This window comes from Rhinolophus hipposideros (assembly GCF_964194185.1).
Source record: "Rhinolophus hipposideros genome assembly, chromosome: 20".
NCBI lineage: Eukaryota > Metazoa > Chordata > Mammalia > Chiroptera > Rhinolophidae > Rhinolophus > Rhinolophus hipposideros.
Genome location: NC_138066.1, coordinates 13197880 through 13414894, shown reverse-complemented (window position 1 = coordinate 13414894; position 217015 = coordinate 13197880). Strand labels below are relative to the sequence as shown.

The 217015-nt window shown below is 50.6% G+C and overlaps 8 protein-coding genes across 13 annotated transcripts; 2 read left to right on the top strand and 6 right to left on the bottom strand.

The window, feature by feature from the left end:
• Positions 1-1568: 1568 nt before the first annotated feature.
• P2RX5 (purinergic receptor P2X 5) lies at positions 1569-17244 on the bottom strand. 3 transcript variants are annotated; one of them, XR_013991896.1, is made up of 13 exons: positions 16672-17034; positions 11752-11902; positions 11079-11150; positions 10716-10791; positions 10533-10629; positions 10143-10223; positions 9666-9804; positions 8960-9096; positions 8378-8471; positions 8172-8237; positions 5629-5713; positions 5243-5325; positions 2543-2945 (listed from the first exon to the last, which is right to left on the bottom strand). XR_013991896.1 is itself a non-coding variant. In XM_081028107.1 (12 exons), exons 1-12 carry the CDS (start codon positions 16806-16808, stop codon positions 2876-2878), a joined length of 1203 nt encoding a protein of 400 aa, XP_080884233.1. In that variant the 5' UTR covers positions 16809-17103; the 3' UTR covers positions 1569-2875. The 3 variants fall into 3 exon arrangements, 2 of the variants coding, with proteins under 2 accessions (XP_080884233.1, XP_080884234.1); XM_081028107.1 differs by lacking the exon at positions 5629-5713 and having other exon boundaries at positions 1569-2945; positions 16672-17103; XM_081028108.1 differs by lacking the exon at positions 5629-5713 and having other exon boundaries at positions 2539-2945; positions 16820-17244.
• Positions 17245-29669: 12425 nt separating this feature from the next.
• Positions 29670-85308, bottom strand: ITGAE (integrin subunit alpha E). The gene is made up of 31 exons (XM_081028105.1): positions 85139-85308; positions 72365-72485; positions 65334-65425; positions 64780-64847; positions 64297-64414; positions 63951-64079; positions 63436-63551; positions 62674-62825; positions 61760-61913; positions 60996-61146; positions 60461-60528; positions 59583-59718; positions 58919-59061; positions 58445-58585; positions 57565-57789; positions 56443-56573; positions 55072-55202; positions 53665-53828; positions 52370-52498; positions 49120-49193; positions 45747-45879; positions 44208-44306; positions 43613-43692; positions 42839-42916; positions 42255-42318; positions 42065-42172; positions 38622-38678; positions 38216-38311; positions 37020-37115; positions 32675-32785; positions 29670-31752 (listed from the first exon to the last, which is right to left on the bottom strand). The coding sequence occupies exons 1-31, from the start codon at positions 85170-85172 to the stop codon at positions 31660-31662; spliced, it is 3492 nt and encodes a 1163-aa protein (XP_080884231.1). The 5' UTR covers positions 85173-85308; the 3' UTR covers positions 29670-31659.
• HASPIN (histone H3 associated protein kinase) lies at positions 38866-51266 on the top strand. Its single transcript, XM_081028106.1, has 2 exons — positions 38866-41197; positions 50074-51266. The coding sequence occupies exons 1-2, from the start codon at positions 38886-38888 to the stop codon at positions 50081-50083; spliced, it is 2322 nt and encodes a 773-aa protein (XP_080884232.1). The 5' UTR covers positions 38866-38885; the 3' UTR covers positions 50084-51266.
• A 4225-nt stretch (positions 85309-89533) lies between the features above and the next one.
• NCBP3 (nuclear cap binding subunit 3) lies at positions 89534-121494 on the bottom strand. The gene is made up of 14 exons (XM_081027243.1): positions 121211-121494; positions 119243-119308; positions 117578-117683; positions 108225-108350; positions 105613-105741; positions 105332-105408; positions 104523-104631; positions 102007-102106; positions 101613-101716; positions 99501-99816; positions 98013-98167; positions 96077-96232; positions 95126-95288; positions 89534-94669 (listed from the first exon to the last, which is right to left on the bottom strand). The coding sequence occupies exons 1-14, from the start codon at positions 121391-121393 to the stop codon at positions 94561-94563; spliced, it is 1899 nt and encodes a 632-aa protein (XP_080883369.1). The 5' UTR covers positions 121394-121494; the 3' UTR covers positions 89534-94560.
• A 10012-nt stretch (positions 121495-131506) lies between these two features.
• CAMKK1 (calcium/calmodulin dependent protein kinase kinase 1) lies at positions 131507-158009 on the bottom strand. Its single transcript, XM_081029776.1, has 17 exons — positions 157876-158009; positions 151423-151511; positions 150769-151153; positions 149830-149877; positions 149322-149375; positions 148885-148936; positions 148492-148625; positions 148066-148102; positions 147242-147263; positions 145912-146000; positions 142639-142838; positions 140738-140791; positions 140011-140084; positions 138178-138265; positions 137825-137953; positions 135728-135831; positions 131507-133537 (listed from the first exon to the last, which is right to left on the bottom strand). Exons 3-17 carry the CDS (start codon positions 151132-151134, stop codon positions 133465-133467), a joined length of 1524 nt encoding a protein of 507 aa, XP_080885902.1. The 5' UTR covers positions 151135-151153; positions 151423-151511; positions 157876-158009; the 3' UTR covers positions 131507-133464.
• Positions 158010-161458: 3449 nt separating this feature from the next.
• P2RX1 (purinergic receptor P2X 1) lies at positions 161459-177450 on the bottom strand. The gene is made up of 12 exons (XM_081027973.1): positions 177089-177450; positions 168079-168226; positions 167719-167790; positions 167184-167253; positions 166830-166926; positions 166445-166525; positions 166062-166203; positions 164251-164378; positions 163701-163791; positions 163223-163288; positions 162795-162893; positions 161459-162680 (listed from the first exon to the last, which is right to left on the bottom strand). Exons 1-12 carry the CDS (start codon positions 177223-177225, stop codon positions 162615-162617), a joined length of 1197 nt encoding a protein of 398 aa, XP_080884099.1. The 5' UTR covers positions 177226-177450; the 3' UTR covers positions 161459-162614.
• Positions 173501-173893, top strand: LOC308489244 (small ribosomal subunit protein eS24-like; the record flags this gene model as incomplete). The annotated part of the gene is made up of 1 exon (XM_081030140.1): positions 173501-173893. The coding sequence occupies one exon, from the start codon at positions 173501-173503 to the stop codon at positions 173891-173893; it is 393 nt and encodes a 130-aa protein (XP_080886266.1).
• A 5869-nt stretch (positions 177451-183319) lies between the features above and the next one.
• ATP2A3 (ATPase sarcoplasmic/endoplasmic reticulum Ca2+ transporting 3) lies at positions 183320-216807 on the bottom strand. Of its 4 annotated transcripts, XM_081028352.1 has the most exons (22): positions 216514-216733; positions 206649-206666; positions 206301-206383; positions 204697-204801; positions 204385-204523; positions 204016-204096; positions 203840-203925; positions 201770-202234; positions 200044-200132; positions 199762-199864; positions 198347-198478; positions 197850-197975; positions 196470-196688; positions 196018-196353; positions 194059-194279; positions 192960-193162; positions 192268-192353; positions 189428-189561; positions 188284-188401; positions 187646-187767; positions 187265-187315; positions 183326-184821 (listed from the first exon to the last, which is right to left on the bottom strand). In XM_081028352.1, exons 1-22 carry the CDS (start codon positions 216629-216631, stop codon positions 184521-184523), a joined length of 3336 nt encoding a protein of 1111 aa, XP_080884478.1. In that variant the 5' UTR covers positions 216632-216733; the 3' UTR covers positions 183326-184520. The 4 variants fall into 4 exon arrangements, with proteins under 4 accessions (XP_080884475.1, XP_080884477.1, XP_080884476.1 ...); XM_081028349.1 differs by lacking the exon at positions 187265-187315 and having other exon boundaries at positions 183320-184821; positions 187650-187767; XM_081028351.1 differs by lacking the exons at positions 187265-187315; positions 206649-206666 and having other exon boundaries at positions 183320-184821; positions 187650-187767; positions 206301-206397; positions 216514-216807.
• Between the last annotated feature and the right edge of the window lie 208 nt (positions 216808-217015).

The following is a 217015-nucleotide window of genomic DNA, read 5'->3' as shown; positions in this document are numbered from 1 at the left end:
GGGAAACACGGTAGTTAGGCTGTTACTACCCTTCTGAATTTCAATTTATTTGTCACTTTCTTGAGGAAAGCTCTGGCTACTCCACTGAAAATTCAGTCTGTGACGATATGTGTGACCACTGGTTAAGGTTCAGCTCCCCCGAGTGGAAGCTCTCTGGCAGAACTGCTTGTGTTGCCTGCCACTATGTCACCAGCATTTAGTCCCACACCTGTCACAATAGATATTCAATAAATATTCACCTATGAAGGAACAGGGTAGGAAGACATTTCCATTCCAATATAAAATAAATAGTACAATTGTGCCTGGGTTTCATAGCTGCTGCCAAGCAATTCCAAAAACAGCTTCAAAGAAATCAGACCACCTCCTGAGGAGCCGTGACCCCTGCCCCTTTTACTTCCTTCCATACGTAAAAATAACATGCTAAATCATGCACTGCAAGGGTTTGCTTTAGTGAAGAAGTGAAACACCATAGTGGGTCACCCCGATTTTTCACTGTATTTAGACAGCACAGTGGGCTTGTTGACTAGTTACCAGGCAACTTCCCAAGGTGAGGAAGCTGCTTGTTTCCTGTTCTGGGGACCATGACCCTCTGCCCCAGTGGCGAAGCCTCACCGGAGACCTTTCAGTCCTCATCTGACCCTCTGTCATGCAGGGTGTCATGCGGGGTCCCGCTCCCCACATAAGAACAGGACATGGTGAGGCCAAAAAGGAACACCCACAGAGCCATAGATAGGGGAGTCATACCACTATAATCTCGCTGGCAGCTGGGTTGGAGACACAGGAAGCAGGAGCCACATGATCCGCCATCCGCAGTCCGCTTTTCTGCCTGCCTATGTCACTTGCTAACTGTTATCCGCGCCTCTCTGCAATCCGCAATCCACAATCTGCGCTTGTCAGCTTAGCCGCGGCACGTATATCAGTGGCTAATGGCTAACCGGTAACAGCTGATGGCCAACTAGTCACAGCTGACGGCCATCTACTACCCGAGCCAGCACCTGTCCACGTGAGGCCGAGAGCCTGGAAACTGCTCTCTGGGACTCTGTCCCCACACCTTCTCCAAAAGCTCCAGGGCAAGGATGCTTACCGCCTCTGTACGCAGTGGAGAACCAGGCTCCTCTGACTTAAAGGAGGCCCAAAGAGCCTTCCAAAGAGGACACTCCCTGGCGTGTCCCGGCAGCGATACAAACAGCACTGGGGCTTGGTAGGCCTTTGCTGCCTGGGAGGCTCACACAGTGACTTCTAGATCTGTCCCCTTGGGTTTACACGGGATTCCTCAGACACTGGGAGAAGGAGAAGCCGGCTAATAGGCCCCCAACCCAGGCTTTAAGCCTATTCCATCATGTCCCTTTCTGGCAGAGACTTGGTCTGACGTTGCAGGCACTGGGAAAAGTTGATTTCCTGAGAGAGTGAGTGAGTAACTAAGTGGATTCTCAGCAAAACAGAAGTTGTTTTGGAATCAGTAACAGGCTGCCTTGGGGAACAGGAGTGGGAGGGGAGCTCTTCATTGTCTATTCTTTTGTACCTTTTAAATTTTGAATCATGTAAATATTATCTAGTCAAAATATTTTCATTTCAATAAACTGAGTGTAATGCTCTTTTCCCTGGGGCGGGGGTGGGAGGTGGGGGAGGGGCAGCCTCTCAGTCTCAAGGTAGAAGGTAAGTCTGACCTAGAAATTGGCACCACCCACCAAAGGTGGCCTTTACCTCCCTCAGAACCAGCTTTGCTGATCCCCTCAACCGGTGCTTCTCAAACGTGAACCATCACCTGGGAGTCTTGTTGCCTGATTTAGGAGAACAAGGGAGGGGCCGAGACTGCACATCTAACAAGTTCCCAAGTGATGCAGATTCTGATTCACGGACCACCTTTGGAGCCACCTTTGGAGCCGCAAGGCTCTACAGCCGCTGAGGGAGGGAAGCAGTGGAGTCCTCCAGGGAGAGTGGAGAAAGATGGGGGAGGGGCGAGGGACTCCCTACCAGTTTGGGCCTAACCACCCTGCTTCTACCTGCTGAGCGAGCATCATCGCCTCGGTGCTTCCGCCCTATCCTTTGAGAGAGAGGGAAGCTGAGCAGGGACACCCAACCCCACAGAGCTGCCAGAGCCAAACCACAGGCCATGGTCGGTCCCCCATCTGGATGAGACGCTATGCCCAGAGCCTCCCGAGGTGGGTGAGTCAGACTGTAGCAGAGCCTCCCTGCCTCCTCTTACCCGCCTTTCCCAGAAGCCCTCGGAGGCTGCCTCTCCCCTCAAGGGCCAGCTGCCTCCGACGAGTACAGCCCTCGCTGGTTGCCTCATTAGCCACCTTTAAATTGAATCCCGAGGGGTGAGTCCAAAATGTCCCCTTGGATGTTGGCCAAGTTCTTTCTTTGAGGAGCCATCATTCTCTGCAGGGATTTGTGCAAGTCTTAGCTAGATGCAGGAGGAAGGCTAGAGTGGCTGAGCCTGGCTGCGATGTCTGTTGGCCCTGGAGGGAATTGCGTGTGTGCTCTCCTCCCTGAGGACCAGGTCAGTGTCTCATTTAAGTATCTCTTGCATAGGACCCAGCCCACAGCAAAAAAAAAAGTTTACTGTATGAATGAATGAATGAATGAATGTCCAACTAGGTTCTCAGAAAAAAATGAAAACACTCAGGCCCCTGGCCTGCCCCCTTCCCTCTCCAGGGTCTCCTCTTCTAGAGCTGAGCCATTCTGGCCACTGGGAGGTTCCCCTCCCCCCACACACAACAAAAAGCTTGTAGAAAGATCCCAAAATGCAGAAGAGATGGCCACGCCTGGAAGCACCTGTCCTATGCAGATATAAGGATGGCTCCCAGTCCAGAGCTGCAGGCGGTCTGCCCCCAAAATCGTCACCAGATCTGCTTTCAGCCAATGCCTCTGGCTACGCGTCCACTGTCTGCAGGTCCTGCAGCTGCTCCACACTCACCTTTCCATTCCCCGTGTGGCCGGACCTGCGTGGGGGTGGGAGGAGGGCACACAGAGGGCACAGAGGATGGTTGGGAACCCTGTGGACAGGGCAGACTCCCGACAGGCAGACCCCACCCGCAGCAGCCTCTCACTGGCAGCACTGAAGGCAGTCAGAGGACTGGCAGGGAGGGGCAGTGTGTGGAAGCCCTGGCCGCATCCCAGACATGTGGAGATATTGGCGCTGCCCCAGCAATGAGCGGCAGCCACCTGGTGGTGCCTGGAGCCTCCCACAATGACAGGTGAGGCTGCACTGAGACCAGCAGGGGGCCCATTCTTCCCTCTCACAGGCTGAGGAGCTCATGAGCACCCACGAAGTGACAATCAGCTCAGGGAGCACGTAGGGGCTGCTGGGAGGTGGCCAACCCCTGAGTCAGCAAAGAATGAAAGCTGGGGGCCGTAGGAAAGTCCACCCCAGGCCAGGGAACACCTCCTGGGATGTGCTTTGCAAGAGGAGAGTCACAGAAGCCTAGCCTGACTGAACAGCAGGGGCTCCTGCATAAAACCCCCACTGGGAAAAAAAAGGGAGAACGGGCCCAGAAAGGGCCAGGCTCCTGCCCAAGGGCACACAGGCAGGCAGAGGTGGGTTGGGCCTGAAGGCTGCCTCCTGACTCAGTTTTGAGGTGTCATCTGCAGAACAAGCCAGGCTGCCCAGGACAGTGGCCCAGGGAAGGCTACCTGTCAGCACAGCCACCAGCCTCCTGAGACTAGGGCAGCCCCAGAATTTCCTCATCAGGCGGTGCTTAGGGAAGGCATCTGCTATGGGGAATGGGAAAATGGGGGTGCTTGATAAGGCAGAGAAACTTAATGGAGAACTGGATTCTAGAGACACACTGCCTGGCTTCAAACCCCAACTCTGCCATTTATTAGCTGTGTGACCCATTGGGCAAGTTACTTAACCTTTCTGTGCCTTGGTTTCCTCATTAATAGAATAGAGAATATTAGTGCCCACCTTATCCAAGTTGCAGAAATGAGTTCATATGTACAAATTGCTCATAGCAGTGCCAGGCAGAGAGTAAGCCTGAGTAAATGACAATACTATTAACGCTGCGTTAGCACCGCAAGCCGACCGCTTTGTGGTTACTTAGGGGACTGGGGAGCTACTGGGGGTCATGGAGGGGCTAAAGCACCACCAGCACCCCCTCCCCCCAGAGGCCAGCTTGGATGAGCTCTCCTGAGTCCTGGACATCCTGCTGTGACCAGGTCACCACAGAGCAGGGACCCAGTAGCCTGCTCCTGGAGATGCCAGCACACGCAGCCACCCTCCTATTGGCCACCACCTTCATCCTGTGCCCAGCAGCCCAGGCCTTTTCACTGCATCTCATCCTCCTGAGCTCTGACCTCCTGCAAGGGCTCGGCCGACAGGGCAAGGACCTGGGCAGGACTTGGCACTAACCCTGGCCTATGCAGCCTGGCCTCCCTCCAGGACCGGTGGGGACAGGCTCTGCAGAACCACTCACCCTGCAGGGGGCACCTCTTTTCATCCCGCAATTCAGTTGGGGCAGCTGGTGTGCTCAGGGTTCAGTCTGAGACAAGGTCAGGACTCAGGGCTCAGACTATGAACCAGAGCTGGGGTTCAAGCCCGGTGAATGACTCCACCAACCGTCCACCTGCTGTCCTAGGATGTGGTCAGGCTGACGGAGCACCCCAGTTCCTATCCCGAGCCTACCCTTGCAATTCCCCATTCGAATCTCAGCTCCTCCAGAAAGTCTTCCCAAGGGCTGGGCCAGAGCCCCTTCCCCTTCCTGTCTACCCACAGACGTCAGGATTGCCCACTCATGCTGTGCTCTGAATACATGCACACACAGCCCAAGCAAGCCTGGAAATAGGCTCCTGCATGAGGGGAAAAAAAAAATCCATATTTTTCTTCCCTTACCATTCCAACTTCCGTTAATCCCAGCCCACCAGGTCCACCAAGTCCAAAAATTCTAAACTATAAGTGCTGGCAGGCACTGTATGTAAACCAGTTCTCTCATTTTGTAGGGAAACTGAGGCCCAAGGAGGCCTGGGACTTGTCTGGGCCTGGAAATCAGTTCTCCTGCCTGCAGCTTGTGGTGGCCTTTTCTTCTATGGGTTGCTCTGAGGCAGAGGTCAGTACTGTAGAGCATGTACTGAGAACATTCCACCTTCTCGGCCCTTCCAGGGGAGCGCCCCATGTTCAGCCCTGCCTCCGCACCCCAAGTCCCACCATCTACCCAGGATAAAGGTCCTAAGCGAGGGAGGGGTTGGCTGACCGAGGTGGCTCCACAGGGACTTGCACTGCTGGGAAGGAAGCATAACTGACCTTGCTTCCTCATACTTCTTGTTACGGTAAAAGTTGCTCTTTTTGATGAAGTAGATGAGCACCAGGTCACAGAAGAAAGACCCCTGCAAAAGAGTTGAGGTCCCCGACTCAGAGCCCTCGGCTTCCGGAGAGCCCCCAGCCACTTGACACATATTCCAGCCCATCTGATCCTACCACACTCACTGAAGGTGGCATCGTTGTCCCCATTTCATAGATGGGAAAACTGAGCTCAGAAAGAGGCACCTTTTTTTATGGCCACAAAGCTGGTCCATGGGAGAGCCCAGGTTAGCCTGGGTGCATCTGCTCCCTCAGGCCAAGCACCTCCCCCACTACGCTGACCCCCCCCATCAAATCATGTGTTTAACAAATGTTTGCTGAGCACTCACCACGTGCCAGACAATGAGACCCTCTGGGGACTCTCCCTCTGGTGCCGGAGACGAGCATAGAAATTATGACACAGAGTGACATGTCCTATGATGGGGAGAGGAACAGGAATAGGAGAGAGAAGATAGGACTTTACTCAGCCTGGGAGGGACATCTGGGCTGAGTCTTGAGGGCTGAATAGTTTATATAAAGCAAAGCAAAAAGGGGGGGGGGGCACCGGTTAGCTCAGTTGGTTAGAGCTCAGTGCTCTCAGCAACAAGGTTGCCGGTTCGATCCCCACATGGGCCACTGTGAGCTGCACCCTCCACAACTAGATTGAAACAACTACTTGACTTGGAGCGATGAGTCCTGGAAAAACACAGAAAATAAATTTTTAAAAGTTGAAAAAACTTGTTTCTACCCCTGCAGGAAGGATATTGCAGAAGTAGAAACAAGCTTATCAGACCTGGGAAATTCCATAGGGCCTGTGGGTGAAGAGCTAGAGACACTTCTGAAGAGGTGGATGGGGACCAGCCTGTAAAGCTTCTTAAAATGTCTTCAAGGCCTTAGACCTAATCCTCTAGGGAGGAGGCACTGAGGGCTTTAGACAGGGGCGGGCCAGTCAGAATTGTGTTTTTTGTGGGGTGTTTTTTTTTTTTTTAATTTTACTGGGTAACTTTTTCCCAGGACCCATCGGCTCCAAGTTGTTGTCCTTCCATCTAGTTGTGGAGGGAGCAGCTCAGATTTCAATTTTTTAGTTGCAGGGGGCACAGTCCAGCATCCCATTTGGGAATTGAACCAGTAACCTTGTTAAGAGCTCACTCTCTAACCAATTGAACCATCTGGCCGCCCCTCCTGAAGCTCAGTGGCTGCTCGTTGACTTCAATCTAGTTGTGGAGGGCGCAGCTCAGCTCCAAGTCCAGTCGACATTTTTCAATCGAGTTGCAGGGGGTGCAGCCAATCATCCCATGCAGGAATTGAACTGGCAACCCTGTTGTTAAGAGCTCACGTTCTAACCAACTGAACCATCCGGCCACCCCCAGAAATGTGGCATTTTAGAAAGGTAGTAGTCAGTGTGAGAGATGGGTTGGGTGGGTTGGAGGGGATCGGAACAAGAACACCACAGTGGTGGTCAATCAAAGATGAAGATGCCTGAGCTAATCCAGCTGGGGTCCACTGACCCCTGAGCACATACATACAAGCGCTTCTGACCAGAGCGCCTTGTGCAAATGCCCGTCTCCTCCACCAGAGGGCGACGCCACCTACAGCATAAAGGGGAAGGGGCAGGTTTCCTGAATGAGTAGAGGGGAGGGAAGGGGAAGAAGCGGATGGATGGGCCCACAGATGAATCTGCTCCTCTAACCTTGGCCTCTGCACACCTCCGTTTTCCCCCAGATGCCAAAATTGTTTTTTATCAATTCTTTGTTCCACAGAGAACACTCCGCACACCCTCACCCAGCCTTAACCACGTTTCCCATTACATTCATTTCACAGGTATGTCTCCCCAATGCCTCTGCGTTCAGAGTTGACTCACATCATGAGAAAGCGATGAGTGAAAGTGGCCCCTCCCTAAGAAAGTGATCTATGCAAACATGCAGCCCTCCCTAACAATGTCTGTTGGCGGTGAAGAGGAATCATTTGGGTTCACTTTCGTGCATCGGCCATCTCTCGGGAGCATGGACCTTTGAGTCCTGCTATGGGACACAGTGTTCCTGACCCCAGTGAAACGTCCACCCTGGGTCCTGTGGGAAGCTTCCAGTGGGGCTGCTGTGGCTGCCTGGGCAAAGGAACGAGGGAAGCGGCCACCAGAAACTTTGCCAAGGGGCTTTGCTGGGATGGACGACCCCCATGTCTCTAAAAATCTTCCAGAAGAACAAAAAGGCATGACAGAGATTCAGAGGAAACCTTCCCCTGACCTCCAGCCACTACTTCCTCTCCTGTGAGCTTCTCTGGGCCCAGCTGAAGGAATAGATCTGAGAAAAAACTACAGGGCTGACGACCCTGCCTCTCAACCAGAGGTGATTTTGCCCCCCCCCACCCTCACCCCAGGGGACATCTGACAATGTCTGGAAACATTTTGGTCATCACAACCATGGGAGAAAGTGCTCCCTGCACTTTCTAGTGACCAGAGACCGGGATGCTGCTAAACACCCTGCAATGCCCAGGACAGCATCCCCCCGATCCCCCCAAAATAATTATTTGGCCCAAAATGTCAACAGAGCCATGCTTGAGAAGTCCTGTATATGGCTGGACCCTGTCTCTTTTTGGGAGAAGTAGAGATGAGGCTTAAGAAGTTCAGGGGCTGATGCAGGATCCCCAAGAACCCCCAGGCCCAAGCCCAGCTCCAGAGCAGCAGGCAGACGCCTTTCTGGGTTTGGAAAGAGAAACTCGGGTAGTCACTGCCCTCTGCAGGCAGTGGACAAGGTCCCACATAGCCCCACCTGTGCTGACCTGCTAAGCTCTCATTCTTTCCGGGGCACCATCAGGACAGCACCTCTCGGGCAGTGCCCTCTCCCCGCACCGCACTGTGTTCAGAGGGTAAAGGAAGGAGGAGAGAGGTACTCACAACACCCATGAGCGCCACCCCTGAGGCCACGTTGATGATTGTGGGGATGATACTGAACTTCCCAGCCTGAAACACAGAGAGACACAGTGGGGTGAGGGAGGAAGAGTGGACAGTGAGATGCCCAGGGACTCCAAACACAGCCCTCCCGACGTGCCTGCCCCACCCCCGACCTGCCCAGCCTCCAAATGGGAGAGCAGCTCACACACCCTGCCATTCACGATGACATCAAAGCGGATCCCGTAGACTTTCATCAGCGTGCGGAACTCCACCCCCGCTTCATCTCGGTAATATTTGGCAAACCTGGGGAGACACGGCCCAGGGGAGACCTCAGCCTGGCCGGGCCTTCCCAGTTTGGCAACGCAGACTTGGCTGCTCAGAGATTCATAAGCACCCCCAGGACCTTGCTCACAACAGCCCCCGACGTGGTCGCAGACCCTCTTGCTGACAGTAAGCTAAAGATTCATCCAGATCTTTGAAGTCCTTGCCAGACATTTCCCCAGGAGACAAGGACTTTCCCACGATACACTGGGCCAGCCAGGGCCACCAAAGCTCTGATGGAGCTGATCCAACAGAGAAGTCAAGCAAGCCTCAATCTCATGGCGAGCCCAGGGCAATGACAGATGCTCTCTCCTCTCCCAGACTCCCTCCCGGTAGCCATCCTTCACTTCTCCTCAGCTGCCTGTCCCTGCACCTTCTGCTCTGACACCCGCTCTGCCATAGCTTTGCCACCCAAGAAACGACACAAAACATGGACGGAATCCTAAGGCAGCAGACCTAGCCCCAGTTACCTGAAGTTGTACCCAGAAGAAACAGAGTTTCCTGGAAATCTGCTGTCCAGACGGCTAAAATAATAGCGTGGGTTGCATTCAGAAGGAGCTTTATCAAGATCACAGTTCCACTCAATCTGAATTCCTATCACACCGCCCTTGATAAATAAGAGACAAGAATCAGGGCACAGGACTTTTTAGCGATGGACAGAAGTCACAGACCAGCTCTTCACGGACAGCCGGACAAGACTGGGGTGTGGTCAGGCCAGGGGTCCACCTCCAGGAGGAAGGTGGAAGGCCCCAAGTTCTAGCCCCGCCTCTGGAGTGGCTGAGAAAAGGGTGTCACTGACAGCGCCCAGCCGCACTCTCCTGCCTCATGCATCAGAGGAGAACAAACTACTGGAGTGAGCTTGTACTATGGGCAGGCGCCTTACACAGAGCCAGGACGTGCCAGTGGGGCTCCTTCTGGCTCAGTTCTAGCTGACGCCCCAGGGACTAAGAAGCAAACAGCAGGTACTGAGTGTGCCCCTCACGGATGTCCGAAGTCCAAGCACAGGCACAGCTGGCTACAAAAACAGCTAATTCTGAAAAGAGGGCGTCCCTGGGGCAGGTGACTTTGCAGGGCAACCCCATCCCCTGGGTTCCCCTACATACCTCCTCCTCATTACAGTGCCCAGGCCAGAGCCCTTAGGCCCCAGGGAGGAGTCCCTGAGTACGTATCACCCACCTGAAGGGCTATCTCCTGGAAGTTGCTCCCGGTCCAGCTGACCACAGAGCCCAGTCGGAAGATGGGGCAGTAGGGGTTCTTGGGGCCAAATCGACAAGACTTCAGGAAATCTCTGTCTTTGGTGTCCAGCACATTGGTCCTGGGTGGGTGGAGGCCGTGAACGGCCAGTGAAATGAAGGTAAACTTGCTGTTTCCATGCCAGAACTGAACCTGACCCAGGCTCACGGGGCCCTTTACCCGGCCCGGGCTGAGTCCCTGACTTTAGTCCCTCTACTGGAGCCCTGACTACTTACCACGCTAATACCCTACTGCCTTCAAGAACAGAGCGCCACCCCCACAGCAGGGGAAGGGGCGCCCCAGTCTCCCCGGGTGGTTCATTCACACACAAGTGCCACAGACACATGGGCCCATGCACAGCCACCAGGAGGGCCCGCCACGGCCCCACCCCGGGATCCCCAGTAGCCAGGCCCCACATACTTGGAGAAGTTGAATTTGGGGAAATGAATGAAGTTCTTTATGTAAATGGTAAAGTCTTCAGCCTTGCCCAGGAGTGGTTTCCTGAAAAGCAAGCCAGGACAGCCTGTTCAGGAAGCCCTGCCCCTGCCCCTGGCCCTGCGCTGCCCCTGGCCCTGCCCTGGCCTCATCGATGCCTCCCCCAGGGCTTTGGTGGGGCTGAGGCCTGCCTGTTCTCTAGGTCCCCTGGAGCCTTTGCCATGGACAATTCGTCTGTTCACATTGGGGTGGTGCTCAGGTCTTGGGGGTGCCCCTAGAATAAGTATCCCAGCATGCGTATGGCTCTACCATCAGGCTGGGGCCCACTGCACAGGACTGGGTCACTCCTCAGGGTCCTGATCCACAGCCACTCACTTTGGCCTGGACTTCGTCTCCACTGGGCACCAGGCGAAGATCTCGCACGTGCCCCTTTGTGTGTTCTCTGACTGCAGGCATCGGCCTGTCCTCACTCCTGCAGCAGTGGGACAGGGACAATGCCAGGAGCCTCCCCACTTCAAGTCCCCTTCTGCCCCCAGCCCTGGCCACTCCAGGCCTCACCATTTCCAGCCATAATAGGCTCCCCAGGAGGGCAGTCGCTGTCTTCAGAGCACACAGCATTAGGAATGCTTTCACTCTACCGGGAGAGAAAGGGCGCCTGGGTGGACGGTTCCCCTGCAGGGTCCCCAGCTCAGAGCCAGGGCCTATCCCTTGGGGGGTTGAGGAGCTAGGACAGGGGTTCCACATCTGCCTGGGGCCACACACCCTCTAAGAAAGTGTTTCCCTTAAAAAACATTGCGGTCGCACACCAGGGCACACATTCCCCAGGGCCCTTGGAGGGGATAGAAACCCCTGCTTCCAGAGAAAGGTAGACCCCAACCAGTGCTGGCGGCTCGCCCACAACCTGCCCCAGCCAAAGCAAACCTCAGCACAGGTGTCCTGTCGCTGGTTAGGGGTCACGATCAGGTTGGTGATGATGAAGAAGATGTTTTCTCCCTGAGAAACCAGAGAGGGGCTAAGTAACCTCTCCCTGACCTCTTGGGGACCCTCCTTCCCAGGGCTGTCTGGCGGGGGGGGGGTCTCTTCATGGGTGTTGGGGACAGTGGGTGCAATGGTGCCACAAAATTAGTGGGTCCCACCTGTCTGCCCACTAATGTGCCTTGAGAAGATGCCCTTTGATAGGTCCCTTTTAGGCCTGTACCCCGAAACTGTTCCCGCCGCACAAATCCCTATTCTGACCTCAGCCCCTGGGGTCCAAGACCAGATGTGGACGAGGAGTGGTGATGGGGCAGCGCCGGCCCTGGCCCAGGTAGGTAATGAACAGGCCAGGGAGCTAATATAAAGGACGCACACTGACCTGGGGATTCTCTGAGCCCCATTTGGTCTCAGAGACAAACAGGCTCAGGCTTTGTTGGGAACAAGGTGGTCCCATGAGGCACAGTTAAGGAGGGCAGGAGCTTGGCGTAGGAGGGTGGGGACAAACCCTGGCAGCTGTTCTGGGCCAAAGGAAACAATGGATGGAGGTCCCTACGTCCCCAAACAGCTTCCCATGTGACCCAACCCAGCCAGGCCCTGCCAGCTTTGGTGGGGCTCAGACCTGGGGTGGGATGACGTAGTCGGCAACATCCCAGAGCCGCTCCCCGAGCTCCGAGGTGTTGGTGAAGGCCACACCCTTGACTTTGGTGATGACGGTGCTCTGTAGGGAGGTGTCGATGTCTTGGTAACCCTTCTTCACCAGGAACACCCAACTGCAAAGAGGGGACCAAGAAGGTGAGCATCAGTCTAGTTGCTGCCCTCAAAGAAGGTGCCCCAGGCCCAGGGTGAAATGCAGCGGGCTTGGGTCTCCACCTTTCCCAACAGTTCCTGGGCAGGAGTCACAACTCCCACTGCTGCCTGAAGCCCTGTCCTGCAAGCAGCAGAGGTGACAAACAACCCCAGAGGGGAGAGCGTACTGCTCTTAGTCGGGCTGTGTAGCCTGGACTGAAATCTGCTCACCCTTGCACTGGCCATATGCAAGCCAATGAACTTTGGGGCTGGATAACGCTGCCTCCCTCCAGGGGAACGAGGAGGGTTAAAGGACATGGTTAAAGGCATAACCTGAAACCAATCATGAGGACACCTCAGACATTCCCAAACTGAGGGGCAGTCTACAAAATTAGAGTGCAAAATCCTGTACTCTTTGATGCCCAAACACAAGCAACAAAAGAAACAATAGATACACTGGACTTCACCAAAATTAAGAACTTTCGTGCATCAAAGGACACTATCAAGAAAGTGAAAGAATCATCCATAGAATGGGAGAAAATATATATGAGTCATATAACTGGCAAGGTTCTAGTACCCAGAATATATAAAGAAGTCTTACAATTCAACAAGAAAGAAGACAAATAGCCCAATTTAAAAATGGGCCAAAGAATTTTTTCACCTAAGTCCACATATAGGGCATGATCAAAACATACAGTGAATGCTAAAATTAAAAAAATTTACTACAGTAAAAGACACATTGCCATTAATCCCCCTCAAAATACTCCCCTTCGCTTCAGACACACTTATCCCATCATTCTTGCCACTTTCTGAAGCAGTTCTGGAAGTCCTCTTTCATGAGTGTCTTTAGTTGCGCTGTTGTGGCTGCCTCGATGTCCTGAATAATTTTGACTTTGGGAAAGACCCTGAAGTCACACGCTGCTAGATGCAGTGAATAAGGTGGATGAGGACATATCATAATGTTTTTATTTGGCAGAAATCGGCATACCAGAAGCGATGTGTGACACGGAGCCTTTAGCTGTGGTCATGAAATATGGTAAATACTACTACCAAGTGCCATCCAATGGAAAGGCAGGGGACTTGAATACGGGAAGCGATGCGTCAAACCTTAGCAACAGGTTTCCACTTGTTTGGTGCAGTCAGGTGTGACCTACAGTTGAGAGAAAGTGTGTTTTAAAGTGTGCTGTAAATCATCCTCCTTCATGACAATGTTCCATGTCACACATCGCTTCTGGTATACGCAATTTCTGTCAAATAAAAACATGACAGTGTGTCCTCATCCACCTCATTCACTGGATCTGGCACCACCGACTTCTGGCTCTTCCCCAAAGTCAAAAAGACCGTGAAAGGTAAACATTTTTAATAGATTCAGGACATCGAGGCAGCCACGACAGCGCAACTAAAGACACTCACTAAAGAGAACTTCCAGAACTGCTTCAGAAAGTGGCCAGAACGATAAGGTAAGTGTGTTTGAAGTGAGTGGGAGTATTGTGAGGGGGATTAATGGCAATCTGTCTTTTACTGTAATATTTTTTTTTAATTTAAACATTCACCATATTGTTTGATGACATTTAGTACTCAAACAAGCAAATAAATAAATATGGGTCAAGCATTTGAATAGACATTTCTCCAAAAAAGATACACAAATGGCCCACAAGCACATGAAAGGATGTTCAACATCATTAGTCATTAGGGAAACGCAAACCAAAACCACAGAAGACACCACTCCACACCCAATAAGCTGGCTATAGCCAAAAAAAGAAAAAAATGGAAAATAGTAAGTGTTGGTAAGGCTGTGGAGAAATTGGTACTTGATGATGGGAATGTAAAATGGTGTAGCTGCTGTGGAAAACAGTTTGGCAACTTCTCAAAAGTTTCCTATGACCCAGCAATTCTACTCCTAAGTGTGTACTCAAGAGAATTGAAAACCTATGTTTACACAAAAACTTGTACAGGGACGTTCTTAGCAGCCTTATTCGTAATAGCCAAAAAGTAGAAACAGTTCAAATGTCCATCCGCTGAGAAGTGGGTAAACAAAATGTGGCATATCCATACAATGGAATATTTTTCAGCCATAAAAGGAATATATGCTATAACATGAATGAACCTTGAAAACATTCTGCTAAATAAAAGAAGCCGGACAAAAAAGGCATATAGTGTATGATTTGATATATATGAAATGTCTAGAATGGGCAACGCTACAGAGACAAAAAGTAGATTAGTGGTAACCAAGGGATCAGGGTCGGGGAGAACTGGCTGACTGTCATTAAATCCAGGTTTCTTTTTGGGGTGATAGAAATGTTCTAGAATTAGGTAGTGGTGATCGTTGTACAACATCGTGAATATACTAAAAACCACTGAATTGTGTAATTTAAAATGGTGAATTTTAAATTATGTGAATTTTACCTCAATGTAAAAGTTGTTTTTAAAAAATCCTGTACTCTTCAGAAAATGTCAATGTTATGAAATACAAAGAAAGACTCGGGAACAACTCCAGGTTAAAGGAGCTTAAGAAGACATGACAACTAAAGGAAAGGCATGAGCTCAGATTTTCTTTTGCTATAAAGGTAATTATTGGGACAATTTACAAAAGGTCTATATCTTAGACAATAATATCTTTCCATGTTAATTTCCTAATCTTCATACTTGTAGTGGATTAAGTAGGAGAATTCCTAATTTTTAAGGACTACACAATGAAGTATATAAGAGCAAAGGGGTATCCATCTACTCCGAAACAGAAAAACTGTGTACACCCATGCACACACAGAATGAGGAAACAGGACAACACAAATGTATAACATGTTAACATTTGGGGAATCTAGGTGATGGGCATTTAAAAAGTTTTTGTATAATGTTGTAAAGATTTTGTTGGGTATCCGATGGACATGCATCCTATTTGGGAGACCACCTCAGGGATACTGTGGATACCTGATCATGGCATTGTACACCAGAAGCTAAATATTAATGAATGCCAACTATAATTTTATATATATAATGTGATGGTTCAGTGTGAGGTCAGAGGGATAGTGGATGGGGGGGTGGGGTTCACAGTGTGAGGGATATAAATGATGAACGTCTAAGTATTACCTTGTCTTGTACACCTGAAACTAATAAATAAAAAAAAATAATAAAAAATAAAAATAAAAAGTTTTTGTATTACTCTTGTAACTTCTCTATAAGTCTACAATTATGTCAAAATACAAAACTGCTTTTAATGATGTGGTACATGTAAATTGCTTAGCACAGTTAAGTACCTGGAACAGAGGAAGAACTCAATGAATCTAACTCATCAACTTATTGCTGGTGTTACTGTTCATGTTAGAGATTGTTCAGGTTAACCTCCCCTTGGGAAAGTTGGGAAAACTGAGGCCAGGAGAGAGCAGGCACCTGCCTGAGATCAGGCAATAGGGGTGTGGGATTCCCTGAACCCCCCAGGGTGCCAGTAAGCGTTCTCTGTATAGCAGGTGCCACACTCTTCATCTCGGGGGGGCAGAGCTGGCATGTCCTGGGCTCTAGACTGCCCTATCTCTAAGGAACTCCGAGAGGGCTGTGATCCTTGAGTCAACCAGCCAACTTGGTAGGGACACGCGGGACCTGGCCTGGACAGAAGCATTCAGCAAATATTCAAGGAACAACATTGCTTCATTCATTCACTCCTTCATTTCTCATCTCTTGCCTAAGCACTTAAGTGACACCAGGCTCCACCCTCAGCCTGGTGGGGAGTCAGATGCCGACATTAAGCAAATGATTCCCCAAACAAGCGTATAATTACATTGTGGTAAATCACCTGACATAGGGGAGGGAAAGGAGAGGGAGTTGTGGGAGATCCCAGTCCAGAAGGGTGAGTGGGTGCTGCCCAAGAAAAGGAGGGAAGGACGCCTGGCTGAGGAACAACATGTCCAAAGGCCCGCAGGGAGGAGACAGCCAGGTGCCTTAAGGATGAAGCTGGGGGAATGACAGTCCTTTGGCCTCCAGGGGAGGTCAGGGCTGCCCTCCCAGGAGAAGCATCGGCTCCTGCCCCAATGAGGACATAGCAGGGACTCAACAGCATTTACTGAAGGAGTAAATGAGGCATCTTTGCATCGCAGTCCTCTGCTGTCATTTCCTCCCTCCACCTGTTCCCTTCCTACTTGGAGTGAGGGCTCAGAACAGTGACTGAGCAACCCCAAGGAGCTGCCCCTCTGCTGACCATGCCAGCTCTGCCAGATGCGGGGGTGGGTGTGAGCGGGGGGCAGAAGGCTGCTGGGCAGGACCCCCAGCTGGATACCAGAGAGGCCAGCCACCGGAGGGACATGCCAGGCTCATGAGTTGCCCCAGTCCGACGCTTGGCACTGAGCTCAGTGATTATAAATAACCTAGCCGGTGTGGGAGGCTCCCGGGCGACAGCTGCAGCCCAGCCCCCCGCATCCTAGCCCCCTTCCCACAGCCCTAGTCCTGGGGGTTCCAGGCCTAGAGGAGGCAGCTGCTCAGGAAAAGCCTCACAGATGGAGGAACCAAGAAGTCCCCACTGCATCCCATCACCACCCGAGCCGGTGTCCCGGGAGTAAAGGTCTCCCTCCTTAGCCCCCAACCCTTACACCCAACGGCTCAGGGAGGGCCTCCTCTCAAGCAGGGTCCCAGAGCCCCAGCGACAGAGCACACATGTGTCCACAGGCCAGTTCCTGGACCCTGGACAGACCACAGCTGCGGGCCCCCGCACCTCCCCCACCTTCCCGCAAGTCGTCCCCCCCCCCCCCCGACCCCCAGCACTCACACCACCAGGTAGGTCAGGATGGAGGCCTGCAGCAGCCGGTAGAGCAGGCCCACTTTCTTGTTCTTGGCGATAACATACTTCTCGGTCTTGTAGTCGAACAGCGACTGGGAGAGCCGTTTGCAGCCCGCCTGCCCCATACTGCTCTCACCTGGGCCTGGGGACCGCGCCGCCACACATGTGCCGCATAGGAACCGCCCCTCGCTCGCCGCCTCCGCGCGTGTCCGGAGGCTTGGCCCTGGACGCTTTCTCCACGCGGCGGTGACCCCTGTGCGCGGCTGCAACGTGCGGGGCGGGCAGGCAGGCAGATGCCGAGCGTGCGGGGCGCGCAGGGCCGCGGGTTACTGCACAGGCAGAGAAAGCCCCGCGGGAAGCTGGGCGGGGGCAGTGCCCAGTCGCGGACTGCGACCTTGCCGCCACCTCTTCCTCCCCCCTGAACTGACACCGTGACACCAGCGGACCGTCAGCCCCGCCACTGGCCTGGGAAGGCACTCCCAGAGGCAGGGGAACGCAGGTGCCCACGCTGGAGAAGATCGCCAGTGGCACACCAGTAGTGAGGAGACCAGAAGATGAGAGGAGAGAGCTCCTTTTAAAGCAAACCGCCTCTCCCCCTTTCCCTACTCCCAAAGAAATTCCAGTGGTTCCTCCTGTTGAATAGATGGGGAAACTGAGGACAGGGAAGGAGGGACCTACAGTACTGGAAGTGGAAGTGGAGAGGGGCTAAAGAGCACTTATAGGTAAACACTACAGGTTTCTTGGTTTTTCTTGCTCCCTGGGGGAACCTGGGCCCCCACCACACAGGCTAGGAAAGACTAAAAGACGACAGACCCATGGCTCCTGCGTCCTTTGTAATTAAGTGGCTGTCCTTACTGCAGCTGCTCCCGCAGATGTAAAACCCCACACTCCCAGGGAGAGAGTTGCCAAGCAGGTCTGAGTGCCCACAGCATAAAGAACTCTGTACCACCCCTGGGGTACATGGGGTGGGATTAGGGAGACACAGGCAACCAAGGCCCGGGATCATAAAATAGAACTGCAGAGAGGGCATGCGCCGAAGCGAGCTATGGACCTCAGGCCTAATCTAGGCCGCTGAGGCTGTAACCTTTATAGTAGGCGCAGGGGTGAGAAAGAGCATCTCTGAGATCAGCGAGAGGCAGGTCCCTGCCTGTGGGCTCTGCGTTGGTGTGTGAGGAGCTGTGCTTCACCTTTTCTGCATCCTGTCATCCGGTCATCCAACCAGAAGCAGCCCTTCTTCTCTTCCTAGCCTGGCCCTCACACAGGAATGAGAAGTTCCCTTTCCCTGAACCACCTGCTCTGGGAGTTACAAGGGACGCTGAAGTTCACCAGATGAGATCCTCTCTAAAAGTAAAAAGCCCAGGGCAGTAGGTTCCAGCTTTAGTGTACACGGGAATCGTGGGAGAAAAAGGCAGATTCCTGGGCCCCTAATATTTTATTTGCTGCGGCTAGGGAGGGGCCTGGGAGTCTGCATTTTATTCTCAAACTGCCATTTGGGAAGCACAGATGACACATTTTTTCAATTTCAACTCAAATGTCATTTCCTCAAAAAGGCCTGTGATAGTATCACCCACCAAAAGTAGCCCCACGCCCATCACTTTATATCCCATTACCCCTTCTTATTCCTTTAGAACACGTGTCACTCCGGGGTATGATCTCCTTTACTTACTATGTCTCGCACTAAGACCTTAGGCTTCAAGAAGGCAGGAGCCTTGCCTTTTGACATCTCTGTATCTCATGCCCACCGCTCTGCCTGCCATCTGAGTATAATGGTTCAGTACATGTTTATCAAGTGAGTGAACGAACTCAGGTCTGAGTTAAACAGGGAAGGGATTTGGACCTTCCACCCTGCCCCAGTCATGACGAGGGATTTTAGAAGCTGAGGTCATCCTGGAGGAAAGGCTTGGGAAGTGTCACCAGACCTTTCCTCAGGCTCCTGCCAGCCTCTTCCTCAGCCCTCCCCCCACATGGCTCTCAAGGAGGTGCAGCCTCAGCTGAGTAACATCACACCTATGAAGACGCCTTCCATCAGAGCCCCTGGGGAAGGCGGCCTTTCAGGGTCTCACAGTCTGGCCTGGAGAAGAGCTCCAGGCTGCAAAGCATCACCCCCACAGGGCACCATCCTTGCACAAGCAGCCCATAGGATGGTGCCACATGGGGTCTTTCCACTCTCCAAGGGAGTTCCAGGCTTCGTGGCCTCTTTGTTCTGCTGGCGGATCCCCCAGAGACCAGGCCTTCGTTTTGCAGGGGGAGTGGCTGAGACCCCCAGCTCACAGGGCAGAGCCTGTAACTAGCTCCAGTCCAGGGCACTCTCCCTGTTTGTGCTTCCTCAAACCTTTAATGAGCACCTGCTGTGTGATGCTGGAGGGGCTGAAATGCCAGGCTCCCTGCCCTCTGTGGCTTGGGATAACTGCCCATCTGGCTTTAGAGAAGGGGTTCTGCTCTCACTTGCTTGCACTGTGGGCAGCCCCTCCTCAACGGCCCCTGGCCCAGCCAGGACCAGGCTGCAAGTTTTGACAGAACTATCGGAAGTTGTAGAGACCACATGAGGGACGACCAGAGGGGAAAGGGTTATTCTCAGGGCCAGGCCAGACCCCTGCCCCCTCTTTGCGCCCCCCATGGGTTCCCTCACAGCACAGCTTCTTAGACTGCTAGGTCCAGACCCATTGGTGGGTCATGATGTCAATTTACTGGGTTACAACAGCATATCAAAAAAACAAAAAGAAAAGGAAAGAAAATATCAGAGTGTGTTTAAGAAAGTAAGGGTAGTCATGGTTTTGTGAAACTTTTGCTTGACGTATGAGTGTGTGCACATAACATTAGGATGTGGTGTATTTCTTCCTGTTGGTCATGGTCAAAAACAATGTGAAAAATACTTCTCACAAGCTGCAAACCCCAATATCTGCAATCTACCTCCACAAGGCTGGGGCGAGCTCACCACCCCACAAGGTCAGACCTAATACCTATTGTACCCAAAGTGGGACCTTTCTTTGCTTTTTACATTTGCGTTATTAAAAGTCCAAGTCATGGGGGGTGAGAGATGAGGGTAAGGGGGATCAAATATATGGTGATGGAAGGAGAATTGACTCTGGGTGGTGAACACACAATGGGATTTATAGATGATGTAATACAGAATTGTACACCTGAAATCTATGTAATTTTACTAACAATTGTCACCCCAATAAACTTTTAAAATAAATAAATAAATAAACAAACAAACAAAAAGTCCAAGTCAGGGGTGTTCCAAGATGAATTATCCCCTTGAGAGAAAACAGCCTGCTGCTTTTGAGTGACAGTTTCTCCAGTTTCTACGTAAGCCCATCTCAACAATCTCAGAGCCCCAGGGCACGCTGTCCATCTTCACCACCATCACCACCATAAGGAATACTCATCAGCACTTACTACTTGCTAAGCACTATTCTCCACGCCTTACGTGGATGGGCTCATTTAATCATCACAACCCTATGTAGTTGGTACAATTATTATCCTTATTTTTCCCTAAGAAGTTACATGTGTCTGTGATCATACCACTGGTAAGCATCTGGGCCAGAAATTGAATCTAGGCAATCTGGCTTGCCAGCCCCAGAAATCATCTCCACTGTCACCATGAGCAGTGTCTTAGTTTCCACATCAACTCATGTGACTCACTCTGTGAGCCAGGCCAGAAAGGTAACTGTTGAGCCCATTTTATACTCAATAGAACAAGGTCCAAGGTCAGCTGAGACGCTGAGGCTAGTAGAAGGTCTTGGGCCATCCACTGAAGGGCTCCGTCCTCTAGAGTCCGGGGCTTCTTCTGGATGACATTTTGTGTGTAGCTCACCTATTGGCCCTGCTGGGGCCTGCACAAAACCATCTTACCTGGTCGTATAGTGCTCCTCGGAGGGAAATGGGCTCTCTCATGATGCCTCACGGGTGAAGGGTCAGGCGAGAGAATCACTCCCACTGCTGCCCGAGCTGAGAGCTCCACCCTGGCATGCCAGGGACTGACCGGGTACCCTTAAACTTCGCTCTCTGGCTCGGGGGTCAGGGGTGAATGGCTAGTCTTCAAAGTAGACAAAGCCCCCTCCTGGCCTCACCACCGTGCCCCTTCCCTCCCCTCCCACAAAGGAGTCCACATCATGCTTCATTATAGTGTTGTCCATCTGAAAGAAAGGGATTAGCAGTGAGTGAACTGTTCTCATCTGGTTCACAAGCCTTTGTCTAGTTGGATGATTTAAGGTTCCAGCGATGAAGTGATGGGGAATTATAAAATAAATTTATAAAGGGCCTTTTCCTTTTTACATATCTCACTTGCTCCAAAGATTTGCCAACATTCTAAGTCTAATGTTCTGTGTGGTTTGAATACATTTCTGGGGCCATCTAAGTCAGCTCTGGGTCCTGGGACAGTCTCTAGTAGAAACCACAGTGGACTCAAGTGTCTTGAATTGAGAGACAGAGTCCTCTCTGCTCCCCACTAAGAAGTGTGCTAGGGGCTCCACTTAGGGGAAAACAGACCCTCCTGCCTCAGATGCCAAACTTTCCCCCATACTATTCTCTTCCTTCTATGAATTTCATAGATTATAAAGGAGTAAGTGTGGTGCAGTGGGGTGAATCTTTAAATCACCCCTTCAATTAAGAAAAATTCCCATTCTCTAGGAGATAAGAGGGAACTTCTAAAAGAGAAACTGTTGGCAGGAGAGTGGCCAATAGCGTCACTGTGCTTCCATCAGCAGCTTGGAGGTGACACTTGGTCACCTTGCTGTCTCCAAAGACACACTGGTTCCTCCTTTCCCCAGTAGACCCAGTGAGGACTTCCCCTAGTACTAAAGCCATCCCCTTAGCCTGAGAGACTAACAAACTCAAAAAAGGTTCTCCAAAAAATTAAAGGAAGCAAAATTAAAAAAACATCAATCCCATAGAACAATATAGTTCTTGGAGTAGAGGTTCAGACGCTACTTACTCACAGTGAATGTGGTTCTATTCCCCTCCCCCTCAAAGGAGGAGGGCTCATGCAAGGCCTACAGGTAGGAGATTTGAGTCTGTCCTAGGTCACAAAAGAGGTTACCACAAAGCCTTCAGGGACCATCTGCAGACCCAGCATTCCTTCAGAGTCCTAAGTATCCTGGATGGCCCAGAAGGGACAAGAGTGGGAAAATCGGGGCAGGAAAGGGTTTCACAAGGGCCCCAAGCAATTTATCCTTTAATTTTTCTTCTGCTCTGGTGGTCCTGTTATGATACGCACATTCCATTTAAGAAGCAGCAGATGCATTATTCATGGCATTTCAATACAGTCAACAGGAACCAGGAAGCTCCTCTCTGTGGGAAGCATTTCCAAGTCCACCAAAGCTCCTGTGGTTGGTACTCATTACTTACTTCTCAAAATTTGACCTGGGGAAAAAAACTCTACTGAGGTATCAAACACTTAAAGAGAGTAGAGTCAAATGCAGCTCCATGGGGGACTGAAAAGGATATTCAAACATCCACACCCACAGAGGAGCAACAACTCTAACACAGACACTTCAGTAAAAGCTCATCTTGTTCTTCCTCCTGCTCCCTGCAGTGGTTTGCCTCACAGCATTTATGAAATGTCTCACATCCATCCCCTTCTCTCCACTCTCCTCAGGTTCACAAGACTATGGTGGTAATGCAACAAGAATGAGCAGGAAATCCCTATATAAACACCGCAAATGGTGTGGCTCCCCATAGTGCCTTGCACACAATTCTTCTGTACATGCTCATTCCTCACCGCAGCTATCTCCACCTGCCCTCCCAGCCTTACACGGCCCATTACACACACTCAGCTTCAAGGAATTGGCTTGCAAGTGTTATCATATCCTTCACTTCCCAACCTCCGTGCCTTTGCACAGTCTGGTCTCCCCTCAGTCCTCCACTGGGGTCTGGCTCCTTCACAAAAGCCTTCTGGATCCCTCGCTTTCCCTAAATTTCCACAGGAGAGGATTTGTACAATGTAGGGAGTTACAGTTGGGCACATATCTTCTCTGTTGTTTAGGACTACGAAGGCAGGAAAAGGCTTTACCACTCTGTACCACAGGACCTTCGTGAAGTAGGGAGTCATGAAAGCTTGTATACGACAAGGGAAGGGGAGGAGGGAGGGAGAGAGGCAGGAGAAGGGAAGGGGGAGGGGAAAGGAAGGAAGGGAGAATGGACTGATTCCTGATCAGCCTGTCTCTGCCATTAGCTTGCACATTTAAATGTCTGGGTAGAGTGACTAAGTCTTTATTTTTGTGTGTATATTCATAGATTTCAAAACAGATAATTCTACCAGAGCATTAAGTTCAATCTGTTTCCTGAAGCAATTTCTTAGTCATCAAGACTCCAAGTCTGTGTTGAGGGCTACCACTGACAAAGTATAATCAGATGAACAAACCCTGAACTCCTAAATAGTATGTCATAGGGTTCGGCTCTTGCATCAAAATCACCTGGAGTGCCTGCCAAAAAAGCAGATTCCCAGGCCCAAACCAGGCTAGAGTAGGTGGGGCCAAGGAACATGAAGGGCTGAGCTCCTATAAACAATTCTGCCCAGCAAGCTCTGAACACCACCATCTCACCAGTGCTGTCACCTCTGCCTTGCCCAGTCTGTAATGAAGCTTTTGTGGAAAAAGGAATTAGACTTGGAAATCCAAAAACCTGCTACTGGAAAAATGGCTCTGCCTTATTCCAGCCCTGTGGGCTTGGGCAAGTTGTCTCCTCCTCCATAAAATGCTGCCTGGAGTGATCAAGGTCAGCTGCAAAAGTACAAAGCCCAGGGTAGGACCTATGCTTTTGTTAAATGGACCAGAGTATATAGAGAAGAAAGTCTGTGAAATTGGATGGAAAATATGTTACGTACTTCTACTACCCTTGAATTGAAATTTAATATTTGCCTTAATTATGAACATAGGCAACAAACCATAGTAGGATTAGCAGTACCTGGTATTATTTTTTTTTAGCAGTACTTGTATCCTAATATCAATAGAAATTACAGATATTTTCCCATTACCTTACAGGTATTATAAATATCAAAATGCATTTTAAGGTCATCACTACTCTGAAAGTAGCATAGGTCTTTTGGCTTTCACCTCAGAGGAGGCCAAGATGCAACTTTCTTCTGTCGTCCCAAATCTGGATTCATCCAACACCAGCCGCCTCCACCAGGCCGCAGAAGATCAATGTCGTATACCTGAGGTATACCGGTGGGGAAGTTGGTGCCACATCTGCCCTGGCTCCCAAAATCAGTCTCCTGGGTCTGTCTCCAAAAAAACATTGGTGATGACACTGCCAAAGCAACCGGTGACTAGAAGGGTCTGAGGGTTACAGTGAAAGTGACCATTCAGAACAGACAGGCCCTGATTGAGGTGGTACCTTCTGCCTCTGGCCTGATCATCGAAGCCCTTAAAGAACCGCCAAGAGACAGAAGCGCACAGTGGAAATATCACTTCTGATGAGATTGTCAACTCTGCCTGAAAGATGCAGCACTGATCTTTAGCTAGAGGACACTCTGGGACCATTAAAGAGATCTTGGGGACCGCCTTGCCTGTGGGCTGCAATGTGGATGGCTGCTACCCTCACCATATCGTAGATGACATCAACGGCGGTACAGTGGAATGCCCAGCTAGCTAAAAACAACAAAGGAAATTATTTAAATTAAAGATCATTTGACAAGCAAAAAAAAAAGTATCATAGTTATTAGACCTACTGATTAATACATTAATAAGGCACATGTATCCCTATATCATAAAATATTTAAATATTTTGATCATTGTGTTCAATATAATTGGTTCTTTGTAAATTTTGTGTATTTAAAAACAAGCTGATGGATGGACAGATGGAAAAATATATGATAAAGCAAGCACAGTAAAATGTTCATGGAGGAAACCAGGTGTTCACCATAAAATTAAACTTTTCTATATTTTTTGACATTTTCTTAATACAGTGTTGGAAAAAAATCTGAGAAGGGGTCCTTAGCTTTTACTAGACCACCAAAGGGGCCTCTGGCACACACACAAAAGTTAGAAACCCTGACTTAGAGGTACCAGTGTCCTTAACAAGCTAGCCATTCCACCCGCGAGTACCTCATCCAGGAAGCAAAGGACCACACAGCCCCAGTGCAGAATTCCAGGAGTTAGGCTGGTAGCCCTTTCCTACACTAGGACATCTGAAAGTTTTGCAGAACTGAAGTGAGCCAGTGTTTTCCCCCACTCCTCAGCATACCAATCTTAATCTCAGACCTCATAGCTCTAAACAGAGGAAAGACTACCCCAGGGTAGGACACTAGCCAAGAGCCCAGGAACATCTGCCAGTACTCTGGGCCGGGCTAGTCCAGGACCTGGAACAAGAGGCAGCATCTCCAGAGACCACACCTTCAATCCCCCAAGCACTCTGCCTTCAGGACTGCATCTGGCGATAGGGTCCTAGGATTGCCCAGCCAGATCGAGACTCCTCTCCTGAGGGAGGAGCGGGGAGAGGAGCAGAGCCCGGGGCTGGCTCTCCTGGAGGCCCACACTGTGGTCCCAGTGATGTAGCTGATGTTGGGTCTGCCGGCAGTTTCTGAGTGCGGGCCGGGATCATGTCTCATGGAGCAGAAGAACGGAAACACAGATCAGGGAGAGGCAAAAAGTTTTAAAAAGAGGATAGCTTATTAGAGGCAGGAAAAGAGGTTGCAGCTCCCGAGCGAGAGGGGGTCCCGAATGGGGGGTGCCCCATGACTGAGGCAAAAGCTCTTACTTTTATACCTTCCCTTGCCTGCTTGGGAAAGGGGAGCTGTTTGGAGAAGGGAACTGTTTGAAGACGGGAACTGGGGAGCTGGCGCCTTTTAATGGAATTCGTCTACCAGGTTTGTTCTGTTAGCCCATCCTGAAGGAATCAGCAAAATAACCCATTCCTATCTATCAGATCTGTTCCGTTTGTCAGGCCAAAAGGGATTTATGAGATAATTTATTAAACTCAAGGTGCTGTTACATTTTGTCCTGAAGTGAAGGAGTTATCTCAGAACCTGGAGTTTCAGGATATGGCTGTCTTTGTTTATTCCACCAGGGACTTTCTTGTCTGCCTAACATGTTAACTAACCTGCCTCCTTCTCACTGCTGATACCCACGTAACGTGGTTCAGTCCTGCTGGAAAGCTACTTGGTGTGGCATAGTGATTACGTAAATGTCTTTAATGCCACTTTTGGAAAAAACTGAAAGGGCTTCTTTACAAAGTGTAGAGCTAGACAAGTGTATTAACTCCCCATAGAAATGTTAACCTCTCCCTATTCTCACCCCACATTTAGCAGTGACATTTTCTGCCATCATTCCTTGAAAATGGTCACAAGTGGTAGAATATATGATTCTATGTATGTAAAAAAAAAAAAGAACCCATGTATTGTATGTGTATATATATGACTACTACTTACAAATACATAGAATATGGCCTGGAAGGATACACGTTAAACTGGTTCACCTCAGCTTCTGAGGGGCACAGGATGGGGCAAGGTTGTAACAAAGGCAAATTTTCGCTTTTCATGCTGATTTTACTATGAGTGGATCTATATGTTATTTATGTTCTTCTCAAAATGTCCTTCCAGCAATTAAACAAAAAACATCAACTGAAGTTGGGAATTGTCTGTTTAAATGCATCCAGCTACCTTCCGCACACGCGGAATGACTACTCTTCCTGAAGTGATTACATTTCCCTTGATTCAATTTACTAAAGCTGTCTTTAAAGTAATGGCAAAACTCTGGCGCTATTACGAGGTTATAACCAGGAGACCCCAAAATCCCTAAATCCTGATCTTAACCAAACATCCTTCTGAAGCAGGGCCCATTCAGACCCGTAGTAAAGTCCTCGACTAGGCCTCACCTTTTCCTGGACCTATAACTTAACAATAGATCATCCCCCTGTGGCTTGAGCCCAGAGGGTCTCCTGCCTCAGTTCCATTTTAGAAAATTACCCTAAAACTTATGATTTAATACCTTAGGCTTATTGATCACAATCTCAATGGTCTAGCATTCTTTCCAGGCTCCTCCCATCATTGTCCCTGGTTATTGACATCACCAGAGAACGTGTTGGCAGAGGGAAGGCTCCATGCAAACCCCCAGAACCATCACTTAGCCTCTGGAGGAATTTTCCCTTAAATACCTTGGCCAGTCTGAGAATGTTAAGGTAGTTTTTGGAGGCGTTAACCTGCTGCCTTCTCAGATCACCAGTGGGTGCTCTGACAATAAACGCTTATCCTATAGCCCAACTCGTCTTGGTCTATTGGCTGAGCAGGGCAGCCAGCACAAGCTCCGGACTCAGTTGCCCTCTGGTTTTACTTCCTTGTAAGGGTATTGGAGAAGGGTGGGGCAGGTAATTTAAGATTGCAGGTTTGGCAAATGGAGCATCCCTTTTTCAAAGTCTAATTAGGCGTGTCAACGAAAAAACATCCAGCCTGAGAGAAAGCTTATGAGTTTATTTGAGCCAAACTGATGACAATTGCCAGGAAGCAAAATCTCAACAGATTGGGAAAATGCTCCAGAAAATGGCAGTTTTGCAACTTATTTTATACATTAGAATCAAAGGAGGAGCATTACATGAAATCCACTGGTGGTAGATTAAGGGGTAGGAGAAAGCAACGCTTTTGTGGGTGTGTGTGTGAGGCAGAATCTCTGGAATTGGATAAAAAGCAAAATGGGAAGACAGATACTTCTTTTACATTGGGGGGCACAGGATAGTTAACAGCATTTTACAGCACATAGAGATGGTAATCAGAGGACATGAATAACAATGAGGGATTCTGTAGTTTCCTGCTCTGGGTGGGTTGTGCACTGGGGGTCCAGAAAAAGGGATTGACATTCCAAGGGTATGTTATCTTAGATGCAAAAGAAAATGGGCTCACTTAAGGTAAAGACTGACCTTATCAAGGAAGCTTCAGGCCAAAGATATGATTTAGTTAGGAATTTTTACGGTCAGGCCATCCTATAAGGTTCTTTTCTGTTTCTGAGTATGTGTACCCCACTATGTAGGTCTTCCCTGAACTTGTCAGGTTTAACATGTGGCCTCTTTCCCATCCATGGGCTTAAAAAGTTTGACCAATTTAGGTCTTTACATCTGCTTGATTTCATCTCTCTAACAACCAAATCCAAAGTTTAGATGAAACCACATGACAAAAAAAGGTGATTTGAATCTGCACTCACCAGCCAGTAACAGGGGAGATGAAAATGGAGAAACCACAAGGGGCATTTTCCCCATGCCAGTGCCCAGATGGTCCATCTTAGTCCTTTTCTGGCCAGGACAGTGGCCCTGTGACATGACCTACTGTCCTTGGATCTATGCAGGTTTTGGCACTTCCTGTTTCCAGAGGTGAGTGGACAGGAAATGGGAAAGACCTGGCACTGGAAAAGCATCTTTTAGAAAAAGACAAGGCCTTGGCCCAAGTCATAGCAAATGTTTTTGTAAAATCTGACCATGTCTCCATTTAAAATTCTCTTCTTTACAGGCTGACTGGTCCCTTATATAGTCTCTGACTACAGTTGCATTGGTCTAACACCAGTCAGATTGGCACAGCTTACTCAATAGTCCATAGATGGTCAACATAAGGCTCGACTGTTATACTGGGAACACGGTCTTACCGGCAATAAAAGTATACACGTAGGGGCTGTAAGTCACCTATAATACTGAAAACTTGCACACAACTCCTGAGCACAACAGGGAGATACCTAAGCAAACTTGTTTCTTTTTCTTCAAAGGCAAATCCCACTGAAACAACCTAAGAAATATAAACAAGGGGGAAAAAGCCTGTGGCAGCATTGGAAAACAGAGCATAGAAGAGCATAGAACAAAGGGACCAAAAACATAAAGGAATTCCTGAAAGAAATGAAGCAGATTGAATTAGAAAAGCTGATCATGCCAGACAGGCAAAATAAGGTGCCCATGAGCAGTGAATGCATGGGGTTCTCCAACCCAACCCCAGAAACTGCCTGAAGGCAGAGGGGCAGGGCTTGGGACCAAGGGTAGGCTGTGAGGCAGGCAGAGGAGGGCATGCAAAGCTCCCATTCAAATTGGGCTCAGAGTTAACTTCTCAGGGCTCTGCAAATTCTAGTCAAAGAAGCAAGGCTGGGGAAAAAGTAAATATCAGAAAGACTCCAAGTTACCATTATTTGCAAATTGGATTTTTCTCCTTAGAAAATGCAAGTGAATTAACTGAAAAGCTTTTTGTTAAAAACAGTTTTCAGTAAGATGGCCAGGTAAGATAAATATTCAAAACCACCAATTGTTCTAAATACAAACTCTACTATCTGGGAGAAAAAAGGTATTTTTCACAGTTGCAAAAAAATATACAGAAGAGGTTCTGGAAATTCTCTTTTGTGTCTTTAGTTGCATTGTCATAGCTGTTTCGATGTCCTGAATCATTTTGACTTTGGGGAAGAGCCAGAAGTCGCACCGTGCCAGATCTGGTAAATAAGGTCGATGAGGACACACTGTAATGTTTTTGACAGAAATTGCCGTACCAGAAGCAATGTGTGACACTGAGCCTTTCCGTTGTGATCAAAATATACAGTGAATGCTGCTGCCGAGTGCCATCCAATGGAAAAGCAGGGATCTTCAATACGGCAAGTAGCACATTGAACCTTAGTAACAGTGTGTGACAAGTCTCAACTTGTTCAGTGCAGTCAGTCGGGTGTGAGCTACGGTTGAGAAAAGGTGTGTTTTAAAGTGTGAGGTAAATCATCCTCCATCATGACAACGCTCCGTGTCACACATCACTTCTGGTACAGCAGTTTCTGCCAAATAAAAACATTACAGTGTGTCCTCATCCACCTTATTCACTGGATCTGGCACCATGTGACTTCTTACTCATCCCTAAAGTCAAAATGACCATGAAAGGTAAACGTTTTGAATTGATTCAGGACATCGAGGCAGCCACAAAAGCACAACTAAAGACACTCACGAAAGAGGGCTTCCAGAACCACTTCAGAAAGTGTCAAGAACGATGGGATAAGTGTGTTCAAAGCGAGGGGCAGTACTGTGGCAATGGCAATGTGTCTTTTACTAATACATTTTTTTTAATTAAATTTATTGGGGTGACAATTGTTAGTAAAATTACATAGATTTCAGGTGTACAATTCTGTATTACATCTTCTATAAATCCCATTGTGTGTTCACCACCCAGAGTGAACTAATACATTTTTTAAAATTTAAACATTCACCGTATTGTTTGATCACACCTCATGTATATGAATTTCATAAATGTAACCGCAGAATCACAAATCATCAATGAGCATTTCACTAAATGATAGACAACTGTTATTCATTTGGAAATAATACAGATTCAAGGTTGTCAAGAAAACGGAAACCACTCTAAATAATTTCAAGCGGAAAAGGATTGAGTAGAGTTAAGTCTCAAATTTGTCGAAAGGGCTGGAAAATAAAAACAGGAGAGCTGGTGTCACCCAGAGGTCAGGAGTTGCAGGAAGCCACCACCACGGCTGGAGGACACACTGCCATGCTGCTATGCAGGGGCCTGAATGCATCTGCTACCACTACCTCTCCCAGAACCAGAAGGGTGTCTCCCATCTGTCCATCTTCTAGTCTCATGCAAGTGCTTTCACTGGCCAAGCCTGAACTAGAAGGCCGCTGCAAGGGAGTCTAGGAAATATTTAAAGCCTTCCAGCCCTGTGGTATGGGGAGAGCGTGGATAAGCAGAGAAGGTAGTTAAGTATTTCAGTAAGTGGTGCTGTGAAATTAGTTATGCTTCTGGAAAAACCCTCAGTCAGGTTAAATCCTTCATTCACACAAAATTTATATAAACATCAATTAAAAAAATAGATTTAAAAGAAATAATAATGAAAGCATCTCAATTAGATAAAGAAGACTGAGGAATCACAAGGAGTGCTTTCTACATGATATACTTCTGCACCGTTTGTTTTTACAATGACTTTTATAATCCATGAAAGCAAAGACTGTTCTTAGCAGTGGGAAAATGGGTCAAGCTTGAACATCATGGGCCATGAAAATGATATAAGATACTAAGAGCAAAGCCAGTCTGTAACTAGGCTTTCATCTCTGTGCCCTCCACTCCCAGGCCAGGTTCCATGTCCTGCTGTGGATGAGTGCTCTCTCCTGGAGACAGTATTTATTAAGGAACGCAAGTCTCCCTGAGCAACCGAGCAGGAAGCCAGGGAAAGGACGCTGGCACAGTGTCATTACATACACACGTGCATACATACAACAGAAATGAAACTACATACAGCACAAAGTTTTGGTCTTGTCTTCTCCTTTCCTCCATAGCTCCTGTTTTGATGATCTTCATTTTTCTACTTTTCATATTTGTTCTGGGGTGTTTTTTCAAGGTCTGACTTGAAATAGTAGGCAACAAGATCTTAGGATCTTGAAAATACCAGACTAGGAATCGCTTTTAACTACTATCCTCCCAGGATGTATTTCATAGAACACTATTTTGGGAGACATTAATAGAAATGCCAAGAAAATGTTCTATAACCTCCTCTTGAAGAAAAAGAAAAACCACAGAGTGTATTATATTTGCTTATTAAAAGCAATTCTATAAAGAAAATAGTTTAAGGCGGCCGGATGGCTCAGTTGGTTAGAGCGCGAGCTCTGAACAACAGTGTTGCTGGTTCGATTCCCACATGGGCCAGTGAGCTACACTCCCTGCAACTAAGATCGAAAACGGCGACTGGATTTGGAGCTGAGCTGCGCCCTCCACAACTAGACTGAAGGATAATGACTTGGAGCTGATGGGCCCTGGAGAAACACACTGTTCCCCAATATTCCCCAATAAAATTTTTAAAAAATAGAAAGAAAGAAAACAGTTTAACACTATTTAACACCAAATGTTTCCCAAGTTTATTTTTTGACAATGCTCAGACACTTTTGGGACAGTGTATTACTGAAAAGCAATATTCTACAATTTCTTAGACTCTGCTCTAGATCATCTTAAAGGAAAAAGTAATCAGTACAACACCAGTCTCTAGAAGTTCTAGGACTGACATTCTCTCCCAGTGAGTGAGGAAGTTGGTTCTAATCTTCTGTAGTCAGATTCTCTGATGTCAGCTGAACATTCTTTACGCTTTCCAAGTTCAGTTGTTGGTATTTTCTTTTAAAAAAGCCACACTGAAACAAAGGGATGAAAAGTCCAATTACAGCCCTAAGATATCCATCTGTCTTAGGAACCCATTTATCTGGTCGTTGACAAAAGAGCGCTGTACTCCTCTGCTTCTCATGCTTCCTCAGAATCTCTCCCAAATAATACAATCCTTCAAGACCCATCTTAAGTGCTGCCTTTCCCACAAGCATTTCCTGGTGCTCATTCCCAAGTCAGAAGTGATTTTCCACCTCCCTCTGTACCCCAGAGCTCTCTAACCCTCTTCACTTCATTCTGCCAAGTATTAGAGTTTCTGCTGTACTGGGTCTTATCCATGTAAATGCACTCTGCCCACGACACTGAGAAACAGATTGCGTATAGCCACCTCCATAGGAAACCCACGATCTAGTAGAAAGAGAAATAATTACCACACAGGGCCACTTAGAAGGGTTTCCAGAAGGAAGCTCACAGAAAAAGCACATGACTCAGCAGAAAGGGCCAGGACTCTCTGGGCTGAGTTTTAAGGGGAGAGCGTGAGGAAAGTGAAAAAGTGGGAAGGGCATGGGAGTCAGGGGTAGACAGCCTGACTGCGAGCACAGACGCGAACCTACTTAGTTCCACGTGTCGGGAGGAAAAAGCAAGACTTAAGGGTGGAGGGGGAAGGGGCCAGAGAGTGGAGAGTCTTGAATAGCAGTAAAAGAGCTTGAACATTACAATGGGAAGGAAAGGAAAGGATTTAAACAGAGAAACAATATGATCCATTTCAGGAAAATCTCTCTGTACTCCAATACTTCAGTTAGATTTTTATCTTTTTTTGACAGAAACTGTCTTACTCGATGTGTGGTTGAGGAAGAGGGTAAATGGCCCCGGGGCAGCTGCTCTAAGTCAGGGGCTGGCGGTTGCAGAAAGTACTGTGCCCCACGCCAGCCTTCATGAACATGATGAACTGACCTTGACCAAGATGATTATGATGATAGTCAAAATCAGAAGGCCACCAACACTGCTTCCAATGACCAGAGGCAAAGAAAGGTAATCCTTATCTTTCAGGATGAGGACAGTGATCTAGAACAAGACAGAGAGATCATCCAAAAAGTCAGGTACAGTGGTACCCGGGTTTTCTAACGTAATCCGTTCCAGAACACTGTTTGAGTTCTGAAACATTCGAAAACCGAGGCATAGTTTCCCCATAGAAAGTAATGCAAAATGGATTAATACATTCCAGACCTTTAAAATCAACCCCTAAAACTGCAAATTTAGCATGAATTTTACTATCTAATGATACTATAGATCCATAAAATTTACAGCGTTTGTAAACTGAAATGTTCATCAATGGAGACGTTCGAAAACAGGTACTACTGTAACTGAAATGAGAAAAACATTCCATGTGTTATTTTAAGGAGCAAAATATGAGTAGAGGCTTACCAGTGCTGGGCAGGAAAGCCTGAACTGTAATTAATGAATTGCTGGAGGATCACTGTGGACAACTCTTGAAGAGTTAAAAACTCCATGGAACCCAGTCATAAGGGGAACCCCACAACACTGAAATTTACCTCCAGGAGCTTACCCAGCTTCCCACAGTAAATCCTGGAGAAAAATCTCTTTGTGCTTCCAGCGGGGGAGGGCAAAGAAAGCATTTTGAAAGCTTGTTTGGAGGTTCTAGCAGGGGAGTGCGGCTCCTCATATACCCTTGACCGAAAACTTCTAGAGAGGAAGGTTGTTCTCTCCGAGTGCACAACTCTGGGGCGGGCGCACATGGAACAATGAGGGAGAGGACACCTGCCTCGGCAGCCAGATCAGCCAAATCAACCCTGTCACTCAGAGTGACAAATGTCACAGCCAGATTGCCCTCATATCCCAAAAGGAACCATTGTGAAATAAGCCAGAGCACTCTGTTCCTAAAGAGGCCTGCCCTCAAGGGAAACTAGTTAACCACAGCCTAACCTACTGCGGTATTATCAGAATCCAACTGACTTGGGGGAAGGGAAATACCCAACTTGAGCCCACTCTAGCTATCCTGTCCTACCTAACAGGTCTGGGGGGGAAAAAAAGAGACACATTTGTGGAGTTCACAGTCCAGAGGTACAGGCTCACTAAAAGATGACACCTACTTATGCGATGACAGAACTTCCCCTCCCCGACACCTCACATTACTCAAGGCTTATTTAAAACAGTTCCTTTTACGTGGTACATCACATCCAGCTGTCAAGAAAAAGTTACCAGTCATATCAAAAGACACAAAACACAATTTGAAGAGGTAGAGCAAGCATCAGAACCAGACATGGCAAGGATGTTGGAATTATCAGACGGGGAATTTAAAACAAGTATGATTACAATGCTAAGGACTCTACTAGATAAATTAGACAGCACGCAAGAACAAAGACAAAAAACAGATAAGCAATGCAAGTGGAGAGATGGAACTCCTCAGAAAGAACCAAAAAGAAATCCTAGAGATAAAAAAACACTGTAACAGAAACGAAGACTACCTTTGATGGGCTCATTAGTAGACTGAACATGACTGAGTAAAAATCGCTGAGCTAAATCAATAGAATCCTCAGGGAACAAAAACTGGGGGGAAAACCAGCACAATAAAATTACCTAATGACCAAAATACATTACAGAAACCATTTTGGTTTTTTAAATAGAAACAGAGCTAAGTCTGTCAGGAGATTATGACCTGCTGTTAAGGATTCTCTGACAGTTTAACAGAGGGTCCCAAAGGATTAAGGTCTCTAGGTTTTAAAGAACACTAACAAAACCAAGATTTTACATTCAGCTATGCCATTATACATCCTCAAGCCCCCAGCTCATCATCTTCAAAATGATGACCGATTTTAAATGACCTCTAAGTCCTTTCTAACTTTGTTCTGACAGCTCTTTTGGAGCTTGCATAAATCCCTGAAGTCTGATAATGCATTTTTCCCCACACAAAAGATACGACAAAGATACTGATCGGTTGTTCGCCAGACTAATGTGTATGCTGCCTCCGAGACACGATAATAAATGCAAAGTAACAGCCACATGTACAACTTGTAGAGCTCCTCCATTAGAAGCCATTCCTAGCACTGTTGTCTACAGGCTCTCTCAATTTCAGAGTCTAAGCTCTCTTCTCACTGATTGGACTCAGCCAGAAAGCTCAAGGGACATGCTGCCCAAGTGAGACCCAGATATAGCCCTACCAGTGAGGCCAGAGCATGCTCCCAGTGGGGCTAAAGGGCCATCGAAACTTCTCTGCCTGCCCAAAACACTGAGTTTCTTTCACGCAAGTGTTTAAGCACCAAGGTCAGCGACGCTTTGGAGAGAAATTCTATATGGGGTGGAAGGCCAGACACATTCATCTTTAAGACCTCTTCTAATTAAGTTATAAATGCTGGTTACTTCCTAGGGCTGGCCCTCTATGCACTATTTACATAGCTGAACCTAGTAGGAATGAGTTCTGGGCCTTGAGAATAGAAGGGAGCAAAGCAACAGAGAGGGAGGAAGAACAGGAAGAGAGCTGGTTTTTTCTTCTATGGAAGAGTGAAGGGGGGCAGTGGGGGAAGGGCTTGAGAACCTGGGTTTAGGAAAGTAATGAAAGGAAGTCCCAAGGTGACAGTGGTGTAACAGACCAGATTTGAACAGAAGAAACGCTATTTCTCAAAGTCTCTTCCCTTTTCCCTCTTCCAAACCCACAGGTTTCTTCTAAAGAGCCCCAAAGCTGCCCGGTTAGAGGTGAAGAAGCAGGACACAGGATACCATTGCTTGTAGCAAACATTGATGGTGGCCTACTCAATAGCCATTCTCTCCTTTTCGATTTTGTTCAGACATCAGGACTGCCCTAAGCTAGTCATGACAAAGCTATTCCCCTTTGCCAGTGACTGACATGAGATCAGGTTCCAATATAATATAAGGTTTGAGCTGGGAGTTTTTAGGAAAATTTTCCTCCATGAAAAGAGAAGGCACATGAAGAAATAATCCTTTTGCTATTGACCTCTTGCTTTCTATTTCGTATTCCGCCATGGGGAAATATAGCACTGGGAAGGGTGGTAACTCTGAGTTGGCCATGGGGGAAGGCACCACCAACACACAGATGTGTGCACAAGATTCCAAGGAGCCAGGCCGTCTGCCTCCCTCACTAGATAAACAACAAGTGCCTTTATGATACATTAGCAGGAGTCTTCCCTTACTTGCAACTGAAATACACTAGCAGGCACAGCTACCTATACTCACAGATTCGTTATCAGTTAGGTGCTTATTGTCAAGAACTACATAATACTTGCTTCGGGTATTGAATTTAAAGGAAGAAAAATAATCTAGGGGACATTACACCGTAGAAAAAAAAGTATCAGCAAGTTAAGAGGAAGAAGTACACACATAGATTATTTAAGAATGTGCATGTAAGAAACTGTTAACAATAACTCCCTTTGGGAAGAGGGAGTTGGGAGCGTGGGAAAGGGGGAGTGAAGGAACCATAATTTTTCATTTGGTATCTTTCTGGAAGGCTTGGATTTCTTGCCCTTACTTCTCTTTTTCAAAAATCTGGGCAGTGGGATGATGGGGCACTTCTCTTTCTTCCATATCATTTTCTGTATTGTAAATGCTTCAAAATAAAAGGAAATGTTATTTTTGTCATGTCTAGAGAATTGCTCCTTTCTCCTACTTCTTCAGGGAGCAAAGCAGAGAACTAATACTTAGCAATGCAGTCTCACTCTCTTGACATTCCCACCAGCAATGAATGCTACCTCACTAAAGAGCTCACAGATGGATGATTTCTGAAGCCAGCGGCACAAATAGGTGAGTGTCAACAAGAACGACAACTCAGAGGAGCACACAAAGCATTTAGCCCATAGATCACAGACGTCAGTTTGACGTATGGGGATACTTCTGCAAAACAAATCCCAGAGTTCTAGGGCTTAGTCTAAGAATTGCCAAAGGGGTATACATTCCTGAGTATTGTAACTGTTTAATATTATAACCACTGACATAACACACTAGGAAGAGAGTTAATGCATACAAAAAATAATTTCTCACTTGGGAAATTTTTTTAAAAAATACCTTTTCAGATCAACGTATATGCAGCTGTCGATTCCAGCTTAGTTATTTCAGCTTAGACTTCCTCAGCTTAGGCTTCTTATTCAATAGCCTCCATCTCACAGATGGAAAAACTTGAGACAGAAGCTGACTAGCTCAAGGTCACAGGCAGTCGGTGGCAGTCAAGATCAGAGGTGATTAAGACTGAAAACAGGAACAGGGCAGCGGCAGAGTGCCTGTACAGGGGTTCTGGGGTTAGGACACTACCCAGAAAACAGCCAGGGATTACCTTAGTTCTGTGGTTCTCTGCATTCAGCCCCTCATATAGAGATTTGTTGAAAGATATTTCACCAAGGATCTGTAGTGCAGTTACATCTCTTAGTAACTATAAAGGGGCGGGGGAGGGAGGAAACAATGTGTTAGACATGGGCTTACTGTTTTTGTATGGCATTCACCATCTTTACTTTAAATGTATGCCTTCTCTAGTATTCCTTAGCAGTTAATGGCCTCAGTAACCAGAGTTACCCAAGCAAGAAACCTAGTTATTCCCCAACTTCTTTTTCCTTATCCTTTACCACATGTCACACCCTCACTCACTGCCCCAAGTCAGTTCTGGATAGGTCTTCCTTTTTTGAGCTTCTTTTGCACTTGTCCCTTTTTCTCTATCTCCATAGCTACTTCTCAATTCATATCTCATCACTGCAAGACATTAAACTAGATCATAATTCCCACTTTTGAGTGAGTGTTTAGGGGAGGCCTCTCGAAGAGGGTAATATCTGAGCTAAATATAAGAAGAAATCACACACATGAAGATTCAGGAGAAAAGCAGTGTCATGCAGAAGGAACAGCAAGTGTACAAAGGTCCTGTGGCCAGAACAATAACAGCAAGCTGGAAGAACAAAAAGGACACAACAGCAGGAGGGTAAGAAGCAGGAAAGAGGAGAGCACTAGATGAAGTTGAAGAAGAAATTCAGACCAGATCATCTAGAACCTTGCAGGCCACTGAAAAGGTATGAATTTTAGTTTAAGTGTATGCAAAAGCATACACTTGACATTTGCGTTTAAAAGATAGCTGTTGTATAAAGAATGTTTAGAGAGGACATAGCAAGAGCAGAGGCAAGAAAAGCAGCTAGAAGGTTGCTGCAATCGTCTGGGCAAAAGGTGGTAGCGTGAACTACAACAGTAGCAGTGGAGATGGAGAGAAGTGAAAGGATTTAGAATATATTTGGGAGGTGGAATGACAGAGTTTGCTGCTGGAATAGACATGCGGATGCAAGAAAGGGAGGCGTCGCAAGTAATTCCTAAAATTCCCAGTAACGACCTGGAGTAGAAAGTTACCCTAAGTGATCGGATAAGGAAGAAGTTGGGGCAGAAGGTGGATCAAGAGACATGCTTTATTTGAGATGCTATTATCATTGTTAGGGGAGACAGATGCCCGGGAGCAGCAGGATAATCAAAGCTGCAGTATTTCACAGTCTCAAGTACCTGCTTATGCTGATTCAAGGAGAGGTCTGCAGCTATGGTTACGTTTTCTTTATCCGAAGTGATGACACAGCTCACTGCATGCCACTCCTCCACAAGCTGGGAAAGAAAAGGCTGGTTAGCATAATCCCTTTTCCTACGGAGAAGCTGGAATTTTAACACGGTACACAGAACACCTTAAAATCCCAGGAGAGAGGGTGTAAGCAGTTTCAGCGCTCACCTTGGCTGCAGCGAAGCCGCAACCTTGGCAAACAGGACCCCAGTAAAGAGGCTAAGGGGGGCCTGGGGGCAGCTCTGCTCGTGCTTTCGGGGACACCTCAGAAAAGTGGCCGGTCCACTTACGTCACCTGCTTCAGGCCCTCCTCCCTCCATCCCTCCCTCCCTCCGCCTCTCCCGGCGGCGCGCTCACCTGATCGGGTTCGCTCCCACAAGCGCGCTCCCGACTCTGGACACACACGGTGTGAGCCTGAAACGAGAGCCATTGCCGGGACGCGCTGTAAAAACACCAGACCGCGCTAGGAATGCGCATGCTCCCAGCTGCCGCGAGACCCGTCAGGATGCGCACGCGCAGGGCCGGGCTCTAGGACCCGGCAGAAAGCCCCGCGGGCCGACGCGGACGCGTCGGGAGGAAGTCTCGCGGGGTTTGCGTTTGAATGTTTGGCGGCTGACGGATATGGCGGCGTCATCCCCGCGACTCAGGAATCGGCTCCTAAGAACGTATGGGGCTGCGGGCGGCTGGGGGCCGCGGCGGGGGCCGGGCCGGGCCGCCGCGCCGTGGTTCCCGCCGCCAACGCCGAAGCGCTTCTTCAGCAGCAGCAGCAGCAGCAGCAGCAACGCCAGCAGCGACGACCCCTCGCGGTCTGTCGCCTCGGACGATTCCGACGACCCCGACTTCTCCGGCAGCCCGGTGGGTCGACGGCGGAGGCGCCGTGGCGGTCAGCTCGCCAAGCACCGGCCGAGCCCCGTCGTGACCCCGAGACGCCTGCGGCTGCGGGCGCGGCCCCCGCACCAGTGCAGCACGCCCCGCAGCCCCCGCCCGCCCCCGCCCTTCCCCGGCTGCACCGCGGACCTCGCTGCGTGCGGCCCGCGCGGGGACGGCGGCGAGCTGGCCACCAGGGCCTCCCTGCTCGGCGCCGCGGCCTCTCCCAGCCCCGGCCCTGCGTCCCCGGAGCTGAGACACGGCGTCGTCGGCGGCGACCCCTCCGCCGCGCGCGAGGCAGCCTCCCGCCCCGCAGCGGCCTCTCGGGACCGCGCGCCTCGCTCCTGCTCCCGGGGGACAGCAAGCGGAGGAGGCAGCGTCGCCCGGCTGGCGCGCCGAGCCCGTGCCCGCCTCGGCTCAGCCCCCTGTGGCCTGACGGACTCGGGGGACGCGGAGGCGGAGCCTGAGTGTGGGGCCGATGGGAAGAATCGGAGCGGGGCCTGCGGCGGACGAGAACTGGCGGGGAAGCGGCTGGAGGGGCCCGGGGTCGCCAGCATCCCTAAGGAAGGGCCCACGGAGCGGGACTCCTGTGGAGCCGTCGGGGCGCAGGCGGCTGTCCACACGGAGGACGAGCGCCGTGCGGTACCCGGGGGGAGCTGCGGGCCTGCGGGACCTGGGTCCAGCCAGAGACGGGACCGTCGGGAGGCCGCGGGAACCTCGCTCCTGCGCGGCCACCAGGTTCCCACGGGCCAAAGGGTGGGACAAGATTCATTCCTCACCCGGGACCTGGCTCGTGCGCGGAATGACGGCTCTTGGCCCAAAGGCAGGGCCTCCTTCGGTTTCCACAAGAAGAAGACCGTGACTACTGTGTCAGAAGTGGGCAGCCGCTACGCCACTGCCGGCCCGCTCTCGGGGTCCCTCCTGTCGGACTATTCAGACTCTTCTGTCCTGAGCACAACAAGCAGCGCTTTGTTCCCTCGCCACTCCTCTTCCATGCATTTGCTAACCCCCGTAAGGACAATGCGTGCCACCGACAGGAGGGCATCTGATGCCGACAAGGTGTACAGGGAGTGTAACCAGGAGGGTCCCATCCCGTTTAGCGATTGCCTTTCCACAGAAAAACTGGAATGCTGTGAGAAGATTGGGGAAGGGGTGTTTGGCGAAGTGTTTCAAACAATTGCTGATCATACACCTGTAGCCCTAAAAATCATTGCTATTGAGGGACCTGATTTAGTCAACGGAGCCCATCAGAAAACTTTCGAGGAGATCCTGCCAGAGATCATCATCTCCAAAGAGCTGAGCCTCCTGTCTGATGAGGTCTGCAACCGCACAGAAGGCTTTATTGGGCTGAACTCCGTGCACTGTGTTCAAGGATCTTACCCTGCCTTGCTCCTCAGAGCCTGGGACCACTATCACGCAACCCAAGGGTGTGCAAACGACCGGCCTGACTTTTTTGAGGAAGACCAGCTCTTCATTGTGATGGAATTTGAGTTTGGAGGGATCGACTTGGAGCGAATGAGAAAGGCGTTGTCCTCCATAGCTACTGCAAAGAGCATTTTACACCAGGTCACCGCCTCCCTTGCCGTGGCGGAGGCCTCACTGCACTTTGAGCACCGAGACTTACACTGGGGGAACGTGCTCGTAAAGAAAACCAGCCTCAAGGAACTCCACTACACTCTCAACGGGAAGACAGGCACGATCCCCACCCACGGGCAGCAGGTCAGCATCATTGACTACACCCTGTCACGCGTGGAGCGGGGTGGCATCGTGGTCTTCTGCGACCTTTCCCTGGATGAGGACCTATTCACAGGTGGAGGGGACTACCAGTTTGAGATCTACAGGCTAATGAGGAAGAAGAACAACAACGCCTGGGGTGACTATCACCCTTATACTAATGTGCTCTGGCTCCATTACCTCACAGATAAGATTCTGAAAGAGATGACTTTCAAGACTAAATGTAACACGCGTGCCATGAAGCAAGTGAAGACAAACATCCTGAACTTCCACAGGACAATGCTGAACTTCAGCTCTGCCACTGACCTGCTCTGCCAACACAGTCTATTTAAGTAAGTCCAAGGTGCCCCCCCTCACCCATCCGTGCTGTTTTCAACCTCTAACCCCAGAGCAGGGTGGAATTGCCATTCTTCCCTGTGTCCAATTTGCTTTCAAACAAGCCTTTTGTTTCCAAGTGGAAACCAAAATGTTTGTGGAAATGTTTAAATAGCAAATGTTCTTAAAAAGTAAACTACACGTGAGAACAAGTGTTTACAACGTATAAGCCCTCTTTCTGTCAGCAGTGTCCATTCTGTAAGTTTCTATGTTTTCATTTTTGAGCCTTGACACTTTATGTAACCTGAACAAAAATAAATAAATAAATAAAATAAAAATAAAAAAATTCAGGCAAGCCCAAGGCCTCAGCTGTCATGCTGCTCAGAGCCTGTTGCTGCAGGTGTCATAGGCTGGCTTGGGAGCCATCCTACAGATGAGAGGTCAATGGAACAGAGAGGCTGTAGCAAAGCAGAGACCAAGACAGACAGACAGACTGGCGTGAGAGCGGAAAGGAAGGTGGTAGACAATTATAGGGAGACATGCAAGAAATGCCACATATTTATCAAGCTCGTTTTCCAATCACAACGAAGCAGAATTTATCAGTTTTCAACCAGCAAATAAATGTCTCCATGGCTACTGAAAAGGTTTGGATTTTTGCTTATTTTTTTTGTCAAGGGGAGGAAACCTGAAATGTTGCTTTAAGGGCTGAGTGGTTGATATTCCTTCTGTACATGACTTTGGTAATTTACTTCTAATGTGTTCCCAGGGTAACTAACCTTGTTTTTACTCCTTTTCTAGAACTCTAGTTTTGATACCTTTGAGAATCCATAGTCACTCTGGAAAGAGATGTCATTGTGATAGAGTAAAGGACCGCCTCTAAGTACCTGTGTCTTTGTCAGGTTCTTCACTCTTATAAGCTGGAAACCTTGTAATTTGATTGGAACACAGATTTGCAGCTGGAATTCGGCTCCAAAGAGATTTTCCCCATGTATCTGCAAAATAAAATCAGAGTAGAAAGTCAAAGGTGGTGCTTTGCCACCTGCAGCTTTGCAGGGATGAGAACTAAGCACTTACATCGAAGAGGAATTCTCTGTGTTCAGAAAGCTCCTGGCTTGTCTTCATGTACATCACTGATGGTCTGCAATTGAAAGGGCATGTGTTAGGCGTCAAGGCCCCTTCTTATTTTAAATGAACCTGAAAGCTGCCAGGTGGAAACACTAGGACAGAGGGCAGGCAGATTCTCAAGAGGAATCAAAGCAAATATCAAAGTGTAAAGTGATGGTATGGCAGTTGGGATCAGGTAGAATATTTGAATTCTGTATATTTGGGCTGGTTCTGTGCCTAATTATCATCTTCAGAGTGGCCTTCCTTTTCACCTTCCTTCCTTCCCAATCCCATAGCCCCTCTCTTCTTCCCTCCTTAGCATCATGACGGTACCCTTTTGTAGCAAGACCAGTAGGCACTGCTCCTCCTTTGATTACTCCATGGGGTTTCTGGGATCCAACTGTTAGTGCCCTAGAAATCAATGGGAGCCTGGGTCCAAAGCAGCCTCCTCTCAAAGGAAGGCAATGCTCACATCCTGTCTGACCGCCAGTTCCATGCACGAGAGAGAATGCCAGAAGCTGTCCCGCAGGCGTTGGCCCCTTGGAAGTACTTACTTGGGAAGAACTGCAATGAAGGCATGTCTGAATTGAAGACTGTGGGTCTCTCTGACCGAAGACCTCCTTTCGTTGGAACTAGGAAATAAGGAGTGTCAGTTCACAGCACACCTGCTTTGCACATATGGCTGCTTCTACAGCTTGGCACCCCAGGGTCATCAGTGGCTAGATAAGAAAAGACTCCTGGAGATAAGCAGAGTGCAGAAGACTTGCTAGAAGACCATACTTGGAGAAACTGATTTAAAAAGGGTTTCTCAACCTCAACAGCTTTGACAGATTGGGCCAGATAATTCTTTGTGAGACGTTGTCCTGTATGTTGTAGGACATTTAACAGCATGCCTGGCCTCTACCTACCAGATGCCAGGAGCACCCCCCACGTCATAGCAGTCAAATATGTCTTCAGGTATTGTCGCTGTGGGACAGAATCAGCCCGTTTGAGAAACTGTTCCCCACACCATACTCCACCCTAACCCCAAACATACAGGTTTTGCAGACGAAGGTTTCTCCAAAGTTAAATGAACCAGAATCAGAACCCCAGTCTAATTCGAACTCCAGGCTCATTTTACCAAGCTATATACCATAATTTTGCTTTGTGTATCAATAGATTTAAATATCTTTGATAACAAGAAGGGAAAGCCAGGTTGCTGTAGGGACAGGTGCCTTCTCTGGGCTCAATGAGATTCTCTCCCTGGGCACAGTTCTGACGCATGCACGTAGGAGGAGATTCCTCCCAGGGCCATAGCCCGGGCCTGCTGCGACACAGGCACTACTTACTTTATGAGCATCACAGCCATGTCGCCTGTCCTGTTTGGAAAGGCACTCTCCTCTAGCTGCCAAACTATTGAAAAGTTTGCCTATTTGAAAAACAAGGGGGGAAAAATAGGTCACTGATTCTTGTCTACACCACTCGCAATCCCTACTGTTTCCTACTAACTAAACAGACCTGGGAAACGTAATTCATATGCCTCACATTTTTGTATCCCAGCATGGTTCCACATCCTGTTATTCCATGTAAGCTTCTTACTCCCTTTTTACAATGGAGGACACCATTTCAGAGATTTCCCACAGCACAGCTCACCAGCGGCACGGCAGGGACTCACCTCAGGACTAATAACTGGGTCTCACGCTCCTTCCATACTGCCCCCAATGTCTCTGCTGTACTGCCGTTAGCCAACAGTGTGTCTGTGGCTGTCTCCCCCACTCCCTGCTTTCAGAGCAAACTTTGCAATTCTAAGCACTGCTATGGATCGACTGACTGTACAGTAAATGGAAGCGTGGAGACCGCAACTGAGAGATTCCAGGGAGACCGGGAAGGAGAAGACACCAACTGAGCATCGTGAGAAGAGTCAGCCAATCAAAACAGACTCACGGATGACCTCTTGAATATGGGGTGACCAATCTTGCAGCTCATGACCAGGACAGAAGCAGCTGGCTTAGGGTCATCACACTGAATGTTTGGAGAAGGAGGCTGTGAATACAGAAAAAGACCTTAAAAGGCACAAAAGGAGTAGTTTCCTCACACCAGTTCAGCAACCTCTGCCAATTTTTCCACATGCCACACACCCTGCCAGGACCTGGCATCACACATACATCAGCCTTAGTCCCTGTCTTCCCCACAAGCTGGGCAGGAGGGCTCAGTAGTAGAGGGTTGAGGAATTCAAGTACAAAGCCTAAGGAGTGGTTCCATGAGAGAGGCACAGAGAAAAGCAGTACAGAAAGATGAATTCCAACTTGGAGGAACTGGAAAGTCTTCATGGGGAAGGAGACATTTGAACTGGGCCTCGGACCAGTGCACATTTAACATACGGAGATGGGCCAGAAGGCCCGCATGAGTCTCCAGCACCACCATGCAGCCTTTTCAGTCATGGCTCCACATGTGGACCACTGAATACAGCAAGTGATTTGAGCGGTTACTGCTTTCTTAATTCCCTCAAGGAGGGTGCATCACTAGTTCCATTCTAGATGCTAGGAGATCATTTTATTCTTTTCATCTAATAGGTGCTGTCTTAGCCCAAAGACCTAGTGTAAGCTGACCAGGGACAAACCAGTAGTTTGACAAAGTGAGGTTTATTCACTCATGACAGTGAGGAAGACTGCATTGTGGTGTGTCTTACCAAACAAAGGAAAAGATGGTTATGAAAGGATTCTGGGAAAGACTGTCCTTCCAGGTGAAATGTAAATGAAGCAGTGTTTTGATAGGCTCAAAACAAAGCAGGGCTGTGTGTGGAAGGGTCATTCAGCATCCGGTCAAACTCCAAAGTTTGACCAAGGGACCCATTTCCTTGGCAACTTAAGATGTGATAAGTTTTGTCTGGGAATGATTTATGTGAAGCTTTGTGCCTCAGGTGAAAACAGACTGCTTCCCTTTGTCAGAGTGACTTAGATTCTCCAGGCAAGAGTCAGATGGCTTCAGAATTACAGCTTATAACTTCAAACAGCAAAGTGTCTGATTGCCTATGATTTTAGAGAACACAATTTTTCGGTGTTAATGATACTTTACAGCTGCAGGGTGTCCTTGGGGAAAATACTGTCTTCCCGTGTCTTGCAGCTGGCTTTGTATCTGTGATCCCAGGCTGATGAATGGCAGGGCTGCCTTTTACTTTCCTAGTCCAAGCTAATTTATGAGAGATTATTTCTCTCTTAGAAACTGGGTTAAGAAAGGCTGCAGGCAGGGAGGAGTGATTGTGCAGCAAAACACGACCGCTGAAGGTTTATGAGGCAGAGAATGGCATGGCTGGATCTATAGCATATAGTTGAATTGGAGAGAATTCATCTAGTTAATAATCATTTATTAGATGGACTAGGAAGAGGCTGGAGGCAGAGTTAGGAGGTTGCCATAAAAAAAGGGAATGTATGCAGGGATGAAAAGCCATGAGTGGCATGTTTCCAAAACTGCTGTCATAATTACCTTTTGTATCCTCTTAAAGTGCAGGTTTCTGGGGTAATTCAAAACCATGCTTGTCATGTAGGAATCTTCCCCAGAGTTACTTAGCCTAATGTTCATGGTCAATTCCTTTGTAACACCCACCACCAATTCCTTCCTGCACAGGGTAAGCAAACAGATAAGTGTCACCAGTTTATTTATTCTGTAACAACCTGGGTGCAATGCCAACAGCACATTCTTAACTAACTTCTTGATAAAATGCCTAAAGGATACATTAGCCTAGATTTTCTTTCCTTCAACATAAGCAACCACCTATCTGGAGTGCAATACCCACCTCAGCAGTTGCTGTGTGAGACCCTAATAACGGCTACCATTTAGTGCTTACCCTGTACCAGGGACAGCACTAAATTTTCACATGCTCAATTTATCCTCATAATAACCCTATAAAATAGGACAGTGATTCTCCATTGAATAGAGAAGGAAACAAGCCAAGAGAGACTAACTCATTTGCCTGAAGTCTAACATCCTCAAAAAGTAATTGGGAGAATTGGACATAAATCCTCTTTCTACCACCCATTCCCTGTGACCCTAGGCAAGGCACCTCATTACACACATCCATCCATGCCACGTGTATTTATGGAGTCCTTTCTCTGCTCCAGATACCCTGCTTAACACTGGGGAAACAGCAGTGCACGAGACAGACACTACCCCGGCCCTTTTCTTGGCCTCACCTTTCCCACCCACGAAATCATTCAGTCCCTTCCAAATTAAAGGCTGTGGTTTAAAAAATGGGTCTGTTCAGCCTGAAGAGAGACTGCGGATTTGTGAGAGCTTCCTTCAGTCCACTGAGGTGCTGTGGGGCCCCAGAGCTCAGAAGCACTACCTGTAGTTGAGATCTACAGGAAAACGTTAACAGTACAAAGAGAACTTTCTAACCACCTGAAATGTTTAAAGATGGCATGTGTCGCTCTGGGAAGTGAGGTGACACGTGTTTTGTTGTTGTGTTGTTTTTGTTTTCATCACAGCTGAGAAGAGCATAGATTGATTGGAGGGAGAGAGGGGGCAGAGACAAAGCCCGCTGTGGAGATCCATCTGAGAGATGACACATGTCGGAAATAAGACAGCAGTGGTGGGGATGGAGAGAAGGGACAGAAACCAGAAATGGTATGGCCATGCTTGCAAGCAGAGCCAAAAAGAGAAAGGACTCAAAGATGCATCCCAAGCTTACAGCCTGGATGACAGAGGTGCTATTCAGGAGGGAGAGCACAGGAGGAAGACCAGAAAGTGGAAGTTGGCCAGAAGACCTCAGTCTGGGACGTGATCAGAGGTGCCTGTAGGATAAAAAAGGCAGAAATGTTGAAATGTCAGTTGGCTATACTGTCAGGAGAGATCTGCGAGTCAGGAGAGATCTGCGAGTCGTCCCAGTATTTCACAGGAGTTCTTAACCCGAGGGCCAGGGTCAGTTTCAGGACCCCGAATGCAAACACTGATGTATGCACATGGGACCTTCTAGGGAGAAGGGTCTGTAGTTTTCCTTCGATTCTTGAGATCTGTGTTCACAAAAAGGTCAGAAACCACTGAGACATTTGGATGCTAACGATCAGGCTCAATACTTTTGAAAACAGAAGCGACTGCTTGCTGTACCCACGAGGGGGCGATGGAGGGCCAGCTGCGTGTGCGGTCCGCGTTCAGCCCGTTCTCAAGGAGTTGGCGGAGAGGGTGGTTCTTGGCTTTATGTAATTCCCTGTGGGAAACAGCTGTGCCTGCTTGTTAGGCTGGATTCCAAAGCACTTGAAAGTCTTAAATTGGACCTTAGTGCTTGAGATGGGCAGTGCTAAGCCACCGACATCTTCACACGTCCTGCAAATGTCTATGAAGGAGCTTACCGGTACTCTGGGAGCGGCGTTCTTCCCACACCAACTCCAGCCGACTGCCGGTAGCCCTGTTACCACGGCACTCGCAGCCAAGGGGAGCGTTTCTAGACCACCATACACCCCAGACCAAACTCATGCTCTCTTCCTCCCTACCCTGCCTTCCAAAACCATTCTTCCAAAGGCTTCCTCAATTCAGTTCTCAGCATCACTATCGTTCTGGAATTCCGTGTTGTCCAATAGAACTTTTGCAGTAATGGAAATGGTCTGTATCTGTGCTGTTCGATATCATTAGCCATATGTGTGTATTGAGCACTTGAAATGTCCACAGTACAACTAAAGAACTAAAATTTTAATTTTCTGTACTTTTAGGTAACTAAAATGGAAACAGCCAAATGAACGAGCGGCTGCTGTATCGGACAGCCCAGTTCTAGATGCTCAGGCTGAAACCTTGAAAGACTTCTTTGACCCCTCCTTCTCGCACTCCCCACATCTAGCCTGTCATCAAATCCTATGGGCTCTGACTTCAAAATATAACCAAGCACCTTCACTGCTACCTCTCTGGCCCAACTCGCCATCACTTGTCACCTGCGTTATAACCACTCTACTATCTCCTTGCTCTCCCCTCTGCTCCCACAGTCTAAGCAAGAATGACCCTGTGAAAAGGCAAAATCATGTCATCCCCCTGGCTTCCCGGCTCACAGTCAAAGCGCTTATGGAGGGCCCGGGCAGCCCCTTATAACCCCCCCCCACCCCCCGCCCCACATCACCTGTCCCTCCCTCATTCTGCTGCAGCTACACTGGTGTCCTGCCGTCCAGGCACCTCCCATCTCAGGGCATTTGCAGGTGTTCTTCAGACACCCACACGGTTCATTCCTTGACCTCCCGCATGTACCAAGCTGTCCCTTTCTCAGGGAGCCCTTTCCAGGCCTCTCTGTTTAAAACGGCAGCCCCACCTGCACCCAGCACTCCCTCCAACCGTCCCTGCCTTATCTTCCTTTGTGGTGTATCTCATCAACATGAAATTGACTTATTTATTATCTTCTGCCCCGAAAAGCATCAGGAGGGCAGGCTTTTTGTCCGTGTTGCTCACTGACGCACTCAGCACCTCGAGTGCTTGGCACAGAGCAGATGCTCCTTAAATAGTTCAGGAATGAAGGGACTTGGTTCCGAGGTGAAGCAGGGAAGAAGTCACCTCGGACTGATGTGGTCGTAGAAGCGAGAGACACTGGGTTAGGAAAATAGCATTGCCTCGGACCTCAAGAGACCTGGGTTCAAGGCCACCCGATGAACCCACACGGCCTCTCAAATGCTGTGTCTGTTCCCTAATCCATAAAATGGGAAAACAGATCTGTCTCGCCTCCCTTATAGTATGGGGTGCTGAGGAAGCAATGGGATAATAAATGCAGAAGCCCTTTGCTGCCGTGACGGGAGGGGGTAGGAGTGACCCATCCCGAGGCGGGGTTTGCCCAGGTAAGCCTTCAGGAGGAAGTTAGTTGCAGAAACCGATGATTGGACCAACTTACTGAGAGATGGTGGTGGCCATCTGTAACTCCGCAACACAAAACAGCTTATTCTTGCAGTCCTTCTCGTAGGGTAGCTGTAACCAGACAGAGAGGGGAGGCTCAGCCCAGGGACCCCCATCATCCCAGCAGCCTGGCCTCATGGTCTTCTCCTTAGGACACGCCTCTCCCTCCTGACTCTGAGAAGTGCAGTTACAGGGGGGTGAAGGCTGACAGGCTGGGGTTGTGTCCCCATGGCCAAGGGAGCTGTGACTGCAACATTGCCTGCTCTGTCAGGGCTAAGGGGCGACGGTACAGGGGACAGTCAGGTAGGGGTGTGCTTGGTCCTACAACACAGGGATACTGTAAGTCAGGCCTCTGGCCAAAGTCAAAATTGGGGTGACCTTTGTGGAATTGTGGAAGTGCCTGTCACTAACATATCACGCAAATTAAGCAGCAATACTCCCAACGCACTACTTTGAACCCTTTGGGGAGAAAAACTTATGTGAAGAAAAGCTTCCTTAGTCCTTTCGAGTAGAGGCAGGAACGGTAGGGGCACCAGTGGAGGTGCCTAACTAAATATAGTCCAGATCCAGTCCTGCAAGGTCCTCCATCCCCATGGCTAGTTTTCCATAGCTTAAATAGTCCCCTTGCCATCTTGCCTACACTAAAACAAATTCAGAAAGTCGCACTGGGTCCAAAAAGACCCAGTCAAGGTTGAAAAACCTTAGTTCAGGTTGAAAAATCAAAATATTTAAAGAACCTGGGTTTATTTATTTTTATTTTTTTTATCTTTTGACTTCTTTTTTTTTTTTTTTTTTTTTTAGTTTTTTTTTAGTTTTATTTTATTTTATTTTATTTTATTTTATTTTTACATCCCTCACACCGTGAACCTCCCTCCCCCCATCCTGGGTTTATTTTTTTATGATGAAGGAAAGCATAGCCGTAACCGGGAAATCTCTGCATTTGTCTCCCCAGCAGCCAGTGACCGACCACCTCAGCAGCTGTATGCACTGACTGTTAACCATGGCCTGGAGCTGGAATGGGGGAACCCAGAGCTGGAAAGGAAGACTTCCTGGAGAAGGGAGATGCAGTTGGCAGAAGCCAGAGCTTGGCGCTCTGAGTGGGTCAACATTTTGGGGCAGGTTTTTTTTCCGTTTTGTTTTCAGTGTAGCCAAGTAAACTGTTCTTTTTCACTCACTCCCAGTGAGAGAGCAGGGTTAAACTAGCGTAAGCTCCCAGCAAGAACTCATTCTCTGGAAACATCTATGTGCTTAAATTAACACCAAATCACTTCTCACCCACTTTACCTGTGCAACAAAAAAATCTTCATCAAACTATCAAAGTAATGATTAAGGTAAGAGTCATGAATAGATGTTTAAAAAGATACATAATCTCAAGGCATCTTCCCATAAAAGATACTTATTAATTACAAAGGGAAATAGCACCAGTAATGGGATAATGCAACATGATATGCTTCCTAATAGGATGCATTTAGGACACTTCACTTCTATGATATTCCTTCCAAAAAATGCATAACTTGAATCTAATCATGAGGAAACGTCAGACAAATTCAAGGATAGGAACATTCTGCAGAATAACTGCCCTGTACCTTTCGAAAATTAAGGTGATTAAACAAACTGAGAAACTGTCCAGATTAAAGGAGACGAAAGATAAATGATGATGAAATGTACTAAATGATCCTAAACCGTAAAATTTTTTCTCTTTTGCTATAAAGGACATTAATAGAATAACTGATAAAATTTAAATAAAGTTTGCAGGTTAGATAATAGTATTTTATCATTGTTCATTTCCTGATTTTGATCATTGTATTATGATTCTGTAAGAGAATGTCCTTGTTTTTTTTGAAATATATGCTGAAGTTATGGGGGGTAAAGACGCATCATATCTACAACTTACTCTCAAGTTGTTCAGAAATATACATGTGTGTGTATATGTGTGTAATATATATGTATATATGTATATGTACTGTCTACATTATGAGAAGGATAAAGTAATGTGAATGATAAAGCAGGTGATAAAATGTGAAAATGATAATATTTGGGGAATATAGATAAATGTATGGACTATTATAACTTTTGGACTATTATAACTTTTTGGACTATTACAACTTTTTAGTAAGCAAAATATTTCAAAATAAAGTTTTTTTTAAAAACAGAATAGAGATAGTGATAATCTGTTTGTTGACAAATTTTATTACATTAGTGCTCCCAATCTTTTCTGAATCATCTAACTTGCTGTCAGTACCAAATTTGAGAAAATTCTAAATATATTATTATAAATTTAAAATAAGGTCTCTTGTCTAAAAAATTAAAATGCCAATCTTTGTTCATAAGGAACCTGATTCTCTTTCTTCCTGGGCAGGTGAGCAGTGCAAACCATCACCCTGATTATGTCACTTCTTATTTCTATTCACTATTTGTGACTGATACATTGGGCATTGACCAAAACTGGAGCTAGAGGCTTATGTAACTTAATCCATGTAGAGTATTTTGGTAAAAATCTTGGACAGTTGGGAGTATTCAATGATTACCTGGAAATATACTTAGGTTATCTGAAGCTTTTCAGTGCCAGCATGAACTACTTTTGGCTTTTAGTTTTATTTTTGGCGACTGATTCATTCCAGCTGGTTGTAATGATTCCTCTTTAATGCTCATGTTGTCACTTCGTTGATTCTGCTGATTTTTCTATACCCCCTAAGACTCTACATGAAGACTAACAGAATATCCCCCAGGGGCTCGGGCTCGGGTGGGAACGTAATCACCTTAGCGATCATAGAATCAGGAAATTTGACTGTTTTCTCTTAGTTGTGAAAAAGTTTCTTGTGACCTTTCTCGCCTAGGAGGGTGCAAGTTTGGGGGCCAGACGTTCAGCCTGAAGGTCCTGGGCAGGACCTGAGTAGACAGGTGTGCAAAGAGCATCCTGTCTGCCATGTAGGGCAGGTCGGCCCCAGTCCAGTTCCTACGTGGGACCCCCACCACTCTCATCAGAGACCCTTGCCAAGTTGGGCAATGCATTCATAATGCTTCATTAAATATATAACAAGCACTTTCTGTGAACATAAAGGAACTAGCCTTGAGGGCGGGCAAATGAACGCCATCTCAGGAACTCACTTTCCCCTATTTGTGCTGTAAGGGTCCCAAATGCTGTCTGAAGACCCTCCCAACTCTAAGATTCTTTGAAGTTAGGGGAGCAGATGCTTTTGGAGGGCCGCCTCCCAGGAGGGTCTGGTCCTAGCTGGGAGTAGAGTCACCTGGAAGATGGCAGAGGGCTCATGGTAGAGGTCCAGGACAGGGAGGGGATGGTTCCTCTGGCCGTTGGGGGACTGGAGTTGGTAGCTGACCTTGACACTGATGTTGGAGAAGCAGTCCTCGTTACAGAGCTGCAGAGTCACCAAGGAATGCAGAGTTGGAGTTGGATGTGGGGGAGAAAACGACAAAGAGAATACTTTTAACTTTGATATAGTTGTAATATGAAATAAACAATGAAAGTGGTGAGCCAGAAGTCCTAAGCCTCTTCCAAACACACCAGGCTGAAGGGAAGCTTCTACTCAACCTAGCTGCCAAGAGCGTTGGCAAAAGCATCTCCCTTGGTCTGCTCTGGCCTCAGATCTTATAACTGCTTATAGTTCCTGCCCCAATCCCAAAGAGATTCTGGCCATCAGGAGTTAAAAATCGACCTGACTTTATTCAGAGGGCAAACGGGAGCCACGGAAGGGAACAGTCATGACAAAGATCTTTCTCAAAGCAGCATGGGGGACATATTAGAGAGGCAAAAACCAAAGATAAGGCGATTTGCCCTGCTCTCTGAGTGAGCCTTTCTGTCATGGGAGGATCTCTGAACACACGAGGGTAGGTGAGCGTGATTCCTGGTGGAGAAGCTAGTTATGCTTTCACTTAAGGAAGCCATAGACTCGCTAGAAACTTTCTTAATGCAATCAACAATCTGCACAGATGTGGGAACACATGTGTAGTAAGAGGCATAATTTATAAGGTTATTGGAATAAATGACCCTTATAGAGCCAAAGTTCTGGGTCTTCTCAGGCTCTACGTCCTGACAAATATGTTTTTTTTTGTTTTTGTTTTTTTTCATGTTTCCAGGCACCCTGTCAGGAGTAAACCTTTGCAAATGATTACTTTTATCTTTCTATTTCTACTTTCTGTCATTCAGTTTTTCTGGTGATTCGTGGAAAGGCCCTCAGCCCCACTGTTGTTATCAGGCGAGGTTAGATGACATGGGAGAGGGAAGGGACCCTGTTTGTTATACCCGATTTGTTACCAAGAAACATGTCAGCAATTAGAGCATTTCCCTTTTTGTTCAGCTGCTAGGAAGCTCAGAGATATAGTTAGTGTTAATTCAGTAGGTTTCTTTAATTTGGATTTCTGGTATAATTAACCGTATCTCTCATACCATTATGTGGTTCTTGATCTATTATGATTATTTTAATTTCCTAGTTTGTATGAACAGATAGGTGTCTTCATTGCATGCACCTCAATTACTTTCTCAACAACACAGACCCTTCTGGACGCTTCTAAACTCTTCACTTACCTCTCCCTCTGTGGGAATGAGCAGGAAGGACTCACAGAGATGGAACCCACGGCTCCACTCCCAAATGTTGCTCTGACAAGTTTTCTTGTTCCAACACTGTAGCCTTTTCCTCTGCTTCACCACATCCACGTCCAACGTGGAGTTCAGAGACATCTCTCTGAGGCCTGGGAGTGAAGACCAGACCTTTCTGATGAGGCTGGGTAGGCAAGTCCCAGACAGAGCCCCCACCTTGCCTGAGATTCCTTATGAGCCCCTCCTGAGTGGTGTCACAAAGGCATTTTCCTGGGGCTGGACTTCTGAGTTTCTTCACTTCGAAGGTACTTTTCTCATGGTCTTCTGGCACCTGGCTAGGGACCCTCAGTGCCCCACTCCCAAACCCAGAGCAGCACATTCCCAGGGCTGAGTCGATCTTCCCTAGGGAAGGAGGGCTCAGGGAAAAGGCTAGGACTGAGGGAGAAAAGGAGGAGGGGAATAATACAGGGAATGGAGAGAGAAACCATAAAGTAAAACCAAAGACAGCAGAGCCAGAAGCGCCTTATAGATTACCTGGGCCAACTCCCTTACTGTGCGGAACAGAAACCAGGGACCAGGCAGTGAATGCCACCTGCCCAATGTCACACAGCCACTCAGCAGCAGCCTTTCAGGCTGTACGGCCTGAATCTTTCAGCCTATACAGTTGGAACTGATAGGCCTGTCATTTTCTACCCTCACATTTGATAATGGCCTCCCTCTGCAGTAAAGCCACCCCACCTAGGAGAGTGCTTTCTGACCTGTGGGAATCGGAGCAACATTTGGGGGATTGTTACTGAGAGATTAAACCGTGGGGACTGTTCCTGATGGATTATTCTGGAGGGGAGCTCTTGTGTTGGCAGTAAGTACCTGGGCTGTGAAAGCCAGGTCCACCCTCTGCCTTCTGGAAACAGTCTTCCAATCAGTGCCAAGTAAGGGGATGGGAAGAGAGACCAGGCCTCTGGTAGGTTATCCAATCCCAACCCCACCTGGGCCAGGGAGACACAGTGAGGAGGGAAGGGGACAGGATGCAGGTCAGAGAGAGAAAAAGGCCCTGCACATGCACATGCACAGGCACAGGAGATGGAGCCAGAGAAATGGCTGCCTGTTTCTGAATCTTTCAGCAACTTAACCCTTCCACCCTTCAGAGGGTCCAATGCCCCTCTTCCCAACAGGGTCACGTAAACCCCTTCAGAGCGTTGACTTACCAGCAGATCACCCTTTTCTAGGACAGTTCACCCTAAACAGAGCCTATGTCAAAGGAGCTAAGCTCCAATTAGAGAGATTTCAAACAGCCGGTCCTTGTAACCCACATACCCTCACCCCTACCCCCGTCCTCTTTCCCTGCCCTCTACTGAAGCCAACAAGGAATGACCCCAGCGCTGGGCTGCCTGTTACCTGACTCGGCAGCTGTGGTCGCAGCACTGATTTCAAAACACAGACGCACAGTCACACTGCCGTTGAAGCCAATGGGCAGCGCCTTGGGCGTGAAGGTCATGGACACCTTCGGGCGAACCACAGGCCGTGAGCTAAACAAAACAGCAAAGAGGACCATGAGAAGTGACTGTGGGACTTCCAGATCCATGCTTGGCTCATTCATTCATTCAGTGAGGACTTACAGACCATCTCTCCTGTGCCAACTGCTGTTCTGAGTCTAGAACACAGTAGGGAGACAAGTCCCTGCTCTAGTGGGACAATAGACAACAAGCAACTAAACAAGAAGAAACGGATAAATACTGTGAACAGGTAACACTGTGATTAAAAACGAAATAGGATAAGGTTCTAGAGGCTGGGGGCTACTTAGGTTGGGTGGCAGGGATGGCCTCACTAATGAGACAATCTGAGTTGAGCGCAGTTAACAAGAAAGAGCCAGCTATGTGAAGAAACAGAGGAACTGCAGTCCAGGCAGAAGGCACAGCTAGTGCAAAGGGCCTGTGGTAGGAATAAGGTTTGTGTGTTTGAGAAACACAAAGGTCAGCATGACTAGAGCACAGTTAGTGAGACAGAAGGTCGTAGTAACAGGACATGGGAAAGCAGAGCCAGGCCATGGAGAGCTTTATAGACCATGGTAAGCAATTTGGATTTGATCCTAAGTGGGAGCCACTGAAGAGGCAGAGCCAACCTAAATGTGTCGATGGGTGGAGGCCGGGAGAGGAGGGGAGGTATTAAAGATAATTCCTGTGTTTTCGTCCCGAACAAATGGTGTCATGTGCTGAGGTGGGAAGCTAGGAGGGGCTGGCTGGGGGACAATGAAGGGTAGGTGAGAATAAGAGGTTCACTTTTAGACATGTTGACTTTGGAGGCGCCTAGCAGCAACAAGCCAAGAGGGGTACAGACTTGACAGCCAAGTCTGGGGCTTCGTGGGGAGCACAGGGCAGACGGTGCTCCTTCCGCTCATTTGTAGCCATGGATCATTCACTGAGGGAAGAGCACAGAAGCTCTGAAATTCAAGACAGTAATAATGGCAGCCACCACAGGGCACTATGCTAAATACTTTGCATAGAGACTCTCAATTAATCCTCATAACTCTGAGATAGGCACTATTATTAGTCCCATTACCAGGAGAAAACACTGGGACGTAGAACTCAATAACCTGCCCAACTCACACTGCTAAGGGAGAGCTGAGGTTCAAACCCAGAGGAGCAGACTCCAGAGCTGGTGGCCCTAACCACCTCCCATCAGAGCCTGGTGTCTTCAAGGGGTCATGTTAGGCAGGGCAAGTAGGTGAGGCTGGGGCCTGGGGCCCCAGAAGGCAGGGCAGACCCCTACCGGAGCACAGCCGCCCGGCCCAGGGTGCCCACGGTGATGTCAGCAAGGCCATCACCACTGAAATCGAAGCCACCGTGCACGGACGTGCCGAAGTAGTGGAGTCCTGAGGCCACCGCTGAGGCACTGATCCGCTGAGGAGGGAGAAACACAAGGCGTGGGGGAGGGAAAGGGAAGTCCTTCAGGTTTGATTCAAATCAACATGTCTGCTTCGGCCCCCACCCCAGGGAGCCCTCGATTTGAAAACTGGAAAGAGCAGGGCAAGGTTTCCCAGGGGAAGTGGCATTTGAATGAAGCCTTGAAGGGCAGGTGGGGTCTTAACAGGGGAGATGAGGAAAGCAGGGGCCAGTTCAGAGGGACTGGAGGCCAGGTGGGTGCAAGGAGGCTTGAGGTGGGGCTGGGGCATGGAGTGGGCGTGTCTAATCAGACACGGAGGGAAGACAGGAAGCAAGCGGAAGGGGCAGGGGCAGTGGGGGAGAAGGAGGGCCTGGGCTGGGAGAGCTATAACCCTTACGACAGACAAAGGGGCTGACTGGCTGTGCCAGGTGTCAGGGATTATCCCAAATTTGTGGGGAAGGGGGAAGGGGGCCTGAGGACCAGCAGGTCTGGGAGTGAGAGGATGCTTTGGGTTGGGCAGCATCAGAATGAGATGCCTCTGGACCATCCAGGTGAGATGTTCAGAGGCAGCTGGACACACGGGAAGGAAGCTTAGGAGAGAAACGAGTTGGAGGCAGGGGAAAGTGCTCATAAGAGATATATCTTGAGAGATTGGCAGTGGAGCCCTGGGGGATGAGAGTTAAGGCACGGAGGGGTTGGGTGGAGGACAGGAGCCAGAGAAGGGACAGAAAAAGCAGAAGCAGGATCTGAGGCAGGCTGGGAATGCCAAAGGAGGGAGACACAAGTTAGAGAAGTGGACAGATGTTGCCACAACCTCTCTCCCTACCTGAAGGGTCGGGGTGAGGCCCTGGCCTGGAAACTCCCACCAGCCTGAGTGACTTCTGTCCGTCATTGGGAGTTCCCAACCCCCTGAGACTGTCAGGACTGGCGCTGACTTGGGGCTCAGGCCATCGTATCTGGGGAGGTCAGAGCCCCAGAGTAGAGGCAGGAGAGAGCCCTGCGGGTCACCTGTGAGGGGCTGGTAGAGAGGCCATCCCAGCGTCCGTTGTAAATGTACACACTGCCGAAGCTGGAGCCATCGTCTGCTTCCGAGCCCTCCAGGGGGGCCCCGATGGCCACATCTGTGAGCTTATCCTGACTGATATCCCCCACTGTTGCCATAGCAAAACCAAATCGGGCATCAGTGAACCCAGGGTGTCCACTCAGCGTGTGTGCCAAGGAGAAGGAGCCATCCTGTAAAGCAAATAGGGAGCTTAGCCCAGGACAGCAAGGCAGGGTGCCCACCCCATTGCTACCCCAGGAGGCATGCTCACTGGACTTGTGGATTTGGATTCTCTGGCAGGGAGTCTGCGGCTCAGAAAAGGCGAGGGACCTTCCCAAAGTTACACAGGGAGCAAGTGGTAAAGCTGGGGTCCTCCTGCCTTGCAGCTCAGGACCAGAGCCTGCCCCATCAGCTCCTGCAGTTAGGGGCACTGGACTGGCAATTTGGAGGCCTGGGTTCTAGTCTGGGCTCTACCACACACTTGCTATGCCAACCTGAGCAAGTTTCATTATCACTGGGCCTCAGCTTCGTCACCTGAAAGGTGGGAGTGACGGCTACCTCCCACAGTTACTGGAGAAACAAGCGAGATCATAGGCAAAATGTGCTTTGTCACCTTGCCGCTATTTGGGATGTTTTCGCCATCAATATAAGATGATAGGGTGAAGAAAGGGAGAAAGTAGGGTGTGGCAGGGAATGGAGCAGCTGCCTCCCCATCTGGCCGCCACCCACCCGAGCACCAACCCATCACTGCTGGGGCCACGCACGGTACTTCCAGCCTCCGTCACCTCTGCACCAGGCTGCGTTGCCACAGCCCCAGCAAGCGTGCAAAGATGGAGGCTCTCCCACCTGCTTATTCAGACGGTACGTGTAGACTCTGCCTTCCTGTCCGTGAACGTGGTAAAACGGAGCAGCCACGAGCAAGAAGTCCGTGGTTCCATCCATGTCGATGTCCACAGGGCACAGCTCAGAGCCAAAATAGGATCCCAACTGCAGCCCAGGAAGAACTCAGCTCACAGGGAATGCTGGGAGGCCCCCTCCTCCACCCCTCAGCAAGGCTAGACCCCTGCTTCTGCTTCTCCTAGACCATCAAATGCCAGGGGGACACAGGAAGCTGCTGAGCAGCTTGATCCCCCACACGGGGGAAACCGCTGGCAATCAGACGTGGAGAACCAGGGCAGAGGCCTCCGTGGTGCCCAAGTTCTGCCCAGGCTGAGTCCCCAACCTACTATGTGCCCTAGAGCCCATCCCTTTCCCTTTGGGGCCTCCCGACGCCCATCTGTAATAATGGGGGGGGGGCCAGGGTCCTTCACCAGCAGGTACCTGCTCTCCCTCCAGCACTGGCATGAAGTGGGTCTCTCTGCCCTCCTTCTGGAGCTCAAACACGGCCCCACGGTGCTTGTGCCGTGGAGCCCCCGCCACATAGGAGAGGCCGCAGGCCTTATGCAGCACGGCCACTGAGTAACCTGGGGCAGGAGTGGTGTGGTCACGATGGGGGGCTCCCACTGGGCCTCTCCTTTAGCCCCCCACCTTCCCAGCCAGGCGTTTGAAGTGGCCTGGACAGGAGGACAACATAGGAAACTGTCCTTCTCATCTTTTTAAAAATTGGCATCAGGAAGCACTCCCACTTACCCACTGTCGCTGGTCACACACTTGTGCCCCACCACACAGAGCTTCTCTCATCATATGTAGAGCTTCGCTCAAAATACACCCCGTCACACACTCAGGATATGAGGACCAAGGGAGGGGTGAAGGGTCCCCCACCACACGATTAATAATGGTGAGGCCCTATTTTTCTAGGCAGCCACCCATGCCCACACCAAGAATCAGGTACTGAGCAGGCCCTGTCCCCTCCCAGGAGACCCTAATTTTCAGCATCAGTGTCCCTAACCAGAACCCGTCCCTCAGTTCATGTGCCCAATCAGGGCCGTTCCCAGTTAGGAAGCCCAGTGCAGCCTCAGTGTCCCTGTCTAGACCCTGCCCTCACCCAGGTAGCTGTGCTTTTCAGCTTTGGCGTCCACCACCGTCTGGTTCAGGAAGTGGCCCCGGCGGCTGGGCATGTCGTAGAGCAACGCGCCCCCCGACCAATCAAAGGCCCCGACGGCACCGAGCAGCACCTGCCCCTGCAGAGAACAAGGGTCGAAGGCCAGCTGAGCAGGAGGGACCTGGGGTCAACCACAGAGGCCTCACATCTACTGGCCAGCACAGTGAACCTTGCTGGGGGGAGGGGGTCGTCCAATGACCCCGTTCCCACCTCCCAGTGATACAGGAGGAAGGTGAGATGGCAAACACTGTGTTCCTGCCTTGTACCCATGACTCTGTCTGGGGAGCTGTCCCTCCAGTACCAACCACCCCCAGAGCAGAAAGCCGACCTGGGGCCCAGATGAAAAGAAGTATAGTTGAGAAGATAGCGCTCATCTCCTTCTCTGCAAGTTGCCCAGCCTGGGCCTGGCACACAAGGCCCACCTGGGTCGAGCAGGTGTAAGCCTGCTTCTACCACGCACAAGGGCCGAATGTCTGCATCTCAGCCCATCTGTGGGAACAGTGCCTCCAGTGGGGAGAAGTATGCAACTTGGTCGGCAAGCTGAGCCTGGCCAAGTCTGTGTTACTCATCTGCATTATGAAGGACTCCTTAACCCTTGAGCATACAGAGTAAGAGGACCTCCCGTAATAAATATGGCCTTTCTTTTGTTTACCTCAGAGGTCCAGATTAGGGCGACCAAGCAGAAGTGTTTTCCTTCATCCTAAATTTGTTCCTACAGAAGCATCACCACAAGAGGGTAGAGCCCTGCACTGTGGGCCAGGGGTTCCTGAGCCTCTGGGTGGCACCGGGGGCCCGTCCTCCACAGCTAGTCAGCCACGTACCTCATCCAGGATCTGGGCGCTGAACCCAATCTGTGCCAGCTGGTAGTGGAGGGCCTCTCCCACCGTGCCTGGAAGCCAAGAAGCCCAGTGAGACTGCTGTGAGCGAGGTGAAGGGAGAAACCAAGCCAGGGAAGGGTCCAGCCTGGCCTCCATCCCAGAGGGAGCCAGGTTTGGTGGGATGGAATGAGCAGCAGGCTGAGAGTAGAGACCTGGGTCCTGTTTTAACAGCTACTAGCAGAGGGCTTGAGCAGCTTCCTCCCTCTTTCAGGGCCTCGGTTTCCTCGTCTGGGAGCTCCTTGTGTATCCAGCACCAGGTCAGTTCATCAGAGCTTCATGAAAACTGGGGAAGTGAGGAGGGCTGGGGACGCTGTTGCCTTTTTAGAGATGGAATAGCTGAGGCTCCGAGAGGCGGCTGGAGTTGCCCAGAATGCCACAGAAAGGTAGGACAGGGATGGGGCTGGAGAGCAGGGCTCGGGCCTCCTGCTGAACGCCCAGAGGGCAGCCACAGGGAGGCTAGGGCCCCTGGAGCCCTCACCTTCTATGCGAACGATGCTTTGCTGCAGGTGGCTCAGCAGTCCATCCAATGCTGCGTAGTTGGTCACCTTGAAAGCATGGGTCTCATCGGGGTCTGAGGCGATCAGCTTCAGTTCCTTCTCATTCTTGATATTGTCAAATGCCTCTCCCACCTGCACAGAGGCCCCAGTTCGGTGGGTCAGCACCATGAGGGCTGGCTGGCCCCCAAGCCCCGAGGGCACTCCAGGCCCAGGGAGAGGACTGAGGCCTGCCACCTGGCCTGCGGGGCCCTCCATCACCTGCCTCCTTTCCCTGCTCCCTCTTCTCCCCACACACACTCTGGGCTCCTCTTTTATCAATCTGCATGTGTTTTCCTAAACACACCAGGCCCCTTCTCACCTCTGCACATGCTGTTTCCTCTGCCGGCAGAGCACTTCCTGCCTCCCTGTGCCCTAGGCCAGCCACTCCTGTTTGTCCTCGAGACTCAGTTCAGCACCATCTCCTCCAGGAACCCTCCCCCACCCACCGATATCCTTCCCATGGGCTCCCTGAGTGTCCACTTCTCCCCATCACTGCTCGGCAAGTGAGCCATGCCTACACTGGGAATGACCCTTCCGAGGGAGGACCCAGTTGGGGGTAAGAGTGGTGCCATGGGACATGGGGACTGGGAGAAAAGAAGTTGGCGAGTGCTTGTGAACAGAACAGAAGCCCCTACCAAGAATCCTGTCACCTCCCCACCCCAAGCTTTACCGGATCAGGAGGTGTCCCCCTGCTCCTGGCTCTTACCCCAATGGCAAAGCGCTCAACACCTTGCATCTTTGGAGAGCTGATGACAGTTGGGAGGTTGAGGGGGTCTTCGAATATACTCCCATCGGTGAGCACCACCATGATCTTCGATGCCTTTTTACTGGAGCCGTGGCTTTGCGTGAAGATGTTGTCTCTAAGGAGGGGAGAGTAAAGGAAGAGAACTTTGCCAGAGGGATGGCTGAGCTTGGGGAGATTTTACTCACGGACCTGTTTTAGAACTGGAAAGGGTTGAGGAGCCCTCTCAGGAGAGCAAGCACCCAGCGAGGGGTGGGATGCTCCCGGTAGCACACAGTAGGGCTGGGTGGAGGTGAGGCTGGGGCATACGTGCTCTTACCCCACCCTTGCTCTGGATGGCAAGAGTCCCTATTCCTTATGCATACGTGTGGGAATAATAATGACATTAATAACAGTGGCTAATATTTACAAAGCATTTATGTCCTGGGCACTGTTGTCAGCACAGTACATACTTCAACCCACTCAATGCTCACAAAATCCTATAAGGCAAGTGCTATTATTCTTCTAGTTTTAAAAGTGAGGAACCAAGCACACAGGTTAGGCAGCTTGCCCAAGGTCTTACATGGAGCTGGGCTGTGAAACCAGGCAGCCTGGACGCTGAGCCCAGTCCTGTCAGCACTATGCTCTACCACCACTCATAGGAGGAGTCTTTGGAAAAATTTTTGGAGGACTATCCTGGGGTGTCATCTATCAGCCAAGGCTGGATTGAAAGACCTCACATTCTCCTCTTTGCCAAGGAAGAGCCAGAACCCTGATCCTCTCCTCTTGAGAGTTCTGTCCAGCCACCTCCCCAGGCTTGACACTGCAGCGCCTCTGGGCAGGGCTGCCAGCCAGCACCCAGTAGGTGCTCAGGTAATTCCTGCTGCCCTCACACTCACAGGACGTGCTGCATGGCAGAGGCCGTCTTGGTGACACCCTTCACTTGGGTGATGTTCTGGATTCTGGTGAGGGTGGCTGTCGTATCCTGGCTGTACCGAAGGTCAAACTCAGTCTGGATCACATTTCCATACTGCACCAGGGCAAAGCTACACTGGAAGGGAGGGGCCCAGGGAGAAGGAGGTTAGCAGAGTCGCCATGCCCAAGGCCCTTGAATGGCTCCCCCTAGAAGCAGGAGGAGAATTCACTCATTCCTCCCCGTCTTGGGCAGCAGGAGATGCTAAAGCAGAGAAAACCCTCTATGGAGGAAGGTGTGACAGCAATGGCTCCCAGTGAATCTCAGACTTCTCCCTGAATCCATCTTGGTGTAGTCCTGCTCTGCTTCCGATTGACCACGTGACTTACTTTGGCCAACGGGGTATAAGCAAATGGGATACAATCAGAGACATGAAAATGCTGATACGCATTGGGTCTTGCCCGCTTGGAATGTTGCAGCCATGAAAACGTTGAGCTGACATGGTGGAGACACATGGCCAGACAAGGGAGGTCATCTTAGGCCATCCAGTCCCAATCCCACAACCAGATACCTGCAGCTGCAGGGAAAAACTTCAGGCAAGACTAGCAGAAGAACCGCCCTGCTGAGCCCAGCCCAAATCGCTGCCCCCCAGTACAGTGAGCAGACCGATCGTGGTTGCTTTGAGGTGGTTTGTGCACAGCAATAGAGAGCAATAGACGGGGTGAGTCCAGCTCCCAGGGAAGCCCACCTCGAAGCACTTCTTATAGATGTTGTTTGTCATGTTATAGATGAAGTCTTTGGCTCTCTGGAAGTCTGGAGGGTCAATGCTTCCTGAGCCATCCAGGATGAAGGCGATCTCAGTGCCTGGGCCAAGACAGGGAGCAAGTCGGGAGTAGGCATGGAATTTGGGGCAGGAGTGAGGGCAGCACCTCCTGCCCTGTAGGGCACCCACCCCATTCAAGCCCAGAGGGCTCAGTTCAGGGAGGAAGTCGGGGAAGCTCTCAAGAGTGAAGCCTTTGTCTCAGAGGCAGAGAGCCAGAACCTGCTCAGGCTCTGACTCTCTGGGAGTCACTCCCATCACTCCTGCTCTCTGGACCTCAGTTTCCCCATCTGAAAGATGGAAGGGGCAGAGCTGGGACTGGCTAGTAGAATCCAGACACTGCTCCCCATCTGCCAGATCGAGGCACATCTCCCAGCAGGAGGTTGCAGGCCGAGGGATCAGCTCTGACAGTCTGGGAGCAATGCAGATCTGCCTCTCCTCACCAGCTTCTTCCTCCTCTTCGTCCTCCACACTGAGAGCCCGGCGCCGCCTGGCGGTATTCTCTGTGCTGCCCTTTTTGTTCCTGTAGCAGTCTCCAGCTTCCATGTGTGCCTCAGGGGCCAGGAGATTTTCTTTAAAGAAAACACATGGAAGAGCTGAGTCAGACAGCCTCCTTGTTCACCTCCAGGCAAGCCCACACTTAGCTCTGCCTTCATTCCCTTCACAGGGGACATAGGCCTGCCCTGCCCTCTCTGGGCCGCTGGGTCCCTTTGTACCCGCAGTGAGCTGGTGTCTCTTCTTGGAGACCTCTTTAGAGCTGTCCAAGGCCAGTGAGTATCCAATCCTTACCAACGTTGAAGAAGGAGACCTGGGCCCGGGGCTGGAGGTCGGGGGCCAGCAGGCTGCAAGTGCCCGTGAGTTCTGAGCTGAGGCTATTGGGCTGCCGGGTCACCACTTGAGTGCAGATCTGGGGGAAAGGGGAGAAACGGAGGGCAGAAACCTGAGCCACCCCCAGCCCAGGCCCCCTAGTCTCAGCTACCCAGAACCAAGTGCCTCAATTAGGCTGCGGGTGCAGGAACAGCTTGCCCATGCCTCACCGGGGGTAGGAGTCAATGCCGGGGTCAGAGCTGAGGTTAGCACCTGACCCAGTGTGCTGAGTCACAAGGAGGACCTGGGTCAGAGCCACGGTCAGCCCTGGAGTTGGCACCAGGGAGACAGCTGGGCTGAGCCCTGAGAATTAACCTGCCATCAGGGTTGGTATGAATGCTGGTTCGCCACACAGCACCTCAAGCCTCCCAAAACCCTCCTGTCTCCTGCCCTGTGCATACTCACCAAGACACCATGGTGGCTCCGAACAACTGTCACTCCCCGGTGCCTCCCCTTTGGGAAGAGGACATGCTCTGAAATAGTTAAGCCCAGGTAAGGAGGGAGGGCTACAGGAAGGCAACCCTGGAGCCAAGGTCAGAGGGCACGGGGCCACGTTGGTCAGGGCCTCCTGAGAAACTGCTGGCCACTCAGAGCAGCCTCTAGAAGCTGGGTGGGGAGGGCGTGGGGTGAAGTGGGGGGTTTCAAGCACAAGCACGGGCCTTCTGTAAAATGGTGTGCTTTTGAGGATTAAACATGAATGAAGGAGCACTTAGCATGAACACTCAATACATTGTAGGTATTGTTTCCCTTGTAGGGATTGGGTTAGGAAAGGTGGGCTGGGGATCAGGGTTGGGTTGGGATGGGACTGGGCATCGGGGTAGGTGAGCTGTGGCTGGTAGTGGATCTAGGGGGCTGGGACTGTATTAGGCGGGGCGGGGATTGGAATGGTTTGGGCTCGATGAGTGGGACACCTAGAAAGGAGGGCCTGGAAGCATTCCTTGGAGCTGGGCCTGACTTACCTACTGGTCGGCAAAGGATCTCATCCTGGATGAGGTGACACTGATGCAGGGGCTGTGCTGCCCTGCTGGTTCTAGGGCTGGTGACCAGGAGCCTGCGTGGAGGACAGACAGCAAAGCTGAGTCAGTTGATGATTTCCTTTTCCTTCCTGCCTGCCCAGGCACTGTCTTCCCATTCCAGGCCCACAGGCTGACAGGCTCCCTGTCTGGAAAACTATGGAGAAGGTCTAAATGTGGGGAAAGCTGGCAGACTCCCAGCCCAGGATGGCAGACTCTGCATTACACAGAAGGCATGTGCACAATCTCTGTCTACCTTTGCATAGCTCCAGGCAGGAAATGGTTAAATGCATCCCCTCCCTCCTGCAGGCCCATCCTGACAGAGACGAGCTGATATGGGTTGTAATAAAGACTGCTGTTTGGTGACAGTGGGGGCACCACAGAGCTTCCTAATGGCTTCCTAATGGCTGCCAGAGGGTGGGGATACCTGCCCCAGGTGGCCTTGGTGACAGTATTGCCTGAGAAGAGCGTGCTAGTGTCCCTACTCTATGAGTCAGTGAGAACTGGAGGTGAGGGTTGGGCGCCTCAGCCTGATGAAGGCAGCCTCGGATGGGATGCCCGATAGCAAATTGTATCCCCCACCCCAAGCCCAGGGAAGTAGTGTCAACCCAGACCTTCTCACTACCCATCCTGCCCAGGGAGGACTGGGCTGGCTGAGATGGGATGTGAGCGCCCCATCCTAGGGTTGTGAAGAGGGAGTGCCAGGGAAAGGGTCCTGAGGCTGGGCCTGGTAACAGTGAACCAAGTCCAAGGACTTTATGCCGAGGGCAGTAGGAAGCCACAGAAGGGTTTATAAACGAGAAGCACATGATTAGTCTGCACTTTTGAAAGGTCATCCTGTGGCTATGGTGGGTTGAGGGGGCAGGAATGAGGTGTGTCTACACTTCTTCACCTCTCGTCACTCTACAGCTTTTAAAATTATGAAACACAGTCCTCACTTATTGCCATGCTATGCAGAAAAATAACATCTACATTTCTGTGTGTGTGCCCCTCCCCCAACCCCCGTTTAACCCACCCCAAGCCGATTTCCACCCAAGGTCACCAGTCGTCCCCACGTTGCCAAATTCAATGGACACCTTTCTGTTCCCATCTTCCCCCACCTCTCAGCAGTCCCGGATATAAGTGGCCACCTCGTCCTTGAAACACTTCCTTCTTGATTTCCTCCTACCTCTCTTGTCACTCCTCAGATTTCTTGGGAGGTTCCTTCACTGTCTCACTTCTAAATGTCACTGGAGTCCTAGGGTTCGGCCCTTGTTTTCCTTTCCAGCACACTCTCCCTAGTGATCCCCTCCAATCCCATGGCTTTCGTCCACCTATAAATGCTGAGATCCCAGCCTTCACTCACTCCACCAGACGTCAGACCAGCCAAACTGTAGAAAGCAGAATAATGCCCCCCACCGGAGATATCTGTGTCTTACTCTCCAGAAGCTGTGACTATGCTACTTTTCATGGCCAAAGTGATTTTGTGGGATTGATTACGTCAAGGATCTTGGTATGGGGAGATTATCCTGGATTACTGGGTGGGCCCAATGTAATTACAAGGGTCCTTCTAAGAGGGAAGCAGGAGGGTCAGAGTCAGAGACAGATTTGAAGATGCTGCACTGGTGGCTTTAGGGATAGAGGAAGGGGCCCTGAGCCAAGGAATGCAGGCGGCCTCTAGAAGCTGAAAAAGGCCAGGAAAGGGACTCTCCCTTCAGCCTCCAGAAGGAACACAGCCCTGCTGACACTGATTTTAGCCCAGTGAGACCCATTTTGGAGCCTTCTGAACCTCCAGAACTGTAAGGTAATAAATGTGTGCTGTTTTGAACCATTAAATGTGTGATAATTTATTACAGCAGCAACAGGAAACTAATACAATAAGCATTGTCTAATAGGCAGCTCAAACTTGGAATATCCAAAGATGGTCTTGCCCTCGCAAGCCTGCCACTTTCCATCTTCCCCCGGCAATACATGCCACCACCAACTACTACATTCTACAGCCTGAGGCCTGGGGTCATCCTTGCTTCACCTTTTCACTCATCCTCTACATCAAACCCCTCCATAAACCTCATTGGTTCTCCCTCCAAATTGTATCTAGAGAGCATTTCTTCTCCCCTTTCCCCGCCATCATCCCGGCCACCATCATCTTGCCTGATCTATGGTAATAGCATCCTGTTATTTTGTTTTGTTTTGTAAGTTTACTCGTGTAATTTATACCACGTCAGTCCCCTGTTCAGTAGCCTCCCGTGCACTTAGGAAAAGAGTCCATGCCCCTTGCTGCCTCCAAGACCTCTCCTCCCGTTCCTTTGCGCTCCCAGCCGCAGCTCCACACTGGCTGCCTTCTGCTCCTAGGCTGCCCCCAGCTTTTCCTGCCTCAGGCCCTCTGCCTTGCTGTGCCCTCTGCCTGAAATGCCCCCTCCCACTCCCCAAGGCTGGCTCATTCTCATTCTGCAGGCTGAGCTATCACCTCCCCACGAATGCTCTCTCCAACCAGTTTCACCTCACAACCCAGTTCCGTGCTTCAAATGACCATGTTATATTTCCTTCTCAGAACGTGTCACGTCTGATAGGATCCTGTTTTCATGTTTACATGCTTATTATCTGTCTCCCCTCCCTACCCTGCCCAAGACTCTAAGTTCCCCAAGGATCTTGTCTATCTCATTTGCCATGTGAATCCAGGGCCTGGAACAGTGCCTGGCACAGAGCAGAGGCTCAGTAAATGTTTGTTGCATGGTGACTAAATGACAGCGTAGGCAGGAATTGAGGAGACTAATCTAGGGCAGGGCTGAAGTGTGGAGAGTGGGTGCAGTTGAGCTCTATGGGCTCTGCAGCTGAGCTCCCAAATTAGGTCACTTGTCCAACCCTGCCTCTCTCCCCAGGCCCCTCCCCAGACTCAGCCTCAGTCCTGGCCCCAGCACCTCATTCCCTGCTCCCCCATGAGGTACCGTGTTTCCTCGAAAATAAGACCTAGCCGGACAATCAGCTCTAATGTGTCTTTTAGAACAATAATTAATATAAGACCCGGTCTTATTTTGCTATACTATGAGACCGAGTCTTATACAATACAATACAATACAATACAATACAATACAATACAATACAATACAATACAATACAATACAATACTGGGTCTTATATTAATTTTTGCTCCAAAAGATGCACTAGAGCTGATTGTCCAGCTAAGTCTTATTTTCAGGGAAACACGGTAGACTCTGAATTGGGCTCTGCCCCAGACTACATTTTGGTAGGGTAAGCTTTTCCCTTCATTTTTCTGCAGAAGTCATCCCAAACACCAGCTCCTCAGGAAGGCTTCCCCAAAGAAGGAGCAACTCCCAGCCCTCCAGGTAGCCCTGACTACTGGAACCCACCTCAATCCCTAGCCTTTGTTCCACTTACTCAGACTGTGAGTTCCCAAAATACTCCATGTACAGCTGTGTAGGCTGTGCACTGCAAAACCCAAGGTTACGGTTCATATCACAGTCATACAATGCCATGGCCTGGGGCCCAGTCTGAGTTGCCTCTGCTGCCCATCTCTTTGCCACCTCCACTAAGATGTGTGGGCTCTTGATATCCAAGTTTGTTGACTGAGTGACGGAAAAACTAAACAATAACTGAACCTACCATCAGCTGACAGGCCCAGGGACCCCATTACACCCTGGACTGGGTGCAGCCCTTCTGACTGATTCACTCAACTCTAACCTGTGTCTGTTCTCAGTCTATTCTCATACCCCCTGGAGGAAGGCCTTCCTTACATCCCACTCCATTCCCCCTGTAGCAGCCAAGCCCGTGATGCTGCCAGCCCTGGCTGTTATATTTTAGAGAGAAACAGCATGAGGGAGTGAGAGGGACACATCATCCTCGCATGGGGAGCCTGCTTCTCTCTGTGTGGCCCGGTGGCCAGCAGTGTATTTCCTGCCCCCTGCAGCAGGCTCGTGGTCTCAGGTTCCACCATTTGTGGCAGGAACCTGCCTGTAAGTGTTTCCCACCACATCCTCCCATGAGCCCCCCTCTGCTTCAGCGGGTGTTCAGGGAGGTTTGCAGAAGCCCAGCGGGGCTCCTCCACTCACCCCTCGGTGGACTCAGAGCCTTCTGCTCCAGGGGCTTCAAACTCTCCTCATCATCCTGGCCTTTGGGCTAGGCTTCTGAGGGAGGGGGTCTTAAAGTCTGTCGGGCCTGGAGCTGGGAAGGAGCTGAGCAGGAGATGGTCGCAAATAATTCAGACTGAAACCCAGCCTTCACGAGTGCATGTGGAGCAATCAGAATGCTTATGCACTTCAGAGCTTGGAAAACAGAATGCTAAGCCTACCCATGGGTAGTGACCCAGCAATCCCACTGCTAGGCACACGCCTGACAGAGGGAAATGCACTGCTCCACCAAAAAGAAGTGATGGCCGTGCTATTCATAAAAGCCCAAGGAAACTGCCCCAATGCCGTCATCGCACTAGTCACACAATGGAAAACTCTGGCAAGAAAAATGAGCATCCTCGCTTCAAGCAATGTCACGGATGAAATGAATAAACTGTATGTTAAGGGAGAGAAGCCTAACCGAATCGTGCACCTACTGTTTGTCTCGTTTATAGTAAGTTCGAGAACAGGCAAAACTAATTCATGGGGATGGCAGCTGGAACGGCAGTTGACTCTTGGTAGGGAACGTGCCGGGCTGGGAGCATGAGGGCTAGAGGAGCTCAGGGGCAGCCGGTGATGTCCTGCCCTGGATCTGGGTGCCGCTTACATAGGTGGCTCACTTTGTGAACATTTGTTGCACTGCATGCTTCTGATGTGTGCATTTTTCTGTGAGGCATATGTCGATAAAATGTCACCAGAATAAAAGAAACCATGACAAACACTGACCTTTAATTTAAACGCCTGCAGCCCCAAACTTCCTAACAACTTTACCACCACCAACCCCACTTTGTCAAAGCTTCCTGGCTCCACAAGTCCCCCACAGCTGGTGACAGGCCTGCCCGTCTCCTGCACCGTATTTCTCACCCAGCTCGGTGGCAGCCATAGACATTGTCTCAGTTCCTTGACCTTGCTCAGCCCAGCTTCCAGGCTGTGACTAAACTGTTTTCAGCTGGACTTCTGCTTCCCATGCCCCCTCACATTAATCATCCTACTCATCCCCCAAGTTCCAGGGTCGAGGCACATCTTCTGACTGAAGGACACACCTGCCTCTCTGTCCCCAAAGTGCCCTGGAGCTGTCCACCAGAGCAGTCATCACTCCTCTTCTTATCTCCTGATGGGTCTGTTTTCCTCGTGAGCCTGGGAGCTCCAGGAGGGCAAGGACTGTGTCTCCTTCCCTGTCTTATCCCCCAGACGTTTCCTGGCACTGAGTAGATGTTCTATGAGTTCTTGCTGAATGAATGAACGAATGAGCCCTGCCCTTACCACTGAAATTTAATGAATGAATGAATGAATGAATGAGCCCTGCCCTTACCACTGAAATTTAATGGTCACCAGCCTCTTCACTGTACAGATGAGGAAACCACAGCCATCAAGGGTCCAAAACTGCTTGGCTGGCGGGGTCCTGGCCCAAGTGCCAGGGCTAGAAGGCTGCTGCTTCAGAAGCTGCCATTGCCCACCCAACCTCCACTAGAGAGAGCTCCAGGTCTGCTCAACTCGCGGAGACGTGGAGCTCCACGCAGCCAGGAATCGTGAGTGGCTCCCCTGGCTCTGCCCCAAAGCCTGTCTGGACTCTGGACTCATGGCTCAGGTGTGCTGGGTATGAAGGAAACCCTGGACGCTTGAACAAAGCCACTCTAAAAGTCATTCTGGTGACAGCAGGGGGAAAAAACTAAAGACGTGCTTGAGCATCAGCACACCACCGCTTTCCCCACGTGACAGCACACACATTTGACTTGCTTGCTTGTTGTTTGTCTCCCCTGAGCCCAAGAACTTGAGTCTGCTTGGCTCACTCCTGTGTCCTCAGGGCGTGGCACATAGGCAGACACTCCACATAATTATTTGTTGAGAGAACGACTGCTGTAAACATAATTCTACAACCTGTTCTTTTCCCTTACAATATGTTTCGAGACTGATGGAGGTTAATAACCACTGCACTCATTTCGTTCGTTTTACCTGCTTTAAGGGTTGCATCGAACGATTCACAGCCTATGCCTTCTGTTTCCGGCATGATGAGCATTTCCAGTCTTTATTCCAAACAATGCTACCATAAATGCCTTGACCTGAGAATTTGTCTAGGGTTGGTATCTGGGAGTGGAATTACCGACTTCACGGCCACGAGCACCTTCGACTTTACCAGATATGGCAAAACTGTTCTCCAAGGTGGTCACACCAATTTACATTCCCGCAAGTTCCTGTTTCACCACATCCTTACCAGCAGAAGGTTGTCAGATTTAACAGTGTCTTTGCTTATCTCATAGTGGGGTACAGATGATATTTTTAAAATATAAGAAAATGTTATTGAGCTTTAATTTGGCCAGAAACTGTGCTAAACCCTTTACGTGCCTGAACTTGAGCCGTCTTTGCAGCAACGCGGTGAGATAGGAAACCCTCACCACGCCGTAGAGATGAGAAGCGAAGCTGCTGGGCGAGCGCTTTGCTACGAACACAGAGTGACGCTGTCACTGAACCGCGGCCACCAGACCCACAGCCCGCCTCTTAGCCACTGCTAAGTGGAAAACATTTTTTAAAAGTAGTTTTTGTCACTGTCCAAAATTTCTACATTAAGCATGTGTTACTTTTGTACGAGCTAAAAGAGCCTTAATATACTTTATTTTTAAATAGTTTTGAAGTACAGCCACCCCCAACCCTGCAGTGCAGAGAGAGGCCAGGTGAGGAGAGGGGCCGGGGTGGACTGGCTGGGAGCTCACAGCCTTTGGCCCGCCTTCTCCCTCTCTTCTGCATGCCCTTTGCAAAGTGTAGGAAGGTTCTCCCCAGACTGTGAGGGGTGGGGTCCCAAGGCCTTCTCTGGGGCCTTCTCAGGCTCCCCCGAGACCCTTCAGTCCTCCGGCCTGCAATCTGCTGAGTACCACTCACCAGGTCTTGTTGGTTCTGGGGTCTTGGTGCAGAAGGGAGCTAAGCACATAAGGCCAGCTTCCATTGACAGTGACCCAGGTCCTGGCCACATCCACATTGAAGGCCACCAAGGGAGCCAGGCCTGTGGGGAAAAAAGGAATATTTAACAAGAGAGGCACCATGCGGCTGCCCCTTTAGGCCCATTATTCCATCAAGTCCGGTGGTGTCGACATTCCCATTGTACAGATGAGAAGAGCGAGACTCCCAAGGATCTTTGTCCCCTGGGAACAGGACTGGAACGTGGGCGTGGTTGACCCAGAGTCCCTGATCCTCCCACTGTGTCAGCACCAAGGCCGCTTCAGCAGGAGGACTTCCCTGGTTCTGCCCCCAGATACTTTCACCTTCTCACAGCACCCACTGTGGAGTTCTCTGTACTGTCCCACAGCGCATACTCATCACTGTCTTTGTATCAAAGTTAAACTAGACTGTGAGCCCCAGGGTGAGGGTATGCGATATAGACTCCCATCAAGTGACCCAAGAGAAAGCATATGTCTTCAGAAATACCTGCACAAGAATGTTTATAGCAGCTTTATTTGTAATAGTTCCAAACTGGAAACAACCCAAATGTCCATCGAGTGGGGAAGGGATAAACTAACTGCGATATATTCATACAATACTACTCAGGAGTGAGAAGGCATGGGCAACTGACACACACAGCAAGACGGGTGAATCACAAACATCATTATCCTGAGTGAAAGAAGCCTTACATAAGAGTATCTACTGTACCATTCCATTTCTATCATGTTCTAGGACCAGCAAAACTAATCTATAGGAAACAATATTGCCTGGAGGGCGGGGGGAGGCAGATTAATTGGGATGGCACAGGAAGAAACTTTCTGGGGTGATGGAAATATCCTATGTCTTACAGGAATTTGGATTATAAAGGTATGTGCATTTGTCAAAAACACATGGAATGGTCCCCTTAAAATGTGTGCATCTCACTATATTTTTACCTGAAAAAAAGAACTGTATGCAAATACTCACCTCTAGTTGATATATATACTGAAATGTTTAGGGATGAAGTGTAATGATGCCCCTCACACCCATCCTCCACCACCCGCATTAAGTCTTCATTTCCTCCTTCTTTACAATAAATTGTATATGTGAATTGTATTTTTATATTCAAATTATTGGTTTTTAATATAAACTTGTTGAATTGGTCAATTAATAAAATTTTCCATCAGTAAAAATTGTCTGGGTATTGGGTTTGATAGACTGCATCACAATTTTTCCACTGAAATTGATGGAAATAATTTTTTCTAATTAATGGCCTTTTACTTAGCAGTAGGGATTTTTAGGAACAAATTAAAGTCATTAAACAAAGAATAGGTTTATAGACTATGCCATATTTTGTATGATGGAAGGAAATATACACATACAAATATATCATTTTTTATTCACCAGGAAGATGTAACAATTTAAAATCTGTATGTATCCAATAACATCATTTCAAAATGTATATAGCAAAAATTTACTGAATTAAAAGGAAAAATACAAAAATTCACAACCAAAGTGGAAGACTTTAATGCTCTAACACATCTTTCAAATTAGCTATAAAAGCAGACCAAAAAAAATCAGTAAGAATATAGATGATCTGAATGACACAATTAACAAGCTTGATTTAATTGACTAACAGAATACTGTACCCAACAATGATAAAATAAACATTCTTTCAAGTGCACATAAAACATTTACCAAAATTGACCATGCAAGCCTCAATAAATTTCAATAGATTGAAAGAAATCAGAATATGTTCTCTGACTCTAGTGGAATTAAACTAGAAATCTGTAACAAAAAAGAAAACTGGGGGGAAAAAATCTGAACTTTTTGGAAATTAAGCAATGCATTTCATTTATAAATAAGCTAAGGTCAAAGATGAAATCACAATGGAAATTTTAAAATATTTTGAACTGAATGAGAATTAAGATATGAAAAATCAAAACTGTGGGAAACAGTTAAAGCAGTGCGTGGAGGAAATATATAGCCTTCAATATGTATGTTAAAAAAGAAGGCTAAAAATCAATAATCTAAGCTTCCATTTCAAGAAGCTAAAAGAAAAGCCAATCAAACCCAAAGAAATGACAGGAAGGAATAAAGACATGAGCATATGTCAATGAAATAGGAAACTAACCTTAGAGATAATCAACAAAGCTACAGTTTGTTTTTAAAAAAGATTAATAAAACAAACTCCTAGCAAACTGATCAAGAAAAAGAGAGAAAGCGACAGAGAGAACACACAAATTATCAATATTAATGAAAAAGAGGACATAAGAATATTTCCTAAGACATTTAAGAAATAATAAGAGGACAGAATATACAACTTTTTGCCAGTAAGCTTGACAATTTAATTGAAATGGACATATTCCTTGAAATAAAAATTTACCAAAATTGACAAAAGAAATATAATCTAAATAATCCCATATAAAAGAAATTGAATCCATTTTTAGAACCTTAGGAAGAACAGAATACTGTTCTCCAGGCATAGATGGCTTCACTGGTGAACTCATCCAAACATTTGAAGAAGAGATACCAATCTTTCAAAAACTATTCCAGGGACTAGAAAATTAGAGAACATTTTGCGATAATTTTATGAGGCCAGCATAACATTGATATTAAAATCCCACAAGAGCAACACTTGAAAGGAAAATTGATGCTCTCTTTCTTGAACACAGATGCAAAAATCCTAAACAATATATTAACAAATCAAGTCCAGGGATATATAAAAAGCATAATACATCACAACCAAGTGCAGTTTATTTTAGGAGTGTAATGGTGGTTTGACATTTGAAAATAATTTATTCATCACGTTAACAGAAAAAAATTATATGATCATTATGATAGACACAGAAAAGGGCATCTGATAAAATCCAATACTGATTTGTGATTTTATAAAATTGTAGCAAACTAGGAACAGAAAGAAATTTCTTTAATCTGATTGAGAATAGCCACAAAAAAACATTGCTCATAATGGTGAGTTACTGAATACTTTCCAAAATCAGGAACGAGACAAGAATGCCCACTCTCACCATCTCTATTCAACATTTTGCTGGAGGTCTTAGAGCAGTAAGAAAAGAAAAAAATACAGAACAAAGATTTAAAAGGAAAAAATAAAACTATTATTTGCAGATGACATGATTAGGTAGATTGAAAAAGCCAAGAGATCCACAGATAAACATGGAGAAGGTTACTAGATATAGAGGCAATATACAAAGAACCACTGTACTTCTATATACCATCAATGATCAAATAAAGAATGAAAAAATTTAAAAAGATGCCATTAACAAAAGACATTTAAAAAATCCAATGCTTAAAAAGAAATCTAAAAATATGAAAAATCTCTACACTGAAAACTATAAAATATTCGACGATATTAAAGAAGATCTAAATGGAGACATAGATCATGTTCATGAATTGGAAGACTCAATATTGTTGTCAATTATCACTGTATTGATCTATAGCTTCAAGGAAATACAAATCAAAACCCCAGCAAAAAATTTATATGAAAATGCATACAGCAAAAATAGTCAAGGTGTCTTGAATGAGAATAACAAACCTGTAGGACTCATACTATCATTTCTCAAGATTTATTATAAAGCTATAGTTATGAAGACAGAATTCCATTGGCACAAATATAAACAAATAGACCAATGGAACAGAGTCCAGAAACATGGTCACCTGATTTAAGACAAAGGTGATGGTGAAAACCAGTGAAGAAAAAAAATCTCTTTAAAAAATCGTGCTGGGTCACTTGTATATCAATATGGAATACAAATTAAATTTTGACTCCTCTCTTATATCATACATTTAAACAAATCAGTTCCTGATGGGTTGGAGATTTAAATATGGATTTAGATGGGCTGTGAAAAAATAAAATAAAGCTTTTAAGAGAAAACAAAGGACCTTGGAGTACACAAATATTTGTTAAACAGGATACAAAATAAAAACACATTAAATGTAAAGAATCAATAAACTGAACTGCATTAAACTTAAGAACTTCTGGTTATCAAGAGACATTATATTAAGAAAGCGAAAAGGCAAGCCACAAAGTGAGACAAGATATTTCAACACTATTATAGGTTGAAAGATTCATATCAAAATATATAAAGAATTCCTAGAGATCAATAAGAAAAAGGCATGTAAGCTAACAGAAGGAGGACATTTCACAAGAGATTATCCAAATCACCGGTAATCATGTGAGTAGGCACTCATTAGACTTCAGAGAAAGGCAAATTAAAACGACCATGTGGTCCACTACAGGACCACTAGAACGGCTAACGTGAAAAAGACAATTCCAAGAGTTAACAAGGATATGGAGCAACCAGACTCTCCCATACTGCTGGTGGGAAAGTAAATTGATACAAACCCTTTAGAAAACCATTTGGCAGTATCAACTAAAGCTGAGCATATGCAAAACTTACGACCCAGCAATTCCACTCGTAGGCACACACCCAACATACATTTGTTCATAAGTTCACGAAAAAACGTGTACAAGAATGTTCATGGCCTCACTATTCATAACCCCAAACTGGAACAATCCAAGTATCCATCAACGATAGAAAGGAGAAATAAACTGTGGTAAGTAACCAATGGAATACTCTACAGCAATTAAAACAATCTACAGCTAGGTGGATGGATCTCATGCACACAATGTTGAGTGAAAGATGCCAGGAAGAAAATAGAACATACTGTATACGAGTGCAATTCCATTTATACAAAGTTTGAAACAGACAAACTAATCTATGGTATTAGAAGTCAGGAGAGTGGTTACCCTTGGGCGTAAAGTAATGAATGATTGCTGGGGGTCACGAGGGCTACTTCTGGGAAGTTGGCCATGTTCTGTTTCTTGAAATGAGTACCAGTGACATGGATTTGATTTAATGTGAAAATTCATTGATCTGAATTACTCCATTTTTTTGTACGCTGTACTTCAAAACACAATTACATTAAAAAATAATAATTGCAAGTGTTTGGAACACTTGCAAATATAAAAGTTCTATGAGTTCGTAATGATATTTGAGAGAGAGAGAGAGAGAGAGAGAGAGAGAGGGAAGAAATAAAAATACTTTGTTGGTCACCATTGGAAGTAATGAGGGCACTACCGTATTCTGAAAATTGACCATTAAAAGGAAATAGTAAGCAATTTTCTTGCCTTTCCTGTATGAACTGCATTTCAGTCACCATATAATCCTCGTTGATGAAAAAGAGCTCTTTACATAGAATGATTACTATTATAGTAAATGTGGGAGGAATAACAGAAAAACAAAAACAAAATGTCGCAAGCCCTTATATAATAATTAACTCAGGCCACAATCACCAGTGGATGAAATTACCAGATGAAAGTATGGTAGAGCTCTTGACAAGTAGGCTGACACCCCGGAGCCCATTAGTTAATCTTAGCATCCGTAAGGGTCCCCAGACATATGTGCCTCCTGGTGTGACACCGTAGGAAGGACACAGAGGCCCAAGACAGCATTTCTAACAAGCTCCTAAATGAGGCCACCTTTTGAGCAGCAAGTGTGTAAAATACTTCGGCAAAGAAAACAAAAAGGGGGAGTGAGATAAACGCAAAATGTAGGACAAAATCCTCAGAACTGTTTAGAGAATGCTTGCCAAAAGTGTTTAACCTGAATTTAATGAGCCATTAGCACTAAATTCCAGGTTTCAGGAAATGTAGGGGCTAGAAGAACAAATCACAACCACAGGAAGCAAACATGCAAATCCTGAATGAAATGGTCTACAAGTTCTGCAATAAAGCAAAGACTTGAAAGGGACACACAAACCAAAAAATGGGCGTGGGGGCTGCTCTAGACGAAGACGCTCAGCAACCAAATGTCCTGTGTGAACCTTGACTGGATCTTGACGTGAACAAACTAGCCAAAAAGAGATATTCTGAGATAGTCAGGAAGATCTGAATATGTACTGGGTATTAGATGATACCAAAGAAGTATTGTCAATTCCGTTAGGCGATAAAAACATTGTGGCTATGGTGAGAAAACATCCACGTGCTTCAGAAACGCGTACTGAAGAATTTAGGGGTGAAATGACATGATATTTGGGATTTGTCTTAAAGTAATGCTTCTGAAACGTTAACATACAAAGGAATCACCCAAGTATCTTCTTAAAATGCAGCTTCTGACGTGGTAGGTCAGGGAATGGGGCTGAGATGCTAGTATCACAAGCTCCAAAGTGATGCCCCCCGGCTGGTCCCCAGACCAAATTTTGAGCAGCAAGGCTTTAAAATGTTTTAGCAAAGGAAACCAAAAGAGAGTGAAATAAACATAGCAGTGTGATAAAATCTTGACAACTGTTACCTGGGTGATGGGGTTATTGGGTTCGTTGTTATTTTCTTTGGTATTGTACATGCTTAAAATGTTGTCATTAAAACCCAACCTTCCAAAGGCTCCAGAAAGAGGTGGAATGTGAGAGGGCTCTGAGGGAGACCTCGCTTCCTTCGTCTCTCACTCCCGGTCCCTCTCCCTGAGAGCCATGGCACACAGAGGGGATCTGAACTTCATTCCTCTCCCTTTCTACCTCTGCCTCGCCCAGAATGATGTGTGATGACTCATACAAATACACAATACACTAAGATAAAACTTGCTGTAAAATAATGGGGCAGGTGGAATACAAAGGACAGAAGGAAAATAGTCGTTTGCAAGAGGGGTGTAAAAACAAAGCGGTACAGTCAAACCAGGAAGGAGCTTAGGAACTAACCTGTATATCAACAAGTGCCAGCACTTTCTATGACGGGCCCCTCTTTTGTCTCTGAACACAGCACTGGCACACAGTAGGCGCTTAATAAAATTATTTGTTGAATAAATGCATAAATAAATGAACCTTCTTGAAACCGACACAAGGATGAAAATGATCAGTTACATCATTCACAGGATTCACGAAATTGGAGGGGAAACCCAAAATCTATTCGGGTGAAGCTGAAAAAAACAGACAACCAGAAAAAATTTCCCTGAGGGTTCTCTCAGGAAAAATGCTACATGAATAGGGACAAGATGGGTTAAAAAACACAAAACACTGAATGAATAAACCCCAAATTTCCCGGAGCTGTTATTCGTGTCCTCCATACGATTGCCCCAAAGTAGAATGCAGAAAATGTAAGCAGCCCATGAGCTCTTCCCTGTCTGGGAGCCATACACCCTTTGGGGATCTGATGAAAGCGTCAGAACCCTTCCCAAGCCCCCCCAGGTGCACATTTGCACAAACCTTAGCCTTGCCTGAGCGGTCCACCTTGAGGCTCTCTCCTGCCTTCCTCCTCATCCTAACGGTGTGCCTCCTCCCAGAGGTCTTCCTGACCTCGACCCCCACTTGGCCACTCTGTACCCCCACAAGCCTTTTCTCTCATAGTCTGAAATTACCTTGCTCACATCCTTGTTTAGGTATTGACTGTGACTGTCCCCTCACCACCAGTCCCTAAGAGCCAAGACTGTGTGTCATCACAGGGCCTGGTATGGTGGCCTACACTAGTTAGGTACTGGATGGGTGAAGGGGGCTCACAGATCCCCTGCGGCCGACCCAGGGCCCCTCAAGGGCTCCAGATCAAGACCTCAGGCGGAGAAGGGGGAGCACTGTCCTCTATGAACACAGAGTTTAGACAAAGGATGCCTGCAGGGAGTTTGGACTCAGGCTCCTCCGCGCATTGCTTGCCAAGCCTTGTGTTTCTTGATCAGCCAGGCTGGGTAAGAGTGGTATCAGCATCCTGACAAAGAGAACTAAGAAGTGAGAATTACCAGCTTCTGACAAGGGGGTGATTGGAAGGCCTTCTTTTGCCCTTTTTACTGTCTGTGTATCTTAGACATGATTTAAAACTCCTGAGATAAGTCTGGTCTTCTCAACTGGGTATCCGCGGCACCTCCTTGCCCAGCCCAATACCCCCTCTGCCAAGTCTCCTCTCCAGCTACGTCCAGCTCTTCTCCACACCACTCTCTATACACCATCTGGACGGGTCCTACCTCGGGGCCTTTGGACAGGCCATTCCCTCCACCCAGCGTACCTTCCTCACCAACTGTCCTGCCTCTGCCCTGTCCTTGGCGGCCCTGCTCAGGCACTCGCTGCCCGAGGAGCCAATCCAGATTCTCGTCCAGAGTAACTCACTGGTCCCTACGCCCCCTCGGCATCTTGTGGTGTCTCTGTCTGGCTCTGACTATATCTTGTCTGGGTCAGAGTGATCTGTGATTAAATCTGTTCCCCCCAAACTGTCATCTGCTCTGAGTCATCCATGACAACCCCAACCCCCACCACTGCAAAGCCCAGCTCAATACAGGGCCAGGTCCAGAAGAGGTGTCCTGGAAATGTCAGAATGGGCCAGATTCCTGTGCCCCACCCCACCCCCACCCTCACCCCATTTCCATTTTATTCAACTGAGGGATCTTGGTGCAAAATCCCTGAGGGGTGAGAAAGGGGAGGAGAGGAGCAGAAAGACACTCACAGCAACCCTGACCCTTCCGATCCTGACAGTTCAGAGCACTTGCTGTCTTCCAGGCACCATGCTGGGTGCTGAGGCTCAGAGAGGTAGAGGGATTTGTGTCTGGGGCCCAGGTCTGTCTGATTCCAGAGGCTGATTAAAAGCTTGAGGGGTTGGTTAACTGCGATCAGGGTCTCAGCTCCCAGCTGTGCTAGCAGCTCACTGAGCTGGGGCAGAGCTCTGGTGTAGAGGGCTGCTAATCAGGTTAGCGAACCTCCCGTGGAAGTCGCGTGGCATGAGAACCTGTGTGGTGGGAGTCACCATACTCGCTGAGCTTCCCGTCCCAGCCGCCAACCCCTGAGCCAGGGGTCTGCCAGGGGTGGGTCACCTTGCTGGAGCAGAATCCTTCCAGGCCCGACATTAAGCTTTGTTCGGGCTGTCCCTAGATCGGCTAACCCCTTCCTTTCTCACTTCCTACTGAGAGAAAATAGCATGGGCCCCAGAGGGAGTCCTGAGTTCAAACCATTTTGCCACAGAATCACTGAAGGACCTTAAGCTTGCCATGTCACCTAAGTGTCCCCATCTGCGATGTGGGGCTGTGCAGACCAAAGGGTGCAATGCCCCACCCAGCGTCTGACACGCTAGCGGCTCAGTGTGTGGGTGCCAAGTTAAGTTATAACCACAAGAGAGGGCTTCTCACATTCTCTCTGACAGCTTTGCCATCCATCCCAAACCCCCCTCACAGGCTGTCAGACATCACAGCCCAGACGAACCAGTGTCTGTCACCACACTACCCACAGGGCTGTCTCCCCCAAGCTGTCCCCCGCCACATGGGCCTACTGAGTCAGACTAAGACCCTCCCTCCATCCTGTTAGCCACCACTGCCTGCCCCTCCTCTCCCTATCTCCCCCACCACACTTGGTATTTTAAATACATTCTCACAGCACATTTCCGCTTTAGCAAACTGAGGCCCAGGGGGCATGCATTGCCCAAATTTATACAAGGAGCGAGCTGTAGACCCTGGATGAGGCTCAGGTGTCCTGACGCCTGCCCGCCCACCCTCTACCCATTCCCTCTACCCAGCATGCCTCCCCGGGCATGCAGAGCACCCAACAAGGCCTGGGGGCAGTCACACCTCAGGGGCACCCACAGAGCGCCCGTCCCATGGAACAGCTCACCCCTCGGCCCACCCACCTCGGTCTTTCCCACGGGAGCCTCAGCGTGTCAGCCCCAAACCTCAGCCACCCGAGCCCCTGGCCCTGCCTCACCCTTCAGGGTCTGCCTAACAATGGCTAAGGGGTTTTGAGCGCTGCCCGTGTGCCAGGCACAGGGATAAGCGCTGGTCGGTTTTCTGATTTTCCTCCTCAGTATTTCTCACGAGGGCCTCCTCCTCCCTGCACTCGCCTGCCCCAACGTGGCAGCAGCTTCCTTATTGGCTTCTCTGCCTCCTTTCTCCAGGACTCCACCTTCCACACAACACACAAGTCTCACTGTCACTACCCCATGCCACAGCTCAGGGAGAAGCCCAAGCTCCCTCAGCCTGGCTGCTCACATGCCCCCCATACCACACCCTGCAACCAACCTCCCAGAGAAGGTCGGAGACGCTGGGTTTCCACATGGGCGGCACTCCCCACTCGGCTTGCCTGGAAACACTGCATTTCGGTGACATTCACCTCTAACTAAAATGCCCTTTCCCACTCCCCCATGTGTGAGACGGAAGCGTCCTACACTGGCCCCTCTGTCTGGGGCTAGAGGGGTCCCTGTGTGTGTGCAACCTGCTTTCTTTTCACCCAGGGGCCCCAGTACAGGGAAGGTGCTGCCCTCACCCCAGGGCCCAGCATGTCCCAGGTGTGGGGGGGACAGGCAACATTAGAGGAGACAGCCTTCTGCTCCCACTCAAAGTTCACCCTGCACTTCCCTAAACCGATTCCCCACACCCTATGTCTTTCTCCTGCACAGAAAGCTCCCATCCCCCACCAATCTGTACTTGCTAAAAACTTCCCCAATCTCAGGGCCACCTCAGACACGTCCCCTCCCCCCAATGACCAAGATTTTTTTTATCACACACTTGCACATAGGTCTGGAGTTGTGTCCCAGGCAGAGCTGGGTCTGACGCCTTTCCCCCTCACGCCCCAGCCCCCAGCAGGGCCCAGCAAGACCACAGGCTTCAGCCTGAAAGCTGAATGACAGCAGAGCAGGCCCTGTACTTCTGGCTCCAGCTCCTTCACCACTGTAAGGTTTTGTAGGCTGACAGCAGAGTTCCCTTCGTAATACAAGGGTTGTAGACTCAACCTCTGACCCCAAGAGGAGAAGTGAGAGGCTGCGGTCACAGAATGAGTCAAGGGTGAAGACTGACCTAGGGACAGCAGGCCACTGGGTAGCAGAGTGAGAAGGGATGGGGGTGGGGTGGGGGGGGGAGTATGGGCAGCTGCAGGCTTTCAATGTGTCTGTGTATCTGCGCCCAACTCTAAATTGCCCTCAATTGATGTTGTCTCATCTGCTCCCATGGATGACAAGAGAACATGACCACAGTGGGTGGCCGGGAAAGGGTGAAAGGTCAAAGTCAGGCCAGAGCAGTTCTGGATTCTCCCTAACTTAGGGAAGCCCAGCCAGACACATGACAGGGTCAGTCTAAGGGGGTTCCTCTCACTCTCCCCAGCACCTTCTTGGCACTGTCTCACTTTCCCCTGTCCTCAAGACTCAGCACTAGTCTCACCTCCTCCAAGAAGCTCTTTAGGATTGGTCCATCCCTGTCTCAGGACCTTGGAACAAAACTCACAATTTCCTTTCTCACACCCAGACTGGAGCTGCTGGGGCCCTGCTCCCACACACTTCCCATAACTTAGCCAACTTGCAAGCTAAGTTATCGCATTGCAAACCTGCTCCATCTTGCTCTCTACAGTACATCAGCTCAGATTGCCGAGGCCTCAGAAAGGGGCTTGATAAATGTCACCTGGATTGACATTTCTGAAAAAGGCGCTGGGGGTGATGGCTGTCATTCCAGAGGCCACAGGAAACAGACAAGCAGGAGCCAAGTGACACCAGGGTGAGTGTTCCAGGCCATGGGGTGTTCTAGAGCCAGAAGGCAGGACGGAGACCTAGGCTGGAGCTCCATTTCTACTAGGCTTGCCCAGTCACTGCCCCTCTTTGGGCCTCAGTCACCTCCTCTGTATTGGGAAGACGTGGACCAGAGTCTAAGCATCTTCTCTAGGCATTCTTGGTGTTGGAGGGATCAAAGCCATGACAGAAAACACTTGAGACCCTCCCCATACCTGATACGTAACTGAAAACAAAGGTAAGTCTAAACTGTAGAATAAGGAAAAGAAAGTACAACAAAGTTCTGACATTTCCACGATGATTATTTTGCTGTTTTTGAAATATCATGTACTAAAATGTGTCCCAAAATACACGCTTCGCTGATACCCTGCACGTTTGGCCTGCCTCTTGGTGATCGGGCCTCATGATGGATGTTAATCCTGAGTCCCCTTCCAGCATGGACTCAACACTCAGACACTGGTGCTCACTGACAGGCCCTGGCCCATCCTTCAGGGAGAACTCAGTCTCCCAGGAGCCCTGACACTACTTCGGGACATCCATCCCATTCTTCCGTCACGCTTCTGACCAGAGCAGGAGACCCCGTAAGCGTGCCCAGATCACCGGGCAGGACCACCCTGGCCTCGGGGTGATCTGAGTGGTCCCCAGGGGCTGGCTGACCAAACGTGGGACTCCGGGGGCAGGTACGGGCTCAGGGCTTGGCTGGCCCTTAGTGGCTTCCATGGGAGGCTTAAAGACCAGAACGGGCCCCCCCACACACACACATACACAGATTCTCATACTGGAACAGGCAGCAGGCTCCCCGAGCTGCTACAGACACACACCTCCGTGGTCTCGGCAACGCTCACATTCGCACAGGGTCCCCACCCTCATCAGCTGAACCCCTGGTCTGTAGAAGGGTGCTCTGCAGGAGGGAGGGGGGTCATTGTCAACCTCCACTCTGAGAACAAACTCTGCAGAGACCTGAGGACCTGCCCAGGGTGGATGCCGTGGGGAGAGGGCCCAAGCTGGGAAGGGGAGGCTGGCTGGAGAAGGAACAGGGTGGCAGGGCTGCGGAGTCTGACGCCACAGGCCGTCAGGGCCGTCACACAGCCTCAGGCGCCCTTCTGAGGAAGCCTGCGGATCTGACCCACTCAAGGAGAGGCTCTCCTTGGGGACAGTTCCACACCTTTTCTGATCTCTAGTTCTGACACAGACAGACAGACAGACAGACAAAGCTGTGCTGAGGGCATGGCAGCCCCTCAGGGCAGGGGGTGAGGCCGACTTACTAGTCACGTAGAGCAGAGTGTGGAAGAGCCACATCTTAGCTGGGGCAGAGGCTGCGTTGCCTGCTCAGCTTCCCCTCCTCAGCTGGGGCAGCCGGGAGGCGGGGACAGAGGAACATACAGGCAAGGACCCGCAGACAGGCACTTTCAAGTGACACAGACGCTCCTACTCTACACAGCTGGCTGCGTGGCTTCCTCAGCCGCTCGCTGGGGGCTGGGTCCTGGGAGCTCAGACCTGCCAGTCACCCACACTTGGATTGGTGAGCAGTGCGGCCTGGGAGCACCGCTCTGGGTTTCCTCAGCGCAGAGGTCTCAGGCGCGGGAGCAGGAGTTACCCCGCCGTTGCTCACTGTCCATGGGAGTCCCAGCCCCCTGCCCCAAGGCCCACCACCACACACCTCAGCCTCAGCAGTGACAGTGGGTCCTTCCTCCCACGGGAAATGCCCCCACAGCCAGAAACTGGGCTCCTGCACCCAGTCCTGCACTCAAGGCCCTGAGGCTGTGGAGGGCCAGGTGAGCAGAAAGACCCAACGAGCTGACTGAAGTCACTTCAATTCAGCTTTGGCCGCGTTCTCTTTAAACCCTGGCTGCAGCACCATGTTCCAGAACTAATTTCATAGAGCTCTGAGCTCCCAGAACAACGGAAGAAGTAGAATTCCGTAACTATTTCAGCATGCCTCTGATGCAAACTGCCAACAGTCTGCAGTCATATTTTCACGTCCCTGTGTGACCAAGTCTGTCGCCTGTCATAGAAGGAAGCTGCTCTCACACCCGCCCCACTGTTGCCATGCAGAGCCGGGCTGTCCCTCAGAGCTCTGCCCTCACGTTCCAGACCTACACTCTCCACACGGGGGTCAGCAGCCACACAGGTGGCAATGGAGCTCTAGACACGTCACCGGGGCAACCAAGGAGCTGAATTTTGAATTTTATTTAATTTTAATTATTCTACATTCAAAAAGGCAGGGGACTCTACATCTCTCTCACCGGAAGACTGTGAGTCCAGGGAGAGCAACGTTGAAGTGTCAATGTGTTAAAATACAGCAGACAATGGTGTTGACTTAAAGACCAGATGAAAACCACGTTTATTTTGTTTCTCACATTAAAAGCTTGCTTGGCCCAAGTTTCGTGAAGATCAATGACACTTGAAACATTTCTGCATTGTCCACTTTGGTCTGACAAAATACCTACAACTAGTAAGAGCGTTCCCCGATGTTACCGAGTTGTTCGAATAGATAGCAATTCACCATTTTTCACACTGTATATCCCACAGAGAAATTAAACAGCTGAGAAAGCAAAGCTCCAGGTCTGACGATTTGCGTCCCAGATCACAATGAAGACGATCCCAGGTCGGCTGACCCCGTCACAGGCCAGCCCTGGCCCGTCAGCACCGCCCTCCCCACACCTGTTCAGTGTCAGGGGCACTTTGCAGAGTGACAAGGGGCTCCTCTCCCCATCACTGGGCCAGAGGGGCAAGCAAGAAGCCCCAAGCCACAGAGCAGATCAGCAGGACAGGCTAGAACCCGGAACTGCAGCTCGCAGGAGGTGTCTGAGAAGCAGAGCTTGGCGTTTGGCGGGAGAACTTCAGGACACCTCAGGAGGCCAGGCACAGCGGACGACTGGATGCTGCACCAGGCACAGGGCCACTTTCTGCATCTTTGGAGATGAGGACTCATCCTGCATCCACCTAGGATGTATTTATCCAAGCTTCTTGGTGCCAGTATGGCAGACCCACAATCCTGAGCACATATAGGGGCCCTTCGAGCCTGTCTGACAGGAATTGCTGTCCCCACGAACCCAAACTTATGGTCCCAAGGGCCAGGTGCGCTATGAACAAGGCTGGATGTTCAATAAGTGTGTACGTATCCAAAAGGAATTTGAAAACGACTTCCAACGTTCGGATTTTAAACAAACGTTAAGGGACCAACTGAAGGGTATTCTACAACGTAAGTGGACTGAAGTCTTTAAAAAACATTAATATCATCACAAAGAAAGGCTAAGGAACTGTTCCAGATTAAAGGAGACTACATGTAGTGTGAGATCCTGGATTGGATCCTAGAGCAGAAAAATAATTGTTTTAAAAAACATTATTGGTTCAGTAAAATATAGTACCGTTCCTGGGAATGGTAACCAGAAATTCAAGACTCCGGTTATGGCCAGAAAGATAAGAGGTGAATGGTTTGATTGTGGAGAGTTATATGGAACGCATCAAATCTAGCTAGAATTTATTTTCATTAAAAACAGGGGGGGAAAGTAAAGTCATACGATATAATACACTGTAATTTGGGGGAAAAACATTATTGCGACAGTTGGCCAAACTGAAACATGAATTATAGATTAGATACTACATATTAGATAAAATTGTGTTTCCTGAATTTGATAACTATACTATGGTGATATGAGAGAATGTCCTTGTTCTTAGGAAACGTACACTAAAAATGTAGGGGGTAAGGGACATAACCTATGCAAGTAACTCTCAAATAGTTCATGGTTCAGAGAGAGGTAAAGGAGAGGGGAGGGGACAAGGGAAAGAATAAAATGTGGCAAAGCGTTCTTTATTCTACAGTTGAAATGATTCTGTAGTTTCAAAATAAAGTTTTAAAAGTTATAGGATGGAAGAGCCGTGTTGAGCATGAAGTAAAAGGACCAACTCCTCTGACTTGAGAGTGAGCCAAAAGAGCCTTCACACCAGAAAACGTTTCTCTTTACCCACTTGCCTTCTGAGTCCTAGGAAGCTGGGAAGAGGGAATTTGGAAGTGAGAACGTTACAGACACCGGAGCCTGGCGCGAGGACTGCAGTGGAGGAGAGTTGGCGAAGAGCAGCAGAGACCAAAGAGCAGCATGTAGTAATCACTTCCGTTGTGAGCGTTCAGGCTGGCGCACCGGGCTCTGTGCCAAGGGCCTTCCATGCAAGCCCTCATCTGACCCTCAGGGCCACCCTGCTGGGTCATCCCCATTCCACAGATGAGGAGGCTGGCTCAGAGACAGTGGTTAAGTAATTTGCCCAAAGCCATATGGCTACTAAGTGGCAGACTTGGGACTCAATACAGGTGGGTCTCCTCCAGAACCAGGACTCTGAACCACTACAAACCCCAGTGCCTTTAGATCCATGGTCTAAATCCCTTCCAGTTCATGAGCTATTAAAAAGCAGGGACCTCATTCCACAAACATATACTGGGATCCTTGTATTACTGGGTGCTGTGAACTGATGTGTCCCCTCCCCCACTTAATCTGTTGATGCCATAACCCCCAATTTGACTATATATGGAGTGAGGGCCTAATCCTAGAGGCTTGGTGGTCTTAGAAGAGGAAGAGATCCTGCTCTCCATGTACACGCACCAAGGAAAGGCCACGTGAGCAGTGAGATGGCCATTTGCAAAGCAGGAACAGGCCTCAGCAGAACCCCAGTATGGACTTTTGAACTTGGACTTCTGGTCACTAGGCTGTGAGGAAATAAACATGTTGTTCAACTCACCCAGTCAATGGTAGCCCAAGCTGACTCATACACTGGGCTACTTCCTAAGAAAGCTCCCAAACAGTCAAGTGTGTGTGTGTGTGTGTTGGGAAAGGGGGCCTTTGTGGGGAAGGAGCAAAGGAGAGGCTCCTTGTGTCCTTTCATAACTGAGGGGCTGGAGGAGGGGAGTTTGCATTGGGTCATGGAACCAAGGGTCCGACTGCTTAGGCCTCAGGCTTGCCCCTACCCCCTTTCCTGTCCAGCTCACAGCCCTCATGCTCCTTGGCAAAGTACAGCAAAGACCCTAGAATTCACATTGACACTAAAAGGAAACTGGAGATCATCTCAGTCGAGCCCTTCATTTGAGAGGAAAACTGAAGTCCAGACAGGTGAAGGGACTCGCTCAGTCATTTCCAGTTTGCACGTGAGACAGAGTGAATTCCCAGCTGCAGCCCTCATTCTATTTGACGCTCTGTGAAAGACACTCTACCTAAAAGCACTGCCTCCTACTCACAGGCTCTCTGAGGAACCCTTATCAATGACAAGAGGGGACACATCACAGAACCAAACCACACAACTCCAGGAAGGCCATGTCTCCTCTCTTGCCAATCGTGTGGGCCTTTTGCCCTCAGTAACCCCCAGGGGAGACGGTGGCAGTCTGAAGCAACACAAGTCTTAACCACTAAATAATCTGGCCATCCAGAGGGTCTCTAGAATTGCTTAAACAAAAACAAATAAGAACCCCAAGGCAGGGCATTGATTTTGGCAGGTTAAATACTACCCATACTCTAGTTTTATTTATAGAACAGCAAAATCCCACTTCAATGCCTTATAACTATTTGAGATGGGTTTTTGAGCCAGCATTTCCCTAATTGCTCCAAGGAACATCGGAGTTCTGTGAAATGTTCATAAATTTCATTTTAAAAAATGCTACAGTATTTTTTTCTGAAGGTTTATTATATAAACATGTAAGAGAAAAGTCCTGGTTATTGGTGGTCAGATCACAATAACAATCAGCCTTGAAGCAAATGTGCTACTCTCAAGGTTACAAAAACACACTGTCCTTTTAGTTCTTAAAAGAAAAAAGTAGCTTAACTTCTAATTTCCTTCTTGTTACATAAGGTTTAAAAGCAAATAACTACACATCAAACTTACTTGTGCAGCACTGAAGCTGTGAAGCCATGATTTGGTGTTAACTTGAATCCAACCTGCCTGCTGGCATTTCACTCTGTTATGAATGCTCCTTGAGAGAGCTGCTTTAGGCAAAAGCTCCATTTCCTCGGGCCTTCTCTGGACTGCCGTCACTTTCTTCACCAATAGGACCAGAGGCTGAACTGGCCCAGCTGGTCCCTCTTGGGGGCCTCTCATCCACCTGCTAGCTTCCTTCCCCGCTCTTGGGGGGAATGGACACCTTCTAAAAACCATTCTGATCTACGTTATTCCCTAGCAAATTCTGTATAGAGCTGGGTGAGCTTCAGCTCAGACATGGCCAGACCACCAAAATGTGAATTTTATTGAGATCGTATTAATGAGATTATTTTTCTTATACAGGTACAGTGTGTGCACTTCTGAGTCATCTTCCTCCTTTTGGATCTGCTGGTCTCAGCAGGAAGCAGACTGTAGCTAGCCTGTAGACAAAAGTGCCACAGCGGCGTTGGGTTACCACAATTCATTCGTTTACCGAACACTTCTTAAGCACCACTTACTCTGTACTGGCTTGGTGGGAGGATAGAGAAATACCATGAAGACGCCTGCTCATCAGGAGCTCACAGGCTAGCAGGGAAAATAAAATGGGAAAACCAAGCGCTGCGTGTACACGGCAGACAAGCAAGGACTAGCCTGCGAGAGGACCCCAGGGCCTCAGAAGATGGAGCTGCTCCTGCAGCTGGGGACACACACATTCATCACACGTCTATGGGGGACCCCAGGTGCCAGACATGGTACTAGGACTGGGGAAACCTCAGGAACAAGCCAGACGTGGTCCCTGCTCTCACAGAGCTTACAGTCTAGCAAAAAGACAAAGCAGGAACAGGGAATACAATCCAGCGTAAAGGTGTGCTGGCTTGGGAGAGTACAGACATTTGGTCTTTTACACACACTTCACTGAAGCAAACACAATGGAAGAAAAGAGACAGGAAAACGAAAAACCATTTTTGGTCATTTGGGCCATTCCCCCTGCTCCTCCACTCCCTGTGCACGGAGGCAGGAGGGCCTGAGGCGAGCTCGTGCTCTGCGGCTTCTGTGGCCCTCTCAGCTCCCAAGAGCCTCTTTCAACGCGAGCTTCTCACCTGAGTGTGATTCTGACACCTACAAATAAGTGTGTTTTACACAACATCGCCCTATATTGCAGACCAACACTTTACCTGGTGCTCAACCAAAGAAACCATGATCTGTTCCCACAGGGCAGGCACCAGCTGTTCTCACATGGAGCTCGTGGCGCTGGTCTTCAACATGGTACTTTCCTCAGGGTTTCCTAGAGGAATGGCGATTACTCAATTTTTATCGGAGGCATGACTTTCTAACCTAACCCTGGAATGAGCTGAGACTCCTACGTGGCAGTGCCATGGGATACAAACAGGGGCCCGTAACCTGGCTCAGGAAGCTGGGTGGCAGGACGGGGAGAGGACCAGGCGAGTCTGTCGCTGTCGCTGCGGGAACAGCACTGAGCAGGTGTGAAAGGTCGGTGAGATCAACGTGGGTCCAGGGAACTAGTCAGCAGGGGCCAGGGGAGGATGAGGCAAACAGGCCAGAAGTACGGCCAGAGGCCAGATCCTGACCAGCCTTAGGAGCTACAAAAGGAGTTTGGAATTTACTCCAAGGGCAATGGTAAAGAAAGGTTTTAAGCAGAGAAATAACAGGAATGACGTTCCTACAAAAGTTCATCCTGAAGCACACGAATAGATGCCCAGTATCGTTAGTCCTCAGGAAAATGCACATGAAAACCATGAGACACCAGTTCACATCAGAAAACAACACGCGCTGACTTGGATATGGAAAAAACGGACCTCCCATACACTGCTAGGGGGAAATGAACGAGGCAGCCACTCGGAAAGCAGTCTGGCAATTCTTCAAAAGGTTATAAAGATCGAGTTACAGTCTGACCCAGCAATTCCACTCCTAGGTGTGTAACCCAAGAGTAAAGACAACATATGTCCATGTAAAAACCTGTACAGGAATGTTCACAGCAGCATTATTCGTAACAGCCAAAAAGAAGAAACAACCCAAATGCCCATTACTAGGTGAATGGATAAATAAAATGCGCTACAGCCACACAGTGGCCTATTATTCAGCAATAGAAAGAAATGAAATACTAACACAAGTTACAACATGGATGAACCTTGAAAATATGCTTAGTGAAAAGAAGCCAGTCACAAGCAGCCACAAAGCGTATGATTCCATTCGTATGAATTGCTCGGAATAGGCAAATTCAGAGACAGAAAACAGTTAGCAGTTATTGGGGAGAACAGGGAATGAGGAGTGACTGCTAATGGGTAGACGGTTTCTTTTCTGTGATGAAAATGCTTTAAAATTGAGTAAAGTGACGGTTGCACTTCTGTGTGAACATACGAACGCCCCTGAAGTGTACACTTTAAATGGGTGAAGTGTATACTATAAAAATTGTATCTCAATAAAGCCGCTAACAACACGAATTCACACTGGCTGCAGGGTGCAGAACAGAGGGTGAAACGGGGCAGAGGTGGGAAAGAGGCTGCGACAGGATGGAGCGGGAGACGACAGAGCTTGAACTAAGGCGAGGGACTCGAGGGCTCAGACTAGAGGAGGCCAGGTGAGGAGACTTCATGCCTTGTGGGGGCTCCACAAGTTCTCCTGTACCTGGTACCTCTCCCGAGAGGTAGAGTGGGAAACAGAAATGAGGTATCTAACTATTATCGAGCAGCAAAAACATATTTAAAATCTCGCACATGTAGACTACGAGGAATACAGAAACGCAGGAGCCCTGCTGTCCGCATACGTGAAGAGTGCGCAGGATAAAAGCCCAGAGCTGCCTGCCAGGGGACTGCCCTGCTCATTCTCCCTCCCAAACTCCAAAGGAAGGGCCTGGGCATTCAGGGCCCGTGTAAGATATTGCAGAATCTGAGTGCCTGAGTGCAGGCTGGAGAGCAAGAGAGGCTAAGGCCGATAACTCGGAAACTGACTTAATCTTTAGATACTTTTCTGGGTTCTGAGTGTTTGTGAGAATTGCCAGGCTGCTGAAGTGGGCATTTTTCTTGGTTAGATCAAAGACCCAATTTTGATCAAAGACCCTTCCAGAAAGTCTTCCTTGATCTCTAATAGGAGACTGGTCAGAGCTAAAAGGCCGTGGGACAGATGGGCCTGAACTACTGCTGGTAAAGGGCCATGACTGGGAAACACAAAAGAAAGCCTAAGAGGGGGCATTTTCTGAACACTGCAGACAGAGACCACGTCGGTTGGGACCCTGTCGCCCTGGAGACTGGAACGGGGTAGGTGAGTCCCTGTCCACAGCCTCACACACCCTCAGCTGTCTCTTGGCCCTTCCCCCACCTGCAACAGAAACCAGTGCTGGCCAGCCCACTGCAGCCACAGCTGTGGGAAAGCGTCAGACACCACTGAGATGCATCAACAGAGCCAGGAGCTCTGCTCTCAGCCCATTCCTGTGCTAGATGGGGAAACCGAGGCGTAGGCCCATGGAGCAGAGCCAGAGGCTGGCATCCAGGTCTCCGACGCTCAGGGCCTCATGCTGTTCACTCACGCAGCCGACTCCTCAAACCCTAGCCCCTCCTCAAGAACCTGGCGCTCAGCTGTGTGCTTCCCAGAGCAAGAGGAGCTGAGAAGACTCCGAAACCTCAGGGTTCAACAGGCAGAGAAACCCAAAGCACCTCTTCCCTCGAATCGTATTAGGAAGCTGAAACTTATCATGGTTATATGCTCTAATGTTTCTCAGGAAAGGGGAAAAGAGCAGGTCAACCAACAAAAAGGGACAATACAGTTTTTGTTGCAGCTCTCGAGTCTCACAGCCCTTTACTGTATCATCATCAGTGTTCCACACCCAGTGACACCACAGTGCAATCAGCTATCCACGTGACCATTCTTAGCTCAGACTCCAGTCAAGACCTCTGGAACCCAGGGCTGCATTGGGTGCTGAAACGCTCCGGACAAGTGAGTTGTGACATCACAGAAGGGACAAAGGCGTACTTTCTCTAACTCCTAAGTTCTAGTGAACTGAAGCGAAACAGTTTTTAAGCCTGCAGAGGGACACAAACATTAAACACCTGAAAATAAAACTCAGACAGGAAAACAAAATAATCTAACACCTTTCTGAGGTAAAACAATCTGAAAGGAGTTTAGAAGTAAACGAACTAAAATTTCTAAAACTATTATCTTATTTGCCAGTTTTGAAGATGTTTTCAGGTACCAGAACATGGAGACAGAATAAATATCAACGTATTACTTCTAAAGTGATAATAAACAACAGAACCCCATCTCGGACGGACGGATTTCCTACAAGCGGACAAAAAGCAAGTTTAACTCTATGTACAACAGACAAGACTATACAATTAGGATCATTTAAAAATAATGAGACTCCTCTCTTTGCCTTCTTCCAAAGTATATAATATATATTTAACAGCACATAAGACACCACTTGAGCTTCCCCTATAGCCAACAGGAAGTATTTTCACATATAAAAATTAAAAATTTAAACTTTGAAATCATTAATATTTTTTAAACATAATACCGACTTAAAAATTGTTCAACATTAACCCATGACCCCGCCCCATCACAAAAAATCCACCCCAAATCCAGAAGTCACAGTTGTTTGTTCCTAAAAATCCCACAGCACTGAACTTGATCTTCACTTCAAGCTGATCGCTACCAAGAGGCCCCTAACAGAAGTCCCCGGGGAGGAACGGCAGCACGATCGACGCTGCATCTCTTATCTACCTGGGTGGTACTGGTACATCTGAGGTCAGGTCCATGACATTCGGCCCCCACACTAGGGTCCTGGAAGGGTGAGCTGGCAGCTTCCCTCATCTTCCCCCTCGGAGGCTGTCCAGTAAGCACCTGGGAATTGACTTTTCTTGGGAAAAGGGTGCTGGTAACAGCTGTCAGGGCCAAGGCAATAGTGAGAAGTTCAGTTCTCTGCTCTTTGGATGAACTGTGTAAAACATTTCTTTTAAAAGACACAATGTTACAAATATTAAGAAAAAACGTCTACAAAATCTGGACGGCTGCCTTTTTCTCAAAGGGTAAAGCTTGCAGGGTGGTAGGAAAAGAATCGAGGGCCCAGAACTATGACTCTGCAGCAAAAGATAGATGCCCTTCAAAACACGTCACATTCTTAAGATGTCTTGCTGAAGTAGCAAGAGCTGAGGGTGACTGTATGAGTGGGAGGGGCGCCAACTCCTGCAGGGGAGGCTCCTACTGAGCACCCCACCCTGCGCAAGAATGTCAGGCTTTAAGGCAGCTGCCATGGGCCCCAAGGGCATCAGGACTCTGCCTCTGAACCAGAGCTGCTTTCCCGACTAACTTCAATCTGGAGAGATGGTAAGTTATCTAACCGGCTCTTCTTTTGGCGAGACTGTTCTTTCTCCTTAATCAGAGCCCCCCATGCCCTTTGCAGCTCGGAGTCATCTTCCTCCGTGCTGGGAGCCCTGTGATCCACTTTCTTGGTGTTCTTTTCTTTGGTCTTGGATGCAGATCCTAAGCGAGTCCATAAATTACCTGTTTGGGCGAGAAGGCATTTCAGTCTTGACAGTCAGTGCTGGGAAGCAGGGGCACTGCCTACACCCGATGAGCAAGAAGCACTGGGGCGGGGGCTGTGGTACTTGCAAACACTGTGCAGTCTTGGACACACCATCTCATTGCTCTGCAAACGGAGCCATCTGGACCCAAGGGGACATTCTCAGCTAGGAGACATGTGCCCCCCCACCCCCCCCCCAGTACCAGAACCAAGGGGGAGGCTGTTTATGCCACACCTGCCCCTACCTGGTGAGACACACCGTTCCGTGTACGGCTTCATCCTGCCAGGAGTGGGCCATCCCCGATCACTCCCAGCTATAACATTCTGCAAACTGGTGGGCCTGCTACACTTAAGTTTTACACATTCTGTCTACTACCCATTAATTTAAAAAATATACTTTATTATTATCTAATACAGAAACGTATGTTTAGAATTTCATAATGTAGCCACACGATAAGGCAATTAGAAGTTTTCCTTATAAAGAATGTAACAGGACTACAATCAAATGCTGTATGAAAAAGTAGGATATGCATGTGGACAAAGGCTGGAATAGCACACATGAAACTCCAAAAGTGTTTGTGCTAAACAGAAAGAATTGGGGTGGGTCTCTTTGCTAACTTCTAAATTTTCCATACTGTTACCATTATCATTATGATTATGGAAGAGGGAAAATAATTTATGTTTGGCACTTGCTATTTCCTGCCTCCCGCTAATAAAGTACTTCTATGCTTACTGATTCCCATCCCCATCAGTGTGAGGTGTCACCAACCTGATTTCTTCTCTCGAGTGTCAGAGTAGAGACCTTTAATGTCTTGCCTGGGAACACCTAGCCTACTATGTACATCAGAAAAAGGCTCTCTCCGAACAACGGGGTTACTAGTCTTTTCTGGAGAATATGGTCTTTTTCCTAGCCGCTGGCGTATATCTAGAAAAAGGAAAAAAAAAGGTACGGCTGTTACCAAGAGTGTGTGCTTTTGCTCTCTGTACTGTTAACCTGAGGTCACTATAGGATCTGGTCCAAATCTCCCTGAGTGAGAACAGAGGGCCCGACACACTCAAGCTTCTAAAACCCTTCTCTCTACTCAATCAGTCTGGATTCCCTTAGGCAAATTAGGATGCAGGAGCTGAGAGGGGGTGGGGGTAGTCTCGGCTGACTGCTCAAGAAAGGAATTTCTCAGGCAGAATCAACTGTCTTGTTTTTAGCTTTTTGTTTTTTTAAGTAGAACCAAGCAGACCAAATAATTGACAAACATTTCAGCTAACAAGCTATCCTGAAAAGTCCCTGAGGGCAGAAGCCACAATCTTTGAACATATAAGAAGTTCTCAATAAACTTACTACATTTATGAGATTGGCAAAAAGCAAAAGACCTGGGGGTGGCTGGTGAGCTCAGCTGGTTAGAGCGTGGTGCTAATAACACCAAGGGTGACGGTTCGATCCCTGCATCAGCCAGGGAGCTTTGCCCTCCATAAAAAAAAACAAAGAAAACAAAGAGCAAAAGATCCAGGGAAGATGTCCCAAATCAAACCTGCGTTTCCTCCAGTCCCCCCAGAAATATGCCTGTCTTCCTGAGTTCCCTCTAACAATAAGAGCAACGAAAACAGGTTCTGACCAAGTGACTGCTAGGGCTGGTGCCCATCGTGCTTATTCCGAGAAAGCAGCATCCACCCTTCTGGCCGTCAGCCCTGAGCCCCTTGGTTTCCCTCCCTCGCCCCTCTTACATCCCAGTGCTGAGTCTTCTTCCTTCACAAGGGTTGACATTCTCATTCAGCCTGTCTCCACAGTCCCGGACCCAGTTCAGGTCCTTGTGACTTACTTAACTCTATACCCCATCCCACTCTGCCCCAAGGTGATCTTTCTAACTTGGATATAAGATCAGGTTACTTCCTCAAAATACTACGTTGGCCAAATGAGATCCGATTCCCTCCCTCAAGATCTCGCTCTAAAGCCACTTTCTCTGAGCAGCATTCCACAGTTCCGCCAGTAGATCAGCTCTCCTCGCTGCTCCCACAGCCCACTGCTTAGATCCAACAGGGCACCTCCTCCATTCTGCTTTGGGTGGAATTATCTGAACGTGTGCACTTGTGTTTCTCCCCAAAGGCTCCTAGCACCTAGCCCACAGCAGGCATGGCCAAGAACCCGCTGTATGTGTCTGCACATATAAACTATCTAGCTCAAATTCATAACCACTGCTATAATAACTCAACTTAACTTCCAGTATCCTTATATATAAAGCATACCAATGACATACAGAGTAAAATAATTGTTGGGTTCAAAAATATTGAAAGCTAGTACCGTGTTTCCCCCAAAATAAGACCTAGCCGGACCATCAGCTCTAATGCGTCTTTTGGAGCAAAAATTAATATAAGACCCAGTCTTATACATTATATCATCTCACATCACATCACATCATACCCAGTCTTATATTACAGTAAAAGAATACCCGGTCTTATATTAATTTTTGTTCCAAAAGACACATTAGAGCTGATTGTCCAGCTAGGTCTTATTTTCAGGGAAACACGGTATTGCAAAAGTCTAATTATTTTCCATGCCCTGAAGTTCCAATGCTTAACCCAAAAATTACAAGTGATGAACCAGAACAACTAAATCGGTCCACAAATGGCAATGTTTTATCTAAGAACCTATCCGTGCTGCAGTTTGATTTCTGGAGCTCAGAATGAAGCGCAGAAACATGACTGAACAATACCTGATTTAGTACTGCTGCCTGATGGCCGTGGACGTGTGTGCTGACGTTTTTCATCTAACAAATGTCGGACATCTGCAAATTTCTCAGATGGTAATTTGTTACCAATTCGGTTTTTGATATTGCTTGTGGCTATAGTATCTGCCTTCATGGAGTTCCTTAAAAAAAAGAAAAGAGCACAGTTAACCAACTTCAACTGTGGGACGATGCCCATACAACAATCTTATACTCTTGAGAAAACAATTTAAGAAATCCAATCTAACCTAACGCAGCCAATATTCATTTACAAATACCATACATTGATAATTATTTGTTTACAAAAGTCATGATCAGCCTGCTGAAAAGAGATCAGGTGAGGTGAACAGCTTCCTGAGTTTTCCAGGGTGGTTCCCACACATAATATTTGAAAGCTACCACAGAGCACCTATCTGTGAGGCCCATTCTCCTGAGACAAACGTTAAGTAGAGGCCTGCAAAGAGCTTGGGGCCTCTGCTCACCCAGGCTGGGATCTGGTGGTAGTCAAGATGCAACAGCCTTCAACCCCCTTTTTTTTACGGTCAGAGAGGTCTGCTACCATGCTAGGGACCAGCATTATTCTGGCAGCATTCACCATTAGAAAGTTCTCTGCCAACTGAAAATAAGGATGTGAACAAAGCCATACAAACAAACCTGCTTGAATGTTTGTCTCTTTCTCGAACTACACCACCAAGAACATTTAGAGAGTGCAGCCAGATTCCAAACCTTTGAGTGTGCATATGGTATCTGCCCTCAGGAATCTGCTCATGCCCACTAGTCATCAAAGAAATGCTCATTAAAATAACTATTTTTTTGTCCATGAAATTAGCAAAAATTAGAAAGAATGAGAATACCTAACATTGGTCAGTAAGTAACAGGTGGCAATGTAAGTGAATAAAACCTTTCTGGAAGGAAATTTAGCAACACCAATTTTTAAGCACGTATATTTTTTGTACAATAACTGGAATTCAAGGAATTTATCTGTTAGTGCAACAGTAAGAAAACAGAGACCTCAGTGTCCACCAATAAGGGATTGGGTTAAATAAATTATGATACTTTCAAACAATGGACTATGTACAGTTGAAAACATAGCAGATGTCTACTATATATTAAATGGAAAAAGCATATTGCAAAAAACAAAAATAGCATAATTTCACTTTTGTACAAATACAGTTATAATTTCTCATTATGTATACGCATAAAACTAGCAGGAAGGTCATTCACCCAATTGCCTACAGCCCTTATCTTAGGACAGAAGGATTATACAGCTGATTTTCACCTTTTATATTGTCTATAGTTTTTATAACAAGGATCTCTTCTTACGTATTTTGGACACTTTTATTTAAACTCTACAAAGGACTGAAATTAGAACAGATAATGTGATTATAAAGTTAAGAGGAATTAAGAGAAAGTTAGTGATTAGTATTTAAAATCAAATTAAAAGGTAGGGTTGACAAAAAGAAAAAATATTTGTACCTAATAGTTTTCAGCTGCGATTCTACTTCATCGGCATACATAGTCATTTTCATGCTTTTCTTTGGTGAAGGAGTGGAAATCATTTTCAGCTCCAGATCATAGTCCATTTCATCGGAGTCTGAGCTGCTGGCACTGGACCGCCTGGACGTGCCCCGTTCCCGAGGCTGCTTGGGAGCCGGGAGCTCATCCTGGTACTCGACCACCACCCTGTCGTCTGCGTCCATGTCTTGGTCCTCCTCCTCCTCCTCCTCTTCCTCCTCTTCCTCTTCTTCCTCCTCTTCCTCCTCAATGGGTTCCTCGGGAACATTCACTAGTCCTAAGGAATTTAACCAAAAACCATTAGGAGATGCACCAACACTAACAAGTCTGATTTTCTATTCACTTTGTGACCTTTTTTTAAAAAAAAGGAGGTTCGCATCCCCAAGATTTTATTGGAGCGTTATCTATGAAAGCGTCAGTCTGGTTACCATTCTGATACCTGTAACAGAAGAACGGCGAGGTAAAGTATGATCTAGCAGCCTATGGAGTATTAGAACGTTACCTACAATACAGTCCATCATCGTTATTCACAGGTCCTCATTTGTAAGTTTGCCCAGTTTATTTCTAACTCCAAAATCAATACGTGCTGTGCTTTCATGGTCATTTGTGGACATGTGCAGAGTGGCAAAAAAAAACCTGAGTCACTAGACACGCACGTTCCCAGCTGAGGTCAAATAAAGCGGGGCTCTGCCTTCTCATTTCAGCTCTCACACTGTAAGTGTCCTTTGCGCATGCTACTGAACGCCATGTTTTTCACATTTTTGTGCCTTGTGCTGCGTTCACTGCTTAGTGCCAAAGCTAGTGTTCCTAGGAGCCCGGAGGCTGTCCTGTGCCTCACAGCGAAATGCGTGTGTGTGAGAAGCTCTGTTCAGGCGTGAGGCACAGTGCAGTTGCCTGTCAGTCCAATGTTCGTGAATCGACAGTATGTATTCAGTAAGGGGTCTTGAAACAGAAACACACATCAAACAAGGCTCTGTACTGATTAGCTGACAGAAAGAGTGTGACCAGAGTATTTGCTGCTTCAGTGATCACGGTGACTTTACAGAACATAAATAACCCTCAGAAATAATGAAAATCAACTGTAACTTCAAAGTTCACGGAAACATGCTTACAAGTGGAGGAAGCAGAATACAAAACATATGTTCACAATAATTATAATATTTATTACGAAAAGACACAAATAGAAAAAATGTAAACTGAAGTGAGTTGTTCTATTAAAGTGCTAGAATTAGGGGCCATTTACTTTTTAAATTCTTTAATATGAACAAAAGATTATATGAGGAAAATACCTTAAATATCTTAATGTAACTGAAATTGGAAAAGTGTAACTACGTTCAGATGAAGATTGTAAATATATAGTTTTCAATATACACATTACATAGACTTCACCGCTCCCTGCTACAAGGATAAATGTGTATGCACGTTATTCCACGTTTGTATGCTGACTTAACTAGTTCTACAAAGCATGTGTAAGATTCCACGAATTAGGTTCAAAATAGAAACAAATCCTTATAAAACATAATGGAAATGGTTCTTTTATAATAAGCATAGGAAAGGGAGGAGGGAGGGAAGGGAAGGGAAAGAGGGAGGGAGGGAGGGAGGATGGGAGAGAGGGAGGGAGAGAGGGAGGAAGAAAACCCAAGTCATGATATCCCACTTTTCTGAGGCATTCATGTGCATAAGCCAATAAGCATAAAACATTAGAAATAGCAGCCTGTTATCATTATCAAAGGAACAATAAAATTAGCAAATCTGGTCATTTAAAATTTGTTTCATGCAGCTTTTGATATAAATAGTAGAAAAATTAGATTCCTGAGCATAGTTTTATTTTAATTTTCCTTAAGTCACATTTGGCCTTTTTTGTTAGAACAGCTTTTATAAAATCATTTGACCTCTTTGTATGGGCAATTTAAAATTAATCGTGACTTGACTTACTTTCCTATATGTTGGCAGAGGGTGAGGGCAAGGAAGAGAGGATGATAAAGTTTGGAACCTTAAAAGACTGTGTTAAGAATAGAAATATGATTTCGGGAGCCAAACATGTGTCTACCCAAGAGCTGAGCAGGCAACTACCGGAATGTCGGTGCTTATAGGGCGTCAAGCCAACGTCATCCCCAATCAGGGCTCTCTTCTTGATCACATCCCGCTGAAGGCGACGGGAATGATATCTTCGCTTCCTGCAACATGGCCAAAACAAGCACATAGTCAAAAACCAACAGGAAGGACCTCAACGCCCACTCATTAATGTCAAGGCCCTACTGACGTGACGCAACGTCAGGCGCTAACACAGACATCTGAAAACTCAGCGTTCTCACACTATTTACCACAGTTAAGAATCCTGCATTCTTCCCTCGTCTTCCTTCCAGTCCACACATGGTGTTCACATTCCACTGCAGAATACCAACTAAAGGATTAAGAAAAGTTTAAGTCCTATTTAAACTATTGTACTTTACAGTGTTGGACTCACCAAGAATTACTAAGAATTCCTTTCATGCCTCCGTAATTTGGATTCCCGTATTTCATGTAATACTGACTTCTTCTGGCTGCTCCAAGTTCCTTTTTGTCATCTAAAAATTAATTACAACCGTTACCTAGGATTTCCTGTGGGTGTGAAAACAATGTGCAATGGTTAAAAAAACACGCGGCTGTTTTCCGTAGCTGGGATCGGATTAGCACAATCTGCCAGCAAAAGGGAAAGCTGCACTGTGAACACTCACTGAATGCCTAAGGGAGAGCAGAATGGGGGGGTGGAGCACAATACAGAGGTGGACGAGGGGACGCTGCTACTGAGGGGCTGACTTCAAAGAGGAAGTAGTACTAAAACCAACCAACAATATAAGAGACAAGGATCTAAGAAGCGTGAGAGAGCTTCAGTCATGATAGGTGTTCAGGAATCAAACTTTCTAGGAGAGGTGGCATTTTCACTGGCCCCGAAAGACGATATTTATTTCTGTCTGACCACACTCCAATAAAACGGAATCAGGATTAAAGAAACAGACACTACATTATTCCATGTATTTAAATAAGCCATTTTTTTCTAGTTTATTGCGATTTCCTCAAAATGGCTTAAAACAGCATAGTACCATGTATCTAGAATGCACTCAAACAGCCACTCAAATGAATAAACGTAGAAAAGATCCCACTTGTCAAGTTACAACGCCAGTTCATAGGAAGGAAAGGTGGTCAGTGACCACACACACTTTCATAATGTAAAGGTCTCTGACAGCTTCTTGCGTGCTCGCTGACTGCAAAGGAGGAACACCCCCTGTGAACAAAGCCAGTGCTTATGTAACCTTGGTTGCACAAACCAGTATGTGCCACCTACAAAAAAACATGCCCACCAGCTCCTTGGAAAAATGGCTGGTTCCAGATCTGAGGCAGGGAAAATACAAGTTGAGTCTGGAAAAACAGTATGTTTTATTGTGCCCTAAAGAAAGTGATCAGAGAATCATGGAGGCATGTCAAAACCACACGGCTGGGAGGGGCTCTGCTGGTCCAATCATGACAATTCGTGAACCAAAATGAGAGTAACGGATGCGAACCCACTGAATAAGACCCCACGAGTCTAAACTGATATAAACAAGTAAATAAACAAATGGGTAAAAGGGAAAGCGCTTCCTTACAGCAGACTGCCAGCTAATAAAGAAGTGATGGAGTAAAAAGGTCAATGGACGCTAAAATTACCGAGAGACTTTGATGAACAGGCGACTTACATAATCTCAAAGTATCTCCCCACAAATTTTAAAATTACAAATGTAAAAATAGTAACTTTATAGTGTAGAGAAACCTGGTGATCATTATTTTTTTTTTTTTGGGGAACCGAACCGGCGGCCTTCGGAGTTGGGAACATGGAGCTCTAACCGCTTGAGCCACCTGGCTGGCCCCTGGTGATCATTATTTTAACAAAGTGATACAAGTTAACATCCCCGGGAGAGGGACAGATATCACGTGCCTCCTGATATGATGCACTGAAAACGACACGACATCACTTCCACGGTATTCTTGCCTAAAATGCACAACCGAAGTTTAATCAGGAGGAGACATTAGATAAACTCAAACGAACGGTCAGTCTATAAAACAACGAGCCTATACTCTTTAAAAAATGGGCCAGTCAAAGAAAAGAAAGCAAAGGAGTAGTTCCAGATTCAGGGAGACTAAGGAGACATGGCACATACTTCCACTCTGAGTCCTAGAGTCGATCCCAGTTTAGTGGGGGACGGTATAAAGGATAATCCAAATTTATCTGACAATTATCATCATCCTCCTCCTCATCAAGAACTGCTAACACAGCACTCAGTGCGTGGCAGGCAGGGTTAATTTACAGAGTGGGGGAATTACTGGAACAACTGACAAACTCTGAATGTGGACTGTGGATTAGGTTATAGTGTCGTTAACGTTACATTTCTTGATTTTGGTAACTGTACTGTGTGTAAGACAAAGTCCTCGTTCTTCAGAAATATATACTGAAGTATTCAAGGGTGAAGGGTTGTCATCTCTAACTCTCAAACAATAAAAAAAATTGTGTACAATTAAAAAAATATTGTTTTTAATACGCACCAAATCATTGTGCATAAAAAGCCTTACAAAATATTAGAGATTTGATTTAACTCCTTAGGGAATTAGAGCTGAAAGGCACTATTAGCAGTGTCCAGGAGGATATTGTTATGATACATATACAATTGTAAAAGGTTTTCATAGTTCAGGTGATAAATTGGCTGAAAAGCACATGAGGCAAACCAGCTTTAAAAGAAAATAACTTACTTTAGCCAGAAATCACAAAAGGATACAAATAGCCAACATTCACATTCAAAGACAGAAATTCCAACTCAAGCAGCAAGCCATCAGGTCATAAGCACAGAATATTATAGTTGGAAGGGATTTTGAGATTACTTGATCTGACTTTCGATTCAAAAGAGAAGGATGTCACTCAATAATAAATCACATTGATTAAAAATAAATATCAATACCAAATATCACATTTACCTTTTGTAGCAAACCTCATGAATAACCTATTTCCTTTAGCAAGTTTGTTAGCTGGACGAAGATCATTTCTTAGCAGAGATTCTTCTTCTACCTGAGATAACGTGTCCAACTTAAGAAAAAAGAGCATTTCAATATAAAAATTAAAGCCTTTCATATTTATTCAGTAGCAAAGTTAGCACTGATTAAGAAAGAATTCTGCTGTTAGTTAATACTCCATCAGCATTACAGCACTAGTTCCTCTGTAGAATTTCTAAGTCAGAGGTATTCCCTGATCACCTTGTCTAAAAAAATGGTCTCCATCATTCTCTAGCCACTTACCCTTTCCTTCATAGCACTCACCGCGTCCTGACTTTATCTTACATATCTGTGTTACTGTGTACTGTCTATCTTCGCCACTTGAATGCAGGCTCCAAGAGGGCAAAGACTGTTTCGCTTGACGCTATACCCCCAGCACCCAGATTTAGTATATAGTAGGCACTCAATGAATATTTTTTAAATGAATCCACTTTAAGTTTTCCAACAATAGTATATAATCTATTAGGAAACATGCCCTTACTTGCTGCTTCTTCAAAATACTTCTCAATAAAATCTTTTTCTTTTATACAGTAGTGTGAGTACTCTTCTAAGATCTCAAGATGAATCGTTCATTATAGCCATACAAACTTAAAGGCCAAGAGCCTGTTGCACCCTCAGAAGGTCTAATGGTGAAAGCCAGAGGAAGAACAGAACTAAGTCTTTAAGCCTTAAATAAAGACAGTAAGCCGTTTTTTACAGTCAGACCTCGCCTGTATCTTTGCCCTATTACTAACCTCGACATCACTTGAGTTTTCATCTTCCACTTCTCCTTCTTCAGCCTCATCATCCTCTGAGCTGTCTTCCTGCTTGTCTACAACGGAATGTGAGGAACAAGGTGAACCTTCACAGAACTCCATCTCATCATTTAAAAGCCCGATATTTTCTCCTCCTATTTATTGATGATCCAAAGGATCATAGAAATAAGCGGTGATGAGAAGCTGTGTAATACGCTGCACAGAAAGCCAAACCAGCTACGTCAATAACAGGACCTTCAGTCCCAAAGGCCCTCAGTTACCTTTTTTACTTTTCTCCGATGACTTGTCCTCACTGGCATCCCTGCTTCTTATCTTATCCAGGGCCGGCAGAGAACTCATATTGATAAGGGCCCGCGTGGCTGTCATTTCATCCAACCAAACCACATTACCTAAAACAAAATATGAAATACAATGTTACACTGAGTCCAAATGGTAACTTTCTCGAGAGCAGAGACTGCATCATCTTCACCGATACAGCCTCATCTAGCTACGGACCGGCATCCTTAAATGTACGACCAACTAACGCAAAGAACAGAAAGTGGTAGTAAAGCCTCCTTCATGAAATTAACCTAGAGCTGCATTCCCAAGTTGGGTTCCACAAAATAATGGTCAAAGATTCCATGAAAAAGGGTTCTATATATTAAAACTGCCTGGCGCACAGTGAGTGCCACGTGTTAGCAGTTCCTGATGAGGACACTGGTGACAATTATCAAATAAATTTGGATTATCCTTGCCTGCCCCCTATAGGTAAGCTGTCTGCTGTGCCCTGTCATCGGGACATGCTTATGAGTGACGCTCCCCCGTTGTAAAGTATGGGAGATGACGGTATCCTCATGGGATACAAGCAACGAAGGCAGGACAGACACTTGGCTTTCTGGCAACTCACCAAATTCACTTCTTTAAGGAAAAGAATTTAGCAAGAAAAACATTTTGAGAAGTCTTGTATAAAAGAAACCTGTTTAAGTGTTTAAAACAGCATTTATATCTCAGTTTGAGAAACGAAGGTCTAAAGAGTCTCATCTTTGTTACTGACATGTCACATCACCTTGGGTTTCTGATGTACAGTATGAGGTAGTTGAACTGGATATTTCTAAGATATCATAACGCTGATATCCCTTAGCTATTTTTAATGACTTCAACCGTAGTTAGCAAACTACAACCTGCAGCCCAGATCCAGTCGGTCAAATGTCACTTATTTTATTTATATGTAGACCAGCTTTATCTCGGTATAATTAATGTACAATAAACTTCACATCCATCGTCGGTTTTTGTAAATAAAGTTCTACGGAAAACAACCAGGCTCATTGCGTTACGCACTGTCTATGTGGCTACATTCATGATAACAATGGAAGAAGGAAAAAGGAGAAACATCTTTTACTCAGTAATGTTTCCTCTTATTTCAGTGAAAACACTGAATCAACATCTTCTAAAGAAAGCAATCCGGAAAACCAGGCTGCTATACAGGGTACACCCTAGTAGGTCAGCACGCTGGCAGTAACTAAAGCCAAACTAGAAGTGAGTCAAGACAAGAAGCCAGCAAAGTGGTCACCAGGGGTCATGCCAGACTTGGAGCTGGGAGAAAAGTTAAAAATTACAGTTATAACATTCACAAATGAAATAGCTCACATGTAAGGGTAAGCAGGTGAAGTTCCAGAAAACACAGTCCAAAGCAAGCAGAGATGAGAGGTCTGATACAGTGTCAGAGGGTTCTGGTCTAGTGTTAGGTTAGAGATACATAGGCAGAGCCAGCCCTATGTATGGCAAGTTGCAAAGACAAAGTCTAAAGCCCTGAAAATGCAGCCCTCACCCCAAGTGTATTCAGTTGAATCCACCCCCTTGTTGGGAAATTGTGGGAGTTAAAAAGGCCTCTCATGTACACTGGACTCAGATCCCAGCAACCAGCCTCCTCAACCCTGGTCACCACCTCTGAACTGACTTAGAACACTCCTGGGGTATAACCTGGCAGACAAGACAATGCATTCTGGTTCTCATCAATGGGCATTTTTTCCTCTCCTAGGCTAATGGCAAAGGTCAGGCACAGACAAGTAGTCTGAGCCATAACCATTCATGCTGAGATAGCAAGAACACTTTTAAAATCAAAAACAAAAGCATATTTGGGGCAATCGGTTAGCTCAGTTGGTTAGAGCGCGGTGCTCTTAACAAGGTCGTTGGTTCAATCCCCACATGGGCCATTGTGAGCTGCATCCTCCACAACTAGACTGAAACAACTACTTGACTTGGAGCTGATGGGTCCTGGAAAAACACACTTAAAATAAATAAGTTTAAAAAAAAACAGGGCTGGCCCAGTGGTCAAGCGGTTAGAGCTCCATGCTCCTAACTCCGAAGGCTGCTGGTTCGATTCCCACATGGGCCAGTGGGCTCTCAACCACAAGGTTGCCCGTTCAATTCCTCAAGTCCCGCAAGGGATGGTGGGCAGCGCCCCCTGCAACTAAGATTGAACATGGCACTTTGAGTTGAGCTGCTGCTGAGCAGATGGCTCAGTTGGTTGGAATGCAGGCTCGCAACCACAAGGTTGCCAGTTCAATTCCTCGACTCCTGCAAGGGATGGTGGGCCCTGCAACTAGCAACGGCAACTGGACCTGGAGCTGAGCTGCGCCCTCCACAACTAAGACTGAAAGAATGACTTGAAGCTGAACGGCACCCTCCACAACTAAGACTGAAAGGACAACAACTTGACTTGGAAAAAAGTCCTGGAAGTACACACTGTTCCCCAATAAAGTCCTGTTCCCCTTCCCCAATAAAGTCCTGTTCCCCTTCCCCAATAACATCTTTAAAAAAACAGCAAACAATAATCTAAAACAAACAAAGAGAACCCAAAAGCATGTTCAACAGAAAACTTGGGTGTACTTACAGGAGGTGTCATCCAACCATTCAATGTGAGCCGGAGGATATTCTTTAAAATAGGAAAAGATGTCCTGGGTACTCATCTCATCCACTCCGCAAATGTAGATTGTCTCTAGTCTCACTTTGGGGATTGCTAGAAAAACAAGACACAGAAAAGATGACACAATTTTACCATCTGCTACTGCACGTCCTCCAGTAACTCTTTATAACAGTGCAGATAACGTGTTTAGAAAAGAAATATGCTGAACGAGATAGCAATCATTTCAAAAGAAAATGAGACATGACAGCAAGGTCAACTATTTTGATTTTTATCACAGACCAATAGCTTTAAACAAAAGACTGAATTCAGAACAGACATATTTGGCTGAGAAAGATTAAACAAATAGTGTTGATAAAATACATGCTATCTCTCCTCAAATTAAGCTGTATTAATTAAAGTAATACCAAATTCAACAGGATTATTCATTGAACTTGAAAAACTGATTTAAAATGTATATCAAAGAGAAATGTGCAATAGTTAAGACAATTTCTGAAAAACAAGAAGGGTCTCCCTGGGTATAAAGCAAGAAAGGAACTTAAAGAAACCCTACAAATCAATTAAGAAAATGACAATCCAAAATAAAAATGGGCAAAGGACATGAGCAGGCAATTCACACAACAGGAAATACAATAAACATATGAAAGATGACTGACCTCACAACTAATTAGGAAAGTGCATATTGAAACAAGATACCAGTTTTCATCAACTAGATTTTTATAAACTTTGACTCTTATTACCAACTGTTGCTACTGTGGGGGGAAAGAGCCACTCCCTCTACTGGTGGGAGTGTGAAGTGGCACAGCCACTCTGAAGGAAGGACAAATTGGGAGTGTCCACCACAATCGGTGTTTAGCAGCCGCCCGAGGCACACAATTCCATTTCTCAGTATCTCCCCTAAACAGCTGTGGCTTCCCACGGCAGCTCGCACAGAGATGCCCTTCTCTGTGCACAACTTCTAATAACCCAGTAGTTACCAGAGTCATATATCATGGTGTAAGTATATGAAATCAATCGTGGTTGTGCACATAACAGAATACCATGTAGTTACAAACAATGACATAACTTATACACCATCGAAAGAGTCTAAGACACCTTATTGAGTAAGAAAGGCAAGGAGCAGAAAAACATATATCATGTGACGACACTAAAAAAATTAAAACAAAAAGCTAACATATACTTTCTAAGGGTACATATTTGGGAAAATAAAGATCTAGGAAAAGGCCTGGTGTGATTCACTCCACACTGATAACAGTTGTTATCTTTGGGGAGGAAGAAAGGTTAAGGCTGTGGTCACAAAGGAACCTCAGCCCTACCAGGACTGTGTTAATTTTCTACTAAATACTTTTCAATACATTACCTCACTTAATCTTTTTACTTGTGAAATATGCAAATATATCAATAAGAAAAAATAATTTTTAAGTATCTGTAGACGCAACACCTAGCTTTATGTTTAATTTCTTTAAAAGATTTGAGGCAAATAATATGTTACGCATAAAACGGCCCTGTGTAAGCTCTCCATGTCCCTTCTCTCCCTCCCTTCTCTGTTGTAATTCTGTCAAGAACTCAATGTCCATTACAAGTATGTTTTGATATGTCTTATAGTACTTTTATGTAAAATACATGAGAATACTTTTAGATAAAACATTTTTAAATAGTTGTTTTGCCATTTGGAAAAGTAAAAGACAGGTTTAATGGGAGCCATGCTGTATAAGGCGAGTACCTTCCTGCCAGCCAGCTTCATGAAGATGGAGATGCCATTAAGACTTAGGAATCCCAGCAAGTCCTTATTAGTGACAAGCAGTGGAACAGTGAACAAAGGCCCAAATGAGATGGGTGTCCATATGGGACATCCAGGGTGACTCTAGCATGCAGAATGGGAAACTGAAGGGGTTAGACCAGGGGCCCCTCTCAGTTCTGTGAGCTAAAAAAGCCATGAGTTTGGATGAGAAAGATCCCATGAGAAGTAAAGAGATGGTTCTGAAAAAGATTAACAAACAACAGGGAGAGCTCCTGGTGATGGCAGAGGGAACAGACTGAGGATCAGGGAGAAATGATCTTGTAGGAGTCTGGATCTGATAACAAGGATTTAATCATCAGTGAGACAAACAGAAAATAAAGACCAAAAGAAACAACAAAAATAAATATTAAGAACATCAGAGCATTGCTTTACCATTGCAAGTTTAAAAAAACTCTACAGTTAAGGAAACACCTTAAAAACAAAACAGAAGGTAAAGAACAAAACTTCTGGCCTCAGATATCTTTATTTGAATGTAGAGAATGGTATACACATCTAGAAATGGGCAATGGGTAATCTTGTTCAAAAACAGCAGCTGGAAATATAAAAGAGATGCAAAAGCCGTATCACTGCAGAGATAAACTAGTCTCACTCAGCTCGAGGATGAAAACAGGTTCTTTCTCTAAAGAGAACCAAACTGACAGTGGCAAGACCCACTAGAGATGGAAACTTCTTTTTTTTTTTTTTTAAAGATTTTATTGGGGAAGGGGAATGACTTTATTAGGGAACAGTGTGTACTTCCAGGACTTTTTTCCAAGTCAAGTTGTCCTTTCAATCTTAGTTGTGGAGGGTGCCGTTCAGCTTAAGTTGTCCTTTCAGTCTTAGTTGTGGAGGGCGCAACTCAGCTCCAGGTCCAGTTGCCGTTTCTAATTACCGTTGCTAGTTGCAGGGGGCACATCCCACCATCCCTTGCAGGAGTTGAACCGGCAACCTTGTGGTTGAGAGGACGCGCTCCAACCAACTGAGCCATCTGGAAGCTCAGTGGCAGCTCAGCTTAAGGTGCCGTGTTCAATCTTAGTTGCAGGGGGCAGAGCCCACCATCCCTTGCAGGACTCGAAGAATTGAACTAGCAACCTTGTGGGTGAGAGCCCACTGGCCCATGTGGGAATCGAACCAGCAGCCTTTGGAGTTAGGAGCACGGAGCTCTAACCGCCTGAGCTACCGGACCGGCCCAGAAACTTTATTAAGCTCAGGATTTGATGGAAGATTGCCAACAGAGAATGCTCAATACTTTCTCACCTTGCTGACAATGTCACTGCTTAAAATAAAACAAAGCAGGAGCCCGGATTTCTGCCTAGTCAATGAGAAAGGGCTGACTGTTGAGGAGGAGGTGAACAGATACATTAAGGAACAAGAACTGGACATTTACTGAATGCTGACTACAAACAAGGTGGGGAGGGAACCGTCTTGGATTTTTCTAAAGGAAAGAAGACAACAAATGACAGGTAGTAGGACACAAAACTCAAGTCTTTAGGAAAGCAGATTTCTGAAAATCCAATGAAAAAGTAGCCAATACCATGGCTTCAGATTAGAATGATCAAACAATGTGGAAGACACTAAGTACAGTAACTCAGAGGATGAGTTGATCCCAAGGAAAGAGAAGGCACCAAAGCCTGGGTGAGCACAATTTGCCAAAGAACACATATGGGAGACAGATAAAGGGTAAAGTACTAACAACAAACGCAAGAGAATGAATGAGTGTAAGAAATGTAAGACACTAAAAGACTAACATTAGGCTATGGAAAAGGCTGATGACAAAACTGTCAAGTGAAAAATATAAACAAAAATAAAGCCCAGGGCCGGCCCGATGGCTCAGGCGGTTAGAGCTCCATGCTTCTAACTCCGAAGGCTAACGGTTCGATTCCCAAATGGGCCAGTGGGCTCTCAACCATAAGGTTGCCAGTTCAATTCCTCGAGTCCCGCAAGGGATGGTGGGCAACGCCCCCTGCAACTAAGATTGAACAGGGCACCATGAGCTGAGCTGCAGCTGAGCTCCTGGATGGCTGTTAGTTGGAGCGCGTCCTCTCAACCACAAGGTTGCTAGTTCAACTCCTCAAGTCCCGCAAGGGATGGTGGGCAGCGCCCCCTGCAACTAAGATTGAACACGGCACCTTGAACTGAGCTGCCTCCTGGATGGCTCAGTTGGTTGGAGCGCGGGCTCTCAACCACAAGGTTGCCAGTTTGATTCCTCAAGTCCCGCAAGGGATGGTGGGCTGTGCCCCTGGCAACTAGCAACGGCAACTTGACCTGGAACTGAGCTGTGCCCTCCACAACTAAGACTGAAAGGACAACAATTTGACTTGGAAAAAAAAAAGTCCTGGAAGTACACACTGTTCCCTAATAAAGTCCTATTCTCCTTCCCCAATAAAATCTTTGAAAAAAATTTAAAAATAAAAAATAAAGTCCACGTGCAGGAAAACTTAGAAGGAAATAAAGAAAATATTGACAATGACTGGGTTTGGGTGGTGGACTGTGGGCAACTTTTCTTCTTACTCTACTTTCCAAATTTTCTTTGGTAAGCATGAGTTGTTTGTGTAACATCTCATGAAGAAAGGGTACAGTCCAGACTATACAGCTCATCAAAAATGCTGACAGTATTAAAAAGTGTCTAGAGCAATACTGCTTTAGGAAGATAATGTGGGGAAAAAGGCAGAACTGTTTATCTGTTTCTACTAATTGACAGTAGAACAGCTATCATTAAGTAGAACTAAAATCCAAGAAAGGTCTCGAAAGCATAAGAATTAGTTCTAATAGACTGAAATCTTCTGGACCAAAATTACATCCCAATGTAGTGACTGAAACATGTAGCTGAGATCTCAGAGTTAGGTAGTAATCTCTAAAAAGTCACAGAGAGGGAGCCAAGTACCTTAAAGCCTTGAGAAGGACTCATCCTGTACTGATTTTCCTAAAAGGGGAAAAGATAAATTCGCAAACAACAAATTGAAAAGATTAATGTCAATCTCTGAAATTTTTTGAAAAGCAGCGTATCAGACAGATCCTTTAAGAAACCAAGACTCTCCCATAGAAAAATGATGTGAGTTCACAAAGGAGCAAGCCACACGAACCTCATTTCTTTTTGTGGAATCATGAGCAGGCCAAGAAATTCAAGTAATACCACAGATGGTGTTCTGTCTCGAGATCATTAAAGCATGTAACCTAGGTCCTCATGCCAATCAATGACATGTGGAGCTGATAATAAGGCTTACAATTCACGGATCTATGTTTCATGGCACAATATGGGATTACCCTGTTCGACATTTAGCCACGACTGGAAGGAGATGCCGAAGCCAGGCACACCAAAGTGACGAGCGTAGCTAAAATGTTTAAAGGCACAGTTAAGATGAAAATGAACCCAACAGGTTGAAATGGAGTCTTTAAATTAAGATGTAACTTGATAGGGATAAATAAGAAGGTTCATTTTTTTTTTAATTTATTGGGGTGACAATTGTTAGTGAAATTACATAGATTTCAGGTGTACAATTCCGTATTACATCATCTATAAATCCCATTGTGTGTTCACCACCCAGAGTCAGTTCTCCTTCCATCACCATATATTTGATCCCCCTTACCCTCATCACCCACCCCCCACCCCCTTACCCTCTGGTAACCACTAAACTATTGTCTGTGTCTATGAGTTTTTGTTTCTCATTTGTTTGTCTTGTTTTTGGTTTATATACCACATATCAGTGAAGTCATAGGGTTCTCTGCTTTTTCTGTCTGACTTATTTCGCTTAGCATTATACTCTCAAGATCCATCCATATTGTCACAAATGTTCCTATATCATCTTTTCTTACCACCGAATAGTATTCCATCGTGTATATATACCACAACTTCTTTATCCATTCATCTATCGAAGGACATTTTGGTTGTTTCCATGTCTTGGCCACCGTAAACAAAGCTGCAATGAACATTGGAGCACACGTGTCTTTATGGATAAATGTTTTCAAATTTTTTGGGTAGATACCCAGGAAAGGGATTGCTGGGTCATATGCTAATTCTATTCGTAATTTTCTGAGGAACCTCCATGCTGCCTTCCATAACGGCTGCACCAGTCTGCATTCCCACCAGCAGTGGATGAGGGTTCCTTTTTCTCCACAGCCTCTCCAACACTTGTTACTATTTGTCTTGATGATATCCATTCTGACTGGGGTGAGGTGATATCTCATTGTGATTTTTATTTGCATTTCTCTGATGATTAGTGATGTTGAGCATTTTTTCATATGCCTATTTGCCATTTGAAGAAGGTTAATTTTTAAACAGTGCCTCAACTACAAGACGAGAAAGACTGTCTTAATGGGTGCAGTTCCTGGGACAAAGACCAGGGTGCTTTGGTTGACTAGAAGATGAGTACAACATTATGAAATGGTGAGGACAGAGACTGTGTTAATAGTTCCGCCAAACTCTCCATGAATCCAACTATATCTGGAATCTACACCTCACCTTATATTAAATGTTCTTATAAAGAACATTTAAAAATTGGAAAGAGTCTAGAGGAGGGAGACCAGAGAGTCAAATCACATAAATCACATAGGAACTAGTCTGTGTGTGAATGAAGAAAGGGCTTAATGTTGTTCTAAGGGTCCACAGTAATAGACAGAAATTACTAGAAAGCAATTTCTGTTCAACACAAGGAACATGTATCAATATATATCCCAAACCAAAATTGATGGCTTCATAAATAGTTCTACTGCCACCGCTAGGAAACGTTCAGGCAGAAGCCAAAAGGCCACTGGGAACTTTGCCAAAGGGCCTGCAGTGCTGGAAGGAGGAGGACTTTAATGACCCCGAAGGTCCCTTCCAACCCCGAGAGCTTTGATTTTGGGGATGAGGAGACTGAAGCTGCCTGACAGCGAGTTATTCAAGAGCAGCAGCACGTCACTGTTCCTGCAAAATAGTCCAGTGCAGCATTCCCCAAACTCTGGGCCAGAATGCTGGCAGGCCGGGAACACAGGCTTCAGTAGGCCAGCCTTCAAATGCCAGCCTTGCTACGTGCCTACCTGTGGGCAAGTTTCTCTACCTCTCAGCACCTGATTTTCCCCATCAGTAAAACAGAGATGATACATACCTTCTCTTCACAGGATTGTTGAAAGGGTAAATTAACCACATAGCGGAGTAGCACGTAGTAAACACTTATCAATAGGTATATTTTATTATTGTAATTGTATTAGGAAGCAATAACTTGATATCTAGTGTGGCTGTAGGAGTTAAGATGTTTATTCTAATGTCCCCATTCACCCAAGAGGCTGGGCCCCTTAGACAACTACTTGGAAGATGGAAAACTCCAGAGGATGGTAATAATAACTAACGTTTATTGGGGACTTACTGTGTGCCAGACACCACTCTAACAACTGTAACATTCTGTTAGAGCCTCCCAACAATCCTAGGAGAACTACTGGTATCTGCCTTTCCAGATGAGGAAACTGAGGTTCTTAGGGGCTAAGTAACTTGTCCAAGGTCACAGAGCTATTATAGAAAGTGACAGGTCAGGATTTGCACATAGGCAGTCAGGCTTCAGAACTCACACTTTTAACCACAATTATCAATGGTTCTCAATCTTGACTGTACATGAGAACTACCTAGGGAGATAGAAAAATATCTCTGGGACCTATCACCCCTACCCCCCCCACCTCCCATCTCCCATTCTAATTTAAACTGATCTGGGATAGACAGTAGCGTTCTCCAGAGTTTAGGAACACTACCCTAGGCCATGCTGCTTCCTGGATGAAAAACAGGGTGTAATGAGCAACTTGCCCCTGCTGACATCCTGGAAGATCTATTGCTTTTTAGGAGTACATATCTTTAGAACCATGAGCTCAGGATTGCTTTTCTAAAAAAAAATTTAAATTGAAAAAAAAATTTAACCCCCAAAGTGATCCTATTCAGGTAGGTATCATATTCCCATTACTCAGACAAGGAGACTGAGACCTAAAAAGGTTTAATAACTTGTCACATTCACAAAGGAACTGAGACTAGATTCCAGGAGGGCTTTCGCACCCTAAAGAGCTCCCACAGAGGTAGGAAAGAAGTTTGGGTGGGTGATTAGGGATGCTTCACAGAGGAAATGACATCTGAACCAGACAAAGCGTGGGATAAGGAAGGGCAAAATCAGCGGGGATAAAGTCACGAACAAGATCAGAGGCAAGACGTCACACGGAACATTCACAGGACTAGAAGTAAACAGGTGTGGTGAAACTATCCTGCTTGCAAGGTGGAGTTATGAGAGAGGCTGGAGAACTCTACTTGGGCCCAGCCTAAGCAGGTACATGAATGCCAAGCTGCACAGCTGTCCTTGGCCTTCACAGGACTTTTCCTGAAACAGAAGGCTGCTCAGGCAGATGCCTGGAAACTCAGGCTGCAAAGGAAGCAAGGTCATATTTCCAACTTGAAATCATGATGCAGGAAAAAGAGTAAAGCCGCAGCCAGAGTTGAGCTCTGCATCTAAGCTACTTCATCCACTGGGATGGACTGAGCAGGTTGGGTCTGTGCTCTCATATCACATATTATAAGGTAAGAGAGCAAAGTAGTTAAGAGCAAGGCTTTAGGGTCAGATAAACCCAGGTCTAAACCCTGACTATTACTAGCTATGTACCAACGGGCATTCATGAAACTTCTCTGAGCCTATTTCTACTTCTTTGTAAAATAGGAATAAAAAATAGATTCCTCATTGTGAGAAAGTAATAAGAAATGAATATGCAACGTGCTAATTAAAACAGTGCCTGGTAAGAGAGCACGTTCCCAATAAATAGAGACTATTTTTTCAGTCATTCAACATTCAAGCCTAGAGAAACTCACACAGATAAGTACAGACCTTTAACATGCATTCAGGTCTGCCTATTAATTAAGCCCTTCACAAATACCCAAGTTTGTAAATACAACAGAGGGAGACCTTTCGTATTCATGGATTTATATTAGAGTGGAATAATAAATTAGGCGATGAACTCACTAAAAAAGTAATAACTTTCCCTTTTATTTATAAATTGTTTCAGAAGACTGGGGCACATTACTCTCTATAATTCATGGCGAGTTCCAGGAAGCAAAATACCCTAACAAAACACAAAAATTAAATAAAATCACACGCCTGTATCAACAGAAGTATTGATGGCTTTCCCTCACCCATCTCAATATTGTTCTGATTCCCCTAAAAGAAGGTCTCACTGCGATACACGTCCACGACGTTTAAAGGGAAAGAAAAGTTAACCCTTCTGTGATAAAAGCAGAAAATGAGTAAGGTTCTATACAGAAGCATAGGTTCTAATCTCAGCTCTGCCACTCACTGGGTGACTTGCTCTGGGCCTCCTCTGATAAGACAATCTCTTTTTTTTCAGCTCTAACATCTGAGACACAGTTAACAGCAGCTCGACTTTAAACAGGTCACCGCAGAAATGGAGACTTCACAAGTTCCCTTCCTTTGGGAGTATCTGGATGAGGATTGGACATGCAAGTCAAGGCCAGAAGCACAAGGCCAAGCAGGGAAAAGTTATTCTCTGGAGAAATGAGGGAAAATTCCCCCGAAACACCCCGTACCTTTCTTCATCATGTCTCGGTCCAAGGCTACATTTCTTTGGGCAAGATTTACTTCTGATCGAAAATGGAAGCGCTTGGCTCGCTGTTCTTTCTTTTCAATTGCTTCCTAGACGGTATGGAAAAAGCCATGTTTCAATGGACAAGGAAAGTTAAATCACACACACAATCACAAACACAACATAACGCATCAGTGACAACTCTAAAATAAATCAGGAGAAACAAGCAACAATGTACCTTTAACAATTTTTTCAAGAGAACTGGATATTCAAAGTCAATTACTAGGAGGGCATACACTAACGCTGCTATACTTTGCAATAATCTTCATGATGATTCTATGCCTATCATGGTGTCTGGAGAAGCGTAGGAATTCAGTGAATATTTGTTGATTCAATGAGTAATAAATGCTTTAGTTCTCTGACATTTCATTTATTATGAGCAATCAGTCTTTGAACAAATTACAACTAAACAATCTCAACTTCCCAATTTTCCAGGTGCAGAAACTGAGGCACAAAATAGTTAAAAGGTTTGCGGAAGGTACCTCAGCTAGTAAGGGGGGGGCAGATGTTCTGATCTCAGTGCTATTTCTAGGAGCCCTACTACCACCCCCACTTCACACTGTCTGCATGGTTATCACACCTATCACATTCTTCCACATTATGTATGCCTGAGCAGTCCACTCCCTAAGGCTTTTTCCCGGTTTAAAAATAACATTGAGGCAAAGAAACTCTGTCTTCTATTCTAGGCTTGTGTCTATGGAATTGCCAGTTTGCATCCTTAAGTGACAAGAAGCATTGACGCTTCACTGAAAAACAAAATAATCAGCTTCGTAAGTTTTTTTCAAGAGCTAAAATAAATCAGGTCCAACTGTGGGTTTCGGATAGCTCTTAGGAACCCTTCACTAACTGTGTATTAACTTTGCCACACTAATTGAAGGTCTGACTATAGAAAGCTTGTGGGGATTGGTAAAGCAGCAACACTTCTGTTATTTCCCAATAGTTATGCTAATTTTCTTCACTTAAGTCTTTCCAGTGCAAACAATTAATCTACCTTCCTTTAGCCATAATTTAAGTACCAATTCTGGGATTACTACCCTTTCCCCCATATATCTGTTTCATATAATGGCAAACTGTGTAGGATTAAGAACAGTACAGTCCACTTCTTTTTCCATTACAACAGGAAAACATCTTCACTTTATTTTCTTGTCTAAAAGGTCATTTTTTTCTTTTGGCCTTTAAGCCATCTGACTGAGACCCAGATAAAACATAAGCATGACATATTTAATTTTTGCTTTTATACATCCAATGTAGCAATATAATGCTATTATTCATGTTTTATTTCATTTAAAGTGGAAATAGTATATGCACTTTAAAGAAGGGACATAGCATTAAAAAAAGCATTCTTAGTGCAGAACTTTTTCTTGAATGTGGTTACGCAGTCACCCTGGTATTGTGATTTTCATCTTGTCGTGAATATGAGAACAAAATACTGCCCAGATGTTTCCAGAATGCACGAAGGCATCACTGTATAATGTGAAATTTAAGTTAAATTTTTTTAATTCTGCAGCAAAACAAAATAGGAGGTAAAGAATAATTGCAGTTCCACAAGTCCTAGGGACCAAGTTCACCCGCTTCTCAAAATGAATAAATAAATCCTGGTCTGCCTTACCTTGGAAGTGACATCGATTCCGGTGATGAAGCTGCCAGCCTTATTTTCATATCTTCTGCTTGTGTCCTAACACAAAGAGGAAAGGTATGAGATGCTTACAGCTATTGAGGAAAATCTCATAATAAAAAACAGCTGATGCCTTTCGACTAGTCATTCGCTTCAGCAATCCTTCCCTAGCCTCACAACCCCTATTATGAGGAAACAACATCCCAGGGACTCCATGGTAGCCATCAACCACCTTAATGAGAAGTCTTTTCTAGAGCAGAGCCTGTGCAAAACCTGAAGTAATTCCACCTATTGAAAGTACCTGTGTAAGTGAAAATCTAAAGGCTTTCGTGAAAAACGTCCATGATGAGGCATACTTCTCTCTCCAACCCAGACAGATCAAAGTCATCAGGCCAGGCCACCAGGTGGAGCACAAGCCCTCACCAAAATGCGGAAAGCCCAGACTCACCCAGACCTCCAAGGGAAAACAGCACAGTGCAATGAAGAAGGTGGGATTTGGAAGCTCGGGACTCAAGTCGCAGTTCACAGATTACACAACACTCTGCAATTTCCTTTGGCCTCTCTGGGCCTAGGTATCCACCATCGTATCTAGGCCTTCCTGACCTCTTTTACTCGTGCTGCAGAACTTTCCATTTCTCCAACAAAATAATCTTATTCCCATCTCAGTCTCTGCGCTTACTGTTGCCCTTGCTGGGAACACGCTCTTCCAAATCTGCACATGGTTGGCTCCTTTTTGTCGTTTAGGGTTCGGCTTAAATGTCACTATCTCCGAGGACTTCCCTGATCATCCTATCCCATTCTGCTGCCCATTGTGCACAGCCCCCGCCCTCTGCACTTTTGTTCCCATTAACATGTTTTATTCTCTTCATAGCATTTACCACGATCTGAAATTGTTTACTTGTGTCCCCCAACTGGAACATAAACTCCAGGAGGGAGTTTGATCTCCATCAAGTGCCTAGGATTGTGCCAGGCACGTAGTGAGGGATGCAATAGATACATGTTAAACTGAATGAATAAAAGGATGATATCGACTTCACAACTGCAGTAATATTTAAATGATACAATGTAGTTCATGGTAAAACGCCACTTTGTTCGTTGTTGCTACCCAAATCATTATCAGTTGCTATCTGTAGTGATCCCACCTTCACCTCTCCCCATAATTTCAATTTAAAAGCATGTCTTGCTGACAGTGGTAAAAAGTAGTTTGTGTTGGGTGAGAAATTAAGTACTTGAGAAGAGCCGTGCAGGTCTGAGACCAGCCACGGGAACCGGACACTGGACCACCAAACCACAAGCAAAACACCTCTCAGTATCCCCACTGTGATTGAAAAAACAGACCAAGGACCACCGCTGCTGGCTGATGTTCTGGGTTCACGAAGGGTCGGATGCTGGGGCCACGGGGTCGGGGCCACAGAGCAGTGGGCTGCCTGGGGGACAAGACGACCCTCGAGCCACAACACAAACCCTGAGTTCCCGGCGCTGACCAGTCCAACCCTTGCAAGAGAACCCCGCGAGTGCTGGGTTTTGCAGACACCAGCTCCCCCGGAGCACGACCGCCAAGGAGGGCTGGACGCTGGCGCCACAGTTCCTTCTGGGCCACTTTTGGTTCTGTTCCCGCTTCATCTCAAGCCCCCAGCCAACCCCAGCCGCTCCTCAAGCACCCCCCGCACAGACCAGCTCGGCGGGGCAGCGGAACGGACGTCCCTAAGTACCCTGCAGCGCCCCCCCGCCTCGTCCAGCCCCTAACACCCATTTCCGGGCGCCCCCGCGCCCTTTCTCCCGCTCCGGGTCTCGCCTCCAGCCCGGAGCCCCTGCCCCCACCCCCCGCGCTCGGCCCCGCGCTCCCCTTCCCCACTTTTCCCCCCGGCCCGGCCGCCGGCCGCCTCCCCTTCCGGCCCGCTTCGGCGCGGGGCGCTCGCTCTCCTAGCGACCGCCTCCTCGCCCACCGTCCCCCGCCCGTACCGGGAGCAGTTCCTTCAGCGAGCGCCGCACCGGCACGATCTCCAGTTCGCCCTCCTCCACCTCCATGGGCTCCGGCTCGCCACGCTCCAAAGCGGAGTCCGCCTCAGGCGACGGGAGCCCCAAGGCCGGGCCCGCTGGGGCCTCCGCCTTCACCGACACTCGCAGGCCCCGTACGGCCGCCATCGCCGCCCGCCGGCCGCACCACTGAGAGCCCGCCCCGCACACCCGCTGGCTAGAGCGCCGCCGCCACGGGCTACAGAGCAGCCGCCGCCGCTACCTAGAGCGTCGCCAGCGTCAGTTAGCAGGCCCCTCCCCCTTTAGCGCTGCCGCCCCCTGGTGGCAGGAGGAACCCGGGCAGGCTGGAGCGGGCCCCGGAGAAGAGGAGGCGGGACCGAATGGAGACGGGGACGGGCCTGTTGGAGGGGGCAGGGCCAGGAGGAGATCGGTATTTTCTGGGCTGAGAGAACAGTTAGGCCCAGAGCGGTAAGCCTGTAATGAAAGCTAACTTTCCTAAGAGGTCATTACGTGCCAGTGACTGTTGGAAGCGCTTGAATCCCTACGACAACCCGATGAAGTAGTAGCACTGTTAGTCCCCAGTTCACATATAAGGAAACTGAGGCATAGAAATTTACTTAAGGTGACAGACTATTTAAAGAGATAAAACCTGGATCTGAGCCTAGACAATCTGGCTCCAGAGCCCAGAATGAGCTTTGGTCTGTCACCGCTAGGCAGTCTGTAGGTTTACAATGTATTTGCCTTGCCAACGTTAGTCTTTTGCAGGTGTCCCAATAGTTGACCCAGTTTTCCATACACAAACATGGAGACTTCGAGAGGGTAGTGAGCTGCCCAAAAGCCAGAGCTGAACCCTCAATTCCCTGACTCCGGAGGGTGTAGTCCACTGGAAGGGTCTGAACGTGGTTTCTTGCAGACATTTCAACAAGAGCGTGGTTGGGAGACGGGGACTGTCCTACAAGCTCCCAGAGGGCGCCACCGGTCAGTTTTTGCTTTGGGTCCAGATTTTGCACCTTCCTCCCGGTGTTAACTTGAGCTAGTTCTGGTCCCTTTCTGGGCCTGTCTTCCCATCTCAGGAGGGCATGGGTGGGACCCTGGGGTCTCTGGGGACCTGCCAGCTATGATCATGGAGGAACAAATCATTATAAACCAAGGGAGAGCATGATCAGCATCAAAGCTGGCTGGTTCTGCTCCTTACGCCACGTGTGACCTTGGGCAAGCCACTTAACACTTCAGAATCTCAGTTCCTTCGGCAGTAATATGGGACAACATTACTCACCCCCAAAGGAGGTTGTGAGGGTTCAATGAGATAATTATATGTACATACAGGATCGAACAGAAGGGACACAGTACATCAGTTCTTCTTAAATGTGGGCTAAAATCACAGGAGAAACAAGATGGAGCTCTTGAGAAGGCTAGTTTTGACAAAAGGGACGCTAGTTACAAAAGGGGGTTGCATGCACGGAATGCATTTGTGTGAATTTTTAAGAACATTTCAGAGGAAGTTTGTGCTTGGGGTGGCTAGCTTTGGGCGACAGTCACAAACCCCACCATTACACGTGTTTTCTAGGCTTGAGGAGTTGGGGAATGAGGAGAAGAGGAATCCCTCCTCAGCTATGGACACCTGGAAGCCAGCAGAGAAGGCTGGGCAGGCCTCTCACCCTGCAGCGTGGGAGGAGCCTTGTGGCTTGAGGACTCAGGCCGTTCAGGGAGAACCATCTCCTGTGGCAGAGCTCCAGCTGGCAGGAGAATTAGGAATCCAGAGCAAGTCAGGGCATCAGGCTAACACCAGGGTTCCTAGGCTTCTGTCAGGGAAGCCCTTCATGTCAGTCTCTTTTTAGTCACCTGACTCACCACCCGCCCCCCCTTTCCCGTCCTGGTGCAGCCTGCTGAAGTGGGGCCATGGAAACAGAAGTGGTCAAAAATAATTCTCGAACAAATTGAGCGCCGTTATGGTGGTTCAGGTGGTTGGAGCTCCATGCCCCTAACGCCGAAGGTTTGATTCCCACTTGGCCAGTGGGCTCTCAACTACAAGGACGCTGGTTAGACTCATTGACTCCTGCAAGGGATGGTGGGCTGCGCCCCCTGCAACTAACAAAGGCAACTGGACCTGGAGCTGAGCTGCGCCCTCCACAACTACGATTGAAAAGACAACAACTTGATTTGGAAAAAATCCTGGAAGTACGCACTGTTCCCCAATAAAGTCCTGTTCCCCTTCCCCAATAAAATCTTTTTTTAAAAAAAGTTGAAAAACATGACTCCCCAATATGAAATGAACACATATCAAAGCTTTTATTCATTCATTAGGGGATGAAGACATCAATAAGATATGAAGACTGGTTCAAAAAAGAATTTGGGAATGAATACAGAGTTGGTCAGTCAAAAGAACACAGAAATTAATGTAACAACACAATTTAATGTCCTACAAGGCAAAAAAAAAACACAACCTTTGAGGTTTCCTTTTCTACCAGACAGAAAACATTGACATCGCTGTTGGACAAGAATTCTTTGCTCATTATGAATTTTCTATAAATTAACTTCTACCTTAGAGAGCTGTAAAATACCCTAATAGATAGTAAATCGGTAGGTGTTCAAAGGTACACATCCCTAGAAAATCAGATAATCCCTGGGCAAAACAGGTACGTTGGATAACACCTGGCACTACATTGAAAGAATATCAGTGTAGTTCTTTTTCCTGTTCTTTTTTCCTATTTCCAAAGTCTGGATGATTTTTTATTAACAGAAGAAACCAGGAGAGTGGGACACTGGGACAGACTGAAAGAAGAGTTTCACCCAGGAAGTGATCAAGTAACAAAGGCAGCCACGTGTTCACAGTGAAACTTGGCTTGGGTCTAGAGGTTTGTTGGCCATCGGTGACCTTGATGAGACGATGTCCATGAAGAGGAAGGTGAATTAGAAATGGGACTTGCGGAAGTGTGGACAACTCTTTTGAGAAGTTTGTGAAGATGGAGGCTAGGGGACAAAGAGGATATTAAGGGTCATCTGAAAGATTCCTCTTTCTTAAAATTTTGACTGAAATTGGCCACTCCTTCTCTCTTCCAGGGAAGAGGGGAATGGATAATGGGATCCTACCTCTCCTGGGATGAAAAAGGGAAAAGCCATTAAAAGGTAACGTAAGCTCCTACTTACAAATGCTACTTGAGAACTGGTAACATGGTCCACTGGCCTGAGGTGATGCCCTGCTGATTCCGAGTTGTTCTCTGATGCAGTTTTAAATTGGACACCCACAACCCCACGCCCCCAGTTCACGTCCTTGGAATATGTGCAGGTTGGTAATTAAGGAGAAGTTGCTACAGTTAAAGAAAAGGTCTTGAGGCAGCTGACCGATGCAGAAGACTTATGTATCTACGAGGTCTGACAAGTTCGTGAACTGTTGCAATAATGTTGCTAACTTATTTTTGGTATCAGAGGGATTATTCATCATGAATTTGTACAACTGGACAAACAGTTAACCAAATTTGCTATTTGGGTGCTGAATGGGCTGCGTGAAAAAGTTAGACGACCTGAACTTTCCCCCAACAATTCATGGCTCTTGCATGTAAGGGAGTTTTTAGCCAGTCAACAAATAACTGTATTGGAACACCCTCCCTACCCACCTGATCCAGGCCTCAATGACTTCTTTCTTTACCCGAAGATAAAGGAAATATTGAAAGGAAGACATTTGGATGACATTCAGGACATCAAGGGCAATATGATGCCAGCTCTGTTAGCCATTCCAGAAAAAGAGTTCCAAAGTTGCTTTGAAGGGTGGACTAGGTGCTGGCATCGGTGCATAGCTTCCCAAGGGGAGTACTTCGAAGGTGACTGTAGTGATATTCAGCAGTGAGGTATGTAGCACTTTTTCTAGGATGAGTTCACAAACTTAATTGTCTGACCTCATATGCTCCCCAACCCCAACACAGCTAAATTCTTGAAAGGATTTTGTTCCCTCACTTTCTCCACCTAACTTGACCACTCAGCATCATGGACACTGATAGCCACTCCCCGGGTCTTGAAACCACACACAATCTTCTATTGTATGGTCACACTTGGTTTTCTTTTCACTTCCCAGGCTACGCCTGCTACAGTGCCTTTTAGGGTTCTTCCTCCTTTCCCCAACATTAACAATCCCCCAGGGCTCGATCCTGGGCCCTCTTTCTTCTCACCCCGTGCTCACTCCCTGGCTTCCTATTCCACTGCCATCCACAGCCTGAGGACTCCACATCTCCATCTCCAGTTTTCCCCTCTCCTCTGAGCTCCAGACCCATAGGTCCAACTACTTATTGGACATCTTCCCTTGAATGTCTCAAGGCACCTCAGACTCAACTTGCCTAAGACTCAGAATCCTCCTTCCAAGCCGGGTCCGTTCCTGTGTTCCCTACCTCCCTGATCAGCACTGTAGTGAATCCAGGTGTGCAAGCCTGGAAGCCAGAAGCCACCCTTCACCCCTTCCTCTCCCACCCCCATAGCCAGGCCACCCAGAGTCTTGTCAGTCTGACCTCCCACATATCCCTCGTGCTCCTCTTCTTCTGTCCCTCCTTTCAGCTCTCATCCCTCAGCTTCTCTCCATCCCAGCCACCAACATATCACCTCTTGTCTGGACATTGCAGTGGCCTCCTCACTGGTTTCTCTGTTTTTCTGGTTCCTCCACTCCTATCCCTCCTCTTTTCAGCACATTATCCAGCCCTTCCTCCTCTCCAGCTGCATGCACGACTCTCCTCCTCACTCCCAACATCACTACTTCAGTTCTTGCAAAGCAAATTGTCCCTCCTACCACAGGGCCCTTGCACAAGCTAGTCACGCTGCTTCGAGATTTCTTTCCTCCCCCATGGCCTTGCTAGCTCTCTCTCAACCTCAGATCTCAGCTGGGGCTTCCCTTCCTCGGGAAACCTCCCCAACCACAGAGAGTCACCACTGCGAGCCTTTCCTATAGAGTACCCTTATCAATTCAAAATCACCCACATATGTGCATGGCAACTTGATTAATGTCTGTCTCCTGCGATGGACTGAGAGCCATGAGAGTAGGAACAGTGTTGATTTAGCTTAGTGTTTAACTCAGTGCCTGGTTATAGAAAGCGCTGGACAAATATTGAAAGGATAGATGGATGGACAGATGGACATATCAGAAGGAAATGAGACCTTTTCCTGAATTAGATTTAGAAACATGAAGCACCAGATATACACCCCCCCTTACCAAATTCTAGACCAGAGCTATTCATGTCAATCCTCAATGTTCATTAAAATCATCTAGGGAAGGACACATACTTGTGACTAGTAGATAAATAAATCCTGGACATCTAATACACAGTACAGTGATAACAGACAACAAAACTGTATTTTAAGCATTAAACATGCTAAGTGACTAGATCTTAATTGTTCCCACCACTAGAAGAAATAATTATATGATGAGACAGAGGTGTTGGGTGTTAGCTAATGCTACAATGGCAATCATATTGTGACACAGATGTATCAAATCAATATGTTGTACACCTTAAATTTATACAATGTTATATGTCAATTATATTTCAATTTTTTAAATAATGAGTTTTTGGGTTTTTTTTTTTATTATTGGGGAAGGGGAACAGGACTTTATTGGGGAACAGTGTGTACTTCCAGGACTTTTTTCCGAGTCAAGTTGTTGTCCTTTCAGTCTTAGTTGTGGAGGGCGCAGCTCAGCTCCAGGTCCAGTTGCCGTTGCTAGTTGCAGGGGGCACAGCCCACCATCCCTTGAGGGAGTCGAACCGGCAACCTTGTGGTTGAGAGGATGAGCTCCAACCAACTGAGCCATCCGGGAGCTCAGCGGCAGCTCAGCTCAAGGTGCCGTGTTCAATCTTAGTTGCAGGGGGCGGAGCCCACCATCCCGCAGGACTCGAGGAATTGAACTGGCAACCTTGTGGTTGAGAGCCCACTGGCCCATGTGGGAATCGAACCGGCAGCCTTTGGAGTTAGGAGCACGGAGCTCCAACAGCCTGAGCCACCGGGCCGGCCTCCAATAATGAAAGTTTTAATCACCTAGAACGCTGAAAGGATTATATACTGTATGATTCCAACTGTACGACATTCTGGAAGAGGCAAAACTACGAAGACAGTGAAAAGCTCGGTGGTTGCCAGCGGTTAGGGGAGTGGAGAGTGAGGGGTTGGAGGGAATGGAGGATGAATGGGTAGAGCACTGGGATTCTTAGGGCAGTAAAACTATTCTGTATAGAACTTCAATGGATACATGTCATTATACATTTGTCAAAACTCACAGAATGTGCAACACAGAGTGAACCCTAATGTAAACTGTGGACTTTCGTTAGTAATAATGTATCAATATCCATTTATCGTTTATAACAAATATATCACACTAATGCAAGATATTACTAACAGGGGAATGGGGGGGTTGGCGGCAGGAGAGGGGGTTGAGAGAGTATATGGAAACTGTACTTTCCACGTAATTTTTCTATAAACCTAAAACTGTTCCAAAAAATGAAGTCTATTAATTAAAAAAAAATAATCCTGACACCCAGACTGCACCCCAGACCAATTAAATCAGGGTGGAGCTCAGGCATCAGGATTTTTTAAAAGCTCCTTAGGAGATTCTAGCATGTAGTCAGGTTGATCACTACTGTTTAGACTGAATTGGGATGGAGCAGACCACAGCTGGGAGCCTTCTCGCAGCCTTGGAGTGGGTTTCCTGGGGAGGTGGTGGGTATTGGCACAGATTGCCTAAAAGGAGAGGATAGCACCTGAAGGCAAGGGGATCCTCTCCTATAAAAGCTCCTTCACCTTGAGGATGGTTCCCTGGACTCTGGGGAGACCAAGCATGGAGAAGTTTAACCAGCCCCTTCCTATGTTAGTCCCCCATTGTTCTGGTTCCATTCCTTCGGTGTAAACTTGTGCCTAGACTATGGGGGAGGGTCTTGAGAGATCAAAGGAATTGGGGGGGTGAGGGGCAAACGGTGCTCAATGCAGAGAACATCAGCCAATCACATGGACTGTGGCTAGAGCCAACAGTGACCAGTCCTGCTGGCGACAGGACAGTGAGCTGGGCGGTAACCGGGGACAAGGAGCCTGTGCAGAGGGCATCTGAGGGAGGAAGCAGGAGGGGTGGCCTCCTGCATGCCCAACGTGTGGGGCCAGCCTTTGGAAAACCAAAGGAGTGGAAATCTGGGTTATAGCTACAGGGGAGGCCTGAGCTAGCTTGCAGGCTGAGAAGAACAGAAGACCAGATAAGGCTGAAGATATACAGGCCAGAGACACAGTTTACTAGGGATTAGGTGGAGAGAACGGGGTTCCCAGAGGGAAGACGCTATTCTTATGATTCAGCTGAGAGATGCTCTTTGAATGGTCTTCATCATGGTGGGACGGAGTTGTGTGTGATACAAGTTGTGAAAGTGACTCAGCCAGTGAGCAAGGTTGCAATTCCTGGGCCCTGATTCACCTTTTAGGAAATGAACCAGACACCAGATCACACACCAAGGGTGCCTCTGGGGCTGTGGCCTGGGGAAGCCTTTCCGGATGAGGTGACCTGGAGATGGCCAGGGCCCAGGCATGGTCAGGGGAAGGCAGGGAGGCTGACTACAAAACCAGGAAGGGCTAATGACAAACGGATCCATCCAAGCTGGGTGGGGGCTGGCAGCTGCCCTGGAGGGTGAGAGGACCCAGACTTTGCTCCCTGGGTCATCCTAGTTAGAGAAATGGATGTGTATGAGACCCCAAAGGGCAGAGCCAGGTCTGTGTGTGTATGGAGGAGGAGACCAGGGCAGGAGATGGTCATTTAAGCCATGGACACCCAGTCCTGCAGGAGGCTGGAGTGGTGCAGGGAGCCCTTGCAGGCCAGGGCAGTTCTGCAGGTGAGATGGGCAGAGACCCCTCCCCAGGCCCTCCTGGCCTCCTCCTGGGCCTCAGTTGACCCTCAGGGCCAGTAACTCTCATTATGTGACTCTCCAGGCCTCCCTCAGCAGAGTCCCAGGCCTGTTTGTTTGCCCAAGGGGAGGCTGTGTGGGTGTGCCAGCCTGTGGGTGGGTGTGTCAGCCTGTGTGTGGGGGTGGGAGGGAGGGATGACTCCGTAACCTGTGGGGTATCTATAGGGGGCCCAGTAGGTGTCTGTGTGTGCCCCTAGGAAAATAGGGACGCTCAGTGGCCCTGACCATCCCTCCCTCCCCTCCAGGCTGAGGCCATACAGGATGATAGTGATTGGGGAGAGGAGGGAGTAGGCAAAGTGCCTGTGGGATCCAGAGCCCAAAGACATTCTCTTCTGGGAACCAGGGCCTCCCAGGGCAAACCTCGGGCTGCACCCCCAGGCTTCAGCTGGACACCTCTGGCCTGGGCTCAGCTCACGTGTGTGGTTCGGTCTGGAAGTGCAGCCTCTGTTTCTGATTGGCCCAGATGTCCGCCTTGTGTGTAGGATTCTGGATTTTCCTGGCCGCTGGTGTGGAAAGACCTGGGTGGGGTGGGTGGGCAGGAGGCCGGGGCTCTAAGCTGGCTCTTCCCTGACTGCTGTGCGACTCTGAGCCAGTTACTGACCCCTGGGCCTCAGTTTCCCTACTACAATGTGCCTTTTAGAATGGTTTTCTTCGTGGGGCAATGATACCATGTACCATGGTCCTACTCAGCCCTTGGCATGGTGATCTTGCCTGTCAGACCCAGGCTCAGGGTTTGGTGACCGACACCTGGGCCGATGAACCAGTCCAGGGATTTTTCTGACTGTAGGCTGGGCCTTGGAGGGAGGGACAACTTTGACAAAGAGAGACAGAGATGGGAAAGGCATGTCCTGGAGGAGTGGGTGAGCCCGAGAGCCGTGGGGAGCGAGGAGTGAAGGGAGTGTGGTGGGAGAGGAGGGCAGGGGGCAGGAAAGCATCCAGAGGCCGGCAGGGCCAACGGCAGGAGCCTCACATGGCAAGATGAGCACTGCAGGGAGCACAGATGGGTTCTGAGAGGGACGGGCAAAGTCAGGTGGGCACCCAAGATCACCTCAGCAGCTGCTAAGAGGATGGATTGGAGCGCTGAGGACCAAGGCCAGGAGACCAGTGAGGAAGGGAGAGACGGTGGGGTCCAAAATCGAGGGCTGCAGTGGTGGGGAGGAAGTGGGAATAAGAACCACACCTCGGGGCGGCCGGTTAGCTCAGTTGGTTAGAGCTCAGTGCTCATAACACCAAGGTTGCTGGTTCAATCCCCGCATGGGCCACTGTGAGCTGCGCCCTCCACAACTAGATTGAAACAACTACTTGACTTGCAGCTGATGGGTCCTGGAAAAACACACTTAAAAAAAAAAAAACAAAGAACCCCTTATCAATTGGTGTTGGCTTTTGGGGAACTTCTGCCTGACTGCCAGCGGCCCTGCTGGAGTGGGCTCGGTGCAGCCCCTCATGGGACCTTCACATGACGACTAGGAAGAAGGCAGGAGCAGCTCTGGCCTCCATTTCTCAGATGGAAAAACTGATCCCCACGCCTGTGACTTGGTATCCTGCTTGGTCGGCAGTTTCACCCCACTGGGAGCTCCTCAGCTGGGCAAATACCTATCACATAGGACGTGCTGAGGCCGTGGCCTGTAGGGCTGGTTCCAGGCAGCCCAGAGGCAGAAAATTCTTTTTATTTTCAGTGTCTCACTTGCTGAGGACTTACTCTGTGCCAAGCACTATGTCAGATGCTTGGCACAAGGACTTCATTTAACTTGACGAGAACTCCGAGGAAGTGCTGATGTTATCCGCATTCAATCGATCAGGAAACCGAGACTCCTCCGTAACTTGCCAGGATCATAGAGCTATTACATGGCAAGGCTTGGATTCAAGCTCAAGGCTGTCTGACCTCAAAGATGACTCTTTCCATCATGGCCATGGAGGGCCCTGGTGTGAGCAGGGAGCTAGCTGCAGGGTCCCAAAAGCCCATGCCAGTGCCCATGGCGAAGGAAGCACAAGGAGGACACAGGGCCTGTCACAGGGACTCGTATGAGGCTCCATTGGGACTTCTGCCTCATGAGGAGTGGCAATGGCTCCCGGAGACCAGACTTCGGCCTCCCTGGGTCCCTGCGAAACGGGAGGGTTCCCTCGTGGCCAGCCTGCTGGCTCCCAAACAGCCTATCCTTCAAGGAGGGGCCACAGGACCTGCTCAGGAAACTGTCACAGGCCAGTCTGTAGCTCCTCACCCTCCAGAGCCAGCCCCCATCCTTCCCTGTCACCTCCCCCTAGAGCTCCTCTCACTACTATCCTGCTTAGACCCTTTCAGAAAAGCTAGCAAAGCCAGCTGGTCCAGCTGGTAAGAAGGAACACATATGCAGATGCAGAGAATGTACACACAGAGGTGTTTTGTTTTTGTTTTTTAACTCAAGAAAGGGCTTTTATTGGTTTTAACTCACTGCCTGGGAAGTTCATTTTCAAAACCCTCTTATGGAGTTTGTTCATCCCTTGTGCTACATTCAAAAACAATGATGCCAACCCAAACCCTCAGTGACGGAATAAGCACTCCATCCGGTTCGGACCCAGGCCATGAAGCCAGGCCCACCTTTGAGCTCTGCAAGGGCAGGCCCCATAGACGTCGCCCTGTTGAAAACCCCACCCTCCAGGCCCCAGTGCAGAGACGCTCAAGAAAACCTTGCGGATCTGTGACTGGCCTTCTATGAACTCTATAAAAGTGTTCTTAAAAACAGTACTGAGTTATCTTCTAAGCCCTGGGTTACAGTGGAGATGAGCCAGGGAGAAACGTGGACCCATTGACGATGGGCCACAGTCCGCTCACAGCCTTAAACAGACATAGGAACTGTATTACAGATGCATGTGCCAGTGCAAGACATGCGAGTGTGCTGTGTGCAGCAGATGGGCACGCGCGTGCGTATGTGCGTGGAGGCGTGGTGTGCTCCCACAGGCACAGAGCTGTGCAGGACGGGGCACTTCTCCAGCCCAGCCTCCCTTTTCTTCTCAACACAAGTCCTGCTGCAATAGGAAACCCACGCTGCTGACTATCATCCCTTGTTTGGCCCACATTTTCAGGGGAGGTCTCTGAGTCCTGCTGTCTTTTCTTTTGGGGATCAATCTCTCGAGCATTTGATCAGTGAACCCGAAGCCATCAAGGGACCCCAGAGAGAAGGTGACGTGTGCTCCAGCCCGGCCAGGTTCACACACGTGCTCCAGCGCTGCAGCTCTGAGGAGGTTCAGTGGCAACTGTCCTGGGGGCGAGGCAGTGGCGGAAGGCTCGTCTCTCTGACACCACCTGCCCGCATCCACACCCCACCAGGTCCTGCTTCTCGCACAACCTCCAGCTTGGGAAGCTTGTCCTTCATGGTAGCAATGTGAGGGCCGCTTCTGGGGCCAGACTGGGAGGCCAGTGTAGGATCGGAGATTGGATTCCAGTTACCTCGGCATCTGCAACGCCACAGCCCTGTGAGTCCAGAGCTCTCAGTCGATGTCAGCTCCTGGTGTCTCTTCTGCAGCCATGGCGCTGAGGAGCCACAAAGGGAGGGAGTAAGGTGGGCAGGGAAGGTTTTGTGCTCCTGCTTCAGGCTTCTGCTCAGAGCTTTAATTCAGCCCATTCTTCAAAGAGTGCCAAGAGTGAAACACCATCCAGGAAGGTCAGCGCAGTTCACCTGGTTGCCAAATAATGGTGGGGTGTGCTAGGAACAACCCAATGCTGTAGGAGAGGTCATTCGACGTTCCCAAGTAGGGCTTTGCATTCCCTTCCCCTCACATTAGAAATAAAAGTAAAAGACAACAAAAATAGTGAATCTGAATTCTCCAATATTGACCGCTGTCCAGGTGAGGCCCAGGAACCCCCATCAAGGGCTCAGAGAACGAGCTCTGGCAGCACCCCTCTGAGGTGGGCAGAGTACACCCCTCCACGTGCATGTGGCAGCTGAGCCAGGCCTGCCCGGCCCCTAGTGCAAAGTCTCTGCAGTGGTGGTAAGCTAGGCTTCCATCTGTCATTTTGGTTTCTTGCCTCCTGCCTCTGGGCCTTGCCAACAAGCCAAGTGGGGTTTCTAAGGCACCATGGGTACCTACCTTCCTCACAGCATGGGTCCCACCAAAGAGAGTCAGGATGAGGAAAAAGGCCTCGAGGGAGTCCTGTTCCCAAACCCCAGATGACACACATTCCAATCCTGTCCCTGAACACGCACGGAGGTCATGCAGCACGACAGGGAAGGGAAGCCAGGAGAAGGGCCACAGTCCCCAGCCCCCTGCCCGCAGGGGCGGCTGTCGGCATGAGGGCGGTGGGCCTTTGGAGGCGTGGGATGAGCGTGCTGCTGGGCGGCCCTGGGCGCATGCAGGGGCTCAGGACGCAGCCTCATCTTCTTGGACACCGGAGAGCTCCGGGCTCTTGACCCCTTCGCCACACCCATCTTTCCTGGTCAGGAGACACCAAGAGAAAAGGACCTCAGGGGCCAGAATATTCACTCAGGAAGGACGCACTCACAGGCAATCATACCCATCGGCTCTCACGTCCCCCCTTCACCTACTTCCCCAAGCTTGCCCCCTATATCGAGACCCCTTGCTGGTCTCCCTCACCCCAGATCTCATCCTACAAGCCTCCATGGCTCCCTACTACCCAGAGATGAAGTCCAGACTTCCCATTCTGGCTTCCGGAGCCTCTCACGACCTGACCCAGCTGACTTCTCTGCATCCTCAAGCACCAGCCAGTTCACAGACCTTCCATGTTGACTTACATCAGCCCCACGGTCCTGAGTAGAGGGGATTTGGGTTTTACATTTTCTTTGTCTTGTACACAGGGTAGTCTCTTCTATCCATCAGTCTTAGGATTCTGTCACATATTCAATAGATTCCTATATCTGATTTTTCTCCTAAGACCTTTCTTTTTAACACCAATGAACAATGAACAATTTACGACCAATGAACATTTAATGACCAATGAACATTTAATGACCAATGAACAAGTTTGGATAGCTCAAAATTAAGGATCAATCTTATTCAATTCTTCTGTATTGTTTCAAAAATTATCCCAAAGTGTCAAAAACAGAGTTGAGCAAGGACAAATCTGGGACTTTAGGATGAGGTAACACCTGCTTTTCGAAATTAAACTTGGGTCACAGAAGTATAGAATTTTATAGCTGGAAAGTCTTAAGCCCAATCCTCTCACAGTCCAGACAAGGAAACTGGCCTGTCTCCCCATTAACGTGTGTATAAAAGGACAACGATGGCCTCGCTCACTGTATTCTTGGTGGCCAGCCCTGGGCCAGGGGTGGACTAGGTGCCAGGTGTGTCTTTAGCCCGTGACTGGCCTGTCCCACCACTAGGGGGCGATGAGGCACAGGCTGAGCTAGAGTGACCTGAAGTCCAGGTTTGCGGTCATGGTTTTGGCTATGCCTGTCGTCCGGGCATAGCTAGTAACAGCTACCTCTTTCACTGTCAAAAGGGGCTCCATCTGGGTGCTAAAATATGTGATCCCCTACACTAAGGCCAATTCCAGGATCGAGGCCAGCCGACCTACTAGGGAAACCCAAAGGACCCTCTCCCCCAGCCCTGGCCAACTCACTAAAGAGACAGGGAATCAGAAGTGATCCCGCAGTAATATCAAGGCCTCTCCCAGACCCCACCCCTCATCCCTCCTGGGCCAGAAAGTTTGTCAAGAGGAGGGCAAGAGGTTAGTATATGGACATCCTTGAGGGCAAGCAACCTCTGGCTGGGAGCAGACACCAGCTTGTCCACATAGATGGGACCCGGGGCCTGGCATTTCTGAAGAACTCACTAAAAGAGGGTGGCCTCAGACAGAACCAACGTCGAGGCCCCTGGACAGCATCGAGGCCCCAGTGAAAGTACTTCCTGAGAGGCCGAGATACCGGGATCATGTCCCTCGCCTCGTCTCTGGGGAGCACACCTTCTCCACACAGCGGGCTGAAGACACCACGCTACTCCCTGCGGCTCCCTTCACAGTCGGAAGGCAACCGACTTCCCAGGACCAATGCAGGTCCAGGACCCTCTCATGGCTTTCTGTCCGCACGTCTGCAGACCTTGTTGACATCCCAAACTGACTTTATTTTAGTGGGAGAAGATGGGTAAGCTGAGGATGCGGGTCTCAGAAGTTTGGGGAACTTCTTTTCTGACCTCTCCTATCAAGTGGTGAACGCACATGCCTGGTTCACAGCAGAGAGCCTGCAGCCAAGGGGGTTCCTCTTCCCTGGCCCAGTCAGCCAGCCAGCCTGTCCACGCTTACTTGCTGAACAAACATTTACAAAGCGCTGCCTTGGGCACATGACCTCAGCAATGGCTGGAGGTAGCATGAGCCACTCAGGAAAGCAGCTAGCACTACCCCAGGCCAGGAAGAGTCCACAAAGGGGCCCTTCCTCCATAGCTGAGCCATCCTTCCAGAGCAGCAAACGTGAGGCCTGTCTGCAAACCTCTACCAGGCTGCCGTGGGCTGAGGACAGAGGTGCAGACAGGCCCTACTTTGAGACCTGGCCAAATCCCCAGGCTCCGGGCTCAGCCTTCCAGCCTGACGGCAGTGAGAGTCAGGGGATGTGTCACAGCCCCCACCCTACGCCAGGGAGCGTCCTGGGGGCCTCGGCCCACCTTTACTTACAACAGTAAGTTTCCTGGAACAGATGTACACCGCTCTTCCCTCCGTGCTTGGGGCTCAAACGGGTTCCCAAAGGAACGCTTTCTCAGCATGGACTTAACCAGGATCTGGGGAGAACACATCAGTGTGAGGAACACATACCCCCTCACACCCAAACACACCGGCAGCCTCCACTCTGACTCCCTGGGGGAGCAGCTGCTAGGCAGGCCCTTTCTAGTGGCAGAGACAGAAAGAGTACTCCCAGCAGAGGAAATGATAAGAGCATGGTGGGTGATGGCTGAGGGTGAATTCTGGGAACGGGGAGGAGCCGGTCAGTGCAGCTGCTGCATGGTGGGGCTGGGACACCAGGCTGAAAGCGGGGCTTTCTCCTGAGGACATGGGGAGTGCAATTACGAAATGCCTTCTAGCTGAGGTGGGAAGGGTGAAGAGAGGGGAGGCAGTGCCCAGGGGAGGCTGCACTGTGGCCTGGGGGAGATGCGGGCGGGGCTGTTGCACCTTGGCTCTGACTTTGTCCCTCCTCCTGCCACAAAAACAGTTCCATGCCCCTCCTCACATACACACAAACTCACACACACGTGCATAGCACCAGGGGTGCATTCACTTGTTCATTCATTCATTCAACCAACAACAATTTATTGAGTGCCTGCCATATGCCAGTCACTATTTTAGGCACAGGGGCCACATTGAGACAAAAATTCTTGCCCTCACGGAGCTTATATTCTAGTTGGAGGGAGAGGCAATAAATAAGTAAGTAAAATATATAATATGTTGCTTAGTGGTACAGGCTAAGGAGAAAAAAATAAGACAAGGGGGCAAGGTATAACAAAGAAGGTTGGAATTTTAGCTAAGGCACCAGGGAAGGCTCGCTTCTCACTAAGAAGGTGACTTTGGAGTAAAGAGTTGAAGGGAGTGAGGAAGTGAGACCTGAGGAGAGCTGTGCAGGAGCATCTTGGGCAGGGAAGAGAAGTTCAAAGGCCCTGGGGCAGCAGCTCACGTGGCACATGGTTGGAGCCGAGCAAATGGAGGGAGGAGAGATGAGGTCAGCAGGGTCTCAGGGGTGGGCAGGCTGGGCAGGGTCTGTGGCTCTTACTCTGAGTGACACGGGAGCCTGAGTGACCAGGGTCTGAGCTGAGAAGTGACAAGATCAGGTTGCCAGGAGCACCCTGGTGTAACTGTAATGAGGGTGAGGGTGGAAGCAGGGGGACAACATGGGACTCTATTCTAGGGCTTTCGGAGAGAGGCGATGGTGGCTGTGACCAGGGCCATGGCCTAAGGGACCCTGTGGGAACTGACTGGTCCCAGGGACCCCATAGAGGCCTGGAGCTTTACAGGAACAGGCAGGACTTTAGCCAGCTGGCCTAGCGGGGCCTGGACCCAGCAGGGAGGGAAGAAGTACCCAGGCCTGAGCTACCCACAGCACGGCCCAGCTCTCTCTCCTGGCCTTGTGCAGACTCTGACTCGCTGTGGTACCTCAGCACTGGGTGGGCTGTGGTTCTGTGTCCCCAAACCCCCAAGTAGCCATCAGGGGCTACATTAATAACTTCCAGTGTTAATGTGGAAGAGGCCCAGAGGAAGACGAGAAAAACTGAAATGGGAGAGGAGAATGGAGACAGCATTTAGGTGGTGCCTAACTGACATGCAGCAGGGCTCTGGGGCCGCGTCTCCAATTCAGAGGCTTCCTAGGCCTTTTCACTACCATGTTCTTGGCACCTAATACAGCGCCCGGAAAGTAGCAGAAGTTCAATAAATGGAAGAAGGGAAAGAAGGAAAGGAGGCAAGGAAATAGGGAGGGAGGGAGGGAGGGAGGGAGGGAGGGAGGGAGGGAGGGAGGGAAAAAATGCTTCTTCTGGTAAAGGTGAATGATGACACTCAGTGAGGGCAGTATGTCTTTCCAAATCATTCACTCTCCTCAACAAGTCTCCTCCCACGAGGCTGAATAACAAACGTGGCCTCTTTCTCCACGGGCCCAGCATCAACGCCAGCTGACTGTGTGGCCATCCCAATCCCCACACAGCCCGGCACAGAGCAAGTGTCAGACAATGGCCTCGCCCTCCTCGGGCCCTCCCAAGACAAGCGAGCCTCTGCCCCCCACCCTCTTACCACGGTGGTCCAGCTGGGAATGAGCTTGACGGAGTTCTTCACTTCCTCCTCCGTCACTTCCACTACACTGCAGTGCTCCTCTTCCGAGGGAAGGGGCTCCTCCCCATTCCTGGTCACCCAGGGGTGCAACTGCAGAGGTGAGGGCAGGCAGAGGTCAGGGCCACAGGCGGACAGATACCCGGTCAGCAAGGAACCACAGACATTTCACCAGCCATTGGTGTGGGGCCCAAAGCCCACAAACCCCAAACCCAAACCCAATACACACATGTCCTGGGGTAGAGCTGTACAGGAGAAACTGAGGCCTGCTTGCTGTGTCCCAGCCCAGCCTAGCCTAAGATCTCTGGTTCCCTCACCTTGATTTCTGGCACCCCAATTCTTGTTTCAGGATTCTTGTCTAGCATCTTCAGGATTAGGTCTTTGAGCTCCTCACTGACCTTTGGCCTAAAGAGGGGAAGGAAGAAGATGGGGGGGGGGACAGTTGATGAGGATCTTTCCTTCCCACCTCTCTCTCCCCACCCTGTCTGGGGGCTCCCCAATTAGCACCCAGGACAGAGACACCCAACCCTCATTTCTTAGACAGCAGAAGGGACACCTCTAGAGTACAAGGGAGGAGGGAGAGACTTGCAGAACAAGCATATGGCTATCCTTCTCTCCCGAGTAGGAAGTAAAGCAGTCTCCCTCAGGAGACAGAGGCCACAAGCACAGAGTTCCAGGGATACTGGACACTCCTCTGGGTGGCAGAGATGGTGAGGATAATGTGAGAAGCATAGCTTTATAGGACACCAGTGGCCTTCACTCCTACTCACCATCTTTTTCTCTCCCCAACCTGGGAGGGAGCCAGGAAACATTCTCATTTGACAGAGGAGGAAACCGAGCCCAGAGAGGTGAGTGGGTTAGCATATTACCACCCAGAAGACTGAGGGCAGGGAGGAGAGACGTGGGGTGGGGGTCCAGGGGTCTCAGTCCCACATCAGCCTGGACTGTCTCTGCCCAAACTCCAGGCTTCTTTGCCACCAATATTCTCGGGAGCTCATCCCTCCAAACCTTTGGAGAAGGAACCCACTCTTTGGACTGCTGGCTTTGGTTCTCTCTGCTGTCCTACCTACTGAGTCTCTTTTAGAAACGCCTGGACTGGGGAGAAAGATAGCCCGAGCAGGGATACTTTAGGAGGAAAGGAAGGGAGGTCGGCAATTACAGGAAGGGACGGATCCAGGTGGCTAATGTTACGGGCGAGGGACGATGCGGCAGCAGAACGCAGAGGTCCTGGAATGCCAGGGCCAGGGCATGGCCTCTTCCTGTGGGCTTTGGGAAGCCTCAGGAAAACCTGAAGCCGGAGATACGGTGATATTTGTTGTGCTTTATCAGGGTCAACCCAGCCTGATGGTGGTGGCTGGATTGGATGGAGGCCGGCAGCAGGGAGACCCGAGAGGATAGCTGGACAAGGCTGAAGTCAATGAGGCAGGTGCGCAGATGGCAATGAGCCAAGAGACATATATATACGAGGTGGACTTGAGAGGACTTGGGGACCAGACAGGAAGTGGACACGAGGGAGTCGGAGTCACTGAGGACAACTCCAGGTTGGTTTGTGACTTGTCCTGGGCAGTTTGAGCAGATGGCACAAGGGCCCTGAAACATGAGGAGCCGCCGTAGCCAACATCACAATGAGAAGAAGCGGGGATGAGCAGTCCCTCTGGGCTCAGAGACCTTAGTCACAAAGGAAGTGGGGAGAGGAGGGAGTAACTTCAAATCCCAGACCCACTGATAACACTCCTCCGAGCCTCCACTTTTCCATCTGTGAAATGGGGGAGCACACTGGCATCTTGAAGCCACACATAGGGTGGGGGGGACGGTGGAGGCCCCCCGTGGGTCCAGGGTCTGCATGGGATTGGTGCCACTGCCCCCATGGAGGCCTGCAGTGAAGGAGCAGGGTAAACATGGAATGTGGGTCATTCTTGCCCAACTCCTGGCCTCAGACCTCCATCTGCACGAGATCCATTCGGCCCAGTTGTCTCCGAGACCCCACACTACAGTCTCAGCCCTCCATCTGCTCAGGGGCCCCTCCCAGGGAACGGCACCGCCACCTCCAGATCTGCAGGAGGGGGTGGGCCTTCAAAGGGCAAAAGCCCTGCTAAATCTTAGACACGCCTCCCTGGGGTGGGCCGGACCGCCCTCGGTGGACAACTCACTCATCGGGAAACACCACGGCTTCATTCTTGATCTTCTTGTGCAGGGCCAGGATGTAATCGTCGATGAACGGGCACTGTGGGTGGAGAAGCAGACAGAGGATGCAGGCCCAGGGCCAGACTTGTGCTAGGAGACGGGTCTCATCTCTCCAGGCTCCTCATTGGATGGGAGGGGCCTCATCTAACTTGTTCAGGGCCTGACGCACAGCAGGGACCAACACACACTGACTGAACGAGCAAGTCATTGAGGGGACCACGAGCCTGGGTGTAGCCACCGGCATTGCAGACACCTGCAGAAGGGCCTCCAGTCCCGGGTCTGGAATTTGGGAACATGTTCGCTGAGATTCCCTCCTGCCCCTCAGTGCAGTCACGAGAGTGGGAGCACCTGCAGAAGGGGATCTCAGCCACGTCAACGTTGGGGGTCCCCAAGGCCCAGCCTGACCTACAGAAGGAATCAAGGACAATTTGTTGAATGAATGAATGAGGAACTGTGTGAATGGATAAATGGCCTCAAGGGACAGGACAGGGAGGTGGTGATCCCACCTCCCGTTGGGATGTCTGCTGTCCCAGGACTGCCTCACACGAATCTCCTCCCAAGGGGACAAAAAAAAGCCTCTTTTCCTTCCGTCTTCTCTGAGCCAAATGACCTCTTTCAAGTCACTTTCCTTTAGGACACAAAGGAAGGGCCTGCACCTGTCATTCCTCCTGGTCCAGCCCAGCCAGCACTCACCTTCCCATAGACAAAGCAGTACAGCGTGACGCCAGTGGCCCATACATCTAAGGCCTAGAAAGAAAACAGCTCATATCAGTTCCCCAAAAGGCACCAACACCCTTTGCCCACCCAGTTCCAGTGGGCTGTGGGAGACGGCATGCAGGGAACCTCCTTCCTCAATCATATTCACTCAACAAATACTCCCAGGCCTTTGCTCCGAGCTCGGCCGTGCGCTGAGGCCTGGGACCAGAATAGGGCCCCCGTCCTTCAGGGATTCCAAGCCTCAAACCAGATACATTTCCAACTCAACAGGTATAAAACTTCCTTCATTTACAGGGTCACATTTGCTGTACCCATCATACAGATGTACCCTGGACGTGAATATTGAACTCATCCTCACTAAACCAGCTTGTCATTCCTTTTCCTAATGATCCACTGGCGAGGCCACCATCTACCTTTCGGAGCCCAGAAACAGCCCCTACCCACACTAAGGCCCTGGCCCTTGGCCACCTCCGCTACTCCTGGTTCCCAAGGGTCAGGTTCTAACATGTGCTCTCTACCAGTTCTCTTCTGCAACCCCGCCTCCTCTCCTGGTATTGCCTTTCTGTCTTATGCAAATGATTCTCAAATCTCTACCTAAATATCCCAGCCAAAGATGCCTCATCTGAATCCAATCGGGGAACTCCACACAAACACAAACGGACATCATTCTACAAGATAACGGGCCTGCTCTCTAAAATGTCCAGGTCAGGAAAGAGAGACAGGCCAAGGAACTCTTCCATATTAAAGAACACCCAGGAGATGTGACAAGTGAACGTAGCAAGGGGCCCTGGATCGGATCTCGAACCAAAACAAGATAAGGCTTTAAGGACAGAATCAGGACAACTGGTAAAATCTGAATAAGGCTGATTAGATGACAGTCTTCTTACCAATGATAAATTTCCTAATTTTGATCATTGTACTGAGGCTATATAAGAGAATGTCCTTGTTCTTAGAAAATATCTACTGAAGTATTTAATGCTAAAGGGGGTAAGGTCTCCAACTTAACTCTCAAGTGGTTCAGAAAAATGTCATATGCACACACATAAATATAGGGAGAGACGGTGAAAAGGTAAATGGGACAAAATGTCAATAATTGGTGAATCTGGGGAAAATATATATATATGGGAGTTTTTGTATTATTCCTGCAATTTTTCTGTAAATTTGGAATTATATCAAGGGTAAATTTTTAAAAAATCTCTGTCTACATCCCTGCCTCTCTCTTGAGCTCCACACCCACATACATGTTCCAATGCCTCTCGACTGTTGCCCCCTTGGCAGGGCACAGTGGGGCAGCCAGCACGCCACAAGTGAGAGCTGGCATGTGCCCAGGGAAACATACTGAACTGCAGCCCCCTGCTCAGAAAGCTCTGCTCACTGCCTCTGTCACTTAGGAGAAAGCCCCAACTTCCAGCCTGAATGCTGCCCAAGCCCCACTGTGCAAGTACCCTGTACCCTTCCATTTTCCGTTCTCCGATATGTTCTCCGGGTTCTACTTCCTGCTCAAATCCTCCCCAGTCTTCAAAGCCTAGTTCAAACCCTGTAGTCCCCCCAGACATGCGCTCTCCTGCCCTTTCCATCATCTCCAGAAGGGCAGGGAACTGGGCTGCCTGAGCTCTGTCTGTTCCACAGCCCAGAGCAGCTGGCAGGAAAAATCTGCAGGGGAGACTTAGGGTCATTTTGCTGAAAAATGAGAGAAGGCCAAAGTTGGGGATTTTGTCAAACTCTAGGAAGAGGCAAACACAAAGGCAGGGACCATGTTCAGTATTCACTCCCGAGACACAAGGACCCTGGCATCCTCAGGTTGGAAACGAGGCCTCGCTGCAAGCTATGCCGCCCTTTAACCTGAACCCCAACCCGGCCCAGGCCCAGGAAGCCACCTTCCCACTGAAGCTCTGGCCAGAATCAGAAATGGCCTCAGGGGCCATGAACGCTGGGGTCCCGGCCGTGCTGGACAGCTGAGCATCGTTTCCCTCGAACTGGTTGCTGACGCCGAAGTCGGCAATCTTCACATGCCCGTCGTCCCCCAGGAGCAAGTTGGATGGCTTGATGTCCCTGTGGATGATCTTCTGGCAGTGCACTACAGAGAGAGGCAGCTGGAGCACGGGCCTGGGGGACCACTGCCCAGAACCCCCCACCTGCCCTCACCTGGCCAGGGTAGCCCGTCTCAGGTGAGAAGGAGCCCCACACACACTCCTCTTATAAGGACCTCAGAAGAGGACTGCAGGGCCCTGTGCTCCACCCTGCAGTGAAGACACTGAGGCCAGCCCAGGCCGTGAGCCGTGAGACAGGGCTCTTAGGAGCCTTTGGACTCCAAGTCCAGTGCTCTCTCCAGGGCAATCAAAGCACCTGTTGCTAGGTCAGGTCAGAAGACACTGGGGGAGGGGAGGGTTCTCCATGGCCATCTCTGGCCCTCCCATGTGAGTACTACTGCAGGCCCAAAGCCCATCAAAACCTTTTCCCAGTCCCATTCCCCACCCATCCTGGTCAGAGATGTTCCTGCTCCCCGGACGTAGGGTGGGATTGTGGGGATCCTGCCTAGGTACTGCCTCGGCCCTAGGGACTCTGGGCTGAAGAAGATTCAGAGAGAGCTTGGGACCGCTGGGATAAGCATGGCTGGGTAAGGGCCAGACTCATCTAGTGGGCTAGGAGCTCAACCTGCTTTCTGAGGCCAGCACTGCTGGGAAGAGACGGGCAGCTCAGGCTGAGAGAAGGCACTGACCCCACCCCACTGCCATGCACTAGAGGGATGACAGACCCCAGGATGTTGGAGGGGAGGAACGATGGAAAGGGAAGCAGAAGAGGGTAGCAGAAGATGAGGAGAAAAGTAAGGCTGGGGGCCGAGTGAGTGAGTGTGACCTAACAACAAAACCAATGGTCCTATAGTACCAGGCACACACCAGGGATTTGGCACATACCCACCAGAGCATAGAGGCTCAGGGGCTGTGTATTGGACCATGTAAAGTGGTCTCAAGTTTTTATCTCAAACCCTGGCCTCTCTCTTGAACTCGGGGCTCTTTATCCGTGTGGCTACCCAGTAGGCATCTCAATATATATATCTCAGTATTTCTCAAGAACACGTCTAATTCAGAACTTGATTTCTCTGTCTGCAATCTCCATCACCACCACCACCAAACAAACCAAAGAGAATAACCCCTGCGCTCGCTCTAGTCCTTCCCTTTTGGTTAATGGCATATCGCCATTTGCTCAGGTTTCTCTCTCACACCCCACATCCAATTCACCAGCAAGTCCTATGGGCTCAACCTCTAAGACATAGTCCAGAGCTGGCTACTTCTCACACATGCATTGTTGCACTTGCCCCATTGGTAAGAATCAGGTCAGGACTCTTCACCCACAGAGAGCTCCCGGGACAGCCTCGATGCCCTCTTAGAGGGACCAGAATCACAGGCTCAGCGTCCATTCACCTGCCAGTCCAGCCCCTGGTGCTCACCAGTCCATCCTGAGAAGCCTTCCACCCGATTCCCTGGGCCTTGATAAGGTTTTACCCAAGAGTCAGATGGGATGAGCTCGGGGATTTTTTTTTTGGGGGGGGGGTGTGGAAGGGTGGGATAGAGGATGGGAGAAATCAGGCCCTTCAATGAGGAGAAGGTCCCAGGACAGGAAGGGGGTAGAGGTCAAGCTGGTCCAGGGTGGTGCCCACACCAAGGGTGAAATGCCCCCTTCCTATACCTCTAGGCCTTCGCTCAGGACTTTCTGCAAAGCCTTCCTCCCTCTGGGCCTCAGTTTCCCCATATATACAAAGAGAATATTCATCTGAAGGCATTGGAGTGGCTCCAATGATCTAAGAATAGTCCTGGTTTCTGTCATCTCATCTGGGCTCTTATCCTATTCCCCCAGGGCAATAATGTGCTCCTGATTAATCAAGCTAAGGTTTTAGAGAGACAGGCCCTACTTCTGCTCCCCAAACCAGGCCAGAAGCCCAGGTGTCTGGGGGCCCTCCCGATGACCAGGACTAGCCACCCCACCTCTTTCCTATCTCCTCCCCACTTGCCACTGTCCTAATCCAAGTCTTACCATCTGTCACTTGGGCTATAGAAACAGCCTCCCCCCTAACCAGCTGGCTGCCTCTTGCCCTTTATCCAGCCCCCACACAACTGTTCTCTCAGATGCAAATCCTATCATGCCCCTCTCCTGCTCAAAGCCCTCAGGGGTTTCATACCCTGACAGAATGGATCCTGAAAATTCTGTGGAGGCATTCCTAGCGTTCAAGGTGTGGCCTTCACAGTACTTCCTATATCCTTTTCCTCTACAACCTCCCACTCCCCTCATGCTTCAACAAAATTGAACTTCTCCCCTTTCTTAAATAATACATATGCACACTCCCCTCTGTGCCTCTGCCATGCAGTTCTCTCTGCCTGCTGTACTCTCTCTCACTCATCCCTCAAGCCTGACTAACAAACTCCTACTTATCCCTCAGAACCCTGACCACAAGTGACCTCCTCTGGGAAGCCTCCCTGGCCCCTCGGTGCTCTGACAGCCCCCATGCCTCCCCAGCCTGGGCAGGCACCGCACTATGTCATCTACTTGCTTAGATTCCTGTCCCTCCTACTTGGCTGTGAGATCCTTGAGGTCCTGTCTGGGTCCTTGTCACCTCCCTGCCCCCAGCCATCACTTAGTAGGTTCCCATAAATGAATGAATGGAATGAATATGCGTGAATAAAGGAATTGCATAAATAGAGGCTAAGCTAACATCCTCCCTCCTCAACGCTCATCATTTTAGGGCCCCTCACAGTAAACCCAACCTGCCACCACCCACAGGCTCCAGGACAGGACAGGCTCTCAAGCAGCTGGACAGAATCTCTTCCTTCCCACATCTCTTGAGGTCCTGTAGAGCGGCTAAGCTTGGCTAAGAACTCAGCAGAGGAGAGATATAGTCAGAACACCCAAGGAGCAGAACGACTTAATGGTGACTCAGCACTGGGAAGCCTGCCACCATCCCCTTCACCTTTCTTTTCAGGAGGTTTTGGCCCAGCCCACAGGTCCATGCCCCGCCCCCAAAGGAAGCTGATTGGCAGATCAGCGCTGGCTGACAGGAACTGCTCAGAGCCTATTCAGCCTGGGCTCCCCGCTGTGGTGTCCCCCTACCCGGTCCCCAGACCCCAGTCCCAGGGGGCAGGCGGCCCCTCACTCACAGTACTCAAGGCCCAGGACGATGTCCCGCAGGTAGAGGCGCGCTTGCTCCTCTGGGAAGGGCTTGTCGCAAGGTACCTCCATGACTGGCCTATGGGGACAGAGGGGAAAAGGAATTTCAGCTGAATCTGGTTGAATAAAGGCAGACAGCAGGGGAAAGAGAACAGGGACAGCACCCTTCAGGCCCCTTGGGACCTCCAAGGAGCACTCTATGCTTAAACGGGTCCTGAGAACCTAAGATAATTAGCTTTTTCTGCCATATAATGAAAATTTTAAAACACACATAGACACAAATATCCATTTACAATCATTATAATTTCAAGTTAGCTTAATCTTCATTTCTGGCTCAATATAACTTCTTCTAAGTACTTAATTATCTATAATCGAACAGTTGCAAAGATGCCATTTAAAGCAGTGTTTTTCAAACTAAGTCCAGACCTAACTCACAGAGGATCAGGAAATCAATTTAGTGGGTGGCTACTGCTTATTTTCTAATGAAGTAGAATATAGCGGAATATATCATATGTAATAAGGATATGTGCTGTTTTGTAAAACTGGTTTCAGTTACAGATATAGATGGTAACATGCAACTCGTATTTCTCACTTTGAATGAAGGTCAAAACCTTTTGAAAGCCCCCGAGTTTTAAAGGGACACTATTACCTGCCCCCATGCCCATATAGGTCATTAGGAAGTCCCCCAGCAGAGAGACAACCATAGTCTGTATTCAAGGACTTGGCAGTTAGGGCTTCCGGTCCACCCAGGCCCATGCCCATTACTCCATGTCTGCTTCTTAACAAATGCCCTGAGAAGGCAAAATGAGGCAGACATGAGTTAGAATCCTAGGTTTCATCAGTGACTTGCTGTGTGGTATTGGGCAAGGCACTTACCCCCTCTGAACCTCAGCTTCCCCTCTTGTAAATGGAAGGGAAAGGAGTCCCACCCTTCCAACTCACAAACGTGTAAAGCTGAAATAACTCTGTGATTTGAATACAGGTAAGAATTGAGTCCCATCTCTACACTTTCACTTGAGAAACACTCCTTTTTCCTTCGTCTCCTCCATCAAAATCTTCTTTCCAGTTTTTCAAGGCCTAGTTCAAAACCCACCCCCTCTTCCAGAGGCCTCCCTGACTGTTCCAGCCTCACTGACCCCATCAGACTTCAAAGAATCGTCCTCTTGGTCTCTCGTTTCCCGCCAGACCAGAGATCCCCAAGGGCAGGGCCCAGGCCTCTGCTTTCTCCTAGAATAGCTGACCCTAGGACTAGGGACACAGGGAGGGAGAAAGGAAGGCCTGGCTGAGACTTGACCTGCCTGATTGGGATGGGGAACTCACCCCTTTCTCAGGAGGTCAAACACTGAAAGAAAAGAAAAGAAAAGAAGGTAAGGTGCAGCCAGGCGGGCAGAGCAGTGATGCCAAGGTCCCTCCCTGTTCTGGAGGGTGGGCGGGGGGCAGGCATCCAGTCATACTTGAGGGAGGGACAGGACAGGGGTCCCATGGCATCAGAGGAAATAAATGGGCGAGAGTGCGGGGTCTCCTATGGACCTACCTCATCTAATTCACCATGAACCCCTTTTATGGGGTAGAGGTGGGCTGAGGCTCAGAGAAGGGGCAGAAATTGTCCTAAAGGTCATAGAGGATAGGCAAGTAGGAAAGGGAGTGGAGACTAAAGCCTTGGCCTCTAATTTGTACAAGTGTTCCTTCTGCCCCTTTTCCTGAAGGTCTCTGAGCCCAGCCATGAATTAGACACCACGAACTTAATTTAATGTTCATACTAACAATAACAGCTAATGTGTCTTGCATATAATAACCCATTTATTCCTCACATCAACCCTGTGAGGTAGATACCATTATTATCCCAATTTTACAGGTGAGGAAACTGAGGCACAGAGCTATCAGACAGGGCGTGGGAACCCACAGTATGTAGCCTGATTCCTGTATCTACCTGACCCATAGTCTCTCTGATCAGCAGAGGCGGGGCTTAAAAAGATCTATTGAATCTAACAGGATCTTCTGAGCCTGGCTCAGCAGAGCTGGCCAGGGGAATCAGGGCTGGAGAACGGGTTTCCTCCCTGCCCCTGTGAAGGTCATGTGTGTCTCCCAGGAGCCCTTGGACCAACCCCAGGTGAGCTGCTTTGGGGATGAGCTGGGTCACTCACCTAAATAGAGATTGTCCTCCGCTGGGTCATCCAGAACCTGGTCAGAAGGAACAGACATGGGGATAAGGCTTGAGGAGGCAGGGGGGGAGTCCCAGGCTTCCTTCTCCTTGCCAGCCCCTGGACCCCCAGAATGCTCTGTAGCCACCCCAGACAATGGAGCAGGAACTGAGCAGGCACAGACAGATGAGACCTCAGAAATCATTCACGCTCACCCTCCGTGACATCTTGAGACCATCCCAGACCAGCCCGAAAGGACTCCTGAAGCCTCGCTGCAGCCCCTGCCCCAAGTCCGGCCGTGCCCTTGGAGGGCTTGGCCACATCTGCTCCCTCAGTGAGATCCTTGGGTCTGTGCTGAGTGTGCCCAGGACCAGAGGCTGCTCCACAGGCGTCGGGCACGGTTCCCAACCACTGCCCACCATCACCTACCTCAATCAGCTTGACCACATTCACATGGTCCAGCTTCTTCAGGATGGCGATCTCCTGGTACACCCGCTCCAGGGGTAGCAGCTGCTTGGCTGGCCCTCCTGGTGCAGCCTGGGACCCTCTTGGGGGAGGGCGACCTGTGACCAGGTAAAGGAGTCAAGCCCCTGTGAAAGGAGGGCGCGCCTCACCGTGGCCCCACAACCAGCCTCAAGCAAGAATCTTGCGAGACCATGGTCTTGTCCCCAACGCACCAAGCACATGACCACCACCAGGACTTTGCTTATGCTGTCCCCACTCCACCCCCAGTCCTAACGAAAACAAGCTAGGGACCAAGGTCTCGTCTTCCCCTGCCCCCAGGCTAGGGGCTCCCAAGCACAGGGCCCGACAGAAACATACGTGGAAAGCCATACTGCTTCAGTAACTTCTTTTTGGAAAGAACTTTCATTGCCTGAGGAGGGAAGGGTGGAAATGTCACTTGTGTGTAGCCACCAGGGGCTAGAACAGGCTAGTTATATGTGGAGTGAGCCCAGAAAGGCACATTGGGCATCTGCCACCAGCACTGAGGGTATGGCTGGGTATGGTCAAGCTGGGCGAGGAGGTGGCCATATTTGAGTGTAGGCCTTACCCCTATTCCCAACAAGCCTTTCTGGAGCTCTCCCCTCAGAGGTACCCAGCCTCTGCTTGCGTATTCCCAGGGTCAAGAAGTTCTTCCTTTGATAGTTTAGTCCCTCCAGAGGCAGTGTTGTTCTCTGTCTTCCCAGCACAGCTTCTGCCCACCCCCCAGGATTCTAGGGCCCGACCAGGCAACACCTCCCTCCAATGCCCAGACTCACATAGTGTCTGTCTTCACTTTCATTATAGGCCAGTCTCACCACGCCATAAGCACCCTGCGGATAAACACAGGTCAGCCCCCCTGAACACAGCAATCTCCTCCAGGACTAGCTCAGGCAAAGGGGAGCCTGGACAGCTCGGGTCCCCTCCTCCTGCATCCCATCTCCACCATCCCCACCAACAGACATACATTTCAGGCAGACAGGGGAGGGGCTCCTGAGACCTGCTAACTGCCCCTGCCTAGCTCACTGCGGCTTCACGCGGCCCCCAGCCCCTGTCTTCCAGCAAAAACTCTGGGGAATAAGGAGTCATCTCCCACCTCCCCCCACACACACCCCAGGTATTTCCTACAAAGGACAACATTGTCCTCACTTCCAGGCTTGTGCCTTCCTGCCTCTCTGCCTCACATTCTCAGAGGAGAAGGGATTGTGCCAAGGAAAGGATCCAGACAGGCTGCTTTTGCAAAGCCCCAGATGAAGTTCTCACTGCTTCTGGCCGGCCCAGTCCTACCTTGCCAATTTCACTCTGCAACTTGTACTGATTCAGCTGTACACAGTCCTGGAGGAAAAAGAGGGAGAATCAGGTAAAGCTGGATTCAGAGGCAGCATTGCTCTCACCTCAGGAGCCTGTTCAAGGGCCCAACCCTGGTCCCAGGTCCCTCACTGCTAGACCCCAGGTTTCATCACTTTTCAAGTAGGGATGGGGAAACGTGGTGGTGCCAACACCACCAAAAGTAACAAGAAGCCTCGGGTGATGTTTGAAAACATGAATGGTAAGCCATGGCTATGCTTTGCTCCCTAGGAACTGGGGAAGGAAAAATGCACTGATTCCTGCTTGGATGCTGGAGTCTGGGAGACCCGGATCTGTAAGAAACCCATGAGCGAGTATTTCTAGAATCCGAAATACTTGGACAAGAAGGAGGAGAAGAGACCTGGGGAGAGAAGACCAGATCCCTGGCTCAGGTATAAAAAGCTCAGCCTCTGAAGGCTGTACATTGCTCAGTATCCAGGTTCACTTTCAGATCTAAATGGCAAGGACAGAGCCAGTGCGAGCCTAACGGCTGAAAGCACGCTGGCAGCTTGAGTCGGCGGAGACCCAAGGAGGCATTAGAGGTAGGGGCTCAAGCTGGGGCAGTCTTGGGGTGCAAGGACACTATGTCTATTTTCAAATCTCTAAGAGGACTTCTTGGGGGACAAGGGAGGGGCCTATTTCCAAGGCCTGACCAGGTGGGGGTGGGAATGGTGGGACGTAAAGGACGGAGAGGTTGGCTCAGCTGGGGCTTCCCTGGGTGGGAAGAGGCCGTACTGCGAAGTAGCGAGCCCCTCCACTCTGGGGGGGGGGGTGCAAACCGAGGGCTAGACAGCTGCGTGGCAGAAACAGGAGCAGAAAGGGCCTTTGCTGAAGACAACTAAAAAGCTCAGGAGCACAGCCTAGCTCTGCCCCACCAACCTCTGCGTCTGAGATGGCCACATGATGGGACTCGATGGTGGGCCTCCGCCAGGCCCGTGGGGAGGTATGGTTGGCAGGGCCTGTGGCGTAAGGCCCAGCCTGGGCCTCCAAGCAGCTTCCTGCTGGCCGCTCCTGCAGGGACAACTTCCTGGCTGAGAGGCTAGGCCGGGATAGGGGGAGTCTTGAAGCACAGCCAGGGATCATGGAGGCAGCTCTGGCCCGTGGCGGAGGGTCCACACCGTTCCTGGCAGGCCCTGGGCCACCATCAGCCTCCTCCAAATGGGCCACATCAATGGCAGCCACTCGCTCCACCAACTCTGCCCGAGGGTCCTGGCAGCAGACTGCTGGGCCCCCTTCCATTGCCATGGTCAGCCTTATTAGGAACCTGAGAAAAGAGGGCAGAAAAGGTTTCAATTCTGGCCATGGAGCAAGGAGGTCCGATCTCTAGGCCCTTCTCCCACTGTAGCCACAACCCTGTGGGTCCCAGCCCCACGCTTTTTCCCTGCCTGGTCCCTCTGCCTGGGGTGCCAGCACCCAAGCTCAGGTCTGTCCCTACTAACTGAAGGAATTCTAGGAACTCCTTTGGCTCTGCGGCACATCAGCCCTTCTAGACCTCAGTATTCCCATCTGTAAAACAGGCATAGTCACATCTACCTTGCTGGTTTCACAGGGAAGCAGGGAGAATTTGATATGCTGGAGTCAGGACAGACAGACACAGGCAGAACACTGGAGGCCCAGCAACCCTGGGAGAAAGAGAGTCCAGGGTCAGCTCAGGCCCAGCTCCAGCAGACGGCCCAGTGACTCACCAGCCCCACCCCTTGACAGTAGAGCATTCCAGTGCTGCTGCCTGGAAGCGAAGCTGGGCGCTGGTCATGCAGAGGCCTCCTGATGCTCCAGGCCCACTCACCTCCTCCAGGGCAGCCTTCCAGATATTCCTGCCCCCTACACCACCCCTCTCACTGCTTCCAGGAAAATGTCCCTGGGGCTCCAGCCTCTCTCATCTCCTCCAGGGAGGCCTCTCCAGGGCTACAGGGCAAGTCTCCCATTACTCCCCTCTCTGCCCCCAGCAGGACCTACAGCCCAGGACAGGGTTCATTAGGGCAGGGGGGTTGCTGTTTTGGTGGCTGTCAAGAAAGACTTCACTGCCCTCAAAGGTCATTCCTTACTTCTCCTGGTTTTCCCTTACAGTTTATTTGTGTGGCCAAATGTTTGCCACATCTGCTCAGACCATGATGCTCCCCCTGGCCTGGCCTTACACCCACCCAGACCCAGTCTGATCCCCAAACCAGACGAATGACTTAAACCCCAAACCAACCTCCCACCTCCATGCCCCAGCCCTCACCCTTGACCACAATCCTGGGGGGAAGCCTGGCTCTCAGGTTGGGACTCCATTTCTGACCCAGGCCACGCACTGGCCCCACCCCCGCCCGATGCCCCTCCCCCTTCCTGGGCCAAACCAGGCATCTTTCCAGGAAAAGGAAGTGAGTGGACTCCTGACCCTTTGCCCTTCCTGTCTGGTGATAACTTCCTCTGTCCCCACTTTGAGAACACAGGCCTCTGTTTCACCCCTCATCCTCCCACCACCTTGCTTTGACAGATGTCAAGGAGGCAGGGCTTGCCAGAGTCCTCTGGCCACAGAGGAGCCTGGGCTGGGTTCTGGTCCTACCTGCCAACCTACTGTGAGGGCTTGGGTAGGCTCCTTCCCGAATGAGCCTAAATCTCTCCATCTGTGCTATGGATGTGGGGCCTTCCCAGAGACCCTAGGGCCGTGGCAAGGCTTGGAGATAGAGCGTGGGTAAGGGTGTGGTCCAGAGCCCCTGTGGAAGCCTGAAGGTGGTGGGACTCATGTGGGCATGCAGAAAGGAAGGGGGGAAGGGACATGGAGGCTGGACCTAGAGGAGTGTGTGTGTGTGTGTGTGTGTGTGTGTGTGTGTGTGTTGGTGAGCCAAGAGCATCAATAAGTCCTCCGTGGAGGTGAGAGAAGAGTGAGTAGGGCTTACCTCCCTGGAAGAGGTAAGAGGGGGCAGTGAATGGGGATGAGTATCAGGGAGGTTTGGGAACCAGGTCCCTTGTAGGAAGGAGGAAGCCAAGGCTGAAGGGAGCCCTCCACGCCTGGCCCACCCGTTCTACTCCTCCCTGTGGGTGACCCACGCTTCTGTCTGCCGTCCCCTCACTCTGCAGGCCCTTCTTCTCCTATGAGAATATAAATTCCATACATTAGAGCTCTTATCTGCCTTGTCTCCATAAGATCAGTGGTGTCTGCAGCAGTGCCTGGCACACAGTAGGAGCTTGATAAATATTTGTTGAATGAATGAGTGGTTTCTGTAGTGACCATTACTATGGCCCCATTAGACAGATGGGAAAGCAGCCTCAGAGAGGAGACCGCAATAAGCCTAAGGCCCCAGCCCAAGGCAGGGACTGAATCAGTGTCAGAAGTTCCTGACCTCTAGTCCCAGGCAGGGACCAAGGGACAGAACCACCACCCAAAGAGATCAAAGGCTGCCCTAGCCCCTCAGATTTGCATCTGATTTCCCCAAGGCTGTTAGACCAACCAGAGGCCATCCTCCTTTACCTGTCTTTCCCTTTTCTGAAGGGGGACAGAGGCCCAGCAAGGGTCAGGGATGGTACAGGGGTCACACAGGAAGTCAGTGCAGAGCTTTCCTGCTGCAGCCTGGGGCCCTGTTACCTGGTTTAAAGGCTACACCTTCCTGGCTGAGCCCATGGGCAGGTGACTGCACCTCTGCCTGGGTTTTCCTCATTTGCAGAACGGGGTTACCAGCAGTCTCGGCTCCCTGAGCAGGTGGTTGTGAGAAGGAGTGCACGCCCATGCAGAGTTCAGAGCTGAGCCTGCCACTAAGGAAGCCCCGTAAAAGTGAGTTGTTGTTGTGCTGCTGATGTTGTGATTGCCTGGCACACACTGTGGCCCAGATGGATGCGAGGGCGGCATAAGGAGGCTATGAGTGCTGACGTCAGACCCTCCAAGCTCCCTCCTGCCCTGGATCAAATTCAGGTGACTAAGCACGTCTGTGAGGCAGCCCGGGAGGCCCCAGGTTCCTGCCTCGTGTCCAAGCGACAGGGCCTGGTGCCCAAGGCTGTGCATGTGGGGGCATGTGTCCACGCGTGAGGGAATGTGTGTGAGCAGGGCTGCGGGCCTGGAGGGACGACGTGTGTGTGTGTGTGTGTGTGTGAAGGGGGGGCGCACACATAGGCACGCATCTGCATGAAGACAGAAATCTCTTGGTGTGGTCTATATGTGTATATAAGTTTGGTCATGTGCACTGTGGGGGCCATTGCAACCTGAACACAGAAGGTCAAGTTTAAACTTCCCACCGGTCAGCTGTCCACCAATCTGGGGTTGCCTGCTGGGCTGGGCTGTGTGTCTTGGGCAAGACCCAGTCCTCTCTGGGGGCTCTCCAACAGGGTCTCTCAAGGCTCTCCCCAAGCTGAGATCCCAGTAGACACTTTGTAGAAACTAACTCGGCAGATAACAAGGTGTCACATGGGCAAAGAGGACAGACAGACTGGGACCCAGGCCCAGGATAGAGCAAGGCCTTGGGCACGGGGAGCCGCCCAGGGTCCAGCCGAGTCCTGCAGCCAAGAATGGCCAGACTCAGGCTGTTCCGCACCGGGAAAAGCTACCCCAGTCTGGTCCTCCCAGGCTGGGACTATGTTGTCTTGGACCACTCTTATGAGTGTCAGTTTCCTCATATGTGAGTCGGATAGATGGCCCCCATTCTGCCAACTCCCAGGGCTATGAAAGGAAGTAGAGACTGTGGACCCTGAAGCAGTTTGTGCCCAAGCAATGTGGGGCTGGGAGGTGTCTGTGTCAGGAAGTCACCGAGGGAAAGCCTGGATGTACAAAATGCAGTACCATATCTCCCCCTGGTTCCGGGAAGGCCTAGCGTTCGCCTCCTCAGGCTCCTTCTCTCAGACTTTGTCCTCCAGCCACAGGTGTCTGGCTACCCCCAAGAGATGCAGACCCTGGCTCTGGATCCTGCTTGGCCCTTAGAATGTGCCCCATCCACCTGGGTCCCTCAGGGGAACAGGACAGAGCGGCAGATCCTGCTCTCTTTCCAGCTGGGTCAAGCAGCCCCGCCTGGATGACTTCAGGCACCAGTCAGGCCTCATTCTGAGTTCTGGAAGGCTGCTGTGAACCGCAGGGCCAGGTTGAGCAGGGGACCAGCTACGATCCAGGAAGAGAGGCCACAGCCCTGACTGGGAGAGGACTGGCCAGAAGGGAAAGCTGTACGGAGACGGCCTAGCTACCCGGGCCAGACACAGAAGGTGGCCTTGACATCACTGGGCTGCCTCACAGGAGCTGTGTTTATGCTCCTGACAAGTGTCTGGATGGCCCTGGCAACCAGTCCCCTTGGCAGCTCCCGCCTCCACCCGGGATGACTCAGTCCCCTCCAGGGACGCCCAGGCGTAAGATGCCAAGTCATGCTTGAGGATGCCTGCTGTGAGGACACCCCTCCCACCATCCCAGGGGAGGCCTTGAACACTGAGGTGGGCCCTACCTGCCTTGGCACGGCATCCCTCTGTTCACCCTGGCTGATGGTCTCACCTCTACCTCTACACCTCCTCACCCTCCGTACCAGGTCTGTACCTCCAGCCCAATTCTTTCCAGCCAGCTGTCTCCTCCCCTCCAGGTTCCTGGGCAGCTAAGATCCAACAGGGCCCCGATTCAACTCAGCATTTCCTAAGTCTGCTCTTCCTCCTCTGTTCCCATCACAGAGATGGCACCACCGTCCTCCCAGTTCTCCCAGGCCAGGAACCCAGGAGCCGTCCTCATCACCATCTTCTCCCTTTCTCCAGCCTTGCTCCCCCACCCCCACCTCCCACCCCGAAATTACTCTCCACTCTGGCCAAACCACACTACTCGCAGCTTCCCGAACTGCGGACTGGGTTCTGCCGCCAGGCCTTTGTACAAGCTATGCCTTCTGCCTCCCCCTCCTTTTCTGCCAGAGGACAGCCCCCACATCTCCTCCTCTGGGAGCCCTCCCTGATCTCCCCACTGCTGGGGCAAGTCACCAAGTTGATCTTCTCTAAAAGTCCAGATTCAGGCCTCCGCTTTCCTTCCCCACTGCTTCTAACCACGCAGGCCTCCCTGACTCCAGGCTCACATCCCAACCACACCCCAGCCCATCTTCCATACCAGTTACTAGAGGGACTATCTCTATGGGCAATTATGGTCACAGTTCTCCCAGATAAGGACCTTGGAATCTGGAGGACAGAGGGCAGGAGACCTAGCCTCAGGCTTGGGGCTCACAGGCTGGGGAGCAGCCAGGGACACAGACTCCTGGGATGCAAATCCAGAGTCACTCATTTATGTGGCAGATGCTCACTGAGCACCAGCTGGACGTGCCCAGGCACTGTGCTGGGTGCTGAAAGATAAAGCAATGGACCAAAAAGACAAAGTCCCTGCTTTCATGCAGTTTAATTTCTACTGGGGCAAGATGCAACAAACAAGAAAGCCCATAATTAACAGATGATATGTCAAGTGGTACGTGCTATGGAGAAAAATACAATCCTGTAAGGCGGGATCAAGAGTGAGGGGTTGCTATTTATACTGTGCGGTCAGGAAAGACCTTTCTGATGCATTATTTGAGCAGAATCTGAAGGAAGTGAAGGAGCGAGCAGTGTGGACATCTAGGAAGGGCATTTCAGGAAGAGGAATCAGCAACGGCACAGGAACAGTGCTCACTCTGTCTGAGGAACAGCAAGGAGGCCAATGTGGCTGGAGTGGGCTATTCAGCATGAGAGGTACCTGATGGTGATCAGCGTGACACCTGTATGAGAAAGCGTCATTCACTGTGCCTGGCCTCAGGGATGGCTTCCTGGAGGAGGAGGCATTTAAGTTCTTTCATGACCACTGAGTAAGGATTTCCGAGAGGGAGAGGACAGAAATTCACACTGTACATGACAGAGAGCCATTTCCTGGTTGGGACTCAGGGCTTGGCTTGGGGGATTGGGATGAGGGAAGTCTTTATGGACAAAAAACCAGAAGCTCTCAAAAGCCAGAGGAGGGTTTTGAGCAGGGGAGTGGCTCCGTCCAGTGAGGTTTAAAATGATCCCTGTGCCTACTGTGGGAATTGAGGGTGAGAGACCAGGGAGGAGGTAGGGGTCCCCAGAGTCTGTGGGCAAAAGACACAGTCTGGCACACAGTGGGGACTCAATCTGTACAAGCTGAATGAAGGAGTGAGGGATGTGGGGAGACCAGGGGATCTTCCCTCAGGGACACAAGCTGTGTGCTCCCCTGCACTCCTGGGCCCACTTGGCAGATATACAGTCCCCTATGCACCCACCGACGTGCAGTCCTGTGACCTGGGACATAACCTTCTCTACACACCTTTGTGCACTCAACACACACACCCCTCACGGGCAGGCGCACGCCGATGTCCACGTGACCGGCCCTCACACACCACTCCATCCCTCTAATGTACACCCCTCACACACACAGGCACACTCCTGTGTCCACGTGACACACGCACACCGCCTCCAAACACCACACACAGGTCCCCGCGCACGTGTGCGCCCTCTGCGCCACCAGTTCTGTGTCTGTGTGACCCCAGAAGCCGCAGCGACCGCCCCCGCCGCCCCCCTCCAACCCCGCCCCAGCCAGGAGAGGACTGCGCAGCTAAAGCCACGCACCTCGTCGGTCCCATTCATTCCCCCGGCCCCCTCCCCGGTTTTGAAGGAGGACTCAAGGGAGGGCCGTGTGGGAGGAGCGCTCCACGCAGATCCACACGTGGGTGCACCCGTCTGGGCCCACTCCGCACAGACACTGCCCAGCGCTGGGGCGGGGGTGGGTAGCGCGCCGGGTATGGACGCAGTCCCGCAGACTCGAGCTGGGGAAGGCACGCAGACCACGGGGCGCCCGCATGGATGCGGTCCCGGCTGCCAGCGCAGACAGAAGCTGGTTCCGGAGGCAAGCGGTAAAGCCGGCCCTGCAGACACAAGCGGGAGGATCCCCGCAGGTCGAGGTCCTGTCTGCCCCCGTAGACTCGGCCTCAGAGACCATCCTCCCCTCTGCGGGCTCCCAGCAGACGTTCAGGCGTTCGTCCCTTCCCGCTCCCCGACCCGGGTCCCCTCCCCGCAGACCCCTACCTCGGCGCCTGGCGGCAGTCTCCGCAGCCCAGTGGGCGGCCCCGCTCGCTCCCGCGGCGCGCGCCCCGCTCGGCCCGCCTGGCCCCGGCCTGAATCGCGGAGCTCAGACCGCCGGCGTCGCGGCTCCGGGCTGCTCTGGCTACCCCGCCCGCCGCCGCGCCCGGGCCGCGCTCATTGGTCAGACCGCGCGGCGCCCCCGGCACTGCCCAATCAGAGTCCGGGACTCCCGCCCTGTTCCTGGAGGGGAGGGGCCCCTCCCCCTGCGGCGGGGCTGGACCTTGTCAAACCCCAGACGCCCGGACGCCGCGATCCCTGGGGCACCCCAAATCCTTCCAGGCCGCGGCCTGGGCCTCTTAGCGGGGCCTGGGGCGTACGGGTGCTTCCCCCAGAAAACCCTTTGTCCTACCCCCCCCCCCATTTCGGCGTGCTAGGGGAGGGGCAAGGTGAGATTGGCGACAAGGGATGGAGTCGCGACCGAGGGCAAGGGAGACAGGCCTTGAATGACAGTCAGGTGTTCAGCCATCTATTGGGTGGGGGGATAAGGAAGTCGGGAAGCGGCTTCATGTTTGGGGAAGAGCTCTGTGAGCAGGCGGCAGGATTGGCCTAGCTGGGCCACAGGGAATGGAGGGGACTCTGCAGGACGGCCTGACCCTCACCGGAGTTGTTCCTAGGGACTCTGCCCCTCACCTCTCCACTAGCAAACTCATCAACTCTTGGTTCACTTATGCCAAGTTCTCCACTTGTGATTCCCCTGGCACCTCACCACCCCCACTTGCCCAAGACAGCCTTATATCCCTCCCCCAAACCTGGCCTCTTGTGTTCCTGTCTCAATCAACAAACAGAAACCTGTGGTCTCCCCCTTGTCTTGCCCCAGCCGGTTGATGACCAAACCCTGCCCATGCTGCCTCTTAACTAGCCCTGGAATCCAGCCACTTCTCTCCACCTCTCTGCCCCTCCCTGAACTCAGGCCACCACCATCTTGCATCTGGATTGCGGCAGCAGCCTCCTTACTGGCCTCCCGTCCCTATCCAGTTTCACCGCCCTGCCCCAATTGCTTTTCTCCACCTGGCAGCCAGAGCAATCTTTCAGAAACTTAAGTCCAACTAGTCAGCTCCTGCTTAGGAATCTTCCATGGCTCACCAGTACCCTGAGAATAGGTCCAATCAAGCCCTCCATGACCTCAGTCCTAACCATCTGCCTGTCTAACTCCTTTCAGGACTTGGTTCAATGCCCCTCTGCCAGGATCCTTTCCTTCCCTGTGACCTCCTCATTGCCCAGTGTGGGTTAGTAATCTCTCCTAGAGACTTCCTCATAAGGAGCACCTGTTTCCTTGCCTGTTCCGCCTCTGGACTGGAAGCTTCTTGAGGGCAGAGACTGTGCCTGATTCATCCAACACATAGCCTGACATATCATGTAGGTGCTCAAAAGGTGTTTGTCGAATGAATAACTAATTGGATATGGTAATTAGGGAGTTGGATATGTGGGGTTGGAGTTCAGGAAAGAGAGCTGGGCCAGCGAGACAGTTTTCTAAGTTGTCAGAAAGAACCCATCGTTGTAAGGAGAGCCATGGGGAAAGGGTGAGATAATGCAGAGCAGATGAAAGAGGGGCCAAGAACAGAACACTCACTTTTAAGAGGGAAAGATTTCTATACCAGGTAGGATCAATTTTGACTTAGGTAACAGAAATCCCACATAAGAGCCTCAGGGAAGACAGTCCTGGGCCGGAATGTCAGCTGTGCTCCACAAAGACCTCCCAGATGTGACTCTTTGCACTCACCACTCCAGCAACCTTTGGGTATGACACTCGCCTTCATGGTTCAGGGTGGTGGCTAGAGCTCCAGCCATCACATATGCGTTCTAGGCAGTGGGATGAAGAAGAGGACAAAGGATCTGCACCAGCTCTCTTTTAAGGAAAGTTCCCAGAACTGACACTTCCACATACATCCTATTGGCTAAAACTTAGTCACATGACTAGGCCCAGCAGCAAGAGGAGGCTAGAAAGTGCATCTTTTATTCTAGGCAGCCACATACCCAGCCAAGAATCAAGGGTTGTATCACTGTAGAGAGAATAGATATCTGGGGACAATAAGCTGCCTCCACCAGTGAAAGAGAGGATAGAGCACCACTGTGTGCCAGGCTCTGTGTTAGGCCCTTTTATATCTTATCTTACCCCAACCTGAGTAGAGGCTATTGTTATCTCTAACTCACAGAGGAGGCTTGGAGAGTTAAACAACTTTCCCAAGGACACATACTGACCTGGTAGAACTGTAATTGATGCCTGTCTTTTCCCTGCATACCAGGATAGCTGGAAAATCAGGAGAGGGTGGGTCCTAGAAGCTGCTGGAAGGAAATCTTTCAACAAAGGAGGGCTTAGTCAACAGTGTCAGAGATTGATAGGCCAAGCAAGATACAACTGAAGTGTCTGCTTGAATTTGGCCACAAAGATGCCGCTGGTAACTTGGCAAGGGCATCTAGGAGAAGTGGGGGCGGGGGCTGGAGGCCAACTGCAGAGGGTAGGACACAGAGGGAACTGTAAACTGGTCTTTCTGGAATGGTAACAGTGAAGGGAGAGCAGGCAGAGCCGCCGGTATCATGGGCCAGGAGGAGGCAGAACAGGGGAGCCACTAGGGGAGTGGGAGAGAGGAGAGGTAGCCTCTTCTGGAAGGCCCCTGGGTTGGGTAGAATGGTTGGATACAAAGAAACAATCCTTTACTCATTCAGGAGGGAAGGAGCAGGAGGCACAAAAGCAGGTAGCTCTGAAGAAGGAAGGCAGGAAAGAAGAGGGAGTTTCTCTCTCCTAAAATCTGAAGGATTGTTCTTGGCTGGGAAAGAGAGCAGAAGGCCAAGGGCCTGTGGGAGAAGGGAAGGGCTAGCCTACGCTGTCCAACATGGTAGCCATTCACCATGGTCGGTGATTTAAATTAATTAAAAGTGAATAAAATAAAACATTCCAAATAAAATAAAAGATGCCATTCCTCGAGTGCATTTGCCACATTTTAAGTCCTCAGTGGCCACAGTTGGTTAGTGACTACTCTCTGGGGCAGCACAGATAGAGAACATTTCGTTGTTGTTGTTGGACAGCACTGGTCCAGACAGAGCATGGTGGTGGGGGTGCCCAGAGACCCTACCTGACTGTAAGTTCAGACTGGAGGTCATGCCCACAGCAGGGCCACTGGAGAATCCTTTCACACTATCTTCATTCAAGACCTTCCTTCCCTCCTTGGGATCCCCTCAGATCTCCCTCCTGGGACGGCCAACTCCTTCCTCACCTCTACTTTCATGAGTCCACTCCTGAGGTTCTCTGCTTCTCCGAGTGCCAGGCGTCCTACAGCACGAGAGGGGCTCATGGAGGGTTGGGAAGAGCTCTAGTGATCAGGGCTGTGCCAGGACACTGGCCTATGGGTAGAGGTGAGCTGACCCCCAGCACTGACCATGCTGGGTTCAGGGCAAAGTATCGGTTTACCACCACCCACCAACAGATCCAGAAGGACCTCAAAGATCACTCAGTTCACTCCCACATTTCACAGACAGGGATACTGAGTTTCACAGAGAGCAGGGAAGAAAGTGCAGAAGGCAGAGGTTTGTCCTCATTCCCTTTATTGTACTCCACCCCTCGCTTTCCCCAGACCTTGTGTTCAGAATGAGCCAGGCAGGCCTTGGGAGCTGGGGCTAGGCCACAGGCAGGGAGCCCAGGATTTGGCCCAGGCTCCAACCAGACCAGAGGTAGCTGAGTAAGCATTCATGGCTGAAGGTGCTGTCCTGGCCTGACGCCCATGGGGAGAAGCATTTCCCATGGAGGTGGTGTGGCACAGACCAGGTGTCTATGCTTGGGGGTGTAGGTGTGTTCAGATGGTTGTTTGCAGGGCTCAAGCCGTTCAAACACACAGTGTGGATAGAAGGGGGAATGTGCACTCTGGTGAATGTGCACATGGGGGTGTGTACATGAGACACCCAGTGGCTTGTGAGCACACCAGACACCTCCTCACTACCAGCACTTTCCAGGTGATGCAGGCCCAGGCTAAGTCTGATACCTGATCAAGACCATTTTAAACCCAGGTCCTTAAAATGGGCTGGGGAGTCTGCTGTCCTTGCAGATCACATGGCCAGTCCTGGAGATTCTGGTTCAGGAGGTCTGGGTTAGGCCTGCATAATTAATAAGCTCCTCAAGAAAATCTGAGGCCACTGAAAAACAGGGCACAGCAGAGCTATCCAATAGAACTTTCTGTGGTGCTGAAAACGTTCTGTGCTGTCTACTACGGCAGCCACCCAGCCACTTGGGGCCACTTAGCACTTGCAATGTGTTTAATTTGAGAACTGAAGTTTTTATTTTATTCCATTTTAATTAATTTAAATTTAAATAATCGCCTGTGGCTAGCGGCTGCCATATGGGAGAGCACAGGTCTAGATATGCGAGGCAGTGGGATGGATGAGGGCCCAGAGAGAAGCACAAGCTCCAGGACAGGAGTGTGAGAGGAGCCCGGCCCAGCCCCAGCGCCTCCGCAGCAGGAGAGGCTGAGGCTGGGTGAGGTCCTCTTGGCAGGGTGCAGGGTAGGAGCCAGAGCTCAGAATTATACAGGTCTCCCCAGTATCTACCCTGAACTGCTGGCAACCTGGTATCTGCCTGGCTGAGAGGGAGGGAAAGTTCTGGAGGAGACCTCTCTGACTAGGCTGGATCCCCGCTAATGGCTGCTGCCTGTAATAGCCTCACGCTGCGTCCAGTCAGGAGTCAGGGCTGAGAGTCAGGATGTCTTCATGTTCTCCTGCAGGCCCAGGGTGGAGCTGGTGGCCGCGGGGTCGCGCTCACCCTGTGTGAGCATTGAGGGTGATAAAAGTCAGCCTCCTGGGAGTGACTGGCTCCCCACCACAGACACACGGCCTGAGGGCTCTGAAAGGCCCAGCTCAGGGAGTTCTCTGATCACCTCTGGCCCCATGTCCTCCGCGTACTTGAATTTCTTCTGCTTGTAGTAATGTCTCTTGGGCAGGATATGGAGCAGCAACAGGTCACAGAGAACCGTGGCCTGGGGGAAGGAAGGTGGTGGATAAAGCGTGGGTCCCTACTGACTGGGGGCCTGGCTGACTCCTGCCCTGTGGAGACCTCAGGTCCTGGAGGGCAGATGAGGCACTGTAGGCCCCTCAGGGAACTGAGACCAGCCCATTCTACCTCTGCCCTGTACCAGCTCTGGGCCTAGGTTTCCTCAGACAAGCTGTGGTTCTAGAGTGGTGGGGTCAGTTCAATAAGGACGACAATTATGGTCAAGTTATGGAGTGAGAGACGTGTTGATGCTACTGGGATGTGGAAGAGAAGGGACTGACCCCAGCAAAGTGACCACACGTCCCCAACACTTACCACCCCAAAGATGCCAATCCCAGAGCCGATGGTAGTCATTGTGGGGATGATGTCAAATTTCCCAGCCTGGTGGTGACGCCAAGGGAGAGAAGGGTTAACAGTCAGAAGGGGCCTGGTTGGAAAGGCCTTCCTGAGGAGCCCTAATGCCAGGCTTGGGGTAAGGAGGCATCCCACTCCACTGTCAGCTGGCCCCACTGCCTGCTGCCCAGGCTCTGTCTCTCCATGCTGACTGATCTGCAGTCAGGAGCCCTAGGTTTTGACCTTGGCTCTGCCTTCCTGGACACAGGGAGGAAGTGGGGGAGGTGTGGTTGTAGGCTGGAAGCCCTGCCCTCGATGGTACCCAGGCCCATCCATGATTAGAAATAGAACAGCTAAATGAAGTCTGTCCAACTTCCTGTCATCTTTAACCACAGATGCTTAACAAGTACTCACAGGACCCCAGAGTGTGTCTCTGGCTGCCCCTCACACTGACACTCACCTTGCCATCCACGAGGATGTCAAAGCGAATGCCAAACACCTTGAAGAGGTGCCGGTGGTTGGTCCCGTTCTCCACGAAGTGCCTGGCAAACCTTGGGGAGGGGGTGAGGTTGCAGGCGAAACAATGGAAAACCGCCTTGGGTTGGGAGTTCTCAAAGCATCAGGGATGAAGGTGAACTTAGAGGTCCCTAAGGACAGCTCCATGCCCCCCAACATTATGTAGAAGGGGAGCCGCAGGCAGGATCCCAGACCTCATTCCAGGAATGCTGTATTCAACCCGCACCCTGACTCTTGCTTTCAGCAATTTCTCTCACCAGGCCTGCCTAGGTGGGCCTCAAGGGGACCAAGAGTTGGGGGCAGGGGCTCAGGCTCCAAGGTCTTGCTCTCTGCTGGCTTCCTGCTTGGCCAGTCCCAGGAGGATAGGAGCTCCCCAGGCTCCTCTTCTCCTCTGCTCCCCTCCCAGGGACCCTGGCTTGACCCCCACAGTTTTAGGAGGAGAAAAGCCCATGGGACCCCAAGGAAGGGTGCACTGGTGGGGGCCTGGTAGGCACCTGAAGTTGAATCCTTGAGACAGTTTTTTCTCCTCATACAGCCCGTGGAACGCGTAGATGGGTTTGCAGTGTCGTACGTGCCAGTCCAAGTCACAATTCCAGTCGATGGTGATGCCCACCACCCCGCCCTGCCAGGGACACAGGCATATAAGATCTGGGCTTTCAGGATCAAGAAACAGTTGTCCTACAGTTGGTGCCAGCCGTCTCTTGAAGAGGGAACATTTTTTGTCTTGAAAAGAGATCCTCAGAAGCTGCTTCAGTGTCAATGCACTGTCAGCCTCTCTGGCCCCACCTGCCACCCATCACACTCCAGCTTTCTGACCATTTCTAGAACACACCAAGTTCTTCCTGCTTCAGGGCCTTTGCACGTTCAGTTCTCCCAGTTTCCCACAAAGCTGGCTCTTTCTCATTCTTTGGTCACTTACCCTAAGAGGCCTTACCTGACTACCACCCCAGTCTAAGATATGTCCCTGTTATTCCCCCTGTGTTTTCTTCTGGAATATTTGTCACTTTTAACCATATATTTATTTTATATGATTATTTATTATTAACCCATCTCCTCTAAGACTGTAAGCTCCATAGGGTGGGGTGGTCTGTCTCATTCAGGAACTCCTAAGTTCCTAGCATAAGTCATAGTGTGGGAGGCAAATGAATAGTTGTTGGATGAAAGAGTGAGTCTATGGGGACACCGACTGGGAAAAGAAAACTTGAGAAGCGAAGCTCCTCTGGTCTAGGTAAGGATCAGGGACAGGTGGCGGTGGGCTGAGCAACAGGAGAGTTGGGAAGTGGTCAGAGCAGGTGAGGAGCTGGGCAGCTAGGAGGGAGGCTGGTACCTGTAGATGATGGCGATAAATGAGAAGGTCTCAGTGGGGATGGCATGGGGGTTTTTAGGAACAGGGAGGTCCTAACATTCAGCTTTCTGGTCCTGCGTGTTGCTACAGTGTAAACCCCTTCCAGGGATAGGCAAACTGAGGCCCCAGGGCCAAATTTATTTACCTAATATCCGTGGCTGCTTTTGCTCTCCAGCAGCTGAGTAGTTGGAACAGAGACCATATGGCCTGCAAAGCTGAAAATATTTAGTCTCTGGTCCTTTAAGGAAAAAGTTTGCTGATCCCTCTTCCAGACAAACGTGTTGTGAGTTTTTGTGTATATGTGTGTGATGTCACAGAAAAAGGGCTGATTTCCATCCCTGAAGAGGTGTTGCAAGAGCAGGAAAATGAAGACCACGTGGGACCTGTACATAGGGTTGCCACGTGCCAGGCCATACTGAAGTGCTGGCCCATGAGTGAACTCAAGTGATCCTCAAGACAACCCCATGAGACAGGTACTATTATTGCCTCCACTTTGCAGGCTCAAAAGCTCAGGCACACTGAAGGTAAGGGACTTGTCCAAAGTCACACTGCTCCTTAGGGACGGAGCTAGGATCTGAACCTAGTCAGACAGCTCTGTGCTATGAGGTACTGCTCCTCTCGGAACCCTAAGTGACTGTGTCAATCTTGGCCTCTGGATTTCTCAGGGCCATGGGCCATGGACCATGGGATTCAAACCGCTTTTATCTAATATTTTAAAAACAGTGGGACCTGAGCAGATGTCCAGGTGACAACATCCGCCCAAATCCATTCATTCTGGGCACCTCCAGGCCCCGCTGAGGACACAGGTGTGACCCTCAGAGGCCCCTAATAGTAGGCAATAGACCTCTATGTCTAACTCAGCCCACACCAAGGAGGCTGGCGGGGAATTAACTGGGCCTGAAAAGCTTTTGTTGGCCTGATGATCCTGGGGCCCAGCCCTCCACCCGCCTGGCACAATACCTTCTCGGCCAGGGTGCTAAACTTCTGTCCTGACTCTTGTGCCATATAGCCGAGATTGAAGACAGGGCACAGAGGGTGTGAGATCTTGTGGTAGAGGCAGGTCTTCATGTAGGTGGCATTCACCTCCTCCACCAGGTTGCGCCTACAGGCAGAGGGCATTGGCAACAGCAATGTGCCAGCTGGGGTGGTGCCCACCATGCTCCAAAGCTCAGGGGCTCCAGAAATGCCCATTCCACAGCCCTTGGCGAGAAGGAAGGCAGCCCTCCCCAGGGGCCTGGCCTCCAGAGTGAAAGCAGAAGGCGTGGAGGGTGACAGAAGCAATTGAGACCAGCAGGAACAGCCTCCGGGAGCCACCTGCACTTTTGCCCACTTTTCCCACAAACCTGTTGACCTTGAAGCGTGGAAAGCTGATGCTGTTCTTGATGAAGAGAGTGAAGTTCTCAGCCTCTCGGAGAAGAGCAGGGCTAGAGGAGACCGCACTCACTCACTGCCCCCTCCCCGGGGATTGGCACTGGCAGGTGAGAGCCTACGGGATCTCCTGGGAGTTAGGATGGGGGTGTGTGTGTGGGGGGGGGTGCTGTCACGGTGGATTCTTAGGTCCCTCAACCAGGGTCCAGGGGGATCTTTGGCCGGGGCTTCACAGATGGGGTGAGGGTATAGTTGGAAGAAGAGGGGCCTATTTCTTTCCAGAGCCCCTCTGGATCCAGACGCCCCTCTGTCTAGGCTTGGGGATCCTGCTCCCTGTTCCCGGGAAGGACAAGACGTTACCGTGGGATGTCGTCATCCACCTCCACAGGGCACCAGCCAAAGATCTCACACGTCTGCACAGTGTTGTTGAAGGCCACACACTTGCCGGTGCGGATGCCTAGAGGGAGGGAGAGAGCCCTGGGTGCCCACCCCACGCTGGGGCTGCAGAGGAGGCCCCCACAGGCCGTGCCTCTAGGAGTCCCATTGATGGGGCGCCTAAGAGCAGGAGCCTGAGGACAGAAATGTGGCTGGGCCGGGGACAGGGCCAACCACGTTCAAGATGGTAGGAGGGGAGAGGGCAGAAAGGACTTCCTGGTGGAGGCAGCCTGGAGCTGAAAGGGATGGTGGAGGGGGATTGGAGGATGCAGACCTTACCTTGGGCCTTCCTTTCTGCCTTCCCTGGAGTGCAGCCGCTGTTGTCCTTGCACGTGCCCCCTTCTGGATGCTGGGGGAGGGGAGAGCTGCTAACCCCAGGCCCTTTGGCTGGGGTTCTGAAAAGAGACCCTCTTCCCCACCAGGGCCCTAAGGAGGGTGTGGGGCAGAGTCTTCAGATACCTTTGGGGTGATCTTTGCTCAAGCCCTTTTTCTCCCAGTGCTGCCCTCCCAGGACACTTTTGGGCTTAGGCCCAATTGACTCATTGCTGATGTCGGCTGATAAGAGGTGGGTGGTTGGGGCTTGTGGGTGGGGCGGGCACTGAGGCTGAGCGTCCTGCTTGGCACATAGCTGGGAGAGAAGCATCAGCACTGCCAAGGGTGGCCAGATACTTTGTGTAAATCTATGCCTGGAATTCCACCACTGTGGCCCCCGCAGGAAGCCTATCCAGCTTTATCTCCAATACTCAAGGGGACCTCCTCTCCCATGTTATTTTCCCCTGTAGGTTGAGGAAGGGGGGTGGGTAGCCGTCCTCACCTCTGCACAGTAGCCTTGAGCCTGCTTGGGAGTCGCGATGAAATTAGTCATGACCACGAAGGAGCTGTCCCCCTGGAAGTGCAGGGCAGGGCTCTGAGCTGGGAGAAAAGCCTCAAGAACCCAAGGACCCTCAAGGACTTTCCTAGCAGCCTCTAGAACCCACATGACAACACTCCATTCCCCATGCTGTCAAAGGGAGGTGAGATTACCAGACTGCTTCTGCCCTTCATTCACAGTTAGGGAAACTGAGGCCCAGAGAGAGACATGAGCTGGACTGTTTCCATAGGGAGGTGAGACAGAGCCCAACCCAGCTCCGAGCTAGGCCCTATGGGTGGAAGGTGTACCCCTGAGTCAGCTCACCTGGGCTGGGAAGACGTAGTCAGCCACATCCCAGACCTGGGGGCCCAGGCCTGGGATCTGCGTCACAGCCAGACCCTTGAGTTTTACAGACACACTGCTGATGAGGCCACTCGAGGACTGGTAGCCCTTCTCATAGACAAAGACCCACCTGTGGAGGGGTGGGGACAGAGGGGTCATTCAAGGATGGCATTTGGGTATGTGGGCCACCGCCTGTTTTGGTATCAGCTGGACAGGTCAAGTCTTTTCCCTTTCCCTCTCCAGATACATCTCTGAGCCACTCTGCTCCTAAAGCTACATCTTGGGCTGGAGGCAGGAGAGCTTCACCTGCGTCTCCCAGCTGGCCTGTGCCTGAAGTTCCACCATTCTTTTCACTATGAAAACACTAATTCCCAAGGAGGAGACCCATTGAAGGACTCCTTGCGATCCTTTTTCAAGAACAAGATTTTCTGGGGTCTGGAGGCCAAGCTTGTTGAACCCCAATCCTCATTCCAAGAGTACTCCTTCCTTCCTGAGGTCCTCCCACTGAGCAGAGCATGAGGGCTGAGAGCCTGGCCCCCAGTTGAGGCCCTTGTGGGAGTGGCTCAGGCTGGAGGCCTGCCGGCTTTCTTGGGAAATTCTGGCCACCCCTTCCCAGCATTCAGAACACCTGTTCCTTTGGGTTCTCCACTTTCAATCTGGAAAGTTCGGCAAGGCTCACCTCCCTCCTAGCTACGGGGTAGGCACATGACCAAGGCTTGATCATCAAAGTTCCATCACCCTAGTAACCATGATGGGTTTAAGGATGGGCACATGCCCTGGGAAGTGGGTTTTTCTTGGAATTACTGGGAAAAAGACATGCTGTCTGCTGGGTGGCTAAGCAAAGTGGCTACAAGACCAGAACTAGGGTTAGTCATCTTTGCTACCTCACGGAGAGAACAAGCTTGAGAACGAAGCCAACTTAGAGGAAAGCCAGGCCAGGCCATGGAGAGGGGCAGGATCCTACAATGTTGTCTGAGCACCTGGATCCAGCCACGCCTAAAGTACGAAAAACCTACTTCTAGACTTTTCAGTTGCATGAGCTAATACGCTCCCTTCCTTTATTTAAGCCAGTTTGGGTGTGGTTTCTGTTGCTTACAACTGAGAGTCCTGGATAACACTTCTCTCCAGGGCGTGGTTCTCTTCCTCAAGGAAAGACTTCATGGAGATTCTTATAACTGTGCGTGTGTGTGTTCATGCTTTCCATCAGTGTGTGTAGCTGTGTACCTCCAGGGCAAATCTGTGAGCGCACCTGTGGCTGTGTCTGACTGTGGGCAGGTATATTTATACCCCTTCACCGCTCATTCTACCCCTAGTCCACCTCTCCCGGCAGACCTCAAAGCCCCCTCGGCTGTGCCTTGCCTAGTAACGCCATGCTCCAGACCTTAGTCTGAGTCACGCTAGCTCTCCAGGGGCTGTCTCCCTGCTCCAGACCCCAGGAAGGCAGCCCACCAATGTCCACCTCTCACTTCATGTAGTCCACCCCTCTCTTTCTCCAAGCCCCTCCCTTAGCTGGGCGTTAGAACAACCAACCCGACCCCCAAGCTTACCACCCTCCACCCCAAGCCTAAGCATGGTCACTGCTGCCCCCTGCAGGTCCCAAATGGCAACAGACAAGGCATAACAAAGGCCTGCAATTCTGTGTCCTGAGCTTGTCTCACTGCCTCCAGCCCCATCAGGGAGAGAAGGCATCCCCCATCCCCCCACCCTGTTTAAGTTCCTTCCTCCAGGATGGCCTCTGACTTCATGCCCAAGCTCAAAAGAGCTGCTGGGGAGTGATGTGGGAGCTGCTCCATACTCTGAACCCCCTGGAGGAGAGGGCAATGGCCTCCCTCATGGCACCCCGACCCCTGATGTCTAGCAGCCTTTCCTTCTCTCTTGGCCCACACCAACTCTTCACAATATAGATGGGAAAACTGGGGCCTGGGGAGCGTCTCTCCCGAGTCAGAGGCACACCCCAAGCTCAAGGCCCTCAGCCCAGGACTCTGCCCACCTCCACTGAGCAGCCAGGCATCAGCATGTCTACCAGGAGCCAGGAGTGTGTGTGTGAGGGGGAGGGCACGGGGTGGCGGGGGAAGCAGAGGTATATGGAGAATGCACAGTGGGGCTGCTGCAGCCACTCCTGGGTGTCTGCCCCCCTGGCTGTCAGTCCTGGGGTTCAAAGGGAGAAGTCAAATCTGGCATCGATGACCTCGGTTCTGATAATAAATAATAGAATGACCATTGCACTAGCCCCTCCCTCCAGAGCCATGCTCGCCTTGACCCAGCCTTGCGGTCACCACCCTGGGGAGGCCACCTAGAGGACCTGATGCCAAAGACACTGGCATCTTCAGAAGTTCCTCCTCTTCCAGAAATTCTCTTTCCAGTTTTTTCCACCTGTCCTCAGCAACACTCTATCCTGAGTCTCTCTTCTCCAGCAGCCCCTCATGGAAGAGGCCGAATAGTACAATGGCCAAGAGAGCGGCCTCTGGGAACATAGAGGCAAAGGTCCAGGTATCAGCACCGCTACTCACCAGCTGTGTGGCTTTGAGCTCAAGACTAAACCTCTCTGAGCCCTGGCTTTCTCAGTAAAACAGAAGTGACGGCACCTACCTCAGAAACACTGCTCATTCAACAAATATAAACAAGGCTCTACCATGCACGAGGGGTGGGCTGGGTCCCAGGAAGGCGAAGAATCAGGTAATTGTTTGGGGGAAGTTCCCATGAGTTCTTTTTAAAGAAGTCAGCCTGCAGGAGGCACATAAATAATGCTCCCGTTTTCACTGTCTCTACTCCGCCTTCACTAATTCTTCTTTAAATGTCCATCTGCCCCCATCACCCTGTTCTCCATTGTCAGCCCAGGCAGAACCCTCCCCCCAAATTCAATTCCACGCATTCATTTAGTCATTAAACAGATAGTTATTTATTGAGCCTCTATTATGTGCCAAGCACTGTCCTAGGCACTAAAAATGCAGAATGGAACAAAACAACCCAAAATTCAGTACTCACTGCTTGGTGACACACATTCTTTCCCCCATCCTGGCCCCCCACCCCAGACATCTCTCAGGTACCTCAAACTCAACTCAACCCTTTAGAAAACAGTCTGGCAGTTCCTCAAAAAGTTAAACATGGGGAACGACCGTTCGTCTCAGGAATTCCCCTCCTAGACATAAACCTAAGAGAACTGAAAACACATGTCTACACAAAGACTTATGCACAAATGTTCACAGCAACATTTATAAGAAGCAAAAGTGGAAACAACCCAAATGTCCATCAACCAATGCATGGGTAAACAAAATGTGGTATAGCCACGCAGTGGAGTATTACTCAGCCGTAAAAAGGAGTGAGGTACTTACTGATACACTACAACCAACGCGGATGAACCTCACAAACATTATGCTAAGTGAAAGAAGCCAGACACAAAAGGCCACACATGGTATGATTTTACTTATGTGAAATGTCCAGAGTAGCCAAAGTAGGGTGTGGGAAAGGGGGATGGGGAGTGATTATGAAGGGGTACGCGGCTTCTTTTTGGAGTAACGAGAAATGTCTGGAATGAGATGGTAGTTGCACAAATCTGTGATTCTACTAAAAACCACCAAGTTGTATATTTTTAAATGGTGACTATTATGGTATGCGAATTATATCTCAAAACAAAAATTCAGTGGGACCAAACCGAATGCCTCATCTTCCCACAGAACTTGTTTCTCGGGTGCCTTTGTCGTGGAGGACGGTGCCGGCCCTACGCCATTCTCAGGCCCAAAACTTGCGCATTATCCTCACACCCTCCGTTTCCTACATGTCCACATTCTTTGGGTCCCCCCATCCTTCCTGTCCTCCCTCCGCTTTCATCTAAGGACCCAGAGGGGTTTGTTGTAGGGAAGCTGAGAGGAGCTGGGGCAGACAGTGGGGCAGCTCCAGTATAGGGCTGGGAGGACAGGTCCTGTGGCTGGTGGGACACAGGGTGTAACACGGACCCCTGGAAGGAGGTGACCAGGCCTGGCATGTGCTATGGGGCACAGCAGCCTGGCAGGGGTGATCAAGACCAGATTCCAGGCCTGGGAGAGACTAAGTTCAGAGCTAGGGCCAAGTTCAGAGGTTAATCAACATGCAATCTACAGATAAGTCGGGCTGACAATTTGTGTTTTTAAATTTTTGAATGAGTCGCCAACCTTTGAAAACCAAGAGGTTCCTTTCACCCCTAGATTCCCATTTCACATGGCTCTTGAGAAGTCAGAAACTCTGACCATGCCGGGCACATGTGCCCCTGCAGCAATGATGGGCAGAAGCGGAGCAGTGGGCACCCGTGGTGCAGGGGCTGCCAGGGTGATGACCTCTGTGTCCCACGCTCACTGCTTCTGCCTGAGCCTCATCCTCTCCTTTCATCACTGCTGCTTCTTCACAGCGGTCCTGCCTCTAGCCTCCACCCCCACCCCAGCACCTGCCTGTCCCGGGGCCTTCCCCTGTTAGATGCCCTTCTGTGGTCCCACCACCTGCAGAAGATAGCCCATTTTCCTCAGCCCGATGTTCAGAGGCCTGAGCCACTTACCCCTGCTTATCCCTCTACCTCCTTTCCCTCGGCTTCCCCAGGCTTCCCCAGCCTAGTCCTACTGACCCTTTTGCTGTTCCTTTTCTGACCTTTGACCATTCTCTGCTTTGTAGCAGGGGTGCCTGGACCAGGTGGGCATACAACCAGGCTCCACTAATCAGGGCATTCATTTCTTAGGCCACGGAGATTGGTTCTGAGATGGGCACTTGACCCAACGTAGGCCAATAAGAGTTGGACCTGGGAGTTTTGCTGGAACTCTGGAGAAAGAGACATGCTTGTGCCTTGGGGGTGGCTGAGCTGGTGGGATGTCAGTCTGTTGTTGCTGGTGGCCACTTTGCCACTATGAGGATACAGAACCTGCCTGAGAATGAAGCCTCCACAGAGGAAAGTAGAGCCGAGAAGAGGAGAAGATGCTGGTTAGCTCCATTGGAGAATTGAAACAGGACCAACCTGAATGCCTCGTCTCCTAGACGAGAGTTACAACTTGCTTCTCCTGTGCCCTCATCAGGGAGGATCCAGCCAGGCCTGAAGCCTGCATTGATTTTTCAGTTACATAAACCAATCAATATCCCCACTCTTCCTTTTAAATTCAGTTTGATCAGGTTTCCATCACTAGGAACCAAAGGAGCTCTGGCTAATTCATCCTCATCTTCTCCCTCTCCTGCTGTCCAACCTCTATTCCACCTCTGTCCATGGAGCCCAACACAACACTAGGTGTGGAGAAGATGCTGTAGAAATGTCCCCAGATGCATTTCCCAGCAATAATTTGTATCTGTCCGTACCCCTGGTTAGAGTGTGCTAACAGAGCTCAGAAGCACGTGATTTCAAGAGCTCCATTGGGCCCTTTTCCCCCTGGCTGCTTGAAGGCCCGCTGCCATCATGAACGACACAGTAACTATTCGGACCAGGAAGTTCATGACCAATAGAGTACTTCAACGGAAACAGATGGTCATCGACGTCCTTCACCCTGGGAAGGCAACAGTACCTATGACAGAAATTCGGGAAAAACTAGCCAAAATGTACAAGACCACACCAGATGTCATCTTTGTATTTGGATTCAGAACCCATTTCGGTGGTGGCAAGACAACTGGCTTTGGCATGATTTATGATTCCCTGGATTATGCAAAGGAAAATGAACCCAAACATAGACTTGCGAGACATGGCCTGTGTGAGAAGAAAAAGACCTCAAGAAAACAGCGAAAGGAACGCAAGCACAGAATGAAGAAAGTTAGGGGGACTGCAAAGGCCAATGCTGGTGCTGGCAAAACGTGAGGTAAAGATTGGATGCCAGAAGGAGTAAAGATTCGTCAGTGACTGGTGATTGAGCAGATTTTTCATGAGACGACTAATAAACTAAGTACTTAAAAAAAAAAAGAGCTCCATTGGGGCTCAGGGAAGGGGTGAGGACTGAGGTGAGAAGAGGATGGCGGGGGGTGGGGAGGACGACGGGCTGAAGGCCTTGTTCCATCACTGTGTCCCCTCCTCCAGGAAGACTTCCCAGGTTCCCCTTTCTAAGCAGCATTCACAAATCCCCTTAGGATCCTTCTGTGTGCTGCAGCTAGACCTTTCTCCTCCGCAGACCAGAGCCCCCCCAGGCAGGGACAGGTCTCAGCACACCCCTTGTATAGGCCTTCTAGATCACAGAAGACAGTCCTACTGCCTGCATACTTCCACTTACGGAGAGTTCATCACTGCCCAGGAGACAGCTCTAACTACAAATTAACCACCAGAGTTTGAGCCAAAAAGAGTCTTTGTTCAGCCTGCCAGAGCCACCTGCTCCCTCCACTTGCCCTGGACTTCCCGGAAGAGTGTGACAGATAGAAAACACAGCCTCAGTTCCCCTCCTCAGAGACTGTTCAGATTCTCAGCATCTAAGCCTCTCTGCCTCTGTCTCAATAACTCTCTCTCTCCATTTCTAAGTCTCAAGCCTCTCTGTTCATCTGAGTGGTTGTGCTCCAATGTCTGTCCCTCTGTCCAGTTCGGTCGCTGTGGCCGCCCGTCACCCACCTGGGCTGTGCCTGTGGTCCGGGAGTCTGGCTCTTCTCCTATGCTCCCCTCTCTCCCTGCAACACCCACAGGACCAGACACTGATCAATAGGGGCCTTGGAAAGAGGTGTGTGTGCGGTGCGGGGGGTGGGGGGACTAATTAAAGAAAGGCTGTCCTTCCTCAGTAGAGAAATTGTTGAGCCTTTGTGCAACGTCTTTAGAGGGGTTCCTCCCCCACCCCTGCTCCATGGAACAGTTGGGAAACTTAGGCCTGAGAGAGGAAGAGCGAGTCCAGGATGATTTCATTCTGCAGCTGTGGGCACTTAGCCGCGTGGTCAGTGCAGCTGTGGACAGTGGCCAGCTGAGGGCGCCAGAGACAGCAGGAGTCAGAGCCTAAACAGTTGTGCACGCCAGGGCTTCAGGGTGGGATTGGGAGGTTTTGCTGGGGACTCTGCCTTCCATCCTCTGCTATGTAACTTGGGCCCTCAGTCCCCCTCCCTGAGTATGTTTCCCTCCCAGGACATCAAGGCAACTTTGGAGCCACACAGCTGGATTCAAATCCTGGTCCAGCCTCTTTCTAGCTGTGAGATCGAGGCTAAATCACTCAGTGCCTCGGACCCTCACGGATGCTGAGGAGGCCACATCCATTTGGAAACTGAGTAGACTGTCTTGGGAGGGAGGACGGGCGGGAGGGAGGTAGTGAGGTCCCTGTCACTGAAGGTATGTGTGCAGGACTGGATGGCGGTTTGGGGCATATGCTGCAGCTAGGGGTGGGGTGGGAAACTGTCCCTTTCCCTCTGACAGTCTGTGATTAACACACAAGAGGGCCTGGTGCTGCTCTCAGTGCTGACTGGAAAGGAGACATAGGGAGCCGTAGGGGCCACAGTGAGGACACCATTCTCCCAGCCGCGGCAGGTGAGGGGTGAGCAGCCAACCCCTGTCTTCCCCAGAGGATCAGGAGAATGGGTAATGGTGGGCTTTTAGGCCTGTCCTGTGCCTGGCATCACACCATCAGTGCCCCACTCGGAAGGTTCTCAGAGCCCTTGTGAGAGGAAAAGGCAGAGCCGAGGCCTGGGGGTCAGAAGTCCTCAGTTCTCACGGGGACGTGGGGCAGACTTGCTGTGTGACCTGGAAACCCACTGCTCCTCTCTGAACCTCACAAGCTCAAATGACATTGCAGTTTGTGAAGGAGGAGGGAAGCAGAGGCCAAAATGTGTCAGAGGGCTGGGTCCTGGCACTGACTCCACCTGACCAGCTCCGAAGCCTTGGGGGCCAGGTGAGGCAGAGGGAAGGCAGTTTTGGGGGGACCCTGGAAGGACCAGGGCTCTGTTCAGGCTCCAGTCAGCAGTCCTGGTTTGGTCCCACAGCAAAAGTGGGGACATGGAGACGAGACGGGCAGGGCCTGGCCCTCAAATTCATACAACAAAGTCAGGCTGGTAATGCTGGGTGCCCCCAAACCCCCCGTCAGGGGCTGAGCCCCCCTCAGTGGCCTCCAGGAGCCCTCTGCCGAGTCACTGTGAGTGGACATGATGCCCCCCCCATGCACACAGGGGTACATGCATCAGACACCCAGCCACCTCAGCCACAGGGCATGCACATGTGGGCACCCAGCCCCAGGGACGCACCCAGCAGCCACACTCACTGGGCACATGCTTAAACACATGAGGGCACATGTACCTACACAGAGCCCTGTGTATGATACACATACATCCACATACCACACACACACGTGTATTCGCACAGGCACACTAGTGTGCAAGCCCCTGCCAAGCCTGTCTTGCCTCCCACGACAGCCAGACTGATTTCAGGAGGATGGCCCTAGCATGGTCCCCAGGACAGCCAGACTGCAGGGGAGTCCCACCATGCTTCTGCCCCTGCACTCCTGGGACAATGGGACAGGTCCCAAGAAGCCCTGAAAGGAGCTGTCATCCCTGGGACCAGAATGACCTCCAACCTCTGCCTGACATGCCCCCATGAAGGCACCAAGTGTTCCAAATTTGAGGGCTTCTCTGCTCCAGGGGTCTCCAATATCCCAGGATGTTTCTCATTTAGGCAGGGCAGGTGGGAGCAGGGCCTGTCAGATGGGCTGTGGCCTTTGTCTCTGGATACCGGCCTGGCGGGGCTGGGAGGACAGAGGTAAAGGGACGCTGACGGGGGCTCCCGGGGGGCCCTGGCCTCCGAAGCTGCTCACCACTTGACGGAACCGTTAACATTGAGTCAGTTCCTCAGAACCCAGCGGCTTTGGCTCGTTTACCAGATGACCCAGGACAGAGCTTCCCCTCTCAGCCTCAGTGTCCCCTCCTGACAGCGAGTTAGCAGGTCCCCATTCCTGCTCGATAGCACCGTGGGTTGTCAGGAAGGAGGACAACCAACGGAGAGAAAGAGGGGCTCCCTGGGGTCACGGGAGGCATCCCAGAGCCTGGAGGACAGGCCAGCTGGGGGGCTGGCATAAGAGGGCAGCAGGGAGGGTCCCAGACTCACCCAACAACGTAGATCAGAACAACGAGCTGGATCAGGCGGAAGATGATGCCCACCTTTTTGTTGCGCACGAGCACCATTCGGGGAGTGTCATACTCAAAGAAGAAGGCAGCCAGCTCATCCTGGAGCCGCCGGGCCATGGTGGGCCAGGCGGGGGGCTGAGAGCTGAGCCCCGGCACAGCCTTTGCTCTCTAGGTGAGCCAGGCGTCAACACCCACGTCTACAGCAGAACTTTTAGGGGTTTCCCAGGCCCTTAGGTAGGGCAGGACAGGGCCAGAGGTCAGGAGTCAGAGGTCAGTTGGAGGCACCTGGGTTGGGAGGAAGACTCCTTGGGTGATCAGAGCAGCTCTTGGCCCCTGGCAGGCAATGCACTGTGGGCCAGCTGCGCCTGGACAAATAAATTCCCAAAGATAGATGGGGGCGGGACTGGTAGGGCCACCCAGGCCCAGCCCCTCTGCCCCTCCTGGCTCCGCCTGAGCCCTGCTGGGCCTCCGGAAACAGGAGCTGTTGGCAGGAAACCACTGGCCACCATCACAAGGCAAAGATAAAGCTGTCAGCCCCCCCACCCCCATGAACCTGGCAGAACAGGGCTGGGGGCTCAGGCCAGGGCCTGGATGGAAAGGCCTCAGGCCGGAGCCCTCCCCAAACCAGGGACCCATCCCATATCCAAACATCCTCCCCACCCTACCTCTGCCCCCAGGTGGGGAGCTCAGCCCTTGGGGGTTTCCCGCCTGTCCGGATGGCAGAGGAAAAGGGGCTGCTTCTGGTACAGCTGCCTGACATTTCCCGAGCCCGTGTCTCGATCCCCACCCCTGTCCTTATAGACCATCTTCCGTCCACCCCCCCCCCAGAGTCCAGACCTGGCCTATGCACCGTCAACCTCAGCGTCAGGCTGGCCTCTCCATCCCCTGACCTCTCCTCTCCCACCACCTGTCCTGTCCCAGTCACACCTCCACCCAAACAAACAGAGGGAGGCAGGTGGCCATGCAAGGCAAGGGCCACCTGTGTTATACACTATCATCAGGCTCCCTGACACACAGCTGGGAAAGCCTGACGTCAGGCAGCCTCGGTTACGGTCCCTGGCTCTGCCACTTGCTGCCTGTGGGGGCTTGGGTAAGTTGCCTGTCCTCTCTGAGCCTGCCTCCTTATCTGTGAAATGGGGATGATCACGGAAGTTTCCTCATAGGTAGAGGACCCGTAGAGATACGTCCTGACAACACTGAGGACAGAGAACGTGAGACCACTTTAATGAGCTTGGGGTACAGCCCCTGTACAACCCTCAACCCCAACCCAGGCTTTGAACGCAGGGGTCCCCAGGATAGGGTCGCTGCTAGCTCCCAGAGCCTTTAGAGCTGGAGGCCTCCCTCAATCCCCTGGCTATTTTTGCAGATGAAGAAACTGGAGCTCAGAGAGAAGTGAGTTGCCCAAGCTCATCCTGGGATACACTGAAGGCCCCAGCTTGAAGCGGGAAGGCCACCCTGGCTAGCCCGCAACCCAGGCTGGGTCCTCAGGGCTCCCTCTGAAGATGGGAGGTGAGGCTGAATGTGCTCAGAGTCCCAACTTTGCCCCAGTCCAAGCTGTAGCATCCTGAAGGCTGATTGGAGTTTTCTTCCTGGCAGGTCTTTAGCTGGGAAATTGCTCTGGACAGGGAGCCAGGCCCCCGACTGGGAACCCCAACTGCCTGTCTGAGCAGAGCTGCTTTCTGGACAGCAAGGGGCCCCCCGGAGGGCAGACACCCACGGCCCCATCCAGCACCCCAGGCCAGTGCCCCCGTCAAACAGATCAGCCTCATTCCATGCAGAGTTCCTGCCGATCTCAAGCTCAACGGTCTGTCTGACGCCACCTTCAATGGGGCCAGTAAGAACCACATCCTGGGCTTTTCTAAGGAAAAAATCCAGAGATGCTGGGAGCCAGAGCTGTGGTGGCCACATCCCCTTGGCCCCGTCTTGACCCCAGACAAAAGGGCCTGTCCCCTTCCCAGCTGACCCCGTGGCACTTGGAATAGCAGGCCTCAGGACGTGAACTGCTTGCAGTGGGGAGCGGAGTGGATGCTGGCGCTGCGTCTGAGCCATCTCTGTGTCCCACTCCACCCACACTTTCCCGACATGCACACCACAGACAGGAGGTCAGCAGGTGCTAAGTGAGGGCAGGAGAGGGGGAAAGGAGGAGGCAGGGAGGGCGGGGAGGAAGTCAGGCCGTCATTCTCCAATCTGTGTCTGTCCCCTACATACCATCACCATGACCTCCTTCTTCTCCTCTTCCTCCAAGGAGCCAGGCTTACTGACGGACAGATGGACCAATGGACAGATGGCTGCCCTGGCCTAAATTTAGCAGCACTGTAGAGAATGGAGGGGGTCTGTGAGCATTTTGGAGGCCAGCCCAGGCCTTCAAGGGGGGTCCTTAAGGGGGTCAGCACAGGCTCCAATAAGCCTCCTTAGCCACTCAGACAGACTTGCTTGGGGTACACGCCTGTGCTCCTGTTACGGCCTCAGCTCTGACCCTGACACTCAGAGAACAGACTGGCAAGGAGAACTGTCTCATTCCAGGTTGTCACATCCACAGCATGCCCCAAAGGAAAAGAAATAAACGCAACCACATTTCTCTCCCCAAATGTTTGGCTAATAACTCCACCAGAGTTAAGACGGGCACTGGTAGGGTCAGTGTCTCTCACCGGTTCTAAGGTGCCTCTTTCCATCTGAGCTTGTGCTTTCCTGCCCCTGGCCCCAACTCCGGCACCCCAGGGGCAGACACTCGTATTTGTTCTAGGAATTGTGGGGAGCAGGGGTGGCCAGGGTAGGGGTCAGAGTTTACAGGGACACCCAGTGCTTTCACACTCAGCAGGTTTTCTTTAAAACAGCCCTCTGAGGTAAGTGCTAGAATCCCCATTTTACAGATAAGGAAACCGAGGTTCTGGCAGTTGAGTGCCTTGCCCAAGGTCACTCTTCAAGTAGTTCTCATGGCTGTTGGTGGCTGGGAAGGAGGCTCCCCAAAGTCTGAGAGCTTGGCCCAGAGCCCACCCCAAGGCTCCAGCACTTGAGTGTCGCCAGATCTGCCTTATAAGCCCAAGGGCCGGGTGGCCGGCTTTTGTACTGGGCCGGGCCTTGTAGGGAGACAAGGCAATGCTGCCAAGCTCTCGGCCCCAGGGCAGCCTCCTCTGTCTGGCTAAATTTAGTGCCTCTGTGGAGTGTGGAGGCGGCCTGTGTCCATTCTGGAGGCCAGCCCGGGCCCTCAAGGGGGTCAGCACAGACTCCAGTGGGTCTCCTTAGCCACTCAGAGTTCCCAGGTTGCAAGGGCCAACCTCTTCAGTCCAACACCCGCCATACCATCTAGTCCTCCCTTAGTGTCCCAGGGACTCAATGCTGTAGAGCCCCTGATACTGGCTGGAGCAGGGCCCAAGGTCAGCGTAACACTGTCTAGGGGAAGCTGGGGAGTCGGCATCCATGGTGTGGCCGCAGCAGGGGTCCCCAGGGTGGGCTCCTCCCCACTGCCCCCATCTTGTCCTGTTTCTCCGGCCTCTTCTGTCTTCCAATGATGAACCAGGACCGGCTGGAGCCCCTCTTCGAGTATCCCAGGCATCCCAAGCCCCTGGTTCTCCTTCTCCTTTTGGGCTGTTTTTTCTTGGTCCTCAGCTTCTTGCTGCCCCCGGAATGTGGGGACTCCTTGGGCTGGCCTAGGTCCCCATCCCTCAAGCAGTGAGCACCCGTTAGGGGGCTCATGTCCTCCCCTCCTCCTGAGGCTGCTGAACCTCTATGCCCACATGGCAGCAGCCTGCTCACTCACCTCCTCTGGCTTTTTTTTTTCCTAAATCAAACTGTATTGAGGTATAATTTACATACAATAAATGTACACATTTTAGGTAATTGGATGAGCTTTGACAAATGCATGTAACTACAGCCCCCATCAGTCACCCACGTTCCCTCCTGCCCCTCTGCTGTCAACCTTTCTTCAACCTCCAGCCCCTGGTGATCTGCTTTGTTGCTACAGATTTCTTTTGCCTTTTCTGGAACTTCATGGAGGTAGAATCGCACAGTATGCGCTCTCTTTGTCTGGCTTCTTTTACTCAGCATCAGGGTTTTCTTTTTTCTTTTTCTTTTTTTTTTAAGATTTTATTGGGGAAGGGGAACAGGACTTTATTGGGGAACAGTGTGTACTTCCTGGACTTTTTTCCAAGTCAAGTTGTTGTCCTCTCAGTCTTAGTTGTGGAGGGCGCAGCTCAGCTCCAGGTCCAGTTGCCGTTGCTAGCTGCAGGGGGCACAGCCCACCATCCCTGTTGGAGTCAAACCGGCAACCTTGTGGTTGAGAGGACGCGCTCCAACTAACTGAGCCATCCGGGAGGCAGCTCCGCTCAAGGTGCCGTGTTCACTGGGAGGTGCTTGGTTGCAGGGGGCGGAGCCCACCATCCCTTGCCGGACTCCAGGAGTTGAACTGGCAACCTTGTGGTTGAGAGCCCACTGGCCCATGTGGGAATCGAACCGGCAGCCTTCGGAGTTAGGAGCACGGAGCTCTCACCACCTGAGCCACCAGTCTGGCCCCAGCATCAGGGTTGTAGGCATCATGCATGCTGCTGCATATATGGGCATGGTCCTTTTGATTGCCAAGTATTCTGTTCTATGGATACACCACTGTTTATTCGTCCTTCCCGTTGATGGACATTTGGATTGTTTCCAATTTGGGGCTATGATGAATAGAGCTGCTATGGATACTTGGGTTCAGATCTGTGTGGATGTAGGTCTTCACTTTGTTTTTGACCCTCCATTTCTCCCAATGTGGCCCCAACAGGGTCCCATCTACCTAAGGGGTGCTGCATGGTGGCATGGGGAATACAAGGTCCTGGCCTCCAGAGTGGGCAGGGGGAGGCCATGGGTGTTTTGGCAGCTGCCACCCCCGAGCCAGTGGGAAATGTGCCGGGGCTTGCCCTGGAATTCCCTCCAGCCCCTGGCGAGCGGTGGTGAGGTGCGAAAGCTCTGTTTACCTTGGCCACTCCATCTTGGCCTGTCCGGCTCCATGCTGTGGGTTGGACAAAGCTAGACTCAAGCAGGCCTGGCCGTGAGTCCCAGCAGCTGCTGGAGCCCCAGAGCCAGCCTGTCTCCTACGCAAGCCCCTCGGGCCCACCTTAGCTCTATGCCCTGTCTGTTCACCATGATGAGGCCAGTCAGATAGATTCCCAGATGATATCGGGCTCTGTCTGTAAAACAGAGCCCTAACCCCTGCCTGGCCCATCTCACAGAGCTGGTTGAGGACCCTGGAGATGAGGATGAAAAGGTTTTTGCAGTCTAAGAGGTCTTGTAGAAGATAATCTTTCTGCCCATCCCTGGCTCCCACTGTGCATTATGCACAAATACTGACCCCACACCCCAATACAACCTGGGAGCTCCTAAGGATGGGCCCTGTCTCCTCCGGTCACAGCTGGCTTCACGGATATGTGACCTAGTCAGTCGGATGGGACCCTGTGCTTAGAAAGGCCCTGGGTTTGGTTTAATGCTCTGCTGTCACTGTTACCAAATTCTTAAGTTTTGAACAAGCGGCTCCACATCCTCCTTTTGAACTGAGCCCGGCAAATTATGTGGTCAGTCCTGCTCCTAGTCCTATGGATAGGGCCTGTGTCCCCTTCCCCGGGCAGCTTGTTAAAGGGTTAGGTACAGAACCTTCACGAGTGAGTGTTCCCTCCAGAGGGTAGCAAGGGGAAGGGACATGGCCAGTCCCTTCCCAGAGCTCCTGCTCCCAGGGGGCAGGGCCACCTGGGCGAGTCAGGAGTTAATGTTAAGCAGCCTGACCAAGGCTCCCTGGATAGTGTGAGCTGAAGGAAGCCTTGGGGAGGTACATCTGGGCTGGGCAAAAAGTGGGCATATTGGGGTTTGAGGAGGGGACAGAAATAGAGCAGAAGAGAAACTTTAGGGAGACATAGGACCCACAGAACTGAGGGGGGTCCCTCTGTGGGTTGCAAGGGGCCCGATATCCAGGCCACGGCCTGAAGCCCTCCCAGCCTGTTTCCTCAGTGGTGACCTCTGAATTGTACTGTGTAAAGGGCTTTGATAGATGCACAAACTGTCAAGTGCTGTCCAGGGAGGCACTGGCAGGGCTGTGTCATTTCTGTGTGGCTCAGGAAGTCAGTGCCTCTCCCGAGACTGGCTGGTGATGTGGGTGCCCCAGACCTTTGCTCACATTTCCTGGGGTCAGGACAGGTAGACCTCAGAGAGGTAGATGGTGGACCACTCTCCAGGAACACAGACGTGGGTGGTTCTCCAGTGCCCCAGGCACTCAACCTTTATTTCTCTACCAAACTGCTCGTCAGCAGGTGGGTACAGGGTCCTGCCCCCACCCCCTCCTAAGATCTCCCCTCCCCCAGCAGGAAAGCAGCAGAAAATGTCTGCTGGCACCAGGGGGACCCCACCCAACTCTGCTTCTCTCACAGCCCCTCCAGAACCTGTGAGCCAGAGGGAGCAGGGGTCGGGGAGGGGGCCTCAGAACCTGGAGCCCACATGTACGCAAGGCAGGCTGAGGGGGCTTTGATTCTGGGGACCAGGGCAGGGATGTGAGTCTTGATTTACATAAAAAATAATCACTTTGTACACTCTGTAGGAAGGGCGAAGACACAGTCATTTACTCACTGCTTTCTTCTACAACTAATTTTTGCCAAAGGGGCAAAAGCTGAGTTAAGAGAACATTTCTGTCCACCAAACGCTCTTTTCCTATCATCTTACATGACCCAAATGGACATGCGTTCCTCCAGCAAGGAGGGAGAGAGAAGAAATGCCCTTATGTAATTAGCCATCCTGGGTGACATCCTTTCAGTTCATGGGTGTCTGGGTTTGGGGGTAGAGTAAGGCCAAAGAGTCCAGGGACTCAGAATGACCCAGCCAGGTAGACCTCAGGATGGTTGAACATGGGTTTGGGGTGGTAGGAACCCAAGGATGTCTAGAGTTTCAGGCACCAGGCACAGAGGGCAAATCTGGCCCTGCCTGATAGCACGGAAATGGCTTATGTGTAGTTTGCTTAGGACAGAAACTGAGTCCAGGAATAGGCCCAGCAGAGGCAGGCGGGCGGGCTGGCTGTCTCCAGGGAAAAGGGGTCCTTGCCCGGCTCCTTCCCCCACTCCTGTGTCCCTCTCCCTGACCCTTCAACTCCCTGCACATATAAACAGAAAGAGGCTCAAGCCCTCATGAGCCAACTTTGTGGAAGCAGAGCGGGGAGGGGGGAGAGGGGAGACTGCCCGCCCATGCTGTGCACAGCTGGGCCCAGATGTCCCCCCTTCTACTCCCAGCTGACCAGGCTCCAGACCAGGCTCTAAGCGAGAGGTCAGAGCTGGCGAGAGCGGTCTCCAGGAGACCTCTGTCCATAGAGAGGCGCTGGTTGCCAAGTAAGTACCCAGCCTCCAATTAAGCAGAACAGACTCCAGAATGTGCTCATGGGTTTGGGGGTGTCGGGCTCTGCATCTCTAAATCAGCCTCCAACTCTGGCTTTTGGGCAGGCCCCTCCCAGACCAGAGCTTCAGAGGCGAATTTCCCACAAGAGTCCCAGAGACATGAAGTACAGAGTCCCTAGGCAGATAGAAGTGGGGACAGAGAATTCGGGACCAGGCCTGAGGGTGGCCATTCCAACCACCGTAGGGCCCGGTGAGCAAGCAGGTGAGCGTGGCAGCAGGGTGAGGAGTGGGGCAAAGGCTTGGGCACCATCCATCTGAGGGACACACTGGAGATTCCATTCTGCTCCCAGCACTCACTTGGGGTCCTTTTCGTCTGGAAGAAAAACCCGAGAGTATATTATGATGTATGATGAGAGCACACAAGCAGACTGGTTCCTTCTGGCCCTTCCATCTTCCATTTCTCCCAGGACAGCCCACTCTCCCATGACAACACTCAGTTGATCCCAGCCCCTCTGTGTTTCCCGAGCTGCAGCTGCAGCCCCACATATTCAGCTGCAACCTGGACACATTCCCCTGCATGTTCCCTGGGCCCCCTGCACTCCATGATGGGGGTTCCATCAACCCCCAGCCCACCCCAATGCACAGTCTACCATTGTTTTCAGTTTGAAGAACCACCATCAAGCATCATGAGATCCAGAAACCACGGCCTCCTTGACTCCTCCCCCATCTCATATACCCAAGCCTGCTGATTTCGTCTGGTGAGCTCATCTCTTTCTTCCCTGCCCCCAGGGCTCTAGGCCTCTCAGCCCTGCCCTCAGCCTCCATCTTACCTCACCATCACCCTCCTAGCATTACAGTACAAAACCAGCACATCCTCCCCTTTGATGGCTCCCCACTGCCCTCAGAATAAAGTGTAAGCCTTCCTCATATCCTGACCCTCCCAGGTCTGTCCCCATTCAGCTTCTCCAGGATTCCCCTCCTCTCACTCAGCCCAGCTCACAGGCCTCTGCCAGACAGCTGCTCAGCCACACCTGGGGAGAGCCAAGAGGTGGGGCAAGAGCATCCCCCCAATCCCCTGGGGCTGACCCAGCATCCACAATTCTCCCCAGGACACTTCCCTCATAAATCACGGGGAAGCCACGAGCATCGAGCATTGAGCCTCAGCAAAATTTCCCTAAAAGGCCACCAGACTGGCTTGGGAACATAACAGGGTCCCTTCTCTCACCTCCGCCCCTTCTGGCTTTAGGAGGCCCGAGGGACTGCAGCCACACAGGGCAGAGCTGTCTGGGCTTCAGCGACAGCGGGGCACCACCCTTTAAAGCCAAATCTCTCTGGGACCATGGTCAACATCTCAGGTTAATGGCGGAAGTGGAGATATTGCCTGGGACCAGTTCCGCAGGGCTGGGACTCTGGCTCCTCCCCTCACCAGCTCAGCAGCCTTCAGTCTCACCCCATTCTGACTGTCCTCCCCGGTCACGCCGTCCCTCCCATGCTTGCACCCTTCGGTGGCTCCCACTGCTCTGAGGATGACGTCCAGGGTCCTTACCTTGGCATTGAGGTCCTTGCCTCACCTCTGGCTTCACCTCCCTACCCTGCACACCAGATCCTGGACCCACTGAAGACGCCAAGCCACGCTCACCCAGCCCCTTTGAGGCTCCATTCTCCCTTCTCAAACCTCCACTCAAACCCTGCCTCTTCTAGAAACCACCCTCGCCCTTCCAACCTGTCCCATCTTGCTAGGGGCCCGCTCCCTCCACCCAGGCCTGTAATCTTCTACTGTCCAGCAGCCAGTGCTTTCCAAGACACAGCCTTTCCCCATTGGAAGAGAAATGTTCTCACGTTCAAGTTTACTTAAGAAAATGTGCTGAACCCTTCGGCAGCTGCGGCCACTTAGGGAAGGCTCTTGAAGACAGAGAAACTGCTGAGCCGCCCAGGTGCCCAGGAAGCCTGGGTCAGTGTGGCCGCGGCTGGCCAGGGGGATTTCCTGGTAGACCACTTCTGTGCTCCAGCCAGAACTGGGGATGCCTTGCACTCCCGTGTGTGGTTTCAGGAAACAGATCCATTTCCCTGTCTTCCCCTCCTCAGGAGTGTCCACAGAGGATGGGCCAGAAAGAATCATGAAGGGGGGCAGAATGCCTTCTCTGGCTCCCCCTAACCCACCCGTGGGCTTCAACAGGCTTTGCTTTGGTTGAGCACCCCCAACATGAGCCCCTCACCCCACATGCCAGGTCACCCTCTAGGCAGACTTGTGGTGGGTCAGCTTGTGCAGAGAGAGAGGAGGACAACTTGTTTTGGCCTTTTTAATAAATTATTTGCAGCACCCAGGAGGACTGGCCAGCGTGGGAGATGGGGGCCGATTGATTGCCTCGGCCCCTGTGGAATGACAGGCATGGGATCTATTTATAGCCCGCAGGCACCTCCCCTGGGACCGGGACACATTCTTGCCAGAGGTGTCTCTCAGGGACCCAGCTGCCTCAGCGCAGGCCTCGGCCATTGCTGGGCCTAACCTCGGCCTCTACAGTGCCTCAGCACAGGGCTACTGCCTTGGCTCCAACGCCCAGGAACCAGAGTTCCCCCCTGCTACCTCACTCGCCTTTCACAAGGACAATGATGCTGCCGGCTAGAGTCAGGCACTCTCAGGCGCCCCCTGACAAAGGCAGGAAATGGATGCCATGCCCCAGGCTGCTCCCCCACACACTGCCTCCCCGACCCCAACCCCTGCCACTCTGGTTAAGGCATTCTGGGTTAAGGCAGACCCAGAGCTGTTAACTCGGAAACACAGAACTCCCTCACCAGGTGACACCAGAGAGGCCAACCCGACATGGTCTGGGGTCAGCAGCTGCCCACTCCATGCCTGGGAGGCCGTACTGAGAACGCCCGGATAAAGACAGGCCAAGTTCAGAGAAGTCAGGGGGCAGGGCAGGGCAGGGCCCAGCGAGCCTGGCTGTGCAGCGTTGGTGGGCGTGAGGAGAGGGAGGCAGAGCAGCTCTGAGCAGTGCTCCTGCTGGCTGACCAGTGAGCCCAGGGCCCCAACCCGTGCAGACACCTTGGGTCCCAGTCAGCAGCGCCCTTCACGCTCTCCACTTGGTGACCGAAAAGCACCTCCTGCCACCCAGATGGGGATACTGACGCAGGCACTGGCCCTTTCCAGCCTGGGAGCAGAGGCAGGCTGGGCAGGAGGGGCTGGGGCCTCCCACTCACCATCTACGTGGTTCCGGGACAGGTACTTGAGGGCCTCATCGAGCAGGATGACAGGCAGAGATATCTGGAGCACCACCACCCACTGGTACCCGCTCAGTGGGGTGACCTGGAAAATGAGCTGGTGGGGGGAGGTTTGGTTAAAGAAAGGACTGCCCAGTGCTCCTGCTTTACCCACCCAGGCTACAATGGACTCTTGATGAATGTATCCAAGACGCCCCTTGAGGTCCCACCTCTAGAGCTTTGTCCACCCCATTTCCTCTGCCTGAAGTGCCCTCCGCGGCCCTAACACACAGGGCCAAACCCATCTCTCCTGTTGGGAAGTGAGAGGGATTCTGCACCAGGAAAGAACACAGTCTTTCCTCCTGCCCCAGCCTTGGGAGATTCCCCACCTCTTCTGTCCAAGTGTGGGGGCTCCTGAAGGTGGGAATACATCTGGCCGACGGTGGCTGCCCAAGCTCTAGGCCCAGGCTGCACGCAGCGAGTATCTCAATCCTCCCCTCTCCCGGTCCTGCAGGGCTTCCTGTTGCGAAGTGGCCCAGGAAGGCCCAGCAACCAGCCCTGGGACACGTCAGAGCACTTGGACCCCGTCACCCGAGGAGCCGGAGGAGGTGAGCGCGGTGGGCAGGTGACTCACGGGCAGCGGTGGCACCAGCAGGATGAGGAAGTGCAGAGCCATGGACATGGCCACAGCCGCCAGCAGCCAGGGGTTCAGCCAGGGTGGCATCCGTAGCAGGGACTGGTTCTCCGAGACGCTGCCACGGGCACAGGGCACTCACCTCGGGCCAGGACACCGACAGGCCCTGCCACAGGCACCCGCCCACCCTCCATATGGAGGTGTAGGCGGTGGCCTGAGCCCAGCATTTTCCTAATTGGACCTAAGTGCTGGAGCACTTCTGGGGGCCAGCGCAGCTGGAAGGGGTGTCACTGCTGCCCACTCAGCCCCCGGGGGCCTGTCCTGGGGCTCGAGCTCCACTTCGCTGTCCCTCAGACCTGATCCTGGCCCCTCTACTTCATCAGACCCCAATCTTGGCCCCCTTCTGTCCCCTGGATCCCAATTCTGGCCCCACGATCCTGGACCCCCCGACCCTCAGACCCCGATCCTGGACCCCCCAACCCTGGACCCCCTGACCCTCAGACCCCGATCCTGGACCCCCCGACCCTCAGACCCCAATCCTCTACCTCATCCCCTAGACCCCAATACTGGAGCCCCTGACTCCAATCCTGGACCTCCTGACTTTCAGATCCCAATCCTGGGCCCCTGACCTCCAGACCCTAATCCTGGAACCCCTGACCCTCAGACCCCGATCCTGGACCCCCCGACCCTCAGACCCCAATCCTCGACCCCATCCCCTAGACCCCAATCCTGGAGCCCCTGACTCCAATCCTGGACCCCCTGACTTTCAGATCCCAATCCTGGGCCCCTGACCTCCAGACCCTAATCCTGGAACCCCTGACCCTCAGACCCCGATCCTGGACCCCCCGACCCTCAGACCCCAATCCTCGACCCCATCCCCTAGACCCCAATCCTGGAGCCCCTGACTCCAATCCTGGACCCCCTGACTTTCAGATCCCAATCCTGGGCCCCTGACCTCCAGACCCTAATCCTGGAACCCCTGACCCTCAGACCCCGATCCTGGACCCCCTGACCCTTTTCCCCAATCCTGGACATCTGACTCTCAGACCCCAACCTTGGCCACCTCTGACCCAAATTCTGGGGCCCACGTGACCTTCAGCCCCAACCCCTCACCCCCAGCTCCAGGCCCCTCTGCCCAGCCCACCTGTTGAGGGCATTGCACATTTCAATGGTCACCAGCACAGACAAGGCCATGGTCGTGGGGAAGCGTGACTCGAAAACCTCACAATCAATGTCGGCAAAGAGTGGGTTGTCCTCGGAGCACTTCAGGAAGTTCCTCTGAGGGCACCGTGGTCGGGTCAGGGAGAACAGCGGTCAGAGGAGGGGCCGGTGTGTGGGAAAAGGGAAGCCTCACTCCACCCTTGGCCCACATCTGAGGACCCAATATAAATAGCGAGCAAAGCGCTGCCATGGGCTGGTCTGAGGGACGGCTGCTCACCCAGGATTGGGGGCAGGTGGCCTGCACTGTGCCAGGGAGAAGGGAAGACCGTTCAGGGGCAGGGGTATGATGGGGCAGGACAGTGGCTGGCATTAGGCTGGGGAGGACGGCAGGGAGCCCTGGGATCAAGGAGCGGTCCAGGATTTATCCTAAAGGTGCACAGGGGTGGGGGGTAGGCCGAGTACTGGAGGTGCAGGAGTAGGGATGGTGATTAATCGAGACCACCGAAGAAGTAAATGCATATGAAAACCACTAAGCAAAATTATGCCTGAATCGAATTCACCTTTGGTGGGCAGAAGATGAAGACTACATGGGCCCTATTCACCATTATTAAATTAGATTCAAAAGACTATACTTGCAGGGATCATTTCTATAGTTCGCTAAATTAGATTCCGTTCATGCCTCCTTCCATTTCGGCATTGAAATCGACGAACTCTGCCAGAACCGTCCTTGGCTTATGACATGAACTCATCAACTGTCAGGCACAGGCCTGCTACACAGCTTCTTTATAATCAACAAGGAGGTTTCGTGGCTGGCTTGACAAGGAAGTGGCTCTCGTCCCTGCTGCCCCAGGGGATTTTCTTCCTGCGCCTAAAGCTCACTCCCACAATTTGCTGTGACAAGAGCCCATGCACGAGAACTTCTGTCTTGTGCTCTCCCACATCACAGGATGAGTGTGAACAGGCCTCTCTGTTCAACAGCTCCGTTCCCCCACAACATAAATCTGAACTCTGGCGTCTCATCTGAACTCAGAGATCTTTTAAGCTAAGGGTTTGGAAACTGGGGCCAGGGGCTGTGAAAATAACCCTCAAAGACAAACCTGTAAAACAACTGGCTGTCTAACCTGTCTGGTAAATACCTTCATTTTCCTACACTGCGTAACTGGGTAAGACGACTCCTCTCAGCCAGAAGGGGCTGTTGGCACGTTCCTCTTCTCTCTCACGCGGGATGAAAAATTATAAAAGACTACAGCTGGGCTAGATTTCTTACTTCAACAAAATGATGGAGACTCTTATTTAAATCAATAGTGGGATTTTCTCCAAAAACCAAGCTCTAGGATTTGAGACAAGTGCACCATGTTTTGAAGTGTTTGGCATTGATCATAGAGCAGAGAAAATGTCCTGAACTTTGAACCCCCTCAGAGGCCAAGAGGACCAGATGTTCTGGTGGTTGTGCCACGGCTGTCGGGCCCCACTTCCCAGATCTTAATGCTATGCCTACATGCACACACACAGGCAGTGCACACACTTCCCACTTGGGCACCTGCGCACTCAGGTCCTTATGCGTGGGCACAGGGAAGCAATCTCAACAGGATCACATCAAGATGTTTCAATAGATCTGATGCTCTTGCCCTAAATACCCTGCCCCGTTCAGACCTTCTGGGATTCACAAGTGAGCACCCGCCACACATGCATTATGTCCCAGGACCTTGGCGATTTGGGATCCGCAGTACAAAGGCCATAGGGACAGGGCTGGCAGAAGGCAGCCACGGGACGATCGGCACGGGCCTGTCACTACCACGTGGCTCCCACCGGCACTGAATGAGCAGAGTGCCTGAGGCTGGCCTGAGCCTTCTGCCAAGGGCTGGAGGCACCAGCCTCTGGGATGCGAGCTGGGCCCATGCTCTGTGCTGCTGCCAGAGGGAGAACCCCATGTGCTTGAGGGCTGGTAGGTGCCAGAAAAGCATCCCTAGGCTGCCTCAGCCGAGATGTGAATAATGCTGCAGAACCCCTGAAATCACAGCCTCCCAGGGAGGATGGCCAGTGGTGGTAACCTAGCCCTCACACTGCCCTCAGGGTGGTGGGTCCCCTGGCACTCCCTGGGGTGGGGCAGGAAGTCAGGGTCCCTCCTTGGAGCTCTTCTATCTAATGGCAAAGGCAGGCACAACTCAGAGGAAGAAAATCGTGCATCTCTGCAGCTCTCGGCTTTAAACAAGAAAACTCCAACTGGCTTGGCCGGAACTGCTGCAAAGCTTCTATCAAGCGGAGACGTGCTGGCTGCTCAAACAGAGGGAGAGCTGACAGACAGTAGCTGAAGGGTCTCCTTGCTTGCTTCCAGAGCTGTGCTGAGCTAAGATGGCCCCGTGGTGGGCACCTGTCAGTCAGATGACTTCAAGAGGTTGGTGGGTCTACGGGGGTGGAGAGAGCCTGGCAAATCCCTGATTTCCTCAGTCTGACACTCTGCCTCAAGTTCCGTCATGTAGGACTTCATATCTCTGAGTCTTCAATGTTTTGGGGGGGGCTTCCCCAGTAAAGATAAGACACTTGTGGGCAGTTATTCCCCTTGGTCCCCTCTAACTAAACGATTGGGAGAGGAAATAGCCTCTTCTCTGGCTGGGGGGCGATGCTGCTCTCTCTAAGTTTCCCATGGCTTCTGAGCTTGGCTCCTTAGGTGGTGGATGTCTATATATGTGAATGGGGGTGGGGAGGGGTAGCCGTTGGCCAACCATGGGATTCTGGGCCCCTGACCCCTCGAACTCCAATAACCGGGTACGAGTTCGAGTTCAGATATAACCCCAATAGGCTCCCTGGCTGTCGCTTGCTCACCAGCTGGTAGAAGGTGATGTGAGGTCCCTCGGCATCATACAGGAACCACCAGGTGGCGGCAGCCACTGTGGCCAGGCCGACGTACACTGCAGGGAGGGCAGGAGGGAACCAGCTACAGTGGACAACAGCGGTTTTCTGGTATCCATTTCCCCTTCATAATAAGTCCCTGACTTTTTGTCAGGGAGCCACCCTCTCCCTCTCTGAATCATGTGGTTTGCAGGCACCTACCCCCAGTGCCAGTGGTGGGCCCTGCCTGGCAAAGAGCATCTGTCACACCCCTGGCCACAGCGATTGGCTAGGAGATACGCAGGTAACCCAGTGTGGGCCAATGAGAACAGGCCTGAGACTTTTACCATACAGCTGAGGAGTAGAATGATAAATGGCTCTCTTCTGTTGAATTTGGGTTTGTAATGGAGGCAGCGTGAGGGCTGCAGCTGCAATAGCCACCCCAAGGCACACCAGCCTGAGAATGGAGCTGAGGCAGAACCAAAATATGCCCGCGATACTACTGCCTGAGGCTCTATCTGGCCACGCTGGAGGCGTGCGCTCGTCTCTTCAGTTAGATGAGCCCACACAGTCTTTTTTGGCATAAGCCAGGCTGAGTCATACTGTCTGTAAGTTGCAAGCCCAACTGATCCAGGGTCTCAGGAAACTACTGGAACCCCACTGAGGGCTGGAGTCCCCCCACTCACCTCCAATAGCCAGGTATCGGAAAAAGAGCCAACCACTGATGAGGGCCTCGCGAGGCTTCCGAGGCAGCTTCTCCATGATGTCCAGGTCTGGTGGGTTGAAGCCCAGGGCCGTGGCAGGCAGGCCATCTGTCACCAGGTTCACCCAGAGCAGCTGCACAGGAATCAGGGCTTCTGGCAGGCCCAGAATGGCCGTGAGGAAGATACTGGAACCAGAGTCAAAAGCTCCAGCTCCCGCAAATGGAGGGTCCAGCTCCTGCTCATATGCCAAATGGGGGAGCCCACCCACTGCCTCCTTAGCAGCCCCACCTTGCTCTGCCTCACACTCGGCCACCCCTGTCTCCCTCAGTGCCAGCTCTGGAGCCCGGACATGTCTGCTCTTTAGGCCTCTCCTGTTCAGGACATAGTCTTGTTTAGGGCACGCACACATGTAGACAGTGCTTACCCAAACATACATATATTTGTTTACAGACACGAGCAAAAACCTAGCACAGGCCACACAATCCCAGAAACACCTACACACTTGCCCTGATGTACAGAGATGCAGAATTCACATGTATCCAGGCAAACGTGCTCACCATTCCCCACAGGCATCTCTCACATGGAAATCTAAGTGTGTACACATTACACGCCTCCACAAAATCCTCTGTGCTTGTACTCATGCCCATAGCTGTATAAGGGCACACATGCACACATGTGCGTACACACACACACACACACACACACACAGTCTCACTCAGGCACACACACTGTGCACACACAACTGTGTGCACACTACATGGACACACCCGAACACATTACTGCCCAAAGGTGGGGCTAGTTCTCCCGTCTTGAGTGACTCTAAAATGGAAAGGTTACGGCTGGAGAGATGATAGGGGACTTTTCAGGCACCTCCTTGGGGGCTGGGGTGCCCCAGGGCCTCTGGAGAATGACAAGGTATCCCCGTCCCAGCCCATCTGAGGTGGGACCCTAGAAGGCCCCAACCAGGGCAGGTCATGTGTCCCTCCATCCCTGCAGCCCCATCCCAGGAACAGGCATTTCCCTGGTCTCAGGGACACAGAGCTAGTCCAGAGAGCTGGGAGGACAGAACGCAGGGCCTCACCAGACAACTTCGCCGACATTGGAGGAGATGAGGTAGCGGATGAATTGCTTCATGTTGCTGTAGATGGCCCGGCCCTCCTCCACCGCAGCCACAATGGAGGCAAAGTTGTCATCTGACAGTACCATCTCTGCCGCTGACTTTGCCACAGCTGTGCCGGAGCCCATGGCAATGCCAATCTCTGCTTTCTTCAGGGCCGGGGCATCATTCACCCCGTCTCCAGTCTGGAGGTCAGGTGAGGTGGGTTCACACCTGAGAAACATCCCTTCCACCTCCCCAATTCCCCTCAACTCAGCCTATCCCCAAGCTTAGGGATGTCCCCAAGGAAAAAGACAAGACAGAGCTGGACAGAGCCAACAATGAGGTCATGAGCTTAGAAACTGGGGTAGGGATGAGGCTAAAGGGAAGGCAAGGAGTGCAAACAAGGACAGAGTCGGGGAAAAGATCATCAGGTCTTCTCTAAGGTCAGAGAAGATGGTGAGGTGGCGATGGGCATGAGGCTGGGTCAGTGATGAGGGTGGGGATTAAATTCACGTAGGATGTGGGGTAGAAGATGAAATTGATGTGAAGGACAAAGTTAAGGTTAACTCAGGAGTGTGGACAAGGTCCTGGCCCAGGTCAAAGACCAGGTTAGGTATTGTAGTCAAGGTGAAGGTTGGAGCCAAAGTCAGGGTCAAGACTGGACTCAGGCTCAAGATTAAAAATTAGATTAAGGTAGAGGGCAAGGCAAGGCTATGGTCCGTATCAGGAGTGACGTCATGGTTGAAGTTGGCGTTGAGTCAAGGTCAAGATTAGAAACCAGCTCGAAGTTGAGGTAACATAAAGTGTTAGCCTGGGGGGAATCAAGATCAACATCAGGGACCAGGTCAGGGTCCAAGTCAAAACTAGAACCCATATCAGTGTTGAGCTCAAGGTAAAGAATCAGATTAAGATGGTTAAGGTCAATGTCAGGAACCTTTGTATGAAGGTCAAAAAATAAGTTCAAGAACAAGGTTTCAGTTGTAGTCAAACCAAGGTTGGTGCCCAGTTCATTATCTAGGTCAAGGCGGAGCCACTGGTCAGAATTAAGGTGAGGGTGAAGGACTAGGTTAGGCTGGAGGTCAAATTAATAACAGAGGCCAGGTCAGGGTTGACGTCTAAGTCAAAAGTCAGGTCAGTGTTGACGAACAGGTCAGCAATCAAGAATGAGACAGAATGAAAACTGGACCCAAACCAAATGTCCAGCCACAGGTAAATAGATAACCTGGCATACTCACCCAATGGAATGTTACTCTACAATAAAAAAAAGCAATCATCTACTGATACCCACAACAACAAAAATCTCAAAAGAAACCAGACACAAAAGAGTATATACTATATGATTCCATTCACGTGAAAATCTAAGACAGGCAAAACACCTTTGGTGGAAAAAAATCAGAACAGCAGTTGCCTGTTGTGGGAGAGGGGCCTGATGGGGCAGGAGCATGAGGGAACTTCATGGGTTGAGGATAATGTTCTCTATCGTGATAAGGCTTTGGGTGACACAGGTGTGTGCATTTAGCAGAACTCATCTAATAAATGACATGCTTATGACTTGCGTGTTTCATTGCATGGAAGTTTTACCTCAAACAGGAAAAAAAAACAAAAACAAAAGAACCACAAATACTGCTCTCTAGAGTATACGAAGTGTACGCATGTCTACAACTTACTCTGAAATGTATTTAAGAAGAGATGGATTAAGGATGGATAGATGATAGGTATGTGATAAAACAAATTGTAACAAATATATTATTTGTAGAACCTAGACGGTGGATATACAGGCACTCACTTGAAAATTATTTCAATTTCTCTTTGTGTTTGAATTTTTTTGTAACAAAATGCTGGGGGGAAAAGAAAATGAAACAGAAGCCGGGGTTCCAAGCCCTGTGGCAAGCGGTTCCCCCACTCCTCACCACCTTCCCCAGGCTCATCTTGTGGCCTCACCATTGCAGTGACCTCGTTAAAGGACTGTAGGTACTCCACAATTCGGGACTTGTGTGCAGGTTCCACACGGGCGAAGCAGCGGGCTGTGCGGCAGGCGTGGCGCTGCTGCTCGGGGCTGAGGTCATCGAATTCACGGCCCGTGTAGGCCTTGCCCGTCACGTCCTCTGTGTCCTTGAAGATGCCCAGCCGACGGCAAATAGCCACAGCCGTGCCTTTGTTGTCCCCTGTGATCATGACCACACGGATGCCGGCCTGGCGACAGCGTGCGATGCAAGCGGCCACCTCGGGCCTCGGAGGGTCCAGCATGCCCACGCAGCCCACGAAAGTCAGGTCCGTCTGTAGGGAGGGGGCAGATGCCAGTGTGGCCGGGGCCCATCCTCAGCCTGCCGCCTGCCCGGCTGCTGCAGGCGCATGCACTGCCTCCAGCGCTAGGACCCTGTGCCAGCACCTACCTCATACTGCACGAACTTGCTGCAATCATCCAGCTGCATGTCTTCCTTCCTCGGGGGCGCGTCCCGGGTAGCCAGTGCCAGGCAGCGCAGCGTGTCCAAGCCTGAGCCCCAATCCCGGATCTTGGCCAGAATCTGCTTCCTGGCGGTGGTGTTCAGGGGTACTGTGCGGTTCCCCACTCGGACTGAGCTACAGCGCTCAATCACACTCTCAGGAGCCCCCTGCAATGTTGGGGAGGAGGAAGGAACTTGTCATCAGGACCTCTCATCTCCCTCCTGCCCAACTCAGGAAATTGAGGCCCAGGTATAAAGGAAGGCCACTGAAGAGGACAAACGGCAAGGCACGGAGCAGAATCCATTCTCTGAAAGCCCAGAGTGGGAACCAAATGGGGGCCACTGTGAGAAAATCCAAAGGAAAAAGGGGAGCGGGTCATGGCCACCCAGGGGATGGCACCCTCCCCCCACACCGCCCCGTAGCTGGGAAGGCCTGCTCTAGCATTCTGGGGGTGGGAATGACAGCCCTCCTGTAGGCCCTGCCTCCCTGCCAGCCTGGTGCTACTAGGATCCCAAATCAGCAGCAGGAGGCAGGCTGCGCCCTGTTTGGGGACCAGAAACAGAGCCATGCAGAGAGTGTGGTGGGTGTGGCTCTGAGGACGTCTTGGGGGTGGCAAACCCCTCAGTGGCCTTGGGGTCTCACCTCGGACATCACCCCACGCCTGGGAATAGCCTCTGAACAACATGCCATCTGTGCCTTCTTTTTCTCCCCAAAGGGCACCGTTATATTTTCAAATCAGCCAAGCTCTCCATGCAGAAAAAGCCTTTTGATTTCAAACGGGGCCAAAACCTCCATGGTGGGGTGAAGTGAGGGCTCTGATTTCTACTTCAAGTTCCAAAGCAGCAACAGGAGATGCTGTGGGCAGAGGTCTGGACGGGGCTGAGGCCTTTCCTCTGGGAAGGAACACGAAGGAACCAAAGGCGGGCATGACCCACCTCAACACTCCCAGTCAGAGGCTAAGGGCTTTGGAGACCTGTTAGCCTGACCCTGCTGTTCAGATGGGGAGAACGAGCTCCACGGAGGAGCATGGGTGACCCCAAGGTCATGTGACAAGGCAGTGCCTCTCAGCCCAGAGCTGGGGCCATGACGAGGGGCAGGCCTTAGCCCTTGGCCCTGGCATCGTCTCTCCCAATCCTGGATCCTGCTCCCAGCCCCTCACAGCAGCTCCACCACCCTTGTTCTGAATTCACTGCTTTGACAGTGGGCCTCACACCTCCCTCTGTCACACCTCCCTCTAGCTGCAGACTCTGGCTCTTCAGAGGACTGGAGACCAGGTCCCCTAGGGCCCTACGTATGAAGAGGCCCCAGGCCAGTCAGGCGGGTCCCACCTTCACAAACATCTTGCTGCCTTGGGCCCCCGGGCCAGTGCGGGTGGGCGTGCAGTACACTGACATGGACTTCCGGTCTCGAGAGAACTCCAGGGTGAACTCCTTCCGCATCAGCTGCTTGATGACCTACAGGGCCCAGCCGGGTCAGGGTGTGAGGGGCAGAGCCAGCAGCTCTCAGTGCTTTCTCACCAGTCTCTCGGCCCCATGAAAACACTCTTGCGCCCTGCACAATGGTCCTGGCATTCGAGGCCTCCATCTCCCTCTCCAGCCCCAGAAATCCTAAAACGTTGCCATTTCCTGACCATGCTGTGCATTTCCCAACTCCAAGTCACGGACCGCACTCCGTCTTTTCCTTTCTTTTCTCTTCTCCCTAGCCAAGTCTTACTAAGGTCCTCCTCCCAGAAGCCTCCCCAGAGTAAATTCTCCTCTCTCTCTTCTCCAGATGCCCCAGAAGGCCCAGCCATGCAGCCTGTGGCCTGAGCCCCGACCCTACTCACCGCATTGCAGGCACCGGCTCGCTCCACTGGGGACAGGGCCTGTAGGTCGGTGTCAAACACATCCATCTTCTCTACCAGGCAAGTCAGGGCTGTCTCTGTGGCCTCTCCCACCTTCTCATATACACCCTTGGCCTGGTGGGGCCCAGAGTACAGGGAATGAGGGGCAGGGCAGCCCCCACAGGGGCCTCCAGCCTCACCTCCCACTCACTCCCCACTCCCTCGCTGCCCCCTGGAGCTCCCTCTGCCAGTTACCTGCAGCCTTTTTAGCTCCAGGCCTGTGGGCCCTTCTTAGTCCAGCTGACAGGGAATCTGGGGGGTGTCTGGCACTGACGCTCACCTTCCCCTCTGACCCTCCCTTCTCCCGACACCAATGGCCATGCACCCCACCTGTCCTCTGCCTTCTCCGCTGGCTCCTTCTGTCTTCTTTGCCACGTTCCTCTTTCTAAATCCTGCTGTCGGGGTCCTGCTTCTTCCCTCCCACCCTTTCTCCCTGAGGCCTCATGTGGTCCCTGCCTCCACCTTTCACAGGCTCATGACAGCCAGTGCCCAGACTAGCCTCGACCTCTCTCCTAAGCTCCAAGCCTACATGTCCACTGGCTTCCCCTTGGACCTTGTTCCCTGGGGACCCTCAGGCCACCTCTCTCCCTACATTTGCCACTTTAGTGACAGTCTCAGCAGGACAGCAACCAGAAGCTACCCTGACCCTCACCCTCTCTTTCACCTAACCAGCCACCAAATCCCAGAATTTGGGCTCCTGAGTCTGTCTTCAACCTACGCCTTATCCCATCTCCCTGAGCCAAGACTCAGCCGGCATGGCTCTGGGCAACCACACAGGGCTCCCTGGCTCCAGGCTTGCCCTGTCTGTTCTGTCCCCCACACAGAAGCCTGGCGGATCTTTTGTAAATGTAAATCTGAGCATATCACTCCACTGCTGAAAATACTTCAGTGCCTGTCTACTGCCCTCAGTTTGGCATCGGCCTGACTTGGTGTGGCCAAGGCCTTCCCCTCAGATGGGCATCCTCCTTCCTGCATGCCCCACTCCACTGCTGCAGCCACAGGGAAGAGCCTTCAATGCCGAAAGCACATCAGGCTGTTATGGCCTGTGGCCTTTTCTGGGCTGTGCCTTATGCTTGAAACACCCTCATTAGTCCTACACCCCAATCTCTTCCCTCAGGCCCTTCAGCCCCTTACACTACAGTCCTCCACAGCCCAAGAGCCCCAGAGCCCGGTTCAGAAGCCAGTCAGACGAAAAGGGAGGAGCGGCAGTGGAGGTATGCAGGGGTGGCAGTGTTCCTGGGGTGTGGCACTCCCAAGGGGCAGGAACCACCCACCCTGGGAGCCTTGAGACTCTGGACGAAGGGTCTGTCTTGAAAGCTTGGATCCTAGGGAGCTCGTGACCGGGAGTAGGGGCTCACCTCGTTGTAGTCCAGCGCCGAGTCGTTGCACAGAGCACAGATCGTGGCCAGCTCCACCAGCCCATCGAACTGCCCACAACGCACCAGCTGCTCTCCCTGCCGCCTGACGAGCCGGGCGGTGAGTAAAGGGACCTTGGCCCTGCCCCCGGGAGGTGTCCAGCCTTTTGGCCCCGCCCCCAGGAGCCGTCACTCATTGAAACTCCCAGAGCTGAGCTATGTAGCGGGGTCCACCAGGAAACCACGCCCACCTGTGCCCCCTCGCCCAGCTCGCCCAGCACTCACACTTCGCCCTCCGGAGCATATGTGGTGCCAGAGATGGTGAACTCGTGCAAACGGCAGGCATCTGCTTCCACCTCAGCTACAATGAACATCTGGGAATGGGAAACACAGGGGCATGATGAGCTGAGCCCTCACCTCCTTCCTCCCTGGGCAGCCAATTTGAATAAAGCCTGACCCCAAGGTGGGGTCCTGTGGGCCCTCAGGGAAGCTTGTGGCCTTCCCTCCCTAAGGGTCTCAGAGCTGCAGCATAAGAGTAGAGTTCAGGCTGAGGTGAGGCCCCTCTGCTCTGCCCAGGTGTGTCCAGCTCCAGTGTGCCCATTTGCTCTGGACTCCTGGGGGGTTTGTGGCAGACTCTTCACTGTTCTGGGGGCAGCTCCCAGCTTGACAGAACTATGTTCTGGGGCAGGAAGCCTGGATGCTTGCCCATCTCGCTGTGTGACCTGGGCTGAGCACCTGAGCCTGTTTCTTCACTGGTAACATGGGGAGAAAGTGGGATCAGAGTCCAGCTTCCCTCCTTTCCCTTCAAGTGGATGAGTTCTAGGCCTCCAAAGGAGGAAACCCATACTCCACTCTGGGGCAGACCCCTTCTGCCCAAAGGTGTCTACAGACAGTAAGGGCCTGCTATGTCACCCATCGCCTACCTGTGCACCTCATGGATAGGGGCTCATCCCTCCCAGGGAAGACCATTTGTCAGCCAGCTCTACCAGGGAGATAATTCTTGCTTCCTAGAAAATGCCTCACTGCATATTCCCAAACCTATGGCCAGCCCAGCACACAGCAGGTGCTCATTAAATGTCCCTTCCTTCACGCTCTCTTCCCTGCTCCTGGGGACAGCCCTCCAGCCAGCACAGCCTCTAAGAAGTCAAGTTCTTCTCAGCCCTTCATCAGCATGGAAGGCCTCTACAACTTCCCTACATTGTGCTTTTCACGTCTTCATTTCTGCCAAGGACCTGTTTGTTCTAATGAAGTCCTACTAGGGATTTTAGCAGCACAGTCAAGCTGCCGGTGACCCTTTCCCTGCAGCAGCCTCTGATGGGTTTTGATGGGGCTTTAAGGTCTCAGATACAGAGTCTGGGTTTCCAAGGCCCAATGGGCAGACTATAGGAGCAGGGGTGGGAGAGCAGTGATGGGAGAACCTGGGACGGGTAGGAAAGCCACAACCTTCACTATCACCCCACCTACTCTCTGCCCCCTGGGTCTGCTGGCGTCTCAGCCAGAATCCCTGGAGCATGTGGGCAGTGGGCCCAGGATCTGGGATCAAGTACCAGGGAATGAATAATTCCTGCCCTGGCCCTTCCCAGGTCATTGGAGCTGGCATATCTGGTAACAGTGCTGACTGCAGAGTTATGGTGGAGGAGGATGGAACCTGGGTCCCAGCTCAGCTTGGTTCAGATGCCAAGGCCGTATCTAACCCTCTCCTACATTCTCTCTGGTTAACTGGCAGGGCTTGCCCACTGAAACTTCAGATGAGGAAACTGAAGCTCACAGATGGGCAGTGACCTGCCAGGGTCCTATAGTGACCCATGGCTCCTAGTGACACATGTCCCGCCAGGCTTTGCTGCTCTGCCCCATGAATTCCTGGATCTGCTCCCCACCTTGGGGCAGCCCACAGGTTCTGTCCTCCATCCCCGGCCAAAAAGGAGTCAAGGAGCAGTCCAGAGAGGGAGCCCAGACTGCCGAGTGTTACACGGCCGCACAGCGAGACCCCCAGCTGGCCGTACACACTCACCCGGCAGACAGACATCTGATTGGTGGTGAGCGTGCCTGTCTTGTCGGAGCAAATGACCGAGGTGCAGCCCAGGGTCTCCACAGAGGGCAGACTCCGCACGATGGCATTCTTGCGTGCCATGCGCCGTGTGCCCAGCGCCAGGCATGTAGTGATGACAGCCGGGAGGCCCTCGGGGATGGCAGCCACGGCCAGGGCTACAGCAATCTTGAAGTAGTACACGGCGCCGCGGAGCCAGGAGCCGCCGTGGGCGGGGTCGGCAAAGTGGCCAATGTTGATGACCCATACAGCCACGCAGGTCACGGAGATGGCACGGGACAGCTGTCGCCCAAACTCGTCCAGCTTCTGCTGCAGGGGCGTCCGCTCTGGCTCCACAGCCACCATCTGGCTCCGGATCTTACCCAGCTCTGTCTGCAGGCCTGTGGCCACAGCCACCCCCAATGCCTTGCCTGACGCGATGTTGGTGCCCTGGCCGAGGGAGGAACGAGGGCAGGGCTGCTTAGCACCCCAGCCGGAACCCAGGACCCCGGACTCCTGCAGGCCAGGGTAGGGCTCTCATTCCCCTGCGTGGCTCGCTCTATCTCCACGTCACTTAGTGCTCCTAGACTGATGCAGTACTGAGTACTACAGTGATTAGTAATACTGAGTGATTGCTGTCATCCCCATGCTAGTTCAGCTCTGGGAAGGCAGGGACTGGGTTTAGCACCACATCCCCAGTGCCTAGCATGGCACCTGGCACAGAGGAAGCACTGGGCCCATACTGACAGTATGATCAACTAGCACAGCACGGCACCAGGCCATTGAAATATGATTCATAAACAACCAATGTGGCCAGACAGGAGGGCAGCTTACTATGGTCCCAGGGAGACGGTCCGGAACTATTTACTGAAGAATCCAGCAAACTTGAGCTGAAGTCCATGCATTCCCAAGGCCCTGGTAAAATCCCTAAATCCTGTCGTAACGGCCAGCCAGCCTTGAGCCTGCATGTCCTCTTCTGGAAAGTGACCCAACAGAGCCCCACAACACAGCAGCTCTGAGGAGGCTAAGAACTCAGTACCCCTTCAGACAGGTGCACTGTGCCTAGGCTGGAGAGACGGGGGTGCTGGTGGCAGCCAGCTTCTCCTTTGCCCTGAGTAATGCAGCTCTGCCTCCCACTTGCAGGCCCCTCAGCTAAGGAAATGACTGGCAGTTAGCCAGAGCATCCTCCTTAAAAAACTCCTTAGTGACAGCTGCTGATGCCCCAGCATGCCCCTGGGAGACCCCTCCTCACCCCAAGGCTCCCCTGCATCTAGGCAGGGTGCTCTCCTCAGGAAACGCTCTGGGTGAAATTCACTTTCTCCATTTCTGTTCACTTCCGGGAAGTTTCTCTGGCAAATGATAACTTGGGGCCCCGTGCCACTGCTGACGGGGCTGAGCTTTCCTTGTGACCTTGGTGCCGGGCTTCAGGCTGTTTCTGGGCAGCCCGTGAGAATCACTGGTTAAGTCCCTTTGAGGCCTCTGGGGCAGATCACTCCCACCAGAGCTGAACCCATCACGCTCCCTAAAAAGAGCCAGGAGGGCCTGGTGTCTTGCCTTGGGGGTTGGTTTTCCCACTGGAGAAATGGACTGTTCCTGCCATCTTCTACCACTTTGGCAACCCTCTTCCCTCTAGAAGATTCTCTGTTGAGTGATTATAGGCAAACTCCACTCCTCTCCAGACTGAGGCAGGACAGGCCTAGCAGGTAAGAGGAAGAGCTCTGGAGTCAGACTATGTGAATTCACTTCCCAGCTCTGCCATTCACTGGCTGTGTGACCTTGGGCAATGTACTTAACCTCTCTGTGCCTGTTTCCTGACTGGAAAATACAGATAAGGAGAGCATTTATTTCAAAGGTGCTGTGAGGATTAAATAAAGTAATACATGTAAAGGGTTTAGCACAGTGCCAGGCACAGCCTTCAGTAAACACAAGCTAGTATTTTACTATAAATTTGTATGTATTGTCAACAATCGATGAGGTTCTTCCCTGTAGGGCTTTAACTGATTTCTCTGGATTCTTTTTATTATCATTTTCCAAGCAAAAGCCCCAGGGACTCACGGAAAACAACATGTTCTTCTTGTCCTGGTTCACAGCTCTGGGATCCGGGATGGCATCTGTGTGCTTGGTTATAGACACGGATTCACCTGGTTGTAGAATCAGAAATGAGAAGCCCCACGTGAAGATGCCCGCAGCCCCCGCCCCAGCCCCTGCTGAGCCCGGCCTCCGGGCCTCACCCGTCAGGATGGACTGGTCTACCCTCAGCGTGGTGGATTTGATCTCGATGAGACGCAGGTCAGCAGGCACTTTGTCTCCCACTGCAGGGAGGAAACAGCTGAGTGTGGCTTTGGGCGCCGCCCCCCGGGAAACCTAGGAGGGCTCCCAGGAACCGAGGCTGGGCTGAGAGGCAGGGGCCTAACCTGTGATCCCTCAGGTGGACCCTGCTCCCTGGCCTGCAGTCTCATCTGTCCAACGGGCTTTGGGCCAAAGAGCTTTGGAGGGATCTGATAACCACCCCCTCTGCATATACGGCCAGAAAGGTAGGAGCATAGAGAGGGATGGGCTCACCAGTGTCACGTAATGAAAGGAGGAGGCCCCCATCATACCAGCCACTTCCACAATGTCTCCGGGGACGATGTCGCGGGCGCGGATCCTCTGCACGCCCGTTCGGTCCGAGCGGATCACCTTGCCCATCTCAGGCTCATACTCCTTTAAGGCCTCGATGGCACTCTCAGCATTGCGTTCCTGCAGAACATGAGGCAGGCAGCTGTCTGTCCCTGCTGGCTCCAGTAGGCCCCCTCCTTGGAGTGACATCCTTGGGGCTTGGGATGGAGATGGAAGTAGGACTTGCACTAGGGAGAGGTCCCACGCAGCAGCCGTGAGAACCCAGGGCCCGGCCCCACCCCTGTGCCTCTCACCTGCCACACGCCGACGATTGCATTGGCCACGAGGATCAGCATGATGACCAGTGGCTCCACAAAGGCTGTCGTGGTCTCCTCGCCCTCCTCAAACCAAGCCAGGACCTACCAGGATCAGAGCTGGTGAGCTGTGGGCCAGGGTCTGCTCACCACTTCCTTTGTACCCTGAGTCTCTTGGGGGAGACACCACTGGGGAGCCCTGGGCTTGGAGAGGGCATTCTGAGAAGGCCTTGGCTCAGGACACCCAGACCCTGACAGCGGTGGCCACCACAGCCCAAGTCCCACCCTCCAACTTTCAGTGACGGGGGGGCAAAGGGACAGCTGCCCCACAGCTGGAGGTCTCACTGTCGGCCTGGCTGTGGCTCTGCAGGTGTGGTGCCCAGACCAGCATCAGCATCAGCTGGGAACTTGCTACAGACGCACCCCAGGGTCCATCCCACACCTCCGTAGCCAGAAACTCTGGGGTGGGGCCCAGCAGTCTGTTTTAACAAGCCCAGCTGATCCTGCTGCAGGCTCACATTCACCCTCCAAGTCCGTGGCCAGAGGAGCAAGATTCCGGCCAGAGCCCAGGCCAGGAGGCGGAAGACCAGGTTCAAATCTCGTTCCCACCTCTTGGCCCAACTGGATACTTGTCACTCCCCTCATGGGCCTCCGTGTGCCCATCTGTACTGTGAAGGGGTACCGGCACCCTTTCGGCTCAGCCACTTTAGGCACTTGCCTTATTCATGACTTTCATCCCTAAAAATCGATTATTCAGAGGCCTTTTGTTCTCTGTAAAAGTCCTCGGTTTCCACAAGGAAAGTGAGTGGTCAGGAGGGACAGACACAGCTGGCTGGAGGGGCAGTTGGTCCCACCAGGGCCCCTGCTGCTCTTGCATGCCACGTCACCAAGATGAGGTACCCTGCTCCCCAGGCTCTGCTGGGCACAGGGCCCGGGGCAGGAATCAAGCCCACCCTCAGGGAAGCCACTTCTCCGTGTTACCCTCGGGTCTCTGTTGCTCAGCCACTGATGACAAGCACTGACCCCTCCCCCACTGCTCCAGCCTGGCCCCGTGGCCCTGTGGGTCCAGGAGGGATCCGGGCAGCAGGAATGGAGCAAGAGCAAAGAGGAGCAGTAGCCCTGAGGAGGCTGCAGGAGCTTAAGGCCTAAAGTCTTCTGAGAGGCACTGGGAGCCACGGAAGGGGCTCTCAACCGGGGTGGTTTTGCCCCACGGGGACATGTGGCAACTTCTGACGATTTGACTGTCATAATTGGGGAGTGCCGCTGGCATTTGGTGGGTGGAGGCCAGGGACACTGCTAAATAATATTCTGCAGCGATTAGGACAGGCCCACAACAAAGAACCATCTGGTCCAAAACGTCAATAGTGCTGAGGTTGACCCTGCACCAAGACAGCAGGGTCAGATGTTCTGACAGACAGGATGGAAGGGACGGGTGGGAGGAAGGTCCAGTGGAGGATTGCAAGGGTGTGGAGGGCCCAGGGGTGCCCCCCGCTGAGAGGACAGCCCTGTGTCCAGAGCCCGGAGCTCTGAGCTCTGCCCTGCCCTGGCTCTCCCCGCGTCTCCTCCCCAGGCTGCCTGATGCCATGGACGGGGGCCCTACTTACAAAGGAGACCACGGCAGCCAGCAGCAGGATGCGTACCAGAAGGTCCTCGAACTGCTCTAGCACCAGCTCCCACAGGGACTTCCCTGGGAAGGGAACACTGCGTGAGGCCTGCACCCAGACCGACGGACCTGACCCCATTCAGTGCTGGGTCACCCCCGGGGACCACCCGGCCCATTCCCTCTCTACTAGTCGAAGAGAGAGAGCCCCAGGCCCTGAGAGGCACAGGTGGGCGACGCTGGGGGCTCCGCAGGTCGTCAGTCTGTCACAGAGGGGAGGACACAATCTGACAGTGAATGGCCCAAGGATTTCGCCGACTGGCCTCGCAGCCCACCCTGGGCCCAGCCTCACCTTCCTCGGTTGGGAGCTCTGCGGGATCCAGCAGGCACCGGAGTCATGAGGAGACAAGAAACGACTGGGTTATGCAATGGAGCCTTGGAGGGGTCTGAGTATCCCCTCCCCGTGCCCACCCAGACGACCACAATGGTCTGGCTATGTCCCCACAGCGCTGAGGTCACAGAATGGATCGTCTGAGCCCAGATGCTTTCACCCCATAGCAAGGTAGCCCCCCTCTCAAGTTGCAAACATCAGCTCGGGCTGCCTGTGACACACCTGCTCCTGCAGGACCACTGAGCCAAGGTCTGCGTCATAGCTAGCCCTCTGAGTCCCACCCTCCGGAGGCTTCCCCTGGACACGACCCCAGCAGCCAGCATGGCACACAATGAGAAACCCTGTGCAATTCAGCTCCTAGAGGCTGAATCGCAACTCGTCCCCTCCCAGGCCCTGCATTCCAGGCCAACTCAGTGACGACCTACCCTGCGTGCGCAATCCCACTCAGATCCATAGAATATTTTGAAGAACAATGTTTTCAAACACCTCCAAGACCTGCTATCATTTTGTGGGCTCCATTTTTATCTCCTACGTTTCCTGAAGCACCTTTTGTTCCCGAAGGAGCTGGGGACCTCAGTATCTGAAGCTATTGATTCTTTCTAACAGCCTATAGGGGAGGCAAGGCGGGAATTCCCACCAGTTCACTGGTGCAAGAACTGAGGTTGAGTGGAGAAGTGACTTGAACAAGGTCACACAGCAAGTAGGTGTGTCTATGTGGGTCTGCAGAAAGGGGCTGGAGCTGAGCCGAAGAGGGGACTCCGATGGGCTTCTCCCTCCAAGGGGCAAGCTCAGGCCCTGCTCTAGGAGGAGGCCTCAGGCTCCTCCCAGACCCCACCTAACGGAGCCCTGTCTCCTCTTTCCCCTGCTCCTCAGAGGACGGACTCCAGACTGGCAGTGCTGGCATCACTCAGGAGCTTGTTCAGACTCTGAGGCCCCATGCCAGGCTGGCTCTCTCTTCCTCCTCCTGGACACAGGTCCTTGCATTGTCCACCTGTTTTTGGCTTGAGTACCTGCCATCAGTTTTTCCCGTGGGAGCCCTCTCCCAGACCATCTGTTTGGAAGGTCTGGGGTCTGCACCTGGCAGCTGAACCATGGAGAGTATCAAGCAGCCCACTGGACTACAGGAATCCAGGAGGGAAACATGTAACCTAAAAATACACTTTCTAACATTTTCTCCAAAGTCCTATTTTAGGCAATGGCTGACATTTTCCGTGGAAAATGTAATCTCCAGTGTCCTGCGTTGAGATTAAAATCAAACAGACTTTTTCCTTCTGATCTATTTAGCTGTAGCGTACAGGAAAGGTTGGGGGAGGGCCAGGCCTGGTTTCTGGGCCAGTTCTCCGATGAAGTATGGTCCTTTAGAGGTCATCTTGGCCCGGCCCCAGGCTCAGCACTGAACAGTGTCAATCTCGTGGCACACATCAGCCTGCGTCTGCCACGCTCTACCCGCGAGACTCCTAAAACCCTCACCTCTGTGGCCATCTTCAGGGTTCCTGACCAAAGGAAGAGTTTATCTCTAAGTCCTCACCTGAACCCTTGCTGCTGTCTCCCTCACCCCTCCCTCTGTCAGGCATGTAGCCCATAGGCCACGGTATTACTTAAGGCATTTTTCTGGCAAGGGTGAGGTCTGGGGTTGGGACACATGTCATGACACACATACCAGCTCTAGTCCCCCCACTAGCCACCCTCTGCCTGCCTCAGTCAGTCTCTAAAAATACTTCTTCCTCTACCCTTCCACCTGGGTCGCCCCTTCTGCTCTCTGATCCACAAGCTGACCTAGGATCCACTCTCTGGTGGGCATTACGCTGTTCCCCAAATACAGCAGGTCCTTGAATAACATCATTTTGTTCGGTGTCATTTCTTTATAACACTGACGAATGTCAGCAGAACTGAACTCTTATTTATATCAGTTAGCCTATGGTTCAGTTGTTTTTGTTACACGTTGTATACATTGTTTTGCTGCAGTTCCAAGAACCTATGACAACGTTAAGTAAGAACTTACTGTACTTCTGATTCTCCCCACATTGGGGGAACACGTGAGGACTGCACTTCCCAGCCCCTGTATGTGCGTTGTGAAAGGCAGGATGTGTTAGTTCTGGACCAGAGCATTGAACTGCTGGTGCAAGACTCTCTAGAAGGTTGCTGTCCAACAGAATTTTCTGGGGTGATGAAAGTATCCTAGAGCGGAACTGTCCGATACAGTCGCCACCAGCCACATGAAGCTACCCAGCACTAGGAATGTGGCTAGTGTCACTGAGTAGCTAAATTTTAAATTTACTTACTTTTCATTCATTTCCATTTAAATCGTCCCATAAGGCTAGCGGCTGCCATGTTGGACAGCGCAGCTCTGGACCTCTTTGTCTCTCTGCACCGCAACCAGCAACCTGTGAGATGGTGTCTGCTCTGTGAACCTGAGAGCGTGCAGGAGACGTAGAGCCTCCAGATGACCTGCCATTGATATATACAGCATGGGCAAGAAATGACCTCTATTGTGTTGAGCCATTGAGATTTGGGAGTTGTTCTACAGCTCCCCTAAGTCAGCCTGACGGATACAGCCTTCTTCCCGGACCTGGCTTCTGCCACAGAGCTCCCCTAACACCCCCACCTACTGCACCGAAGGCTCAGCCAGCCATGATGTCATAGCATCCTACACATGCACATACTGGGGGTGCCAAAAACAGGTACACACGTGGACACGCGGGTCAGCGTTGCTCAAGCAGTAGTTCGCCGTAATCAGAAGGGTCTGGACGCTGATGGAACCACTTTGAGCACCTCTTGTCATTGCAGAAGTCAAACGTGATTGCATTCATCTTTGGTTATCGGTATATATTGAGTATTACAATTTTAATACACTTTTCCTTTCTTAAAATGTGTACACATTTTTGTGGCTCCCTCTGTACATATGGTTCTGGTGCTGCCTGAGCAGCTGGCTCCCTGTGGGGCTCTGAGTCTCATTTGGAAGATGGGGTACCTGCCCCCACACTGAAGGGCTGCTGTGAAGATTGTCGTTAATATTAATAAGAGCCCCATTTACTGAGCACCATGTACCAAGCAGTGTGCCAGGTCCTTTACCTCCATTATGTCCATAGATAAATGGGAAGGCATTGTGCTGAGCACGTGAGAATAATCACAGCCGAGTGATTAGTGTGGAGTGTGCCAGGTTCCATGCTAATTCCTCCTGTGCATTACTCTCTTGATTCTCAAACAACTTGAGAAGGACGCAATTATTATTCCTATTTTACAAAGCAGACAACTGAAGTCCAGGGAGGTTGGGTGACTAGCTCATGTTCACACTGCTAGGAAGTGGAAATGGCCGAAAGGGTTTTGAGCTCAGGCGGTCTAGCCCTCAATTCCCTGTTCAGGACCTCCTGCTAACTCCTAGGCTGTCCTGCCTTCCCTACCCTGGTCCCTCTATGTCCCCTAGCCAAAGTCACCTGAAAAAACTTGGTGTCCCATGGCCTGATTGTTGGACTGGATACTTTCATCCCATCAACCAGCTCATCCCTCTATTGTGGCCCCAGAGCCACCAGCCAAAATCATCCCGGTCCAAAGGCTCTGCTGTCCTCACAGGGGGTGTTTTGGGGGTTACTAGGCCCTGTCTGCTTGGGCCTGGTCTGCTTCAAACTCTAATCCTGCCAAAACCCTGAACCCAATTCTCCTCTCACAAGACCGAGTCCCAGGGCCACAGAGGGAGCCCAGAGGTTGGGCTAGAACCCTCCCAGCTCCTCCTCAGGCATCCCTGCAAGGTTCTGGTTCCCCATTGCTATCCCCAGGCTACATGTTGGAGCCTAAGCCAGTTCCTCTAGAAATGGTGGTGGCATTGGGCCCTCAGCAGTGCCAGATGCCCATCTCTTGGTAGGTTGCACAAAGCTGCCAGGCTGCACTGGATGTGCTGTTCTCTCCCATGTGCCGGCTGGGCCAGCCCAGGAACATATAACCCCCACTGATCTGGAATAGTAGACCTCTGGACCTCTCACATAATGGCCTCTTCCAGCCGACCCTTGCTCTGGGTCTCTCTTGCCAGACTGAGCTGGCCCATACCCACAGATAGGCTAATGTGGGGCTGGCCTATGGGGTCTGACATGATCAGAGAAGCTTCATGGCTTAGAGCAAGGAGTCTCGTCTAGAGGGCTTGAGTTCAAATCCTGCTCTAAATTTTGGTAGTTCTGTGACCCCATTTGTGCCTCAGTTTCACCATATGCAAAATGGGGATAATCATAGTAACTACCTCATTAAAATTCGTGTGAAAATTACGTGACATGCTATGCATAAAACACTTAGAATATGCACAGCACACAGTAAATGCTCAATCAACATCAGCCATTATAGCTTTTAGAATGTATGCTCCATGACAGTAGGACTTTAAGTGCAATGACCCCAGTACCTGCAACATTGTCTGGCACACAGTAGGTGCTCAATAAAAATCTATGAATGAATGAATGACCTTGCCTCTACCAGGCTCATAGACTTTCAGTGGCTCTCCTTGGCCTGCAGAATAAAGTCCAACCTTAGCATAGCCTTCGAGGTCTTCTGGGATCTGCCCCAGCCTGCCCTTCCAGAATCACTCCCATATCTTAGACATCCATCCATCCATCTGCCAGTCAAGCAAGACGCCACCTCATACATCCATCCATCTGCCAGTCAAGCGAGATTGCTACCACCTCCCCTGATTTTGTTAAAGCTTTTCTGCTTCTAAGATTTTGTTTGGGTCATTGCTTGTGTGCAGGGTACCCTTCCCCATCTCCTCATTTAAACTCCAGCTTCCCAGGAAGACTTCCCAGAAAAGCCCCATACCCTGAGCACCCTGTCCTTCTCTCAGCAGTTATCAGCCTGGGGGGATGCCCTCCCTGAATGGAGTGCCTCCAGGGTGGGGAGGGGCTGAGTCACCCTTGCGTCCACACACAGCTTGGCAGAATTGTTTACTCAGTTGCCCCACGATTCAGGCCAGTGCCCTGGGCCCACAGCCCAGAGCGCAGGAGAAGGAGGGTGCAGGCCCAGGGCTGCCCCCAGGCTCCAAGCACCACCTGCTACCCTAATTCCCCTTTCTTAACTCCTTCCTTCTCCCAACACTGGAAACTGGTATTTCGGCTTCTAAAGGTCAGTTCCAGCTGGGAGAGGCAAGTGCTTACCAAGATCTTCCTCAAAGGTAAATTTGCAGAGCAATTAAATTGTCACTTGCAGAATAAGGGAGAGGCCCTTGCTGGGCAGCCCCAATTAACCCACCTGGCCCTGCCCAGGTCTCCAGGGCCCACCTAGAGTGGACAACCTGGCCCCACGCTGCAGGGGGCCTTGTTCTGCAGGGCCCACAGCCTACCTGGCAGATCTGGCACTAAAACACCCCCTGTGAAGGCTTTGCTCAGCATCTATGTGCCAGCTGTGCTGTGGGCAGACCTTTCCCTGCCTCGGGGAGCTTCTGGTACAAGGGGATGGAGAGCTCCAAGGGACAGGCGTGACGCTGCCTCTGGGAGGGGGCTCTAAGGCTACCCAACAGCATGAGGGTGTGAAAACCAGAGTGAAGCTTGAATGACCTGGAACTTCCAAATCTCTGCAGACAAGTGACCCTCCTCTCAGGTCCAAGAGTCATTGCACACCCATAAAGCCCTGAGGGAGTCTCGGGGTCTGATCTCTGCTCTACTGAGGACACCAAGGTGAAGGAAGGGCAAGTATGCCCCAGGCCACTCAGCCAGTGGGGCACTCAGATCTCACTCCCTCCTCCTTCCTGACCAGCCCCACTCATCTTGGTCTGATTTCTGTGGGCTTCCCAGGATTTCCAGCGGCCACCTGGACATGTGCTAAGGGCAGAAGCTAATGCCACAGCTGACATCCCTGGCAGGCATCTAAATCCAAACCATCCATCCCTCCCACCTGGCAGCCCTGGGGCTGTCATACCCACTGCATAGATGGGCAGCGAGAAGCCCGGGAAGAGGGGCTCCAGCTCCCGTCACCTCTCCTCCCCCAGCTACCCTGAAAAGAGACCACCCCTGGAGACCTCCTGGGATCTCTCCCGACTCTCACTGGGCTCTCCAGGGCCCTTGGGTGTTGGCCCATTTGGCAAGACATGCCCAACCCAGTTCTGCCTCTTGCTTTGGCTCACATCCAGCAAAGGTGATGGGCAGCTCGTCCACAGACACAAGAAAACCAAATGACTCCTAAATATATGAAAAAATGCCCAACCTGACTAGTAAGCAGAGAAATCCAAAGTAAAACCATAAGAGGGCACTTTTCTATCAAATTGAAACAGATCAAAATGTCCAATGATCCCTGCCTTGGTGAGGTGAGAAACAGGCAGGTCAATTGGTACAACTTTATGGAGAACAATTCAGCAACAGCTGTCAAACGAAATGACACACGCCCTTTGACCCAGCAATGCCACTTCTAGGAATTTACCCTTTGATGATATTCACAAGTGTGTGAAATGACATGGGGACAAGGATATGCCTTTGTGACATGTGGGATAGCGGAGGCTGAGAACCACCACAGTGCCCATCAAAAGCCAGGGTGAAGAAACGCCGGGACAGCCACACAACGAAAGCCTGCGTAACCACCTGCGTCACCCTGAGGACGCCCGAGAATGCTCCATGTGGCCCCGGCTCCAACAGTGACTGTCACATGGGAAGCAGAGGCAAAACAGCTCGCAATCCACTCTTGTGTGGAAAAAAGATCATAGATCACAGATCCAGACGTGTATATGCGCAGAATATCTTGGGAAGGGAAAACAAGACACAGAGGATAACTGGGAGTGGGTGGTGACTGGGGACAGGGCTGCGGAGTCTTTCTGTGGATACCGTGTATACCCTTTGAATGTTGTACTATGTATGCATTTTTATTCAAAAGATAAATTGAAGGGATGGAGAAAGCCCCCTGAGGAAACTGAGCCCTGAGCACGTCTAGGACCTGCAGAGAAAGGCCAGCTTACAAAAGGGACTAGGCCGGGAGCATCTCATTCATCGCCCTGGTCAGGCCTCAGAGGACACATCTCTAGGCCAGGGTTGGGATAGGCGGTGTTTTCCATGTATGGGGGACTCCCAGGTGGCTGGCATACTCACTGCCGGCACTGCTGAGGCCCCCTCCCCCAGCTCTAAGGAGGGAGGAGGGTGAGAAGGTGGGAGGGCAGCAGCCCCAGCAAGCTGCTTCCCGTCCTCCCTCCTGCTGGCGTAATTTGCAAACTTCAGGACTTAAGCAAATAACTTCCTTGTGGTTTCCAGCGGTAACGACCTTGCAGGTGCATAGACTGCTGGGTAAGGGGGACACTAGTCCCTGGGGTGTTCCCCTCCACCTGCAGTTCCCACCTACCACACCACCCAGCTTCTGGCTAGGAGCCAGGCCCAGCCTCTTCTGCTACAAGGAGGGATGGTTTGATGTACCATGAACATTCACAAACAACACTATGACATGGGTCCTCTTGTAGCCTCGCTTATGATGAAGAAACTGAGGCAGAGAGGCAAAGTTGCTTATCCAGGATCTCATGGTTCAAAGACCCCTCAGCCTCACCCTAGAGGCTGTGCAGGTAGGGAATGGAGAACATCCGTGCCTCCTTCTCAGGCGGGGGCTGGGTGGGGAGAATATGAGGCAGGAAGGGGCAGCTGGCTCCCCTCTCCTCCCCTGACCACTTCCAGAGCCCTGGAATGCTTCCTGAGGAAAAGCCATCAGTGACCCAAGGGAAGAGCCCTCAAGGCCCCATGGAAGCCGGGGGAAAAGCTGGAATAGCTCCTGCCAGCTGACCCCAGCTCCTGCTAGCACAGGCACCAACACCAGGATACCAGAGCCTGGAGAACCTGGAACCCCCTTACACAGATGGAAAATGAGGCCCAGAGAGGGGCAGGCACCCAGAACCAGCTCTACCACTTGCTGTGTGACCCTGGACAAGCTGTCTAACTTCCTGGTGCCTCAGTTTCCTCCTCCGTAAAATAGGGATAACAATAGTTGTTTTCACAGAGTTGTTTGGGGGAAGAAATGAGATACAAGATGAAAAGTGTCAGGCACATAGTAAATGGTCAGTGAACATTAATTTTTATTATTACTAGCACAGGGGAGCCTATCAATGGCCTCCCAAATTTTCCTAATGCACATCCTCTGATGTACCCCCTTCCCATGCTCATCTACCTTTCTGTGGTCCTACACATCACATTAACGTTCTTGCCCATCACCTCACACAGGTGCTCAGTCGCCAAGGCACCCCAAAATCCCTTCACCTAGACATAACAGCATGGAGAGAACTAGCGGCTCCCTTTTCCCCAATCAGCCCCTCTTCTGCTGAACTGATGAAGACACGGGGTCCAGAAAAAAGAGGGGTGTTGGCCAGGGCCATACAGGGCAGAATCTATATGATTCTAGAGGCAGAACTAAGGGCTGGGTTTCCAGTTTCCCTTGGGAATCAGAACTCCCAAGCTGGAGGCCACAGTGGCAGAGAAGAGGCTGTGCACCCCAGACCTGCTGCCTGACCCCCACCACCTCCCCAGGGTCGGGGGACAGGTCCAGCTGCCCCATTCTCCTGCAGCAATGACACCCTCTCTGCCAAGTCACTAATGGGGGATATTAAATAATATTTATCTCCCTAGTTCCTCCCACAGCGCAACTAAATATAGCAACTAATTTTTTTGAAAAAGGATTTCTGCTCCAGAAAGATAATATTTATATAAGAGGTGGTTTTCATAAACCAATACAAAACCCAAAGCTTCCTTTCTGACAGCTCTTTGTAATTTTCAGCCAGCTCAGAGTAGTGAGACGCTCGGGCCAGAGCACTGTCCCCCTCTGGTTAGCTGGGAACTCTGAAAGAGTGAGGCCCCAAATCCTGAAAGGACACAGGTCCAGGCTGCACTTTGGCGATGGAGGGGACATTTCTCTCTGGACCCCTAACACTCTGGGGATGGACGAAGGAGGTGGCAAGTCCTGCCTGGAAGCGATTTGGCTCCCCAGGTCGCTCTACATCTTCCACCCTCACAGGGCCTCCAAATGTGGCAGGGTCACATCTGGACAGTACCTGGCACTTGCTGTGCCCTTTGGCAGGTGGAGATTCCCACACTCCTTTCAGGAAGAAGAAATATTACCTTTCCCACCCAGACGGCGACAGCGTGAAGGTTCCCTCCCTGCCCAGATGGGCAGGCACCGCTCTGGGTCACCCAGGACGGAAAAGACCTCCCCCCCAGGCAACTAACTCCCCGAGTGTGGCCTTGAATGTGCTACCCCCCAGGGAGGTGGGTCTCCGGCCTCAGCAGTGCAAAGCCCCCACCGACTCCGCCAGCCACATCCGCCTCGGGTTGCAGAAAGAGGAAGACCTGGGGGTGGGGGTGGGGGCACCAAGGCTACCAGCTGACAGGCTGCACCTTCGGGGCGTTTTACCGAGCCCTGGGGGAGACGCCGGGGCCAGCTGGGAGGTTGGGCCTCAGTCCCCGGCTGGTCCGTCGCCAGCCTGTCTCCGTGTGCGCGCCTGCACCGTGCGGGCGGGTTGCAGGGCGGCGCAGGGATCCAGCGCTGGCCGCCGATGGGGGTGGGTTTGCAAGAGTGGATGGGGTCTGTGAAGGCGGTCAGCATGCAAGGACCGTGCAGGTCCCTGGGCCTGGAGGCAGGGGAAGGGGAGGGGGAGCCAGGCGTCCGGCCTCCCAACCCGGAACCCGTTCCCCACCCCACCCCCCGAAAAAGTGGCCTCACAGCCCGCCGGGTGCCCCAAGAGCATCTGCAGAGGTTTCCGGAGCCCTCGCTTCCTGCCCGCCCGCGGAGGCAGAGAGCTGGGGGTGGGGGTGGACCGCTCCGCGGCCGCGGCGCTGGGGGGAAACTGAGGCTGCGGCCCGCGCGGACCCCGCTGTCCCGGCCCGGCCCGCGCTCTCACCGTTGGGGCCGTAGCGCTCCCGCGCGCTGGTCACCTGCGCCGGGCTCAGGCCGCCCTCGGCGGTCACAGAGAAGTGGCGCAGCACGTCGGCGGCGGGGAGCAGGTGCGCCGCCTCCATGCCTCCCGCCCGACCGTCTGCGCCGTCGAGGCCGCCTCTTCGCGGGGCTACTGCGCCCGGCGTGGGGGACTCGGGCCCGAGCGGGCGCCGCGCAAGGCCATGTCCGCGCTGGGACCTTCCCCGACGGCACTGGCAACGGCGGCCAAAGCTCGCGCCAGGATGCTGCGCCCCGGGCTCCCTCCCTGGGGCGGGGCGGCGCGGGGCCCGCCCCCGCACTCACACTCCTTCCGGCCGCCCTGGGAACCCGCCGCCCCGCCCCCGCGGTGCCCCCGGCCCCCCCATCCTGCAGCAGAGGGACTGAGGCAGCGGGCGTAGGGCGCGCCGAGCTTGGGGGAGCCGAGTGCCGGTGGCCCGGAGGGGCCTCGGCCCCTGTGCGCAGAGCTC

Excerpts from the sequence above, each read along its gene's own strand:
- HASPIN (XM_081028106.1), top strand. The coding sequence starts at position 38,886 with ATGGCGGCGTCATCCCCGCGACTCAGGAATCGGCTCCTAAGAACGTAT.
- P2RX1 (XM_081027973.1), bottom strand. The coding sequence starts at position 177,225 with ATGGCCCGGCGGCTCCAGGATGAGCTGGCTGCCTTCTTCTTTGAGTAT. Across the intron at positions 167,254-167,718 it reads CTCAAGGCTACTGTGCAGAG|CATCCAGAAGGGGGCACGTG; the intron begins GTGAGGACGGCT and ends CCCCTCCCCCAG. Across the intron at positions 166,927-167,183 it reads GGCAGAAAGGAAGGCCCAAG|GCATCCGCACCGGCAAGTGT; the intron begins GTAAGGTCTGCA and ends CCCTCCCTCTAG.
- NCBP3 (XM_081027243.1), bottom strand. The coding sequence starts at position 121,393 with ATGGCGGCCGTACGGGGCCTGCGAGTGTCGGTGAAGGCGGAGGCCCCA. Across the intron at positions 117,684-119,242 it reads GAATCGATGTCACTTCCAAG|GAAGCAATTGAAAAGAAAGA; the intron begins GTAAGGCAGACC and ends CATACCGTCTAG. Across the intron at positions 108,351-117,577 it reads CCGAGACATGATGAAGAAAG|CAATCCCCAAAGTGAGACTA; the intron begins GTACGGGGTGTT and ends TTGTTTTTCTAG.
- ATP2A3 (XM_081028352.1), bottom strand. The coding sequence starts at position 216,631 with ATGGAGGCGGCGCACCTGCTCCCCGCCGCCGACGTGCTGCGCCACTTC. Across the intron at positions 200,133-201,769 it reads ATCAGATGTCTGTCTGCCGG|ATGTTCATTGTAGCTGAGGT; the intron begins GTGAGTGTGTAC and ends TCCCATTCCCAG. Across the intron at positions 184,822-187,264 it reads CTGACCCCAGACCATGTCGG|ACGAAAAGGACCCCAAGTGA; the intron begins GTTGGCCTCTCT and ends TTTTTCTTCCAG.
- P2RX5 (XM_081028107.1), bottom strand. The coding sequence starts at position 16,808 with ATGGGGCAGGCGGGCTGCAAACGGCTCTCCCAGTCGCTGTTCGACTAC. Across the intron at positions 8,238-8,377 it reads ATGTCATCGTGAATGGCAGG|GCTGGGAAGTTCAGTATCAT; the intron begins GTGTGTGAGCTG and ends TCTGTGTTTCAG. Across the intron at positions 2,946-5,242 it reads AAGAAGTATGAGGAAGCAAG|GTCCGGCCACACGGGGAATG; the intron begins GTCAGTTATGCT and ends ACCCCCACGCAG.
- ITGAE (XM_081028105.1), bottom strand. The coding sequence starts at position 85,172 with ATGTGGCTCTTCCACACTCTGCTCTACGTGACTA. Across the intron at positions 61,914-62,673 it reads TCTGCCATGCAGCACGTCCT|AGACAACATCTTCACGCAAA; the intron begins GTGAGTGTGAGG and ends TCCCCTCCTTAG. Across the intron at positions 44,307-45,746 it reads ACTTTAAGAGGATACAAAAG|CCTCCTTCTCCAAACATTCA; the intron begins GTAATTATGACA and ends CTGTATTCACAG.
- CAMKK1 (XM_081029776.1), bottom strand. The coding sequence starts at position 151,134 with ATGGCAATGGAAGGGGGCCCAGCAGTCTGCTGCCAGGACCCTCGGGCA. Across the intron at positions 149,376-149,829 it reads TGCAGAGTGAAATTGGCAAG|GGTGCTTATGGCGTGGTGAG; the intron begins GTAGGACTGGGC and ends GTTTATCCGCAG. Across the intron at positions 142,839-145,911 it reads CGTCCTGGGCCTTGAGTACT|TGCACTGCCAGAAGATCATC; the intron begins GTGAGTGAGGGG and ends CTCTCTCTGTAG.